The sequence below is a fragment of the Oncorhynchus keta genome, chromosome 21 (genome assembly GCF_023373465.1).
Source record: "Oncorhynchus keta strain PuntledgeMale-10-30-2019 chromosome 21, Oket_V2, whole genome shotgun sequence".
In the NCBI taxonomy this organism is placed as follows: Eukaryota; Metazoa; Chordata; class Actinopteri; order Salmoniformes; family Salmonidae; genus Oncorhynchus; species Oncorhynchus keta.
Genome location: NC_068441.1, coordinates 25,748,563 through 26,028,205, shown reverse-complemented (window position 1 = coordinate 26,028,205; position 279,643 = coordinate 25,748,563). Strand labels below are relative to the sequence as shown.

Genomic DNA, 279,643 nt, shown 5'->3' with positions numbered 1-279,643 from the left:
GAGAGAGGGGAGAGACTGGGAGTGGGGAGAGAGACTGGGAGAGAGAGAGAGAGAGAGAGAGAGAGAGAGAGAGAGAGAGAGAGAGACTGGGAGTGAGGAGAGAGAGAGACTGGGAGTGGGGAGAGAAGAGAGAGGGGAGTGGGAGAGAGAGAGAGAGAGACAGAGAGAGAGACTGGGAGTGGGGGGAGAGAGAGACTGGGGAGTGGGAAAGAGAGAGACTGGGAGTGGAGAGAGAGAGACTGGGAGGGATTGGGGAGAGAGAAAGACTGGGACTGGGGAGAGAGAGAGACTGGGAGTGGGGAGAGAGAGAGACTGGGAGTGGAGAGAGAGAGAGACTGGGAGTGGGAGAGAGAGACTGGGAGTGGGAGAGAGAGAGAGACTGGGAGTGGGGAGAGAGAGAGACTGGGAGTGGGGAGAGAAGAGACTGGGAGTGGGGAGAGAGAGACTGGGAGTGGGAGAGAGAGAGAGAGACTGGAGGAGAGAGAGACTGGGAGTGGGAGAGAGAGACTGGGAGTGGGGAGAGAGAGAGACTGGGAGTGGGAGAGAGAGAGAGACTGGGGAGGGGGAGAGAGAGAGACTGGGAGAGAGAGAGAGAGAGGGGAGTGGGAGAGAGAGACTGGGACTGGGAGTGGGGAGAGAGAAAGACTGGGACTGGGGAGAGAAGAGACTGGAGTGGGAGAGAGAGAGAGACTGGGAGTGGGGAGGAGAGAGACTGGGAGTGGGGAGAGAGAGAGACTGGGAGAGAGGGAGAGAGAGAGACTGGGAGAGGAAGAGAGAGAGAGACTGGGAGTGGGGAGAGAGAGACTGGGAGTGGGAGGGGAGAGAGAGAGACTGGGGGGTGGGGAGAGAGAGAGACTGGGAGTGGGGAGAGAGAGAGACTGGGAGTGGGGAGAGAGAGAGAGACTGGGAGTGGGGAGAGAGAGAGACTGGGGGGGGAGGAGAGAGAGACTGGGAGTGGGGAGAGAGAGAAGACTGAGTGGGGAGAGAGAGAGACTGGGAGAGAGAGAGACTGGGAGGAGAGAGAGACTGGGAGAGACTGGGGAGACTGGGGAGAGAGAGAGACTGGGAGTGGGGAGAGAGAGAGGGACTGGGAGAGACGGAGTGGGGAGAGAGAGAGACTGGGAGTGGGGAGAGAGAGAGACTGGGAGTGGGGAGAGACTGGGATTGGGATTGGGGGAGAGAAAGAGACTGGGAGTGGGGAGAGAGAGAGACTGGGAGAGGAGAGACTGGGAGTGGGGAGAGAAAGAGACTGGGAGTGGGGAGAGAGAGAGAGACTGGGAGGAGTGGGGAGAGAGAGAGAGACTGGGAGTGGAGGAGACTGGGGAGGGAAAGAGAGAGACTGGGAGTGGGAGAGAGAGAGAGACTGGGAGTGGGGAGATTGGAGAGACTGGGAGAGAGGGGAGAGAGAGAGAGACTGGGAGTGGGGAGAGAGAGAGACTGGGAGTGGGAGAGAGAGAGAGACTGGGAGTGGGGAGAGAGAGACTGGGAGTGGGGAGAGAGAGAGACTGGGATTGGGGAGAGAGAAAGAGACTGGGAGTGGGGAGAGAGAGAGACTGGGAGTGGGGAGAGAAGGAGACTGGGGAGTGGGGAGAGGGAGAGACTGGGAGTGGGGAGAGAGAGAGACTGGGAGTGGGGAGAGAGAGACTGGGAGTGGGGGAGAGAGAGAGACTGGGGAGTGGGGAGAGATAGAGACTGGGAGTGGGAGAGAGAGAGAGACTGGGATTGGGGGAGAAAGAGACTGGGAGAGGGGAGGAGAGAGACTGGGAGTGGGGAGAGAGAGACTGGGAGTGGGGAGAGAGAGAGACTGGGAGGAGGAGAGAGAGACTGGACTGGGAGAGAGAAAGAGACTGGGAGTGGGGAGAGAGAGAGACTGGGAGTGGGGAGAGAGAGAGAGAGAGAGAGAGAGAGAGAGAGAGAGAGAGAGAGAGAGAGAGAGAGAGAGAGAGAGACTGGGAGTGGAGAGAGAGAGAGAGAGAGAGAGAGAGAGACTGGGAGAGAGAGAGACTGGGAGTGGGGAGAGAAAGAGACTGGGAGTGGGGGAGGGAGAGACTGGGGAGTGGGAGAGAGAGAGAGAGGATATATATATAGATAGAGACTGGGGAGTGGGGAGAGAGAGACTATATAGTATATATAGATATATAGAGATATATATATAGATAGAGAGATATATATATGGGGAGATATATATAGAGACTATATATATATATAGATATATATATAGAGAGATATAGACTGTGATGGGAGAGAGAGAGACTGGGAGTGGGGAGAGAGAGAGACTGGGGAGTGGGGAGAGAGACTGGGAGACTGGGAAGAGAGAGAGACTGGGAGTGGGAGAGAGAGAGAGGGGGAGAGAAAGAGACTGGGAGTGGGGAGAGAAAGAGACTGGGAGTGGGGAGAGAGAAGAGACACTGGGAGTGGGGAGAGAGAGAGACTGGGAGTGGGGAGAGAGAGAGAGGAGACTGGGAGAGGAGAGACTGGGGAGTGAGGGAGAGGGAGAGACTGGGAGTGGGGAGAGAGAGAGACTGGGATTGGGGAGAGAAAGAGACTGGGAGAGAGAGAGACTGGGAGTGGGGAGAGAGAGAGAGACTGGGAGTGGGGGAGAGAGAGACTGGGGAGAGAGAGAGACTGGGAGTGGGGAGAGAGAGAGACTGGGAGTGGGGAGAGAGAGAGACTGGGAGGAGGAGAGAGAGAGACTGGGAGTGGGGAGAGAGAGAGACTGGGAGTGGGGAGAGAGAGAGAGACTGGGAGTGGGGAGAGAGAGAGAGGGAGAGGAGAGAGAGAGAGAGACTGGAGATTGAGAGAGAGAGAGAGAGAGAGACTGGGAGTGGGGAGAGAGAGACTGGAGTGGGGAGAGAGAGAGAGAGAGAGGAGAGAGAGAGAGAGAGAGAGAGAGAGAGAGAGGGAGAGGGGAGAGAAAGAGACTGGGAGTGGGAGAGAGAGAGAGAGAGAGGGAGAGTGGGGAGAGAGAGAGAGACTGGGAGTGGGGAGAGAGAGAGACTGGGAGTGGGGAGAGAGAGACTGGGAGTGGGGAGGAGAGAGAGAGACTGGGAGTGGGGAGAGAGAGAGACTGGGAGTGGGATAGAGAGAGACTGGGAGTGGGAGAGAGAGAGACTGGGAGTGGGGGAGAGAGACTGGGAGTGGGGAGAGAGAGACTGGGAGTGGGGAGAGAGAGAGAGACTGGGAGTGTGGAGAGAGAGAGACTGGGAGTGGGGAGAAAGAGACTGGGAGTGGGGAGAGAGAGACTGGGAGTGGGGAGGAGAGAGACTGGGAGTGGGAGAGAGAGAGAGAGACTGGGGGAGTGGGAGAGAGAGAGACTGGGAGTGGGGAGAGAGAGAGACTGGGAGTGGGGAGAGAGAGAGAGACTGGGGAGTGGAGTGGGGAGAGAGAGAGAGAGACTTGGAGTGGGGAGAGAGAGAGACTGGGAGTGGGGGAGAGAGAGAGAGACTGGGGAGTGGGGAGAGAGAGAGAGACTGGGAGTGGGGAAGAGAGAGAGAGACTGGGAGAGAGACTGGGAGAGGGAAAGAGAGAGACTGGGAGTGGGGAGAGAGAGAGAGACTGGGAGTGGAGAGAGAGACTGGGAGGGGGAGAGAGAGACTGGGAGACTGGGGGGGAGAGAGAGAGACTGGGAGTGGAGGAGAGAGAGACTGGGAGTGGGGAGAGAGAGAGACTGGGAGTGGGGAGAGAGAGAGAGAGACTGGGAGTGGGGAGAGAGAGAGACTGGGAGTGGGGAGAGAGAGAGAGGGACTGGGGAGAGAGAGAGACTGGGAGTGGGGAGAGAGAGAGACTGGGAGTGGGGAGAGAGAGAGAGACTGGGAGTGGGAGTGGGGAGAGAGAGAGAGAGACTGGGGGAGTGGGGAGAGAGACAGAGAGACTGGGAGTGGGGAGAGAGAGAGAGACTGGGAGTGGGGAGAGAGAGAGACTGGGAGTGGGAGAGAGAAAGAGAGAGACTGGGAGTGGGGAAAGAGAGAGACTGGGGAGTGGGAGAGAGAGAGAGACTGGTAGTGGGAGAGAGAGACTGGGAGTGGGGAGAGAGAGAGACTGGGGAGTGGGAAGAGAGAGAGAGACTGGGAGTGGGGAGAGACAGAGACAGGGAGTGGGGAGAGAAAGAGACTGGAGGTGGGGAGAGAGAGACTGGGAGGGGAGAGAGAAGGAGAGAGAGAGAGAGAGGAGAGGGAGAGAGAGAGAGAGAGAGAGAGAGAGAGAGAGACTGGGAGTGGGGAGAGAGAGACTGGGAGTGGGGAGAAAATAGACTGGAAGTGGAGAGAGGGAGAGACTGGGAGAGAGAGAGAGAAGAGAGAGAGAGAGAGAGAGAGAGAGAGAGAGAGAGAGAGAGAAAGAAAGAGACTGGGAGTGGGAGAGAAGGAGAGAGACTGGGAGAGAGGGAGGAGAGAAGGAGAGAGAGACTGGGAGTAGGGAAAGAGAGAGGCTGGGAGATAGAGAGAGGGACTGGGAGTGGGGAGAGAGAGAGAGAGAGAGACTGGGAGTGGGGAGAGAGAGACTGGGAGACTGAGAGACTGGGAGTGGGAGAGAGAGAGAGGGGGAGAGAGAGACTGGGAGTGGGGAGAGAAAGAGACTGGGAGTGGGGAGAGAAAGAGACTGGGAGTGGGGAGAGAGAGACTGGGAGTGGGGGAGAGATAGAGAGAGACTGGGAGTGGAAAGAGTGGACTGGGAGAGAGAGAGACTGGGGAGTGGGAGGAGAGAGACGAGAGAGAGAGAGAGAGAGGGAGAGGGGAGAGAGAGAGAGACTGGGAGTGGGAGAGAGAGAGAGAGAGAGACTGGGGAGAGAGATAGGGGGAGAGAGAGAGACAGAGTGGGAGAGAGAGCAAGACTGGGAGTGGGGAGAGAAAGAGACTGGGAGTGGGGAGAGAAAAGAGACGGAGTGGGAGAGAGAGAGAGACTGGGAGTGGGGAGAGATAGAGAGAGACTGGGAGTGGGGAAAGAGAGAGACTGGGAGTGGGGAGAGAGAGACTGGGAGTGGGGAGAGAGAGAGACGGAGTGGGGAGAGAGAGAGACGGAGTGGGGAGAGAGAGCAAGACTGGGAGTGGGGATAGAAAGAGACTGGGAGTGGGGAGAGAGAGAGACGGAGTGGGGAGAGAGAGAGACTGGGAGTGGGGAGAGAGAGACTGGGATTGGGATTGGGGAGAGAAAGAGACTGGGAGTGGGGAGTGAGAGAGACTGGGAGTGGGGAGAGAGAGACTGGGATTGGGATTGGGGAGAGAAAGAGACTGGGAGTGGGGAGTGAGAGAGACTGGGAGTGGGGAGAGAGAGAGACTGGGAGTGGGGAGAGAGAGAGACGGGAGTGGGGAGGAGAGAGACTGGGAGTGGATTGATAGAGAGAAAGACTGGGACTGAGAGAGAGAGACTGGGAGTGGAGAGAGAGGATAGACTGGGAGAAAGAGACTGGGAGTGGGAGTGGGGGAGAGACTGGGGAGGAGAGAGGGAGAGACTGGGGAGTGGGAAGAGAGAGAGAGACTTGGAGAGGAGAGAGAGAGACTGGGAGTGGGAGAGAGAGAGAGACTGGGAGTGGGAGTGGGGAGAGAGAGAGACTGGGAGTGGGGAGAGAGAGAGACTGGGAGTGGGGAGAGAGAGAGAGACTGGGAGTGGGGAGAGAGAGAGACTGGGAGTGGGGAGAGAGAGAGAGACTGGGATGTGGGGAGAGAGAGAGACTGGGAGTGGGAGGGGAGAGAGAGACTGGGAGTGGGAGAGAGAGAGACTGGGAGTGGGATTGGGGAGAGAGAAAGACTGGGACTGGGGAGAGAGAGAGACTGGGAGTGGGGAGAGAGAGAGAGAGACTGGGAGTGGGGAGAGAGAGAGACTGGGAGTGGGAGTGGGGAGAGAGACTGGGAGTGGGAGAGAGGGAGAGACTGGGAGTGGGAAGAGAGAGAGAGACTGGGAGTGGGGAGAGAGAGACTGGGAGGGGGGGAGAGAGAGAGACTGGGAGTGGGAGTGGGGAGAGAGAGAGACTGGGGGTGGGGAGAGAGAGAGACTGGGAGTGGGGAGAGAGAGAGACTGGGAGTGGGGGAGAGAGAGAGACTGGGAGTGGGGAGAGAGAGAGACTGGGAGTGGGAGGGGGAGAGAGAGACTGGGGAGTGGGGAGAGAGAGAGAGACTGGGAGTGGGAGAGAGAGAGACTGGGAGTGGGGAGAGAGAGAGATGGGAGAGGGGAGAGAGAGAGAGACTGGGAGTGGAGAGAGAGACTGGGAGTGGGGAAGAGAGAGACTGGGAGTGGGGAAAGAGAGAGACTGGGAGTGGGGAGAGAGAGAGACTGGGAGTGGGGAGAGAGAGACTGGGAGTGGGGAGAGAGAGAGACTGGGAGTGGGAGAGAGAGAGATGGAGTGGGGAGAGAGAGCAAGACTGGGAGTGGGGAGGGAGAGACTGGGATTGGGATTGGGGAGAGAAAGAGACTGGGAGTGGGGAGGAGAGAGAGACTGGGGAGAGAGAGACTGGGATTGGGGAGAGAAAGAGACTGGGAGTGGGGAGTGAGAGAGACTGGGAGTAGGGAGAGAGAGAGACTGGGAGTGGGGAGAGAGAGACTGGGAGTGGGGAGAGAGAGACTGGGAGTAGGGAAAGAGAGAGACTGGGATGAGAGAGAGAGACCAACAAAATAGGAGAGAGAGAGAGATATATATATATAGAGTATATATATATAGAGAGAGAGAGACTCCCAGTAGGAGAGAGAGATAGATAGATATATATAGAAAGATATAGAGAGAGAGAGAGATAGAGACTGGGAGAATCTCAAGAGACTGGCAGTGGGGAGAGAGAGAGACTGGGAGTGGAGAGAGACCACTGGGAGCAGAGAGAGACTGGGGAGTGGGGAGAGAGAGACTGGGATTGGGGGAGAGAAAGAGACTGGGAGGGGGAGAGAGAGAGACTGGGAGTGGGGAGAGAAGGAGACTGGGAGTGGGGAGAGGGAGAGACTGGGAGTGGGGAAGAGAGAGAGACTGGGAGTGGGGAGAGAGAGAGACTGGGAGTGGGGAGAAGAGAGACTGGGAGTGGGGAGAGATAGAGACTGGGAGTGGAGAGAGAGAGAGACTGGGATTGGGGAGAGAAAGAGACTGGGGAGTGGGGAGGAGAGAGACTGGGAGTGGGAGAGAGAGAGAGACTGGGAGTGGGGAGAGAGAGAGACTGGGAGGAGGAGAGAGAGAGAGACTGGGATTGGGGAGAGAAAGAGACTGGGAGTGGGGAGTGAGAGAGACTGGGAGTGGGGAGAGAAGGAGAGAGAAGAGAGAGAGATATATATATAGAGAGAGATATAGATAGATATATAGAGATGGGGAGTGGATAGAGAATATATATATATATATAGAGAAGAGATAGAGAGAGAGACTGGGATGTCGAGAAAGAGACTGGGGGTGGGGAGAGAAAGAGACTGGGAGTGGGGGAGGGAGAGACTGGGAATATATATAGAGAGACAGAAACAGAGAGGATAGAGAGAACAGAGACTGGGATGGGGAGAGAGAGAGAGAGAGATGAGAGAGATAGAGAGAGAGAGAGACTGGGGAGGAGAGAGGGAGAGAAATATACTATATATAATATATATAGAGATAGAGATAGAGAGACTGGAGAGTGGGGAGAGAGATAGACTGGGAGTGGGGAGAGAGAGATACTGAGTGGGGAGAATCAGACTGGGAGTGGGAAGAGAGAGAGAGACTGGGGAGTGGGAGAGAGAGAGACTGGGAGTGGGGAGAGAAAGAGACTGGGGGTGGGGAGAGAAAGAGACTGGGAGTGGGGAGAGAGAGAGAGACTGGGAGTGGGAGTGGGGAGAGAGAGACACTGGGAGTGGGGAGAGAGAGAGAGACTGGGAGTGGGGAGAGAGACTGGGAGTGGGGAGAGAGAGAGACTGGGAGTGGGGAGAGAAGGAGACTGGGGAGTGGGGAGAGGGAGAGACTGGGAGTGGGGAGAGAGAGAGAGACTGGGAGTGGGGAGAGAGACTGGGAGTGGGGAGAGAGAGAGACTGGGAGTGGGGAGAGATAGAGACTGGGAGTGGAGAGAGAGAGAGACTGGGATTGGGGGAGAGAAAGAGACTGGGAGTGGGGAGGAGAGAGACTGGGAGTGGAGAGAGAGAGAGACTGGGGAGTGGGGAGAGAGAGAGACTGGGAGTGAGGAGAGAGAGAGACTGGGATTGGGGAGAGAAAGAGACTGGGAGTGGGGAGAGAGAGAGACTGGGAGTGGGGAGAGAGAGAGATTTCCTCAGAGAGAGAGAGAGAGAGAGAGAGAGAGCAGAAGGTCAAAGAGGGAGAGAGAGAGAGAGAGAGAGAAAGAGACTATAGAGAGGGGGAGATGAGACCATGATATCAGAGATATGGGAGACCTTAATATAGACAAGAGAGGGAAAGAGAAGAAAGAGAAGTGAAGGGAGAAGACTGGGAGTCTGGGAGAGAGAGAGAGAGAGAGAGAGAGGGAGAGAGAGAGAGAGAGAGGCAGACTGTGTGGGGAGAGAGACAGACTGGGAGTGGGGAGAGAATTATGGGGAGAGGAGAGAGAGACTGGGAGTGGGAAGAGAGAGAGACTGGGAGTGTGGAGAGAGAGAGACTGGGAGTGGGGGAGAGAAAGAGAGACTGGGAGTGGGGAGAGAGACTGGGAGTGGGGAGAGAGAGAGAGACTGGGAGTGGGGAGAGAGAGAGAGACTGGGAGTGGGGAGAGAGAGAGACTGGGAGTGGGGAGAGAGAGAGAGACTGGGAGTGGGAGTGGGGAGAGAGAGAGACTGGGAGTGGGGAGAGAGAGAGAGAGAGTGGGAGTGGGGAGAGAGAGAGACTGGGAGTGGGGAGAGAGAGAGAGAGAGACTGGGAGTGGGGAGAGAGAGAGAGAGACTGGGAGTGGGAGTGGGGAGAGAGAGAGAGAGACTTGGAGTGGGGAGAGAGAGAGACTGGGAGTGGGGAGAGACAGAGAGACTGGGAGTGGGGAGAGAGAGAGAGACTGGGAGTGGGGAGAGATAGAGAGAGACTGGGAGTGGAGAGAGAGACTGGGAGTGGGGAAAGAGAGAGACTGGGAGTGGGGAAATAGAGAGACTGGGAGTGGGGAGAGAGAGAGACTGGTAGTGGGGAGAGAGAGACTGGGAGTGGAGAGAGAGAGAGACTGGGAGTAGGGAAAGAGAAGGAGAGAGAGAGAGAGAGAGAGAGACTGAGAGTGGGGAGACAGAGACAGGGAGTGGGGAGAGAAAGAGACTGGAGGTGGGGAGTGAGAGAGACTGGGAGTGGGGAGAGAGAGAGAGAGAGAGAGAGAGAGAGAGAGAGAGAGAGAGAGAGAGAGAGAGAGAGAGAGAGAGAGAGAGAGAGAGAGACTGGGAGTGGGGAGAGAGAGACTGGGAGTGGAGAGAAAAAGAGACTGGAAGTGGAGAGAGGGAGAGACTGGGAGTGGGGAGAGAGAGAGAGAGAGAGAGAGAGAGAGAGAGAGAGAGAGAGAGAGAGAGAGAGAGAGAGAGAGAGAGAGAAGAGAGAGAAAAGAGACTGGGAGTGGGGAGAGAAGGAGAGAGAAAGAGAGAGAGAGAGAGATATATAGAGAGAGAGAGAGAGAGATAATACAGACTGGGAGTGGGGGGAGAGAGAGACTGGGAGTAGGGAAAGAGAGAGGCTGGGAGTGGAGAGAGAGAGAGGGACTGGGAGTGGGGAGAGAGAGAGAGACTGGGAGTGGAGAGAGAGAGAGAGACTGGGAGTGAGGAGAGAGAGAGACTGGGAGTGGGGAGAGAGAGAGACGGAGTGGGGAGAGAGAGCAAGACTGGGAGTGGGGAGAGAAAGAGACTGGGAGTGGGGAGAGAAAGAGACGGAGTGGGGAGAGAGAGAGACTGGGAGTGGGGAGAGATAGAGAGAGACTGGGAGTGGGGAAAGAGAGAGACTGGGAGTGGGGAGAGAGAGAGACTGGGAGTGGGGAGAGAGAGAGACGGAGAGAGAGAGAGAGAGAGAGAGAGAGAGAGAGAGAGAGAGAGAGAGGAGAGACTGGGAGTGGGGAGAGAGAGAGAGAGAGAGACTGGGAGTGGGGAGAGAGATAGACGGAGTGGGGAGAGAGAGAGACAGAGTGGGGAGAGAGAGCGAGACTGGGAGTGGGGAGAGAAAGAGACTGGGAGTGGGGAGAGAAAGAGACGGAGTGGGGAGAGAGAGAGACTGGGAGTGGGGAGAGATAGAGAGAGACTGGGAGTGGGGAAAGAGAGAGACTGGGAGTGGGGAGAGAGAGAGACTGGGAGTGGGGGAGAGAGAGAGACGGAGTGGGGAGAGAGAGAGACGGGAGTGGGGAGAGAGAGCAAGACTGGGAGTGGGGATAGAAAGAGACTGGAAGTGGGGAGAGAGAGACTGATTGGGATTGGGGAGGGGAGAGAGAGAGAGACTGGGAGTGGGGAGAGAGAGACTGGGATTGGGATTGGGGAGAGAAAGAGACTGGGAGTGGGGAGGAGAGAGACTGGGAGTGGGGAGAGAGACTGGGATTGGAGAGACTGGGAGAGAGAGAAAGAGTCTGGGAGTGGGGAGAGAGAGAGACTGGGAGTGGGAGAGAGAGAGACTGGGAGTGGGGAGAGAGAGAGAGACTGGGAGAGAGTTGTGGAAAGAGAGAGAGACTGGGAGTGAAAGAGAGAGAGAGACTGGGGAGTGGGGAGAGAGATTTGGGGGAGAGATTTGGGGAGTGAGAGAGAAAGAGAGAGACTGGGAGTGGGGAGAGAGAGAGAGAGAGACTGGGGGAGGAGACAGAGAGACTATATATAGAGAGAGAGACTGGGATTGGGGAGAGAGAGAGACTGGGTATAGAGAGATATAGAGACTGGATATGTATAGGGAGAGACTGGGATATAGAGAGAGACTATAGGGAGAGAGAGAGGAGATAATAGAGACATTTGAGAGAGAGAGAGAGAGAGAGAGAGAGAGAGAGAGAGAGAGAGAGAGAGAGAGACAGAGAGACTGGATGTGTAATGTTTAGAGAGAATTTTTGTGGGAGTTTTTCACTAGGATATAGGGACTGGGAGTGGGAGAGAAAGATGGGAGAGTTGAGAGACCTGGAGAGAGAGAGAATGAGAGAGAGAGAGAGAGAGATAGAATAAAGCCCTTGAGAGAGAGAGAGCGAGAGAGACTGGGAGAGGGAGTGGGGAGAGAGAGAGAGAGAGAGAGAGAGCGAGAGACTGGGAGTGGGGAGAGAGAGAGACTGGGAGTGGGGAGAGAGAGAGACTGGGAGTGGGGAGGGAGAGAGACTGGGAGTGTGGAGAGAGAGAGACTGGGAGTGTGGAGAGAAAGAGACTGGGAGTGGGGAGAGAAAGAGACTGGGAGTGGGGAGAGAGAGAGAGTCTGGGAGTGGGAGTGGGGAGCGAGAGAGAGTGTGTGTTTGTGAGCCTGGTTGTGATTAAGCATCTCAGGCCTCATCCACAAACACCAATTATACAGCGAGGAGCTGCAGCTCTCGTAGCCAGATAGGTGACTCAACCAGAACTGGTTGAAAATAAGGTGACGACATAATAAGGTGCCGAGACAGAAAATAGGCCATCCCAGAAGACAAGGAGAACATGTTTCACCCCATTGAGTTTGTATTGTGGTTAGAGAGTCACCTACAGCTCTAATGTTTCCTCTGTCTAGTCTATCTGAGACTGTTAATCCCTTTGCCATAGCAACGTAAAGTTCAATTTAATCGTCCCATTATTACTAGTGACCACTTAATTATTGGACTGGCCCATATTGTAATTTGGGTTTATTGGACTATTACTTCTCCGATTCCTCTCGATTCCAAATCAACGTGTTTGGCTTGCTTCCCTGACAAAGTCCCCCTGTAAAAGTCATTTTTAAACCGTGATCCGATGGACAATGCTCAATCAGACCTTTTCAAATGCAGAAGTCTGAATTCTTGCTTTCAAAGTATAATATGATTCTCTGCCCAACTTCTCCTTCACAGCAAGCATCCTTGTTCCTCTTCCTCAAATGGTGAGATTCATCTTGGCTCTGCTGAGTTGACCTGCATTAGCATCTCACCAGTCATAGACTGTCAGTATGTATGGCTGTGGTAGAACCATATGACTGTATAGCATGTCAACTGTGTACATTGCGGTGTCTTGCTGTGGGGGTAAGTGGGAGAATAATGGTAGCAGCACTCTGGAACAGACAGATATCAGCTTCATTAGAAGTGATTAACATTGTAGAAGGGAGCCTTTGATGTTAGCGCTCATCCCTTTTCTTTGCAGTAATTACATGTGCAGTTTTCACCCCGGCTCAGTGAAACCCTATCCTGCTATCTCTCTCACTCTGCCTCAGACCCCTCTCTCCTCTTTGTCCTTTTCCCCAGAGTTTGTTGATTGATTAATGTTGAGATAGGGTTTAGACGGAGGGACAGGGGTGTGTTTGTGTGTGTGCGTGAGAGAGAGAGAGAGAGAGAGAGAGAGAGAGAGAGAGAGAGAGAGAGAGAGAGAGAGAGAGAGAGAGAGAGAGAGAGAGAGAGAGAGAGAGAGAGAGAGAGAGTGAGAGTGAACCTACACTGGAGGGGGATGCAGTGAAAGTGGATTAGTCTTCAGTCAGAGCCCATGCCTCTCAGGGTCATTATGGTTACCAGCGTTAAGGAATTAAACAATCGATGCCTTGTCAGACTGGAGCGCTGCAAGGGAAACTAATGGCGTCTGTTCTGGCCTAGTGCCATCACTGTAGAGGGATCGAGATAGAGAGGGGGAGTGAGGGAGGGAAGGATGGAGAGAGGAAGAGAGATAGGGTTGGTGGGAGAGAGGTAGAGAGAGATGGAGAGAAAGTCGGGAGAGACAGGCAGAGAGAGAGGGCTGTGATGTCTAATGTCACTGTGGTTGTCTCTGCAGTCAGCCAGCAATGGGATCACACAGCAGCTGTATTGTTTAGTGTGAACAGCAATCAGCCTTAGTAGCCCTCATTTAGTAGCTATGCTTAACTTAATGGCAAGTCATCAACCTTCTGCGGGAGTTCAGATATTTGCTCTGACCATCACTTTTGGTCTGTTGTCTGTTGAATAGACACCCTAATCAGATAGTAGGCCTTATAAATATTGAAATGATAAAAGCAGAGACAAATGGCAGGTATGTCCTGTATGTTACAGTAACACTTGCATTACTAATCCCTCTAACGTCACCTCCTCTCTGTGTTGTGTTCAGGAAGGACCAGCACCTGCTGTCCAGTGTGAACTGCTGGTACCTGGTACTGAACCAGACCAGGAGAGAGAGCAGGGACCACGCCACCCTCAATGACATCTATACCAACAACGTTATCGTCCGCCTCGCCCAGATCAGCGAGGACGTAATCCGCCTCTTCAAGAAGGTCAGTTAATACGTCAGTCATCCCTCTGTCCGTCCGTCTGTCTGTCCCTCTGTTTACACCTTTCCTTATCACCAGTGCCAATGTGGTCAGAGGCAAAGATACAAAAGAGTTCTGGCTTTTTGTGTGAGTTTGCTGAGCAGTACTGGGCAGCGTGATCATACACAATTAATACCAGGCCTCATTGGTTTCTTTTGGTTAGAACCGCATTCAAACCAGCTTTCAAACCAGGGCTTTTGAAATGAGTCTGAAAAAGCAATTTGCCTTCATCCTTTCCGTACTCCAACTTCGGTGTACAGATTGATGGTAGGTTACCGTGAGACTGTGAGCAGCTACATTACCAGCTGACCTGTGTGTCAGCACATTGTATACCTCCGTTGGTTCCATGTGACCTGTGTGTCAGCACATTGTATACTTCCGCTGGTTCCATGTGACCTGTGTGTCAGCACATTGTATACCTCCGTCAGTTCCATGTGACCTGTGTGTCAGCACATTGTATACTTCCGCTGGTTCCATGTGACCTGTGTGTCAGCACATTGTATACCTCCGTCAGTTCCATGTGACCTGTGTGTCAGCACATTGTATACCTCCGTTGGTTCCATGTGACCTGTGTGTCAGCACATTGTATACCTCCGTCAGTTCCATGTGACCTGTGTGTCAGCACATTGTACACCTCCGTCAGTTCCATGTGACCTGTGTGTCAGCACATTGTACACCTCCGTCAGTTCCATGTGACCTGTGTGTCAGCACATTGTATACCTCCACTGGTTCCATGTGACCTGTGTGTCAGCACATTGTATACCTCCGTTGGTTCCATGTGACCTGTGTGTCAGCACATTGTATACCTCCGTCAGTTCCATGTGACCTGTGTGTCAGCACATTGTATACCTCCGTCAGTTCCATGTGACCTGTGTGTCAGCACATTGTATACCTCCGTCAGTTCCATGTGACCTGTGTGTCAGCACATTGTATACCTCCGTCAGTTCCATGTGACCTGTGTGTCAGCACATTGTATACCTCCGTCAGTTCCATGTGACCTGTGTGTCAGCACATTGTATACCTCCTGTGTGTCAGTCAGTTCCATGTGACCTGTGTGTCAGCACATTGTATACCTCCGTCAGTTCCATGTGACCTGTGTGTCAGCACATTGTATACCTCCGTCAGTTCCATGTGACCTGTGTGTCAGCACATTGTATACCTCCGTCAGTTCCATGTGACCTGTGTGTCAGCACATTGTATACCTCCGTCAGTTCCATGTGACCTGTGTGTCAGCACATTGTATACCTCCGTCAGTTCCATGTGACCTGTGTGTCAGCACATTGTATACCTCCGTCAGTTCCATGTGACCTGTGTGTCAGCACATTGTATACCTCCGTCAGTTCCATGTGACCTGTGTGTCAGCACATTGTATACCTCCGTCAGTTCCATGTGACCTGTGTGTCAGCACATTGTATACCTCCGTCGGTTCCATGTGACCTGTGTGTCAGCACATTGTATACCTCCGTCAGTTCCATGTGACCTGTGTGTCAGCACATTGTATACCTCCGTTGGTTCCATGTGACCTGTGTGTCAGCACATTGTATACCTCCGTCGGTTCCATGTGACCTGTGTGTCAGCACATTGTATACCTCCGTCAGTTCCATGTGACCTGTGTGTCAGCACATTGTATACCTCCGTTGGTTCCATGTGACCTGTGTGTCAGCACATTGTATACCTCCGTCGGTTCCATGTGACCTGTGTGTCAGCACATTGTATACCTCCGTCAGTTCCATGTGACCTGTGTGTCAGCACATTGTATACCTCCGTTGGTTCCATGTGACCTGTGTGTCAGCACATTGTATACCTCCGTCAGTTCCATGTGACCTGTGTGTCAGCACATTGTATACCTCCGTCGGTTCCATGTGACCTGTGTGTCAGCACATTGTATACCTCCGTTGGTTCCATGTGACCTGTGTGTCAGCACATTGTATACCTCCGTCAGTTCCATGTGACCTGTGTGTCAGCACATTGTATACCTCCGTCGGTTCCATGTGACCTGTGTGTCAGCACATTGTATACCTCCGTTGGTTCCATGTGACCTGTGTGTCAGCACATTGTATACCTCCGTCAGTTCCATGTGGCCTGTGTGTCAGCACATTGTATACCTCCGTCAGTTCCATGTGACCTGTGTGTCAGCACATTGTATACCTCCGTCAGTTCCATGTGACCTGTGTGTCAGCACATTGTATACCTCCGTCAGTTCCATGTGACCTGTGTGTCAGCACATTGTATACCTCCGTCAGTTCCATGTGACCTGTGTGTCAGCACATTGTATACCTCCGTCAGTTCCATGTGACCTGTGTGTCAGCACATTGTATACCTCCGTCAGTTCCATGTGACCTGTGTGTCAGCACATTGTATACCTCCGTCAGTTCCATGTGACCTGTGTGTCAGCACATTGTATACCTCCGTCAGTTCCATGTGACCTGTGTGTCAGCACATTGTATACCTCCGTCAGTTCCATGTGACCTGTGTGTCAGCACATTGTATACCTCCGTCAGTTCCATGTGACCTGTGTGTCAGCACATTGTATACCTCCGTCGTTCCATGTGACCTGTGTGTCAGCACATTGTATACCTCCGTCAGTTCCATGTGACCTGTGTGTCAGCACATTGTATACCTCCGTCGGTTCCATGTGACCTGTGTGTCAGCACATTGTATACCTCCGTCAGTTCCATGTGACCTGTGTGTCAGCACATTGTATACCTCCGTCAGTTCCATGTGACCTGTGTGTCAGCACATTGTATACCTCCGTCGGTTCCATGTGACCTGTGTGTCAGCACATTGTATACCTCCGTCAGTTCCATGTGACCTGTGTGTCAGCACATTGTATACCTCCGTCAGTTCCATGTGACCTGTGTGTCAGCACATTGTATACCTCCGTCAGTTCCATGTGACCTGTGTGTCAGCACATTGTATACCTCCGTCAGTTCCATGTGACCTGTGTGTCAGCACATTGTATACCTCCGTCAGGTTCCATGTGACCTGTGTGTCAGCACATTGTATACCTCCGTCAGTTCCATGTGACCTGTGTGTCAGCACATTGTATACCTCCGTCAGTTCCATGTGACCTGTGTGTCAGCACATTGTATACCTCCGTCAGTTCCATGTGACCTGTGTGTCAGCACATTGTATACCTCCGTCAGTTCCATGTGACCTGTGTGTCAGCACATTGTATACCTCCGTCAGTTCCATGTGACCTGTGTGTCAGCACATTGTATGTGACCTCCGTCAGTTCCATGTGACCTGTGTGTCAGCACATTGTATACCTCCGTCAGTTCCATGTGACCTGTGTGTCAGCACATTGTATACCTCCGTCAGTTCCATGTGACCTGTGTGTCAGCACATTGTATACCTCCGTCAGTTCCATGTGACCTGTGTGTCAGCACATTGTATACCTCCGTCAGTTCCATGTGACCTGTGTGTCAGCACATTGTATACCTCCGTCAGTTCCATGTGACCTGTGTGTCAGCACATTGTATACCTCCGTCAGTTCCATGTGGCCTGTGTGTCAGCACATTGTATACCTCCGTCAGTTCCATGTGACCTGTGTGTCAGCACATTGTATACCTCCGTCAGTTCCATGTGACCTGTGTGTCAGCACATTGTATACCTCCGTCAGTTCCATGTGACCTGTGTGTCAGCACATTGTATACCTCCGTCAGTTCCATGTGGCCTGTGTGTCAGCACATTGTATACCTCCGTCAGTTCCATGTGGCCTGTGTGTCAGCACATTGTATACCTCCGTCAGTTCCATGTGACCTGTGTGTCAGCACATTGTATACCTCCGTCAGTTCCATGTGACCTGTGTGTCAGCACATTGTATACCTCCGTCAGTTCCATGTGACCTGTGTGTCAGCACATTGTATACCTCCGTCAGTTCCATGTGACCTGTGTGTCAGCACATTGTATACCTCCGTCAGTTCCATGTGACCTGTGTGTCAGCACATTGTATACCTCCGTCAGTTCCATGTGACCTGTGTGTCAGCACATTGTATACCTCCGTCAGTTCCATGTGACCTGTGTGTCAGCACATTGTATACCTCCGTCAGTTCCATGTGACCTGTGTGTCAGCACATTGTATACCTCCGTCAGTTCCATGTGACCTGTGTGTCAGCACATTGTATACCTCCGTTGGTTCCATGTGACCTGTGTGTCAGCACATTGTATACCTCCGTCAGTTCCATGTGACCTGTGTGTCAGCACATTGTATACCTCCGTCAGTTCCATGTGACCTGTGTGTCAGCACATTGTATACCTCCGTCAGTTCCATGTGACCTGTGTGTCAGCACATTGTATACCTCCGTCAGTTCCATGTGACCTGTGTGTCAGCACATTGTATACCTCCGTTGGTTCCATGTGGCCTGTGTGTCAGCACATTGTATACCTCCGTCAGTTCCATGTGACCTGTGTGTCAGCACATTGTATACCTCCGTCTGTTCCATGTGACCTGTGTGTCAGCACATTGTATCCTCCCGTCAGTTCCATGTGACCTGTGTGTCAGCACATTGTATACCTCCGTCTGTTCCATGTGACCTGTGTGTCAGCACATTGTATACCTCCGTCAGTTCCATGTGACCTGTGTGTCAGCACATTGTATACCTCCGTCAGTTCCATGTGACCTGTGTGTCAGCACATTGTATACCTCCGTCGGTTCCATGTGACCTGTGTGTCAGCACATTGTATACCTCCGTCAGTTCCATGTGACCTGTGTGTCAGCACATTGTATACCTCCGTTGGTTCCATGTGACCTGTGTGTCAGCACATTGTATACCTCTGTCAGTTCCATGTGGCCTGTGTGTCAGCACATTGTACACCTCCGTCAGTTCCATGTGACCTGTGTGTCAGCACATTGTATACCTCCGTCAGTTCCATGTGACCTGTGTGTCAGCACATTGTATACCTCCGTCAGTTCCATGTGGCCTGTGTGTCAGCACATTGTATACCTCCGTCAGTTCCATGTGGCCTGTGTGTCAGCACATTGTATACCTCCGTCAGTTCCATGTGACCTGTGTGTCAGCACATTGTATACTTCCGTCAGTTCCATGTGACCTGTGTGTCAGCACATTGTATACCTCCGTCAGTTCCATGTGACCTGTGTGTCAGCACATTGTATACCTCCGTCAGTTCCATGTGGCCTGTGTGTCAGCACATTGTATACCTCCGTCTGTTCCATGTGGCCTGTGTGTCAGCACATTGTATACCTCCGTCAGTTCCATGTGACCTGTGTGTCAGCACATTGTATACCTCCGTCAGTTCCATGTGACCTGTGTGTCAGCACATTGTATACCTCCGTTGGTTCCATGTGACCTGTGTGTCAGCACATTGTATACCTCCGTCAGTTCCATGTGGCCTGTGGAGTAGTAGTAGAGTAGCAGGGTTGAGGTAGAGCAGGCTAGGGTACCCTCCTGACCCCCTAACCTCCATGGTCCCCTAATCCCCCTGGGCCTCTACCTCTGTTGTGAGCAGCGTCTTGCCCTGTGTCAGCAGAGATGACTGAGGTCTAACCCACACACCAGACCTCTGTTTACACCTGGCAGAACTTCCTGGAGGTGAGACCCAGCCCGCACTGGCATCCTCCATTCACACACTACTGTGCATGTGTGTGTGTGTGTGTGTGTCGGCAGGAATGTGAATGGGGGGGAAAAGCAACACTGTAGAGAGCACCTGCCAGGGCTGAAAACAGAACAACACAGCCTCCTGCCAGTTAGTGAAGTGTCCTCAAGTAGCTTTTCCTCTGGCTGGTAATATGAATGGAGCTATGTGCGCTCGCTGGCAGGCCTAGAGGTGACAATGAATAACATGTTAAAGAAATATGCTGCGTAGTTTTGTAGCTGTCAAGCAAATGAATGGAGGAGAGAGCTGAGTAGGCTACAAGTGAATCAAGCAGCCCATGAAAGAAAGACCCAGGGATGCCCAAGATTTCTGATATCCAGACAGTCATGAATCAATACTCCATAGATAGTGCCATTTTCATGCGATCTGACCTTTGTCTTGACCAGGCCTTTTCTAGACCTGATCTGTCCAGGGGAAAAGACACAGGTCTTTGTTGTAGTATCTTTCCTCAGTGAGTTGTTCTCTGTTGGAGGTTTAGTAGCCTCTGAGTCTGTGGAAGGTCAATTGAATTACTCTTGCGTGTCGTAGCACACGCCTTCTTTGCCATTCATTATTTTCCATAGAACACACAGCCTCTCGTTGATTATCCCTTACGTATATCACCGGTATGACAAAAAAATAAAAATGTTCACCTAGTCGGCTCAGGGATACAAACCAGCAACCTTTTGGTTACTGGTCCATCATTGTTAACCGCTAGGCTAACCGGGTGTGGTATAGGCTACGGTATAGGCTGCTATACGACACCCCCTTGTGCATTATTGCTTAATTAAAGCACCCATGTCGAGCTATGGCTCAGTGGAGAACTGCAAAGTCTCAGTGGGTTGCAGAGTTCAGAATCCGGTCAAGACAAATGGAACAAACAATAGAATCAGGCTGCACTGTGTTCTTCCTCCTTTTTGTTTTAGAGAGAAGAGAGTATTTCATGAATGTATTATTTGTAGTTCAGCACAATCTGACTTGTCACATCTATATTCTTACTGTGTGTTGCATCAGGATTGTCCACTCCCTGCTCTGCTCCACATTGTCTCCCTCTGCAGTGTCTGACATCAGAGCCACCATGCATACAAATGCCATTCAACTGCTGCCAGGAGGCTTTCACATATTTCTCACTAAAAGAGCTTATCACTTATCACGTTCAAGCCAAGCCTCTTTCATATCTGATTTAACAGGGCATGTTCCCTATACAGTTGTGGCCAAAAGTTTTGAGAATGACACAAATATTAATTTTCACAAAGTCTGCTGCCTCAGTTTGTACGATGGCAATTTGCATATACTCCAGAATGTTACAGAATGAACATTCTGGAGAGTGATCAGATGAATTGCAATTAATTGCAAAGTCCCTTTTTGCCATGCAAATGAACTGAATCCCCCCCCCAAAAAATTCCACTGCATTTCAGCCCTGCCACAAAAGGACCAGCTGACATTATGTCAGGGATTCTCTCGTTAATACAGGTGTGAGTGTTGACGAGGACAAGGCTGGAGATCACTCTGTCATGCTGATTGAGTTTGACAGACTGGTAGCTTCAAAATGAGGGTTGTGCTTGGAATCATTGTTATTCCTAGGTCTATCATGGTTACCTGCAAGGAAACACGTGCCGTCATCATTGCTTTGCACAAAAAGGGCTTCACAGGCAAGGATATTGCTGCCAGTAAGATTGCACCTAAATCAACCATTTATCGGATCATCAAGAACTTCAAGGAGACGGCCCAAGAAAGTCCAGCAAGCGACAGGACCGTCTCCTAAAGTTGATTCAGCTGTGGGATCGGGGCACCACCAGTACAGAGCCTGCTCAGGAATGGCAGCAGGCAGGTGTGAGTGTATCTGCACGCACAGTGAGGTGAAGACTTTTGGAGGATTGGACTGCTGAGGACTGGGGTAAAGTCATTTTCTCTGATGAATCCCCTTTCCAATTGTTTGGGGCATCCGGAAGAAGCTTGTCTGGAGAAGACAAGGTGAGCTCTACCATCAGTCCTGTGTCATGCCAACAGTAAAGCATCCTGAGACCATTCATGTGTGGGGTTGCTTCTCAGCCAAGGGAGTGGGCTCACTCACAATTTTGCCTAAGAACACAGCCATGAATAAAGAATGGTACCAACACATCCTCCGAGAGCAACTTCTCCCAACCATCCAGGAACAGTTTGGTGACGAACAATGCCTTTTCCAGCATGATGGAGCACCTTACCATATGGCAAAAGTGATAACTAAGTGGTTTGGGGAACAAAACAGATATTTTGGGTCCATGGCCAGGAAACTACCCAGACCTTAATCCCATTGAGAACTTGTGGTCAATCCTCAAGAGGCGGGTGGACAAACAAAAACCCACATATTCTGACAAACTCCAAGCATTGATTATGCAAGAATGGGCTGCCATCAGTCAGGGTGGGGCCCAGAAGTTAATTGACAGCATGCCAGGGTGGATTGCAGAGGTCTTGAAAAAGAAGGGTCAACACTGCAAATATTGACTCTTTGCATCAACTTCATGTAATTGTCAATAAAAGCCTTTGACACATATGAAATGCTTGTAATTATACTTCAGTATTCCGTAGTAACATCTGACAAAATATCTAAAGACACTGAAGCAGCAAACTTTGTGGAAATTCATATTTGTGTCATTCTCAAAACTTTTGGCCACGACTATACTCCCTGGGAGGTCTGATGATGAAGGTAAAATAACAATTTGGCTACTTCTTTCTCTCCATCTTTTCTCAGTATATTTTAAAGGGTGGAGAGAGACACCAATATTGTCCAAAGCTCAGAAAATTCCATCTCAGCTGGCCCCTCCTCCTGTTGCTATGAGCCCCTCCCTTCGTGATTGATTTCACGTTCCAATTTCTACCCGTCTTCAGCCTGCGAATGTTAGGTCTTGGTTGTTATGGTTAAACCTGTTTGGTGAATCCCATACAAAAATAGATGATGTGCGTTCAAGTATGAAAAGGGTGTGTGTGTGTGTGTGTGTGTGTGTGTGTGTGTGTGTGTGTGTGTGTGTGTGTGTGTGTGTGTGTGTGTGTGTGTGTGTGTGTGTGTGTGTGTGTGTGTGTGTGCCTGCGTGCAAGCTTACGTGCATGTGTGTGTGTGTGTGTGTGTGTGTGTGCCTGCGTGCAAGCTTACGTGCATGTGTGTGTGTGTGTGTGTGTGTGTGTGTGTGTGTGTGTGTGTGTGTGTGTGTGTGTGTGTGTGTGTGTGTGTGTGTGTGCCTGCGTGCAAGCTTACGTGCATGTGTGTGTGTGTGTGTGTGTGTGTGCCTGCGTGCAAGCTTACGTGCATGTGTGTGTGTGTGTGTGTGTGTGTGTGTGTGTGTGTGTGTGTGTGTGTGTGTGTGTGTGTGTGTGTGTGTGTGTGTGAGTGGCCTGTGTGTGTTTAGAGATTAGTCCTGGTGCTTGGCTCTGTGCTGTAGAGTCAGAGAGTAGCAGTGCTGCTGACTATTGATCCCACAGTATTACCCTCCACTATGATTTATGTCCACAGAGGGCCACCTTAGCAGGCAGAACCATAAATCCTAGCAGACATGGACGTATAGGGACCATATATCAGTTTCAATATACACAAAGCTAGGGTCTGGAACAGTAGGGACTCTTAGACAGTGGAGGCTTTGGGGACAATATGGGAGTGTGAAACGTCCTATATATGTGTGAGGGTAGTAATGAAAGATACTGTTAGCCATGAGATAGAGTTTTAGAGAGTAATTACTCATGGTCTCTGCTCTAGAAAAACTTTTCTGAGAAAAGGTTAGTCAGTCATACTTCTGTGAAGTTAGTAAAGGTGTTATTTCCTTTGTGTGCCTACTTCGTTTTCTGTGAATACAGTGATGTGTGGTGTGGGTGGATTCACACACCCCTGTAGTCTCAATCTAGGAACAGATTGCTTTCTGTCGCACGTACAGCCATACTAGCAATGCCTTTCTCTCACTGAGCTCCCACAATACCAGGTGTGTTCCCAGTCTCATCATCACTAGCTAGGTTGTGTGGGATGGCTGTAAATGCTGCAGTGTGCCAGGAAAACATTCCCCACACCGTTACACCACCAACCAGTAGCGTTGACTCCAGACAGGATGGCATCATGGACTCACGCTGCTTACACCAAATCCTGACTCTGCCATCAGCATGACGCAACAGGAACCGGATTTGTCGGACCAGGCGATGTTTTTCCACTCCTCAGTTGTCCAGTGTTGGCGACCATGTGTCCACTGGAGCCACTTCTTCTTGTTTTTAGCTGATAGGAGTGGAACCCGGTGTGGTCGTCTGTGGCAGTAGCCCGTCCGGGACAAGGACCGACGAGTTGGCGTTCCGAGATGCCGTTCTGCACACCACTGTTGTACTGCTTCGTTATTTGTCTGTTTGTGGCCCGCCTGTTAGCTTGTATGATTCTTGCCATTCTCCTTCGACCTCTCATCAACGAGCTGTTTTCACCCACAGGACTGCCGCTGACTGGATGTTTTTGTTAGTCGCACCATTCTCTGTAAACCCTAGACACTGTCGTACGTGAAAAGGAAGCAGGCCCTTTCTGAGATACTGGAACAGTATCTGGCACAGACGAACGATCAAGTCGCTTAAGGTCACTCGTTTTGCCCATTCTAACATTCAATCCAACAGTAACTGGATGCTTCGGTGCCAGTCTGCCACGGCCACGTCACTCACTGTCTGTAGGAGTGAACCATTTTCGTGAATGGGGTGTACCTAATAAACTGGCCACTAAGTGTTTGTCCTTTGTAAAAACACATGACTCAGAGTCCTGGTCCATCTTGAAAGCTGTTAGAAGAACTCAATGTCATTGACACGTCAAGTTTCCATCAGTTACAGCATATTTCTCAAGGCTCCTTTTGAAAAACAACACTGTTCATGACATGACAAAATGACAGTCTGGACATTGGTTGACACCAGGGAAAGATGAAACAGCTGATTGTGCCTTTTCTCAGCTCGAGTCATTACTGATGTAATCTACTTGCATGAGAAATGGAAAGACCTCAATGAACTGCATGATTGTGTGTGACCACATCATATAGGCAAGTAATTAGTAACACTATAACTGCTGATAGGGGTGTTTCCCCATCCACTCAGTACAGGCCCGAAGTGTCCATTTATGAGGTGAGGGATGGGACATTTACTCATCAAGCACCACAACTAAACAGCAGTTTTAACAATCAGCACATAAACATCAGTAGCTAAACATAGCCAACGGAGAGGGGTGGAACTCCAGCACTCTTCAGACAGAGAGAGCGAGGCCAGAGGGGAAGTAGTTCATTCACTACTAGTGGTTGATTGTGTTCCACTGGCTGGTCTGGCTGGAAGTCTCTCTTTTGGAATGATGTATGTTTCTGTCCATCCATCACATCTTTATACTCTATGCTCATTCTCAGGCTGTACTGTACACCTTCTTAAAGTGCTGTCAAGATTCAAATCGGTCCAGACAGTGTCTCATCACCACCCACACACTGAAAAACTTTGCCTATCAGTTTGTTGGTACAGGATATTCATCGCAATTTTAGCTATTTGTTAATATATGACAGTACATTGATTGATGTGCATTGGCCCTAACTGTTTTCCAACCCCTTGTTTTTCAGAGTAAGGACATTGGGATTCAGATGCATGAGGAGCTGGTGAAAGTGACAAACGAACTCTACACTGTGAGTATAACAAAACCAATCTCCTCCCTCCGTCAGAATCAAACTAACTCTACACTGTGAGTACAACAAAACCAATCTCCTCCCCCCGTCAGAATCAAACTAACTCTACACTGTGAGTACAACAAAACCAATCTCCTCCCCCCGTCAGAATCAAACTAACTCTACACTGTGAGTACAACAAAACCAATCTCCTCCCCCCGTCAGAATCAAACTAACTCTACACTGTGAGTACAACAAAACCAATCTCCTCCCCCCGTCAGAATCAAACTAACTCTACACTGTGAGTACAACAAAACCAATCTCCTCCCCCCGTCAGAATCAAACTAACTCTACACTGTGAGTACAACAAAACCAATCTTCTCCCCCCGTCAGAATCAAACTAACTCTACACTGTGAGTACAACAAAACCAATCTCCTCCCCCCGTCAGAATCAAACTAACTCTACACTGTGAGTACAACAAAACCAATCTCCTCCCCCCGTCAGAATCAAACTAACTCTACACTGTGAGTACAACAAAACCAATCTTCATCCCCCTGTCAGAATCAAACTAACTCTACACTGTGAGTACAACAAAACCAATCTCATCCCCTCTGTCAGAATCAAACTAACTCTACACTGTGAGTACAACAAAACCAATCTCCTCCCCCTCAGAATCAAACTAACTCTACACTGTGAGTACAACAAAACCAATCTCCTCCCCCGTCAGAATCAAACTAACTCTACACTGTGAGTACAACAAAACCAATCTTCTCCCCCCTCTCTGTCTCTCAAACTAACTCTACACTGTGAGTACAACAAAACCAATCTTCTCCCCCGTCAGAATCAAACTAACTCTACACTGTGAGTACAACAAAACCAATCTCCTCCTCTGTCAGAATCAAACTAACTCTACACTGTGAGTACAACAAAACCAATCTTCTCCCCTCAGAATCAAACTAACTCTACACTGTGAGTACAACAAAACCAATCTCCTCCCCCGTCAGAATCAAACTAACTTTACACTGTGAGTACAACAAAACCAATCTTCTCCCCCGTCAGAATCAAACTAACTCTACACTGTGAGTATAACAAAACCAATATCCTCCCCCGTCAGAATCAAACTAACTCTACACTGTGAGTACAACAAAACCAATCTTCTCCCCCGTCAGAATCAAACTAACTCTACACTGTGAGTACAACAAAACCAATCTTCTCCCCCGTCAGAATCAAACTAACTCTACACTGTGAGTATAACAAAACCAATATCCTCCCCCGTCAGAATCAAACTAACTCTACACTGTGAGTACAACAAAAAATCTTCTCCCCCGTCAGAATCAAACTAACTCTACACTGTGAGTACAACAAAACCAATCTTCTCCCCCCCGTCAGAATCAAACTAACTCTACACTGTGAGTACAACAAAACCAATCTCCTCCCCGCAGAATCAAACTAACTCTACACTGTGAGTACAACAAAACCAATCTTCTCCCCAGTCAGAATCAAACTAACTCTACACTGTGAGTACAACAAAACCAATCTTCCCCCCCGTTTTCAAACTAACTTTACACTGTGAGTACAACAAAACCAATCTTCTCCCCCCGTCAGAATCAAACTAACTCTACACTGTGAGTATAACAAAACCAATATCCTCCCCCCGTCAGAATCAAACTAACTCTACACTGTGAGTACAACAAAACCAATCTTCTCCCCCCGTCAGAATCAAACTAACTCTACACTGTGAGTACAACAAAACCAATCTTCTCCCCCGTCAGAATCAAACTAACTCTACACTGTGAGTACAACAAAACCAATCTCTCCCCCTCAGAATCAAACTAACTCTACACTGTGAGTACAACAAAACCAATCTTCTCCCCCGTCAGAATCAAACTAACTCTACACTGTGAGTACAACAAAACCAATCTCCTCCCCCGTCAGAATCAAACTAACTCTACACTGTGAGTACAACAAAACCAATCTTCTCCCCCTGTCAGAATCAAACTAACTCTACACTGTGAGTACAACAAAACCAATCTTCTCCCCCCGTCAGAATCAAACTAACTCTACACTGTGAGTACAATAAAACCAATCTCCTCCCCCCGTCAGAATCAAACTAACTCTACACTGTGAGTACAACAAAACCAATCTTCTCCCCCCTGTCAGAATCCATCCCTCTTGATGCATCCCTTCATCCAGACACACTCATCTCACTCCCCACTCCTAGTCTCTCTCTATCTCTCTCTCTCGCTCTCTCTCTCTCTCTCCCCACTCCCAGTCTCTCCCTCTCCCCACTCCCAGTCTCTTTCTCTCCCCACTCCCAGTCTCTCCCCACTCCCAGTCTCTCTCTCTCTCTCTGTCTCTCTCTCTGTCTCGGTGTCATTCTCTCTCTCTGTCTCTCTCTCTGTCTCTCTCTCTCTCTCTTCTCTCTCTGTCTCGCTCTCTTTCTCTCTCTCTCTCTCTCTCTCTCTCTCTCTCTCTCTCTCTCTCTCTCTCTCTCTGTCTCTCTGTCTCTCTCTGTCTCTCTCTCTGTCTTCCTCTCTCTCTCTTTCTCTTTCTCTCTCTGTCTCTCTCTCTCTCTCTCTGTCTCTCTCTCTGTCTCTCTCTCTGTCTTCCTCTCTCTCTCTTTCTCTTTCTCTCTCTGTCTCTCTCTCTCTCTCTCCTTCTCTCTGTCTCGCTCTCTTTCTCTCTCCCTGTCTCTCTCTCTCTCCAACTGCAGTGTTTAGCTCAGATGGAGGGGATGATAAGGAGGAGGAGGAGGGTGACTGTTATGATGATGGAATGGAACATTGCATTTCTCTCCAAGTCGGCCAGCTGCAGGCTGCAGCTCAAATCACATCCACATTGCAGGCTGTTCTGATGCCAGTGGCTGGGCCCACAGTAACAACAATGTAAACTCTTTAACCACCATTTGTTCTACCATCTACTGCATCTTTGTGTCCATCAGGGCTCTGTGCTTTATTAACTCTTCTATAAACGTTCCATTGTTACCAGGGAGAAATAAAGGGCTGTGTGACACTGTGCTTGTGCCCACCTATAGCTCTTCCATGTCTGGAGAGGCTCCAGGCAACTAGCTACCCCCTAAGTACAGCAGACTGGATGAGTTATTCATCTGATGTCATGAGTGACAGCCTATCAAAGGACATGTCCTCCACAACAGCGTGAAAAGAAAGGGGGTTATAGTGAGCTACAAATAGGTGACTAATTTTAACGTGAAACAGAAACATCATCAACCAAGATCAAGGCCAAAGGACCAAAGACAGACTTTCACCTGTAATGCACTATAGCCCTTACCCAGTTAAGTCAAATATACACTGAGTGGACAAAACATTAAGAACAACTTCCTAGTTTTGAGTTACACCCTGCCCTTTTGCCCTCAGAACAGCCTCAATTCGTCGGGGCATGAACTCTACAAGGTGTCGAAAGCATTCCACAGGGATGCTGGCCCATGTTGACAGTTGTCCAGTTGGCTGGATGTTCATTGGGTGGTGGACCATTCTTGATACACACGGGGAAACTGTTGAGTCAAACCGGTGTGACTGGAACCTACTGTACTACCATACCCCGTTCATAGACACTTAAATAGTTTGTCTTGCCCATTCACCCTCTGAATAGCACACATACACAGTTCATCTCTCAAATCTCTCAATTGTCTCAAGGCTTAAAACTCAAGGCGTACACCGATTGAAGTGGTTTTATGACATCAATCATATATTTCACCTGGATTCATCTGGTCAGTTTATGTCATGGGAAGAGCAGGTGTATATATCTCTGCCCGAGATGGCATAGCAGTTCAGATGTCTTTTGTCCTCGTCTTGTTGTGTCCTGTATATATATATATTTACAACTTTTTTTCACATACATTTTATTTTTATTTTCCATCAACTCATCTTCAAAACACTCTCCTGCAACCCACCTCACCAATTTATATTTATAAATAAGTATTATTTACCTCAAATCTGCAATCCTCCAAGAAGCTAGCCAGAAGCTAGCCAGAAACTCCAAGAAGCTAGCCAGAAACTAACCAGAAGCTAGCCAGGAGCTAGCTAGAAGCTAATCAGAAGCTAGTTAGCTTCTTTACTGGCAAATCGTTAGTATTCAGCTAACCACGGTTTGTGGTCATCAGCTATCCTTTAGCTCGAAAATCTATCGCCAGTTTTGTACGGCGCAGCGCGGCTCGGAACGGAACATACCGGACCACTTTTTCTCTCCATGTCCTTGGATTTCAACTGCTCTCTGGACATTCATTCACGGATCTCACAGCTAGCTAGCTGCTATCCGTGTGTCTATCTGCTCTCGTCGATTCCGGAGCAAACATCAATTACTCCGGAGCTAGCCAGCTCCGTCAATCACTCCTGAGCTCCGTCAATCACTCCTGGGCTGCAGTCACCTATCCGGACCCGTTTTACTGCCTACGCGGAGCCCCACCGGGCCTTCACAACTGGACTGCCGACGTTATCTACCCGAAGGAGATCCGGCTGGCTCCTCCGTTGCGACGTTACTTGAACGCCCATCTGCGGCCTGCTAACCGTTAGCTGTCTTACCGGCTGCTCTCAGAATAGACAATCGGACAGTTTATTTATTTTTTATTATTATTATGTTTCTTCTTGGTCCTCTATAACTATATATATTGTTTTTATTTTATTTTTGTTGTTGTGTGATTTGGACTAATCCCCTCTACCACACGGAACCCCACTAATCTACTGCCGGAACACAAGAGGTGGCTGACAACAGACCTCCATCCTATGCTAGCTTGCTACCGATGTCCTGGCTAGCTGTCTAAATCGCTGTGACCCCCAAACCAACCACTCCACTCACTGAACTCTTTTGATCACTCGACTAAGGATGCCTCTCCTTAATGTCAATATGTCTTGTCCATTGCTGTTCTGGTTAGTGTTTATTGGCTTATTTCACTGTAGAGCCTCTAGTCCTGCTCACTATACCTTATCCAATTTATGAGTTCCACCACCCACACATGCAATGACATCTCCGGGTTTCAATGATGTTTCTAGAGACAATATTTCTCTCTTCATCACTCAATACCTAGGTTTACCTCCACTGTATTCACATCCTACCATACCTTTGTCTGTACATTATACCTTGATGCTATTTTATCGCCCCCAGAAACCTCCTTTTACTCTCTGTTCCAGACGTTCTAGACGACCAATTCTTATTGCTTTTAGCTGTACCCTTATTCTTCTCCTCCTATGTTCCTCTGGCGATGTAGAGGTGAATCCAGGCCCTGCAGTGCCTAGCTCCACTCTTATTCCCCAGGCTCTCTCTTTGATGACTTCTGTAACCGTAATAGCCTTGGTTTCATGCATGTTAACATTAGAAGCCTCCTCCCTAAGTTTGTTCTATTCACTGCTTTAGCACACTCTGCCAACCCGGATGTTCTAGCTGTGTCTGAATCCTGGCTTAGGAAGACCACCAAAAATTCTGAAATTTTAATTCCAAATTACAACATTTTCAGACAAGATAGAACTGCCAAAGGGGGCGGTGTTGCAATCTACTGCAAAGATAGCCTGCAGAGTTCTGTCCTACTATCCAGGTCTGTACCCAAACAATTTGAACTTCTACTCTTAAAAATCCACCTCTCTAAAAACAAGTCTCTCACCGTTGCCGCCTGCTATAGACCACCCTCTGCCCCCAGCTGTGCTCTGGACACCATATGTGAACTGATTGCCCCCCATCTATCTTTAGAGCTCGTGCTGCTAGGCGACCTAAACTGGAACATGCTTAACACCCCAGCCATCCTACAATCTAAACTTGATGCCCTCAATCTCACTCAAATGATCAATGAACCTACCAGGGACCCCCTCTAAGCCTTAAACACGGGCACCCTCATAGATATCATCCTAACCAACTTCCCCTCTAAATACACCTCTGCTGTCTTCAACCAAGATCTCAGCGATCACTGCCTCATTGCCTGCATCCGTAATGGGTCAGCGGTCAAACGACCTCCACTCGTCACTGTAAAACGCTCCCTGAAACACTTCAGCGAGCAGGCCTTTCTAATCGACCTGGCCGGGGTATCCTGGAAGGATATTGATCTCATCCCGTCAGTAGAGGATGCCTGGATATATTTTAAAAATGCCTTCCTAACCATCTTAAATAAACATGCCCCTTTCAAGAAATTTAGAACCAGGAACAGATATAGCCCTTGGTTCTCCCCAGACTTGACTGCCCTTAACCAACACAAAAACATCCTATGGCGTTCTGCATTAGCATCGAACAGCCCCCGTGATATGCAGCTGTTCAGGGAAGCTAGAAACCGTTATACACAGGCAGTTAGAAAAGCCAAGGCTAGCTTTTTCAAGCAGAAATTTGCTTCCTGCAACACTAACTCAAAAAAGTTCTGGGACACTGTAAAGTCCATGGAGAATAAGAACACCTCCTCCCAGCTGCCCACTGCACTGAAGATAGGAAACACTGTCACCACTGATGAATCCATCATAATTGAGAATTTCAATAAGCATTTTTCTACGGTTGGCCATGCTTTCCACCTGGCTACTCCTATCCCGATCAACAGCACTGCACCCCCAACAGCAACTCGCCCAAGCCTTCCCCATTTCTCCTTCTCCCAAATCCATTAAGCTGATGTTCTGAAAGAGCAGAAAAATCTGGACCCCTACAAATCAGCCGGGCTAGACAATCTGGACCCTTTCTAAAATTATCTGCCGAAATTGTTGCCACCCCTATTACTAGCCTGTTCAACCTCTCTTTCGTGTCGTCTGAGATTCCCAAAGATTGGAAAGCAGCTGCGGTCATCCCCCTCTTCAAAGGGGGGGACACTCTTGACCCAAACTGCTACAGACCTATATCTATCCTACCATGCCTTTCTAAGGTCTTCGAAAGCCAAGTCAACAAACAGATTACCGACCATTTCGAACCTCACCATACCTTCTCTGCTATGCAATCTGGTTTCAGAGCTGGTCATGGGTGCACCTCAGCCACGCTCAAGGTCCTAAACGATATCTTAACCACCATCGATAAGAAACATTACTGTGCAGCCGTATTCATTGATCTGGCCAAGGCTTTCGACTCTGTCAACCACCACATCCTCATCGGCAGACTCGACAGCCTTGGTTTCTCAAATGATTGCCTCGCCTGGTTCACCAACTACTTCTCTGATAGAGTTCAGTGTGTCAAATCGGAGGGTCTGCTGTCCGGACCTCTGGCAGTCTCTATGGGGGTGCCACAGGGTTCAATTCTTGGACCGACTCTCTTCTCTGTATACATCAATGAGCTCGCTCTTGCTGCTGGTGAGTCCCTGATCCACCTCTACGCAGACGACACCATTCTGTATACTTCCGGCCCTTCTTTGGACACTGTGTTAACAACCCTCCAGGCAAGCTTCAATGCCATACAACTCTCCTTCCGTGGCCTCCAATTGCTCTTAAATACAAGTAAAACTAAATGCATGCTCTTCAACCGATCGCTACCTGCACCTACCCGCCTGTCCAACATCACTACTCTGGACGGCTTTGACTTAGAATACGTGGACAACTACAAATACTTAGGTGTCTGGTTAGACTGTAAACTCTCCTTCCAGACCCATATCAAACATCTCCAATCCAAAGTTAAATCTAGAATTGGCTTCCTATTTCGCAACAAAGCATCCTTCACTCATGCTGCCAAACATACCCTTGTAAAACTGACCATCCTACCAATCCTCGACTTTGGCGATGTCATTTACAAAATAGCCTCCAATACCCTACTCAACAAATTGGATGCAGTCTATTACAGTGCAATCCGTTTTGTCACCAAAGCCCCATATACTACCCACCATTGCGACCTGTACGCTCTCGTTGGCTGGCCCTCGCTTCATACTCGTCGCCAAACCCACTGGCTCCATGTCATCTACAAGACCCTGCTAGGTAAAGTCCCCCCTTATCTCAGCTCGCTGGTCACCATAGCATCTCCCACCTGTAGCACACGCTCCAGCAGGTATATCTCTCTAGTCACCCCCAAAACCAATTCTTTCTTTGGCCGCCTCTCCTTCCAGTTCTCTGCTGCCAATGACTGGAACGAACTACAAAAATCTCTGAAACTGGAAACACTTATCTCCCTCACTAGCTTTAAGCACCAACTGTCAGAGCATCTTACAGATTACTGCACCTGTACATAGCCCACCTATAATTTAGCCCAAACAACTACCTCTTTCCCAACTGTATTTAATTAATTAATTTATTTTGCTCCTTTGCACCCCATTATTTTTATTTCTACTTTGCACATTCTTCCATTGCAAAACTACCATTCCAGTGTTTTACTTGCTATATTGTATTTACTTTGCCACCATGGCCTTTTTTGCCTTTACCTCCCTTCTCACCTAATTTGCTCACATTGTATATAGACATGTTTATACTGTATTATTGACTGTATGTTTGTTTTACTCCATGTGTAACTCTGTGTCGTTGTATCTGTCGAACTGCTTTGCTTTATCTTGGCCAGGTCGCAATTGTAAATGAGAACTTGTTCTCAACTTGCCTACCTGGTTAAATAAAGGTGAAATAAAAAAATTAAAAAATATATATATCCTCGTTATTGTTATTTTGTGTTACTTTTTATAATGTTTTACTTTACTTGGTGAATATTTTCTTAACTCTTCTTGAACTGCACTGTTGGTTAAGGGCTTGTAAGTAAGCATTTCGCGGTAAGGTCAATACTTTTATGTGACAAATCAAGTTTGATTTGATTCTTAATGTTTTGTATACTCAGTGTATGACTGCATAATAATGACATTGGTCTTTTTTATACCAAGTCAATTAGTATCTGTCTAAATGTGGTATACGTTTCAGTAAATAAACTCATGCATTCTCTCCACTGCAGACTATATCTTATTGACTGATCATTTCTAAAGCTCCATGTCCAATCCCACTCTCTAGTCTACACTAACGCATCTACTCTCACCCTGCACATGTACTCAGCACCCCCTGCATACTAAAGGAAAGAATATGAGAGCTCACAGCTCCATCAGCAGCACCTCTGTCTGCCCTTGAGTCTGCCAGGCTTTCCCCATGAGCACAGAGAGATGATATGTTTATGAATGAGACAAGATTGTTTTTCCTCTTAAGCGGCTGGTGTCCAAGCCACTACCCTGTGTGGGTTAAGGCTCAGGGGGGTCGCTCCAGCAGTGGTGTGCTTTTCAAGGTCACAGCCAGAAGAGTCCAAATTCATCAGGGAGCAGACAGTTGAATAGATCACTATTACCCTGCTCCCCCTGCTCTTCAACAGCTAGGCCCAGCCCAGCCTTGGCTTGGATAAATATGTCGGTAGAATAGAATAGCTATGATAATGTTTTATGATAACGGGGAGAGGCTCTCAAATGATCCCTCTCGTCTTCAAGCCCCATCTGCATCATGTGGTGGCCAATCAAAAATCAAACTAATCAAAAACCTACAGCAGTGACTTTTTCCCGAAAGACTCTGATGGCGATGATAATGATGATTATGGTTTCCACTATCGTTATAGTTTTTCTCTGTATAAAATTGCAGTTGAAAAACATTGGGCGGCAAAAAACAAATGGAGCAATTTAGCTCCTAGAACATTTGACGCTATTGGCTAATTGGTAATCAGATGACAGATCTTATGGACTGCGAACAACAATGTATTTAGTCAGAAGTAGAATAGCAGAAATCCCTTTCACATGCACTAACACAGAGGGGAGTGATTTAAGAGTGTTGGGCTTCAGCTATTGTTCAAACATTGTTAAAAGTATCTGCTGCCGCTGAGACAGATATTGATTTGAGGGCGCGAGGCTTGATGCCCGTGGCTTCAATTATATCTAGTGAATCTGAAATGAGAAATGAAAGCAAAGACCTGCAATCTCTTTAGTGGATCACAGAGTCAATTACTCACCTGGCTGTGCTGATCCAGATAGCACAGGAACAAAAAGTCATGCTGCAGTTCACTTGGTTCATTTGTTATTTAACTCTGTCCCACTAGAGGCTGTTTGTCTAATGAATGCAGCAGCACAACACCCTGGTAGTAAGTTTGTTTAAACAAATGATGGAGATGATGGAGATGATATGCTCTCTCAGTCTCCAACCTGGGTCTGAGATGAGCAGAACAGTCTGATACAGACCGTGTCAGTGTTGCAACAGGCCCAGTTTCTCCATCTCTCTCCCGTTTCATTCCGGGTGCTCCTGTAACTGGTAATTGTTATCCATAATGGACATGTTTATTGTGACAGGTTTCCTCACACAACCCATTCATATTTTCCAGTTGACAAACTACAGGAAAACAATTTGGCTTTCATTCACAGGCTCATAGAACACAGAATAAAATAGTGGCACATTTGTGGCAACATGTTAGGTTGAGTGAGGTCTCTTTAATGCTGCAGCCACAGTTTACTTTCAGTGGAAATTGCAATTCTAGGCAATTCAGAAAGTAAACAAAATTCAAATTCTAAAAGTTAGACCCACTGTTCTGTGTTGTCGGTCTGTCTCTGTCTGTCTGAGGGTTAGACCCACTGTTCTGTGTTGTCGGTCTGTCTCTGTCTGTCTGAGGGTTAGACCCACTGTTCTGTGTTGTCGGTCTGTCTCTGTCTGTCTGAGGGTTAGACCCACTGTTCTGTGTTGTCGGTCTGTCTCTGTCTGTCTGAGGGTTAGACCCACTGTTCTGTGTTGTCGGTCTGTCTCTGTCTGTCTGAGGGTTAGACCCACTGTTCTGTGTTGTCGGTCTGTCTCTGTCTGTCTGAGGGTTAGACCCACTGTTCTGTGTTGTCGGTCTGTCTCTGTCTGTCTGAGGGTTAGACCCACTGTTCTGTGTTGTCGGTCTGTCTCTGTCTGTCTGAGGGTTAGACCCACTGTTCTGTGTTGTCGGTCTGTCTCTGTCTGTCTGAGGGTTAGACCCACTGTTCTGTGTTGTCGGTCTGTCTCTGTCTGTCTGAGGGATAGACCCAATGTTCTGTGTTGTCGGTCTGTCTCTGTCTGTCTGAGGGTTAGACCCACTGTTCTGTGTTGTCGGTCTGTCTCTGTCTGTCTGAGGGTTAGACCCACTGTTCTGTGTTGTCGGTCTGTCTCTGTCTGTCTGAGGGTTAGACCCACTGTTCTGTGTTGTCGGTCTGTCTCTGTCTGTCTGAGGGTTAGACCCACTGTTCTGTGTTGTCGGTCTGTCTCTGTCTGTCTGAGGGTTAGCCCCACTGTTCTGTGTTGTCGGTCTGTCTCTGTCTGTCTGAGGGTTAGACCCACTGTTCTGTGTTGTCGGTCTGTCTGTCTGAGGGTTAGACCCACTGTTCTGTGTTGTCGGTCTGTCTCTGTCTGTCTGAGTGTTAGACCCACTGTTCTGTGTTGTCGGTCTGTCTCTGTCTGTCTGAGGGTTAGACCCACTGTTCTGTGTTGTCGGTCTGTCTGTCTGAGGGTTAGACCCACTGTTCTGTGTTGTCGGTCTGTCTCTGTCTGTCTGAGTGTTAGACCCACTGTTCTGTGCTGTCTGTCCTGTGCTATCTGTCTGTCTGAGGGTTAGACCCACTGTTCTGTGTTGTCTCTGTCTCTGTCTGTTCCCACTGTTCTGTGCTGTCTGTCCTATCTGTCTGTCTGAGGGTTAGACCCACTGTTCTGTGCTGTCTGTGCTGTGCTATCTGTCTGTCTGATGGTTAGACCCACTGTTCTGTGCTGTCTGTGCTGTGCTATCTGTCTGTCTGAGGGTTAGACCCACTGTTCTGTGCTGTCTGTGCTGTGCTATCTGTCTGTCTGAGGGTTAGACCCACTGTTCTGTGCTGTCTGTGCTGTGCTAGCTGTCTGTCTGAGGGTTAGACCCACTGTTCTGTGCTGTCTGTGCTGTGCTAGCTGTCTGTCATGCTAGGTTGGGTGAGGTCTCTGCATTAACATGTCAGTGATGCAGCCACGGTTCACTTTAAGTGGAAATCACGTATGTCTGTATTTCCACAATGGAATATGTTCCTGGTAGCTTTCATCAGTGCAAAAACAGAGAGCGTGTTCCTAAGTCAAATAGCCTCAGGGTATTGTCTGAGTGGAGACTCACCGTAACCACACACACCTCCTGGAAGGGAGACCCTGCCTCACCTCAATGTTCCTGCAAATGTCTTTGTCTTTAGCTGCAGGTCTTTTAGTTGTGCTGCTCAAAGTTGACTGGAAACTGGGTTGCCAACTTAGGGAGATGCACACTGCTGACCTAGTTTCTCGAAACACTGGAGTGACTTCTTTCTACTGTGAGCTCTGTCATATACCAGAGTAGATCATAGTTTTTATTTTCTTTGTTTTTTTCTCTTTTGCCTTTCAAATCTTTGTCTTTTTTTTTCTTTTTCTCCTAAGACTTGTAGCACCTTGTGCAGTGGAGCTCTGTTGATGGAAACATAGACTAGATGACATGCTGTTCTTCTGACTAAGAAACCTCACTATCACACAGTAGCAGTCAGATGGAAATAGTAGAGATTCTGTCTGTGTGTTTGAGTTGACATAACTCGAACTAACCCATTAACCCTGTGGTGGTCACATAAGGGTCTAGTACTCTTTCCAGATGAAAGGCAGCCACACCATCCAGTCACATGATGCTACACACAGTGAGCATTAACTACTGGAAGAGAACAAACTAGCGTTAATGTCAGGCTCTCAGTCAGTCTAACATCCTGGGGTGTATCTAGTTATAGTACTGGGTCTCACTCACTGTCGAGTAAAACGCACAGGAGGCGTTTTAAGATGCTTCACACATCAGGGCTCTAATTTACAACGGTGTCTGTCTGTCTGTCTGTCTGTCTGTCTGTCTGTCTGTCTGTCTGTCTGTCTGTCTGTCTGTCTGTCTGTCTGTCTGTCTGTCTGTCTGAGGTTTAGACCCACTGCGATATGCTGTGCTGTCTGTCTGTCTGTCTGCCAGTCATGCTCCATTGAAAACATTATCTGACTGGCATCTGCTGGCTAAATGGAAACACACAACCTACAGTGTGTGTGTGTGCATGTGTGTCTGTCTGTGTGTGCACACGCACGTATTCTTGCTTGTGTGTACACTCACTGAGCTTAGGCCAACAAAGGGGCAAATAACAGCTTCCACATGCCAACGTTGAAGGGAATATATCATGCAGCTTGATGTTAGTATAGCAGAGATTCAAACTATGTGTCATCTCAGGTCACCCATTTGTTCGCTCTACTTCCAGTTTTTGTTCCACCCTCCTCATCCTGTCCTGCTCCTCCAGGTGATGAAGACCTACCACATGTACCACACAGAGAGCATCAGCGCTGAGAGCAAGCTGAAGGACGCTGAGAAGCAGGAGGAGAAGCAGTTCAGTAAGTCTGCTGACCTCAACGTCCACCTGCTGCGCCACGAGGACCGGCCCCAGAGACGCAGCTCCGTCAGGAAGATCGAGAAGATGAAGGAGAAGGTGAGGCTGACACCAAGGCTTGATGACCGTAATAATATCTATAACAGCTGTTGGCTGGGACTGCTGCTGGTACTGTACGTTTTCAGCCTAGTCACTTCCATAAGTGGTATTTTGTGCGCCCATTTTGGGCCAGAGGGATCCTCTCAGTAGTATGTGCATGAAAAGATAGTAAGGCTTTGTGAAAGTGGGTGCAGGTCCATTGTTTAAGCTCACCGTTCTGAGAGAGCCGACCGCCCGGAGCATGGGTCCACAGCTAGACACACATGCGCTCTGAAAGCTGCGTTTTTGGCAAGGGCATGTCATGGTAAAGCCTACACCTGTTGTATTCGGCGCATGTGACAAATACAATTTGATTAGATTTTCAGGGGGAATTTCTGCAATGCATCTCCCTTATCAGTGCAGCTCAGGGAATCAAAAGGCTGTCAGGCCAACAGCTTTCCTCCCTCCTCAGGCTGCCATCTCTACAGAGATGCTGCCAGGAGAACCATACCAACCCCACTCACTAATTATAACTTGCTGTAGCTATGAACGTTATTTCTCTCCGCACTGCCTAGTGACTTCATTTTGCAGGCTACAGTGGCAGTCTCATTCAGAATCCTTCTAGTTACCTCCGAACAAAGAAGGAGAGGAGACAAGAAGGAGAGGAGACAAGGATATGAGACAATCAAGCCATAATCCCCTTTTCTCCAATGTACTGTCTTCATTTGCATGATAATGGACATGTGCAATTTGAGTTAGTGAATCATGTATATTTGAAGTACATGTGTATGTATTTGAAGTACAGGTTATCCAGTATTATCCATCTGGAAGAGGATAATGAGTGGTTTCAAACACACTCACACACAGACACAAGTGGAGGTTTGGCTGTTAAATTGTCTCTCTCTTTAGTCCTGCTTGTGAGCCAAGTCTCAATGATTCTGTGCCGCTGCTTTCCATTTCAGTCAATTGTTTTTGTCAATACCATTATGTATTGGTCTACTAGCATCCATTAGTGATGCTATGTGAACAGCAGACGACTACTTCTTCTGTTTTATGAATCATAATATATCGTAATATTTCCCAGCCGGATGCGTTAAGCAGATGCAGCATGTCCAGTTACCCATAGCAACAAAGCCAGTGCACCATCTAGAGCTATGTGTTATTTCTGCAATGAGAAATGTAAACTGTTTAAATACAGCATATTTCTATAGATTTCATTCTCGTAGATGACCTGTCATTGACACATTGTAAACATGACTTGTTTTATGTGTGGGCACAATTGGAGAACACTCGTGTGACTGTTTGTGTTAGTCTGTTTTTGTTTGCAAGCACACTGGACCGAAACAATATTTTATGGCTATTTCAATTGTTCACATCTGGGCTGTGCAGATTGTTGTGCCAAGTGTTAGCAGACAGACAGAATGGCTGTGAGGGAGTGACTGAAGGACCAGCCTGGGTAGACCACTTATGATATTGTCGACATGGGGCTTCTTAAAAAACATCTCTTACAGTGGACCCCTCTAACCTCTTTCCTTACAACACTAAGCCAGGCCATCAGGCTGCACAGCAATCCTCCTATGTTATTGTGCAAATACCATTTAGCCCACTCAACGTTGCTTCATTTCATGGACTGTTCTCCCCCTCTTTGTCTGCTCTCTATTTCTCTGTCTTTCTCCCCTCTCCTTCCCCCAGAGGCAAGCCAAGTACTCTGAAAACAAGCTGAAGTGCACTAAAGCCCGCAACGACTATTTGTTGAACCTGGCAGCAACGAATGCCGTTGTGGCGAAATACTACATCCACGATGTCTCTGATATGATTGATGTAAGTATGCGATAGACACACAGGCTGGTTTGTGTCTCACAGCTGGGTTTGTCCAATGTTGGTCTCACGTTGGTCTAATGTTGGTCTAACATTGGTCTAACGTTGGTCTAATGTTGGTCTAACGTTGGTCTAAGGTTGGTGTAATGTTGGTCTAATGTTGGTCTGACGTTGGTCTAAGGTTGGTGTAATGTTGGTCTAATGTTGGTCTAACGTTGGTCTAAGGTTGGTGTAATGTTGGTCTAATGTTGGTCTAACGTTGGTCTAAGGTTGGTGTAATGTTGGTCTAACATTGGTCTAATGTTGGTCTAACGTTGGTCTAAGGTTGGTGTAATGTTGGTCTAATGTTGGTCTAACGTTGGTCTAAGGTTGGTGTAATGTTGCTCTAACATTGGTCTAACATTGGTCTAATGTTGGTCTAACGTTGGTGTAATGTTGGTCTAACATTGGTGTAACGTTGGTCTAATGTTGGTCTAACGTTGCTACACTATATATTCTCACCATCTGTTTCACGGTTCTTAGCCCGTTTGCTGTATTACTTCAAGCTGCTCTGTTGGTTTGAAACACTGAAAGTGTTTACCTCCATTTTGTGTCTCTTAATCTCAAACACAATAGTTTGTTCTAAGCCCTCCAGTAAGTACTGTTGTATGTCTAACTGAATGGCTGAATGACTATATCTAACTGAATGACTATATGTTACCACCCAAAAGGCATTGTTATGATTCTTCTGGAATATGAATGATGACTTCCTGTCAAGGGAATGGTTCAGTGTTGACAGTCAGAATACCTTCCTCCTGGTCTTCTCTTCCCTCTCTTACCCCTGTTCTCCTTTCCTCCCTCTGTCATGCCCTCATATATCTGGGAGGGCTTGGAGTGCTGTCAGGGCTAAGGCCCCTTTGGAAGCTGTGCTGAGAGACTTGGAGCGGAGCGTGGCCCTGTTACTGTCACACACCACACTCTCCCAGGGAGCCAACCAAAACACACTGATGGTGAAACATGACCCTGGGTGGCACAGACACACACACACACACACATACACACACACACACACACACACACACACACACACACACACACACACACACACACACACACACACACACACACACACACACACACACACACACACACACACACACACACACACACACATATACACACACACATACACACACACACACACGCACACAGAAACAAATCTGGTCCTATGTGCTTCCTACTTCAAAACAAAACACTTCCCTTTTATTTTACTTCATTCCTCAAATCTACAGTACAGCCAGGGTTTTCACCCTCTTCTTTTGGTCCACTTCTAATAAATAATGTGTTACGTTGAACTGTGTGCAACTTCCCCTCCAGAGTATCCATTGGATTATAGAAATAGAGAGTAATACACAGTTACATGACAGAAAAGACCATACCTAGGTGAACCACCATCATAATTCAAAATGCAAAGCCAATGCAGCCCAGCAGCAAGTATGCTTGAGAAGTCTGTGATTACGGTTGGTGAACAGGGTGAGTTTGCTTTGTGGACCACTAATGGCTGGAGGAATGAAACCCTAGCCAGGGTCTGGGTGCAGGCTCTGTGTATACAGCCAGCTATGTGGCCAGTATGGTTGGCAGAGTTCATTCAGCCCCGGGTTACCTGGTGGTTGTGGCAGGGATCATTCAGCCCCGGGTTACCTGGTGGTTGTGGCAGGGTTCATTCAGCCCCGGGTTACCTGGTGGTTGTGGCAGGGATCATTCAGCCCCGGGTTACCTGGTGGTTGTGGCAGGGATCATTCAGCCCCGGGTTACCTGGTGGTTGTGGCAGGGATCATTCAGCCCCGGGTTACCTGGTGGTTGTGGCAGGGATCATTCAGCCCCTGGTGGTTGTGGCACATTCTGCCCCGGTTACCTGGTGGTTGTGGCAGGGATCATTCAGCCCCGGGTTACCTGGTGGTTGTGGCAGGGATCATTCAGCCCCGGGTTACCTGGTGGTTGTGGCAGGGATCATTCAGCCCCGGGTTACCTGGTGGTTGTGGCAGGGTTCATTCAGCCCCGGGTTACCTGGTGGTTACCTGGTGGTTGTGGCAGGGATCATTCAGCCCCGGGTTACCTGGTGGTTGTGGCAGGGGATCATTCAGCCCCGGGTTACCTGGTGGTTGTGGCAGGGATCATTCAGCCCCGGGTTACCTGGTGGTTGTGGCAGGGTTCATTCAGCCCCGGGTTACCTGGTGGTTGTGGCGGGGATCATTCAGCCCCGGGTTACCTGGTGGTTGTGGCAGGGATCATTCAGCCCCGGGTTACCTGGTGGTTGTGGCAGGGTTCATTCAGCCCCGGGTTACCTGGTGGTTGTGGTGGGGTACATTCAGCCCCGGGTTACCTGGTGGTTGTGGCAGGGTTCATTCAGCCCCGGGTTACCTGGTGGTTGTGGCAGGGTTCATTCAGCCCGGGTTACCTGGTGGTTCTACCACCAGATGTTCCCCCTCTCTCCCACCTCCCTGCTGGTCTACTGCTGGGTGGTTACTGTGGTATTGCCCCTGGCCTGCCTGGCCTCTTCTGATACTCTGAACAGGTCAGGGAGTTGGATACAGAGATCCTGCATATGTAAAGTACTGTATGCCTAGAAACACATGATGCAATTGAATTGAGGCTTGAGGCTAGACAGACTTTTGACAATGAGAGAGATTATATCCAGGATGTTTCTCTTTAAAATGTTCTAAACATCGACTGTGTGAAGTGTGAAGGAGCTGTAGGCTACACAGGGGTCTGCCAGACGGAGACCTCTGATTGACGGCTGTGTGAAGTGTGAAGGAGCTGTAGGCTACACAGTGGTCTGCCAGACGGAGACCTCTGAGTGACGGCTGTGTGAAGTGTGAAGGAGCTGTAGGCTACACAGGGGTCTGCCAGACGGAGACCTCTGATTGACGGCTGTGTGAAGTGTGAAGGAGCTGTAGGCTACACAGGGGTCTGCCAGACGGAGACCTCTGATTGACGGCTGTGTGAAGTGTGAAGGAGCTGTAGGCTACACAGGGGTCTGCCAGAAGGAGACCTCTGATTGACGGCTGTGTGAAGTGTGAAGGAGCTGTAGGCTACACAGGGGTCTGCCAGACGGAGACCTCTGATTGACGGCTGTGTGAAGTGTGAAGGAGCTGTAGGCTACACAGGGGTCTGCCAGACGGAGACCTCTGATTGACGGCTGTGTGAAGTGTGAAGGAGCTGTAGGCTACACAGGGGTCTGCCAGACGGAGACCTCTGATTGACGGCTGTGTGAAGTGTGAAGGAGCTGTAGGCTACACAGGGGTCTGCCAGACGGAGACCTCTGATTGACGGCTGTGTCTCTGTACTGGGTCACTTTGTTGGAGCTGCTTCTTGTGTCTGGCAAGCAAAAGGGGCCATGTCAACCCAAATCCAGCCCCACTGCAGGGAAAGGGATTGTGAGCACGACTCGCTGTGCTTTGCCGCCACAAGCTTTGCAGAGGATAAGGGCCTGTTTGTCATGCCACACAGAAACAGTCACTAGCAGCCAGACATCAAAACAGACATCCACACTGCAAGTCAGCCCTGTCCACCCGAATCAATGGAAATAAAGTACAGACGTCTTTTGCATGCAAATGAACAATGTCATCAGTTCTGCAGTACCAGTATTCTGCCTGTCAGCACTGCTGCTACAGTCTACTCATGATAGGACCATGATTCAATCAAAGCATGGAACTCATTAGAGCCAGGCAGTGTGTTTCCTATGGGATGTGGCCTGTTGAAATACAACTCTGTACCATAAAGAGCTCTGTGCTCCCATATCCTTACTCATTGTACACCAACCCTGTTATAAAACAACCGCGGGTATGGGGGTTTATCATTGGAGTCGAGCGCAACTTCCTGTGTGTTTATGAAAGAGCGTTTAGTGAATCACTAAGCAGTCAGACTCAGGCCCCTCGAAGCCTCTTAGAAACCCACTTGGCTATAGTAATGAGGTTAGTTTATGCAGCTCCATGGTTGAGCTAATTATCTTAGGTGTCCTACTGTACTTGCTTCTCTAATTTGGTGTATTCTATTATTCTATTTCTGCCCGTTAACCCCAAACAGTGTTTAATTTGGAATTTAGTTCATGTTGGAGGTCAGGTTAGTAACATGCTTGTAGGAAATGATCGGAATTGTGTAACTAAATCGTGTGCATGCTAAAGACTGAGTTCATCACATTGCCTTGTGTATAATGAGAGCATGGATTCAGACTGGTTTGTTAGGTTGTTCATAATTAGGGCCAGTATGTTCTTAGACACATGACCTGTGCTGGAAAACTCTGGACCCTAGGCGTATGCTTCCAGTCAGGTCATGATCAACTCCTTTATTATATTCTACTCTTATGTTAGTTATTGTATTATACTATACTATAATGACTGTATCTATAGTGCTGCGACCTGGGCTACCATGCCAGCCTGGCACGTACCTTCAGGACCTACCTGTCAGCTGAGTACAACCTGGAGACTAGTCGCCACGAGGGCCTGGACATCATGGAGAACGCCGTGGACAACCTGGACTCCCGCAGTGACAAGCACAAGATCATGGACATGCACAACCAGGTGTTCTGCCCTCCCATGCGCTTCGAGTACCTGCCCCACATGGGGGACGAGGTGAGAGGTGTTAAATGACTGATACATTTGGTACATTTATAGATTCATACTATATCTTTATCAAAATGTATCCAAGTTACAAGTACAACCAATACATTAAACCATGGAAACCACATTCATGCCAGCAGCAAGCATGTTTTTTCCCAATCCTGTGAGACAGTTTGTCCAGCCCGTACTTCTCTGTCTATGTGTCCTCTCAGGTGTGTCAGGTGAGTGCCCAGCAGCCTGTGCAGACTGAGCTTCTGATGCGCTACCACCAGCTGCAGTCCCGCCTGGCCACGCTCAAGATCGAGAACGAGGAGGTGAAGGATTTTTTAAAATGTACCTTTATTTAACTAGGCAAGTCAGTTAAGAACAAATTCTTATTTACAATGACGGCCTACCCGGCCAAACCCTAACCCGGACGACACTGGGCGAATTGTGCACCACCCTACAGGACTCCCAATCACAGCCGGTTGTGAAACAGCCTGGAATCGAACCAGGGTCTGTAGTGATGCCTCTAGTACTGAGATGTAATGCCTAAGACAGCTGCACCACTCTGGAGTCCATGATAGCGCCCCCCCACCAGTGTGTCTGTTGCTTCCCCCCACTGAGACTGCTCTGTAGCCTCTGTCACCTCTCTCTTTGACATGCCCAAACTCAGCCGGTCTTTAGAGACCATCAGTTCTCATCGCAAGTCCATTTCAGTGGCCCACACACACTCCTTGGGAGCAGAGAGTATATTCAGCTTGTGATATTAACTTGTGTGAAAACACTAATGGGTGCATGTTCCATGTAGATACAGTACATCACTGTTGATGGTCTATTGTGTGTTGTGATGACTGGTCCTTCTCAGTGGGAGCAGCAGGCAGTGCACACACACACACACACACCACACACACACACACACACACACACACACACACACACACACACACACACACACACACACACACACACACACACACACACACACACACACACACACACACACACACACACACACACACATATAAACAAACAAACCTCTCACCCTCTGAGTAGATGCAAGTGCTAACGGAGGTGCTAACGGAGGTGCTAACGGAGGTGCCTGCCCTGATGACTATGCCTCCATCTCATAACATCTCATATAACTGGCGGGTAATCTCAGCGCTGTAGAGAAAGAGCCCGCAGCCCTTTTACATCCAGACAAACCAGATGCTCTTCATATTCTGCTGTTATTCTGATGGATGGCTGACCAGTGGGTCATCTGGTACACTGCCTATGAATGAGCCCCGTACCAGTTGTTATTCAGGGTCAATTTGTCTTTGAAATGGGATAAACCAGATGCTCTTCATATTCTGCTGTTATTCTGATGGATGGCTGACCAGTGGGTCATCTGGTACACTGCCTATGAATGAGCCCCGTACCAGTTGTTATTCAGGGTCAATTTGTCTTTGAAATGGGATAAACCAGATGCTCTTCATATTCTGCTGTTATTCTGATGGATGGCTGACCAGTGGGTCATCTGGTACACTGCCTATGAATGAGCCCCGTACCAGTTGTTATTCAGGGTCAATTTGTCTTTGAAATGGGATAAACCAGATGCTCTTCATATTCTGCTGTTATTCTGATGGATGGCTGACCAGTGGGTCATCTGGTACACTGCCTATGAATGAGCCCCGTACCAGTTGTTATTCAGGGTCAATTTGTCTTTGAAATGGGATATGCCAGTGATCGCTCACACTTGACCTTGCACATGTCGTAGGGAACCCTGAAGTTTAAAAAATCTTACTGGCCTATTATGTTACAAAGGACCTGGATCAGATGACTGAGGAGGAAATGCTGTTTCGTTTGTCACCATTTCATTTTTTGTTGTTGAAATTCTTCCCTTTCTTCTTGTCCTGAAGGACATGGATCAATTTTTTATTTTACCTTTATTTTACTAGGCAAGTCAGTTAAGAACAAATTCTTATTTTCAATGACGGCCTAGGAACAGTGGGTTAACTCCCACATAGGGGCAGAACGACAGATTTGTATCTTGTCAGCTCAGGGATTCAAACTTGCAACCTTCCAGTTACTAGTCCAACGCTCTAACCACTAGGCTACCCTGCCACCCCGACTGAGTAGGAAATCCTAGTTCATCTGTCATCGTGTCAGTTGTTGAATCATTCCCTTTGCTGTAGGTGAGGAAGACACTGGACGCCACCATGCAGACCATGCAGGACATGCTGACTGTGGAGGACTTTGATGTGTCCGATGCTTTCCAACATAGCCGCTCCAATGAGTCCATGAAGTCTGTTGCCTCTGAGACCTACATGAGCAAACTGAACGTGGCCAAGAGACGGGCCAACCAGCAGGAGACAGAGGTCTTCTACTTCACTGTGAGTACCTGCCTGTTATACATAGCCGTCATACCTGCCTGCTATACATAGCCTTCATACCTGCCTGTTATACATAGCCTTCATACCTGCCTGGTATACATAGCCTTCATACCTGCCTGTTATACATAGCCTTCATACCTGCCTGTTATACATAGCCTTCATACCTGCCTGGTATACATAGCCTTCATACCTGCCTGTTATACATAGCCTTCATACCTGCCTGGTATACATAGCCTTCATACCTGCCTGGTATACATAGCCGTCATACCTGCCTGTTATACATAGCCTTCATACCTGCCTGTTATACATAGCCTTCATACCTGCCTGGTATACATAGCCGTCATACCTGCCTGTTATACATAGCCTTCATACCTGCCTGGTATACATAGCCTTCATACCTGCCTGTTATACATAGCCTTCATACCTGCCTGTTATACATAGCCTTCATACCTGCCTGTTATACATAGCCGTCATACCTGCCTGCTATACATAGCCGTCATACCTGCCTGGTATACATAGCCGTCATACCTGCCTGCTATACATAGCCGTCATACCTGCCTGGTATACATAGCCGTCATACCTGCCTGCTATACATAGCCGTCATACCTGCCTGGTATACATAGCCGTCATACCTGCCTGCTATACATAGCCGTCATACCTGCCTGTTATACATAGCCTTCATACCTGCCTGCTATACATAGCCTTCATACCTGCCTGTTATACATAGCCTTCATACCTGCCTGTTATACATAGCCTTCATACCTGCCTGCTATACATAGCCGTCATACCTGCCTGCTATACATAGCCGTCATACCTGCCTGTTATACATAGCCGTCATACCTGCCTGCTATACATAGCCGTCATACCTGCCTGCTATACATAGCCGTCATACCTGCCTGTTATACATAGCCTTCATACCTGCCTGTTATACATAGCCGTCATACCTGCCTGCTATACATAGCCGTCATACCTGCCTGCTATACATAGCCTTCATACCTGCCTGTTATACATAGCCGTCATACCTGCCTGCTATACATAGCCGTCATACCTGCCTGCTATACATAGCCTTCATACCTGCCTGTTATACATAGCCGTCATACCTGCCTGCTATACATAGCCTTCATACCTGCCTGCTATACATAGCCTTCATACCTGCCTGTTATACATAGCCGTCATACCTGCCTGCTATACATAGCCGTCATACCTGCCTGGTATACATAGCCTTCATACCTGCCTGCTATACATAGCCTTCATACCTGCCTGCTATACATAGCCGTCATACCTGCCTGTTATACATAGCCGTCATACCTGCCTGCTATACATAGCCTTCATACCTGCCTGCTATACATAGCCTTCATACCTGCCTGCTATACATAGCCTTCATACCTGCCTGCTATACATAGCCTTCATACCTGCCTGCTATACATAGCCTTCATACCTGCCTGCTATACATAGCCTTCATACCTGCCTGCTATACATAGCCTTCATACCTGCCTGCTATACATAGCCTTCATACCTGCCTGCTATACATAGCCTTCATACCTGCCTGTTATACATAGCCGTCATACCTGCCTGCTATACATAGCCGTCATACCTGCCTGGTATACATAGCCTTCATACCTGCCTGCTATACATAGCCTTCATACCTGCCTGCTATACATAGCCGTCATACCTGCCTGTTATACATAGCCGTCATACCTGCCTGCTATACATAGCCTTCATACCTGCCTGCTATACATAGCCTTCATACCTGCCTGTTATACATAGCCGTCATACCTGCCTGCTATACATAGCCGTCATACCTGCCTGGTATACATAGCCGTCATACCTGCCTGGTATACATAGCCGTCATACCTGCCTGCTATACATAGCCGTCATACCTGCCTGCTATACATAGCCGTCATACCTGCCTGCTATACATAGCCGTCATACCTGCCTGCTATACATAGCCGTCATACCTGCCTGTTATACATAGCCGTCATACCTGCCTGGTATACATAGCCGTCATACCTGCCTGCTATACATAGCCGTCATACCTGCCTGTTATACATAGCCTTCATACCTGCCTGTTATACATAGCCTTCATACCTGCCTGCTATACATAGCCTTCATACCTGCCTGGTATACATAGCCGTCATACCTGCCTGCTATACATAGCCGTCATACCTGCCTGTTATACATAGCCTTCATACCTGCCTGCTATACATAGCCTTCATACCTGCCTGGTATACATAGCCGTCATACCTGCCTGTTATACATAGCCGTCATACCTGCCTGTTATACATAGCCGTCATACCTGCCTGTTATACATAGCCTTCATACCTGCCTGCTATACATAGCCTTCATACCTGCCTGCTATACATAGCCGTCATACCTGCCTGCTATACATAGCCGTCATACCTGCCTGTTATACATAGCCTTCATACCTGCCTGCTATACATAGCCTTCATACCTGCCTGCTATACATAGCCGTCATACCTGCCTGTTATACATAGCCGTCATACCTGCCTGTTATACATAGCCTTCATACCTGCCTGCTATACATAGCCTTCATACCTGCCTGCTATACATAGCCTTCATACCTGCCTGCTATACATAGCCGTCATACCTGCCTGCTATACATAGCCGTCATACCTGCCTGTTATACATAGCCGTCATACCTGCCTGCTATACATAGCCTTCATACCTGCCTGCTATACATAGCCGTCATACCTGCCTGCTATACATAGCCGTCATACCTGCCTGCTATACATAGCCTTCATACCTGCCTGTTATACATAGCCTTCATACCTGCCTGTTATACATAGCCTTCATACCTGCCTGCTATACATAGCCTTCATACCTGCCTGCTATACATAGCCTTCATACCTGCCTGTTATACATAGCCGTCATACCTGCCTGTTATACATAGCCGTCATACCTGCCTGTTATACATAGCCTTCATACCTGCCTGCTATACATAGCCGTCATACCTGCCTGCTATACATAGCCTTCATACCTAGCCTGGTATACATAGCCTTCATACCTGCCTGTTATACATAGCCTTCATACCTGCCTGCTATACATAGCCGTCATACCTGCCTGTTATACATAGCCTTCATACCTGCCTGTTATACATAGCCTTCATACCTGCCTGTTATACATAGCCTTCATACCTGCCTGCTATACATAGCCTTCATACCTGCCTGCTATACATAGCCTTCATACCTGCCTGTTATACATAGCCTTCATACCTGCCTGCTATACATAGCCGTCATACCTGCCTGTTATACATAGCCTTCATACCTGCCTGCTATACATAGCCTTCATACCTGCCTGTTATACATAGCCTTCATACCTGCCTGTTATACATAGCCTTCATACCTGCCTGTTATACATAGCCTTCATACCTGTCTGTTATACATAGCCTTCATACCTGCCTGTTATACATAGCCTTCATACCTGCCTGCTGTACATAGCCTTCATACCTGCCTGTTATACATAGCCCTCATACCTGCCTGTTTTGCCCTGAGATATGCAGCCATGCCTCAGGACAACTGCCTGTTAAATCTGTTTCATAGTTAAGTAACATACCTGGCTGTACTGCCATAGCCACTGCAGTGTACAGTACTGCACATCAACATCAAGCCATCAGCCATCACACTATTCCATAAAACACATATGACAAGCCCCATGCTTTGGAAATCACATGGAAATCCAATTATCCCTGAAACAGATTGAGTTTGTTCCGTACAGAATGAAACTGACTGAATGTGTTCTCTGGCCTCTGTGGTGGATGGCAGGCGTCTCCGCCTGTTCCAGTCACATCCCATTAGCCCTGTTCACTCACTGACACCTTCATCTGGTCTGTTTGGGTTCACAGAAATTTAAGGAGTTCCTGAACGGCAGCAACCTCATCATTAAACTGCAGGCCAAGCATGACCTCCTGAAGCAGACACTAGGAGAAGGTAAGGCCCCTCGGTCTCTCCACCAATGACATCATATCTATTTAAATCAATGTTAGTTTGACACCCCTTCTCTTAATGCTCCTACTTCCTTCTGGTCACAATGATGTTAATGGCAGGCGCCAGGCCTTGCGTGTCAACGCCTAGCTCGGTATGAGCCAGAAATCCCTATGTGATAGGTGATGGGTCTGTAAAATGGCCGCCATCAGGCCCAGTAGTGTTGTGGAGCTCTTATCTAATGAGCAAATCTGTACCAGGCAGAGGAACCTGGATGAGACCACATGAACTTGTTTCTTCTCAAGGGGCAGAAGGGAACCAGGGAAGAGGAATTGCGTTCAAATTCAAAGGCGAGTTGCATCAAAGGAATCACAAGAAAACACTAAAGCACCATCGATCCCCACTCCTCTCTTCTCATTTGCACGTGTGAGACATTGCACTGGTTGGTTCCTGTATGTTGTAGCCTCTAGGAGGATCCTGGAGGAGTATGGGTAATAGAAACCCCCGCCCCTCCCAGGAGGTCCTTTGTCACCTCAGCCGTGAGTAGTTTACGCCCAATCAGTCAGGATGTCCCAGCTCCCAGCAGCACCATCTCAGCAGCTGCTACTGCACCAGGGGTTCACCTAGTAGAGAGGGACAGCAGGCACAACCAGCTGAGGCCATGCACGCACACACACACACATAATTTCACACCATACTCACATACAGTGCACAAACTTGGTCGACATGGATTTGTCTTGGCATCCCTAATGTTCCTCTGTCATCTTCAGATCTCTATGAACTGATACCTTATAAACTTGATAAACTTATTCCTCAGACTGCTTGAATGTGTTTTCATGTGAACATAGCCCACAGCTTGTTTGTTTGTGTGATCGTGGGCCAGTGCTGCTGTCTGTGTAGGGACATACCAACAATGTTTAATTATTCAGGTGATCAATCTAGCCTGCTCATTAAGAGTGTGTGTGTGTGTGTGTGTGTGTACAGGCGTGAATGTGTTATTGGAGACCATGGAGAATACCACATGGTGCACACATCAGACCCCACTATATAGGTTACTACAGCACTATGTCAACATGAAAACTAGTCAATGTGACTGGGATAGCTACTGTTCCTTCCTGGATTCTGAGTGGAAATCACAGATCTTCTTCTGGTTTAATATAATAATATATGCCATTTAGCAGACGCTTTTATCCAAAGTGACTTACAGTCATGTGTGCATACATTCTACGTATGGGTGGTCCCAGGAATCGAACCCACTACCCTTGCATTACAAGCGCCATGCTCTACCAACTGAGCTACAGAAGGACCAATTTAGAGAGGTTCACCATGAATATCTCCAGTTAACGCAGGTAGAACTCACAGCTAGTCATACAAATACACCATCATAATGATTCATTGCCTATTGTTAGATTATGGCACTGTATTTGAAATGTAGGTTTAGAATATCGAGACCTCAACTTTACATCTTTTACATAAAGCATTTGGCTCATTGAACAAAAGTGCTTCAGTCACCAATTACTGCTGTATTCTTGTAGTTACGATGAAACACTTAACCCACTTAACCCTTTACGCTCATACCCATATACGGGTTGAAAATGGCAGATTTGGGCACTAATAAGCGCCTAAATTGGAATGCTATACATGATGTCAGAGCTCTGACTGCGCTTCACAGCATTGTATGGGTTTTGACTGACAGCTGTTCTGAACACCACGCACGACAAGAAGCTGCCCCAACCTCTCCTGGTAATTGGGCTACTTTTGACATGTTTTTGTTGTTAGAGTGAGGGAAATGCTATAAATTAAGATGACTTGGTATATTTTAAAAGATGAGATGTTGAGGATTATAATAAATACCACTTTGATGTAGTAAAGCAAGCCAAACACAAATGTGCACCTCACATTTGATTTAACATTTATTCAACTAGGCAAGTCAGCCGTTAAGAACAAATTCTTATTTACAACGACGGCCTACTTGTAAAGCCCCCCCGGCCAAACCCTCCCCTAACCCGGACGACGCTGGGCCAAACCCTCCCCTAACCCGGACAACGCTGGGACAAACCCTCCCCTAACCCGGACGACGCTGGTCCAAACCCTCCCCTAACCCGGACGACGCTGGGCCAAACCCTCCCCTAACCCGGACGACGCTGGGCCAAACCCTCCCCTAACCCGGACGACGCTGGGCCAAACCCTCCCCTAACCCGGACGACGCTGGGCCAATCATAAAACTCATGTCCTATACAGGGTCAACGTTTCTGATCACTAAGTTGATGTACAATTACAAGATGACATGGCGTCATACCCTGGGTTGTTCTGAACAGAATGAGCTCATTTTTATTTATTCTTGAAGAGAATCTGCTGCAGCACACGAACCTGAATGCACTCATGACTCCTTTCTATACCCACCAACATTACCATCTGTTTCTCTGAACTGCCTTGTGAAGCCTAACACTGTAAGATCATGTTTTATAACTTCGCTAGTCCTGTTGGAAATAGAACAAGCTTTCGAATCATGCTCACCTGACCCAGATTGCCATTTATAATGAACGGTTTTTGGATTGCGTAAAGAACATATTATATATACATATGTACAACATGACCAACTGGAGACCTGGATGGCAGGACAAATCAACATAACATTAAGATTAAGATAGGGCATCTGTACTGCCAACATTATTTTAGAGAAATGGGTCAGTCATCACCATTGTCTCTCATTCAATGCTCAATGGATTCTATATAAAATAGAAAGGGCTTTTCTCTACCCTAGCTAATAAACCTTTTGACTAACTATTGGCTTTGAAATGAGTTCATAGATGCAGCAGTTAGAGCTGTGGTTAGTGGGAAAACTCTTCTGATGGATACGGATTACAGTCATAACAACTAACGGACTTCTTCACTGCCAAACCTACACTCAACGTCTACCTGAGATTAGAAAATGTTTGTGTGTGTGTGTGTGTGTGTGTGTGTGTGTGTGTGTGTGTGTGTGTGTGTGTGTGTGTGTGTGTGTGTGTGTGTGTGTGTGTGTGTGTGTGTGTGTGTGTGTGTGTGTGTGTCACGATTGTTGGTTGAATTAATGGACCAAGGCACAGCATGCATAGAGTTCCACATGCTTATTGGATGAAACTCACAGAAAACAATAACGCGCAAAACAAACCGTGAAACTAATGTAGTGCTCGCAGGCAACTAGACATAGACAAGATCCCACAAAAACCCAGTGGGAAAAGGCTGCCTAAATATGATCCCCAATCAGAGACAACGATAGACAGCTGCCTCTGATTGGGAACCATTCCAGGCCAACATAGAAATGAAAAAACTAGACGACCCACCCTAGTCACACCCCGTACCCTCCAAGCTCGTCATCAAGCTCGAGACCCTGGGTCTCGACCCCGCCCTGTGCAACTGGATACTGGACTTCCTGACGGGCCGCCCCCAGGTGGTGAGGGTAGGCAACAACATCTCCTCCCCGCTGATCCTCAACACGGGGGCCCCACAAGGGTGCGTTCTGAGCCCTCTCCTGTACTCCCTGTTCACCCACGACTGCGTGGCCACGCACGCCAACTCAATCATCAAGTTTGCGGACGACACAACAGTGGTAGGCTTGATTACCAACAACGACGAGACGGCCTACAGGGAGGAGGTGAGGGCCCTCGGAGTGTGGTGTCAGGAAAATAACCTCACACTCAACGTCAACAAAACTAAGGAGATGATTGTGGACTTCAGGAAACAGCAGAGGGAACACCCCCTATCCACATCGATGGAACAGTAGTGGAGAGGGTAGCAAGTTTTAAGTTCCTCGGCATACACATCACAGACAAACTGAATTGGTCCACTCACACTGACAGCGTCGTGAAGAAGGCGCAGCAGCGCCTCTTCAACCTCAGGAGGCTGAAGAAATTTGGCTTGTCACCAAAAGCACTCACAAACTTCTACAGATGCACAATCGAGAGCATCCTGGCGGGCTGTATCACCGCCTGGTACGGCAACTGCTCCGCCCTCAACCGTAAGGCTCTCCAGAGGGTAGTGAGGTCTGCACAACGCATCACCGGGGGCAAACTACCTGCCCTCCAGGACACCTACACCACCCGATGTTACAGGAAGGCCATAAAGATCATCAAGGACATCAACCACCCGAACCACTGCCTGTTCACCCCGCTATCATCCAGAAGGCGAGGTCAGTACAGGTGCATCAAAGCTGGGACCGAGAGACTGAAAAACAGCTTCTATCTCAAGGCCATCAGACTGTTAAACAGCCACCACTAACATTGAGTGGCTGCTGCCAACACACTGTCATTGACACTGACCCAACTCCAGCCACTTTAATAATGGGAATTGATGGGAAATGATGTAAATATATCACTAGCCACTTTAAACAATGCTACCTTATATAATGTTACTTACCCTACATTATTCATCTCATATGCATACGTATATACTGTACTCTACATCATCGACTGCATCCTTATGTAATACATGTATCACTAGCCACTTTAACTATGCCACTTTGTTTACTTTGTCTACATACTCATCTCATATGTATATACTGTACTCGATACCATCTACTGTATGCTGCTCTGTACCATCACTCATTCATATATCCTTATGTACATATTCTTTATCCCCTTACACTGTGTATAAGACAGTAGTTTTGGAATTGTTAGTTAGATTACTTGTTGGTTATCACTGCATTGTCGGAACTAGAAGCACAAGCATTTCGCTACACTCGCATTAACATCTGCTAACCATGTGTATGTGACAAATAAAATTTGATTTGATTTGATTTGACCTAACCAAAATAGAGAATAAAAAGGATCTCTATGGTCAGGGCGTGACAGTGTTTGTGTGTGTGTGTGTGTGTGTGAGAGAGAGAGAGAGAGAGAGAGTGAGAGAGAGAGAGAGAGAGAGAGAGAGAGAGGTGCTGTCTGTGTGTGTGTTTTTGGTGAAAGTTTGAAAGAAAGTGAAACTATTTGAATATTTGGGTTTGGTGCTTGTGCGTGCAGATGTGTCTCTTTGTGTGCTGAGACATGCACAGGGCTTTGGTGACAAAGGGCTCAGTGAGCTGGCACTGACATTAAACAGTGTCACCAGTGTGAGATGACCCCCCCCCCCTGTACCCCCAGTCTTCCACCTCCCACCCAGAGCCTTTTTCTTCCCTCGGGCAGCGGGCCTGCACCCCACAGGGTCCTCTCTGAGGTTTCTACGGCGATAGCTCAATGCCTTTGTCTCAGGGATGCTGCTGTTGCTAGACCATTCAGTTCTCCCTCAATAGCTTTGACTATTCCCATGAAATCCTTCACTGAGCCCTGGTAGAGGAGCAGGAGTTAGCCTGCGCACTGTGCATACCATGCCCTCATATTCTTAATGACATTTCTCTCTTCTGTGTTTGCAGGAGAAAGGGCTGAATGTGGGACTACGAGGTAAGATGTCTTAAGATAACTAAACCATTTCAAGTCCCCTTCCTTTGTTCCAAGACGCCTTTTCAACTGAACTTATAGAAATTGGATTTAACATGCACAGTCATTGGGTAGAGTAATGATGATTATTGTATGATTATTATACATTTTTTACTGTAAAATATACACAGTCCTACACTATCATGTCTTCAGCCAAATAAACAAAGTCCCTAATGAATGATAACCTACATCTATGTATGTTTCCAAAGATCGTGGTGCATATTTAAGGTTATTTGATGTCAGTGGGTGTCTGATACTTCTCAGATAGAGTTCAGTGTGTCAAATTGGAGGGCCTGTTGTCCGGACCTCTCGCAGTCTCTATGGGGGTGCCACAGGGTTCAATTCTCGGGCCGACTCTTTTCTCTGTATACATCAATGATGTCGCTCTTGCTGCTGGTTATTCTCTGATCCACCTCTACGACACCATTCTGTATACTTCTGGCCCTTCTTTGGACACTGTGTTAACAAACCTCCAGACAAGCTTCAATGCCATACAACACTCATTCCGTGGACCCCAAATGATCTTAAATGCAAGTAAAACTATATGCATGCTCGTCAACCAATCGCTGCTCGCACGCGCCAGCCCGTCTAGCATCACTACTCTGGACGGTTCTGGCTTAGAATATGTAGACATCTATAAGTGGACATTTACAGTCTGGTTAGACTGTAAACTCTCCTTCCAGACTCACATTAAACATCTCCAATCCAAAATTAAATCTAGAATTGGCTTCCTATTTCGCAACAAAGCATCCTTCACTCATGCTGCCAAACATACCCTCGTAAAACTGACCATCCTACCGATCCTCGACTTCGGCGATGTCATTTACAAAATAGCCTCCAACACTCTACTCAGCAAATTGTATGTAGTCTATCACAGTGTCATCCGTTTTGTCACCAAAGTCCCATATACCACCCACCACTGCGACCTGTATGCTCTCGTTGGCTGGCCTTCGCTTCATATTCGTCGCCAAGCCAACTGGCTCCAGGTCATCTATAAGTCTTCGCTAGGTAAAGCCCCGCCTTATCTCAGCTCACTGGTCACCATAGCAGCACCAACCCGCAGCACAAAGCCAACTCCTACTTTGGTTGCCTTTCCTTCCAGTTCTCTGCTGCCAATGACTGGAACGGAAATCTCTAAAGCTGGAGTCTTACATCTCCCTCACTAACTTTAAGCATCAGCTGTCAGAGCAGCTTACCGATCATTGCACCTGGACATAACCCATCTGTAAATAGCCCACCCAACTACCTCATCCCCATATTGTTATTTATTTATTTCGCTCCTTTGCACCCCAGTATCTCTACTTGCACATTCATCTTCTGCACATCTATCACTCCAGTGTAAATGCTAAATTGTAATTATTTCGCCACAATGGCCTATTTATTGCCTTACCTCCCTAATCTTACTACATTTGCACACCCTGTATATAGATTATTCTGTTGTGTTATTGACTGTACTTTTGTTTATCCCATGTGTAACTGTGTTGTTGTTTGTGTCGCACTGCTTTGCTTTATCTTGGCCAGGTCGCAGTTGTAAAGGAGAACTTGTTCTCAACTGTCCTCCCTGGTTAAATAAAGGTGAAATTAATCCAAACAAAGGAACAAGCTACTGCAGGTCATACAGGATGGAGTTCTCAGAGCATCTTGTTCACATACAACCATTATTTTCGGCTCCATTTACCTTATTGCCAGGAGTTAATACAAACCTAAGCATCATGTGATGCAAAGCCACAATGAGCAGATTGGTTGAGGCTGTGTTTAGAGTTCCGGCTGGATGGCAGAGCGGACAGGGCTGTGTGTCACTGCTCTCTGTCTCTGGGAAGGGCTCCAGGACCGCAGTGCAGTTGGAGCAGGCATGCTGTTAGTGTGTGTGTGTGTGTGTGTGTGTGTGTGTGTGTGTGTGTGTGTGTGTGTGTGTGTGTGTGTGTGTGTGTGTGTGTGTGTGTGTGTGTGTGTGTGTGTGTGTGTGTGTGTGTGTGTGTGATATTATTGAAGTAAATTCGTAGGTGTATTTTGATATGTTTTGTCATATTTTTATAAGTTTGGATAAGACTAAAATATATTTTAGGAATGCTACTTTGGTTGAGCCTTATGACTCCTCCACTGCTCTGTCGTTTGCTACAATCTTTAGTCTGAGATCGTTCAAAACAAATTCATCAGCGATTGGATCGTCTCTAGCCAATCAGAGCATCAATGCCAGTCACCGCCGTTTCACCCACGTGTTTTCTGGCCTTGACCCAACCCATCTGTTCTGGACCAATCAGACGGTCCCAAATGTGTTCGCATTCGGTGAAGGGTCAGGGAGGTACTCAGATCCAGACTCATTGTGGAGAATAAACTAATGTCCGTGGGCGTAGCGTAGCGTTTGGCCAGAGCAAGGAGTCTGGATAGCCAGGCGAACTTTAGTTTGCCCTGTCCATGACCGGCCTTGCCGAAGTACCACCGGTCTGCTAACCACACTGTACTGAGTGTACAAACCACTAAGAACACCTGCTCTTTCCATGACATAGACTGACCTGGTTAATCCAGGTGAAAGCTATGATCCCTTATTGATATGACCTGATAAATTCACTTCAATAAGTGTAGATCAAATCAAATCAAATCAAATCAAATCAAATCAAATTTATTTATATAGCCCTTCGTACATCAGCTGATATCTCAAAGTGCTGTACAGAAACCCAGCCTAAAACCCCAAACAGCAAACAATGCAGGTGTAAAAGCACGGTGGCTAGGAAAAACTCCCTAGAAAGGCCAAAACCTAGGAAGAAACCTAGAGAGGAACCGGGCTATGTGGGGTGGCCAGTCCTCTTCTGGCTGTGCCGGGTAGAGATTATAACAGAACATGACCAAGATGTTCAAATGTTCATAAATGACCAGCATGGTCGAATAATAATAAGGCAGAACAGTTGAAACTGGAGCAGCAGCACAGTCAGATGAAGGGGAGGAGACAGGTTAAAGTGTCACGCCCTGACCTTAGTTATCTTTGTTTTCTTTATTATTTTGGTTAGGTCAGGGTGTGATGAGGGTGGTTGGTTTAGTTTTTGTATTGTCTAGGTGTTTTTGTATTGTCTAGGTGTTTTTTCCTGTCTAGGTGTTTTTTCCTGTCTAGGGTTTTTGTATATCTATGGGGTTTTAGTATGTCTAGGTATGTAGGTCTATGGTGGCCTGAATTGGTTCCCAATCAGAGACAGCTGTTTATCGTTGTCTCCGATTGGGGATCCTATTTAGGTTGCCATTTTCCATTTTGGTTTTGTGGGTTATTGTCTATGTGTAGTTGCATGTCAGCACTTGTGTTTATAGCGTCACGGTTGGGTTGTAATAGTTTGTTCTGTGTTCTTTCTTCATTAAAATAATGTATTCATCTCACGCTGTACCTTGGTCTCCTCGTTATGACGAACGTGACAAAGAAGGATTTTTAAGCCTTGAGACATGGATTGTGTATGTGTGCCATTCAGAGGGTGAATGGGCAAGACAAATTATTTAAGTGCTTTTGAACAGGGTATGGTAGTAGGTGCCAGGCCCACCGGTTTGTGTCAAGAACTGCAACGCTGCAGGGTTTCTCACGCTTCAGTTTCCTGTGTGTATCAAGAATGGTCCACCACCCAAAGGACATCCAGCAAACTTCGCACAACTGTGGGAAGCATTGTAGTCAACATGGGCCAGCATCCCTGTGGAACGCTTTTGACACCTTGTAGAGTCCATTCCCCAACGAATTGAGGCTGTTCTGAGGTCAAAAGAGGGGGTGCAATAAATATTAGGAAGGTGTTCCTAATGTTTTGTACACTCAGTGTATATGTCAGGGATAACCTGAATTATCAGCAGGTGTGCTTGATTTTATAAGCTCTGATTAATTTTGACATTTAGCTATATATTAGGAATCATTAACCTCTCATGTTTTCAATAAGTCAGTCAGAGTGGGTTTTATGAAGGGGCCCCCAGCCTCCGAGACACTCAGGGACCCCCAGCCTCCGAGACACTCAGGGACCCAACACTCCCAGCAGCCCAGCCTAGCGCTGCCTAAGGGTTAATTACAGGGCAGAGCCATCAGGTTTAAATAACACACACCAGTAAGTGAAAAAGCGTCTAATTTTGGTGGACTTTTCAACATCTGGATATGGATCACTTCCTCCTGCTTACACACATAAAAATAAAATAGAGCAGATGGGGATATTTGGAAAGATGGAAGTCAGGACTATTGAGAGATGTTTGTATATCTGCATTTTAGCCTTGCGTGTTCGTTCAACTGTTTCACAGCATATGGTGTTTTTGTTCCCTTCCTTACCCATCATCTCCCCAGGCCCCCCACTCTACCCCCTAAACCACAGAAAATGCGGAAGCCTAGGCCGCGCTCCATCTATAACCATAAACTGTTTAACGGCAATATGGAGACATTCATCAAGGTACCCGCCCATGGCTAGGGTGTGTGAATTAGTGCCCTCTGTGGGGCTGGAAAGAGAGGGCAGCTAGGGTCCTCCTCTCTCTCCCTTGCTCTCTCTTCCTGCTCACTGCTCAACCTCATCCCGTAACCTCTGTCTTTAACCTCACCTCCTCTTCCTCTCTTCCATGGCTCTGACGATGCACACAGACAGGGTGAAAGAGGATTAGTGTCTCCCTATCCTTTTAGATGTAGTAGTAGTAGCACAGGCCTCTAACCTCGGCTAATCCTCAGACGTGAGGATACCGTGTCTCATAGTCCCCATAGTGGCTCTGTAGAGAGCCCTGTGCTAGTTGGTTCTGTCCCTCACTGCACCCCGTCTCACTGCATCTCAAGCCATCCCAGCGGCCTCTGACCTGTGCTTATCCTCCAGGCCTCCAGGGGGGGCTCCGTCTCTCATCTGTGCTTCTCTAACTGTGTTGCCTCTCTGCCTCCTTCCCTCTGCACCTCCTTGCTGCACTACTTTCTGCCCCAGGGGAAGACGGAATGCCCGTACCCGCAACCAGGTACTATCAGTGGGGGGTGGTAGGATGGGAGGTAGGGCGCGTGGCACGGTGCTGTAGAGTGGGTCCACCTGAAAACTATTACACTAATAGTTCTACATGCTGATTTCTGCCTTCTCCTCCACACGCAGTCGTACTAATGTGCTCCAATAGCATGTCACTGCTACTCCACTTGTTTCATGACTGTTTGCTTGCTATAATGAGGGGCTGTGAATAGCAATGGTTTATATCTGTCACTTTAATGGTGCTCATATGAATGTTGGTGGACACTGCTGTTTATGAAGCCATCAAGAAGAGCCATTTATTTCCTTATGCCAGGGTGCAGGGCAGGCCTAGAACACTCTGTGCTCTGATTAATAGAATACACAGTATGCTGAAATGTATGTTGTTTTACATAAACAACAGAATCTAACAATATGGACAGTCTAGTATTTGTGGTTAATAATTTTCTTGTCACTGTATTAGTGTCAGTCATCCATGCTTTGCTCTCACTGTTGCCATGATTTGCTCTCAGGATTCAGGTCAACCTATTCCTCTTGTGGTTGAGAGCTGTATTCGACACATCAATTTGTATGGTAAGTCTACTAAAATGACACCTTTACTATATTGACTGTATAGAAGGGTATTCAGAAAGCTATTAACTCCACTGTGAACATAACAGATGATATATCCTCTGGGTAGAGGTAATACAGTCACTAAAACATCTCCAGGTCTTGAGACATACAGTGCCAGTCAAAAGTTTGGACACTCCTACTCATTCCAGAGTTTTTCTGTATTTGTACTACTTTCTACATTGTATACTAATAGTGAAGACATCACAACTAGGAAATAGCACATATGGAATCATGTAGTAACCAAAAAAGTGTTAAACAAATCAAAATATTTTTTAGATTTGAGATTTTCCAAGTAGCCACCTTTTGCCTTGATGACAGCTTTGCACACTTTTGGCATTCTCTCAACCAGCTTCATGAGGTAGTCACCTGGAATGCATTTCAATGAACAAGTGTGCCTTGTTAAAAGTTAATTTGTGGAATTCTTTCCTCCTTAATATGTTTGAGACAATCAGTTGTGTTGTGACACAGGTAACGGTATACAGAAGATAGCCCTTTTTGGTAAAATACCATATTATGTCAAGAACCGCTCAAGTAAGCAAAGCGAAATGACAGTCTATAATTACTTCAAGACATGAAGGTCAGTCAATCTGGAAATTTTCAAGAACTTTGAAAGTTTCTTCAAGTGCAGTTGAAAAACCATCAAGCGCTATGATGAAACTGGCTCTCATGAGGACCGCCACCGGAAAGGAAGACCCAGAGTTACCTCTACTGCAGAGGATAAGTTCATTAGAGTTACCAGCCTCAGATGGCAGCCCAAATAAATGTTCAAGTAACAAACACCTCTTAACATCAACTGTTCAGAGGAGACAGCATGAATCAGGCCTTCATGGTCGAATTGCTGCAAAGAAACCACTACTAAAGGACACCAATAAGAAGAAGAGACGTGCGTGGGCCAAGAAACATGAGCAATGGACATTAGACAGGTGGAAATCTGTCCTTTGGTCTGATGAGTCCAAATTTGAGATTTTTGGTTCCAACCTCTGTTTCTTTGTGAGCCGCAAAGTAGGTGAACGGATGATCTCCATATGTGTGGTTCCCACCATGGAGCATGGGGGAGGAGGTGGGATGGTGTGGGGGTGCTTTGCTAGTGACACTGTGATTTATTTAGAATTCAAGGCACACTTAACCAGCATGGCTACCACAGTATTCTGCAGTGATATGCCATCCCATGTGGTTTGCGCATAGTGGGGCTATCATTTGTTTTTCAACAGGACAATGACCCAAAACACACCTCCAGGATGTGTAAGGGCTATTTTACAATCACCCGACCTCAACCCAATTGAGATGGTTTGGGATGAGTTGGACAGCAGAGTGAAGGAAAAGCAGCCAACAAGTGCTCAGCATATATGGGATCTTCTTCAAGACTGTTGGAAAAGCATTCCAGGTGAAGCTGGTTGAGAGAATGCCAAGAGTGGGCAAATCTGTCATCAAGGCAAAGGGTGGCTATTTGAAGAATCTAAAATATATTTCGATTTCTTTAACACATTTTTGGTTACTACATGATTCCATATGTGTTTTATAGTTTTGATATCTTCACTATTATTTTTACAATGTAGAAAATAGTAAAAATAAAGAAAAGCCCTTAAATGAGTACTGTAGGTCTATCCAAACTTTTGACTGGTACTGTACCTGCTTTGATTTAACACCTCAGCCCCCAGTGAATAACGTGACAGGAGCGTGGTAACACATCACGTGGCAGCGCATCACGCATAGGGACTGACAGGTCCCTTGGTCTTTGTTTACAAATCAATTCAACCTTCCCTCCTCATATCTTCATCCTTCTGTTCGCCTCCACATCTGACTCCAGCCATAGTGGTGTAGCCCCAAGGCCTGTATCCCCTCCTGACCCCTCCCCCCTAGACCTAATCAAACACCCACAAACTGATTAGGGGTTCTCTAACAGAAACCATAGGCAGCAGACCATCTGAGGGGCCCTCACCTGGAAGAAGAAAAAACATGTCCCTTTATGACTAGATTACATTTAATGTAGTCGGCCGTCTGGGTGTGGGGATAATGGTGGGCTCAGACTCAGCCTTGGACTCAGTATGACGTTTCTATGTGTTGTTGCAGGGCTCCAGCAGCAGGGCATATTCCGTGTGCCTGGATCCCAGGTGGAGGTTAATGATATTAAAAACTCATTTGAGAGAGGTAGGTCCCTGGTGAGACTGGGGGTAATTGGTGATAGATTAGCTTTTAGTTTTTCCTCTACAGCTCAGGATCAATAAACACTAAAAACCCATTGAACTTCAGACATACAGTAGATATCTTCATAATATTTTCTACGTGTAACAAGCAAGAATTTGTAAGCCCACTTTAAAAAATATATATATATGTACAGTTATGAATTATTTATTGGCTAATCTTTTCAGTGATTCAGTTCTGTTGCAGTGGTCAGATACTCCAAAATAATAACTCTACTCTATTGTTTTACTAGGCGAAGACCCATTGATTGAAGACCAGAATGAACATGACATCAACTCAGTGGCAGGGGTCCTCAAGCTGTACTTCAGGGGCCTGGAGAACCCTCTGTTCCCCAAGGAACGCTTCCTGGATCTCATGTCTACTATAAGTGAGTAGACTCTACACTGTTGGTCAATGTAGTAAATGTGTTCAGGGTAACTGAAATGATACCATATTCCTATCCATCTGGGTGGTGAAATAACACAACTGGGGCTACAGTACAGTACATGCCTTTGGATTATTCACACTATCTCGGTGGGTACCTCACTAGTAGAGATAGAATCAAAATAGAAGAGAGAGAAGCCAACCTCCAGGTCCACAGATACATCATCACGCCCCAACGTCTACACCCTACACACACTGCTTTATGGTATAGCAGGGTAGGGTCTAGAGGCACGCAGTGGAACACATGGAAACAATCTCAACACCATGGCTGTCTGCCTGCCTGTGATTCAGTAGAAACCCAATAGGAAGGGAGGAGAGAGGGGACCACATCAGTCTACTAACTCAGCACAGCTTTGCAGTGTTTCACCCTGCTCCAGATAGCCCAGTCACTCAAATCACCATATCCTCTGATTTAAATGAGAAGGGGTTATCTATTAATAATAGGAGTGTTTGTGTTGTCATTACACACCCTTAGTATGACTGCCAGCCCCCTGCTAAAGTCTGATCATTCTGTATATTCAATAGATCATGGTGTTGTTATGGAGCATCATGTCTTTATTTTCCTCCCATTAATCTCAGTGCCAGGTGGTGTTATGACTCTCTGGCCTTCTTCTGTTTCAGAGCTGGAGTCTGGAGCTGAGAGAGCGCATCACGTCCAGCAGATTGTTGTGACTCTTCCTCGCACCGTCATCATCGTCATGAGATACCTGTTCGCTTTCCTCAATCAGTAAGTTGGCCACATTGACATAACAACTCACATATCACAGTCCTCTGTTGTTGAATAGAGTTGTCCCTATACCAGAGAACCTATACACTAAGGGCATACAGTAAAACAGGATGGAGTGAAGGTCTAAAATGATAACTTTTATAAAAACTTCGGAGCCGAGGGGGGGGGGGGATCCCTGTACTGCACTAAATCAACAAAACGAGTGAATCTCTGCTGCAGTATTCAGAGAGTTATTGAACAACCCTACTGTTCACCTCCTATTTATTACCGCGTCTGCCAGCAGCTCTTTAGAACTTATTTACTGGCTCAGAAACAGATCCATCAACCCAGTAATATACCTGTCCTGTTTTATTGGGCTGTTATTGATGCTCCCTTTGCTTGGTTCCACTGCAGAACAAAGCAATTGATTCCACATTCGGACTTTTACCTCTGTGTTTTATACCCCCCTCATACAGTTAGGCTCTGGGCCAGTTGTAGTTCTTTACTGCTCCACACCACTCTGTTCTGATTATGAGCCCCTCTTAAAACAGATGAGTGTGAGGATAGGCCGTTTGCCTGACTAGGATGTTGCTGGAAGGGAGGATGGGCTTACTGCCCCCTAAACCAGGATGGCTTATTAATAGGCCTGTTAAACTGTGAAGTTTTAAGGGCAGGCCTGTTAAGGTTGGAAGGGTGTGGAAATCTAAGCTTAACAGGGAAACTGAGGAATGTGCTAGCTAAGTTGAGATGTTGGGGGTTATTGAAACTAAAGGTAGGGGGTTTAAGGATTTCCTTATACTGAGATGTGGTGGAGGGGCAAAATGGATCTCAACTCATGTAGTAAAGTACATGTTGCTACTTCAGTGAAGTTGTAGATCTCAACTCACTGTAGAGTGTAGAGTCTACAGTCACAGCCATACTCAACCCTCTTTATATTACAGTTAATCAAATGGCTGCCCGGACTATTTGCATTGTGTGCCCCCTCTCTTTTTACACTGCTGCTACTCTCTGTTTATCATATATGCCTAGTCACTTTAACCATATCTACATGTACATACTACCTCAATCAGCCTGACTAACTGGTGTCTGTATGTAGCTTCGCTACTTTTATAGGCTCGCTGCTGTATATAGCCTGTCTTTTTACTGTTGTTTTATTTCTTTACTTACCTATTGTTCACCTAATACCTTTTTTGCACTATTGGTTAGAGCCTGTAAGTAAGCATTTCACTGTAAGGTCTACTACAACTGTTGTATTCGAAGCACATGACAAATAAACTTTGCTTTGATTTGGGAAACAGATAGGCCTCACTTCTATTGGGAAACGTAGGTCTTTGAGTATGTTTGATGGATCCACCCATCAATTCACCTCATAATGTAAATATGAAGTTCACTGGTTCATCTCTCTCTCTCTTCCCCTCCAGTCTGTCCCAGTACAGTGATGAGAACATGATGGATCCCTATAACCTGGCCATCTGCTTCGGCCCCACCCTGATGCCCATCCCCGACGGACAGGACCCTGTAGCCATCCAGGCGCATGTCAATGAGGTCATCAAGACCATCATCATCCACAACGAGGTCATCTTTCCCAGCCACCGTGAGCTGGACGGGCCAGTCTATGAGAAGTGCATGACTGGAGGAGAGGAGTACTGGTGAGAAGTAGCTAGACCTGGGAGGGCACCATCTTTAAGACATCTTTAAGACATACTGTATGGCTAAGGCTAAAGCAGTAATACTGTTACCCTGGGTTTAGCACCAGTACAGTTAGATTGTTCTTCTTCTGGCCGCTCCAGCATATGGCATGGTCACTCACAGACTACATTACCATCCTGCTTGATAATGTGGTTAAAAGAGCAGAATTTGGAGTGTGTAGTAGAGATGAGGATGCTAGGCTATGGGGGTGTTTTTTTCTTAAGCACATGCTTTGACAGACAGTGCTTGGATATAATACTTAAGATTTTTTTATTTGACCCCTTTTTCCTCCCCAATTTTGTGGTATCCAATTGTTGTAGTAGCTACTATCTTGTCTCATCGCTGAAAGTCATGCGTCCTCCGATACACAACCCAACCAAACCACACTGCTTCTTAACACAGCATCCAACCCGGAAGCCAGCCGCACCAATGCGCTGGAGGAAACACCGTGCACCTGGCCTTGGCTAGCGCACACTGCGCCCAGCCCGCCACAGGAGTCGCTGGTGCGAGATGAGACAAGGACACCCCAAGCCCTCCCTATCCCGGGCGACGCTAGGCCGATTATGCGCCGCCCCACGGACCTCCCGGTCGCGGCCGGTTACGACAGAGCCTGGGCGCGAACGCAGGGACTCTGATGGCACAGCTGGCGCTGCAGTACAGCGCCCTTAACCACTGCGCCACCCGGGAGGCCCTGAGATAATTAATTTTGTCTAGTGGCTAGAAATGTGGAATGGTATTTAGTTAAAGAGCAGGTCTGCATGTAACATATGCAAGTGTTGTGGGTGTGTCTGAGTTGACCATTGACTGACTGTCCATCTCTCTCTCTGTGTCCACAGTGACAGCCCCCACAGTGAGCCAGGCACAATCGATGAGGCTGACAACGGGACTGAGCCACACACCAGTGATGACGGTCAGTAACATGGGGTTCCTTTACTCCTTCAGACACGCTGTAAAAGAACGGTGTGGGTGATTGATTAAGATCAAATGTGCTGTAGCTAGCGGGCTACACAGCTAATCGGAATTAGCCAATTGGTTGTTGAAAAACTCCTGAAGCTTGTGCTGTTTCCCTTGCTTTCCTGCTGTTGTCTTAAGTTTTATTACTCTGGGGGTTGTGTTAGTTTTTGTAACTGAACTGCTGTTTATCCTGCTGTGGTTCTTACATGCTGACTAGACCGGGCGTGAGTGTACTTCCGGCATTGTGCAAATGTTGAATTTGTCAACCTACACAAGACGCGACCTGGACACAAAGGTTGAAATATCAAAACGAACTCTGAACCAACTATATTAATTTGGGGACAGGTTGAAAAACATTAAACATTTATGGCAATTTAGCTAGCTAGCTTGCTGTTGCTAGCTAATTTGTCCTGGTATATAAACATTGGGTTATTATTTTACCTGAAATGCACAAGGTCCTCTACTCCGACAATTTATCCACAGATAAAAGGGTAAACCAAGTTCGTATCTAGTAATCTCTCCTCCTTCAGGCTTCTTCTTCTTCTTTGGATTTTATATGGCAGTTGGCAACCAACTTTAAAGTGCATTACCACCACCAACTGTACTGGAGTGTGTACCTCAGTTCATCTTTTAATCACCCACGTGGGTAAATGCTCCTAAAAACCAATGAGGAGATGTGAGAGGCCGGACTTTCAGCGCGTCAAGCTTCACAAGTTCTATTTTAGCGCCTGGCTACGCAGACGCTCGTTGATGCGCGCGAGCAGTGTGGATGCAATGATTGATTTACATGTATGTGTACATTTATTTTGCAACTCTCTCGCACGTAATGCTCGTGTGGTCATCATGTTAGTCATGGTGCTAGACATGATTATAATCTACTAAAGTATGACATAACAGCATAGCCTGTGCTGTCTATGTTAATGATGGAAGGTTGGTTGTGTCTGGTAGCCCTGCTGTCTGTCTGTCTCCCCCCCAGGCAGCAGTGGCTCTGCTGTGCATTGCAGCTCAGTGTGTCTGGACTGGACCTCCCATTATAATTGAGATCAGATGCAGAAACCGCCAATGTACTGTAGCCGTGGTATATAGAGGATGTAATTCATGTAATGAGATGTTCAGTATTAAAGTGGTTAGACAGACCAGGGGCAGTGATTTATCTATGGACCACAATGTCCCCCATAGAGATGGACAGATTGATCTGTAATATCAATAACAACAGCAGATGTATCGTAGATTTTATAGAGCTGATGAGCAGTTGATATAAGGTTATAAAAGGTTGTTTTAACCCTTTACACTCACATACTGGATTCAATAGTAACACTCATCCCGTATACGGGTTGAAAATGGCAGATTTAGTCATTGATAAGTGCCTCAATTGGAACTCAGTGGCTGTACATTAACATACTATATATGGTATCCGAACTCAGGCTGACCACTTTACAGTGCTGTATGGGATTGAACTGACAGCTGTTCTAAATGTGTGTACTATCAAGCGCAACAAACTCGGACATGACTGCACTCACGACTCCATTCAATGCTCACCAAAATTACAATCTGTTTGTCTGCAGTGCCTTGTGAAGCCTAACAATGTAAGATTGTATTTTATAGCTTAGGTAGTCATGTTGGGAATAGAACAAGCTTTCTAATAATGCCCTCCTGACCCAGATTGAGACTTATAATGGGAAGTTTTTGCGTTGCGTAAACAACAACAGTAATTGTGTGATGGTGGGGATGCAAGGCTGTGTTCCAAACAAAAACACTGCTTCAATTCCTTGACGGCAAAGCTAGGAGTGCTCAAAAAAGCACTTTATATTTTAAGGCTATTTCCTTGAATCACAAAAGTGCATTGAAATTGCTTACGGTGGGGGCGCTAGAGAGCGTGCTATGGAGTAGACGTGCTTTGCTACTCCTACTCAAAGTGACAGACAGTGGGGCAAAAAAGTATTTAGTCAGCCACCAATTGTGCAAGTTCTCCAACTTAAAAAGATGAGAGAGGCCTGTAATTTTCATCATAGGTACACTTCAACTATGACAGACGAAATGAGGGAAAAAAATCCAGAAAATCACATTGTAGGATTTTTAATGAATTTATTTGCAAATTATGGTGGAAAATAAGTATTTGGTCACCTACAAACAAGCAAGATTTCTGGCTCTCACAGACCTTCTTTAATAGGCTCCTCTGTCCTCCACTCGTTACCTGTATTAATGGCACCTGTTTGAACTTGTTATCAGTATAAAAGACACCTGTCCACAACCTCAAACAAGAGCTGTCAAAGGACACCAGAAACAAAATTGTAGACCTGCACCAGGCTGGGAAGACTGAATCTGCAATAGGTAATAGGTTTACCCTGCTAAAAATATATTTCCGACATCATACACCCTGACCAGACAGGTTTTATCCCGGGCCGACATATATACTACAATTTGAGACGCCTTTTGAACATAATGTATCATGATCATAAGGTTGAGACAGTGGTAATAGCTCTTGATGCAGAGAAGGCGTTTGATCAGATTGAGTGGAAGTATATGATGTCGGTTCTGGAGCATTTTGGGTTTGGAAAGGAATTTATTAATTGGATAAGAATTATTTATGCACACCCAATGGCGTCCGTGGTAACCAATCAGGAAATGTTGCAGTCTGTTCAAGGGGTGCCGACAGGGGTGCCCTATTTCGCCTGTTCTCTTCGCTATAGCCATGGAACCCCTTGCTACTCGCATTCGGGCATGTGCCGATATCGCTTCTGTTAAAATAAAAGACACACAGCACAAAATGTCCCTATATGCAGATGATGTTCTTTTGTTTTTGTCCAAGCCTAAAACGTCTATTCCACTCTTACTTAACTTGATAAACACATTTGGCTCCTTCTCTGGCTACAAGATAAACTGGCAATAAACACGGCCTGTGGCTATGCAATTTCTGCAATCTACCCTGTTTAGAACAGTGAAGGACAAGTTCACAAGCCTTGGCATTGTAGTGACAAGAGACCTTGATCAGCTATAGAAAGTGAATTGGGACATGAAAATATATCAGCTTAAACAAAATATAGATTTTTGGAAAACTGCCTATCTCCTTGGTTGGTCGTATAAACGCTATTAAAATGGTTGTCCGACCCAGGTTTCTTTAACTCTTCCAATGTCTACCCAATTTCATACCACAAAGTTATTTTAAGAAACTGGATTCAATAGTAACTCCATTTTTATGGGATAACAAGGCAGCCAGAATTTCAAAGAAGCATTTATGCAAGTACAAGATAGAGGGGGCTTTTGCCTTCCTCACTTTAAACTGTATTATTGGGCTGCTAATCTGAACATTGTGTCTTTCTGGAGGGAAAGTTTACCTGCGATGTGACAGAAGGATATACCTTCATGGCTTTTGATTGATCAGGCCTCCTGTCAACGTTCCTCACTCCCTGCACTTGTTAATAGTCCATCATATGTGAAAAAACACTCTTATGACTCCAACAACACATTTTTTCAGATACCTCCAAATCAGGAATTTCTGAAGGACACATATCCCACAGTATGGCATGAAGCCAAATAGTCCTACATTAGATAGCTTGATCCTTGTCAAACCCCATTCAAAAGGGTGGGTCTCTAGACTGTATGATGTGCTACAGGCCCACATAGAGGTATCCACAGACACCATTGAAAGGGCTTGGGAACAAGAACTTGGGTCAGAAATCTCAGATGAGAACTGGGTAGAAGCTCTCAGGAATATAAACCACAGTTCAGTGAATGCCAGACACAACCTTGTACAGTTTAAGGTGATACACAGGTTACATTACTCAATAGTAAAACTGCATAAAATATTCCCGGACACCTCACCACTGTGTGAGAGGTGCAAGCAGGATGAGGGGACGTTGACCCACTGATTCTAAGTCCTAAGTTACATGCTTACTGGGCTCTCATTTTTGATTACTTATCTAAAGCCTTTGATAGAGTTCTAGCCCCAGACCCATTGACCGCTCTGTTTGGTACAGTTGATGGGAATAACCGGGAAGGGAAAGCGGTCTCTCTTTGTACTCTATTGGCCAAAAGGCTCATATTGCAATTTTGGAAATTGGAGACTGTACCTACCTTTAAAATGTGGTTACGGGATTTAGGGAATGTAATACATATGGAAAAGATTTGATACAATACCTCCAATAGAAGCCCAGTGTTTCACAAAATATGGCAGCCGATACTGGATAAATGGTCTAGTCCCGCTTCATAACTGGGTTGACGATCTGCTGCTACTCTGTGCTGTACTCCACTCAATATTTATTCTTGGCTTAATTACACTGCTTGTAATGACTATATGCTGTCTTCTTATACATGTACCACCTAATAGGATTTAGTTTTATTTTGTGTGAGTTAAGTTTTGTTTTGGCCATCCCATTCAACAGTACAATGAATGTCATTGTTAGTATTGCTGTCTTTTTTATTTCATTTTTTATTGGAAAATAATAAACATATTATTTTAAAAAGGACATTTCTTAAGGTACTGTGCACACTTTGGAGAGATGTGTGTGGCCACTTCGAGACACCGGTTAAGCCTCTCACGCAAACCCGTTTTTTCTTATGTTGCACCTACCCCAAAATGTCCATGAATATTATTATCATGTTACTGAATGTCTCCAGAGTATTTTCACATTTCGTAATTGACAAATGCTGCAAAAAGTACAGTAAATGTAAAATGCACATAAAATGAACGGTGTAATGTTTGGATTCAGTTTTGTGTCAGTTGAACTGTTGTGTCCTCACCTTTGGTCGGATAATTTCCCCATAATCTCCAAATGGTTCTCTTTGAATTGCTACCATGGTCAAGCGTATGTATGCCTTTTATAGTTCTTTGTTAGAAACATTTCAATTTCCATGAGGGTAAAGGGTTAAGGTTGTATGTGGTTGTTTCGAAGCTGTGATAGATATCCACTACCAGTCAAAAGTTCTCGAACACCTACTCATTCAAGGGTTTTTCTTTATTTTTACTATTTTCTACATTGTATAATAATAGTGAATTCATTAAAACTATGAAATAACAAATATGTAATCATGTACTAACCAAAAAAGTGTTAAACAAATCAAAATATATTTTATTTTTGAGATTCTTCAAATATCCCCCTTTTGGCTTGATGCCAGCTTTGCGTACTCTTGGCATTCTCTCAACCAGCTTCATGAGGTAGTCACCTGGAATGCATTTCAATTATGGACATTAGACCGGTGGAAATGTATTCCTTGGTCTGGAGTCCAAATTGTAGATTTTTGGTTCCAACCATTGTGTCTTTGTGAGACGAGGTGTGGGTGAACTCAGGATCTCCGCATGTGTATTTCCCACTGTAGAGCATGGAGGAGGAGGTATGGGTGTGTGTGGTTTGCTGGTGACACTGATTTATTTAGAATTCAAGGCACACTTAACCAGCATGGCTACCACATCATTCTGCAGCGATATGCCATCCCATGTGGTTTGCGCTTAGTGGGATTATCATTTATTTTTCAACAGGACAATGACCCAACATATCCACAGGCTGTGTAAGGGCCCTTTTACAAAGAAGGAGAGTGATGGAGTGCTGCATCAGATGACCTGGCCTCCATAATCCCTTGACCTCAACCAAATTTAAATGGTTTTGGATGAGTCGAACCTCAGAATGAAGGAAAAGCAGCCAACAAATGCTCAGCATATGTGGGAACTCCTTCAAGACTGTTGGAAAAGCATTCCAGGTGAAGAGGGTTGAGAGAATGCAAAAGAGTGTGCAAAGCTGTCATCAAGTCAACGGGTGGCTATTTGAAGAAAATGTTTGATTTGTTTAACACTTTTTTGGATACTTCCATATCCCAATGTGTTATTTCAGTTTTGATGTAGAAAATAGTAAAAAATTAAGAAAAAACCCTTGAATGAGTAGGTGTTCTAAAATGTTTGACCGGTAGTGTAGACTCTGTTGATATTTGTGTTTGTGTTTTCTTTAGACTGAAGGAGAGAACTAGGCACAGCTCAGATAGACTGTGACAAGATGTAATAATAAATAGACATGAAACAAAGCAAAAACAGCGTCTGGACAAGAGAAACAAAACAACATCACTGCAGACATGGGGATGAATCTGAGGAAGTGACAGGTATAGCGGAGGCAATCAATGACTTGATTGAGTCCAATGAAGCGCTGGTGCGCGTAACGATGGTGACAGGTGTGCATAATGATGAGCAGCCTGGCGACCTCGAGCGCCAGAGAGGGGGCGTGGGAGCAGACGTGACATAGGGATGCACAGGAACACATCATGCTTCAAACCTGAGACAAGGCTGTGTGTTGGCAACCTCCATCTCTCTTATTCTCTCTCTCTCGATCTCTCTCTCTATCCCTCTCTCTCCCGTGTAGCTCTCTCTCTATATATCCCTCTCTCGCCTGTCCTTTGCTCTCTCTTTGTTCAGCGATAATAAACGGGTCCCATGGGACTTCCTCCCTTGTGTCTTTTGTATTTTCCTTTTTCTGCTCAGAGCCCTGACAGAATAATTGGGCTAAATGCACTCAGAAAACCAAAACACGAGTAACAACACCAGAGATGCTATCTGCTAGCTCTCAATGGGCAGGCCCATACAGTACTATTCTTGGCTAAGCTAGGCTAGGCTAGGGAAAACCTATCAGGAAAGGGGGATACCTAGTCAGTTATACAACTGAATTACATTCAACTGAAATTTGTCTTCCGTATTTAAACCAAACCCTCTGAATCAGAGAGGTGCGGGGGGCTGCCTTAATCGACATCCATGTCATCAGCGCCCGGGGAACAGCCCCATCTGTAGTGATGGGTGTGTTGATAATGAGTGCCAACACCCTCCTCAGCCTTCTGAACCAAACTGCAGGACAAAGGCTGACTGCTCCCCACAGCTCCGCCTGCAGAGAGGTGGGAGGAGAGTACAGAGGCACAGCCAGGCAGGGCATGGCTCTTGGCGCTGCATCGTGATCTCCCGCTGTTTAATTAGTGTGCTTGGAGGGAATGAGAGTCACATGGTCCTGTCTTGGCTCTTCTCAGACCTGAGGCGATGCCGCCCTCCTCAGTCTGGCCCTCACACTGGGTGTAGAGACATGGTCCTACAGCCAGACACAGCAACACTTTCTGGCTGAATCTAGAACATGAGGTCATTAGAAATACTATAAAACCACATTGTGGGCCTAGTTTGACTGTTGTGGCCATCAGCTTGTGTTTTCTGAGTATTTGCTCTTGTTTAGAGAGAAACTGTGAGTTATATTGTGATGATCACAGGGATCTTACCCTCACTGCAGACAGGCAGACATGTTATTTTGATTTTGAGGAAGTGAAAGAGCTCTATTTAACGAGGGGGACAAAGATAGACAATGTTACCCTGCCATGTTCTTCTGTCTCCCCCCTTTTCTCTTCCTCTCTCCTCCTCCTTATCCTCAACCTCCTCCTACTCTATCTCATCTTCCTCCTATTTTCTCCTTATCCTCCTCCTCCTCCTCCTCCTTTTATCTCCATGTCACTGTTGGTCATTTCACCCCTGGATGGATCTCCTAATGGAACTGATTGGGCTTTCTGGTTGACTTGGAAATCTCCTACTGGGAGACAATTGATTTTATACATGTGTTTAACCCCGGCTGACCCCTGGTCTCTGTCTGTTTGGTCTGGCCCATAGACACACAGTGAGCTGTGGCTGTAGTACAAGTGGTCAAGGGCAGTCCTGCCATGTACACACACACCCTCCTCCCTAACAGGGATATCTGACAGCCTGGAGACTAGCTTAGATTCCTTTTTCATTTTGAACACTCACTACATGTGCATATCTGTATTTTTATTTATTCTGGATCCCCATTAGTTCCTGCCAAGGCAGTAGCTACTCTTCCTGGGGTTTATTCTGGATCCCCATTAGTTCCTGCCAAGGCAGTAGCTACTCATCCTGGGGTTTATTCTGGATCCCCATTAGTTCCTGCCAAGGCAGTAGCTACTCTTCCTGGGGTTTATTCTGAATCCCCATTAGTTCCTGCCAAGGCAGTAGCTCCCCATTAGTTCCTGCCAAGGCATTAGCTACTCTTCCTGGGGTTTATTCTGGATCCCCATTAGTTCCTGCCAAGGCAGTAGCTACACTTCCTGGGGTTTATTCTGGATCCCCATTAGTTCCTGCCAAGGCAGTAGCTACTCTTCCTGGGGTTTATTCTGGATCCCCATTAGTTCCTGCCAAGACAGTAGCTACTCTTTCTGGGGTTTATTCTGGATCCCCATTAGTTCCTGCCAAGGCAGTAGCTACTCTTCCTGGGGTTTATTCTGGATCCCCATTAGTTCCTGCCAAGGCAGTAGCTACTCTTCCTGGGGTTTATTCTGGATCCCCATTAGTTCCTGCCAAGGCAGTAGCTACACATCCTGGGGTTTATTCTGGATCCCCATGAGTTTCTGCCAAGGCAGTAGCTACTCTTCCTGGGGTTTATTCTGGATCCCCATTAGTTCCTGCCAAGGCAGTAGCTACTCTTCCTGGGGTTTATTCTGGATCCCCATTAGTTCCTGCCAAGGCAGTAGCTACTCTTCCTGGGGTTTATTCTGGATCCCCATTAGTTCCTGCCAAGGCAGTAGCTACTCTTCCTGGGATCCAAACACATTAAAGGAACTTACTGTACATCACACATAAATCAAAAGATAAACCAGTACATCATTACCCCACTACATATCTACAATACAAAATGTACAATACCACCATACAACAATATTACGATGTACGTGTGTGTAGAGTGCTAGCGTTTGTGTGTGTACGCATGTTTTTTTATTTATTTTATGTCACCTTTATTTAACCAGGTAGGCTAGTTGAGAACAAGTTCTCATTTACAATTGCGTCCTGGCCAAGATAAAGCATAGCAGTGTGAACAGACAGCAACACAGAGTTACACATTGAGTAAACAATTAACAAGTCAATAACACAGTAGAAAAAAAGGGGAGTCTATATACAATGTGTGCAAAAGGCATGAGGAGGTAGGCGAATAATTACAATATTTCAGATTAACACTGGAGTGATAAATGATCAGATGATCATGTACAGGTAGAGATATTAGTGTGCAAAAGAGCAGAAAAGTAAATAAATAAAAACTGTGGGGATGAGGTAGGTGAAAATGGGTGGGCTATTTACCAATAGATTATGTACAGCTGCAGCGATCGGTTAGCTGCTCAGATAGCTGATGTTTGAAGTTGGTGAGGGAGATAAAAGTCTCCAACTTCAGCGATTTTTGCAATTCGTTCCAGTCACAGGCAGCAGAGTACTGGAACGAAAGGCGGCCGAATGAGGTGTTGGCTTTAGGGATGATCAGTGAGATACACCTGCTGGAGCGCGTGCTACGGATGGGTGTTGCCATCGTGACCAGTGAACTGAGATAAGGCGGAGCTTTACCTAGCATGGCCTTGTCGATGACCTGGAGCCAGTGGGTCTGGCGACGAATATGTAGCGAGGGCCAGCCGACTAGAGCATACAAGTCGCAGTGGTGGGTAGTATAAGGTGCTTTAGTGACAAAACGGATGGCACTGTGATAAACTGCATCCAGTTTGCTGAGTAGAGTGTTGGAAGCAATTTTGTAGATGACATCGCCGAAGTCGAGGATCGGTAGGATAGTCAGTTTTACTAGGGTAAGCTTGGCAGCGTGAGTGAAGGAGGCTTTGTTGCGGAATAGGAAGCCAATTCTAGATTTAATTTTGGATTGGAGATGTTTAATGTGAGTCTGGAAGGAGAGTTTACAGTCTAACCAGACACCTAGGTACTTATAGGTGTCCACATATTCTAAGCCAGAACCGTCCAGAGTAGTGATGCTAGACGGGCTGGCGCGTGCGAGCAGCGATCGGTTGACGAGCATGCATATAGTTTTACTTGCATTTAAGATCATTTGGGGTCCACGGAATGAGTGTTGTATGGCATTGAAGCTTGTCTGGAGGTTTGTTAACACAGTGTCCAATGACGGGCCGAAAGTATATAGAATGGTGTCGTCTGCGTAGAGGTGGATCAGGGAATCGCCCGCAGCAAGAGCAACATCATTGATATATACAGAGAAAAGAGTCGGCCCGATAATTGAACCCTGTGGCACCCCCATAGAGACTGACAGAGGACCGGACAGCATGCCCTCCGATTTGACACACTGAATTGTGTCTGCAAAGTAATTGGTGAACCAGGCAAGGCAGTCATCCGAAAAACCGAGGCTACTGAGTCTGCCGATAAGAATATGTGTGTGTGTCTGTACCTGTGTGTGTGTCTCTTCACAGTCCCCGCTTTTCCATAAGGTGTATTTTTATCTGCTTTTTAAATCTGATTCTACTACATCAGTTACATGATGTCGCATAGAGTTCCATGTAGTCATGGCTCTATGTAGTAATGTGCACCTCCCATAGTATGTTCTGGACTTGAGTAATGTGAAGAGACCTCTGGTGGCATGTCTTGTGAGGTATGCATTGGTATCTGAGCTGTGTGCTAGTAGTTCAAACAGACAGTTCGGTCCATTCAGGTTGCCAACACTTCTTACAAATACAAGTATTGATGAAGTCTCTCCTCTATGGGATGTCACCAAGGTTACGCGTGTCCCAAGTCATCAGGCTCTTTGTGTGATTGATATCAGCCTGGCCCCAGGGTGTGTGTGTCTGTGTGATTGATATCAGCCTGGCCCCAGGGTGTGTGTGTTTGTGTGATTGATATCAGCCTGGCCCCAGGGTGTGTGTGTTTGTGTGATTGATATCAGCCTGGCCCCAGTGTGTGTGTGTTTGTGTGATTGATATCAGCCTGGCCCCAGTGTGTGTGTGTTTGTGTGATTGATATCAGCCTGTCCCCAGGGTGTGTGTGTTTGTGTGATTGATATCAGTCTGGCCCCAAGGTGTGTGTTTGTGTGATTGATATCAGTCTGGCCCCAGGGTGTGTGTGTTTGTGTGATTGATATCAGCCTGGCCCCAGGGTGTGTGTTTGTGTGATTGATATCAGCCTGGCCCCAGGATGTGTGTTTGTGTGATTGATATCAGTCTGGCCCCAGGGTGTGTGTGTTTGTGTGATTGATATCAGCCTGGCCCCAGTGTGTGTGTGTTTGTGTGATTGATATCAGCCTGGCCCCAGGGTGTGTGTGTGTGTTTGTGTGATTGATATCAGTCTGGCCCCAGGGTGTGTGTGTTTGTGTGATTGATATCAGCCTGGCCCCAGTGTGTGTGTGTTTGTGTGATTGATATCAGTCTGGCCCCAGGGTGTGTGTGTGTGTTTGTGTGATTGATATCAGTCTGGCCCCAGGGTGTGTGTTTGTGTGATTGATATCAGCCTGGCCCCAGGGTGTGTGTTTGTGTGATTGATATCAGTCTGGCCCCAGGGTGTGTGTGTGTTTGTGTGATTGATATCAGCCTGGCCCCAGGGTGTGTGTGTTTGTGTGATTGATATCAGCCTGGCCCCAGGGTGTGTGTGTGTGTTTGTGTGATTGATATCAGCCTGGCCCCAGGGTGTGTGTTTGTGTGATTGATATCAGTCTGGCCCCAGGGTGTGTGTGTGTTTGTGTGATTGATATCAGCCTGGCCCCAGGGTGTGTGTGTTTGTGTGATTGATATCAGCCTGTCCCCAGGGTGTGTGTGTTTGTGTGATTGATATCAGTCTGGCCCCAGGGTGTGTGTGTGTGTTTGTGTGATTGATATCAGCCTGGCCCCAGGGTGTGTGTTTGTGTGATTGATATCAGTCTGGCCCCAGGGTGTGTGTGTGTTTGTGTGATTGATATCAGCCTGGCCCCAGGGTGTGTGTGTTTGTGTGATTGATATCAGCCTGGCCCCAGGGTGTGTGTGTTTGTGTGATTGATATCAGCCTGGCCCCAGGGTGTGTGTGTTTGTGTGATTGATATCAGCCTGGCCCCAGTGTGTGTGTGTTTGTGTGATTGATATCAGTCTGGCCCCAGGGTGTGTGTTTGTGTGATTGATATCAGTCTGGCCCCAGGGTGTGTGTGTTTGTGTGATTGATATCAGCCTGGCCCCAGGGTGTGTGTTTGTGTGATTGATATCAGCCTGGCCCCAGGATGTGTGTTTGTGTGATTGATATCAGTCTGGCCCCAGGGTGTGTGTGTTTGTGTGATTGATATCAGCCTGGCCCCAGTGTGTGTGTGTTTGTGTGATTGATATCAGCCTGGCCCCAGGGTGTGTGTGTGTGTTTGTGTGATTGATATCAGTCTGGCCCCAGGGTGTGTGTGTTTGTGTGATTGATATCAGCCTGGCCCCAGGGTGTGTGTTTGTGTGATTGATATCAGTCTGGCCCCAGGGTGTGTGTGTGTTTGTGTGATTGATATCAGCCTGGCCCCAGGGTGTGTGTGTTTGTGTGATTGATATCAGCCTGTCCCCAGGGTGTGTGTGTTTGTGTGATTGATATCAGTCTGGCCCCAGGGTGTGTGTGTGTGTTTGTGTGATTGATATCAGCCTGGCCCCAGGGTGTGTGTTTGTGTGATTGATATCAGTCTGGCCCCAGGGTGTGTGTGTGTTTGTGTGATTGATATCAGCCTGGCCCCAGGGTGTGTGTGTTTGTGTGATTGATATCAGCCTGGCCCCAGATTGATATCAGCCTGGCCCCAGGGTGTGTGTGTTTGTGTGATTGATATCAGCCTGGCCCCAGGGTGTGTGTGTTTGTGTGATTGATATCAGTCTGGCCCCAGGGTGTGTGTTTGTGTGATTGATATCAGTCTGGCCCCAGGGTGTGTGTTTGTGTGATTGATATCAGCCTGGCCCCAGGGTGTGTGTGTTTGTGTGATTGATATCAGCCTGGCCCCAGGATGTGTGTTTGTGTGATTGATATCAGTCTGGCCCCAGGATGTGTGTGTGTGTGTTTGTGTGATTGATATCAGCCTGGCCCCAGTGTGTGTGTGTTTGTGTGATTGATATCAGCCTGGCCCCAGGGTGTGTGTGTGTGTTTGTGTGATTGATATCAGTCTGGCCCCAGGGTGTGTGTGTTTGTGTGATTGATATCAGCCTGGCCCCAGTGTGTGTGTGTTTGTGTGATTGATATCAGTCTGGCCCCAGGGTGTGTGTGTGTGTTTGTGTGATTGATATCAGCCTGGCCCCAGGGTGTGTGTGTTTGTGTGATTGATATCAGATATCAGTCTGGCCCCAGGGTGTGTGTTTGTGTGATTGATATCAGCCTGGCCCCAGGGTGTGTGTTTGTGTGATTGATATCAGTCTGGCCCCAGGGTGTGTGTGTGTTTGTGTGATTGATATCAGCCTGGCCCCAGGGTGTGTGTGTTTGTGTGATTGATATCAGCCTGGCCCCAGTGTGTGTGTGTGTGTTTGTGTGATTGATATCAGCCTGGCCCCAGGGTGTGTGTTTGTGTGATTGATATCAGTCTGGCCCCAGGGTGTGTGTGTGTTTGTGTGATTGATATCAGCCTGGCCCCAGGGTGTGTGTGTTTGTGTGATTGATATCAGCCTGTCCCCAGGGTGTGTGTGTTTGTGTGATTGATATCAGTCTGGCCCCAGGGTGTGTGTGTTTGTGTGATTGATATCAGCCTGGCCCCAGGGTGTGTGTTTGTGTGATTGATATCAGTCTGGCCCCAGGGTGTGTGTGTGTTTGTGTGATTGATATCAGCCTGGCCCCAGGGTGTGTGTTTGTGTGATTGATATCAGTCTGGCCCCAGGGTGTGTGTGTTTGTGTGATTGATATCAGCCTGGCCCCAGGGTGTGTGTTTGTGTGATTGATATCAGTCTGGCCCCAGGGTGTGTGTGTTTGTGTGATTGATATCAGCCTGGCCCCAGGGTGTGTGTGTTTGTGTGATTGATATCAGCCTGGCCCCAGGGTGTGTGTTTGTGTGATTGATATCAGCCTGGCCCCAGGGTGTGTGTGTTTGTGTGATTGATATCAGCCTGGCCCCAGGGTGTGTGTTTGTGTGATTGATATCAGCCTGGCCCCAGGGTGTGTGTGTTTGTGTGATTGATATCAGCCTGGCCCCAGGGTGTGTGTTTGTGTGATTGATATCAGTCTGGCCCCAGGGTGTGTGTGTGTGTTTGTGTGATTGATATCAGCCTGGCCCCAGGGTGTGTGTGTTTGTGTGATTGATATCAGCCTGGCCCCAGGGTGTGTGTGTGTTTGTGTGATTGATATCAGCCTGGCCCCAGGGTGTGTGTGTTTGTGTGATTGATATCAGCCTGGCCCCAGGGTGTGTGTGTTTGTGTGATTGATATCAGCCTGGCCCCAGGGTGTGTGTGTTTGTGTGATTGATATCAGCCTGGCCCCAGGGTGTGTGTGTTTGTGTGATTGATATCAGCCTGGCCCCAGGGTGTGTGTGTTTGTGTGATTGATATCAGCCTGGCCCCAGGGTGTGTGTGTGTTTGTGTGATTGATATCAGCCTGGCCCCAGGGTGTGTGTGTTTGTGTGATTGATATCAGCCTGGCCCCAGGGTGTGTGTGTTTGTGTGATTGATATCAGCCTGGCCCCAGGGTGTGTGTGTTTGTGTGAGAGACAGGTCCTCTAATGTTCTCTGGTCCAGGGTTAAATTGTGACTGGTGTTTGCTTACAGACAAATAGAGCCTGTGCCTTTTTGCATCTGTTCTCGCAGGAGGCTGTCTACAGCATGAACATTTCTTCTTCTGGATATTGGTGTGTGAGTAGTTTGTTGTGTTGGGACCCATAATGTCATTAAAGGACCAAGTCATTGGATTGAATGTGTTGTCAACCAGTTTACTAGCTGTTGGGATAGTAGTGTTCCCGGATCAGACGACAGTGTTAGTTAATTGGTACTCAATGACCGCTGCTCTTCAACTCACAACAATGCTTGGAATCGAAGTGTATCACTCAAACAGTAACCATCCTCTCTATTAGAGAATAGAGTTTATATCGTAATGCTGCCTCTCGTTTACTTTTTCTTCAACCCAGACATTTCCTATTTTCCCTCTTGCTCTTTGTCTCTTGGAGACTCTTGTATCTGATTTGAGGGTCTGAAGTACAAACCCACCATTAAATAGAGTCCCACTGTCCTCTTGGCTATTATCGGCCCTCACAGGCTCTTAGGCTCTTTGCAATCACAACTCTGTCTGGAGAAGTAGTGTAGTGTACTCTACAGTTCTCTGGACTTAAGCCCAGACCAGAGGCCCAAGGCCATTGTCTGAGAACATGAAGACATGCTCTCATTGTTTAGGTCTTAGTAGTTAGAGCAAGGGGCTCCTTATTTATATTAATGAACTCAGTGAAGCAGTTGGATTGGGCCACACACACACACACACACACACACAGGCCAGGGTAGGGTAGGCTACTCAGTCCACACATCTCAATGGGGTGTGAGTTATGTCATTACATCAGGAAAATAAGGTGGTGCAGGTTGTGACTATGTTTCTCTCCTGCTGTTCTTTATGTCCACAGAGGTGGAGCAGATTGAGGCCATCGCTAAGTTTGACTATGTGGGGCGCACCCCCCGGGAGCTATCCTTTAAGAAGGGAGCGTCACTACTCCTGTATCACCGCGCCTCCGAGGACTGGTGGGAGGGGCGACACAACGGTGTGGACGGACTGATCCCACACCAGTACATTGTGGTGCAGGACCTGTGAGTAACACCAATTCATAAACATTAAGCTTCAGCGATGGACGAAGAGCAGTCTGACAATAACTCAGGCAGGCAGGCAGGAAACAGTCAGTCTTACAGTGTTTTCCTCAACAAATCTCCCTCTTTAAAGTGATAGAAACCTGAGAGTAATTACACATGGCAGGTGTAGGCACAGATAAATAATTAAAATCATGCATGATGTGTTCGCTCAAAGACACCTCACTGACAAGTGCACCTTAAGTGGTAACACAATTAAATGTGGATTTGATGTCAGTCATTCAGGCTCAGATGCAGGAGTAAAGATGCCAAAGAGAAGGTCAAAGCAAGGTTTAAGATTTTTTTAAAAGTTTTTCAACTCTTGAATTAATTGAATTAATTAAATACACCCTCAGATATGAATTCCCATTATAAATGTACACAATTATTTGAAAGATGAGCTGCGTAGTCTCGAATTATAGTGTGGCTAATCACTGCTGCTGTCTGTTTCATGAATCCATTTGGATGTTGAGTCAACAGTAAGGTAAGAATTTGATATCGTATTGCTACTTTCTGTGTCAGGAATACTTTGGAATGATCAAAAGGAGTCAGTGAAGTGGCTCCCCCATCTGTCTGGATCAGATAAACTGACTGCAGATTGAAAACCAGAGCCCCCTGTAAATATGGACCAATTAGTTTGAGTAAACGGCACACAGGCGGCAGCGTAGCCTAGTGGTTAGAGTGTAGGGGCGGCAGCGTAGCCTAGTGGTTAGAGTGTAGGGGCGGCAGCGTAGCCTAGTGGTTAGAGTGTAGGGGCGGCAGCGTAGCCTAGTGGTTAGAGTGTAGGGGCGGCAGCGTAGCCTAGTGGTTAGAGTGTAGGGGCGGCAGCGTAGCCTAGTGGTTAGAGTGTAGGGGCGGCAGCGTAGCCTAGTGGTTAGAGCATTGGACTAGTAACCGAAAGGTTGCAAGTTCAAATGCCCAAGCTGACAAGGTACAAATATGTTGTTCTGCCCCTGAACAGTCAGTTAACCCACTGTTCCTAGGCCGTCATTGAAAATAAGAATTTGTTCTTAACTGACTTGTCTAGTTAAAAAAATAAAACAACAATCTAAATAAGATCTCAACCACACTCTATCATCTCTCCTCTCTTTCTCTCTCCCTTCAGGGATGATGCGTTCTCAGATAATCTCAGTCAGAAGGCGGACAGCGAGGCGAGCAGCGGACCACTGCTGGATGACAAGGCCTCATCCAAAAACGATGTCCCATCACCGTGTGAACACTCCCCCGACTGCAACTTTGGAGGAGTCATGGGGAGGTGGGTAACGACTGGGAAGGAATACCCATTGAAATGCTGTTTTATTTTTGATCAGTGTCCAGGGCCAACCTAATACTCCTCTTTGTGACTGTGATGTTGTCTCTCTCCTCAGGGTGAGGCTACGTTCTGACGGGGCCGCCATCCCTCAGCGCCGCAGCGGAGAGACCCACAGCCCTCCCCGGGGCACAGACACACCCCCGCGGGCCGCAGCCTGTCCCAGTAGCCCCCACAAGATGGCAGTGAGCAGGAGTCGCATGGAGAGCCCGGAGAAGAGGCGCCTGGGCACATTTGGCAGTGCGGGCAGCATCAACTATGCTGACAGGAAGGTCTACCCCGAGGGCCACCCCCTGAGACACGTACCAGGGGCCACACGCCACAGCAGCCTGGGGGACCACAAGTCACTGGAGGCTGATGCCCTGGCAGAGGTATGGCCCTCACTGTCCTATCAGACCCAGGTTCTAAAGTATTACCTCTGCCCAATGTATAACTGCATAACCTCTTTTCCCCATGCAGTGTAACCTTATCAGTCATAGAACTTCACACAATATGGAATGGAATCACCTATCCGTTAAAAATAAAGTTGTATTTTTTCCACAAGCTCAATTTTGTCTCAACGCTGCAACTCCCCAACAGCCTCAGGAAGCAGAATGAATTTCATGTCTATGCTGAAATGAGTACTAATGATCATTGATAATGGCAGCACAGGCCCTGCTGCGTCGGCTAACTGGAAAAGGAATAGAGGCAGATTTTGAAATGGAAAAGTTCTGATCAGCTAATGAGAGTGGTCCTATCAGAGCCCTGTTTCAGCCTGAGCCCATGTTGATGACCTTGATTGTGATTGTGCTAATGAGTTTGTGTGTGTGCATGCGCGTGCGTGCGTGCGACTGTGAGATTGTGAGAGAGGGTGTGTGTGTGTGTGTGTGGGTGGGTGGGTGGGTGGGTGGGTGGGTGGGTGGGTGGGTTGGTTGGTTTTTCTATAATAGTAAAACAAGTAAAATGCTCCCTCGTGGGGACCTTTCTCATGTCCCCATGGGGACAAAGGCTATTTTAAGCTTAGGGGTTAGGGTTAGAATTGGGGTAAGAGTTAAGGTTAGGGGTTAGGGTTAGAATTGGGGTAAGAGTTAAGGTTAGGGGTTAGGGAAAATAGAATTTCGAATGGAAATACATTTTAGGTCTCCACGAGAATAGAAGAACAAAACGTGTGATTGTGTGAGAGAGTGTGTGTGTGTGATTGTGTGAGAGAGTGTGTGTGTGTGATTGTGTGAGAGAGTGTGTGTGTGTGATTGTGTGAGAGCGTGTGTGTGTGTGATTGTGTGAGAGAGTGTGTGTGTGTGTGTGTGTGATTGTGTGAGAGTGTGTGTGTGTGTGATTATGTGAGAGAGTGTGTGTGTGTGATTGTGTGAGAGAGTGTGTGTGTGTGATTGTGTGAGAGAATGTGTGCGATTGTGACTGTTGTAATGAGTGTCAGCCATTAAAAGGGGATGTTAATCTCTTCATTTGGTGCCGTTGTGTTGGGCTGTACTGTGTGAGGAGAGGGAGCAGAGAGAGGAGGTGTCTGGGAGAGCAGAGGCAGATGTGATGTCCTGCTGTACTGTCTGTCTATGTGTCTGGGTGAAGCAGCCCTGTCTCAGTGTAAACGTTAGAGACAGTCTGGCGCTGAAAGATTGACACACCTATGTCACGGGGGAATGGAGCTGAATAAAAAGCACAGAAAGTTCTGCATTAGACTCTCAGCATCAGTGGCTACTACCATTGCTAAACTTAACTTAGCCTAGCTTGGCTTAGCAATTATATCAAATTAATTATCTCCTTTCACATTTTCTGTGTACTTTGTGTATGTCAGGACATAGAGAAGACCATGACCACGGCCCTACATGAGCTGCGTGAGCTGGAGCGCCAAAACATGGGCAAGCAAGCACCAGACGTGGTGCTGGATACCCTGGACACCACCATGAAGAAGCCTGTGAACTCGGAGCCCGGCAGCCCCCTCCACACCATCATGATCCGCGACCCGGACGCCGCCATGCGCCGCAGCAGCAGCTCCACCTCTGAAATGATGTCCACCTTTAAGCCTGCCTTGTCGGCACGTCTGGCCGGAGCCCAACTGCGCCCCCCGCCTATGAGGCCCGTCCGCCCGCCCCACACCGGGCACCGCTCCTCCAGCTCCAGTTCCTCCGGGGTAGGAAGCCCTGCTGTCACCCCCACTGAGAAGATCTTCCCCAACAGCACTGCCGCGGCTAGCTCCGCAGCTAACGCAGCCGGGGACAAGTCAGGCACCATGTAACTCTGAGGGAGACTCAGGGTTTTCATGTTGCAACAGCTTGAAGGAGAGGAAAGCCCATAGAAATGCGATGATGTGTTGTCAATATGTTCTCAGAGAACATGTGTGGATTTTCCCTCTCCTTGTTTTGAGTTTCACTTTATTTCTTGAATTCAGAAAGCTCCTGGAGTGAGCCTGAGTTGCCATAGTGATGGCAGGTGGAGAGGCTGTAGGGGTTTTATAGCATATTAACTCAACACTCTGAAGCTTGATGTGAAAACGGACTTGAAAATAATGAATAAAATCACCTCAAAGTAAAAGCAATTTTTTCGTTTTTACCTCAAAATTATGTCTGTGGCCAGGCCCCGCTTTTTAGAGATTCATTGACTGCAAGACGTGAAGAAGTACTTGTGTAATTATGGCATTGGTTTTCATCCTGCACTGGTCCAGATGATGTCTGATCCCTCCTTACTGGTGTGTATGAGACTCTCTGGACTGGACACTCAGTCTACCAGACTGCTTCTAAGAGACTGAAACCAAGATGGCCATCTGCCTTTTGGCTGTAAATAGAGACTTACTTGAAGTTGTTATGCCTTTTGTTTGTACTGTAGTATAAGGGATGTTCAGAAAAGTAACAACATGTTAACATTGTATACGTATATGAGATGCAGAAAACTGAACCAATATACCAACTAATTGTAAGAAACTCAAAATGTAGTTTAACTTGTATATAGTTATTGATTAGTATGTATTTTTTGTGTGTGTTAATCTTGTACAGGCCAAGACGGAACAGGCAAGTAGATGTGAATGGCATTGTCAAAAAACAAACACAAATAGTCAACCAGCAAACAACGAAAAAAGATCAAAAGGTTTCTGCTTCCTTTGTTATTTTTTTCCCTTTCTCACACACATCACAGCACTGACAGCTGTGTTTAGAGTATGTGGACATGTGGATGTCATCATACCACACATTGTATTTATGAGTTAAAACTACATTTGCGCTTCTCTACTCAAATGGATCCCGATTCTGTCTTCTGCCCACAGCAGTTCTGCATGCACTGTAAATAAGGCCAAGTCAGTCTCCAGTTGAGTTGAGTCTGCTTTTATTCCATTTGTATTGTGGAAATGCTTTATCATTCCTCATATACATACTTCCAAGATATTATTCAGATTTAAGACAGTAAAATGAGTGTATTATACCATAGTTTGCCATGGTAAGGTTTGAGCCCCCTTTTATGAGTTTGTAATACTGTGAGAATACTGTTGACCATGGCCCTTTACCTTTTATGAGTTTGTAATACTGTGAGAATACTGTTGACCATGGCCCTTTACCTTTTATGAGTTTGTAATACTGTGAGAATACTGTTGACCATGGCCCTTTACCCCACAGCCCCTCACTGTTCCAACAGCTCAACACAAGAGCCTGTCTTCTGCTGACACAGTAACCTGTGTGAAGTCAGTCCACAACTAGACAATTTGTGTTCCCGATTTCATACTATACACACTTTGCCATCTTTAAAGCAACCTCTTGCCTGTTCGAGTCTGATTTATGTAATACTTTCTACGCACAAAATATGTTACAAAGTACTGTTACAAAATTCCTTTTGATCTGAAATGTGATACCTTACCTAGACAACTCCAGTGTTGCCTGAGAAGTTAACCGTAAATGATATAATAACAGCAGAACAGTGGTCTTACCTCTCCTCCCCTTGGTTCTAACATCCTCACTGTCATGTTCCAGTGTCTCATCCCACTTCTTGTTTTCAGTCCTTTGTAGCGAAATATAAGTGCGTACTGAAAGAGGTTGACACTGTAGGCCTATACTGTAGCTGCCATGTTAAATTGTAGCTGGCCCAAGCCCGCACCTGCCTCTGCTCAGTCCTGTAGTTGTGTGTTTGGACTGCCTGAAATAGCGCATGCCCTGCCCTGTCCTGCATGTTTTATGCTGTACCATTTGACACAAACAATGTGACAATTGAACAATGACTGTTTGCGGTGCCTTTCCTCTGTAAAACGCACAAGTGACTTAATGTTTCGGCCTTTTGCTTTCGAGGGTTGGGCTATACCCTAGTAGTTAACCATTTTGGAATATGTGAATACATGTTGTCACTAACATGTAGTAAGTAGTAACATGTGGGCAATGGAAGTGAATTGGCAGCCAAGGTGGGACAAAAAGTCAAGGACAGATTTATCAACCTGAATCTCATGCTGTGATTCCAATATCAATCATATGTACATTATTCAGCCACTGTTATGTGTGCAAATCTTGATTTCATACACATAGTTTCCTATGAGATACATACATACTTTCACTGGAAAAAGTTGTCATGATCTCATCCCAGTGATTTGTTTGCCATGTGCGTTTTGTTTACCACAAACATTGCAGTCAATTCTGTCCACCTCCATCTGTTGACCCCTGCTGGGTAGATTCTAGCCTACATGCAGGGCACACAGAGACATACAACATAAGTTATACACTTACACCCTCTGCTGGTCATATATGGTATTGCTTTAACTAGAAGTACTGTGGTTCTGGTCAGGTATGAGTAAACAGATGGCACTCTCCATCAATAGGAACTGTCACTGATGACAACCAAATCATGCTTTTTTTTCATCCCGTTGAACTACAAGAATTACATATCATTTTTGTATTAACCACAGTTCTCATCTGTATAACTGAAGAGTCCATTCAAGTTCATTTTTCTCAAACATACATAAGCTGTATTTTCAAAGATAAAGTAAAACACATACTAAATGTTGATTTGCAAAAGTAAAATGTATATATTTGTTTATTAGTATTTTGTTTATTTATGAGTAACTGCCTTTTGTGCACATCATCAGTTTTGAATGAACTTGTATAATTACCTTTTTTAACGATATAGTAATTCAGTCATGTTTGATATTCACTTTTATCATATTTTCCCCTTTCCACACATCATTTCATCTGAGGAATATCAAGAAAACAAGTGATGTAAATATGTACTGTACACATTGCTATAGAGGAATTACTATGACCCCTTCAGATGTCATACTACCAGAACGACTGAAATGTAGTATTTACTTGTATGATTTATTGTCTAATATGCTCTAGTTGATTCCTGGAGGGGTAAGAGATTTATAAAGAAGACTTGGACTGCTGTACATTTACTCATTGATGGCATCGTTCAGTGAAATCATCTCTGATTGATCATTTCATCCTTTCTTTCTGTTTTCTGTCTGTGCTGTGGTTGAACCTTTGCTTCTTCTACTCATATACTCATCCTCCTCCTGCAAAGTGAACACACCATTGCAGTGTTACTCCTCTACTTGCATGGTTTATAAGGCACATGGTGAACTCTCTTCTTCTTTGAGCTGTATATGATGTTCTGTTCAAGGAAGTGTTTTGATTTCTGGAAGGTATGCTAAACCTGGGTAATGGATGTTGTATGTTGGCTAATAACAATGCTTATGAAGTAACATTCAGAGACCAAACTGGCTGAGTGGCTGTGGTGGGGAGTGTGCTCTCTCTCTCTCTCTCTCTCTCTCTCTCTCTCTCTCTCTCTCTCTCTCTCTCTCTCTCTCTCTCTCTCTCTCTCTCTCTCTCTCTCTCTTGTCTCTCTCTCTCTCTTGTCTCTCTCTCTCTCTTGTCTCTCTCTCTCTCTCTCTCTCTCTTGTCTCTCTCTCTCTCTTGTCTCTCTCTCTCTCTCTCTCTCTCTCTCTCTCTCTCTCTCTCTCTCTCTCTCTCTCTCTCTCTCTCTCTCTCTCTCTCTCTCTCTCTCTCTCTCTCTCTCTCTCTCTCTCTCTCTCTCTCTCTCTCTCTCTCTCTCTCTCTCTCTCTCTCTCGTCTCTCTCTCTCATGTCTCCCTGTTCATGAGTGCTGACTGGTTAAATCCCTTGTAATGTAATGTACACCATGCCACTGTTTGGATGTTGAGAACCGTTATGTCCAAATAAAAAAACGAATGTTGCCCTCTGATATTGGGATTTTCAGACCTTTTATCCAGCAGATAAAACAAATTAATTGACTATACTATACTAGCAAATACACATGCCTTGCCTTAGCCTAGTTCACTAATTGTCTTGGTACCAGCAGTCGTTCATGAATACATATGAATTGACAGGCTAATAGACAGGCAATACCTAACCAATTCTGCCATTTTGGAATACTGAACTATATAATGCTCAGCTATCTTAGACACCATGTTATCTTACAGGGTCTGTATAAATACTCCAGCTATCTAGCTCAACTATCTCTATACAGGGTGATCAAGCCCCAAACTTCTTGTGACTGAGACTGCTTGTCCATCTAAGGCTACATGCAGCACAATAATTCTGCTGTATTACTTATAGGCACACAATGTCCATTGGGAGAGAGGAGATCTTAGTGGTAGAGTGTGCAGATATTTGAGAACAATCTCTATTGCATGAAGGGTATGCTATGCAAATAGTACAAAGTATGTGACCTTTGAGGTTGATTATTATGTGGGGGGAAATATGAAATTGTGCCACCTAAGATATCTGTATCATTTCCTGTTGACTTTCTCTGGAAATAACCTGAGATTCTATTAGTGGCAAGCTCCGGTTTATCAGCAAACAACCAACCATGTACACACAAAAACAGGAGACACACAGAATTCAATTTGTTCCAAGCCAGAGCCTTTTAATCATCAGACACAATACAAACATACACAATGATGCACACAGAGCACTGAGGAAGTGACACTATTTTTGTCCACCAATTGGAAGTGTTGTTGACTTAAACTTTTTATGCTTCTTTTTACAATTAAGTTCATTACAACCTGAAATTCATCAACCCCAAAAAAGTTATATTGTCACATACACTGGATAGGTGCAGTGAAATGTGTTGTTTTACAGGGTCAGCCTATAGTATTACGGTGCCCCTGGAGCAAATGATCGTTAAGTGCCTTGCTCAAGGGCACATTGACAGATGATTCACCTTGTTGGCTCGGGTATTCATGGTCCAACGCTCTAACTGCTAGGCTACCTGCCACCATATCACCAAGTTCTGAATTGTTTTAACTTCTTATGGCTGCAGGGGCGGTATTGAGTAGCTTGGATGAAAGGTGCCCAGAGTCAACAGCCTGCTCCTCAGTCCCAGTTGTTAATATATGCATGTTATTAGTAGTAGTATTGGATAGAAAACACTCTGAAGTTTCTAAAACTGTTTGAATGGTGTCTGTGCGTATAACAGAACTCATATGGTAGGCAAAAACCTGAGAAGAAATCCAAACAGGAAGTGGAAAATCTGAGGTTGGTCGATTTTCAACTCAGCCCCTATTGAGTTCACAGTGGGATATGGATGATGTTGCACTTCCTAGGGCTTCCACTAGATGTCAACCGTCTTTAGAAACTTGAATGAAGCTTCTACTGCGATGTGGAGCCGGATGGGAGCTCTTTGAGTCAGTGGTCTGGCAGAGAGCCAGGTCCTGGTCATGCGCATTACACATGATAGCGACCTGCGTTCCATGGCTTCTCTACAGACATAGGAATTCTCCTGTTGGAACTTTATTGAAGATTTATGATAACAACATCCTAAAGATTGATTCTATACTTAGTTTGACAAGTTTCTTCGACCTGTAATATAACATTTTGAAGTTTTCGTCTAACGTTCAGATGGACCTGCACGAGGGTTTGGATTTGTGTACTAAACGCGCAAAAGTAACAAAAACTAACAAAAACTAACAAAAGTAGCCACATGGACATAAATAATGGACATTATCGAACAAATCAAGCATTTATGGAACTAGGATTTGTGGAACTAGGATTTCTGGGAGTGCATTCTGATGAAGGGAATATTTATAATGTGATTTCTGTTGACTCCAACATGGCGGATCATTTTATTTATTTTCTGAGCGCCGTCTTAGATTATTGCATGGTTTGCTTTTTCCGTAAAGTTTTTTAAAAATCTGACACAGCGGTTGCATTAAGGAAAGGTATATCTATATTTCCATGTCTAACAATTGTATTTATCAACATTTATAATGAGTATTTCTGTAAAATTATGTGGCTCTCTGCAATATCACAGGATGTTTTTGGAACTAGTGAACGTAACGCGCCAATGTATACTGATATTCTTTTATATAAATATGAACTTTATCAAACAAAACATACATGTATTGTGTAACATGAAGTCCTATGATGTCATCTGATGAAGATCATCAAAGGTTAGTGAATACATTTTATCTCTATTTGTGCTTTATGTGACTCCTCTCTTTGGCTGGAAAAAATGGCTGGGTTTTTCTGTGAGTTGGTGGTCACCTAACATAATCGTTTGTGGTGCTTTCGCTGTAAAGCCTATTTGAAATAGGATACTGTGGTGGGATTAACAACAAGATTGCCTTTAAAACGGTATGTTTGAGGAATTTTAAATATGAGATTTCTGTTGTTTTGAATTTGGAGCCCTGCACTTTCACTGGCTGTTGTCATATCATCCCGTTAACTGGATTGCAGCCCTAAGAAGATTTAAGTGACTTTGGTATTTATTAGTTGTTGCAGCTGTATATATATATATTTTTTACAGTTATGCATTCTGATCATGTCTGTAGGTTGGATGGACATTGTTAGTCCTTATTGTTATGTTCATGATGTTCTGCCAGACTGCATTCTTGATTCATCTCACTACGTAGCACTGACTGTTTTTTTTCACAAATTATGTTTTATAATTATACAAATTACCGGCTACACACTATTATTATATTTTGAAGTCTCAGAGAAAGACCTTGGATCTTAGGCTTTGGACTGTGATTGCTCTGTAAAAGCACCAGTGCTTGTTGAGATGAGGGAGTTGAAACCCAGGGGAAATGGGTGATAAGACACAAAGTGCAGGAGTGGATTACTGCAGTAGAAGTGTTCAAAGCCTGGAGTAATGTAACCATCTCTCTCCAGAATTATTGGTGTTCACGGGGCTCAGTGTGACAAGTGGGGCACCAGGATGTTACCGAGGCCCTGCTTACTTTGAAGTCAGAGAAAAAGGTAATCAAAATTCAACCTTACAACTTAAATTCCCTTTCTGCCAGGCAAATTGACATCCATTCACAAAACAACCCAATTAAGTCAGCTCAAAAGTGATATATTGTGTGCTAATTATCTTCTTAATTTGGCAATTAGGGTTGAGAGAGAGACCGACAAAGAGATCAAGGAGGAAATAGCTTGTTATCAGACAAAGCCCCATGGATGCAGCAGTCACACCTGCTTACCAGATGAGACAACTTCAGTGTGACCCTCTACTGTGCATGGAAAGAGAATGGCTCCACGGTAGCAGATGTTCAAAATCCCAGATCGGTGAAAAGGGGACAAATAAACTCAGGTCACAAATCATACGGAGTTGTTCCCTTATACCTGTAACGGCGGGTGAGTGATGAGTGAGGAGTCAAATGCAGAGAGCGAAGTGAACGGGAAAAACACTTTAATGTCATTTAAAACGTAACAGGTCCAAACATGGGTGAATGCCCTAAAACACTGGTGCTAAACTAACCCAAAACCTAGTTACAAACACTGGACAGCGAAAACCCAAAACAAACACGATACATCACCAAACGTAACAAACCAACAAGCCCGCACAAACACCAGTGGGCAAAACAAACTGAAATAACACCCATCCCAAAACCCCAACAAGGAACAGGAGAAAACAATTAGACAAAAACAAACAAAAAGGAAAAAGGGATCGGTGGCAGCTAGTAGACCGGCGGCGACGACCGCCGAGCGCCACCCGAGCAGGAAGGGGAGCGTGACAATACCCTCTCTCACTGCAGGGGGTAGAGACAAGAGAAAGAGGATTCAGGAGAGATTAGAGAGAGAGATAATGAAAACAAACATCAACCCCACCTACATGAATATAATGTGTATAGGAAAGGCAGGGAGTACAGGTAAATAAATCAAAATAATTAGGAAGATACGAGGGAATACAGTACATTGACATAGTTTACAGAGGGCAGTGTCGATAGATCCTGCAAAGCCCATTCTCCCGTCACAGTGTATTTACAGTGCCTTGCGAAAGTATTCGGCCCCCTTGAACTTTGCGACCTTTTGCCACATTTCAGGCTTCAAACATAAAGATATAAAACTGTATTTTTTCATGAAGAATCAACAACAAGTGGGACACAATCATGAAGTGGAACGACATTTATTGGATATTTCAAACTTTTTTAACAAATCAAAAACTGAAAAATTGGGAGTGCAAAACTATTCAGCCCCTTTACTTTCAGTGCAGCAAACTCTCTCCAGAAGTTCAGTGAGGATCTCTGAATGATCCAATGTTGACCTAAATGACTAATGATGATAAATACAATCCACCTGTGTGTAATCAAGTCTCCCTATAAATGCACCTGCACTGTGATAGTCTCAGAGGTCCGTTAAAAGTGCAGAGAGCATCATGAAGAACAAGGAACACACCAGGCAGGTCCGAGATACTGTTGTGAAGGAGTTTAAAGCCGGATTTGGATACAAAAAGATTTCCCAAGCTTTAAACATCCCAAGGAGCACTGTGCAAGCGTTAATATTGAAATGGAATGAGTATCAGACCACTGCAAATCTACCAAGACCTGGCCGTCCCTCTAAATTTTCAGCCCATACAAGGAGAAGACTGATCAGAGATGCATGATGATCCCATGATCCCATGATCACTCTGGATGAACTGCAGAGATCTACAGCTGAGGTGGGAGACTCTGTCCATAGGACAACAATCAGTCGTATATTGCACAAATCTGGCCTTTATGGAAGAGTGGCAAGAAGAAAGCCATTTCTTAAAGATATCCATAAAAAGTGTTGTTTAAAGTTTGCCACAAGCCACCTGGGAGACACACCAAACATGTGGAAGAAGATGCTCTGGTCAGATGAAACCAAAATTGAACTTTTTGGCAACAATGCAAAACGTTACGTTTGGCGTAAAAGCAACACAGCTCATCACCCTGAACACACCATCCCCACTGTCAAACATGGTGGTGGCAGCATCATGGTTTGGGCCTACTTTTCTTCAGCAGGGACAGGGAAGATGGTTAAAATTGATGGGAAAATGGATGGAGCCAAATACAGGACCATTCTGGAAGAAAACCTGATGGAGTCTGCAAAAGACCTGAGACTGGGATGGAGATTTGTCTTCCAACAAGACAATGATCCAAAACATAAAGCAAAATCTACAATGAAATGGTTCAAAAATAAACATATCCAGGTGTTAGAATGGCCAAGTCAAAGTCCAGACCTGAATCCAATCGAGAATCTGTGGTAAGAACTGAAAACTGCTGTTCACAAATTCTCTCCATCCAACCTCACTGAGCTCGAGCTGTTTTGCAAGGAGGAATGGGAAAAAATTTCAGTCTCTCGATGTGCAAAACTGATAGAGACATACCCCAAGCGACTTGCAGCTGTAATCGCAGCAGAAGGTGGCACTACAAAGTAGTAACTTAAGGGGGCTGAATAATTTTGCACGCCCAATTTTTCAGTTTTTGATTTGTTAAAAAAGTTTGAAATATCCAATAAATGTCGTTCCACTTCATGATTGTGTCCCACTTGCTGTTGATTCTTCACAAAAAAATACAGTTTTATATCTTTATGTTTGAAGCCTGAAATGTGGCAAAAGGTCGCAAAGTTCAAGGGGGCCGAATACTTTCGCAAGGCACTGTATATGAAACTGTTTGTGGTCCAACACAAGCATACAAATAAAGGCAAATTCTCAGACGTTCACCTTTAGGTTTACCTCTGTTTTCCAGAGCCTTGTGTTTGAAGCCCTAAAATCAACTCAAGAAAGAGACTGAACTTCAGAGCTATTTCTTTGAGTTCTTTAAACAAGTTTGCTTTGTATTAACTTCTACTTTCCTCAAAGTTTGTTTAAAGACAAAGTTTCTGTAATTTGAATGAAGGTGATAAGGTTTTGGAATATCTGTGGGATTCTGCTGATAAAGAACCATCATGGATTAGTTTGAGATACAATGTGATTTGTTCAGCATTTTCCCGCACCCCTGTTTGAAATAAACGAGCTCAAACTTGAAAAGTTTTGAATCGTTAATGCTTTTGACAAGACTGACCAAATCTGGAAAAGCTAGAAAAACAGGTTATGTAAGTGAGAACTCTCCAAATGCTTAATTTGGCAAATATTCCATAACAATTAGTGAGCAAACGAAAGCACGATATTCAATTATGTATAATTTTCTTTGTGTATGTCAGAACAGGACAACATTATTGTAATTTCCCCCCTCCAACCTGAACCATCCTCTGTCTTTAGCGTTACCACGTTGGAGAGATGAACTGACAAGTGATTACTCTGTTAGCTAAATCCTCTTGAGGACTGAAGTGATGTGCAATACATAATTCATCTGCAACTTGATTCTATTCTAATCTGGATATATAGGTGAACTTGACATCTGGATGTCCTATTTTCTTATATTCTTAATAAATGTCTGTGTAAATGTTTAACAATTGAATCGGCCGGCCCGTCAGTACTTTTGATATGTTCCTGCTGTGTCAATAGTATTCATTTCACTAGTGTATCCTTCATGACAGCCGTATTTGAGGAGGCATGGGGATGTAGGGTGATTCGGTTCTACTTATATTCTGTCAATTTTTTCTCTATCTGTTTGGTGAAGTATTTGATGATTACACATATTGGATAGCCAACAACTAAAATAAATATATATAAATACTTCCTCAGACAATTAAACTCATAAAAAAATATACGTGTAAATATTTGTATGAACATAACAAGATTCAACAACTGAGACAAACTGAACAAGTTCCACAGACATGTGACTAACAGAAATGGAATAATGTGACCCTGAAGAAAGGGGGGGTAAAAATCAAAAGTAACAGTCCACCAGCTGCATTAAGTACTGCAGTGCATCGCCTCCTCATGGACTGCACCATATTTGACAATTCTTGCTGTGAGATGTTACCCCACTTTTCCACCAAGGCACCTGCAAGTTCCCAGACATTTCTGGGGGGAATGGCCCTAGCCCTCAACCTCCGATCCAACAGGTCCCAGACGTGCTCAATGGGATTGAGATCCTGGCACTTCGCTGGCCATGGCAGAACACTGACATTCCTGTCTTGAAGGAAATTACGCACAGAACGAGCAATGGTGACATTGTCATGCTGGAGGGTCATGTCAGGATGAGCCTGCAGGAAGAGTACCACATGAGGGAGGAGTCTTCCCTGTAACGTACAGCGTTGAGATTGCCTGCAATGACAACAAGCTCGGTCCGATGATGCTGTGACACACCTCCCCAGACCATGACCCTCCACCTCCAAATCGATCCCGCTCAAGAGTACAGGCCTCGGTGTAACGCTCATTCCTTCAACGATAAACGCGAATCCGGCCATCAACCCTGGTGAGACAAAACCGAGCACTTTTTTGCCAGTCCTGTGTGGTCCAGCGACGGTGGTTTTATGCCCATATGTGACGTTGTTGCCGGTGATGTCTGGTGAGGACCTGCCTTACCACAGGCCTACAAGCCCTCGGTCCAGCCTCTCTCATTCTATTGAGGACAGTCTGAGCACTGATGGATGGATTGTGTGTTCCTGGTCTAACTCGGGCAGTTGTTGTTGCCATCCTGTACCTGTCCCGCAGGTGTGCTGTTCGGATGTACTGATCCTGTGCAGGTGTTGAACACGTGGTGTGCCACTACGAGGACGATCTGCTGTCTGTCCCATCTCCCTGTATCGCTGTCTTAGGCGTCTCACAGTACGGACATAGCAATTTATTGCCCTGACCACATCTGCAGTCCTCATGCCTCCTTGCAGCATGCCTAAGGCACATTCACGCAGATGAGCAGGTACCCTGGGCATCTTTGTTTTGGTGTTTTTCAGAGTCAGTAGAAAGGCCTCTTTAGTGTCATAAGTTGTCATAACTGTGTCCTTAATTGCCTACCGTCTGTAAACTGTTAGTGTCTTAACGACCGTTCCACAGGTGCATGTTCATTAATTGTTTATGGTTCATTGAACAAGCATTGAAAACAGTGTATAAACCCTTTAAAATGAAGATCTGTGAAGTTATTTGGATTTTTACGAATTATCTTTGAAAGACAGGGTCCCGAAAAAGGGACATTTCTTTTTTTTGCTGAGTTTACAATCAGTACAATCTAAACACATTGTTGTATGAGGGAATTTGTTCAAATTTGGCATGTTTCCTCCCCAAAACTCATTCCCAGTGGCCACCTTGCTCAGCATCAAGAATTCAATTCAATTTTACTTCATTTGAATGTGTCTGATGTTTTTCACAGGAAGTTCCAACTGGCAAGTGCTCATCATCTCCTGCTAGGGCTCTGTCATCCTCGGTGGTGAGTATGGGACAAGATGAAGGTGTGGTGTGTTGCTCTTTTTCCGTTTCAACATCTTTAAGTGGATCAGAGCTCAGCAGAGGCCCCTTCAGAGGCCCCTCTACATATTCTTTATGGATGTCTACAGTCAATATTACAGTTTTTCCCAATTGTTGACACACATTTGCTGAAACTCATCTCAGGTACTCAAAACCCTAAACATATAACACAAAACAGCTAGCCAATTTCCACAAACTGTAGGCAGACATCTTGCAAAGTGAAACACCATGTACTCCCTGCTTATAATAAAACTCTGCCTACAAATGAGACACACACACACATCAAATGAATCTAACTTAGTGACAACAGATCACACGAATGTGACATTCAAAACACTACTATCAGAACTTATTTCAGCGTGAAGACTAAGATGTATCTATTGTACTGTATACTGCTGTGTGTACTCAAACAACAAAGGAACACAAAAGCAAAAATGTTTGTTTTATATTTCAACATGACTTAATACATGTCAAACAGCATACTGTAAGCACACACACATACAGTTACAGTTTTTCCCAATTGTTACACACTAAAACTGAGGCACAATGACTCATTTAGCAGAACCATACACCACATTTGCAATACTACTGGCACGTTTTGCTTTACACTCAGATTGCAATTCTACAACAAACATTTGGCAAAACACAACACAAAATTCACTACCTTCGGCACAACCTTCACAACTACAATCTATTGTGCTAAAGAAAAACAACACTCTTCAACAAGCTAAGCTCAAACTTAGTAGGTGGAGGTGGAGGAAGACCAAGAACAAGGAGAAACCAATAATCCACTGCGAAAACAAAATGTCATGTCTGTTGTTTTGGTCCAGCCACAGATTTTCATCAACATCGATATTCTCCTTGGCCAGACAGTGGGGAAAATATCTTCTGGCATGACGCATGCAGCCCTGACAGGACTCTGCTAGAATGCCACCACAGGCTTTCTTGATTGCTGGGAGAAGGGCCATATATTCATGGGGTTTGCAATCATACACCTTCCACTGCCGTGCTAAAAAACAGCTCCTCAATGGGGTTGAAAAATGGGGAATATGATGGGAGATAGAGAATTGTAAACCTGGGATGGTCATCGAACCAGTTGCGGACCTGAACAACCCGATGGAAACTCACGCTATCCCAAATTAGAATGGACATTTGCTTCTCAGGATTACCTGTCCCTCTCTGCTTTGGCTGAAGAAGATTGTCATGTAAGGTGTTTCAGGAAATTAAGGAGATGGGCAGTGTTCTATGGTCCAAGGGTGGCATGATGGTGGAGGACCCCATTGTTGCTCATACAGTGGGGAGAACAAGTATTTGATACACTGACGATTTTGCAGGTTTTCCTACTTACAAAGCATGTAGAGGTCTGTAATTTGTATCATAGGTACACTTCAACTGTGAGAGACGGAATCTAAAACAAAATCCATAAAATCACATTGTATGATTTTTAAGTAATTCATTTGCATTTTATTGCATGACATAAGTATTTGATACATCAGAAAAGCAGAACTTAATATTTGGTACAGAAAACTTTGTTTGCAATTACAGAGATCATACGTTTCCTGTACTTCTTGACCAGGTTTGGACACACTGCAGCAGCGATTTTGGCCCACTCCTCCATACAGACCTTCTCCAGATCCTTCAGGTTTCGGGGTTGTCGATGGGCAATACGGACTTTCAGCTCCCTCCAAAGATTATCTATTGGGTTCAGTTCTGGAGACTGGCTAGGCCACTCCAGGACATTGAGATGCTTCTTACGGAGCCACGCCTTAGTTGCCCTAGCTGTGTGTTTCGGGTCGTTGTCATGCTGGGAGACCCAGCCACGACCCATCTTCAATACTCTTACTGAGGGAAGAAGGTTGTTGGCCAAGATTTTGCAATACTTGGCCCCATCTATCCTCCCCTCAATACGGTGCACTCGTCCTGTCCCCTTTGCAGAAAAGCATCCTCAAAGAATGATGTTTCCACCTCCATGCTTCACGGTTGGGATGATGTACTTGGGGTTGTACTCATCTTCTTCTTCCTCCAAACACGGCGAGTTTAGACGAAAAAGTTATATTTTAGTCTCATTAGACCACATGACCTGTTCCCATTCCTCCTCTGGATCATCGAGATGGTCATTGGCAAACTTTAGACAGCAGGGGGACCTTGCGTGCGCTGCAGGATTCTAATCCATGATGGCATAGTGTGTTACTAATGGCTTTCTTTGAGACCACTCTTCAGATCATTGACCAGGTCCTGTGTGTAGTTCTGGGCTGATCCCAGAATGAGGACCTTCCTCATGATCATTGATGCCCCGCGAGATGAGATCTTGCATGGAGCCCCAGACCGAGGGTGATTGACCGTTATCTTGAACTTCTTCCATTTTCTAATAATTGCGCCAACAGTTGTTGCCTTCTCACCAAGCTGCTTGCCTATTGTCCTGTAACCCATCCCAGCCTTGTGCAGGTCTACAATTCTATCCCTGATGTCCTTACACAGCTCTCTGGTCTTGGCCATTGTGGAGAGGTTGGAGTCTGTTTGATTGAGTGTGTGGACAGGTGTCTTTTATACAGGTAACGAGTTCAAACAGGTGCAGTTAATACAGGTAATGAGTGGAGAACAGGAGGGCTTCTTAAAGAAAAACTAACAGGTCTGTGAGAGTCAGAATTCTTACTGGTTGGTATGTGATCAAATATTTATGTCATGCAATAAAATGCTAATTAATTACTTAAAATTCATACAATGTGATTTTCTGGATTTTTGTTGTAGATTCCGTCTCTCACAGTTGAAGTGTACCTATGATACAAATTACAGACCTCTACATGCTTTGTAAGTAGGAAAACCTGCAAAATCGGCAGTGTATCAAATACTTGTTCTCCCCACTGTAGCTGCGCATATGGTGACATTTCCCTGCGCTGGCCAGGTACCTCAATGATGACACATTGACCAATGATTTTCCTTCCTCTCCTCCTCATATTTGCTATATTTAATCCAGCCTCATCTATGAATATAAATTCCTGGGGGATAGGATTTGCATTACTCTGAAATGACTGTAAATACTGTAATTGCTGTATAGTAAAGTTCACTAGTGCATCAATGAGTCTCTAATGTTTCAAGAGTGTAATACCAGAACATGACTTACTTGCACATATTCGTACCGTTTATCCTTCACTCTGGGAATTCCTTACAAATGGGACTCTAGATTTCCTTCATCAAGAGACGGTGTTTCAGATGCAGTCTATGATTGATAAGCACACTCTGATGTTATGGAAGATGGCAGGGTTTTCAATGATCTGTTGTTGGATTTCCCGCAGTCTTATGGCATTATTTTCAACTACCATTTGCATAATGGCAGCCTCCTGTTAGTCTGTAAAAAGACGTGTTCTACCACCACGTGGTGGTCGTCTTTCAGTTCTACAAACACAAAATAGCAAACAGTACAGTACACACTACAATAATACACTATACAAGATAAACATGTTCCCAATTACATACATACAATAATACATTTTAAAAATGATTTGACTATGTATTGGAATCTACAGTCTTTACTGTGCTTTATGTTGTACTAAATCAAATCAAATTTTATTGATCACATACACATGGTTAGCAGATGTTAATGCGAGTGTAGCAAAATGCTTGTGCTTCTAGTGCTGACCGTGCAGTAATATCTAGCAAGTAATCTAACAATTTCACAACAACTACGTTTTACACACAAATGTAAAGGAATTAATAAGAATATGTACATATAAATACATGGATGAGCAATGGCTGTGCGGCATAGGCAAGATGCAGTAGATGGTATAGAGTACAGTATATACATATGAGATGAGTAATGTAGGGTATGTAAACATTATATAAAGTGGCATTGTTGAAAGTGACTAGAGACATTTATCACATCCAATTTTGTATCATTAAAGTGGCTGGAGATTTGAGTCATTATGTTGGCAGCAGTTAGTGATGGCTGTTTAACAGTCTGATGGCCTTGAGATAGAAGCTGTCTCTCGGTCCCAGCGTTGATGCACCTGTACTGACCTCGCCTTCTAGATGATAGGCAGTGGCTCGGGTGGTTGTTGTCCTTGATGATCTTTTTGACCTTCCTGTGACATCGGGTGGTGTAGGTGTCCTGGAGGACAGGTAGTTTGCCCCTGGTGATGCGTTGTGCAGACCTCACTACTGTCGTGGAAATTTCCTCTATTTACCAAATCATGGGAGCAAACCACACACACACGTCAGAGTTAGTTATAAAAGTCCATCTTTAATTATTTGAGCTTTTATCACAATCCTGTGACTCTCAGATAAATTCAGTGTCTCCTAGTGAATCTTCTGAGAGCCCCCTTACAATGCAACTGAGTTCCTTTTAATAGCAAAGACACACATAGTCAGACAGCATAGACATAACTCATCGTTCAGCTTTGTCTCCTTTCCCAAACCCCAGAACCATTAACCAATTCCTCCATATCAACAGGCATATATCAAATTGTCATTTATATACAACCCACTCTAAATACAAACTCCTGGACAAGCTCACGGAGAGGAGGGTGAGGCTATAGGTTAAGATAGAAACAACATAAGAGGGAGCATAGAATGATTCCAGACACTGCAAACCCTTCTTTCCCCACTGGGAAAGGTAGGGAGTAAAAGATATGTTTACACATGATGACACTTTGACCTCTCTCCTCTCAGTGGCCCATGCAACTTAGTCCTGACATAGAACAGATAACTGCCAATGGCCACCACTATAGTACAACAAAATAAATTCTTATGAGAAGTAACTTACACACATTTGATGACTATTAAACATCTTACAAATGTTACCAACAAATTCTGATAATTCCACGACACTACCTTCTGGAGAGCCTTACGGTTGTGGGCGGAGCAGTTGCCGTACCAGGCGGTGATACAGCTCGACAGGATGCTCTTGATTGTGTATCTCTAAAAGTTTGTGAGTGTTTTTTGTAACAAGCCAAATTTCTTCAGCCTCCTGAGGTTGAAGAGGCGCTGTTGTGCCTTCTTCACCATGCTGTCTGTGTGGGTGGACATTTCAGTTTGTCCGTGATGTGTACTCCGAGGAACTTATAACTTTCCACCTTCTCCACTACTGTCCCGTCGATGTGGATAGGTGGGTGCTCCCTCTGCTGTTCACGTTCATCTCCTTTGTGTTGTTGACGTTGAGTGTGAGGTTACTTTCCTAACACCACACTCCGAGGGCCCTCACCTCCTCCCTGTAGGCCGTCTCATCATTGTTGGTAATCAAGTCTACCACTGTAATGTCGTCTGCAAACTTGATGATTGAGTTGGAGGCGTGCATGGCCACGCAGTCATGGTACAGGAGAGAGTACAGGAGAAGGTTGAGAACGCACCCTTGTGGTGCCCCAGTGTTGAGGATCAGCGAGGTGGAGATGTTGTTTCCTACCCTCACCACCTCGAGGTGGCCTGTCAGAAAGTCCAGGACCCAGTTGCACAGGACGGGGTCGAGACCCAGGTTTTTTTAGCTTAATGACAAGTTTGGAGGGTACTATGGTATTAAATGTTGAGCTGTAATCAATGAACAGCATTCTTACATAGATATTCCTCTTGTCCAGATGGGTTAGGGTAGTGTGCAGTGTGATTGCGATTGCGTCGTCTGTGGACCTATTGGGGCGGTAAGCAAATTGGAGTGGGTCGAGAATGTCAGCTAGGGTGGAGGTGATATTACCCTTGACTAGTCTCTCAAAGCACTTCATGATGATGGAAGTGAGTGCTACAGGGCAATAACCGTTTAGCTCAGTTACCTTAGCTTTCTTGGGAACAGGAACAATGATGGCCCTCTTGAAGCATGTGGTGACAGCAGACTGGGACAGGGATTGATTGAATATGTCTGTAAACACACCAGCCAGCTGGTCTGTGCATGCTCTGAGGACGCGGCTAGGGATGCCGTCTGGGCCAACAGCCTTGCGAGGGTTAACACGTTTAAATATTTTACTCACATTGTCCGCGGTGAAGGGCATTGTATTGTCTTCAAAGAGGTTGTTTAATTTGTCTGGGAGCAAGACGTCGATGTCCGCGACGGGGCTGGTTTTCTTTTTGTAATCCGTGATTGACTGTACTACCTGCCACATATGTCTCGTGTGTGAGCCGTTGATTAGCAAAGTTGTCAAGTTGTAAAAGTAGTAGATAGGTCCAATGTCTGCAGTACATACCTTTTCTCATTTTGGAACATCCCGAATGATGGATGCTAGCGGCTCAGATTGACCAAAATACAGGAGTACTCACCTGTGGCCTTTTTATCCATACCAAAGGTCTGATCGCAAAGTGAACATTTACACAATTAGTGTATGCACATGTGAAAGTGATCAATTGATAATTGAGCTAAGCTTGAACAGTGTTGCTTTTCATTTGCACATAGATTGTAGTTGTGAAGGTTGTGCGAAAGGTAGTGAATTTTCTGTTGTGTTTTCCCAAATGTTTGTTATAGAATTGCAATCTGAGTGTAAAGCAAAACATGTTCCAGTACTGTTGTAGATTTGGTGTATGGTTCTGCTAAATGAGGGTCAGGTTTGGGTCATTGTGCCTCATGGGCCAGTTTTAGTGAGTAAACAATTGGGAAAAACTGTAACTCTGGCTGTCTTTTATGTTGTTCTTGACAGAACACTAAAATAGAGTTTCTGACTGTACTCAATTGCATTATAAATTCTGCAACAAACTTGCACATGACACCATCAAAAAGGTTTTTACATTGGGATTGATTAACCTGTACCCAGTGAGACAGAGAGAAATACCAAAATGTCAACACATGCATACTGATAAAGAACAGCAAAACATTCTATAGGGGGCTTTCACTTGCTATATGAGACCTGCTCCCATTGATGATGAAAGGCAAGGCAATGTAGTGGCAGAAATGATTATATGATTTATGTTTTCCTATCAGGCTTCAGCAAAGCCCATGTCTTCCTTATGCCTTATGTTTTCCTTATGTTTTCCAGGTGCAGTCACACATCTGTTGTGCTGTGTTGTGCTGTGTTGTGTGGTGCTGTGTTCGTGTGGTGCTGTGTCTTTCGTGTTGTGCTGCTCTGTGCCGTGTTGTGACAGGCAGACACGGCCTGCATAATCAGCCCATATTAAACCAGCCTCGCAGATGGTTGTCTTGGCAGTGCCCTCCACACTCTCACTCCCCAGATCAATACAGACAGGCAGCTGGTAATATCCCCTGTTTATTATCTCCTGCCTAGTTACTATAATGATATTATTAACACTTAGCCAAATGTGGTCGAGTCGTTAACAAGATGGACCTTTGATGTAGAGTGGTTGAGTAGCAGTGATGGCAAGCTGTTTTGAGGGGGCTGAGGGCACCCAGAGGGACCAGGAGACAGGTGCTCTCTCATCAACACTGTTAGTCTAGTTACATTAACATTTCTCCTTTGCCTAAATATTGTCTTTAGGCTTGATTTATGATTGAATGGCTATGATGTCAGTACTGGAAACAAACTGATGTTTAATGCTTTCAAAACACACTAACTCTAATAACTTCAGCTAAGTCTGGGGTTTATTTGTTGATATGGTAAGTGCTGCATGTTTATTGCTACTTCTGTAGTTCATAGAAAGCAGATAATATCAAACCATATTTTATTTGTAACATGCTTTCTAAACAACAGGTGTAGACATAGCAGTGAAATGCTTCCCAACAATGCAGAGAGAAAAAATAGAAAAATAATAATACTTGGAATAAATACACAATGAGTAACAATAACTTGGATACTGTATATACACAGGGTACCAGTACCGAGTCAATGTGCAGGGGTACTAGGTAATTGAGGTAGATATATGCATATAGTGTAGGTAGGGATAAAGTGACTAGGCAACAGGATATAAACTCAGCAAAAAAAGAAACGTCCCTTTTTCAGGACCCTGTCTTTCAAAGATATTTCGTAAAAATAGCGTCCCACCTCGACAACAGCCAGTGAAATTGCAGGGCGCCAAATTCAAAACAACAGAAATCCCGTAATTCAAATTACTCAAACATACAAGTATTATTGACCATTTTAAAGATAGACCTCTTGTAAATCCAACCACAGTGTCCGATTTCAAAAAGGCTTCACAGAGAAAGCACACGACGTGATTATGTTAGGTCCGCGCCTAGCCACAAAAACCATACAGCCATTTTCCAACCAAGGAGAGGTGTCACATGAGTCAGAAATAGCATTAAAATGAATCACTTACCTTTGATGACCTTCACCTGGTGGCACTCCCAGGTCTCCATGTTAGACAATAAATGTTTGTTTTGTTCGATAATGTCCCTCTTTATGTCCAAAAACCTCAGTTTTGTTGGTGCGTTTAGTTCAGAAATCCAAAGGCACAATGTGCACTCTCAACATCAAGACGAAAAGTCAAAAAAGTACAATAAAGGTTAGTAGAAACATGTCAAATGACGTTTAAAATCAATCCTCAGGTTGTTTTTGTCATAAATAATCAATAATATTTCAACCTGACAAAAGCTTCGTCAATAGAAAAGGAGAAACAAGAAATGCGCGCTCCCGATCACGCGCAGGACTCATGGCTGGAAATTTCCACTGGCCTCTCATTGAAAGTGCTGTGTCTCCCTAATTTTTCAGAGTAAAAGCCTGAAACAATACCTAAAGACTGGACACATGTGGGGGAAGCCATTGATATCGTGAACTGGGTCCTAAGTCTTTGTATGGTGGATAGCATTTCAATTGAAAAACAGCCTTTCAAAATAATAGTACTTCCTGCTTGGATTTTCCTCAGGTTTTCACCTGCCATATCAGTTCTGTTATATTCACAGACATTATTTTACCAGTTTTGGAAACTTTAGAGTGTTTTCTATCCAAATCTACTAATATGCATATCCTAGCTTCTGGGCCTAAGTAGCAGGCAGTTTAATTTGGGCATACTTTTTATCCAAAAAATCTGAATGCTGCCCCCTACCCTAGTGAAGTTAACACTATTTTCCATGCTTGTTCAATGAACCATAAACAATTAACCTCTTGCTCCTACCTGACACGCAGGCGTCCCATCTAGACATCTGGAAATGCAAATGCGCTACGCTAAATGCTAATAGCACTCGTTAAAACTCAAACGTTCATTAAAATACACATGCAGGGTATTGAATTAAAGCTACACTCGTTGTGAATCCAGGCAACAAGTCAGATTTTTAAAATTATTTTCGGCGAAAGCATGAGAAGCTATTATCTGACAGCATGTAACACCCCAAAAGACCCGCAGGGGACGTAAACAAAATAATTAGCATAGTCGGCGCTACACAAAACGCACAAATAAAATATAAAACATGCATTACCTTTAACCATCTTCTTTGTTGGCACTCCTAGATGTCCCATAAACATCACTATTGGGTCTTTTTTTCGATTAAATCGGTCCATATATAGCCTAGATATCGATCTATGAAGACTGTGTGACCAACGAAAAAAATAGCGTTTTATAACGTAACGTCATTTTTTTAAATTAAAAAAGTTGACGATAAACTTTCACAAAACACTTCGAAATACTTTTGTAATGCAACTTTAGGTATTAGTAAACGTTAATAAGCGATCAAATTGATCACGAGGCGATGTATATTCTATAGCTGTACGTCTGGAAATAATGTCCGGGTAAATCTCAACCAAAATATCCGGTCGGTGACCGGAAGAACTGCGCTGCCTTGTGTCTGTTTGACCAAGTAACAAATCGTAGGCAAATGACAAGACTGTTGACATCGTGTGGAAGCTGTAGGTATTGCAACCTCGGCCCCATTTAATGTGGTTCACGTTTAACAATTGGTTGAAGTGGCGCATGGATATATTTTCCCATTTTCAGTGATCAGATTTTCCTGCACTTTTCGATGAATCGCACGTTCTGTTATAGTCACAGCCGTGATTTAACCAGTTTTATAAACGTCTGAGTGTTTTCTATCCACACATACTAATCATATGCATATACTATATTCCTGGCATGAGTAGCAGGGCGCTGAAATGTTGCGTGATTTTTAACAGAATGTTCGAAAAAGTAGGGGGTAGGAGTAACAGGTTAATGAACATGCACCTGTGGAATGGTCGTTAAGACACTAACAGCTTACAGGCGGTAGGCAATTAAGGTCACAGTTATGAAAACTTACGACACTAAAGAGGCCTTTCTACTGACTCTGAAAAACACCAAAGGAAAGATGCCCAGGGTAACAACTCATCTGCGGCCTCCCGAGTGGCGCAGTGGTTAAGGGTGCTGTACTGCAGCGCCAGATGTGCCATCAGAGTACCTGGGTTCGCGCCCAGGCTCTGTCATAACCGGCCGCGACCGGGAGGTCCGTGGGGCGACGCACAATTGGCCTAGTGTCATCCGGGTTAGGGAGGGCTTGGTCGGTAGGGATGTCCTTGTCTCATCGCACACAAGCGACTCCTGTGGCCGACCGGGCGCAGTGTGCGCTAACCAAGGTTGCCAGGTGCACGGTGTACCCTCTGACACATTGGTGCGGCTGGCTTCTGGGTTGGATGCGGCGCTGTGTTAAGAAGCAGTACGGCTGGTTGGGTTGTGTATCGAACGCATGACCTTCAACCTTCGTCTCTCCCGAGCCCGTACGGGAGTTGTAGCGATGAGACAAGATAGTAGCTACTACAACAATTGGATACCATGAAATTGGGGAGAAAAAAAAGGGGTAAAGTAAAATAATAAATAAATACATTTAAAAAACTCATCTACAAGGAGGCATGAGGACTGCAAATGTGGCCAGGGCAATAAATTGCTATGTCTGTACTGTGAGGCACCTAAGACATCACTACAGGGAGACAGGACAGACAGCTGATCGTCCTCGCAGTGGCACACCATGTGTCCAACACCTGCGCAGGAAGGTACATCTGAACATCACACCTGCGGGACAAGTACAGGATGTAAGTAAGTACAACTGCCTCTACATCGCATATGGGCACGGTTTTGTCGGATTTACGTTTATCGTCGAAGGATTGAGCGTTACAGCGAGGCCTGTACTCTGGAGCGGGATCGATTTGGAGGTGGAGGTGGAGGGTCCGTCATGGTCTGGGGCAGTGTGTCACAGCATTATCAGACTTAGCTTGTTGTCGTTGCAGGCAATCTCAACGATGTGTGTTACAGGGAAGACATCCTCCTCCCTCATGTGGTACCCTTCCTGCAGGCTCATCCTGACATGACCCTCCAACATGACAATGCCACCAGCCATACTGCTTATTCTGTGCATGATTTCCTGCAAGACAGGAATTGCAGTGTTCTGCCATGGCCAGCGAAGAGCCCAGATCTCAATCCCATTCAGCACGTATGGGACCTGTTGGATCGGAGGGTGAGGGCTGGGACCAATCCCCCCCCAGAAATGTTCAGGAACTTGCAGGTGTCTTGGTGGAAGAGTTTGGGTAAGATCTCACAGCAAGAACTGTCAAATCTGGTGCAGTCCATGAGGAGGAGATGCACTGCAGTACTTAATGCAGCTAGTGACCACACCAGATACTGACTGTTACTTTTGATTTTGACCACCCCCCTCCCCCCTTTGTTCAGGGACACATTATTCCACATCTGTTAGTCACATGTCTGTGGAACTTGTTCAGTTTATGTCTCAGTTGTTGAATCTTATGTTCATACACATATTAACACATGTTAAGTTTGCTGAAAATAAATAAAAGTAACAGTAAGGACGTTTCTTTTTTTGCTGAGTTTATTACAAAAAGTAGCAGAAAAGTATGTGATGAGTCTAAACAGTTAGTGCAAAAAGTGTCAATGCAGATTGTCCAGGTATCTATTGGTTAACTATTTAACTACATTAAGCTTAAGGCTTGGGTTAGAAAGTGTTCAGGGTCATATTGATTCCAGACTTGGTCTATCAGTACCGCTTGCCACAAGGAAGCAAAGAAAACAGTCTATGACTTTCATGACGGGCGTCTTCGAGACGTTTTAGGCCTACCTCTGACACTGCCTGGTATAAACATCCTGCATGACAGGGAGCTCGACCCCAGTGATGTACTAGGCCGTACGCACTACCCACTGTAGCGACTTGTGGTCAGATGCCAAGCAGCTAGTAAAGATGCTCTCAATAGTGCAGCTGTAGAACTTTGAGGATCCAACGGCCCATAACAACTCTATTTAGCCTCCTGAGGGTGAAGAGGCATTGTTGTGAATTCTTCATGACTGTGTTGCTGTGTGCGGACCATGACAATTCCGTAGTGATGTGGACACTAAGGAATTTGAAGCTCTGGACCCTCTGCCCTACAGCTCCACCAAAGTGTTGTGTAATGACCCAGTACAGGTAAATAAGGTCCCATCTCCTTTCGTAGACTTTCTCCCTAATATTGCAGAAACGTTCTCTATGTTTGTAGTCAAGTAATGGATTTGGTTTGTGATGTAAAAAACTAAAAGATATGAACAAATCCATATCAGATGTTTTGTCCAGGGTTAATTTAGTGTAAAGATAAGGCTGCTTGCAAACGAAAGCACTCTGAGCAATCATTTACCCTTACACCATTCCCCCCACTGGAGTAATTGCAGTTTAATTCCACAGTAAATTACCTTCCCTACTAAGTAGAAGAGCGTGGCCTGGCTTGCATAAAATCAAGTTAATCTGGCTGGTAGAGACCTGCGAGCTGTCAGGAGGTATACGTTTAGATGACAGATGACCCTAAATATCTTTGTTGTGTGGTTATGAACAGCCTTTGGCTCCATATTCTGATTATTCTTAGAAACACAAAAGGACAACTCCCCGGAACATTAAGTTGTTTACTTGTCAAGGGCAAGTACTGGAATATTTTTGCAGGCTAGGAAACAACATGCCTTTTAAGCTGCAAATTTGATCTCAGCAAGTGGACAGCTGCTGCTACAGGCTGGGGAAATGCCCAGCCTATGGCCACCTCCTAAAAAACTCCTCAACCAGTCTCTCAATCTGGGCCAGTGGGCAATGGACAGAACACCCACTGAGTGAGCGTGAAATGCACTCAGACACAGGGAGAACATGACTGTCTCAAGGTTAATGGGATGACATGATGGGCTGTGACTTATTCCTCTCTACTGGGTAATATAATGGACAGAACCATCTCTAAACTCAATGGCTGACTACCTTTAAAAGTTGAGAGTCTTAGAGGGGGCATGATGATTCAGTGAGGGAAGTCTTGCTCCAACAGAACTAACAGAAAATGTAACCTAAACCAGCTTTGATTTTTGAATGTCTAGCACGCAAAGGTTTCCTCTAATTTTATTCACTTATTAAGCACAACACCACATTTTTCACACACGATGAACAGAAAAATAGGGTAACTTCACCCAGGAGACCCAGGCTGGAACAGTACAGTGCATTGGACTCTGGATAATTGTCTTCATATGGTGGGAATCAAATTGGATGAAAGGAGCGGGTGTATAGTGAAGGTGGTGTGGAGGGGCGGGGATATATGTCTGGCCCTAGTCTGCCAGCTGTGTGTGTGTGTGCTTGCATACGTGTGGTGGAACAACTCCCACCAGAGGCGTCACAGGGACGCATGCCCCCTCAGATTTGAGCTGTTAAAAAAATATATATATACAGTACCAGTCAAATGTTTGGACACCTACAATATTCATTCCAGGATTTTTCTTTATTTTTTACTATTTTCTACATTGTAGAATAATAATGAAGACATCAAAACTATGAAGTAACACACATGGAATCACGTAGTAACCAAAATATATTGGATTCAAAGGAGCCACCCTTTGTCTTGAAGACAACTTTGAACATATGTTTTCACCTTTATTCTACAATGTAGAAAATAGTCCAAATAAAGAGAAATCCTGGAATGAGTAGATGTCCAAACTTTTGACTGGTAAAGTATATACACTGCTCAAAAAAATAAAAGGATCACTTAAACAACACAATGTAACTCCAAGTCAATCACACTTCTGTGAAATCAAACTGTCCACTTAGGAAGCAACACTGATTGACAATAAATTTCACATGTTGTTGTGCAAATGGAATAGACAACAGCTGGAAATTATAGGCAATTAGCAAGACACCCCCAATAAAGGAGTGGTTCTGCAGGTGGTGACCACAGACCACTTCTCAGTTCCTATGCTTCCTGGCTGATGTTTTGGTCACTTTTGAATACTGGCAGTGCTTTCACTCTAGTGGTAGCATAAGACGGAGTCAACAACCCACACAAGTGGCTCAGGTAGTGCAGCTCATCCAGGATGGCACATCAATGCGAGCTGTGGCAAGAAGGTTTGCTGTGTCTGTCAGCGTAGTGTCCAGAGCATGGAGGCGCTACCAGGAGACAGTCCAGTACATCAGGAGACGTGGAGGAGGCCGTAGGAGGGCAACAACCCAGCAGCAGGACAGCTACCTCCGCCTTTGTGCAAGGAGGAGCAGGAGGAGCACTGCCAGAGCCCTGCAAAATGACCTCCAGCAGGCCACAAATGTGCATGTGTCTGCTCAAACGGTCAGAAACAGACTCCATGAAGGTGGTATGATGGCCCGACGTCCACAGGCGGGGATTGTGCTTACAGCCCAACACCATGCAGGACGTTTGGCATTTGCCAGAGAACACCAAGATCGGCAAATTCGCCACTGTCGCACTGTGCTCTTCACAGATCAAAGCAGGTTCACCCTGAGCACATGTGACAGACGTGACAGAGTCTGGTGACGCCGTGGAGAACGTTCTGCTGCCTGCAACATCCTCCAGCATGACCGGTTTGGCGGTGGGTCAGTCATGGTGTGGGGTGGCATTTCTTTGGGGAGCCGCACAGCCCTCCATGTGCGCGCCAGAGGTAGCCTGACTGCATTAGGTACCGAGATGAGATCCTCAGACCCCTTGTGAGACCATATGCTGGTGCGGTTGGCCCTGGGTTCCTCCTAATGCAAGACAATGATAGACCTCATGTGGCTGGAGTGTGTCAGCAGTTCCTGCAAGAGGAAGGCATTGATGCTAGGGACTGGCCCGCCCGTTCCCCAGACCTGAATCCAATTGAGCACATCTGGGACGTCATGTCTCGCTCCATCCACCAACGCCACGTTACACCACAGACTGTCCAGGAGTTGACGGATGCTTTAGTCCAGGTCTGGGAGGAGATCCCTCAGGAGACCATCCACCACCTCATCAGGAGCATGCCCAGGCGTTGTAAGGAGATCATACAGGCACGTGGAGGCCACACACACTATTGAGCCTCATTTTGACTTGTTTTAAGGACATTATATCAAAGTTGGATCAGCCTGTAGTGTGGTTTTCCAATTTAATTTTGTGTGACTCCAAATCCAGACCTCCATGGGTTGATAAATTTGATTTCCATTGATAATATTTGTGTGATTTTGTTGTCAGCACATTCAACTATGTAAAGAAAAAAGTATTTAATAAGAATATTTAATTCATTCAGATCTAGGATGTGTTATTTTAGTGTTCCCTTTATTTTTTTGAGCAGTGTATATACACATGTACTTTTATAACAAAAATATCTGTAATACTACTAGCTACCTAGCAATTTTATGAAGTGGGCTATACCTAGCCCAGATAGGTTCCCAATCTCCCAACCTCATAACTAGATACCAAGAAGCCATTTCAGGCAATTGGTCATGTTAGGATACATAGGTTGCCAAACATTCTTAGCTGGCATGCCTGCTGGCAAGGTTGGTAGAAAATCAAGCCATTACTAAATGTACTGAATAAGACTCATATTCCTTTCAATCTTTAACCCATAATTTAGCAGAGATGCAGAGAAGCATATTTAGTTGTATTTAAAAACAGGAGGTTGGCCGCTCCTTAATTGGGGAGGAAGTGCTTGTGGAGCGGAATGAGTGGCACAGCGGTCTAAGGCACTGCATCTCAATGCTAGAGGCATCACTACAGACCCTGGTTCAATCCCGGGCTGTATCACAACCTGGCTGTGATCGGGAGTTCCATAGGTCTGCGCACATTTGGCCCAGCGTCGTCCGGGTCAGGAGAGGGTTTGGCCGTGGTAGGCTGTCATTTTAAAATAAGAATTTGTTCTTAACTGACTTGCTTAGTTAAATACAGGTTCAATATATTTTTTTTAAATGAGTGGAATGGTATCAAATACCTCAAGCACATGGTTTGATGCCATTCCATTTGTTCCGTTACAGCCATTGGTACATATATTCCACTACAGCTGCTGCATTGGGGACTATCCTGTCCTATTACCACTTGGGTTTAGCCCTTTAAGCATATGTAGGATTATTTCCTGAGTAATTATTTCATTTATATGGCAGTAAGACATATTGCTGATATACGGTGATTCTGTGTTACAGGAAATAACAGTTTTCACCTATTTCTTTACCTGGTAACTAATTATCTGTTTTCTTATTAGCCAATGGTTTAATTGTGTATGTCACGTTCTGACCATTATTTCCTTTGTTTTGTCTTTATTTAGTTTGGTCAGGGTGTGAGTTGGGTTGGGCAGTCTAAGTTTGTTTTTCTATGTTTGGTTTCTGTTTCGGCCTAGTATGGTTCTCAATCAGAGGCAGGTGTCGTTAGTTGTCTCTGATTGAGAATCATACTTAGGTAGCCTGGGTTTCACTGTTGGTTTGTGGGTGTTTGTTTTCTGTGTGTGTGTTTGTCGCCACAAGGTACTGTTTCGTTTTTTGTAGATTTCACGTTTTTGTTCGAGTGTTCATTTTGTCCTTATTAAAATATCGTCATGAACACTTACCACGCTGCATCTTGGTCCGATCCTTACTCCTCTTCAGACGAAATCTGCCGTTACAGTGTAGGGTTAAGCTTTATTGATAGAGGAAGAGACAGACAGTTCTTGTCTGGTGGCTGATGGTGTAAATGTGGTTTGACCATTAAACCTGCTAAATCCAGTCCTTGCTCCTACAGAGACTAATACATCCACCTGTACTCAGACCCTCAACTTACACAATTATAATACAGTGCACCGGTGCAATACTGCATAGACAAGGTGCAGAGAGTCTCTCCACTACATCATTGGGAGTGCAGTGTTGTTGTCCTTTAATCATCTTTCTGTACAGAACAAATATCTTGTCTATGCATGATTAAAACGGCATTCTATTGGGCATTGACCACTGGCAAGTCCATCTTCCCTGATAAAGGATTTTGTTTCACAACACTGACTAATGATTTGACTGTGTTTGCACTTTGCCTCGGCGATGAGTGGTGATCAATGAAAAACCCCTGGGAGTGAGTGCAGACAGACAGACAGACAGACCGACCTGGATGACTATGGGATGATTCACCTACTGAGGGCCTCATTATGATCAGACACAGACAGGAGGCAGGGATGAGACAAATCAGAGTTCACTCCTCTGATAGATGGACTATAATAGAAACACTAGCTGCTCCCTCTGATATAATAGAAACACTAGCTGTTCTCTCTCCGCCTGTACTGTGACTGGCTGCTGATAAGCCCCATCACAGATCACAGTGTGACGCATACACAGCCACTTCATCATACACACAGGCAGACTGTCAAACGACTGAGCGTCCTTTAATAAACGTCCCTCCCTGCAGAGGATCAAAGTGCTGACCTACTGTATGGTGTAAAGTAATGGTCAACAAGAAGACGATTGAAGACGATGGAGTGTGTGAGTGTGCTTGAGTGTGTACAGTAGAAGTACTGAGTAGGAAGTAGCAGAATGCATACCCACTTCTTGAACCAAACGACAGACAGTGCTGGAGTAGGCAACCTATTAAAAATGTAACTTGCTCAAAGAGAAATGCTGAATCTGACAGGCCTCTCCTCCTCTGGCACTCCCTCAACACACTCCCACTTGAAAGACAGCATAACAAGATCACAACAACAACTGTCAACCCTTGAGATTTCTCACACTTGGGCGTGAATACGCTTGAATATAATTAGCATGGAGTAATGTCATTGCTCCACACAGTTCACATCAATTTCAATACAGTTCAATCCAGGCTGTAATTTTTTTCTCATCGATATCCACACAATACCATAATGACAAAGCAAACACAGGTTTTTTGACATTTTTTCAAATGTATTAAAAATAAAACAACTAAATATCACTTTTACATAAGTATTTTACTTTACTCAGTACTTTGTTGAAGGACCTTTGGCAGTGAATACAGCCTTGAGTCTTCTTGGATAGGACGCTACAACTTGGCAAACCTGTATTCGGGGAGTTTCTGCAGATCCTCTCAAGCTCTGTCAGGTTGGATTGGGAGCGTCGCTGCACAGCTATTTTCACATCTCTCCAGAGAAGTTAGATGGGGTTCAAGTCCGGGCTCTGGCTGAGCCACTCAAGGACATTCAGTGACTTGTCCCTAAGCCACTCCTGTGTTGTCTTGGCAGTGTGCTTAGGGTCATTGTCCTGTTGGAAGGTCCTGAAACAGGTTTTCATCAAGAATCTCTCTGTACTTTGCTCCGTTTATCTTTCCCTCAACCCTAACTACTTTCCCAGTCCATGCTGCTGAAAAACATCCCCACAGCATGATGCTGCCACCACCATGCTTCACCGTAGGGCTGGTGCCAGGTTTCCTGTAGATGTTACACTTGAAATTCAGGCCAGAGAGTTCTATCTTGGTTTCATCAGACCAGAGAATCTTGTTTTTCATGGACCTAGAGTCCTTTTGGCAAACTCCAAGCGGGCTGTCATGTGCCTTTTACTGAAGAGTGGCTTCCGTCTGGCCACTCCACCACAAAGACCTGATTGGTGGAGTGCTGCAGAGATGGTTGTCCTTGTGGAAGGTTATCCTATCTCCACAGAGGACCTCTGTAGCTCTGTCAAAGTGACCATCGGGTTCTTGGTCACCTCCCTGACCAATGCCCTTCTTCCCCAAATTAATACAACCACGAGCATAAAAACATTTTTTCAACAATTATAAGTGCATTATAAGTGCAGCACTGCACACACGGCAGTAGGCTATAAGTGTGAATGTTCCATAGGTGGGAAAACACCGTTCTCAAAAGTGACCGCAAATGTGATTATGCATGTAATGCTTTTATTTTTATAATGAAAATGATCTTCCCCAAACTTGAAACTCAAGCGCTGCGTATGTATGCCAGTTAAGCTCTACACCCGTTGTAAAGTGGATTAATGTGATTCATTTTAAGAAGTTATTTGGCCACTTTAGTTGATACAAACCTTATCAAAATATATAGGCCTATATACTAGCCTACATGAGGTGTGCAACTATGATTTGAAAAAGTCACAAGTGATAATATATCATTCACAAGTGATAGGCTAATATTGTCACCCATCAGAATATTATTGATTTAATCTTGTCTTTACATATACTAAATAATATAAGTGTGAATTTTGTTTGGATTTAGAATGAACCATTATCATACACCTGTTTTGAAACAGGGGCATGGGAAAAAATTCCATGTAATCTATGTACTTAAATAGCAAATGGAGGAGACTTTTCCAGTGGTTCATTTTCATGCCAGCCAGGAAGGTTATACCCCTGTTTTAAAGATAAGCAATGTGTTTAATATTAGGAAAGTTAAGAAATAAATATAGTAGGCCTAGCCTATTCAAAGCTGATGGGATCCTCCTCTTTTTAATAGAGGCCATCACTCAGGCAATTGCATAGCCTATAGAAATGTCACGCAACATGAGCTCATGGGCTCTCATTAAGTGTTTGATTCAATTTTTGATGACATTTGCATTGATGTCAGAGTGATTACAGGAACAGTAGAGTGCTGAGTACCAGGCAGTTAGCAAGGCTACTAATGACCATCGACAGCATCAGAGCTTGGAGAAGCCTAATTACCATGACTAAACAGTCACGTGGAACTTGACTGCCATTTTGACTCGTGACCGCCTGTGTGGCGGTAATACGTTCACGTAACAGCCCTAGACACAATGCATCTTAAAAACATAGTGTCTCACTCAGAATATGAACTCATAATGAGACAAACAATACATTGAACTTGATTCTCCATAAATATTAAAACTTCATCAAATGCTGTATGCAGAAGAGAAACAGACACAAACCAAACTCACTGACATCATCTCTCCATCCATACACAACTTTATATGAACCATTTCATGTGCAAAACAAAGCACTATATCAGTGTCTTCTCAGAAATCCTCTGATCAGGGCCTCCCGAGTGGTGCAGTGGTCTAAGGCACTGAATTGCAGTGCTAGCTGTGCAACTAGAGATTCTGGGTTTGAGTCCAGGCTCTGTCGCAGCCGGCCGCGACCGGGAGACCCATGTGGCAGCACACAATTGGCCCAGTGTTGTCCAGGTTAGGGGATGGTTTGGCCGGCAGGGATGTCCTTATCCCATCGCGCACTAGTGACTCCTGTGGCGGGCTGGGCACATGCACACTGACAGTCGCCAGGTGTACGGTGTTTCCTCTGATACGTTGGTGCGCCTGGCATCTGTGTTAAGTGGGCATATAATATTAGCATAACAAAGAAAGAAATCAACAAAGTCAATAGTGAACGAGCCAAAGTTAGAAATCATAACCGTTTTTCTTTCTGTGCTGTCCCAGTGGCCCAGAGCAGATCTCTCTCGGGGTGAAAGGCGTGTGTTGGTTGACATTAGCAGCACACCCCTGTTAAAGGCCTAGTGAAGTAAAACACGTGATTGTCTTATGTTTTATATATATTTTCCACATTATGAGGTTGGAATAATTATTTGAAATTGTGAAAATTATGATAATGCCCTTTTAGTGTAAGAGCTGTTTGAAAGGATCACCTTCAATTTCAGCCTGTTTTGTTGGAATGGAGTTTTAGTCTGCCTGGTGATGTCAAGTCTGCTCATGCTCCTCCCCTCCTGCATAAGACATTGCCAGAGTAATAACCACCGGTCCTGGGATTCATCATTACGCACACCTGTCACTCATTACGCGCACCTGTGAATCATTATGATGATCATTGTGATGATTCACACCTGGACTCCATTACCTTCATAATTTCCTCCCCTTTATATGTCACTCTTGGTATTGTTCTTGTGTATCGGCGTTCTGCCTTATGTTAGTGCCATGTTATTGGTTTTGTTGTTTTATTAAAACATTTCACCTGCTTCCGACTCACCGCCCCATCATTACAGGTGACACCACCAGGCGGTACATTAGTTAATAGACTATTAAGAAAGTGTTCTAAACCTTTCTGCCTATAACAGCTAGTTCCCCTAACCACTCTGACCACTCCGAGAGAGTCCTAGCAAAGTTCTTGCTAAGAAGCTATTATTAATTTGACCATTTTAATTGAAAACAATCACAGTAAGGTACTTGACTGTTAACCAGAAATGATTTGATATTGACATCAAAATGACTGTATTAGATCTTTAAATAACTTCTTAGGGTTAGATTTTCACAGATTAAAATGACTGTATTAGATCTTTAAATAACTTCTCAGGGTTAGATTTTCACAGATTCCTGTCTTTGTAAATTGAACGAGTGGAAATACAAAATCGATTGTGCATGCTATATGGACCTTTATAGGATATTAAAAAGGATTTTATCAAACAAAACGACACTTCATGTTATCTCTGAGACCCTTTGGATGATAAATCAGAGCAAGATTTCAGAATGTAAGTCCACATTTCACCTACAGAGGTGAATTTATCAAACCTATCGCGGTGAGAAAAGTGTTTTTCTCCTCAAACAATAGCATGGCAATAGCTACTGTAAATTGGACAGTGCAGTTATATAAACAAGAATTTAAGCTTTCAGCCGATATATAAGACTCTTATATGTATTGACATTTGTTGTTTCTCTAAAATTTGCGATGTTGACATAAGGCGCTGCAGGATTTACAACAGTCCCGTTAACGGAACGCCTATCCCTAAACATTGTTTCAACCGGTCAATTCACGTTCGTATGTATTCCACAGAGATCCTAGAATGTAACCAGACTTCACTATATCATTAGGGGTGTCGTATATCCTATAGGACACCAAATTTGGTCAGAGAGTGATGCCTTAATGACACGGCAATGACGCGGTGTTTAATTGACTGTATCTTTGTCAAATAAGCACCAATCGGGGTCTAACAGCTAGCTAGCTTTAGATAGCCAATGAGCTGGGCTTTACAAGAGTATCCAGAAACCCTGTCTCGGTCGCAAAATGTAGGCGCAAAACCTTTTGCGACAGCATGCCTTTTCCATTTGGACAAAAAGTAGAAGATTATTCAGTTATGAAAACTGGTTGTTTTGCAAATGTTGAACTTATAATATGGCTACTAATACTGGAGTATACAGATTTCACGATATTCTTGCAGAAAAATGTCATATGAATGCAAATGGCTCCTTCACAATTTGGCCAAATGTACCTGGTGACTTCACACTAAATGTCATGTCGCTCACTTAAACTTCAAGTTATCCATCTGAAACTTTGCACATACACTGCTGCCATCTTGTGGACACCATCCAAATGACAACCAGTGATGGCTGGAAGTGGGACCTTTCTGTTGCATTTCAAAGATGGTGGTAGAAAAACACTGGTTGTTATTTTCTTTGTATTTTCTTCTACCAGATCTATTGTGTTAGCTTATCCTACATTCAATTCACGTTTCCACAAACTTCAAAGTGTTTCCTTTCAAATGGCACCAAGAATATGCATATCCTATATGCATGTCATTTAGGTGAAAATTGGAAAAAAGGGGGCTATCCCTAAAATGAAATCTTTAATGGGTTCCTCAGGATGGGGGAAAATCCAGATCCCAGTTCCTAAATGCTCATCAGTTTGTACATACAGTAGAATGGGTCGTGACAATTCTGTCTTCCTACGAGGTAAGTGGTGAACCTGGGATAGTGTGATGGTAATGGAAAATGCACAGATGGAATGTCGACACTTCTTCTAGGCCATTCTATTTCCCACATCAACACTGTGAGGATTCGACACTGTGTACTTAGTATTAGGTTGCTTATGTCCTTAAATAATTTTACCATCTTGTCCCCAAAGCTGAAAACTGTGACACATCACCTCATCCTACAGCACTGTAGGTGTATGTTGTATCTACACTGTAGGTGTATGTTTTCCTCATAAGCAACGTTAACTGTGGATTCCTCCTGATCACTTCCAATGCTGCATTTCAAGTCTGGCTAATCCACAGAACTGAATTGATCAAGAATATCTGTCCTCAAAAACGCATCTAAGCATCTCTGAGCCATAAGGAAGCTAACCCTTGCTCAAGATAAAATCTTCAATCTCTAGGTGCGGATTTGACTCTATAATCAGAGTCTCAGGAAATTTGGCAGTGGAGCGTCTCATCAGCAATGCTCTGCAGCCTGTCAGTCTGGTAAAGTGAAAAGGTCATTGCTGCTTGACTGAGAATCCAGTAATTGAACATTTCTTCGGTTTCCTAACTCATCAGAACGTCTGGAGGGAACATGGATGGGTGATTTACTGTTGGCGCCTCGGCCCGTGTGTGACTGGTCATGCTTGAGACAAACCTTCAAAAGATCTGACACGAAACAGTCTGCAGGAAATCGCGTGTGTGTGTGTCCATCCATATATCTGTCAGCCTTTGTTTTGTGTTAATGGGCACCGCATAGACCATCAATAGATATAATAAAAAGTATTTTCAGTTTCATTATCACATTTGAATTCTCATGGGACATGCACTAAATTAGTGGAAACGGAAAACTATTGTCTTTTGAAAACGAACAAAGCAAAGCAATAAAAAAATAACAGGCTAATGTAATGGGAATTTTGATGTTTGTGTTTTTCTTATAACTGATTTATGTGTTCTATTAATGGGCTGTTCTAATAACCCATTTCTGTGTTCATGCAAGTGACTGATTTAACGAATCCTATATCAGTATCTGTCATGCCTGCTCCTCTCTGGCGCTCGAGGGCACCAGGCTGCCCTTCATTACGCACACCTGTCACTATCATTATACGTATCAGCGCTCATTGGAATCACCTGGACTCCTTCACTTTATTGATTGCTTCTTTATCTGTCTATTCCTCAGTTTGATCCCCGTGTCAGCATTATCGTCATTTTTGTTTTCTCCTGCCCAGATGCTGTCTGTATTCTGTTCCTGTCCGTGTTTCATTAAATGTTCACTCCCTGTACTTGTTTCTCATCTCCAGCATAGGTCCTTACAGTATCTGCAATTTGGCAGTATGCTCAGACCTTGTTTTGAGAACAAACAAAAGATATCTCAGTTTCAAGGTATCAGCTTAGAAAGAAGCCTTGTGAGGTATTGGTCTGTCACATGTTATGAACCAGCATTGGTTGATCACATAAATGAAACAAAATGGTAATGATTCATTAAATATGCTGAATCATGTAAATATAACTTGGCTGTGTATAGCCGTATATAAGACAACTGCTGAGACTGCCCAGGGAGAGCTCCTGATAGACATGTGTACTATGGTGCATTGAGTTGGTTGGAACCTCTCCTGCATGCTGACAAATAAACAATGATTAATTTAAGATTGACTTTGAGTGTCCCTGTGCATGAATTTCCATGAAAAATTGGTGTCAACGAACAGCATAATTGATTCTGTCTGCGGAGCTATCCAGTGGGGGTGTGCGAGGAAAACTGGTGGCACATTTTATGAAGCATGGAGGAAATTCCTGTCTGACCAAAAGCGGACGAGACCCGCCCAGACCACACCCTTACTGTGAGCTGCCCAGGAGGAGACACGGCAACTGATTTCAGTAAGTCAATTTCAATGAATCTGTATAAAAACAAAAACATTTGTAAAAAATCAAATCAAGGCAGGTAACGCATAAAAAGGTACACATAGGTTTATAGAGAGAAGGCTATTGACTAGTTTTATGAGAAGACTAGAGTGAGGGCGTAATGATACCATGGAAAGCCCCGCTGACAACTGTTTGTAGGCATTTAGAATACATGTCTATGTGGTCTGCAACCACTAAAAAATAACACAAGGTATTTTTGAGTACGGGGTGAACCATTACATATTACCATTACATACATATTGTGCATAGCAAGTAACAACAAGAGATAATCGTTGACGATGCACGTGTTAATGAGGAGATTACCGAGTGTTTTTGTGAAAGTTGTGTGATTGTGAGATATGGAATAATAAGCTGAAAGATTGATATTTGGATAACAAGAGCTGATTGTAATGTGGATAATAAATGATTGAACTTATTACTATTAAGATTGAAATTTGACATTAGGATAATAAACTGCTTGAAATTTGGATCTAGGAAGAGTGGCTGCTGCCTTGGGGATCCGAAATAAATACACATTTAAATCTAGGGGTCTGTCCAACACCACCATTGGATCTACAGTCAGAGGATAATATGTCTCGTTAGTAAAGAGGAGAACATGTCTCGTTAGTAAAGAGGATAACATGTCTCGTTAGTAAAGAGGATAACATGTCTCGTTAGTAAAGAGGATAACATGTCTCGTTAGTAAAGAGGATAACATGTCTCATTAGTAAAGAGGAGAACATGTCTCGTTAGTAAAGAGGATAACATGTCTCGTTAGTAATGAGGATAACATGTCTCGTTAGTAATGAGGATAACATGTCTCGTTAGTAAAGAGGATAACATGTCTCGTTAGTAAAGAGGATAACATGTCTCGTTAGTAAAGAGGATAACATGTCTCGTTAATAATGAGGATAACATGTCTCGTTAATAATGAGGATAACATGTCTCGTTAATAATGAGGATAACATGTCTCGTTAATAATGAGGATAACATGTCTCGTTAATAAGGAGGATAACATGTCTCGTTAATAATGAGGATAACATGTCTCGTTAATAATGAGGATAACATGTCTCGTTAATAATGAGGATAACATGTCTCGTTAATAAGGAGGATAACATGTCTCGTTAATAATGAGGATAACATGTCTCGTTAATAATGAGGATAACATGTCTCGTTAATAATGAGGATAACATGTCTCGTTAATAATGAGGATACCATGTCTCGTTAATAAGGAGGATAACATGTCTCGTTAATAATGAGGATAACATGTCTCGTTAATAAGGAGGATAACATGTCTCGTTAATAATGAGGATAACATGTCTCGTTAATAATGAGGATAACATGTCTCGTTAATAATGAGGATAACATGTCTCGTTAATAATGAGGATAATATGTCTCGTTAGTAAAGAGGATAACATGTCTCGTTAATAATGAGGATAACATGTCTCGTTAATATTGAGGATAACATGTCTCGTTAATAATGAGGATAACATGTCTCGTTAATAATGAGGATAACATGTCTCGTTAATAATGAGGATAACATGTCTCGTTAATAATGAGGATAACATGTCTCGTTAATAAGGAGGATAACATGTCTCGTTAATAAGGAGGATAACATGTCTCGTTAATAAGGAGGATAACATGTCTCATCAGTGGAGTTTGATGTATAATGTTATTATGTATGGGGATATGAAAGAAGAGAGAACTATTTCCGCATATGCTGTTAAATAGAGCTAGTGTAAATATCTAAACCCCTGTATGAATAGAACACGAGTCTAGATGAGGAATTTGTGATGTAACACAAATGTATAATGGGTTACTAGAGTTATAGTAACATAATATTGAGTATAATGGGTTATTGTAATGATCTGATGAAGTAGGAATAGAAAAATAATAATAATATACAACCTGCACACCCACACGTAGATGTACGTAAGTGGTGTAAAAAGTATTCTGTTCAGAGTGGTCCCTTTATGAATAATTTGATAAAGATGAGGTTAATCCTTTGACGCGTACTATCACGTATTTGTGATCATTGTTGAGTCGTCCCTGCAGCGAATGATCTCAAATATGTGATTGGAACAGTAGCTACAGAACGTATGACACAACAAACGCGTCCATTGTTGTCTGAAAAGCATCTAAATATTATTTTGTACTGATGGAAAGTAAGTCTTGAACTTTATTCCTCAATTTGACCTTTTATTGTAAAAGATAAATGCTAACTTCATCATCCAAGCATCACATGGAACACATCCACAGCCAAACTCATTCAATAAATCAGTCTAAATAGTAGGTTTGCGCTGACAAAAAAACAAAACATAAGTTAGCGACCTAACAGCTAGACTTGTTAAGAAAAGACTAATGTAATGTTGTTTAGAAAATAAATGTGTGTCAACTAAGCTAACAGCAACTACATTGTTTATGATGGCAGCCATGTTTGTTTATGTTTGCGAAAACACCCTAATCCCAGAATGCGAATTCACTATAATGCCGCATTCAAAACAACTGGGAAGTCAGAAATCTCTGACTAGAAATCGGGGAGGAAATATTAGTATGATGGGGGATTTATCAATAAACACAGGAGAAGTTTATAAACTAAATAAAAATAAACTATAAATGTATTGTATAGTTAGTAATACTTGAAGTTTATATAAATGTAACCACCTTTTGGAAGGAGAGCAATAACTGGTCCACCCACGTAACATTCAGATGGCGCCAAAGCATAAACCTAGATAATTCTGTCTCCATAGTTTACGATAACCCATTATATCTACAACCTCGCTTCACTCACGCCACGTTCTCTGCATACAATATAGCTGAACGTCTGCACAAACTACCTCACTTTGTTGGTACCATGGCTTTGTCCACCACCCTGTTCTCATTGTCCTCCGCCTCGACCAGGCTAAAACCTATCCAAGCCATAATACTCACCGCATTCGATGAGAAATATCTTCCTCGCTTGGCGACGAGGCAGGCATCTGTAGGCTACATGTCCAGTGGTGATAATATGTTGACATGGTGATGAAATGTAGCCACCCCTATAGTCTCGTTTTTCCAGGGGAGAATAAATTAAATTCATTTTTTTTAAATGAAGAAAAAGTATTTAGGATGCCAGCCTTTTCCGGCCTTAGCAATGGTCAGCATATGTAATATATGCTCATACCACGCTCTCACTTTTTGTATGCCACTATTGTATCAAATACACCGGATTTGGCGCCTCAGGTTTCCGCCCTATCTCACACGTGCAGCCCCGCAGGCAAGCTAATAGAAAAGCCTCTTTCAGATAATAACAAATGTAATATAGATGATAATAATAATTATACAATTATCAATAATACTACAGATTCTCACTGCTACTACTATAGGAAGAAAGTTTTATAAAGCCTCATATGAAGCAGACATGGGGATATTGATACAATGTGTTTTGTAGATTACTGCACTGACAAAATGCAACAATCAAATTCTAGAACCGCAGCATAGAATTCTGGTACCGCGTGTTAAAAGAACTCACGCTGTAAGGGCCGTTATTAATATTTATTCTGGTACCGCGTGTTAAAAGGTTAAGCTCGGGTCCCTGGGTCTGAACCCCGCCCTGTGCAACTGGATCCTGCACTTCTTGACGGGCCGCCACCAGGTTGTGAAGGTAGGAAATAACGCTTCAACTTCGATGATCCTCAACTCTCATCCTCATGCTCAGCTCCCTCCTGTATTCCCTGTTCACCCATGACTGCATGGCCACACACACCTCCAACTCAGTCATCAAGTTTGCAGACAACACAACAGTAGTAGGCCTGATTACCAACAATAACGAGACAGCCTACAGAGAGGAGCTGAGGGACCTGGGAGTGTGGTACCAGGAAAATAACCTCTCACTCAATGTCAACAAAACAAAGAAGCTGGTTGTGGACTTCTGGAGATAGATAGATAGATAGATAGATAGATAGATAGATAGATAGATAGATAGATAGATAGATAGATAGATAGATAGATAGATAGATAGAGCACGCCCCTATCCACATCGACGGGACCGCAGTGGAGCAGGTGGAAAGCTTCAAGTTCCTCAGCGTACACATCACTGACGATCTGAAATGGTCCACCCACACAGTGTGGTGAAGAAGTCGCAACAGAGCCTCTTCAACCTCAGGAGGCTGAATAAATTTGGCCTGTCCTCTAAAACCCTCACAAACTTTTACAGATGAACACTTGAGAGCATCCTGTCTGGCTGTATCACCGTCTGGTAAGGCAAATGCACCGCCATCAACTGCAGTGCTCTCCAGTCTGCCAAATGCATAATCGAGGGCAAACTACCTGCCCTCCAGGACACCTGCAGCACCCGACGTCACAAGAAGGCCAAAAATATCAAAGACAACAACCACCCGAGCCACTACCTGTTCACCCCGTTATCATCCAGAAGGCGAGGTCTGTACAGGTGCATCAAAGCTGGGACCGAGAAACTGAAAAATTGTTTCTATCTCAAGGCTATCAGACTGTTAAAAAGCCATCACCAGGCGGCTTCCACCCGGTTCAGTAACCCTGCACCTTAGAGGCTGCTGCCACATATACATAGACTTGAAATCACTGGCCACTTTAATAATGGAACACTAGTCACTTTAATAAATGTTTACATATTTTTGCTTTACTCATCTCATATGTATATACTGTATTTAGTATATGTCACTCAGACATTGCTCGTCCTAATATTTATATATTCCTTAATTCCATTATTTTACTTTTAGATTGTGTGTATTGTTGTGAATGGTTAGATATTACTGCACTGTTGGAGCTTGAAACACAAGCATTTCGCTACACCCGCAATAACATCTGCTAAACATGTGGATGTGACAAATAAAATTTTATTTGATCTACAAAGCCCTTCACCACCTTATCTCTCAGACCTTCTTCTCCCCCACCAACCCACAATGCAATCAGTTCTGCCACAGTGGGCCATCTTGTCATCCCCAGGTTGAAGCTCCAGTGCTTCGGCGACAAGGCCTTCTCCAGGGTATCTGGAATTTCCAACTGGGTTATACTAAACTGGGTTCATATCGAGATCCCAACCATCCCCCTCCCCATAGACTGATACCCCACACTCGTTCCCTTCTTTCAGCCCACATCTCTTTTATTCATGTCTTGTTTAGTCTGTTTTGTTTTTTCCGTTTTTTATTTCTATAATTGTAAAGCAACTTTGGGTCCTTGAAAAGCTCCATAAAATAGCAAATACCTTGAATATCTGGCCTTATTTACTCACCCCCTTCTGAGTCACTTGGCACTGCAAAAGGCTGCTGGTCAGGAGCACTGGAGGTTGCATCTTCCCTGTCCAAGCCAGTGGTTATCTGTCAAGCGACAGACATATGGGTACACTCACAATCGCCCCAAGTCCACCTATTATGGCATCATTAACTTGAATGGGGACCCCAGTTCTATTCATTCTTATTTATATGATGGTAACTAGTGACAACCCTGAAGGGCTTGAGCCTTCTGGGCCAAGATTCACAAAGCCTAACAACAAACATCTTAAAACTTCTTCGGGATCGGTGTCCCTTCCACGGGACAGTTGAGCTAACGTAGGATAATGCGATGAGCATGAGGTTGTATGTAAAAATAACATTTCCCAGGACAGACATATCTGTTATTGGCAGAAAGCTTAAATTCTTGTTAATCTAACTGCACTGTCCAATTTACAGTAGCTATTACAGTGAAATAATACCATGCTATTGTTGCACAATTTTGAACATGAAAAGTTATTAATAAACAAATTAGGTACATTTGGGCAGTCTTGATACAACATTTTGAACAGAAATGCAATGGTTCATTGGATCAGTCTAAAATGTTGCTCATACACTGATGCCATCTAGTGGCCAAAATCTAAATTGCTCCTGGGCTGGAATAATACATTATGGTCGTTCTCTTGCATTTCAAAGATGATGGTACAAAATGTCTTTGTATTATTTTTTACCAGATCTATTGTGTTATATCCTCCTACATTCCTTTCACATTTCCATAAACTTCAAAGTGTTTCCTTTCAAATGGTACCAAGAATTTGCATATCCTTGCTTCAGGGCCTAACTGCCTGAGCTACAGGCAGTTAGATTTGGGTATGTCATGTTAGGCTAAAATTGAAAAAAAGTGTCTAATCTTTAAGAAGATTTGTAAGTTGTTTGAGAAGTTTGTGAGATAATGATTAAATCTTAAGATGTTGTTGAGGAATTGCACTTAAGAACTATATTATGAACTTATTTTTTTCTCTTAAGAATCTTCTTACGTTTTAGTACATCGCCATATTTTAGTACATCGCCATACAACCCTGAGGGATTAGTTTTTTTTTCTTGGAATAGAAACACCATAATGTTAATCAAATTAATTAAGCTACATTTCTTAAAATCAATCCCATATACTATGTTCTTACAAAAAAAGGTTTTAAATGATTTAGTACATAATTGAGTAAAAACTGTCAAATGCTTCTCAAAGATGCCCTCTGGTGGTCAAACGAGCACTAACTAGCATTAACCCTTTCATGCGTGAGTTCCAAATATCTAACGGTTGCCCCAGCGTGAGTTATTTATGCACGTGATGTTAGAACGTTCTTTCCATTCCAGAATGTGATTGTTACGCAACAGTACATTTAATCCGCGCTGCCCTCAAACCAAGGCTCTTAGCCTGTTTTTATTTATAAGCTGTTTCAATTTCAATTTCAAATGATTTTCGCACAAGTTTTTATTTTCTAAGAACAGTTTGAATTGAGGTGTGTTCCGCCTCCTCATTCATTCACATAAAAATGGTAATTTTTACTTTTCCGGACCATTCATTTTTCAGACATTTCGGACCCAGAATAAATTCCCCAAGCACTTCCCAATTGTTTGTGCAGTTCAAGTCTGCAGACATTTGTGCATTTCCCATCAGAACAGGATCTGCACACACACGTGTTCATATTTTCCATCTGTTGCCCGCATCGCAGTAATTTTTGTTTTAATTACTAATAATAACTTGGGAAATGTGTGCGTTTCTATCAAAGTACGTGCCTTATTACGTTATAGTTTCTGTATGTTGTTTCTACTGTAGCTCACTGTGTGTATGGAGCATGATATATTTGTGTATATTCCTTATAACCGCGGACATGTGAGGTAACGTTACTCATTTCATAACCTTTATGGTGTTATATTCAATTGTGCTTATGTAGCTATCTACATTATTCTATTAGCTCTGTAAAACAATGCTAATTGCATCTGAGAAGTATTAGCTTGTGTTGTATTTTGAAGCTACCCTGACCTTATGACTCCCAAGTGGCGCAGCGGTCTACGGCACTGCATCTTAGTGCTAGACGCGTCACTACAGACACCCTGGTTCGAATCTAGGCTGTATCACAACCAGCTGTTGGCAGTCCCATGGGGCTGGTGTAGGCAGTCATTGTAAATAATAATTTGTTGTTAGTTAAATGAATAAAAAAACATGACCATGGTTTGTTTTTATGTGGCCTATTTAGCATAGCACTGTTCTGCCCTGCCTTTCCCCCTTGTGGAGCTCAACAGTTAGTTTCTTACTGTTATAACTCAAATTTGTGATTTTTGTCAATTCGAAATACTATTTTTATAGCAGTGTTTTATGTTACTTCTTTGTAATATTGTTTTATTGCTATATCGTTATATTGTATTCTAATGAATAATTCCTCTTTATTCTGTACTTTCAGAAACCACAGACAGTACTGGCCAATATCAGAACTGGAGCTGGAGCTGGACATGTTTGGAGCTGAAGATGGATTAGTATGGTAGTGTACACTCCTTAACAGTTTTACTGGATGAAAACACAGCAAGAAAACACATAGGCCAATATGTAATAGTCATCTATTTTATTCCAGTATTGGTGGTGGTTGGTTGAATAACAACAACTTGTTTTACTAGAGGGGGAAAAAATGAATATGCGTAACCCATATTTAATATTCATACAGTGACTGAACAACTGCATTTCCACCCCCACCTCTAAAGGCATGGTATCATGGCATAGTATAGTGTCATGGCATAGTATCATGGCATAGTATCATGGCATAGTATAGTATCATGGCATGGTATCATGGAATAGTATAGTATCATGGCATAGTATAGTATCATGGCATAGTATTATGGCATAGTATAGTGTCATGGCATAGTATAGTATCATGGCATAGTATAGTATCATGGCATAGTATCATGGCATAGTATAGTATCATGGCATAGTATAGTATCATGGCATAGTATAGTATCATGGCATAGTATCATGGCATAGTATAGTATCATGGCATAGTATTGTATCATGGCATAGTATCATGGCATAGTATCATGGCATAGTATCATGGCATAGTATCATGGCATAGTATCATGGCATAGTATCATGGCATAGTATCATGGCATAGTGTCATGGCATAGTATAGTATCATGGCATAGTATCATGGCATAGAATCATGGCATAGTATCATGGCATAGTATCATGGCATAGTATCATGGCATAGTATCATGGCATAGTATAGTATCATGGCATAGTATCATGGCATAGTATAGTATCATGGCATAGTGTCATGGCATAGTATAGTATCATGGCATAGTATCATGGCATAGAATCATGGCATAGTATCATGGCATAGTATAGTATCATGGCACAGTATCATGGCATAGAATCATGGCATAGTATAGTATCATGGCATAGTATTGTATCATGGCATAGTATCATGGCATAGTATAATGGCATAGTATCATGGCATAGTATAGTATCATGGCATAGTATCATGGCATAGAATCATGGCATAGTATAGTATCATGGCATAGTATAGTGTCATGGCATAGTATCATGGCATAGTATAGTATCATGGCATAGTATCATGGCATAGTATAGTATCATGGCATAGTATATTATCACGGCATAGTATCATGGCATAGTATAGTATCATGGCATAGGATTATGGCATAGTATAGTATAATGGCATAGTATCATGGCATAGTGTCATGGCATAGTATAGTGTCATGGCATAGTATCATGGCATAGTATAGTATCGTGGCATAGTATCATGGCATAGTATAGTATCATGGCATAGTATCGTGGCATAGTATCATGGCATAGTATAGTATCATGGCATAGTATCATGGCATAGTATAGTATCATGGCATAGTATAGTATCATGGCATAGTATCATGGCATAGTATAGTGTCATGGCATAGTATAGTATCATGGCATAGTATCATGGCATAGTATCATGGCATAGTATCATGGCATAGTATTGTATCATGGCATAGTATCATGGCATAGTATAATGGCATAGTATCATGGCATAGTATAGTATCATGGCATAGTATCATGGCATAGTATCATGGCATAGTATCATGGCATAGTATCATGGCATAGTATCATGGCATAGTATAGTATCATGGCATAGTATCATGGCATAGTATAGTATCATGGCATAGTATTGTATCATGACATAGTATAGTATCATGGCATAGTATCATGGCATAGTATAGTGTCATGGCATAGTATAGTATCATGGCATAGTATAGTATCATGGCATAGTATAGTATCATGGCATAGTATCATGGCATAGTATCATGGCATAGTATAGTATCATGGCATAGTATCATGGCATAGTATAGTGTCATGGCATAGTATCATGGCATAGTATCATGGCATAGTATCATGGCATAGTATAGTATCATGGCATAGTATAGTATCATGGCATAGTATAGTATCATGGCATAGTATAGTATCATGGCATAGTATAGTGTCATGGCATAGTATCATGGCATAGTATCATGGCATAGTATCATGGCATAGTATAGTATCATGGCATATTATCATGGCATAGTATAGTATCATGGCATAGTATTGTATCATGACATAGTATAGTATCATGGCATAGTATCATGGCATAGTATAGTGTCATGGCATAGTATAGTATCATGGCATAGTATAGTATCATGGCATAGTATAGTATCATGGCATAGTATTGTATCATGGCATAGTATCATGGCATAGTGTCATGGCATAGTATAGTGTCATGGCATAGTATCATGGCATAGTATAGTATCATGGCATAGTATCATGGCATAGTATAGTATCATGGCATAGTATATTATCATGGCATAGTATCATGGCATAGTATAGTATCATGGCATAGGATTATGGCATAGTATAGTATCATGGCATAGTATCATGGCATAGTATAGTATCGTGGCATAGTATCATGGCATAGTATAGTATCATGGCATAGTATCATGGTATAGTATCATGGCATAGTATCATGGCATAGTGTCATGGCATAGTATAGTATCATGGCATAGTATCATGGCATAGAATCATGGCATAGTATAGTATCATGGCATAGTATCATGGCATAGTATAGTGTCATGGCATAGTATAGTATCATGGCATAGTATCATGGCATAGTATAGTATCATGGCATAGAATCATGGCACAGTATCATGGCATAGTATAGTATCATGGCATAGTATCATGGCATAGTATAATGGCATAGTATCATGGCATAGTATAGTATCATGGCATAGTATCATGGCATAGTATCGTGGCATAGTATCGTGGCATAGTATCATGGCATAGTATAGTATCATGGCATAGTATCATGGCATAGTATCATGGCATAGTATCATGGCATAGTATAGTATCGTGGCATAGTATCATGGCATAGTATAGTATCATGGCATAGTATCATGGCATAGTATCATGGCATAGTATCATGGCATAGTATTGTATCATGGCATAGTATAATGGCATAGTATCATGGCATAGTATAGTATCATGGCATAGTATCATGGCATAGTATCATGGCATAGTATCATGGCATAGTATCATGGCATAGTATCATGGCATAGTATCATGGCATAGTATAGTATCATGGCATAGTATCATGGCATAGAATCATGGCATAGTATCATGGCATAGTATAGTATCATGGCACAGTATCATGGCATAGAATCATGGCATAGTATAGTATCATGGCATAGTTGTATCATGGCATAGTATCATGGCATAGTATCATGGCATAGTGTAATGGCATAGTATCATGGCATAGTATAGTATCATGGCACAGTATCATGGCATAGAATCATGGCATAGTATAGTATCATGGCATAGTATTGTATCATGGCATAGTATCATGGCATAGAATCATGGCATAGTATCATGGCATAGTATAGTGTCATGGCATAGTATAGTATCATGGCATAGTATCATGGCATAGTATAGTATCATGGCATAGTATCATGGCATAGTATAGTATCATGGCATAGAATCATGGCATAGTATAGTGTCATGGCATAGTATCATGGCATAGTATAGTGTCATGGCATAGTATAGTATCATGGCATAGTATCATGGCATAGTATCATGGCATAGTATAGTATCATGGCATAGAATCATGGCACAGTATCATGGCATAGTATAGTATCATGGCATAGTATTGTATCATGGCATAGTATCATGGCATAGTATAGTATCATGGCATAGGATTATGGCATAGTATAGTATCATGGCATAGTATCATGGCATAGTATAGTATCGTGGCATAGTCTCGTGGCATAGTATCATGGCATAGTATAGTATCATGGCATAGTATCATGGCATAGTATCATGGCATAGTATAGTATCATGGCATAGTATCATGGCATAGTATAGTATCATGGCATAGTATAGTATCGTGGCATAGTATCATGGCATAGTATAGTATCATGGCATAGTATCATGGCATAATATCATGGCATAGTATAGTATCATGGCATAGTATCATGGCATAGTATCATGGCATAGTGTCATGGCATAGTATAGTATCATGGCATAGTATCATGGCATAGAATCATGGCATAGTATCATGGCATAGTATAGTATCATGGCACAGTATCATGGCATAGAATCATGGCATAGTATTGTATCATGGCATAGTATCATGGCATAGTATAATGGCATAGTATCATGGCATAGTATAGTATCATGGCACAGTATCATGGCATAGAATCATGGCATAGTATAGTATCATGGCATAGTATCATGGCATAGTATAGTGTCATGGCATAGTATAGTATCATGGCATAGTATCATGGCATAGTATCATGGCATAGTATAGTATCATGGCATAGAATCATGGCATAGTATCATGGCATAGTATAGTGGCATAGTATCATGGCATAGTATAGTATCATGGCATAGTATAATGGCATAGTATCATGGCATAGTATAGTATCATGGCATAGTATCATGGCATAGTATCGTGGCATAGTATCGTGGCATAGTATCATGGCATAGTATAGTATCATGGCATAGTATCATGGCATAGTATCATGGCATAGTATCATGGCATAGTATAGTATCGTGGCATAGTATCATGGCATAGTATAGTATCATGGCATAGTATCATGGCATAGTATCATGGCATAGTATCATGGCATAGTATAGTATCATGGCATAGTATCATGGCATAGAATCATGGCATAGTATCATGGCATAGTATAGTATCATGGCACAGTATCATGGCATAGAATCATGGCATAGTATAGTATCATGGCATAGTATTGTATCATGGCATAGTATCATGGCATAGTATCATGGCATAGTATAATGGCATAGTATCATGGCATAGTATAGTATCATGGCATAGTATCATGGCATAGTATCATGGCATAGTATAGTATCATGGCATAGTATCATGGCATAGTATAGTGTCATGGCATAGTATCATGGCATAGTATCATGGCATAGTATCATGGCATAATATAGTATCATGGCATAGTATAGTATCATGGCATAGTATAGTATCATGGCATAGTATAGTATCATGGCATAGTATAGTGTCATGGCATAGTATCATGGCATAGTATCATGGCATAGTATCATGGCATAGTATAGTATCATGGCATATTATCATGGCATAGTATAGTATCATGGCATAGTATTGTATCATGACATAGTATAGTATCATGGCATAGTATCATGGCATAGTATAGTGTCATGGCATAGTATAGTATCATGGCATAGTATAGTATCATGGCATAGTATAGTATCATGGCATAGTATTGTATCATGGCATAGTATCATGGCATAGTGTCATGGCATAGTATAGTGTCATGGCATAGTATCATGGCATAGTATAGTATCATGGCATAGTATCATGGCATAGTATAGTATCATGGCATAGTATATTATCATGGCATAGTATCATGGCATAGTATAGTATCATGGCATAGGATTATGGCATAGTATAGTATCATGGCATAGTATCATGGCATAGTATAGTATCGTGGCATAGTATCATGGCATAGTATAGTATCATGGCATAGTATCATGGCATAGTATCATGGCATAGTATCATGGCATAGTGTCATGGCATAGTATAGTATCATGGCATAGTATCATGGCATAGAATCATGGCATAGTATAGTATCATGGCATAGTATCATGGCATAGTATAGTGTCATGGCATAGTATAGTATCATGGCATAGTATCATGGCATAGTATCATGGCATAGTATAGTATCATGGCATAGAATCATGGCACAGTATCATGGCATAGTATAGTATCATGGCATAGTATCATGGCATAGTATAATGGCATAGTATCATGGCATAGTATAGTATCATGGCATAGTATCATGGCATAGTATCGTTGCATAGTATCGTGGCATAGTATCATGGCATAGTATAGTATCATGGCATAGTATCATGGCATAGTATCATGGCATAGTATCATGGCATAGTATAGTATCGTGGCATAGTATCATGGCATAGTATAGTATCATGGCATAGTATCATGGCATAGTATCATGGCATAGTATAGTAAATCAAATCAAATCAAATCAAATTTTATTTGTCACATACACATGGTTAGCAGATGTTAAATGCGAGTGTAGCGAAATGCTTGTGCTTCTAGTTCCGACAATGCAGTGATAACCAACAAGTAATCTAACTAACAATTCCAAAACTACTGTCTTATACACAGTGTAAGGGGATAAGGAATATGTACATAAGGATATATGAATGAGTGATGGTACAGAGCAGCATACAGTAGATGGTATCGAGTACAGTATATACATATGAGATGAGTGTGTAGACAAAGTAAACAAAGTGGCATAGTTAAAGTGGCTAGTGATACATGTGTTACATAAGGATGCAGTCGATGATGTAGAGTACAGTATATACATATGCATATGAGATGAATAATGTAGGGTAAGTAACATTATATAAGGTAGCATTGTTTAAAGTGGCTAGTGATATATTTACATAATTCCCATCAATTCCCATTATTAAAATGGCTGGAGTTGGGTCAGTGTCAATGACAGTGTGTTGGCAGCAGCCACTCACACTGTTAGTGGTGGCTGTTTAACAGTCTGATGGCCTTGAGATAGAAGCTGTTTTTCAGTCTCTCGGTCCCAGCTTTGATGCACCTGTACTGACCTCGCCTTCTGGATGATAGCGGGGTGAACAGGCAGTGGTTCGGGTGGTTGATGTCCTTGATGATCTTTATGGCCTTCCTGTAACAACGGGTGGTGTAGGTGTCCTGGAGGGCAGGTAGTTTGCCCCCGGTGATGCGTTGTGCAGTCCTCACTACCCTCTGGAGAGCCTTACGGTTGAGGGGCGGAGCAGTTGCCGTACCAGGCGGTGATACAGCCCGCCAGGATGCTCTCGATTGTGCATCTGTAGAAGTTTGTGAGTGCTTTTGGTGACAAGCCGAATTTCTTCAGCCTCCTGAGGTTGAATAGGCGCTGCTGCGCCTTCTTCACGACGCTGTCAGTGTGAGTGGACCAATTCAGTTTGTCTGTGATGTGTACGCCGAGGAACTTAAAACTAGCTACCCTCTCCACTACTGTTCCATCGATGTGGATAGGGGGTGTTCCCTCTGCTGTTTCCTGAAGTCCACAATCATCTCCTTAGTTTTGTTGACGTTGAGTGTGAGGTTATTTTCCTGACACCACACTCCGAGGGCCCTCACCTCCTCCCTGTAGGCCGTCTCGTCGTTGTTGGTAATCAAGCCTACCACTGTTGTGTCGTCCGCAAACTTGATGATTGAGTTGGAGCGTGCGTGGCCACGCAGTCGTGGGTGAACAGGGAGTACAGGAGAGGGCTCAGAACGCACCCTTGTGGGGCCCCGTGTTGAGGATCAGCGGGGAGGAGATGTTGTTGCCTACCCTCACCACCTGGGGCGGCCCGTCAGGAAGTCCAGTACCCAGTTGCACAGGGCGGGGTCGAGACCCAGGGTCTCGAGCTTGATGACGAGCTTGGAGGGTACTATGGTGTTGAATGCCGAGCTGTAGTCGATGAACAGCATTCTCACATAGGTATTCCTCTTGTCCAGGTGGGTTAGGGCAGTGTGCAGTGTGGTTGAGATTGCATCGTCTGTGGACCTATTTGGGCGGTAAGCAAATTGGAGTGGGTCTAGGGTGTCAGGTAGGGTGGAGGTGATATGGTCCTTGACTAGTCTCTCAAAGCACTTCATGATGACGGAAGTGAGTGCTACGGGGCGGTAGTCGTTTAGCTCAGTTACCTTAGCTTTCTTGGGAACAGGAACAATGGTGGCCCTCTTGAAGCATGTGGGAACAGCAGACTGGTATAGGGATTGATTGAATATGTCCGTAAACACACCGGCCAGCTGGTCTGCGCATGCTCTGAGGGCGCGGCTGGGGATGCCGTCTGGGCCTGCAGCCTTGCGAGGGTTAACACGTTTAAATGTCTTACTCACCTCGGCTGCAGTGAAGGAGTATCATGGCATAGTATCATGGCATAGAATCATGGCATAGTATAGTATCATGGCACAGTATCATGGCATAGAATCATGGCATAGTATAGTATCATGGCATAGTTGTATCATGGCATAGTATCATGGCATAGTATCATGGCATAGTATAATGGCATAGTATCATGGCATAGTATAGTATCATGGCACAGTATCATGGCATAGAATCATGGCATAGTATAGTATCATGGCATAGTATTGTATCATGGCATAGTATCATGGCATAGAATCATGGCATAGTATCATGGCATAGTATAGTGTCATGGCATAGTATAGTATCATGGCATAGTATCATGGCATAGTATAGTATCATGGCATAGTATCATGGCATAGTATAGTATCATGGCATAGAATCATGGCATAGTATAGTGTCATGGCATAGTATCATGGCATAGTATAGTGTCATGGCATAGTATAGTATCATGGCATAGTATCATGGCATAGTATAGTATCATGGCATAGAATCATGGCACAGTATCATGGCATAGTATAGTATCATGGCATAGTATTGTATCATGGCATAGTATCATGGCATAGTATAGTATCATGGCATAGGATTATGGCATAGTATAGTATCATGGCATAGTATCGTGGCATAGTATAGTATCGTGGCATAGTCTCGTGGCATAGTATCATGGCATAGTATAGTATCATGGCATAGTATCATGGCATAGTATCATGGCATAGTATCATGGCATAGTATCATGGCATAGTATAGTATCATGGCATAGTATAGTATCGTGGCATAGTATCATGGCATAGTATAGTATCATGGCATAGTATCATGGCATAATATCATGGCATAGTATAGTATCATGGCATAGTATCATGGCATAGTATCATGGCATAGTGTCATGGCATAGTATAGTATCATGGCATAGTATCATGGCATAGAATCATGGCATAGTATCATGGCATAGTATAGTATCATGGCACAGTATCATGGCATAGAATCATGGCATAGTATTGTATCATGGCATAGTATCATGGCATAGTATAATGGCATAGTATCATGGCATAGTATAGTATCATGGCACAGTATCATGGCATAGAATCATGGCATAGTATAGTATCATGGCATAGTATCATGGCATAGTATAGTGTCATGGCATAGTATAGTATCATGGCATAGTATCATGGCATAGTATCATGGCATAGTATAGTATCATGGCATAGAATCATGGCATAGTATCATGGCATAGTATAGTGGCATAGTATCATGGCATAGTATAGTATCATGGCATAGTATAATGGCATAGTATCATGGCATAGTATAGTATCATGGCATAGTATCATGGCATAGTATCGTGGCATAGTATCGTGGCATAGTATCATGGCATAGTATAGTATCATGGCATAGTATCATGGCATAGTATCATGGCATAGTATAGTATCGTGGCATAGTATCATGGCATAGTATAGTATCATGGCATAGTATCATGGCATAGTATCATGGCATAGTATCATGGCATAGTATAGTATCATGGCATAGTATCATGGCATAGAATCATGGCATAGTATCATGGCATAGTATAGTATCATGGCACAGTATCATGGCATAGAATCATGGCATAGTATAGTATCATGGCATAGTATTGTATCATGGCATAGTATCATGGCATAGTATCATGGCATAGTATAATGGCATAGTATCATGGCATAGTATAGTATCATGGCACAGTATCATGGCATAGAATCATGGCATAGTATAGTATCATGGCATAGTATTGTATCATGGCATAGTATCATGGCATAGAATCATGGCATAGTATAGTATCATGGCATAGTATCATGGCATAGTATAGTGTCATGGCATAGTATAGTATCATGGCATAGTATCATGGCATAGTATCATGGCATAGTATAGTATCATGGCATAGAATCATGGCACAGTATCATGGCATAGTATAGTATCATGGCATAGTATTGTATCATGGCATAGTATCATGGCATAGTATAGTATCATGGCATAGGATTATGGCATAGTATAGTATCATGGCATAGTATCATGGCATAGTATAGTATCGTGGCATAGTATCGTGGCATAGTATCATGGCATAGTATCATGGCATAGTATAGTATCGTGGCATAGTATCATGGCATAGTATAGTATCATGGCATAGTATCATGGCATAGTATAGTATCATGGCATAGTATAGTATCGTGGCATAGTATCATGGCATAGTATAGTATCATGGCATAGTATCATGGCATAATATCATGGCATAGTATAGTATCATGGCATAGTATCATGGCATAGTATCATGGCATAGTGTCATGGCATAGTATAGTATCATGGCATAGTATCATGGCATAGAATCATGGCATAGTATCATGGCATAGTATAGTATCATGGCACAGTATCATGGCATAGAATCATGGCATAGTATAGTATCATGGCATAGTATTGTATCATGGCATAGTATCATGGCATAGTATAATGGCATAGTATCATGGCATAGTATAGTATCATGGCACAGTATCATGGCATAGAATCATGGCATAGTATAGTATCATGGCATAGTATTGTATCATGGCATAGTATCATGGCATAGTATAGTGGCATAGTATCATGGCATAGTATAGTATCATGGCATAGTATCATGGCATAGAATCATGGCATAGTATAGTATCATGGCATAGTATCATGGCATAGTATAGTGTCATGGCATAGTATAGTATCATGGCATAGTATCATGGCATAGTATCATGGCATAGTATAGTATCATGGCATAGAATCATGGCACAGTATCATGGCATAGTATAGTATCATGGCATAGTATTGTATCATGGCATAGTATCATGGCATAGTATAATGGCATAGTATCATGGCATAGTATAGTATCATGGCATAGTATCATGGCATAGTATCGTGGCATAGTATCGTGGCATAGTATCATGGCATAGTATAGTATCATGGCATAGTATAATGGCATAGTATCATGGCATAGTATAGTATCATGGCATAGTATCATGGCATAGTATCATGGCATAGTTTCATGGCATAGTATCATGGCATAGTATAGTATCGTGGCATAGTATCATGGCATAGTATAGTATCATGGCATAGTATCATGGCATAGTATCATGGCATAGTATCATGGCATAGTATAGTATCATGGCATAGTATCATGGCATAGAATCATGGCATAGTATCATGGCATAGTATAGTATCATGGCACAGTATCATGGCATAGAATCATGGCATAGTATAGTATCATGGCATAATTTGTATCATGGCATAGTATCATGGCATAGTATAATGGCATAGTATCATGGCATAGTATAGTATCATGGCACAGTATCATGGCATAGAATCATGGCATAGTATTGTATCATGGCATAGTATCATGGCATAGAATCATGGCATAGTATAGTATCATGGCATAGTATCATGGCATAGTATAGTGTCATGGCATAGTATAGTATCATGGCATAGTATCATGGCATAGTATCATGGCATAGTATAGTATCATGGCATAGAATCATGGCATAGTATAGTGTCATGGCATAGTATAGTATCATGGCATAGTATCATGGCATAGTATCATGGCATAGTATAGTATCGTGGCATAGAATCATGGCACAGTATCATGGCATAGTATAGTATCATGGCATAGTATTGTATCATGGCATAGTATCATGGCATAGTATAATGGCATAGTATCATTGCATAGTATAGTATCATGGCATAGTATCATGGCATAGTATAGTATCATGGCATAGTATCATGGCATAGTATAGTATCATGGCATAACATCATGGCATAGTATAGTGTCATGGCATAGTATCATGGCATAGTATAGTATCATGGCATAGTATCATGGCATAGTATCATGGCATAGTATAGTGTCATGGCATAGTATAGTATCATGGCATAGTATCATGGCATAGTATCATGGCATAGAATCATGGCACAGTATCATGGCATAGTATAGTATCATGGCATAGTATTGTATCATGGCATAGTATCATGGCATAGTATCATGGCATAGTATCATGGCATAGTATAGTATCATGGCACAGTATCATGGCATAGAATCATGGCATAGTATAGTATCATGGCATAGTATTGTATCATGGCATAGAATCATGGCATAGTAAAGTATCATGGCATAGTATCATGGCATAGTATAGTGTCATGGCATAGTATAGTATCATGGCATAGTATCATGGCATAGTATCATGGCATAGAATCATGGCACAGTATCATGGCATAGTATTGTATCATGGCATAGTATCATGGCATAGTATAATGGCATAGTATCATGGCATAGTATAGTATCATGGCATAGTATCATGGCATAGTATAGTGTCATGGCATAGTATCATGGCATAGTATAGTATCAAGGCATAGTATCATGGCATAGTATAGTATCATGGCATAGTATCATGGCATAGTATAGTGTCATGGTATAGTATAGTGTCATGGCATAGTATAGTATCATGGCATAGTATCATGGCATAGTATAGTATCATGGCATAGTATAGTGTCATGGCATAGTATAGTGTCATGGCATAGTATAGTGTCATGGCATAGTATAGTATCATGGCATAGTGTCATGGCATAGTATCATGGCATAGTATAGTATCATGGCATAGTATCATGGCATAGAATCATGGCATAGTACCATGGCATAGTATAGTATCATGGCATAGTAGTGTATCATAGTATAGTATCATGGCATAGTATTGTATCATGGCATAGTATCATGGCATAGTATAATGGCATAGTATCATGGCATAGTATAGTGTCATGGCATAGTATCATGGCATAGTATAGTATCATGGCATAGTATAGTATCATGGCATAGTATCATGGCATAGTATAGTATCATGGCATAGTATAGTGTCATGGCATAGTATAGTGTCATGGCATAGTATCATGGCATAGTATAGTATCATGGCATAGTATAGTGTCATGGCATAGTATAGTGTCATGGCATAGTATAGTGTCATGGCATAGTATAGTATCATGGCATAGTATCATGATATAGTATTGTATCATGGCATAGTATCATGGCATAGTATAGTGTCATGGCATAGTATAGTGTCATGGCATAGTATAGTATCATGGCATAGTATCATGACATAGTATTGTATCATGGCATAGTATCATGGCATAGTATAGTGTCATGGCATAGTATAGTATCATGGCATAGTATCATGGCATAGTATCATGGCATAGTATAGTATCATGGCATAGTATATTATCATGGCATAGTATCATGACATAGTATTGTATCATGGCATAGTATCATGGCATAGTATATTATCATGGCATAGTATAGTATCATGGCATAGTATAGTGTCATGGCATAGTATCATGGCATAGTATAGTATCATGGCATAGTATAGTGTCATGGCATAGTATAGTGTCATGGCATAGTATCATGGCATAGTATAGTATCATGGCATAGTATAGTATCATGGCATAGTATCATGGCATAGTATAGTATCATGGCATAGTATAGTGTCATGGCATAGTATAGTGTCATGGCATAGTATAGTGTCATGGCATAGTATAGTATCATGGCATAGTATCATGACATAGTATTGTATCATGGCATAGTATCATGGCATAGTATAGTGTCATGGCATAGTATAGTGTCATGGCATAGTATAGTGTCATGGCATAGTATAGTATCATGGCATAGTATCATGGCATAGTATAGTATCATGGCATAGTATAGTGTCATGGCATAGTATAGTATCATGGCATAGTATCATGGCATAGTATAGTATCATGGCATAGTATAGTATCATGGCATAGTATCATGGCATAGTATAGTGTCATGGCATAGTATAGTGTCATGGCATAGTATAGTGTCATGGCATAGTATAGTATCATGGCATAGTATCATGACATAGTATTGTATCATGGCATAGTATCATGGCATAGTATAGTGTCATGGCATAGTATAGTGTCATGGCATAGTATAGTATCATGGCATAGTATCATGGCATAGTATCATGGCATAGTATAGTATCATGGCATAGTATATTATCATGGCATAGTATCATGGCATAGTATAGTATCATGGCATAGTATCATGGCATAGTATAGTATCATGGCATAGTATAGTATCATGGCATAGGATTATGGCATAGTATAGTATCATGGCATAGTATAGTATCGTGGCATAGTATCGTGGCATAGTATCATGGCATAGTATAGTATCATGGCATAGTATCATGGCATAGTATAGTATCATGGCATAGTATCATGGCATAGTATAGTATCGTGGCATAGTATCATGGCATAGTATAGTATCATGGCATAGTATCATGGCATAGTATCATGGCATAGTATAGTATCGTGGCATAGTATCATGGCATAGTATCATGGCATAGTATAGTATCATGGCATAGTATAGTGTCATGGCATAGTATAGTGTCATGGCATAGTATCATGGCATAGTATAGTATCATGGCATAGTATAGTGTCATGGCATAGTATAGTGTCATGGCATAGTATAGTGTCATGGCATAGTATAGTATCATGGCATAGTATCATGACATAGTATTGTATCATGGCATAGTATCATGTCATAGTATAGTGTCATGGCATAGTATAGTGTCATGGCATAGTATAGTATCATGGCATAGTATCATGACATAGTATTGTATCATGGCATAGTATCATGGCATAGTATAGTGTCATGGCATAGTATAGTGTCATGGCATAGTATAGTATCATGGCATAGTATCATGGCATAGTATCATGGCATAGTATAGTATCATGGCATAGTATATTATCATGGCATAGTATCATGACATAGTATTGTATCATGGCATAGTATCATGGCATAGTATATTATCATGGCATAGTATAGTATCATGGCATAGTATAGTGTCATGGCATAGTATCATGGCATAGTATAGTATCATGGCATAGTATAGTGTCATGGCATAGTATAGTGTCATGGCATAGTATAGTATCATGGCATAGTATCATGGCATAGTATCATGGCATAGTATAGTATCATGGCATAGTATATTATCATGGCATAGTATCATGACATAGTATTGTATCATGGCATAGTATCATGGCATAGTATATTATCATGGCATAGTATAGTATCATGGCATAGTATAGTGTCATGGCATAGTATCATGGCATAGTATAGTATCATGGCATAGTATAGTGTCATGGCATAGTATAGTGTCATGGCATAGTATCATGGCATCGTATAGTATCATGGCATAGTATAGTATCATGGCATAGTATCATGGCATAGTATAGTATCATGGCATATTATAGTGTCATGGCATAGTATAGTGTCATGGCATAGTATAGTGTCATGGCATAGTATAGTATCATGGCATAGTATCATGACATAGTATTGTATCATGGCATAGTATCATGGCATAGTATAGTGTCATGGCATAGTATAGTGTCATGGCATAGTATAGTATCATGGCATAGTATCATGGCATAGTATAGTATCATGGCATAGTATAGTGTCATGGCATAGTATAGTATCATGGCATAGTATCATGGCATAGTATAGTATCATGGCATAGTATAGTATCATGGCATAGTATCATGGCATAGTATAGTGTCATGGCATAGTATAGTGTCATGGCATAGTATAGTGTCATGGCATAGTATAGTATCATGGCATAGTATCATGACATAGTATTGTATCATGGCATAGTATCATGGCATAGTATAGTGTCATGGCATAGTATAGTGTCATGGCATAGTATAGTATCATGGCATAGTATCATGGCATAGTATCATGGCATAGTATATTATCATGGCATAGTATCATGGCATAGTATAGTATCATGGCATAGTATCATGGCATAGTATAGTATCATGGCATAGTATAGTATCATGGCATAGGATTATGGCATAGTATAGTATCATGGCATAGTATAGTATCGTGGCATAGTATCGTGGCATAGTATCATGGCATAGTATAGTATCATGGCATAGTATCATGGCATAGTATAGTATCATGGCATAGTATCATGGCATAGTATAGTATCGTGGCATAGTATCATGGCATAGTATAGTATCATGGCATAGTATCATGGCATAGTATCATGGCATAGTATAGTATCGTGGCATAGTATCATGGCATAGTATCATGGCATAGTATTGTATCATGGCATAGTATCATGGCATAGTATAGTATCGTGGCATAGGATCATGGCATAGTATAGTATCATGGCATAGTATCATGGCATAGTATAGTGTCATGGCATAGTATAGTATCATGGCATAGTATCATGGCATAGTATAGTATCATGGCATAGTATAGTGTCATGGCATAGTATAGTGTCATGGCATAGTATAGTGTCATGGCATAGTATAGTATCATGGCATAGTATAGTGTCATGGCATAGTATAGTGTCATGGCATAGTATAGTGTCATGGCATAGTATAGTGTCATGGCATAGTATAGTGTCATGGCATAGTATAGTGTCATGGCATAGTATAGTGTCATGGCATAGTATTGTATCATGGCATAGTATCATGGCATAGTATAGTATCATGGCATAGTATAGTGTCATGGCATAGTATAGTATTATGGCATAGTATAGTATCATGGCATAGTATTGTATCATGGCATAGTATCATGGCATAGTATAGTATCATGGCATAGTATGATGGCATAGAATCATGGCATAGTACCATGGCATAGTATAGTATCATGGCATAGTATCATGGCATAGTATTGTATCATAGTATAGTATCATGGCATAGTATTGTATCATGGCATAGTATCATGGCATAGTATAATGGCATAGTATCATGGCATAGTATAGTATCATGGCATAGTATCATGGCATAGTATAGTATCATGGCATAGTATAGTGTCATGGCATAGTATAGTGTCATGGCATAGTATAGTGTCATGGCATAGCATAGTATCATGGCATAGTATAGTGTCATGGCATAGTATAGTGTCATGGCATAGTATAGTGTCATGGCATAGTATAGTATCATGGCATAGTATCATGACATAGTATCATGGCATAGTATCATGGCATAGTATATTATCATGGCATAGTATCATGGCATAGTATAGTATCATGGCATAGTATCATGGCATAGTATAGTATCGTGGCATAGTATCATGGCATAGTATAGTATCATGGCATAGTATCATGGCATAGTATCATGGCATAGTATAGTATCGTGGCATAGTATCATGGCATAGTATCATGGCATAGTATTGTATCATGGCATAGTATCATGGCATAGTATAGTGTCATGGCATAGTATCATGGCATAGTATAGTATCATGGCATAGTATAGTGTCATGGCATAGTATAGTGTCATGGCATAGTATCATGGCATAGTATAGTATCATGGCATAGTATAGTATCATGGCATAGTATCATGGCATAGTATAGTATCATGGCATAGTATAGTGTCATGGCATAGTATAGTGTCATGGCATAGTATAGTGTCATGGCATAGTATAGTATCATGGCATAGTATCATGACATAGTATTGTATCATGGCATAGTATCATGGCATAGTATAGTGTCATGGCATAGTATAGTGTCATGGCATAGTATAGTATCATGGCATAGTATCATGGCATATTATAGTATCATGGCATAGTATAGTGTCATGGCATAGTATAGTATCATGGCATAGTATCATGGCATAGTATAGTATCATGGCATAGTATAGTATCATGGCATAGTATCATGGCATAGTATAGTGTCATGGCATAGTATAGTGTCATGGCATAGTATAGTGTCATGGCATAGTATAGTATCATGGCATAGTATCATGACATAGTATTGTATCATGGCATAGTATCATGGCATAGTATAGTGTCATGGCATAGTATAGTGTCATGGCATAGTATAGTATCATGGCATAGTATCATGGCATAGTATCATGGCATAGTATAGTATCATGGCATAGTATATTATCATGGCATAGTATCATGGCATAGTATAGTATCATGGCATAGTATCATGGCATAGTATAGTATCATGGCATAGTATAGTATCATGGCATAGGATTATGGCATAGTATAGTATCATGGCATAGTATAGTATCGTGGCATAGTATCGTGGCATAGTATCATGGCATAGTATAGTATCATGGCATAGTATCATGGCATAGTATAGTATCATGGCATAGTATAGTATCGTGGCATAGTATCATGGCATAGTATAGTATCATGGCATAGTATCATGGCATAGTATAGTATCGTGGCATAGTATCATGGCATAGTATCATGGCATAGTATAGTATCATGGCATAGTATAGTGTCATGGCATAGTATAGTGTCATGGCATAGTATCATGGCATAGTATAGTATCATGGCATAGTATAGTGTCATGGCATAGTATAGTGTCATGGCATAGTATAGTGTCATGGCATAGTATAGTATCATGGCATAGTATCATGACATAGTATTGTATCATGGCATAGTTACATGGCATAGTATAGTGTCATGGCATAGTATAGTGTCATGGCATAGTATAGTATCATGGCATAGTATCATGACATAGTATTGTATCATGGCATAGTATCATGGCATAGTATAGTGTCATGGCATAGTATAGTGTCATGGCATAGTATAGTATCATGGCATAGTATCATGGCATAGTATCATGGCATAGTATAGTGTCATGGCATAGTATAGTATCATGGCATAGTATCATGGCATAGTATTGTATCATGGCATAGTATAGTATCATGGCATAGTATATTATCATGGCATAGTATCATGACATAGTATTGTATCATGGCATAGTATCATGGCATAGTATATTATCATGGCATAGTATAGTATCATGGCATAGTATAGTGTCATGGCATAGTATCATGGCATAGTATAGTATCATGGCATAGTATAGTGTCATGGCATAGTATAGTATCATGGCATAGTATCATGACATAGTATTGTATCATGGCATAGTATCATCATGGCATAGTATCATGGCATAGTATAGTATATAGTATCATGGCATAGTATAGTGTCATGGCATGTATCATGGCATAGTATCATGGCATAGTATAGTGGCATCATGGCATAGTATAGTGTCATGGCATAGTATCATGGCATATAGTATAGTATCATGGCATAGTATAGTGTCATGGCATAGTATAGTGTCATGGCATAGTATAGTATCATGGCATAGTATAGTATCATGGCATAGTATAGTATCATGGCATAGTATCATGGCATAGTATAGTATCATGGCATAGTATAGTATCATGGCATAGTATAGTGTCATGGCATAGTATAGTATCATGGCATAGTATCATGGCATAGTATAGTGTCATGGCATAGTATAGTGTCATAGTATCATGGCATAGTATAGTATCATGGCATAGTATCATGACATAGTATTGTATCATGGCATAGTATCATGGCATAGTATAGTATCATGGCATAGTATAGTGTCATGGCATAGTATAGTATCATGGCATAGCAGTATCATGGCATAGTATCATGGCATAGTATAGTATCATGGCATAGTATCATGGCATAGTATCATGGCATAGTATCATGGCATAGTATAGTATCATGGCATAGTATAGTGTCATGGCATAGTATAGTATCATGGCATAGGTATAGTATCATGGCATAGTATAGTATCATGGCATAGTATCATGGCATAGTATAGTATCATGGCATAGTATCATGGCATAGTATAGTGTCATGGCATAGTATAGTGTCATGGCATAGTATAGTATCATGGCATAGTATCATGGCATAGTATAGTATCATGGCATAGTATAGTGGCATGGCATAGTATCATGGCATAGTATCATGGCATAGTATAGTATCATGGCATAGTATAGTATCATGGCATAGTATCATGGCATAGTATAGTATCATGGCATAGTATCAGTAGTCATGGCATAGTATCATGGCATAGTATAGTATCATGGCATAGTATCATGGCATAGTATAGTATCATGGCATAGTATCATGGCATAGTATAGTGTCATAGTATCATGGCATAGTATAGTCATGGCATCATGGCATATAGTATCGTGGCATAGTCATGGCATAGTATAGTATCATGGCATAGTATCATGGCATAGTATATAGTATAGTATCATGGCATAGTATTGTATCATGGTGTCATGGCATAGTATAGTATCGTGGCATGGCATGGCATAGTATAGTATCATGGCATAGTATCATGGCATAGTATAGTGTCATGGCATAGTATAGTATCATGGCATAGTATCATGGCATAGTATAGTGTCATGGCATAGTATAGTGTCATGGCATAGTATAGTGTCATGGCATAGTATAGTGTCATATAGTATAGTGTCATGGCATAGTATAGTGTCATGGCATAGTATAGTGTCATGGCATAGTATAGTGTCATGGCATAGTATAGTGTCATGGCATCATGGCATAGTATCATGGCATAGTATATCATGGCATAGTATCATGGCATAGTATAGTATCATGGCATAGTATAGTGTCATGGCATAGTATAGTATCATGGCATAGTATAGTATCATGGCATAGTATTGTATCATGGGCATAGTATCATGGCATAGTATAGTATCATGGCATAGTATGATGGCATAGAATCATGGCATAGTACCATGGCATAGTATAGTATCATGGCATAGTATCATGGCATAGTATTGTATCATAGTATAGTATCATGGCATAGTATTGTATCATGGCATAGTATCATGGCATAGTATAATGGCATAGTATCATGGCATAGTATAGTATCATGGCATAGTATCATGGCATAGTATAGTATCATGGCATAGTATAGTGTCATGGCATAGTATAGTGTCATGGCATAGTATAGTGTCATGGCATAGCATAGTATCATGGCATAGTATAGTGTCATGGCATAGTATAGTGTCATGGCATAGTATCATGGCATAGTATAGTATCATGGCATAGTATCATGGCATAGTCATATAGTATCATGGCATAGTATCATGGCATAGTATCATGGCATAGTATAGTATCATGGCATAGTATCATGGCATAGTATAGTATCGTGGCATAGTATCATGGCATAGTATAGTATCATGGCATAGTATCATGGCATAGTATCATGGCATAGTATAGTATCGTGGCATAGTATCATGGCATAGTATCATGGCATAGTATTGTATCATGGCATAGTATCATGGCATAGTATAGTATCGTGGCATAGGATCATGGCATAGTATAGTATCATGGCATCGTGTCAATTAGTGACAGACTGGCCTGACAGGTGTCCCCTGTCAAGTCACCAAGTCAGTCCGTCACTAATTGCTGCAGATGTGCTCAATAGTGCTTGAGCAAATGATACTCCCCAAAGCATGGTGAAATACATAGAGGTGTATCACAAGCTAAACACATGTATTTTGTCAACTTCCCCTGCTTACGTCTCCTGGTGCCAGACAGGCAGAGTTTGACTACCTTGAGCATCACTTTGAGGGACTTCGCAGGGAAATTGCGTTGGGGATTGTCTGCAGCAGGACGGCCCCCAGTGGATGGGCGCCGAGGGGTGTGGTGCTCCTCCAGCAGCTCTCTCATGCGGATCTCTCTGTACTTTTGGTCGGTCATTACTTTACCTATGAGGGAGTGGGGAGGATGAGGGAAGGGAGAGGATGATGAGGCAGTGGGTAGGTGGTGAGATATTGTCACTATAATTGCATAATGGAACTGTATATGATTTGCATGTGAACTGTACATCCAATTACAAAAATACCGTGTTCAGTAATCATCTCACCTGTTAGTTGACGGTGAGGGCAGCAGTGTCGATGAGATGGAAAAATATCTTGTCACTTTACTGCCAGCTGTTGTCAGATCTCCTTGAACTCCACCTCCCCTCTCTGCATCTTCCTGCATCCGAATGCTGGCATTCCCTTCCTGTTCAACCTGACTGTGCCACAGGCCCCTGTGCTGTTGAAGAGCAGATGCTGGAAGAGTGTGGGACTGCTGTAACAATTGTCCACATACAAAGTGTGTCCCTTGCTGAGATGAGGAGCCAGCATGGTCATCACCACGGAACAGGACACCCCAAGCCCCTCAATGTTGGACCCTGGGTAAACTATAATGTTCTGGACAAATACTGTCTTCACGTCGCACATAACAAAGAACTTGACCCCAAACCTGTGCCTTTTGGAGGAAATATATTGACTCCCCCCCCCCACACACTGCTGGCTCTCTCTTCTCCTGTAGTTCCAAGGCATAGTATTTGGTCTCCTCTACTGTGTCTCCCACCAGCTCCTCTGTCAGAAACAACTTGAAGCACTCTGCCTCAGATGGAAATGGCAAGGGGTGTTGCACCCCAGACTGGGACTCATCAAAGCAAACAGCAGGGCCAGGAGGGGTGAAATGGCTGGCGGCCTTCTAGCTACCACAAAACTACTGTACTTCATCCACTGTTTGTCTGCCTCCATCACCACCAGCATCTTCAAAAGGGACCTGGGACTTTGTCAATGGACAAGTTGTCCTCAGATTCAGGATTCTCAATGGCTACAAGGTTGGGGGCCAGCTCCTCCCTGTCACTATCAGAATCTGATCCTGACTTTCATACTCAGACTCATTGTCAGAATTTTAAAAAGTCTCCAGAATTTCCGCATTTGTGAGTTGTCTCCTTTTGAAACACATTGCTGATGCTACAGCTTAGCTCACTAGCTACATATATAAACAATCACACTGAATGGCTCAGATTGAGAGTGAGAGGTTACATGGTTGACTGCCAGCCATCGCCACTTGTATCAATAAATCACTATCAGAAAATGTTTTGTGTGGTAATTATTCATATATTTACAGTTTTATTTTCAATTCCCGGTGACAAGTCATGCATTACATACACTAAGTTGACTGTGCCTTTAAACAGCTTGGAAAATTACAGAAAATTACATCATGGCTTTAGAAGTTTCTGATAGGCTAATTGACATAATTTGAGTCAATTGGAGGTGTACCTGTGGATGTATTTCAAGGCCTACCTTCAAACTCAGTGCCTCATGGGGACATCTAAAGAAATCATCCAAGACCTCAGAAAAAAAATGGTAGACCTCCACAAGTCTGGTTCAACCTTGGGAGCAATTTCCAAAAGCTTGAAGGTACCACGTTCATCTGTACAAACAATAGTACGCAAGTATAAACACCATGGGACCACGCAGCCATCATACCACTCAGGAAAGAAACACACTCTGTCTCCTAGAGGTGAACGTACTCTGGTGTGAAATGTTAAAATCAATCTCAGAACAACAGCAAAGGACCTTCTGAAGATTCTGGAGGAAACAGGTTCCAAAGTATCTATAGCCACAGTAAAACGAGTCCTACATCGACCTAACCTGAAAGGCCACTCAGCAAGGAAGAAGCCACTGCTCCAAATCCGTCATAAAAAAGCCAGACGATGGTTTGCAACTGCACATGGAGACAAAGATCATACTTTTTGGAGAAATGTCCTCTGATCTGATTAAACAAAAATGGAACTGTTTTGCCATAATGACCATCGTTATGTTTGGAGGAAAAAGTGGGAGGCTTGCAAGCCGAAGAACACCATCCCAACCGTGAAGCATGGGGGTGTTAGCCTCATGTTGTGGGGGTGCAAAATAGATGGCATCATCAGGTAGGAAAATTGTGGATATATTGAAGCAAGACATCAATCAGGAAGTTAAAGCTTGGTGGCAAATGGGTCCTTCCAAATGGACAATGACCCCAAAAGTTGTTGCAAAATGGCTTAAGGGCAACAAAGTCAAGGTATTGGAGTGGACATCACAAAGCCCTGACCTAAACCCCATAGATACTTTGTGGGCGGAACTTAAAAAGTGTGTGCGAGCAAGGAGGCCTACAAACCTGACTCAGTTACATCAGCTCTGTCAGGAAGAATGGCCCAACATTCACCCAACTTATTGTGGGACGCTTGTGGAAGGCTTCCTGAAACGTTTGACCCAAGTTAAACAATTTAATGGCAATGCTACCAAATACTAATTGAGTGTATGTAAACTTCTGACAGACTGGGAATGTGATGAAAGAAATAAAAGCTGAAATAAATAATTCTCTTTACTATTATTCTGACATTTCACATTCTTAAAATAAAGTGGTGATCTTAACTGACCTAAGACAAGGGATTTTTACTAGGATTAAATGTCTTTGGCTAAGGTGTATGTAAACTTTCGACTTCAACTGTAACTACTACAGTGGGGAAATTGTGAAGGATATGTTCACGTGTCAAATGTTTGCAGACGGGAGAAGTATGATGCTGAATAATATGTGAATGGAAAATGTTGCAACAGTGGTGGGGAACATACTCCGGACTTCCTCGAGTGCCCTGTTAGGGTGACGGAGGTCGAAGGTGTCAAGGATCAGGGCTGCGCAGCGAATCTCCTATGTGGAGGCGATGGAGAAAGTCAAAGAGGCAACCGTGTTTAAAGATATGGCAATGGATGCAATGCAACCTGTTTCTAGTGTTTTAAGTAAATTGGGTGACCTGGGTACACTTATTGTGGAGAAGGTTGATTTTGTGGCATTGATAGCGACAGTGATTAATGGTACAACACAAGTGTCTCAGAAGTCCAAGAAGCTGGGTGTCATATCTGCAGCCGGTACATTTTTAGGGCTCCAAGACTTAATGGCAGGAGCACTACAAGAACTTTTGTAGTTAGGAAATGTCCCGCCCTCACAGGATGCTTCTGAGCCTGTGTTGGGAACTGATTAGAATGTTTTTACAGAAATGCAGGTTGATTTTGTTTAGTTAATTTATTTTTTGGTAGTTTGTATGATTATTTTATTTATTTTTACCTAAATGTTTTCCTTTCTTGTGATCCTTATTATACACCCGCACATTAAGTGGCGGAATGCACATTTAATTGTTGCGAACGCCATTATACCATAGAAGAAGGACACGTCATCTTCCCGGAAGTGTGCATTTGGTACGAAAATAAATCTACGCGCGATTATACATAGCTAACGTCAGAGTTTCTGAATTATTTTCTCACTTTTGGTTTAGCGAATCAAAACTGTAAGAAACGAACTACTGCTTATCAAGAACTGTCATCATGGCCAATTTGAATGAAGCTGATTTACCACCAAATCTGACTTGCCTCAAAGTAAGTGGTTGTTCAAAACAACTCCCACCTTGACAAGCTAACACTAGTTAGTTAGCTAGCTAACGTTAACTATTTTCTCAAAATAGCTTAACAAAATAATATAAACCCATGTTAGCAAGCGAATATAGCATATGCGTCAGCCAGTTACTATAGCTAGCTAACGTACTTTTATTGTTTTGGCTTTTTAAACATGCATACAGCTAACGTTAGTTAGCAAACAAAAAAGCTAGCTATTTAGCCCAGCAGTGTATATAACAATAATGTCAGTGTAGATGCCTTTAGCAACGCGTTACTAAAAGAGGTTTGTTAATGTGATGCTCACCAAGTAACTATCATACTGACGATATTATTTCTGCAATGCAGAATGTTGATACCATTCTCCGATGTCCCATTTGTTTCGAATTCCTGAGTATCGCAATGATGACCAAATGCTCTCACAACTGTAAGTTATCCAGATTTTGTCGTCACTAGACATAACCTATCCATTCATTTTCAAAACAATGATATAGCTGTACCGTCAGGTGTAGGCTATAGAAGATAACAATTGTCTCATAACAATATTGTATCCACACCTGATTATGTGAATTTCTCATTACAGTCTGCTCTTTGTGCATAAGAAAGTTTCTGTCCTACAAATTACAATGTCCAGTATGCAATTCAGTAAGTATGATGCATGGTGGCACTGCATCATGACAATAAAACTATCTTTCAAATGTAATCTGTTTAGGTAGCTTGAACATGTCAAAATCAGACAAGCATGTATTTTTCTCTATTTTAGCCTACAACAGAACAAGACCTAAGAAACAACCGGATACTGGATGACCTGGTCACAAACTTTAAATCTGCAAGGTACCTATTGTGTATTAAATACTCACATGATATGCTGGTAGAAAAACAGAGAAATTGAGAAGAAATCCATCATGTATCTAGCCTATATCTTGAAGCATCTATTCAGGCAACATAATATAATAATATAATAATATATGTAGCTCAACTGAGCCTTGATAAGTGTGCTTACCGATACCATAGACAAACTGCCAATTCATAATAGAGAAACCACAACACTTTGTATTTTGAAAAGGCCACCATGCTCAGTGTCTCAAGGTGAAATCTATGCCTGATACCATAACCCAACTGGCAGGTTTCATTAGTTTATTTCTCAGTTGAAAAAGACCACCTAAGATTTAAAACATTCTTTGAAAAGTGTGTATTAGTTTCAAATGCATGTGTATTATGCACCGAGTATGCAAAACATTAAGACACCTGCTCTCTCCAAGACCTAGACTGACCAGGTGAATCTACAGTGCATTCGGAAAGTATTCCGTCCCATTTACTTTTTGGCTTAGTCATCACTGTGTGTAGATTGAAGAGGGGAAAAAATAATGTTATCCATTTTAGAATAAGGCTGTAACGTAACAAAATGTGGGGAAGGGGTCTGAATACTTTCTGAATGCACTGTAGGTAAAAGCTATGATCCCTTAATGATGTCACTTGTTAAATCGACTTAGTGTAGATGAAGGGGAGGAGACAGGTTAAAGAAGGATTTTTAAGCATTGAGACATGGATTGTGTATGTGTGACATTGAGGGTGAATGGGCAAGGCACAAGATTTATGGTAATGGGTGCCAGGCGCACTGGTTTGTGTCAAAAACTGCTGGGGGTTTTCACGCTTAACAGTTTCCCATGTGTATCAAGAATGGTCCACCACCCAAAAGACATTCAGCCAACTTGACACGACAGTGGGAAGCTTTGGAGTCAACATGAGCCCAGAATGGCCGTGGAACACTTTCAACACCTTGTAGAGTCCATGCCCCTACTAATTGAGGCTGTTCTGAGGGAATGTCGACTCAATATTAGGAAGGTGTTCCTACTGTTTGGTATACTCAGTGTATACATTCAAAGAGTGCTGTTTTGTGTACTGGCTTTATAAGTTTTGTTCTGATGTTTGGGAATGCAATTAAATTGTGTAATTTTAGAATGATTATACTAGAGGATAAAGTGGAAGGAATGATAAACTACCTCTGGAGGCTTCGCCTGGCCATGCTATTTGTCAGCTCATGAATCTAACACCCACTGTTAATAGCATTTTTCTACCACTTTATGTGACAGTTGCATAGTGTTACAGTATGTAAATTAATTGACAACAAAAAAGCAAGCAGCATGAAATACTTTACTTTGGCCTTTATGGTAATGTATTTCCCTCCCTATATAGATGTTGTGTTTAGGGAGCAGGTTTCCTAGTAACTATCAGGATGCCCTTTCCTCTGGGAACTGGGTGATTCATGCCTTCTCTAAATCCATGGCTCTGCATTCCTCCCTGTTATTCACAATGGAACTGGCCTGCATCTGAATAGTAAATCAGGCATGCAATCAGATCAAACTGTCATGTGGGCTTAGATCATCTCCAACTCATCCTCTTCTGCCTGGGCTCAACCCATGCCAAAGCGCACCTCGTGGGGGAAAATTACAACTCTACAGTGTCCTCCGTCTCCTTGCTCTTCCCCAGAGGCCATAGGGGTACATTGTGTGTGTTAGGGGTTGGGCAATATTAGGACAGCATCATCTATCGACAGCTGTCATTGATGGTGATGACATCGTGATGTGACAGACGATGGTTTGGCCTATTTGAACTTGACTGGCGCCACGCAGTAAAGAACATCTTGCAGGGCAGCACATGTGACATTCTGATACTTTACCTATTCCTATTTTTATAGCCTCATTCAGTAAGTATGTTGTATACAGAATAGAGGTCGACCTATTAATTAGGGCTGATTTCAAGTTTTCATAAACTAGGCAAGTCAGTTAAGAACACATTCTTATTTTCAATGACTGCCTAGGAACTGTGGGTTAACTGCCTTGTTCAGGGGCAGAACGAGAGATTTTCACCTTGTCAGCTCAGGGGACACAGTCTTGCAACCGCACAGTTAACTAGTCCAACGCTCTAACCATTGCACTCCACGAGTAGCCTGCCTGTTACGCAAATGCAGTAGAAGTCAAGGTAAATTGCTAGCTAGCATTAAACTTATCTTTAAAAAAACAAGCAATCATAATCACTAGTTATAACTACTGATCCAGTTTAGCAGGCAATATTAACCAGGTGAAATTGTAATTTCTCTTTCGTTCATTGCACGCAGAATCAGGGTATATGCAACAGTTTGGGCTGCCTGGCTCATTGTGAACTAATTTTCCAGAATTTTACGTAATTATGACATACATTGAAGGTTGTGCAATGTAACAAGAATATTTAGACTTAGGGATGCCACCCTTTAGATAAAATACCGTACGGTTCCGTATTTCACTGAAATAATAAACTTTTTTTTTTTTTTTTAATTATAGTTTCCGGATTCAATCATATTAATTACCAAAGGCTCGTATGTCTGTGTGTTATTATGTTATAATTAAGTCTGATTTGGTAGAGCAGTCTGACTGCAGCAGCAGGACCGTAATCATTCATTCAAACAGCACTTTCGTGCGTTTTGCCAGCAGCTCTTCGCAAGCACAGCGATGTTTATGACTTCAAGCCTATCAGCCTAATGGCTGGTGTAACCAATGTGAAATGGCTAGCTAGTTAGCTGGGTGTGCGCTAATACTGTTTCAAACGTCCTATAAATACTGTTTTATAGTCCTATAAATACTATATTAACTACAACCTAAAACCTTTTATCTTGGAATATTGAAGTCTCATGTTAAAAGGAACCATCAACTTTCATATGTTCTCATGTTCTGAGCAAGGAACTTAACCTGTTACTCCTACCCCCTACTTTTTTGAACATTCTGTTAAAAATCGCGCAACATTTCAGCGCCCTGCTACTCATGCCAGGAATATAGTATATGCATATGATTAGTATGTGTGGATAGAAAACACTCAGACATTTATAAAACTGGTTAAATCACGGCTGTGACTATAACAGAACGTGCGTTTCATCGAAAAGTGCAGGAAAATCTGATCACTGAAAATGGGAAAATATATCCATGCGCCACTTCAACCAATTGTTAAACGTGAACCACATTAAATGGGGCCGAGGTTGCAATATACCTACAGCTTCCACACGATGTCAACAGTCTTGTCATTTGCCTACGATTTGTTACTTGGTCAAACAGAAACAAGGCAGCGCAGTTCTTCCGGTCTCCGACCGGATATTTTGGTTGAGATTTACCCGGACATTATTTCCAGACGTACAGCTATAGAATATACATCGCCTCGTGATCAATTTGATCGCTTATTAACGTTTACTAATACCTAAAGTTGCATTACAAAAGTGTTTCGAAGTGTTTTGTGAAAGTTTATCGTCAACTTTTTTAATTTTAAAAAATGACGTTACGTTATAAAACGCTATTTTTTTCGTTGATCACACAGTCTTCATAGATCGATATCTAGGCTATATATGGACCGATTTAATCGGAAAAAAAAAGACCCAATAGTGATGTTTATGGGACATCTAGGAGTGCCAACAAAGAAGATGGTCAAATGAATGAATGTTTTATATTTTATTTGTGCGTTTTGTGTAGTGCCGACTATGCTAATTATTTTGTTTACGTCCCCTGCGGGTCTTTTGGGGTGTTACATGCTATCAGATAATAGCTTCTCATGCTTTCACCGAAAAGCATTTTAAAAATCTGACTTGTTGCCTGGATTCACAACGAGTGTAGCTTTAATTCAATACCCTGCATGTGTATTTTAATGAACGTTTGAGTTTTAACGAGTGCTATTAGCATTTAGCGTAGCACATTTGCATTTCCAGATGTCTAGATGGGACGCCTGCGTGTCAGGTAGGAGCAAGAGGTTAAACGTTAGCTTTTTACATGGCACATATTTTATATGACACACATTTTTACATGGCACATATTACTTTCTTCTCCACTTTGTTTTTGCATTATTTAAACCAAATTGAACATGTTTCATTATTTATTTGAGGCTAAATTGATTTTGATGATTTATGTTAAGTTAAAATAAGTGTTAATTCAGTATGGTTGTAATTGTCATTATTACAAATAATAAAAGTTTTTAAAAAATCGACAGATTAATCGGTATCAGCTTTTTTGGGCATCCAATAATCGGTATCGGTATCGTTGTTGAAAAATCATAATCGGTAGACCTCCAATACAGAATGCAATAGTGGGATGTAGGCCAGACAGAATGGAGAATTCAACCAAAGCAGCGCAAAAAGTCCAGTCAGAAAATATCGTTTTTTGCTCTCTGTCAGATGCATGGACTTTTCTTTTTGTAACGGACACTAGCTGTTTTTAAAAAACTTAGCCTCTATTACCGTCTCTCCATTTGATAGGCTATGAATCTGACTATGGGCTCATAGGCTACGCTTTCATTGTTTTATGCATGGCTTTCTTCTAATCAAACAATGAATGTAATGAAGTTCTATCTCAGTTGTTTGAAAGGCCTAAAAAAAAGGTAAGGTAGCCAGGGGACTAATAATAAGAGAGAACCAACATTATCAATTGCCTTTAAAAAAATCAAATGCCAAGTTTAATGAAGTTAAGCTTATTAGGAAATAAATTATTCACGCGATCCGGGTAAATCCCTCCATGTGAGGTTTAAAACCAAATGGCCAATAACCTAGCGTCACTCAGTAAAACATCATGACTCTCAAGTCAGTAAAAAGAGTTGTGCAGTTTGCAAATGATTAGTTATTTTTGAACAACACTACCTACTAGGCCTATCATAAGCTTTAAGACAAGTTCAAATTATAAACAGTAGCTTATTTATCAAATATTCTAGCCTAAGAAGATGTTGTCCTAAAGTTGCCGTTTTCAAAAATAAGAATGAACGTCTATAGCTTAGGCTATTCTCAATCACAGCTTTATGATGTTCCTGTGAAATCAGAGTGGAGTTAGGGGGTAAGGTGTTAACTACTAAAACCTCTTAGCTACCTGGGATGCATCCTTGATGGAAACCTGGGAGGTGTGAGCATGGCCACTAAAGTGCTAGGGAAGGTTAATGCAAGGACTACATTTTTGCTTAGAAAGTCCAATCTGCTTGATAAGGTCTCCAGTAGAGTGCTAGCCACTGCCCTCATTCAATGCCATTTTGACTACGCTAGTTCCTGGTTTGGGGGCTTATCTAAGTTGCTGAAGGGTAAGCTGAATTTAGCCCAGAATAAGCTGATCACTGTGGTATTGAAGGTGAGTCCACATACTCACATAGAAATGAGCTTCGTTCAGGAACTCTACTGGCTGCTTGTTGAGGGTTTCGCAGAGTAGTCTGGGTTTGGTTTACAGGAGTATTTATGGTCCTGCACCCAGATATCTAACTGATTACTTTCCTCAGGTTAGGGATGCACACAATCACAGCACCAGATCAGGTGTTGCTAATTTGTGTTTATACAGTTTCAGGAGTAATGCTGGAAAGGTACTTTCTTGTATGCTTGAGCTTCAGAGTGGAATGTGTTGCCTCTGCCCATAAAAAAAGTCTTCAATATTATTTATTATTATTTTAGGCAAATAAAGCAATTATTATCCAGTTCTGAAGATGGTAGACCGGTTATACATCATGGGCTGATAGAAACAAACTCACTACGGTAAGACAGTCTGATGAGGAACGGGCTGTCACTGCTCCGTCATCAAATCAAAGTTTATTGGTCATGTACACAGATTTGCAGTGAAATGCTTGTTTCTAGCTCCAACAGTGCAGTTATACATAGCAAAAGAAACTAAACAATACACACACACACACACACACACTCAAGTTGTATGGGATGAGCCATGACTAGAATACAGTATATACTGTACATATAAAGTGGGAGAAACAGTATGTAAACATTATTAATGTGACCAGTGTTGAATGACTATGTACATAGGGGAGAAGTCTCTAAGGTTCAGGGCATGGTACTGGACGGAGGCAGGCTAGTGGTGACTGTTTAACAGTTCGATGGCCTGGAGATCGAAGCTGTTTATTTGTTTTATTTCACCTTTATTTAACCAGGTAGGCCAGTTGAGAACAAGTTCTCCTTTACAACTGCGACCTGGCCAAGATAAAGCAAAGCAGTGCGACACAACCAACAACACAGTTACACATGGGATAAACAAACAGTCATTAACACAACAGAAAAATGTATATACAGGGTGTGCAAATGTTGTAAGATTAGAAAGGTAAGCCAATAAATAGGCCACAGTGGCGAAATAATTACAATTTAGCATTAACACGAGTGATAGATGTGTGGAAGTTTAATGTGCAAGTAGAGATACTGGGGTGCAATGGAGCAAAAAACAGGTGCAATTAATGTTTAAATTTAGTGAGGGAGTTATAAGGCTTCAGTGATTTTATTTTTTAATTTTTTTTCTCCCAATTTGTTCCAATCACTGGCAGTAGAGAACTGGAAGGAAAGAATGAATGTGGTGATTGACAGAGTCGAAAGCCTTGGCCAAGTCGATGAATACGGCTGCACAGTTTGGTCTCTTATCGATGGCAGTTATGATATCGTTTAGGACCTTGAGCGTGGCTGAGGTGCATCCATGACCAGTTCGGAAACCACGTTGCATAGTGGAGAAGGTACGGTGGGATTCGAAATGGTCGGTGATCTGTTTAACTTGACTTTTGAAGACCTTAGAACAACAGGGACATCTACAGCATATGGTTCACAGGAAGGCAAAGATAGATATTGGTATGTAACAGTTTGGGTCTAGAGTGTTCCAATCTTTAGGGATCTCAGACGATACGAAAGGTTGAACAGGCTAGTAATAGGGGTTGTAACAATTGCGGTGGATAATTTTAGAAAGAGAGGCTCAAGATTGTCTATCCCGGCTCATTTTTCGGGGTCCAGATGTTGCAGCTCTTTCATAACATCAGCTATCTGGATTTAGGTGAAGGAGAAGTGGGGGAGGCTTGGGCAAGTTGCTGCGGGGGGTGCAGAGCTGTTGACCGGGGTAGGGGTAGCCAGGTGGAAAGCATGGCAAGCTGTAGAAAAATGCTTATTGAAATTCTCCATTATCGTGGGTTTATCTGTGGTGACGGTGTTACCTAGCCTCAGTGCAGTGGGCAGCTAGGAGGAGGTGCTCTTATTCTGCATGGACTTTAGTGTCACAGAATTTTTTGGAGTTTGTGCTACAGGATGCAAATTTCTCTTTCAAAAATCTAGCCTTTGCCTTCCTCACTGCCTGTGTATATTGGTTCCCAACTTCCTTGAAAAGTTGCATATCGCGGGGGCTATTTGATGCGAATGCAGTACGTCACAGGATGTTTTTGTGCTGGTCAAGGGCAGTCGAGTCTGGAGTGAAGCAAGGGCTATCTATATTTGTTCTTAGTCCTACCTTTTTTTTAATGGGGCATGCTTATTTAAGATGGTTAGGAAAGCACTTTTAAAGAATAACCAGGTTAACTCTACTGATGGAATGAGGTCAATATCTTTCCAGGATACCCGTGCCAGGTCGATTATAAAGGCCTGCTCTCTTAAGTGTTTTAGGGGTGGTCTTTTGACAGCGGACCCATTACGCATGCAGGCAATGTGGCAGTGATTGCTGAGATCCTGGTTGATGACAGCAGAGGTGTATTTACAGGGCATGTTGGTCAGGATGATATCTATGAGGGTGCCCGCATTTACGGATTTAGTGTTGTACCTGGTAGGTTCCTTGATAATTTGTGTGATAAGGAGGACATCTAGCTTGGATTGTGGGATGGCGGTGTGTTAAGGATATCCCAGTTTAGGTCACCTAACAGTATGAACTCTGAAGGTAGATGGGGGGCAATTAATTCACATATGGTGTCCAGGGCACAGCTGGGGGCTGAGGGGTGTCTATAACAAGCGGCAACAGTTAGACTTATTTCTAGAATGGTGGATTTTTAAATGTAGGAGCTCAAACTCTTTGGGCAGAGACCTGTATAGCATGACAGAACTCTGCAGACTATCTCTGCAGTAGATTGCATCTCCACTCCATGTTGTTGTTGGGGATGTTTTTTAGTACCGAACTTACAGTCATCAGGTCCAAATGACCTGGGCCCAGATTCACAAAACACTTCATGCGCAAATACTTTAGAAGCTGCTTAAGAAGAAAAAAAGAGTTCATAAGATAGTTCGTAAGTGCAATTCCTCAAAAATACCTTAATGAGTTTCTTACGAATATCTACTTAAGATGTTTGTTTCTAGGCAACCGATTTAGCTAGCTAACAATGGCAATCATGTTAGAACAGTAATCTCAGTTGGAAATGTGCTAAAACATGTTCTTGGGTTTAAAATAATCAATACAAACATTTTCAATTGCTTTTAACTTTTCTCTCTCTCTGCCCTGAGTTTAAGACCAGGGTTTTAGCTATCTTGGATTTTAAGAACATTTCCAATAACTTTATTTTTCAAGAATCTAATTTCTTAACTTTTTGCATAATGAGAAACATAAGAAATGGCACGAGAATGTTCAATAACTTTTTTGAGGAATAGCAACTTTGCTTAACTTTCTTAAGTCTATAGTTAAAGAAACAATGGCAGTTAAGAAGACATTTCTTAAGAAGGTTTTGTGAATCTTGCCCCTTGTTCTCAGGGCTCTCTTGTCCCTCAAACCACTCTGACATCAATGCAAATGTAATCGAAATGACATCAAACATACTTTTAAAACTTACTTCACTGTGATGGTCAATTTGAAGAAATAAGTTTGACAGCAGGTTGAAACAGTGTATAACATGGTTATTGTGGATGTTTCAAAGCCTAATACAATGAAATGGACAGCGCTTTCTAAGGTTATGATTAATTCAAAACTTGCATATGGAAATCAGATCATATGCATAGGCTTATGAGCCCGCCCCCCAAAAAACAAATGTAAATTATGATTGTGCTGTTATGCGGTAGGCTGTGTATTGTATATTACGCATGGCAGAAAAACATCAAACACAACTGATTTAACTCTCCTGCTGTGTTCTGGTCTAATTGGACTGATTTACAAGTCTTCGCTCTGAAAAATGTAGTTAATTTAATCTGATTGTCATAAGGTTTCATGACTTTGTCCACATAGGGCATTTGAACACACAAAATACATTTTGATATTTTAGTTAACCTTTGTACACCTGTGGTGTTCCCGGTCAAAAATGACCGGTCAATAGAAAGAATGGGTGAGACTACAATTAGTGTATAAAATTGAGTTCAGGCACATGCTCATTCATCAGATGTACACACTTCCTCTCCCAGACCCCCACATGCATGTGTGTTTGACCACACACACACCTCACTCCCCTTCTTGGCTTCCATGGCAACCCCCATGGGAAACTTTCCCCCATAGGAACCACACCTGTTGGGATTCTCACAAGCAATCATAACATTAATAATATATAGAACTTTTCTCGCAGCTCTGGTATATAAAGCTTTTTTGAGGCCTTGCTCACAATTTATTCTGTGGCAGCACAATGACCATACGATATACTGTATGTGATGCTCTTGATCATATCTTTGATCATGACACTGGTGAGGAGGAGAGAGTCCTTGTTAAACTTTGACACAAAGTAGTCTGTGATAAATAGCACAATATGTTTCATCTTGAGTATTTGTTATAGTCAAATAATCCATACATTATGCTTTTTTAAAACTCAAATGAGTTGTATGAGCTCAGGTCAATGAGGCCTACAGGTCATAAATAGCAAATAGAAGTTCAAAACTTGTAATGTTCACAAACTTAGGTTGATAAAAAGATCAAACACATTAGGTGATAATATGTATTATTATGGATTTATAATCCGCTATAATGGGGCGGTCATTTTGGACCGGGAACACAGAATTAATTAACATGAAACGAACACAACAGGAGGGTTAAGATGTCTGGTACATAATTGGTGTAGCCTATGCTCCACAATTAAACAAATTCAAGTAATGGCATTTGAATGTGGACTGTTATAATGCTTACTGAATGGACTTGTTACCTTATGCTACACTCCAGCATTTCTAGCCATGATCTGGGAGAGAACGTATATCCCTAGATGATGCTGTTGGTTCATTGATTGTACAGGGCGGCTTACAGTTAGCCTAAAATTTGTCAACATTTCCATTTCATATGTGCAGTCACTGTAATGGGAAAAATATCCTTTCTATTTTATTCAGGTAAGTTCAATTTTATTGTTCTTACTATAAAATCATCTAAACTAAAATAATGGCACAGGACTTAAAATAATTGGATCGCTGTAGAATGCTGTGGTAGCCATGCTGGTTAAGTGTTCTTTGAATTCTAAATAAATCACAGACAGTGTCACCAGCAAAGCACCATCACACCACCACCTTCATACTTCACGGTGGGAACCACACATGCGGAGATCATCCATTCACCTACTCTGCAGCGTAGCCTAGTGGTTAGAGCGTTGGACTAGTAACCGGAAGGTTGCGAGTTCAAACCCCCGAGCTGACAAGGTACAAATCTGTTGTTCTGCCCCTGAACAGGCAGTTAACCCACTGTTCCCAGGCCGTCATTGAAAATAAGAATATGTTCTTAACTGACTTGCCTGGTTAAATAAAGGTAAAATAAAAAAATAAAAATCTCACAAAGACACAGCGGTTAGAACCAAAAATCTCAAATTTGGACTCATCAGAACAAAGAACAGATTTCCATCAGTTCATTACTTGTGTTTTTTGGCCCTTGCAAGTGTCGTCTTCTTATTGGTGTCCTTTAGTAGTGGTTTCTTTGCAGCAATTCGACCATGAAGGCCTGATTCACGCAGTCTTCTCTGAATAGTTGATGTTGAGATGTGTGTTACTTGAACTCTGTGAAGAATTTACTTGGGCTTCAATCTGAGTTGCAGTTAAGTTCATTCGAGTTATCTTCTGCAGCAAAGGTAACTCTGGGTCTTCCTTTCTGGCCGCATTCCACAAACTTTTAACAAGACACGCCTGTTAATTGAAATGCATTCCAGGTGACTACCTCATGACACTGGTTGAGAGAATAGCGAGTGTGCAACGCTGTCTTCAAGGCAAAGGGTGGCTACCTTGAAGAATCTCAAATATATAAAATATATTTTGATTGAACACTTTGGTTACTACATGATTCCATATGTTTTATTTCATAGTTCATATGTCTTCACTATTATTCTACAATGTAGAAAATAGTAAAATAAAGAAAAACCCTTGAATGAGTAGGTGTGTCAACGTTTGACTGGTACTGTATATTTTCGGATGGAAAAATGCTTTCACTGTAAACTTGAATGACTAAAATCAGATATAAAGTATGTAGAATAGATAGTAGATAATGTTATAATCTTGGAACTAACAATCACCAAAATAAAAGCTAGATGGACATTAGCCATAGCAAAATGCATAGAATTGCAGGAAATTGGCTTTAAAACTGCAACATTTTCTCTCGCCTCCATGGCTAAATGTCTAGAGTTGCGCAACATTTGCTAAAAGAATTCAAAATGTATGCATCACCAAGATGAGGGGGTCCTCCACAAATTCTCTCTCAAATTCAGATGGGCCGACCTGGCCCATTGCCATGCCCCCTGCCACGCTTACCACCTAAATCCATTTTTTAAATCCAGATATTTGGATGAGCACCTAATCCAGTGATTGTCATGCATTGTTTTTTCAATAGGGATGAATTTGCCTGCATCTTTACTGTATGTGCATTAAAATCAGATTCAATTTTTTTTGGTACTAATTCATCACCTGAGTAAATGGAAACTCAACATATCTGGATCGCTAACTCTAAATATAATATCCACTGCTAGTAACATGTATTAATCTAACAGTAAATGTAATGTCCAAAAAAACATTGCAGTTGTAGCCTACCGCTCAATGAGGCCTATGCTATCACAATGGGCAATGCACATAATCGTTTTGTGCGCATCTTATCTCAAATCCACCTCTAATATCCTTTGAGGACTAGTCAAGGACCATATCACCTCCACCTTACCTGATACCCTAGACCCACTCCAATTTGCTTACCGCCCAGATAAGTCAACAGACGACGCAATCTCAACCACACTGCACACTGCCCTAACCCACCTGGACAAGAGGAATACCTATGTGAGAATGCTGTTCATCGACTACAGCTCAGCATTTAACACCATAGTAACCTCAACTCTTCATCAAGCTCGAGACCCTGGGTCTCGACCCCGCCCTGTGCAACTGGGTACTGGACTTCCTGACGGGCCGACCCCAGGTAGTGAGGGTAGGTAACATCTCCACCCCGCTGATCCTCAACACTGGGGCCCCACAAGGGTACGTTCTGAGCCCTCTCCTGTACTCCCTGTTCACCCACGACTGCGTGGCCACGCACGCCTCCAACTCAATCATCAAGTTTGCAGACGACACTACAGTGGTAGGCTTGATTACCAACAACGACGAGATGGCCTACGGGGAGGAGGTGAGGGCCCTCGGAGTGTGGTGTCAGGAAAATAACCTCACACTCAACACCAACAAAACAAAGGAGATGATTGTGGACTTCAGGAAACAGCAGAGGGAGCACCCCCCTATCCACATTGATGGGACAGTAGACATCACGGACAAACTAGTAACGTTGGACTAGTAACCGAAAGGTTGCAAGTTCGAATCCCAGAGCTGACAAGGTACAAATCTGTCGTTCTGCCCCTGTACAGGCAGTTAACCCACTGTTCCTAGGCCGTCATTGAAAATAAGAATTTGTTCTTAACTGACTTGCCTAGTAAAATAAATCAAATAAAACCTCAGGAGGCTGAAGAAATTTTGCTTGTCACCAAAAGCACTCACAAACTTCTACAGATGCACAATCGAGAGCATCCTGTCGGGCTGTATCACCGCCTGGTACGGCAACTGCTCCGCCCACAACCGTAAGGCTCTCCAGAGGGTAGTGAGGTCTGCACAATGCATCACTGGGGGCAAACTACCTGCCCTCCAGAACGCCTACACCACCCGACATCACAGGAAGGCCATAAAGATCATCAAGGACAACAACCACCCAAGCCACTGCCTGTTCACCCCGCTATCATCCAGAAGGCGAGGTCAGTACAGGTGCATCAAAGCAGGGACAGAGAGACTGATAGAAGCTGTTTATCTCAAGGCCATCAGACTGTTAAACAGCCACCACTAACATTGAGTGGCTGCTGCCAACACACTGACTCAACTCCAGCCACTTTAATAATGGGAATTGATGGAAAATATATCACTAGCCACTTTAAACAATGCTAATTAATATAATGTTTATACCCTACATTACTCATCTCAGAGTACAGTATATACATTTATCATCTACTGCATATTTATGTAATACATGTATCACAAGACACTTTATGCCACTTTGTTTACATACCCTACATTACTAATCTCATATGTATATACTGTACTCGATACCATCTACTGCATCTTGCCTATGCCGTTCTGTAACATCACTCATTCGTATCTTTATGTACATATTCTTTATCCCTTTACACTTGTGTGTATAAGGCAGTAGTTTTGGAATTGTTAGGTTAGATTACTCGTTGGTTATTGCATTGTCGGAACTAGAAGCACAAGCATTTCGCTACTCGCATTAACATCTGCTAACCTTGTGTATGTGACAAATACATTTGATTTGGTTGTAAAATCGTTGCTATTGAGCACATGTATACAGTGCATTTAAGTTATTTAGACCCCTTTGACTTTTTCCACATTTTGTTACATTATAGCCTTATTTTAAAATTGACTGAATAGATTTTTTTCCCTCATCAATCTACACACACTACCCCATAATGACAAAGCAAAATTTTGAAATTTTTGCAAATGTATAAAAAATGCGAAACTATCACATTTACATACAGTTGAAGTCGGAAGTTTACAAACAGTTAGGTTGAGTCTGACAGGCTAATTGACATCATTTGAGTGAATTGGAGGTGTACCTGTGGATGTTTTTCAAGGCCTACCTTTAAACTCATTCCCTCTTTGCTTGACATGGGAATATCAAAAGAAATCAGCAAAGACCTCAGAAAAAAATTGTGGACCACCACAAGTCTGGTTCATCCTTGGGAGCAATTTCCAAATGCCTGAAGGTACCACGTTCATCTGTACAACAATATTACGCAAGTATAAACACCATTTGGACCACGCAGCCGTCATACTACTCATGAAGGGGATGCGTTCTATCTCCTAGAGGTGAATGTACTTTGGTGCAAAAAGTGCAAATCAATCCCAGAACAACAGCAAAGGACCTTGTGAAGATGCTGGAGGAAACAGGTGCAAAAGTATCTCTATCCACAGTTAAACGAGTCCTATATCGACATAACCTGAATGGCCGCTCATTAAGGAAGAATCCACGGCTCCAAAACCGCCATAAAAAAAGCCAGACTACGGTTTGCAACTTCACATGGGGACAAATATGGTACCTTTTGGAGAAATGTCCTCTGGTCTGATGAAACAAAAATGAAACCGTTTGGCCATAATGACCATCGTTATGTTTGGAGGAAAAAGGGGGAGGCTTGCAAGCCGAAGAACACCATCCCAACCGTGAAGCACAGGTGTGGCAGCATCATGTTGTGGGGGTGCTTTGCTGCAGGAGGGACTCGTGCACTTCACAAAATAGATGGCATCACGAGGTAGGAAAATAATGTGGATATATTGAAGCAACATCTCAAGACATCAGTCAGGAAGTTAAATGCTTGGTCGCAAATGGGTCTTCCAAAGGAACAATGACCCCATGCATAATTCCAAAGTTGTGACGAAATGGCTTAAGGACAACAAAGTCAAGGTATTGGAGTGGCTATCACAAAGTCCTGAACTCAATCCCATAGAAAATTTGTAAGCAGAACTGAAAAGCGTGTGCAAGCAAGGAGGTCTACAAACCTGACTCAGTTACACCAGCTCTGTCAGGAGGAATGGGCCAACATTCACCCAACTTATTGTGGGACGCTTGTGGAAGGCTACCTGAAACGTTTGACCCACAATTTAAAGGCAATGCTACCAAATACTGAGTGCATGTAAACTTCTGACCCACGGGGAATGTGATGAAAGAAATAAAAGCTGAAATGAATAATTATTTCTATTATTCTGACATTTTACATTCTTAAAATAAAGTGGTGATCCTAACTGACCTAAGACAGGGTATCTTTACAAGGATTAAATGTCAGGAATTGTGAAACTGAGTTTAAATGTATTTGGCTAAGGTGTATGTAAACTTCTGACTTCAACTTTTTGAACGCCAGACCCTTTACTCAGTACTTTGTTGAAGCAGCTTTGATAGCAATTACAGCTTAGAGTCTTGGGTAGGGCAAGCTTGGCACACCTGTATTTGGGTAGTTTGTCTCATTCTTTTCTGCAGATCCTCTCGAGCTCTGTCAGGTTGGATGGGAGCGTTGCTACTTTCCGACTGCACTGTACATACAGAAAGCTGTGTTTTACCAGCAAATGGATTTTAAAATGCTATACAATCAGAACACCTTTATTCTCCCGGATAATGTTTTTCACCGGGAAAGAGGGGAGTGGCTCGCTAGACACAGCAACAGGCCCCAGCGAAACCGCTATCCTCAAGGGGCAGGCACAGACTTTCATGAGGCCTCTTTTTTAAAAAAACAAGACGTTTTGAGTGAAGTGACCATGTAGAATATGCCGCTCACATTGATGCAACCAATTAGAAACAGCCCGTGCTGCTGCTCCAGTTTCAACTGTTCTGCCCTATTATTATTTTGACCATGCTGGTCATTTATGAACATTTGAACATCTTGGTCATGTTCTGTTATAATCTCCACCCGGCACAGCCACAAGAGGACTGGCCACCCCACAGCCTGGTTCCTCTCTAGGTTTCTTCCTAGGTTTTGGCCTTTCTAGGGAGTTTTTCCTAGCCACCGTGCTTCTACACCTGCATTGCTTACTGTTTGGGGTTTTAGGCTGGGTTTCTGTACAGCACTTTGAGATATCAGCTGATGTACGAAGGGCTATATAAATACATTTGATTTGATTTGATTTGAAGTAAAAGGGTCACAAAATGCAACAAAATGGTTGCAGCCTGGAGCCCTGCTATGCTTTCATTAACATTGTAACATCATGATTCGTCAAGTTGTAGCATTTGATTTTGTGCTGTAGGCGGTCGTTTTAGTACTTGGTTTTTAAAAATGTATTTCAATACAAATATTTTTGCTGGGGTTGGCCGGTAGGGGTCAATAACATCCTATATCACAAAGTTTTATGGGTACATAATCACAATAGGACAAAGGTTGACATCGCCCAACTCGAGAGTGTGTGTGTTCGTCACTGCCTCCTCCCTGTACCAGTAACACAGAACTCATTGGCGCTCTCTTCTAATTACAGGCACATTCATTTCGTCTATGAACAGTTTTCAGGCACAAAGGGAAGATATTTGTTTAATTAACTTCAATGTTCTATACTTTGGCAGATGAATCTTTCAAGTGCTGCCTCTTTCAACCTTTTGAAAAGTGTAGCTAACGGTTTTCCGAAGAATTACAATGTTCGTATTGGATGGTGTTTTAAATGTAGTGGACAAAAGGTCTGGGATTTAAATCAAACCAACATTGCAGTTCAAGAAAAAGTTAAGAAAATGAAATAAAGTACATTTTGGATTTGTATTTTACTACAAGAAAATAACACAACAATAACAAGGTTATATACAGGGGGTACCGGTACCGAGTCAATGTGCGGGGGTGAAGGTTAGTCAAGGTAATTTGTAAAGTGACTATGCATAGATAATAAACAGTGAGTAGCAGCTGTGTAAAAACTAAGGGGTGGGTGTCAATGTAAATTGTCCGGGTGGCCATTTGATTAATTGTTCAGCAGTCCTATGGCTTGGGGGTAGAAGCTGTTAAGGAGCCTTTTGATCCTATACTTGGCGCTCCAGTACAAAGTGCTATGCGGTAGCAGAGAGAACAGTCTGACGCCGCCTAGTATATAGGTCCTGGATTTCAGGAAGCTTGGCCCCAGTGATGTACTGGGCCGCATGCACTACCCTCTGGAGCGACTTAAGGTCAGATGGCGAGCAGTTGCCATACCAGGCACTGTTGCAACCGGTCAGGATGCTCTCTGGTGCAGCTGTAGACTTTTTGACGATCTGGGGACCCGTGCCAAATCTTTTCTGTCTCCTAAGGTGCCCTCTTCACGACTGTCTTGGTGTGTTTGGACCATGATAGTTAGTTGGTGATGTGGAACTCTCGACCCCGTCCACTTCAGCCCTTTCGATGTTAATGGGGGACTGTTGGGCCCTCCTTTTCCTATAATCCACGATCAGCTCCTTTGTCTTGATCACTTTGAGGGAGAGGTTGTTGTCCTGAAACCACACAGTCAGGTCTCTGACCTCCCTATAGGCTGTCTCATCGTTGTCGGTGATCAGGCCTACCACTTCTGTCGTCAGCAAACTTAATGATGGTGTTGGAGTCGTGCTTGGCCACTCAGTCGTGGGTGGACAAGGACTACAGGAGGGGACTAATCACCCACCACTGAAGGGCCCCAGTGTTGAGGATCAGCGTGGCAGATGTGTTTTTGTCTACCCTTACCACTTGGGGGCTGCCTGTCAGAAATCAAGGATCCAGTTGCAGAGGGAGATGTTTAGTCCCAGGATCATTAGTTTAGTGATGAGCTTTGTACTATGGTGTTGAATGCTGAGCTGTACTCAATGAACAGCATTCTCACATAGGTGTCCTTTTGTCCAGGTGGGAACGGACAGTGTGGAGTGCAATTTGAGATGGCGTAATCTGTGGATCTGTTGGGGTGGTGTGCGAATTTAACTGGGTCTAGGGTTTCCGGCGTACTGGTGTTGATGTGAACCATGACCAGCTTTTCAAAGCACTTCATGGCTACCGACGTGAGTGCTACGGGCGGTAATCATTTAGGCAGGTTCTTCGCCATCTTTTGCACAGGGACTGTGGTGGTCTGTTTGAAACATGTAGGTATTACAGACTTGGTCAGGGAGAGTCAAGTAAGACTCTTTCCAGTTGGTCTGCGCATGCTTTGAGTACACATCCTGGTAACCCGTCTGGCTCTGTGGCTCTGTGAATGTTGATCTGTTTAAAGGCCTTGCTCACATCGGCTACGGAGAGAGTGATCACAGTCGTCCAGAACAGTTGGTGCTCTCATGCATGCTTCAGTGTTGCTTGCCTCGAAGTGAGCATATATGGCATTTAGCTCATCTGGTAGGCTTGCGACTCAGCTTGCGGCTTAGTGTCCCTTTGTCGTGCTCAATAGTTTTCTGTCTCTGCCACATCTGATGAGCATCGGAGCCAGTACAGTAGGATTCAATCTTAGTCCTGTATTGATGCTTTGTCTGTTTGATGGTTCGTCTGAGGGCATAGCAGCATTTTTGACAAGCATCCGGGTTAGTGTCCCGCTCCTTGAAAGCGGTAGCTCTAGCCTTTAGCTCGGCGCTGATGTTGCCTGTAATCCTTGGGTTCCATTTGGGATATGTGTACGTACAGTCAATATGGGGACAACATCGTCGATGTACTTATTGATGGAGCTGGCGACTGAGGTGGTATACTACTCAGTGCCGTTGGATGAAGCCCGGAACATATTCCAGTCTGTGCTAGCAAAAACAGTCCTGTAGCATCCACATCATCTGGCCACTTCCGTATTGAGTGAGTCACTGGTACTTCCTGCTTTAGTTTTTGCTTGTAAGCAGGAATCAGGAGGATAGAATAATGGTCAGATTTGCCAAATGGAGGTTGAGCTTTGTATGTGTCTGTGTGTGGAGTGAAGGTGGTCTAGAGTTATAAAAAAATACAAATAAATTATTTTTTATTTTTATTCCCCCCCCTCTGGTTGCACATGTGACATGCTGGTAGAAATATTAGGTAACACGGATTTAAGTTTCCCTCCAGTAAAGTCTCCGGCCACGAGAAGCGCCACTTCTGGATGTTGGTTTGGAGCCCGTAAAACGGCAGCCATCCCTTCCGCCACCATTATGTAACTCTGATTAGAAGACAGTAGGCAGTCATTACCTGTTATGTGGCCTGCTGTTTAATCTACTCTCATAATCCAGTATTGGCATTTTGATTGTCTATCAATGAGGTTAGGTGGAGCAGGCAATGTTGTGTTCTTTGTATGGAGAGGGATTTCTACTTTTGAATAGGGATGGGACTTTGCTAAATCTGACTTTGATCTGATAGCTACCAAGTAATGTTGGGCTCAGTATCACTAAAATTGATATTGTAACCCTTACTTTTTACACAACAATACTGCTTCTGCTTTTGCTTTAATGGGGTACATGATAAAACTGACATAATTAGAAAAAAGCTTTACATGTGTGTGTCAATACTTAGCCTTACTGTCAGCCTCTATTAATCTTTTGCATTAGCCTAGGCCTAAATGTAGGAATTCTTCAAAGAAATGTAAGATACCACCCATTAAAATAACACGTTAGCAAGCAGTTATTTAACCACCATGACACAGTCCTGTCTAAAGGATGTAAACAACTTGACCTACTTTGGTACTATAAAGGCTATGTTTCAACACTTCCCTACTTCAATTGATTCAGTCTTTGATTTGGTCTGTGCATTGTCTGTACGGCCAGTCTACTGCTGCTTATTGTTAATGTATGCTTTCCCCTGCTTCTGAATGGTGTCTAAATGTGTCCTTGACCCTGCTGGTTATCTCACACACTGTAGTCTCTGGATTGAAGCCAAATAGGGGTGCTTATAACCTGGACAGTGTGTGGTGAAATGGACATTCATTCTTTTGCATATCCCACTCCCCCTGATCCCATGCCGGAGAGTGGGGTCAGCCATTATTGACTGCGACCTGGGAGCAATTAGGGTTAAGTGCCTTGCTCAAGGCAAGATTGACAAATTTATTTTATCTCGTTGGCTTGGCGATTTGAACTAGTTACTGGCCCAAGGCTCTAACCCTATTATATTTAACTAAGGGGTAAGGTACTGTGAGCAGTCCTGGTGGGGGATTTATGGCTTTTTCTGCTCCGCATGGTGTGTGCTGTGAGGGTGCTGGCTGGGCTGTGAGGGTGCTGGCTGCCCTGTGTGCAGGAGTGTGTTGTGACCTGCTCTAATGCTCAGAGCGAAGACATAAAATGGTTTCAATATGGAAAGCAGAGCATTGCACACCTCATTGATTCCACTTTATGGCCCAATAATGGCTCTGCAGCTACCAGGCACCAGCTGTATTTGTTTGCTCTCCACATTTCCAAGATTGTGGCCAACTGGCCCAGTCTTTTTCGCTCGCAGGGAAGTGCAAGATAATTGAACATGTGCAGTTTCTGTCAAGGGGCTCACATTACTCTTTCCAATGGGCCACAAGACCTCCAAGAAATCCTGCACCTCAATAGATGCAACTGTTTTTGTTTAGCCATTTTAGTGAGTGTTTTTGTTTCACTGTGTGTGTGAGATTTTTGGTTGTTGTACATATTTGTGTGAAATTGTGAATGAATTTTATCAGACTACTTCGAGTTGGAGGATTTGTCAGCTTTGTCCTCTTGTTCCTCTGCTGTGACTGATTGACTATTTACACTAAAGCTCTGATGTTCTTATCCCAGACAGCAGTTGTCAAATGCTAATTTTGACTCGCCTCCAATATCCCGGAAGGCCCCGGCCTCATCTGTCAAGTGTAAAAAACCTAGACAGACAACGGCCCCCAAGAAGGAGGCCTCCATCTTCAATCACTTTTTCCGAAAGGGGCCCACCACCTCCACAACTTCTCTCACTACAGAGGCCACACCAGCACAGCAACCTATTCCATGCAGAAAGAGACTGTCTGACACTCCTCTACGTAGCCAAACTGTGAAGGAGGGCCCCCGTCCTACACAGACTGTGAAAGTAGACCCTGATCATCAGGTCTCTGTGAAGGAGGAGCCCATTGAGGACATACTGCCCCAGGTGCTGGTGTCTGTAAAGATGGAGAAGATTGACTTCTCCATGACAGGGCTGGCGTCCCTGGCTGATTCACAGTCCTCATCACAGGACCTGGAGCCTCTAGTTAAAGGTAAGGCCTGCCTGCTGACTGACTGTCTCCAGGAATTCTTCTTCTCTGTCTGTGTGTGTGTGTGAAGACACTACTTCTATTTTCCATTGGAACATTTTGAATATGAGAGACTTGGCTGCCAAAACATAGTGTTTCTAATGGATACAGTATGGGCCTATGCTTAAAATGGAAATGCCCTCCATAGAGAAAGCAATGTTGGTTGTACTGTTTTTCATATTACTAGTTGCATAGAATATTCTTGTCCATTAAAGACGTGCTCAGGACCTTTTGGCGACTACTAAGTATTTCTTAAACCTTCCAGTTTGAGCTGGATGTGTAGTTCATACATGCATAATCTATGAACTGTTTTACCTCAATTAACCACAAAATCCCTAGATTGAAAGCGACTTTCTGGAAGCTGTGCTGCTCTGTTTTTCTTACATTTTCCCCCATGTGGGACAGACCCCTAGCAATTTGAGTTCTAGTCAATGAGCTTCAGCCACTCACATTCTGAGTGACAGCTAGCAAGATGCACACACACAGCAGAGTGAGAGAGCAATGACATGATGCACATACAGTCCCAGTCAAAAGTTTGGACACACCTACTCATTCAAGGGTTTTTCTTTATATTTACTATTTTATACATTGTAGAATAATAGTGAAGACATTTGGGTGATAGTGAAGGCCATGTCATCTGATGGAGCACTCATGACTCTCCTTCTTGGTCAAATAGCCCTTATACAGCCTGGAGGTGTTTTTGGTCATTGTCCTGTTGAAAAACAATTGATAGTCCCACTAAGCGCAAACCAGATGGGATGGCGTTTCACTGCAGAATGCTGTGGTAGCCGTGCTGGTTAAGTGTGCCTTGAATTCTAAATAAATGACCGACAGTGTCACCAGCAAAGCACCCCCACACCATCACACCTCCTCCTCCATGCTTCACTGTGGGAACCACACATGCGGAAATCATCCGTTCACCTACTCAGCGGCTCAGAAAAACAATGTGTGTTGGAACCAAAAATCTCAAATTTGAACTCATTAGACCAAAGGACAGATGTCCACCAGTCTAATGTCCATTTCTTGTGTTTATTGGCCCAAGCAAGTCTTTTCTTCTTATTGGTGTCCTTTAGTCGTGGTTTCTTTGCAGAAATTCTATCATGAAGTCCTGACTCATGCAGTCTCCTCTGAACAGTTGATGTTGAGATGTGTCTGTTACTTGAACTCTGTGAAGCATTTTATTTGGGCTGCAATCTGAGGCTGATAACTCTAATGAACTTATCCTCTGCAGCAGAGGTAACTCCGGGTCTTCCTTTCCTGTGGCGGTTCTCATGAGAGCCAGTTTCATCATATCGCTTGATGGTTTTTGTGACTGCACTTGAAGATACTTTGGAAGTTTTTGAAATGTTCTGTATTGACTGAACTTCATGTTTAAAGTAATAATGGACTGTCATTTCTCTTATTTGAGCTGTTCTTGTCATATATGGACTTGGTCTTTTACCAAATAGGCCCATCTTCTGTATACCACCCCTACCTTGTCACAACACAACTGATCTACGCATTAAGAAGGAAATAAATTCCACAAATTAACTTACAACAACAACACACCTGTTAATTTAAATGCATTCCAGGTGACTACCTCATGAAGCTGGTTGAGAGAATGCCAATAGTGTGTACAGCTGTCATCAAGGCAAAGGGTGGCTACTTTAAAGTATCTCAAATATAAAATATGTTTTGGTTTAACACTTTTTTTGGTTACTTCATGATTCCATATGTGTTATTTCACAATGTAGAAAACAGTAAAAATCAAGAGAAACCCAGGAATGAGTAGGTGTCCAAACTTTTGGCTGGTACTGTATCTGCACATATGTGATGTAGTAACCAGGGACCACTTTTGGGTGTTGAGCACTACCTTCAGAACTACTGGCTAAAAAGCATACACAAGTACTGGATAATCCCTTAAAAATGATGGATTTCAATGCTGCATGGAAATGTGGCCTTCTCACAATGTGTCTCTCCTTTTCTACATTTACATTTAAGTCATTTAGCAGACGCTCTTATCCAGAGCGACTTACAAATTGGTGCATTCACCTTATGACATCCAGTGGAACAGCCACTTTACAATAGTGCATCTAAATCTTTTAAGGGGGGTGAGAAGGATTACTTTATCCTATCCTAGGTATTCCTTAAAGAGGTGGGGTTTCAGGTGTCTCCGGAAGGTGGTGATTGACTTTTCTATATGTGTGTTTGTCTATAAATCCTGCTGTGTGTGTTTTGCAGTGGAGTGTCCTGTGTGTTTTGTGGGCATCCTTGAACAGTTCATCAACAAGCACCTGGACAGCTGTCTGACCCAAGGGGAAAAGAAGGAGAGCCTTAGGAGGTACTATTGAACACACATCTCAAAGGGGTTCAAGAGTTCACTTTTTTGACGTTTCTACTTATTTTAGGCTTCCTTGACACTGATGACGTCCAAACTAAGCTGAAACTTCAAAAGAGTGTCCCTTAGAATTCCCCTAGAATGTTCTATTAACCTTGATGTAAAGCTAGCACTAGGTCAGGTATGTGACTTATGTTTTGATTTATTTTGACATGTCTCTGAGTTGTATATTTTGTTTAGATTTATGTTTGGGGAGATGTAATATCCCTTCCTCTGCTGAAAGTACTGTCTACTCTACCTTCAAATTTGAAGTCAACCTGGAAATGTTTATTTCTGTAGAAATCTAATGGAAGGTTCCACAGTAGGATAAATATAGGCCTGAGCCATTTGATTCTCCATCAAACTGGTGAAGTGTACATAACAGCACGGAACCCTTGATTCGTGACCTTGATGTCAGAGTGATGGATTACACAAATCCCTATACTCTTCAACACATTTGACCTGCCACACAGCTCTGAATAGGAGCTGGTGAGGAGTTTTCAATGCTACTGTACTCGTATAAATACAGGCATTGCGTCTTGGTGATGAAGAGATGCCATGTGGTCAGAACCTTGTCCTGTCCTGAATCCTCCTTATGAACTTTCTATCTGAAAAGCAGAGAAGGGAACAACAACAGAACTGAAACAGAATTACTTGGAAAGCCCAGATAAAACCCAAATATATTTATTAGCCTTACGTGGGTCGTCAGCGCAGTAGTGGAAAAACCCAATTGTCAAACTTGAGTAAAAGTGAAAGTCACCCAGTAAAATCTTACTTAAGTACATTTCAAACCAAATACTTTTACTAAGTTTCAAAAGTAAATGTAATTGCAAAAATACTTAAATATCAAAGTAAAACTATAATTAATTTCTCATTCCTTATATTACGCAAACCAGACGGCACAATTTTTTAAAATTTTATTTACGGATAGCCAGGGTCACACTCCGACACTCAGACATCATTTACAAAATCAGCATTTGTGTTTAGGGTTTCAGAGGTAGTAAGGATTACCAGGGATGTTCTCTTGATAAGTGTGAGCTGGACCATTTTCCTGTCCTGCTAACCATTTGAAATGTAACCTGTACATTTGGATGTCAGGGAAAATGTATGGAGGGAAAATGTATGGAGTAAAAAGTACATTATTTTCTTTAGGAATGTAATGAACTAAAAGTTGGCAAAATATAAATAATGTACAGATACCCCAAAAAAACAACTTAAGTAGTACTTTGAAGTATTTTTACTTAAGTACTTTACACCACTGGGTAAGCTATAGTGAAGAGCTTTATACTGTACACTGCTGCCAAGATGTCTGGCTCCAAATATGTGTCTGTTCTTACAAGTGGTAGCGGAGAGACTCCCGGCCTCCAATATCATTTAATTACAGAGCCTCGCTCCGCCCTGCATATCAGGCCTTAGGTTGACCATAAAAAAGAAAAGGAGAGCCTCACACTCTTGGAGCTCAGATGCTATAATTGAATAACTGTTCCTTTGACAGACAATCTGTCATCATCAGTGTAAAATGACAAACACTGTGAGTCACTAGTTTATATGGATTGGAAGGTTAACTATGGACATTAAATTCATGTTGTCTTCTTCTGTGGTGCCCTCCCTATGATGGACTGATTTTGGGCCAGCCAGAGGTCTGAGTGCTGCAATAACTAACTTCCTCACTGTAGTTCATCATGGAATGAATAATAGTCTAATGACCATGTTATAACAAGTTGTAAACGGATCTTCTCTATGGCTTCATATGGCACAGCTCCCTAGGTGCCAAGAGGAAGCCGATGAGGAAGCTGGTATACACACTGCTGTCCATGCAGGAGCTGAAGAAGAGGCTGAAGGAGTGCCACCTCTCTGCCCAGGGCACCAGAGACCAGCTGGTCAGGAGGCACCAGGACTTTGTACACTTCTACAATGCCCAGTGCGACGCCCTCGAACCGAAATCAGGTAAGAGCGCCATTTCCACTGTGTGAAAAATTGCGATGACAGGGAGTCAACCTTGGCTGATGGTACAAATCTGCTTTTAAATGTCAAAGCAGTCTTCTAACCACCATAAACATACTTTCCTCAATTCAAAGCCATTGTTGTATAACTGTTTTGGCCATTATTGACTCCAAGCTATCATTCACGATTGACAAACCTTTACAAGAAAACATGTGAAATCACACCTGCTAGTTCCAATTTGTCTGCGTCTAGCGGAGGTAATTTACAGCAGCCCAGTGTGGTGTGTACAGAGCCAGGCCCACTGACGGCTGTGTTTGCGGAGAGCACTGTAGACCATGTCACAGCCCTGCCAAGTCCTCTGAGTTAGTATTTCTCCATGATGACACAGAACCTGCCTCTGCATGGAACGGTCAGAGGTTCAGCACAACAGAATAGACCTCTCTGATGGGAAGCAGTGTTTGAATGAAACATCAAGGCCTGCTTTGAGCCTAGCACATGATTTGAGTCTACTCTTATCAAGACTTAAATAATTTCAGCTCTAGCAAGTATTTTTTCTTGCCTTGCCTTTTGCCATGCTTCTGTGATATCTTGAGGGTGTTGATTACAGTGCTTGTACATGCTCTAAGAATGTCAGTGAGTGACCTTGATACATGATCATGCTAGGTGTATAATGGCATGTCCTCCTAGACCTAGCGCTTGGCTTGTACTATCCAGTCAGTAGTTGGGCATGTCAGAGGATAAAGGCTGTTAACAACACAATACTTTATATATTTGACCTCGGCGGACAGGTTCTCTAATCCAACAGCACCTGCTCAGACTAATCGACATGAAATGGCCAGGAGATGTGTGTGTACAAATCACCCATAAAAATGTAACCACTTGATAGTTCATGTGCATCTCTGAGGATGCTTCATTTCCTCAGTAGTGGTCTCTGGGTCATATACCTTAATGTGGTAAAAACAACAGTTCACATATACAAGCCATGTCTGTGATCCAGAGGGTCATAAAGGTCTCTGTTCATCCTCTTTCAATAGCCAAAGACATCGCCAAAGAAGTGGAGGCCAACGAGAAGGCCAGGAACCAACTGCAGGGGAAAACCAAATGTGTACGTACCAAAACAGGATCAAGGCATCATTGACTAGCGCCACAGGACCACCGGATAGTTTCTGTTGTTCCCAACATGGCACTATGTCCAATAAAAGGTGTTGTCTCTCGTAAACAACCTGGTCTAGTGTGTTCTTGAAGTTAAAATTATCACTTTACATGGTCTTTTTGTTGTCCAATTGTGTTGCAGGCTATGGTCTTCTCTAAGAACCAAAGTCTGGGGCAAATCGATGAGATGCATTCAACTTACAGTAAGTCATGTCTGACTGGTATGCTTCCTCCATTGATCTGTTGTCAGTAGCTAGGTTGTTATCCAATTTGTGACAGATTTTAATGCTAATATTCTAAAATCTGCATAAAGAAAATATGCGCATTTGCCCACCAGTGGTGTTTTCACCAAATGGATTTGTTACGGATAGAAATCACAAACTGTTATTATTCGCATAAGTTTTCATGTACCGAATAAAAAAGATAAAGTTCAGTGTGTTTCCATCGCATTTTCAACTCTACCAATAGTTTTGTCACAAACTGTTGCGTTTAAATAGCAAATGTGCCTTATCTAGCCAACAGCATACAGTGCAGGTAGGCTGTGTGGGTAGGCTAGTCTACATGAGATTATTATGGATAAGAGCTAGAATATTTTATTTGTCAAACTGCAGTCAAGCATTGATCAACATGTCACCAGAATCAGACCCTCGATATTTATTGGAATGGATCATCAAGATCAATGTACTCTTTCACCACCCTGTGAAGTTCATTAGTTATTTCATCTGTAGCCTAAGAAATTGCATGGTTTCCCAAGTCATAGTGGAAGGATCACACACCATATCATTGCATAAATCCAAGTTTAATTCGATATGATGGTTATTATATGAATATTTGCGCATTAAAGCGTTTCCACTGCCATTTCTCGCAGAATACATTTTACCGACACAAAAAATCCCCCACATGTCAAACAAACAATGCTACACACTGTAGTAGCTCTTGATTATGTAGTGCTTACTTTAGAATGTTGCAGTGTACTGTGTAGAATACTATACTAAACCCTGTAGTATCCCTCTACCACGTAGTGCTTACTTTAGATTTTTTTTTTTATCGATTGGACTGTTAGCTGCAAGATTTGTCGATGCTTTTTTTTCATTTGAACGTGATGTCCCTGGGGAGCTCATGCCAGGAATTTTCATCTGATGTTCCCCCCTCGATCATGTAGTGCTTACTATATAATTTTGTAGTATACTGTAGTATACCATACTCCCCACTGTAGTATCCCTTGCAGTGCATAAAATTAACTGTTTGGTCCACCGGCCACTGGGGCAGGGGCGCAAAGCTGTCAAGGCAAAGGGTGACTACTTTGAAGAATCTCAAATATAAATATATTTTGATGTAACACTTTTTTTGGTTACTACATGTGGTGTTTCAGTTTTTGTTATCTTCACTATTATTCCACAATGTAGAAAATAGTAAAAATAAAGAAAAACCCTGGAAGGAGTAGGTGTGTCCAAACTTCCGATGGATCAAGCAAGCAACGTTTATTAAAGCTTAGGCTTGCTTGTTTGACAGACAAATAACACATTAACATGCGCATAACAAAATTATTTAGATCAGTTACTTCCACGAGACAAAACGATGACAAACAATACTGTACTTCTGATGGTAGAAAATAACTGCATTTACATGAACAGATATTTTAGAAATACAAGTGGCTTTACTTAAAGACAGTCACCTTATTGGTGGGCGCAGCCAATAAACTGCCTGGACCTGAAACGGGCAATGCCTCCAAATTAACCTTTACATAATGAACATCTTGAATTTTGTAACACATGATTAAACTCACTGATGGTCAAACTTAACACATACCATTCAGAACAATTGACCACCCCAAACAGTTCTTAAAGACAGCATGGTCACAAAATGGTTGCTCACAGAACTAAACCAACAGCAACAATGCCCTACAGCCTATACACACACAAAGGACCTTCCAGGTAGAAAGGCTCTTCTAGGTACAACGCTCTCCCCTGGACATGACCAAAGGGTGCCTTTTTACATTTCCTGCATGTCCTTCCCTAATAAGGGTGGCTCGGGAAACAGTGACCAAAATGTGGTTCTTGCAGTTACAAGATTGTAACGGATTGAGGATTAGGGGAAGGTTATGGTGATGCCCATCTACGGTGAGACTTAAGTTAAAGATCAGCCGGAAGCAGAGGTGCTGTTCAGTTTAAGTCTTTATAGATTCAGGTAATGGAGATGATACATGGCAGGGAATGATTAACAGTTGTTGACATGTGATTTGTCTTGAATCAAGACTTGGTTGGCTTTGTATGGAGTATGGTTTACCTAAAAAGAGGCACAGAAATAAAGAAATATAATGGACAGCAATAAACATGCCATTAACAGCCAATTTCATTATGTAATAATCAATGACAATCTCCACAGAGGAGCTCTGTCAGAGTGACCATCGGGTTCTTGGTCTCTCCCGATTGCTCAGTTTGGCCGGGCGGCCAGCTCTAGGTAGAGTCTTTCTGATTCCAAACGTATTCCATTTAAGAATAATGGAGGCCACTGTGTTTTGGGGACCTTCAATGCTGCAGAATTTTTTTCGGTACCCTTCCCCAGCAGCATCTACGGATAATTAACTTTTTGTTTTTGCTCTGACATGCACTGTCAACTGTGGGACCTTATATAGACAGGTCTGTGCCTTTCCAAATACAATCAATACAATTTACAACAGGTGGACTCCAAGTTGTAGAAACATCTCAAGGTTGAGCAATGGAAACAGGATGCACCTGAGCTCAATTTTGAGTCTGAATACTTATGTAAATACGTTTTTTTTTATTTGCAAAAATGTCAACATTTTTTAGTTTTGTTATTATTGGGTATTGTGTGTAGATTTGATTTAGAAAACAATTATTCAATCAATTTGGCTGTAATGTTACAAAATGTGGAAAAAGTGAAGGGTTCTGAATAGTTTCTGAATGCACTGTAAATATAGTAAAGCTACAGTTTTTTTTAGACTGTAGTATTTCTTTCATGCGGGCTGGCCCTTAGATACAGTATCGGCGCGGCAGGTAGCCTCGTGGTTAGAGCATTGGGCCAGTAACCGAAAGGTTGCTGGATCGAATCCCCGAGCTGACAAGGTAAAAATCTGTCGTTCTGCCTCTGAACAAGGCACTGTTCCCCGGTAGGCCATCATTGTAAGGAATAATTTGTTCTTAACTGACTTGCCTAGTTAAATAAAGGTTACATTTAAAAAAAGATACTTAAACACTGCGGTGCGTTTTATTTCAGAACGCTTAGTCATTCCAGTCCACTTGAGTGGTGCACTCACTTTAGTCCTTGTACCAGTTTAGGAGAAGTCATCTTCCTCAGAGCTCTGAAGTGAATCAGGCCAGAACCCGAGATAAGAGGAGTGGCTCTGTCACATACACAGAACATATCAATACAGTGGGAGTGCAACAGGGGTGCACCATCGAGCCTGCTCAATGGCTAAGGACCCACTTCAGCGGAGAGAATTGCCAGGAAGACCATAAGCTCCCCTGGTGGCTGTATATTCTGAGATAACTGTGATGAAGTGATTAAGCATCAGGGACTCTCACAGCAGCAGACATTACACCATGAAGAGGAGGGAAACGCTTAGGTTTACTGGGGTGTTTCAGTGTCTCTGGTGAATAATTCTGACCTGTAATAGCCTTTACCCAGTGGGACTTAATTTATGCAGAAGAATCTGAGACAGATTGTGTTTGCCTTGCCTCTTGGGCAGACAGAGCGAGAGTTTGTAAGGGGACTGTATGTAACTTTGCAAGGTTAAGTGGCTGTGATAGCCAGAGGAAGATAAAAGGTGGGTGGAACTAGAAATAGCTTGGTGGTGCTAACTTTGATAAATATGGAGATTGAAATATTGATCTGACTCATGAAGGGGTGTATTATAAATAGCTGGCTTAAATGAAAACGGTTTGATTAATCAGACCAGAGCAGGCTCGCCCGAACCCGCGATGACTCACTCCTCTGGCTGTTAGATCAGTGAATGGGCAGACACCAGGGATATGGCAACACACACGCACAAACACAGAGGGCTGGCCACATGCGGTATGTGGTAGCAGTCTCGCTCTCTCTTCCAAATGTGTGAACAAGATGGGCACACTCAATGAATGCCTCAATCAGTGTGCTATTGTTGTGCTACTGTTGTGTCATTGAACAGCAAGGTTGCGAGCAGGACCCTAAACAATGCCAAGCAGAACTCTATCAATGGAGACCAGTTTTTTTTCTCTCAGTGAACTTAAGCTTTTATTACTTTGTATGTATGTATGTATGTATGTATGTATGTATGTATGTATGTATGTATGTATGTATGTATGTATGTATGTATGTATGTATGTATGTATGTATGTATGTATGTATGTATGTATGTATGTATGTATGTATGTATGTATGTATGTATGTATGTATGTATGTATGTATGTATGTATGTATGTATGTATGTATGTATGTATGTAGTCTGAGATTCCCAAAGATTGGAAACAAACTGCTACAGACCTATATCTATCCTACCCTGTCTTTCTAAGGTCTTCGAAAGCCAAGTCAACAAACAGATTACCGACCATTTCGAATCACACCGCACATTCTCCACTATGCAATCTGGTTTCAGAGCTGGTCATGAGTGCATCTCAGCCACGCTCAAGGTCCTAAACGACATCTTAACCGCCATCGATAAGAAACATTACTGTGCAGCTGTATTTATCGACCTGGCCAAGGCATTCGACTCTGTCAATCACCACATCCTCATCGGCAGACTCGAGAGCCTTGGTTTCTCAAATGATTGCCTCGGCTGGTTCACCAACTACTTCTCTGATAGAGTTCAATGTGTCAAATCGGAGGGCCTGTTGTCCGGGCCTCTGGCAGTCTCTATGGGCGTGCCACAGGGTTCAATTCTCGGGACGACTCTCTGTATACATCAATGATGTCGCTCTTGCTGCTGGTGAGGTTCTGATCCACCTCACTGCAGACGACACCATACTGTACACTTCTGTCCCTTTGGACACTGTGTTAACAACCCTCCAGACAAGCTTCAATGCCATACAAATCTCCTTCAGTGTTCTCCAACTGCTCTTAAATACAAGTAAAACTAACTGCCCGCCCGCCCGTCCAGCATCACTACTCTGGATGGTTCTGACTTTGAATATGAGGACAACTACAAATACCTAGGTGTCTGGTTAGACTGTGAACTCTCCTTCCAGACTCACATCAAACATCTCCAATCCAAAATTTAATCTAGAATTGGCTTCCTATTTCGCAGCAAAGCATCTTTCACTCATGCTGCCAAACTGACCATCCCACCGATCCTCGACTTCGGCGATGTCATTTACAAAATAGCCTCCAATACCCTGCTCAATAAATTGGATGCAGTCTATCACAGTGCCATCTGTTTTGTGACTAAAGCCCCATATACTACCCACCACTGCGACCTGTACGCTCTCGTTGGCTGGTCCTCGCTTCATACTCGTCGCCAAACCCACTGGCTCCAGGTCATCGAAAAAGACCCTGCTAGGTAAAGTCCCCCTTATCTCAGCTCGCTGGTCACCATAAGAGCACCCACCTGTAGCACGCACTCCAGCAGGTATATCTCTCTGGTCACCCCCGAAACCAATTCTTCCTTTGGCCGCCTCTCCTTCCAGTTCTCTGCTGTCAATGACTGGAACGAACTACAAAAATCTCAAACTGGAAACACTTATCTCCCTCAGTAGCTTTAAGCACCAGCTGTCAGAGCAGCTCACAGATTACTGCACCTGTATATAGCCCATCTTTAAATTAGCCCAAACTACCTCATCCCCTACTGTATTTATTTTGCTCCTTTGCACCCCATTATTTCTACCTCTACTTTTCACATTCTTCCACTGCAAATCTACCATTCCAGTGTTTTACTTGCTATATTGTATTTACTTTGCCACCATGGCCTTTTTTTGTCTTTACCGCCCTTATCTCACCTCATTTGCTCACATTGTATATGGACTCATTTTTCTACTGTATTATTGACTGTAGGTTTGTTTTACTCCATGTGTAACTGTGTTGTTGTATGTGTCGAACTGCTTTGCTTTATCTTGGCCAGGTCGCAATTGTAAATGAGAACTTATTCGCAACTTGCCTACCTGGTTAACTTCTCTAGGGTAGGGGGGCAGCATTCAGAATTTTGAATGAAAAGCATGCCCAAATTAAACGGCCTGCTGCTCGGGTTATTGTCCGGTTGAAATATTATAGATCATTTAGGCTAAAAACAACCTGAGGATTGAATATAAACATCGTTTGGCATGTTTCTATGAACTTTATGGTTACAATTTGGATTTTTTTGTCTGCCTGTTTTACTGCCTTTTAAGCCTGTGGATTACTGAAGAAAACGCGCGATCGAATGGAGGTTTTTGGATATAAAGAGACATTATCGAACAAAAGGAACATTAATTGAGTAAATGAATGTCTTCTGAGTGCAACCATATGAAGATCATCAAAGGTAAGGGATTAATTGTATCTCTATTTCTGAGTTTTGTAACGCTTCTGCTTGGTTGGTTACTGTTTGTAATAATTTGTCAACTGGGCTATGTTCTCAAATAATTGTAAGGTATGCTTTCGCCGTAAAGCATTTTTGAAATCTGACACCGTGGTTGGATTCACAAGAAGTTAATCTTTAAACCTATGTAAAATATATTTTGTTTTCTTAATTTTTGTCATTAATATTTCTGTATTTGAATTTGGTGTTCTGTAATCTCACTGGATGTTGGCCGGATGGGACGCTTGTGTCCCACATACCCTAGAGGTTAAATAAAGGTGAAATAAAAAATAAATAAATACATTTAACCTCAGTTTTCACAATTCCTGACATTTAATCCTAGTAAACATTTCCTGTCTTAGGTCAGTTAGGATCACCACTTTATTTTAAGAATGTGAAATGTCAGAATAATAGTAGAGAGAATGATTTATTTAAGCTTTTATTTCATCACATTCCCGGTGGGTCAGAAGTTTACATACTCAGTATTTGGTAGTATTGCCTTTAAATTGTTTAACTGGGGTCAAACGTTTCGGGTAGCCTTCCACAAGCTTCCCACAATAAGTTGGGTGAATTTTGGCCCATTCCTTCTGACAGAGCCAGGTTTGTAGGCCTCCTTGCTCGCGCACACTTTTTCAGTTCTGCCCACAAATGATCTATAGGATTGAGGTCAGGGTTTTGTGATGGCCACTCCAATACCTTGACTTTGTTGTCCTTAAGCCATTTTGCCACAACTTTGGAAGTATGCTGAAGACTGATGTCTTGAGGTGTTGCTTCAATATATCCACATAATTTTCCACCCTCATGATGCCATTTATTTTGTGAAGTGCATCAGTCCCTCCTGCAGCAAAGCAACCCCACGACATGATGCTGCCACCGCCGTGCTTCACAGTTGGGATGGTATTCTTCGGCTTGCAAGCCTCCCCCTTTTTCCTCCAAACAGTTCCATTTTTGTTTTCATCAGACCAGAGGACGTTTCTCCAAAAAGTACCATATTTGTCCCCATGTGCAATTGCAAACCGTAGTCTGCCTTTTTTATGGCGGTTTTAGAGCAGTGGCTTTTTCCTTGCTGAGCGGCATTTCAGATTATGTTGATATAGGACTTGTTTTACTGTGGATATAGATACTTTTGTACCTGTTTCCTTCAGCATCTTCACAAGGTCCTTTGCTGTTGTTCTGGGATTGATTTGCACTTTTCGCACCAAAGTACGTTCATCTCAAGGAGAAAGAACACGTCTCCTTCCTGAGCGGTATGACGGCTGCGTGGTCCCATGGTGTTTATACTTGCATAATATTGTTTGTACAGATGTGCGTGGTACCTTCAGGCATTTGGAAATTGCTCCCAAGGATGAAGCAGACTTGTGGAGGTCTACATTTGTTTTCTGAGGTAAATATTAGATAAAATTGAAGACGGGATGATCTGTGTTCAATACAGGAGGAAAGCAAACTGTAGCTTGCTTTCTGGTCACGCGCCTCTATCGATCAGTACACTTGAAGTTACCCTCGTTCAAGATGGCCGTACTTCTTCATTACACAAAGGAAACACCTCAACAAATTTCTAAAGACCGTTGACATCCAGTGGAAGCGGTAGGAACTGCAAGAAGGTCCCTTAGAAATCTGGATTCCCAATGAAAACCCATTTTGAATTGAGTGACCCCACCCAATTTTTTTTAGAAACTTCAGAGTGTTTTCTATCCAAATCTACTACTAATATGCATATCTTATCTTCTGGGGATGAGTTGCAGGCAGTAGAATTTGGACATGCATTTCATCTGGATGTGAAAATACTGCCCCCTGTCACCAAGAAGTTAAAGAACAACTCCTACACTTATAACATTTTGGCAATTATTATGAAGTATTTAGTGAAGTCCTACACAATTTATAATTTTATGATTGAATATCTATTCACTTTAGTGATTGCCAAAACCTGAAATTGCTACTCAGTGATGTTTCAAGTAGGATCCCTGAGATGACTAATGCAATACATTTGTGTAAACTATCTACACAAAATACTCTGTCAAAATGGAAGAAATATTCTAACATTTGTAAGAGAAATCATGAAAAATTAAAGCTAATATGCTGTATCTTCATCAGATAAGCATTCAAATCCCTGAGTTAATACATGTTAGAATCACTATTGGCAGTGATTACAGCTGGGAGTCTTTCCAGGTAGTAGCTTTCCACACCTGTATTGTGCAACATTTGCCCATTATTCTGTTCAAAATTCTTCAACATCTTTCAAATTTGTTGTTGGTCATTGTAATACAACCATTTTCAGGTCTTTCCATAGATTTTCAAGTGAATTATTAAGTCAACACTGTAACTAGGCCACTCAGGAACATTCAACGGTGTCTTGGTGAGCAACTTCAGTGTAGATTTGGCCTTGTTTGAGGTTATTGTCCCGCTGAAAGGTGAATTCATCTGTGTATAGTGGAAAGCAGACTGAATCAGGTTTTCCTCTAGGATTTTGCCTGTGCTTAGCTCCATTCAGTTTCTTTTTTATCCTGAAAAACTCTTCAATCCTTAACGATTACAGTCATACCCATAACATGATGCAGCCATTGCTGTGCTTGAAAGTAATAGGAGTGGTACTCTGTAATTTATTGTATTGGGTTTGCGCCAAACATAACACTTTGTGTTCAGAACAAAATATTTAATGCTTTGCCACATTTTTTGCAGTATTACTTTAGTGCCTTGTTGCAACAGGAGGCATATTTTGGAATATAGTGAAACACAGTTTAGCCTTTTGTTAATCACCCTGTCATCATGCTTTACAGCCAAAGCAAGACAAGCGTTTGAATGAGTAGGTGTGTCCAGACTTTTGACTGGTACTGTATTTTTGTCCTATTTCACACTTAGGGTTGGGCGACATACAGAATTTAATACAGTTTCTATGTGATTACTATTAAGTCCATGCAGCTGAGTTCTTATTGACTCATGACATTTCAGCTTTTAAAATTTCATTTGTAAAATATTCTAAAAACAGAATTCCACTTCGACCATTATGGGGTATTGTGTGCAGGCCAGTGACAAAAAAATCTAAATTAAAACCATTTTAAATTCAGGTTTAAACAACAAAATGTGCGTGAATACTTTCTGAAGGCACTTTATGCTCCTCTGGTTGTCTTTGTCTAATAACATCTGTAAATATTTTAAATAGATGCTCATCGATCTATATAATGCTATTATTGTCCTCTTCAATATTTTTCTGTTCAAGGTTCAAACGCCCATGATTCTGTTCAGCAAAACCACTCCCATGATTCTGTTCAGCAAAACCACTCCCACCATCACCGAGGGAAGTTGCAGCTCCGGCAGCCATTGTGCCCTTTCCAAATAGCCTAATATTATCGTATTGAATCACTTGTAATTTCTGGATTTTCTGATCTAAATTTGTGACCCACGTGAATCATGCAGATCCGTCATAAAGTATCTTGAGCTTTTTTGGGGGTTGTCTGGGATTCTTGAGGTTTTTATTTTTCTGTTCTGTTTTATTTTTCTGTGATTTTTTTCAATGCCAGCCCCCCTGTAAGAAGTGTTGTTAGACCTTAGCATGTGCACGAGCTGGCCGGGCGCCAGGCTCTTGCTTGAGTGATTAACAAGAAGAAAATAATCATTGGCGCCAGATTTGTCTTATCACCTGCTGCTGGGGCTAGCTTACCACATTTTGACCAGTGAGGTGAATGTTGACAAATACAGTTCATTCAGAAAGTCAGGTGAGTCAAATACAATTCATCCGGAAAGTATTTGCACCCCTTGACTTTATCCACATTTTGTTACGTTACAACCTTATTCTAAGATTGAGGACTTACATTCATTTAATCCATCTACACACAATACCCCGCAATGACAAAGCAAATACAGGTTTAGATATTTCTGCTAATTTATAACAAATTTAAAAAAGGATACCTTATTTACGTAAATATTCAGACCCTTTGCTACGAGACTCGAATTTGTATTTATTTAATTTTTTATTTCTGTTGACTGAGAACACATTCTCGTTTACAGCAACGACAGGAGGAATATTAGGTGACCATGATGGTTTGAGGGCCAGATTGGGAATTTAGCCAGGACACCAGGGTTAACACCCCTACTCTTATGATAAGTGCCATGGGATTTTTAATGACAGAGTCAGGACACCCATTTAACGTCCCATCCGAAAGACGGCACCCTACACAGGGCAGTGTCCCCAGTCACGGCATTGGGATATTTTTTAGACCAGAGGAAAGAGTGCCTCCTACTGGCCTTTCAACACCACTTCCAGCAGCTTCTGGTCTCCCATCCAGGGACTGACCAGGACCAACCCTGCTTAGCTTCAGAAGCAAGCCAGCAGTGGTATGCAGGGTGGTATGCTGAATTTGAGCTCCGGTGCATCCTGTTTCCATTGATCATCCTTGAGATGTTTCTACAACTTTATTGGAGTCTACCTGTGGTAAATTTGAATTGATTTGGAAATGCACACACCTGTCTATAAAAGGTCCCACAGTTGACAGTGCATGTCAGAACAAAAGCCAAGTCATGTCAAATAAATTGCCCGTAGAGCTCCGAGACAGGATTGTGTCGAGGTACAGATCTGGGGAAGGGTACCAAAAGATTTCTGCAGCGTTGAAGGTACCCGGGCACTGCGTTCATCCACCTCTGGCCTGCTCGCCTCCCTACCACTGAGGAAGTACAGTTCCCGCTCAGCCCAGTCAAAACTGTTCGCTGCTCTGGCCCCCCAATGGTGGAACAAACTCCCTCACGACGCCAGGACAGCGGAGTCAATCACCACCTTCCGGAGACACCTGAAACCCCACCTCTTCAAGGAATACCTAGGATAGGGTAAGTAATCCTTCTCACCCCCCCCCCCCTAAAAAGATTTAGATGCACTATTGTAAAGTGGCTGTTATAAGGTGTATGCACCAATTTGTAAGTCGCTCTGGATAAGAGCGTCTGCTAAATGACTTAAATGTAAATGTAAATGTACCCCAGAACACAGTGGTCTCCATCATTCTTAAATTGAAGAAGTTTGGAGCCACCAAGACTTCCTAGAGTTGGCTGCCCGGCCAAACTGAGGAATTGGGGGAGAAGGGCCTTGGTCACCTCCTTGACCAAGAACCCGATGGTCACTAACAGAGCTTTGGAGTTCCTCTGTGGAGATGGGAGAACCTTCTAGTAGGACAACCATCTGCAGCACTCCACCAATCAGTGTCGCCAGACGGAAGCCACTCCTCAGTAAAAGGCACATGACAGCCCACTTGGAGTTTGCCAAAAGTCACCTAAAGAACTCTGACCATGAGAAACAACATTCTCTGGGCTGATGAAACCAATATTGTACTCTTTGGCCTGAATGCCAAGTGTCACATCTGGAGGAAACCAGGTACCGCTCATCATCTGGCCAATACAATCCTTACACTGAAGCATGGTGGTGTCAGCATCATGCTGTGTGGATGTTTTTCAGTGGGTAGGGACTGGGAGATGAGTCAGGATCGAGGGAAAGATAAACGGAGAAAAGTACAGAGATCCTTGATGAAAATCTGCTCCAGCGCTTAGCCCCAGTCTGTGGTCCTAAGGTTCACCTTCCAACAGGACAACGACCCTAAGCTCACAGCCAAGACGGCGCAGGAGTGGCTTTGGGACAAGCCTCTGAATGTCCTTGAGTGGCCCAGCGAGAGCCCGGACTTGAAACGGATCAAACATCTCTAGAGAGACCTGAAAATAGCTGTTCAGCAACTCTCCCCATTCGACCTGACGGAGCTTGAAGATCTGCAGAGAAGAATGGGAGAAACTCAAATAAAGGTGTGCCAAGTTTGTAGTGTCATACCTAAGTAGACTTGAAACTAATCGTTGCCAAAGGTGCTTCAACAAAGTCTTGAATAGACCGTCTGAATACTTAGTAAATGGGATATTTCAATATTTTGTGTTTTATTAATTTGCCAAAATATCTCAAACCAGTTTTTGCTTTGTCATTATGGGGTATTGTGTGTAGATTAAGGCTTTAACGTAAAAATGTTTTTACCAATTCACAAATGGTTTCTTTCTCGTGTACCGTAGTCTGTGTTAGTAAATATTCAATCTTATTTGGAATGACAGTTCATCTATCGCCTGTGTTACGCACGCCTCTATGAAGAGGGAACGCAACACCCTGCTACAACTAAACTCTCCGTGAAGAGAAAAAGGTATGGACTGTAGATGCAAGTAAGAATGACAACAGGCAGAATGTGGTACCGTTTACAAGGACTTTATTCCTTTACACGGTAATATGGGGAAAAGGGGCTGGACGGAACCAAAGCAAAGAAAGTAAATCTCAAAGCCCCCCCTCTCCTATCTTATCTGCCTACCCACTACTTACCTAATTTAGCACCACCTGGTGCCCTAACCAAAATACAGGGGGTGGTCCACCCAGGTCTTACCTAGTGTGCCAGACAGCGAATATGCTACGGGTATATGTATGCCCGCGGGCCTCTTGCCTAAGCACTCCCTAGGTGCCTTCCTCTTCCCCCCCCTGGGAACAAATGAAACAGAATATTAAACAATTTCACAAACAAACTAAGAAACAAAGGACATCAATTAAGCTCTATCTGAGCAACAAACTCACAAAACATACCAACTCTCAGCAATGAACTCCCAGCAAAATAAACCTCTAGCAATGACCTCCCAGCAAATCTCTCCTCCGGAACAGAACACTGGCTTTTATATAGCTTCTGAAGGAATGGGTAATTGGAGACAGCTGTGTCTTGACGAGGGGGCGGGGTCGGCTCTCCAATTAGCCATTGAGTCGACCAATCAGCTGCTTGAGGGATTTCAGGAAGCCATTTCCTGAAATAAACACATTCAAACATACAAACTACAACACATATAAACTGGGGAATGTAACACGCCCACCACAAAAATTGCAAACCTAGTTTTGCAATAACAAAAGCCAACGCATCCCCAGTTAGTAAACCTGTGATAGAGCGTCAGCAACCACATTCGCCGAGCCCTTCACATAAGCTATCTGTACATTATATCTTTGTACAATCAGAGCCCACCGCATAAGGCGGCGGTTCTGGTTGTACATTTGTTTCAAGAACACCAATGGATTATGGTCCGTGAAGACCACTACAGGCAAGGCACTGGAGCCCACATATACCTCAAAGAACTCTAAGGCAAGCAATAAAGCCAGCGTCTCTTGTTCGATTGTAGAGTACCTTGACTTGAACTGAGGTGACGTTTGCTTAGCTGGCTCTGTGTACTTGACGTTATCAAGCCCAGCAGACAAATGTTTTGTTCATAACCAAATGTATTATATTCAGCTTGGATTCATAAACCTGTTGAACAGCAAGTAGTAAATACTTTTTAAAACTATTGGAAGTTAGTTGCTAAACTAACAGACACAAAATATGAAATGGGTGATATTATGCCAGCATGCTGCGATGAGCTGATCTGGGTATGTTATTTAGCAATGACGATGAGTGGAATGTTGGCTAAAGAGACTGGTACTCAGACTAGCGATGAGCAGGTGAACTGACTTTTGATGTTCTGTGTATGAAAGTGTGTTCAAGCTTCACAGTTCCGTTCTGGTTATGGTAGCTTTAGAAGGCATTTATTTAGCTTTTCCTTATCAGACTGTCAACCCCTAGTGACTAAAAACGATGGGAGTAATTTAGTAAATTACTTTTTGTGCTATTGATTCAGAGGCCTAATAAAAAAAAATCTGAATTCAAAAATATTTCCCCCTTGTAGACAATAGCGCACAAAGATTAGGGAGTGTTACAGCATCAGTCAATGTTGTTGCCACCAGTATGAGTAAAGTATTCATGACACAAATGTTCACATCACACCTGAAGGACATATGGCCGAAGTTAAGAATTGCTTCAAATTGAGCTGGTTGCAGGAGACTGTCCATGTTTAAGGGAACACCACATGTTTTTTTCTGGGTCAAAAGGGGGCTTAGGTGGTGGGTGTGGCAATGTGATCGGCCGACAGAGCGGCTATATTTTAGAGGCCCCCCCATCTTGACTCTGTAGAGAACATTTTAAGCCAATTTCCTGCAATTCAGCAACTTTCTCCATGGAGCTGATCCATTTTTTTCAGTTTTAAAGCTAATTTTCTGTTAATTTTGCCATGTAGATGTGAGAATGTTGCAGTTTTTAAGGTAGTTTCCTGGAATTCTATGCAGTTTGCATGGATAATGCTGTGTTCTTTTGCTCAAACATAATAACAAAATGAATACTGCTGAATTTATTGTTTTGGTAATTTTCAGTTCTCCCAGAGTGTCTCACTTTTATTTTGGTGATTGTAAGTTCTCAAAGATTATATTATTCAAAAAAATATACAAGTCCATTATCTTTTCTACAAACTTAGTGTTTTTCCATTCCGTAAATCTGTGTGTGTATATAACGTAGGGGTTTGAAATGCTTAGGGGGCCCGCCCATGGGTTAAAATTGCAGAGAAATCCCTACACCATATTACTTATTTGCTCCTGCAAAATTGCCGTTGTTGCTGCAGTCCTTAACAGCTCATGTGAATTCCAGAGGGAGCGCTTACAGGTGCCGAAGAACCTGGTTGCAATGGTTATTGCGAGATGAGGCCAGTTGGACTCGCCCCTCATAGAGAGCTGGCCTCCTGTTGGACTCTCCTCTCTCTCCTCTCCCAAATATTTAGGAAGTGGCCCTGTCTTGTTTCTCTATTCCTATTAATAAAAGAAGATTTATTTTAAATGTCTTGTCATGGTTCCTGTGTCACATTTCATGCTACATTGCAGGAAATTGCTGTTTCAGTTGTTTAGAAAGCAAACAGTGCTTCAGCTTCATTAGCGGGACAAAGCCCATGCCGTGCCTTACACCAGGGTTTTCCAAACTCTGTCCTGGGGCCCCATGTTTTTTTTCTTCCCCCTAGCACTACACAGCTGATTCAAATAATAATAATTCAATCACATCCCTGAAACCAACCGCCTTGATTCGGTCTTGTTATCAAACCTGGAAATTGTGCGGGTTTTTTGTTGAAAAAATTAGACTCAGTGCTAGAAAATAGTATATTATACACTGCAGTTGAGGAACAATGGGAAAGTAATTCTCCTTTGAAAGTTGATATACTTTTAACCCCACTTTTGAGAAAATGGCCCTTGAATGTTTTGGTACACCAACTGGAGAGCTCTTCTTTGTCTATACCCATTGAGCATCTTTCACAGCCTCTTAAGCCTTAAAACCACCCATCTCTTTAAGGATTCACATGTGAGACCATGTGGTAAGCACACACTATATCAAATAAATCTAGGTTTATTTGTTACATGCACAGGATACAGAAGGTGTAAATGGTACAGTGAAGTGGTTACTTGCATAGTAGCAATATCAAAAATAGTCTGTTAACGTTATAATTTGATGACGTTTACCTGACACAATTGTCTAAATTGATTGAACATGTGAAAGAAATGCTATAACCACCTCCCAGCCACATTTAGCTAAGTGGATGGGTCACTATATTGTCTAGACATGCACACATGTTCATGAAATACAATAGAAGTCCATAGTCTCCTGTCATAATCCCAACTCCTACTACTACCAATACAAACATTTTCAGTATGAATCTGCAGGTAGCTAAAGCTAACAAACTAGGTTGAATGTTAGCTAGCTAACATAAGGCTATAACTATCAATGCAAATGGATTTCTGATTTTAATAATATTTGTAATAATTGAAAACACTATTTCAGATGCAGCAGGTTTAGATACTTAGCTAACTAGTATTGCTAACATTAGCACCAAAGATACAGACTAGGATTCTGTAATGATTTGCCTGTACATTTCATAAATGTTGTTCTTCTGTTTGGACTGTTTAAAACAGTCGCTAAGATGAAAATTGTCTGTTATTGTTGCAAACACTATTTTGGATGTAGCAGTCCGGCTAGGAAGCATAGATACAGTAACTCTGTCTCATAGAAGGTACTCCTGTGATAAAGGCAACAATGGAATTTCAGTCATAGGCCCTATCAGGAAACAACCCCTGGTTCCTACTGCCTAGACACTTTTTTCGATTCAGAAGGATTGAATATACAGTGGGACAAAACAGTATTGTCAGTCACCAATTGTGCAAGTTCTCCCACTTAAAAAGATGAGAGAGGCCTGTCATTTTCATCATAGGTACACTTCAACTATGACAGACTAAATGAGAAAAAAAATCACATTGTAGGATTTTCTATTATGGTGGAAAATAAGTGTTTGGTCAATAACAAAAGTTTTTCTCAATACTTTGTTATATACCCTTTGTTGGCAATGACAGAGGTCAAACGTTTTCTGTAAGTCTTCACAAGGTTTTCACACACTGTTGCTCGTATTTTGGCCCATTCCTCCATGCAGATCTCCAGAGCAGTGATGTTTTGGGGCTGTTGCTGGGCAACACGGACTTTCAACTCCCTCCAAAGATTTTCTATGGGGTTGAGATCTGGAAACTGGCTAGGCTACTCCAGGACCTTGAAATGCTTCTTACGAAGCCACTCCTTCGTTGCCTGGGTGGTGTGTTTGGGATCATAATGATGGGGACAATTTCAGTGAAAAACATAAGAGGGCAACAGTACTTGTGCAAAGGTTCAGAAGGATAACTTCCAAAATGAGTGTGCTACATGACATTTATCATGAAGTCACCCAGGTGTCCCACACAAGTAGCCCAAATGTACCCAAGTGGCCAAATTGGTGAAGTTATACATTTTGAATGGAATAACTAAATACAAAATACCTAAATGGTATTCTAACACCCCCAAAAAAAAAAAATGGAGAAAAAAACATGAAAAAATATATATACATTTACAAAATAACACTTTCAATTTTTGGAAGACCCTCAGTCCTTTACACAATATTGTGCTGCTAATGCCAGGTACCATAGCAGTCTCTTTCTGCTGTAAAGCAGAGGGTCACCAAGCATGTGGTGCAGGTGATGGGGGACTTCATTTTGCAAAGAACACAGTGACGCCTCCATGCTGTGCCCTTTTGGCCCTGAGGCACATCCATGCCTGCAGAAATAAATTTGGCAGATGAACACCACTTGTGGCAGGAGCTGGATGAACCAGCTTCAGTGGGGGATGGACACCTTGGCACTGGGAGCTCCCATTTGGAGTCAGTGTCACTGTGAAAGAAAATGTTCAGTTAGAATAGTTTCACATATGAGCCCTGTATCAACAGGTATAATAGACAGATATACAGTGGGGCAAAAAAGTATTTGGTCAGCCACCAATTGTGCAAGTTCTTAAAAAGATGAGAGAGGCCTGTAATTTTCATCATAGGTACACTTCAACTATGACAGACAAAATTAGAAGAAAAAAATCCAGAAATTCACATTGTAGGATTAAGTTATTTGCAAATTATGGTGGAAAATAAGTATTTGGTCAATAACAAACGTTTATCTCAATACTTTGTTATATACCCTTTGTTGGCAATGACAGAGGTCAAATGTTTTCTGTAAGTCTTCACAAGGTTTTCACACACTGTTCCTGGTATTTTGGCCCATTCCTCCATGCAGATCTCCTCTAGAGCAGTGATGGGTTGGGGCTGTTGCTGGGCAACAAAGATATTGTGTGCATCTGTATATCTAGACTTAGATGTAGATCTCCCTGACTTAGTCGCCATACTGATTGATATATAAACAGCTGAAGATGAGCTTGACCAAAACAATGCTCTGTATAACATGCGTGGCTCCTTCCGGTATGAATCTTCAATGACGAATGACCCTCTTTACGCTGGAGTTTACTACATGAGTTGGTCTTCCAACACATAAACATTAAATATTGCCGTTTACCTCAGCTCATTGGCTATCTACCCAGCTAGATTTCAAGACGATCAGTGGTCATTGGGTTAAAATACAGTCAATCAACGAAACAGCGGTCATATCGTTGGTGCACAATGATGGCATTACTTGTTGTCTTCAAATCGGTTTCTTTCAGTCAATACGTCCCGCGAAATGACCCATCAGGTGTGGTTGTGTTACAAACAAACCAGTTGATTGCAATGAAACCAAACATGACTGGAAAAGTCACATTTAGTCTGTGTATTTACATCGAATGTATCGTCGAAAATGGAATGAGACGGAATTCACTACACAAGCGGTTCTCAAAATGTTTCGTGTTAGGCTATAAAAATGTATTTTATCAAACAAAAGACCATTCATTGTGTAACAATGAGCATTGGGATTGCAAACAGAGGAAGATCGTCAAAGGTAAATAATTTATTTTATTGCAATTTGTGATGTTGTTACGCCTGTGCTGGTTGAAATGAAAAAAAATTATGTTGCTTTGTTCTCAGATAATCGCATCGTATTCTTTCGCAGTAACTCCTTGGGCGTGCATAAACGGAATACTGGAACTTCAAAATGACAAAAACAAGGAATTGTGCAGTATGACTAACAAAAAACGATAAAATATCAATGTGTATCAAATCGTACTGTTGTTCATATACACCTAGTATACAAAACATTCAGGACACCTGCTCTTTCCATGACAGACTGACCAGGTGAATCCAGATGAAAACTATCATTCCTTATTGATTGTTAATTGTTAAATCCACTTCTATCAGTGTAAATGAAGGGGAAGGAGACAGGTTAAAGAATAATTTTTAAGCCTTGAGTCAACTGAGACATGGATTTTGTATGTGTGCCATTGACGGTGAATGGGCAAGACACATGTTTTAAGTGCTTTTGAATGGGTTTTGGGTTTTTCACGCTCAACAGTTTCCTATGTGTATCAAGAATGGTCCACCACCCAAAAGACATCCAGCCAACTTTACACAACTTTGGGAAGCATTTGCGTCAACATGGGCCAGCATCCCAGTGGGGTCCCAAATGATTGACACCCTTAATAAAGATGAGTGTATATAACATGAATTATTCAAATACTGACCTGTATTGTATGCTCAAAGAAATGTTCACAAATTACTCTCCATGTTGGTGGATTGTTGATGTTATGGGGCTATTTAGCTTCCACTGGTCCTGAGGCCTTTCTTAAGGTCAAATGTATATTGTATGCTTCAATGCGCTTTGACATAAAGTCTACAAGTGTCTGGAGGGATGCGACACCATTCTTCCACGAGAAATTCCATATTTTGGGGTTTTGTTGATGGTGGTGGAAAAAGCTGTCTCGGGCGCCTCTTCAGTATCTCCCATAAGTGTTTCATTGAGTTGAGATCTGGTGACTGGCTGGCGCGCACACACACTTTGAACCCCCTATGCTCCTTTGAGATCCATCTTTCAAAGTCAATGAGATTTGTTCTTCTAGACATGGCAATCAAAATAATGGGCAACTGGGCATTTTTATACATTGCTTAATTAACTCAGGAACCACACCTGTGTGGAAGCATTTTCTTTCAATATACTTTGTATCCCTCATTAACTCAAGTGTTTTCTTTATTTTGGCAGTTACCTGTAGCTCAGTACTTGAATAATCTATTTTATTCAGTCCTTTTTGCTCATCTTTATCAATGGTTTCAATCATTGTGGACCCCACTGTATACAGTGTATAGCATCATATCTACCTAATTATTACCCTGACCCTCTGCCAAGACAGCTGTCTTCAGGATCCAGCCTATGCCCAACAGAAGAATAGCTAGATAAGAAACCAGGTTACCACCACTTTCCTCTGCACATGTTCCTCATTCCATCAAACATCTGTGATTCATAATAAGCCATTTATTTGTGCCCAGGCAATTGCTGACAGTTGACGACATTTTATAACGGAACAATGTTTCTATTTTTCACTCGAATGTCTCTCTACATTCAATGTTCTTTTTGGAATTACTCCTTTACTACATGTATTGCTCTATGCTGGTGCGTTATAATCATATGCTCTTATGGCTAATGGTGGCCTTTAACCTACCCCAAAAGAAAATATAAAAACTTTAAGGCAATTTTACCTCTTATTGAACTTCATCTTGAAATGTTAAGATTAGAGATCAACACGTTTAATACAGTAAATCTGTTGCCTTTTTCTGTCAGTTCTTACATACACCTTCTCTTTCTGTCCTTCTGATTTCCAGATGCTGCGATTTCCCCTCAAAAAGATTAAACCCCTCATTTATTTTGGGCTTATTGCAATTAACCTTTAGCCCTCTCGTCTGCCTCCATGCATGCACAGTATTAAACACCCATTGTTTCATGTTAACAACTATTTGCCATCTAGCCATCAAGTAGTAAAAAGGAAGTTTCACCCTTAAGGACATCTGTTTTGATATTGTTCGTGAAAGCTGCTCACCTGAGCTGGATCAAAGCCTGAGACGATAAGGCCAGAGAAAGGAGATGATGATTTTCTCTTCTTTCTACTCTGCTCCCTTTTTCTCTCTTTCTCTGTGTGCAGCTGAACCCATGTTTGGAGGCAGGTCGTTGTGACATTTTATCAGTTGCGGATGGTGACATTTGCGCACGTCATGCACAGAGTGGTGGTCCCTGTGTGATATACTTAACGGGTTGCCAATAAGAACGAGGTGACTGTGTGATTGGATCCACATCAAACATGGTATTTCATGGAGAAAGTCATCCTGCTACTGAGAAGGATGTACTCCTCTTTGAGTCAGTTAAGCTACAGGAGCAAGCAAGGCAGCAGTATGGGACTTCAACAGATGCTGACAGGATGTCACACAGATAGAAGTTGGAACAGATACCAGGTCTTCAGCTCGTTTAGATGTGAATTACTGGTTTGATAATGATCAGTATTTGTCCATGCAACTGTAATTTCTTTATTACAGCTTAGACTTGAAAATCCAAAAAAGTGCTTTGTTGTTCTGGGGCTGCATATGAAACACGTTTTTTAACCACAAAACTTTGAAAGCAGGCATTGCATGCATTAGAATTCACTCTGTACATGGAATGTCCCTGTCTACGAAACAAACAAGTGATGGAAGTTAATTCAGTTAAACTATAATTTGACTAAGACTAATATGAATTTCAGAATTAAATATAGCATGTCTTGATTTCAAACCCAACAAATAGCTATGAGCAGGTATTGTATTGACATGTAAATAGAAGAAAAGCTCTGGCCAAAACGAGATTAGTCACAGGCAAGAATGAATCTGAGGACTGTTATTTATCTAATCAACTAACTATGTTTAACCTCTCTAGGGTATGTGGGACGTTAGCATGTGTGGTACGCTGGCCAACATCCGGTGAGATTTGTAGAGCGCCAAATTCAAATACAGAAATACTCATAAAAATTCAGAAAAGATACAACTATTTTACATAGGTTTAAAGATGAACTTCTTGTGAATCCAACCACAGTGTCAGATTTTAAAAAATGCTTTACGGCGAAAGCATACCTTACAATTATTTGAGAACATACCCCAGCAGACAAATCATTACAAACAGTAACCAGCCAAGTAGAAGAGTTACGCAAGTCAGAAATAGAGATCAAATTAATCACTTACCTTTGATGATCTTCATATGTTTGCACTCAGAAGACATTCATTTATTTTACAAATGTTCCTTTTGTTCGATAAAGTCTCTCTTTATATCCGAAAACCTCAATTTTGTTTGCGTGTTTTCTTCAGTAATCCACAGGCTCAAACGCAGTCACAACAGGCAGACAAAAAAAATCTAAATTGTATCCGTAAAGTTCATAGAAACATGTCAAACGATGTTTATATTCCATCCTCAGGTTGTTTTTAGCCTAAATAATTGATAATATTTCAACCGGACAATAAAGTTGCCAATATAAAAGGTAGACAAGAAAGGCACTCTCTCGGTCGCACGCATGAAAGAGCTCTGTGACACGGCAGGGTCCACTCATTCAGACTGCTGTTACTCCCTCATTTTTTCAGAATACAAGCCTGAAACAGTTTCTAAAGACTGTTGACATCTAGTGGAAGGCATTGGAACTGAAATTGGAGTCTTAAGTCAATGGATACTGTAATGGCATTGAATAGAAAACTACAACAAACAAAAAAATCCAACTTCCTGACTGGATATTTCTTAGGTTTTCACCTGCCAAATTGGTTCTATTATAGTCAGACATTATTTTAACAGTTTTGGAAACTTGAGTGTTTTCTATCCAAATCTACTAACCACTTACTCCTACCCGACACGCAGGCGTCCCATCTAGACATCTGGAAATGCAAATGCGCTACGCTAAATGCTAATAGCACTCGTTAAAACTCAAACGTTCATTAAAATACACATGCAGGGTACTGAATTAAAGCTACACTCGTTGTGAATCCAGGCAACAAGTCAGATTTTTAAAATGCTTTTCGGCGAAAGCATGAGAAGCTATTATCTGATAGCATGTAACACCCCAAAAGACCCGCAGGGGACGTAAACAAAATAATTAGCATAGTCGGCACTACACAAAACGCACAAATAAAATATAAAACATTCATTACCTTTGACCATCTTCTTTGTTGGCACTCCTAGATGTCCCATAAACATCACTATTGGGTCTTTTTTTTTTATTAAATCGGTCCATATATAGCCTAGATATCGATCTATGAAGACTGTGTGATCAAGGAAAAAAATAGCGTTTTATAACGTAACGTAATTTTTTTTAATTAAAAAAGTTGACGATAAACTTTCACAAAACACTTTGAAATACTTTTGTAATGCAACTTTAGGTATTAGTAAACGTTAATAATCGATCAAATTGATCACGAGGCGATGTATATTCTATAGCTGTACGTCTGGAAATAATGTCCGGGTAAATCTCAACCAAAATATCCGGTCGGTATCCGGTCGGAGACCAGAAGAAATGCGCTGCCTCGTGTCCGTTTGACCAAGAAACAAATCGTAGGCAAATGACAAGACTGTTGACATCGTGTGGAAGCTGTAGGTATTGCAACCTCGGCCCCATTTAATGTGGTTCACATTCAACAATGGGTTCTAGTGGCGCATGGATATATTTTCGCATTTTCAGTGATCAGATTTTCCTGTACTTTTCGATGAAACGCACGTTCTGTTATAGTCACAGCCGTGATTTAACCAGTTTTATAAATGTCTGAGTGTTTTCTATCCACACATACTAATCATATGCATATACTATATTCCTGGCATGAGTAGCAGGGCGCTGAAATGTTGCTCGATTTTTAACAGACTGTTCGAAAAAGTAGGGGGTAGGAGTATCAGGCTAAGTAGAAGGCAGTTTAATTTGGGCAATTTTCATCCAAAATTCCAAATGCTGCCGCCTACCCCAGAGAAGTTCATTGTTACCAGATTAAATTAATCATGTATCATTTAACTCATTAGGATCTGGGGCACCATGAGAGCGGTTCTTTAAAGAGTTACCATATCCCGAATTAAACTCTAAAAGGTCATATCTATCATATCTATAAACAGTCAACTTATTAATCATAACCTTGTATCATATTATCATTCTAAACAGTTGTAACCTTGCATCTGCTAAACCCTGAGCCTTACTTATGATTCAACACACATTGGTTTAATATTTATTTACTAGCTAATTAATGGTAACACAGGATAAAAATACACACTTACTACGTTTAAAACAGGTCCCTAGCAGACTGACAACATTATGGCTGCTTGTTACAAAAGTGATGGAGAGAGAGAGAGGTACAGAGACACTTAACGTTGGTACATTTAGAAACTACTCTCTCTTACAGTAGTCACATACTTTGCCCATGAACTGCCGCCTGCTTGGAGTAAGAAATCATGAATCTATTTACGTGAAATGCCTTTGTTCGCCGGATCTCTCTCGGTGGACAGGTCCACCTTGGAAAGGAATTTGTGCCTTTTCCCCGGCACGCTTGTAAAGGCTCTAATTGTCCAACCAAAAGGGTTCCAACAAGTCTTCTACTTTTGTTCTTCTCTGTAGTTGTCAGGTGACTTGTGTAGTCCTGAACAGAACTACAGAGTTTATTTTCCTTCCATTAGCTCTTTCAGATTCTTTGAAGATAGGCTAGCCAGCCGTGTCGATGGTTCCCAGTGGGGTGATGAGAGTAGTGTAATATGATGGTTTGAGCAGAGTAGTAGAATGGTCCCACTTAAATTAGCTTTTGAAGATACTTTACTTAGGATAGCTAATCAGCCATACCAGTGATTGTCCGGGAGGTGAGTTTATCGTCTCTACCTCGTGTTGAGATTCAAAGTTCAGACCACTTTAAACATGCAGATCAACGCTTTTGTGGTATATTATGTTAATTTCTTCTTGATTTACAACAGGACGTGAGTGGTTAATCCCCACCAGTTCCCTTCTCCCCCCTCTGCAGGTGAGAGGGTGTCTGAGTGAAGTTATTTATTGCAAACCTGATCTGACCTATTTGGATTCTCGTGGACAGTCATGACATAATGAACCCATGAATTGTGTGTATTCACCTTTCTGAATGCTGCTCTAACTGGGTGGTGTAATATACTGAAGTCTGTTTTCATTCCTCCAAAGATATTCAAATATTACATGCCATCAGATCACAGTGACCTTCCAATAAAGCTTAAGATCTTTGACCTTCATTCAGTGGTCTCACTCAAGACTCTTCAAGGTGGAAACCTGTCATAGCCACGTCAGAAACAGTCCTCAGAATAATAGTCTGATTCAGCCACTGGTCTTGTAGGCCTAATCTGAGTAATAAAAAAAAGTATTTTGTAAAAAATACTTATACCTCGGAATTCAAAACACAATGTTAGCCCTCTTCGTTCTTGCTTTGTAAAGTGCTTCCTTATAAGCAGGAAACGGGTAGAATTTATGTCTACTGCCACTGAAAATCCCAGCTTGGTGAATCTGGTGAATCTAATTTACTGTACAGTACATGTGCAAACAGAACAGTACTGCTGAGTCAGGGTTCGGGGAAAGAACAAGGTGTGAAATGGAGGCCTAATGCGGACTATGCAGCAGGATCATGCAGGGGCACACACACATGCATGCACACGTACACACTTCATCTCAATTTACTCTGAACATTGGACTTGCTGGAATGTTTGGTGCTGCAAGAATGGCCTAAGCAGGTGCAGCCAGGGTCCAGTGCTTTCAGAAGCTGAATATCTGTCCACAATGTTTTACGATGGGAGAACTCTAATGTCTGGTCTTGTCTCAAGTGGATTTATGAGTGGTTTTGGATACTGGTTTACAGTACAAGATGTCAAAGTGATCAGAATGAGAATATCTTGAGCAGATTCCAGAGGATCTATCCCTTAGGGCTAGGAATTGCCAAGGACCTCACGATACGATATTATCACAGTCCTCACAATCTATATTTATTGCGATTCCATGATCCAAACATATTGCTCACCTTATATCTGCTGCAGAGGGACGAGAGCCATGAGAAAACTTATCAGTCATGGAAATAAAAGTGCTGAAAACAAATTGGGTACCTATTTAAAAATAATATCCCGACATGTAACTGTATCAATTTTGTCCCCCGTCACTACTACCCATATGCTTTAGTCATATAGTCAAACTCCAGAGTGGAGGTTAGCTGTGCTCTAGCTGAGAGAACACAATGTCCTGCAGAACATGGCTATAACAGGCACAGCAGAGGAAAGCAATCTCATGTTGAAATCACTTAACTACACAGGCAGTTGTAATGCAATTCTGTCCTGGTGCGTGTGTTCTCTGTATGATCTGGACTACTTTGGTCCTATGTTGTATTGACAGGACACGTATGCTATGAGGAGTTAAAATGCACAGGAATGAAACACTGTCCTTTCAGTTCAATCTGGAACCAGGTATGAGGTCTGAGCATAAATATTTTGTGCTTTTTGTTTCTCTCAGATCCATTGTTTCGCTATAACAACCCTGAAATTGCGATTCCATACTCTTGGTTTTACATTCTCTGGAGTTTGTTATGTTACTGTATTTTTTACCCCCCCCATATTTTATGTTTTTGTTCTGCTGAACTGAACCCATCTGTTTTGGCCCTCTACTTGAATCCCTTCTGCAAACGTCATCCATTAGCTTTGTCTGCCTAAATCGCCCAGTGTTTTGATGAGTTTATTTCACCAGCACAAACTTGTGATTTGATTTGAGTTATCATTTGACCGACTCTGCGTAGGCTGATAAGCTCTCGGAGAGGCCTTTTTATGGAGTTCTCCCTCGTCAGTTGAAATATCATATTAGTAAAACCCTGAGTGTCTTTGTCTTTTGCTATTCAAAACATAAATCTCCTCCCATTAAACACTGTCCTTCCCCTTCACTGCAACTGGATATTGGGCTGTTCTGAACAATGTACACAGAGAGGGCCCCTATATTCTAACTCCCACCAGGACCTTACATTAACATTGTCTCTCTTCCAGAGCGCATGTCTCTAGTTATGATATACAGTGTATTCGGAAAGTATTCAGACCCGTTTACTTTTTCCACATTTTGTAACATTAAGGCCTTATTCTAAAATGTATTAAATCGTTCTCCCCCCTCATCAATCTACACACAATACCTCATAATGGCAAAGCAAAAACAGGTTTTTAGAAATGTTTGCAAATGTATTAAAAATGTAAAACTGATATCACATTTACATAAGTATTCAGACCCTTCACTCAGTGCTTTAGTACCTCTGGCAGCGGATACAGCCTTGGGTCTTCTTGGGTATGACACTACAAGCTTGGCACACCTGTATTTGGGAAGTTTCTACCATTCATCTCTGCAGATCCTTGTCAAGCTCTGTCAGGTTGGATGGGAGCGTCGCTTCAGAGCTATTTTCTGATCTCTCCAGAGATGTTCAATCGGGCTCAAGTCCGGGCTCTGGAATGGCTTCCGTTTGGCTACTCTACCATAAAGGCCTGATTGTCAGAGGGACCATTGGGTTCTTGGTCCCCTCCCTGACCAAGGCTCTTCTGTCCTGATTGCTCAGTTTGGCCGGGTGTCCAGCTCTAGGCCAGCTCTTCTTTCATCTAAGTGCTGCAGACATTTTTTGGTACCTTCCCCAGGTCTGTGCCTCGACACAATCCTGTCTCGGAGCTCTACAGACAATTCCTTTGACCTCAAGGCTTGGTTTTGTTCTGACATGCACTGTGAACTGTGGGACTTTATGTAGATAGGTGTGTGCTTTTCCAAATGATTTCCAATCGATTGAATTTACTATAGGTAGACTCAATTTGTGGAAACATCTCAAGGTTGATCAATGGAAACAGGATGCACCTGAGCTTAATTTTGAGTCTCATATCAAAGGGTCTGAATACTTATGTAAATGAGCTATTTTTGTTTTTATTTTTAATAAATTTGCAAAAATGTCCTGAACTTGTTTTCGCTTTGTCATTATGGGTTATTGTGTGTATATTGATGAAGAAAAAAATGTAATTTAATTCATTTTAGAATAAGGCTACTTTCCAAATTCACTGTAACAAGAAAATACGTAGGGGGGAGTTTGTATGATAGGTACGTTGATTTATCTGACTTAAACCACACTAGTTTCTCTATGTGTTTGGATATGGGGTTTTCTTTGAGTGTTAAATGGAATCGAAATGCAGGTCTCCGGCTATGCAATGTTCAGAAACAGGATATGTCTGCCTGGGTGTGAGACTGTGTATGTGCATGTCTGTACTCTTTGTGCCTGTCCTGGTTTCTCACCCCACCTTCTCTTCTGTCTTGCAGGGAAGCAGCATAACAGTGAGTTCTCCCGCCTTATCGCACAGGTCCGGGGTCGCCTGGAGACTGCGAGGACGAGGGAGATAAAGCAGGAAGTGAGGGATGAGGGAGGAGAGGAGGACCAGGGAGTGGGCTCCAGCTCTGCAGGTACCACCGTAACCCTTATTAGCATGCCGAGAGAATGAAAGAGGAGGGTTAACACTGTCACCACAGGTGATCTTACAGCCCCCAGCCTTCTCAGCAGAGCTCAGTCAATAAGCTTTAATCTATCTTCTTTATTAGGAGGTAGCTTATTCGAACCTCTATGACCCCAGCCAGCCCTCTTATATTGGCTCTGATCCGTGTTCTGAAATAGTGATGTCTCAATGTGGGCATTAGTCATACCCCTTTAAAGATGCATGATAAAATGGCGCCGAAGAGGATGGCAGAAATTTTTCATTCCCATAATCAATTATGCTATTTGTTTCTTTACGTTGTTTGTAACTTCTGTTTTAACTTATTTCGTACATAATGTTGCTGCTACCGTCTCTTATGACCCGAAAAGGATATCAGAACTGGGATTACTCACCATGGACTGGAAGAAGCTTTTTCCTTTAACGAGTCCGACGAGAAAGATATACTGCTCTCACAGATCCATGTAATTTGTGTGAAGAAAAGACGGAGGAAAAGAGGACGCAGATAAGGCTGCCTTTTGAGAATCCGTAGGCTAGCAAGTAAACTCCCATTGCCATCAATTGTACTTGCTAACATGCAATCATTGGAAGATAAAATGGATGACCTTTAGGTTTCGGGTAGCCTACCAACGGGACAATTAGAACTGTAATATCCTATGTTTCACCGAGCCGTGGTGATCGACGACACGGACAATATAGCATTGGAGGGATATTCAATGCAATGCATGTCTGGTAAGACGAGGGGTCGGGGTGTGTGTCTTTGTCAATAACAGCTGGTGCGTGATGTCTAATATTGTAGAGTACCTTATGATAAGCCGTGGACCACACTAGCTACCAAGAGATTTCTCATCTATATTATTCGTAGCCGTCTATTTACCACCACAGACCGATGCTGGTGCTAAGAGCATACTCAACCAACTCTATAAGGCCATAAGCAAACAAGAAAATGCTCACCCAGAAGCGGAGCTCCTAGTGGCCAGGGACTTTAATGCAGGCAAACATAAATCAGTTTTACCATTTTTTTTACCAGCATGTCACATGTGCAACCAGTGGAGAAAAAAACTCTAGACCACCTTTACTCCACACACAGAGATGCATACAAAGTTCTTCACCGCCCTCCATTTGGCAAATCTGACCATAATTCTGTACTCCTGATGCCAGCTTACAAGCTAAAACTAAAGCAGAAGTACCAGTGACTCGCTCAATACGGTAATGGTCAGATGGCGCGGATGCTACGCACAAGACTGTTTTGCTAGCACAGACTGGAATATGTTCCGGGAGTCATCCAATGGCATTGAGGAATATACCACCTCAGTCATCGGCTTCATCAATAAGTGCATCGAAGACATCATCCCCACAGTACGTACATATCCCAACCAGAAGCCATGGATTACATCAAGCTAAAGGCTAGAGCTCTGCATCGAGCTAAAAGCTAGAGCTGCCGCTGTCAAGGAGTGGGACACAAAAATGATGCATGCACGAGAGCACCAGCTGTTCTGGATGACTTTGTGATAACTCTCGGTAGCCGATGTGAGAAAGACCTTTAAACAGGTAAACATTCACAAGGCCGTGGGGCCAGATGGATTACCAGGACGTGTTCTGAAAGCATGCGTGGACCAACTGGCAAGTGTCTTCACTGAAATTTTCAACCTCTCCCTGACCGAGTCTGTAATACCTACAAGTTTCAAGCAGACCACCATAGTCCCTGTGCCCAAGGAAGCGAAGGTAACCTGCCTAAATGATGAACGGCCCATAGCACTCACGTCGGTAGCCATGAATTGATTTGTAAGGTTGGTCATGGGTCACATCAACAGCATCCTCCTGGGTACCCTAGATCCACTCCAATTCGCATACCGCTCCAACAGATCCACAGATGACACAATCTCAATCGCACTCCACACTGCCCTTTCCCACCCGTACAAAAGGAACACCTATGTGAGAATGCTATTCATTGACTACAGCTCAGCGTTCAACACCATAGTGCCCACAAAGCTCATCACTAAGCTAAAGACCCTGGGACTAAACACCTCCCTCTGCAACTGGATCCTGGACTCCCTGATGGGCCACCCCTCAGGGGTGTGTACTTAGTCCCCTCCTGTACTCCTTGTTCACCCACGACTGCGTGGCCAAACATGACTCCAACACCATCATTAAGTTTGCTGACGACACAACAGTGGTAAGTCTATAGGGAGGAGGTCAGTGAATTGGCAGTGTGGTGCCAGGACAAACACCTCTCCCTCAATGTGAGCAAGACAAGGGAGCTGATCGTGGGCAACAGGAAAAGGTGGACTGAACAGGCCCCCATTAACATAAACGGGGCTGTAGTGGAGCGGGTCGAGAGTTTCAAGTTCCTTTGGTGTCCACATCACCAACGATCTATCATGGTCCAAACACACCAAGACAGTTGTGAAGAGGGCACGACAAAACCTTTTTCCCCTCAGAAGACTGAAAAGATTTGGCATGGACCCCAGATCCTCAAAAAGCATCCTGACCGGTTGGGTCACCGCCTGGTATGGCAACTGCTTGGCATTTGACTAGTAAAAATTCCCTGTCTTAGGTCAGTTAGGATCACCACTTTGTTGTAAAAATGTGGAATGTCAGAATAATAGTAATTTCTTTAATAATAGTAATCACATTCCCAGTGGGTCAGAAGTTTACATACACTCAATTAGTATTTGGTAGCATTGCCTTTAAATTGTTTAACTAAGATCAAACATTTACATTACATTTAAGTCATTTAGCAGACGCTCTTATCCAGAGCGACTTACAAATTGGTGCATTCACCTTATGTCATCCAGTGGAACAGCCACTTTACAATAGTGCATCTAAATCTTTTAAGGGGGGGGGGTGAGAAGGATTACTTTATCCTATCCTAGGTATTCCTTAAAGAGGTGGGGTTTCAGGTGTCTCCGGAAGGTGGTGATTGACTCCGCTGTCCTGGCGTCGTGAGGGAGTGTGTTCCACCATTGGGGAGCCAGAGCAGCGAACAGTTTTGACTGGGCTGAGCGGGAACTGTACTTCCTCAGTGGTAGGGAGGCGAGCAGGCCAGAGGTGGATGAACGCAGTGCCCTTGTTTGGGTGTAGGGCCTGATCAGAGCCTGGAGGTACTGAGGTGCCGTTCCCCTCACAGCTCCGTAGGCAAGCACCATGGTCTTGTAGCGGATGCGAGCTTCAACTGGAAGCCAGTGGAGAGAGCGGAGGAGCGGGGTGACGTTTCGGGTATCCTTCCACAAGCTTCCCACAATAAGTTGGGTGAATTTTGGCCCATTCTTCCTGACAGAGCTGGTGTATCTGAGTCAGGTTTGTAGGCCTCCTTGCTCGCCTACACTTTTTCAGTTCTGCCTACACATTTTCTATAGGATTGAGGTCAGGGCTTTGTGATGTCCACTCCAATACCTTGACTTTGTTGCCCTTAAGCCATTTTACCAAAACTTTTGAAGTATGCTTGGGGTCATTGTCCATTTGTAAGACCATTTGCAACCAAGCTTTAACTTCCTGACTGATGTCTTGAGATATTGCTTCAATATATCCACATAATTTTCCATCCTCATGATGCCATTTATTATGTGAAGTGCACCAGTCCCTCCTGCAGCAAAGCACCCCCACAACATGATTCACGGTTGGGATGGTGTTCTTCGGCTTGCAAGCTTCCCCCCTTTTCCTCCAAACATAACAATGGTCATTTTGGCCAAACAGTTCTATTTTTGTTTCATCAGAACAGAGGACATTTCTCCAAAAGTACGATATTTTTCCCCATGTGCAGTTGCAAACCATAGTCAGACTTTTTTATGGTGGTTTTGGAGCAGTGGCTTCTTCCTTGCTGAGTGGCGTTTCAGGTTATGTCGATATAGGAATTGTTTTACTGTGGATATAGATACTTTTGTACCTGTTTCCTTCTGCATCTTCACATGGTCCTTTGCTGTCGTTCTGGGATTGATTTGCACTTTTCGCACCAAAGTACGTTCATCTCTAGGAGAAAGAACACTTCTCCTTCCTGAGCAGTATGACGACTACGTGGTCCCATGGTGTTTATACTTGCGCACTATTGTTTGTACAGATGAACGTGGCACCTTCATGCGTTTGGACGTTGCTCAAGGATGAACCAGAATTGTGGAGGTCTACAGTTTTTTTCTGAGGTCTTGGCTGATTTCTTTTTATTTACCCATGATGTCAAGCAAAGAGGCACTGAGTTTGAAGGTAGGCCTTTAAATACATCCACATTTACATCTCCAATTGACTCAAATGATGTCAATTAGCCTATCAGAAGCTTTAAAGCCATAATGCAATTTTCTTGAATTTTCCAAGCTGGATAAATACACAGTCAACCTGTAAACTTCTGACTCACTGGAATTGTGATACAGTGAATTATAAGTGAAATAATCTGTCTGTAAACAAATGTTGGAAAAAATGTCTTGTGTCATGCACAAAGTCGATGTCCTAACCGACTTGCCAAAACTGTAGTTTGTTAACAAGATATTTGTGGAGTGGTTGAAAAATGAGTTTTAATCACTCCAACCTAAGTGTATGTAAACTTCGGACTTCAACTGTATAATAGACGGTGTCAGAGGAAAGCTCATAAATTGTCAGACACTCCAGTCACCCAAGTCTCTGCTACCGCACGGCAAGCGGTAACGGAGTTCCAAGTCTAGGACCAAAAGGCTCCCTAACAGCTTCTACCCTCAAGACATAAGACTGCTGATCAATTCATCAAATGGCTACCGGACTATTACATTGACACCCCCCCCATTTGTTTTGTACACTGCTGCTACTAGCTGTTTATCATCTATGCAAAGTGACTTCACCCTTACCTACATGTACAAATTACCTCTAACCTGTACCCCCGCACACTGACTCGGTACCGGTATCCCCTGTATATATCCTTATTATTGTTTTGTTATTGTGTTAGTTTTTAATTATTTTTTACTGTATTTCATTTGGTAAATACTTTCTTAACTCTTCTTGAACTGTACTGTTGGTTAAGGGCTTGTAGTAAGTAAGTATTTCGCTCTAAGGTCTACACCCACGAGCTCTATTGGGATTCATGCCCTGTATGTCTTAAAAAAGGTCACACTTGGTGACAAAGTGATGGTGCCTATTAATTTTCAGTGGAAGGCAAGACCAAACAGCAAGCTTGCGCCGAAGTGTTTGAAGCTAGTGGAGCTAGTCAAACAGAGCATGAACAGGGCAGGCTTCAAGTTGCAAATTATTGGCGATATGGCAGCAACATTGACTAATCGCAGCTCGCTATAGCTTACAGCCTGTGTTGGATTTGCTGTTGATACCTAGCACTACCTAGCATGCTGTTGGCTTGCTCCTTTATAAAAAAACACCCACATGGCGATCAACTGTTGCCAAATAAAGTATTTAATATTTTTCCATGGAAATCCCCCATCATAGATTGAAACATCAGTACATGCAGAGATAATCATATTCAAAATGCATTAGTCACACTTCAAAATGTCAGCCACATATAGAATATCATTAACTGCTGGTCATGAACCTTCTGCCCTCTGCCTAGAAGACACAGTGGTGTGTTTGTGGTTAAAAGTATTCCCCATTACTTTGGGGAAATATCTATGAGATAAGATATAATTTAACATGAATGACTTTAGCATCTATCACACAGTCTGTTCAAATCATGTTTACATGGTTAAAATAGGACTGATCCAGATTATAAACCATGACATGGATTTCAAGCAAAGTGTCCTAGCACAGATTTCTCATAGCTCATTTTCACCACTAAATGATTTTATACCAGTTTTATGATCATGTGTACAGTCCATGTTATTTTCCCTCCTTCCTGTAGATAAGGCAGCACAACAGGAACAGAGTGATCCCAGCCCCAGTGACTCAGAGGCCTGCTGCGTATTGATGACATCACCTGTGGAAGAGCCCTCTGAGAAGCAGCAGCAGCCTTCTGTTGTAGCAGTCATCTCCAGGTCACCCAGCCCATGTCTCAGTGAGGTGTCCATCAGCAGGTGAGGGAGCCCAGGAGACGGCAGAATTGAGTAAGGTGAAGTTGCCCGGAGACGCTTATCTTGGGTCAGTTTTGCGTTTTCCCCACTAATGGTTAAGGTTAGGCTTGGGGAAGGGTATAGGGCTGTTGCGAGGACCATATTAGCCACTATTGTCCCTGTAATCACTCTGACATCATTGCAAATGTAATCAAAAATCTAATCAAACACTTCATGAGAGCCCATGAGCAACATTTCTATAGACTATGAAATTGCTTGAGAAAACAGTGATGGCATCTATTAAAAAGAGGAGGATTTCATCAGCTTTCTATAGGCTAGGCCAACTGTATTGATTTCTGATCATTCCTAATATTAAGCAAATATTAAGCACATTGCTTATCTTTACGACAGGTGTATAACCTACCTGGCTGGCATGAAAATTAACCACAGGAAAAGTGTCTTCCATTTGCTATTGTAAGTCCAGATGACAGGCATTTTTTCCCTGCCCCTGTTTCGAGACAGGTGCATGATAATCAAAACGAATTTCACACATTAAATAAAACTTTATTTGTCACATGCGCCAAATACAACAGGTGTCTACACCTTACTGTGAAATGCTTACTTACAAGCCCTTAACCAACAGTGCAGTTCAAGAAAGAGTAAAAATAATACAAAAGTAACACAATAATATAGCAATAACGAGGCTATATACAGGGGGGTACCGGTACCGAGTCAATTAGTACATGTAGGTAGGGGTGAAGTGACTATATATACATTATTTAGTATATGTAAAGTCAAGATTAAATCAAGAATAGTCTGATGGGTGACTATTAGCTTATCACTTGAAGCCCAGTTTAAGGCAAGAAACAATGCCTATTTAAAAAAATAAAAAAATTGAATCATAGTCACGCACTTCATGTAGCCTAGCCCATAGGCCTATATGTTTTGATACGGTTTGTATCACAACTAAAGGGGCCAAATAACTTAAAATTAAGCACATTAATCCCCTTTACAAGGGGTGTAGAGCTTAACTGGCATACATAAGCAGCACATGAGTTTCAAGTTTGGAGAAGATAATTTTTTACCATAAAAATGCACCTTTATAATAAAAGCGTTACATGCATATTCACATTTGTGGTCAATTTTGATAATGGTGTTTTCCCACTAATGGAACATTTGCCCTTATAGTCAGTCTAATGTCGTGTGCGCATTGCTGTGCTTATAATGTGAAGAAATAGCCTAATAGTTTATCAACATTTTTAAGCTAAATGTTCTGATCTGTTGCGTCAGCCTCATTGCGTAAAAAAGTTTTTTTGATGGTAGTGGTTGTATTAATTTGATATCTATCACATCCCACAACTGTCCCAGACTATGGAATATTTATTTATCACACAGAATATAATAGGAACAACTTTTATACTATGAGGGATAGTAGACGTAGACTAGTGCTTTTGCTGTTAGTTAGGCCTACTCATCTTGTTGGCTGACGAAAAGTAAATGTGGACAGTTCTTCCAATATCTTCATTATGCACCTAGGAATTGGATAAAGACACGCGCAATTGCGTCCCCGATGTCTGTCTTCACTTGTAGCCTGTGAGTGAGAAGTGCTTTGGAGCAGGTAGCACTCTGGGAGAAGGGCTGCAAAAGGCATGGATTTCTTTTTTCCAGTGCATTATGGCCACACAAAGAGGATGCCCCTGGGAAATGTGAGGCATTATCAAGTGCTTCCCTAGTTGTGAATGAGAGACTGAGGAAGTGTGTACAGCAGGTGCAAAAAACAAAGCAGAGCTCATGCCTTACAATGTATTAAAAATCAAAACATATAGCCCAACGTTTGTAGAACATTGCATTAATAACGCTTAATTAAGCATATAGGAGTACCTAATTCTTTCTTACCGCTCAACACAGAAAAGCCGCATGTGTGCACTCCCTCAAATCGTTTGGAGAAAATATCCTTTCTATTTTATTCAGCTTTGTTCAATTGTATTCTTCATACTATAAAATAATATAAAATAATGCCACTAAGCAAATTTTGTCTGCTAAATAATCTAGTGTAGCCCACAGCCATATGGCATAGCCAGGTCAGGACCTAACATAAGGTCAACTCAGAGTATGCTATTCTGTTCTTCTGAAATAGACTACATTTTCTTCATATCATTTTTCGTTAGACCTGTCTAAAGTAAATAATGGATTTATTGTGAAGGTGTAGACTATATTACATGGATTTATTTGACTTTTCAAAATGTACTCTTAACGGTCAAAAGTTTTAGAACACCTACTCATTCAAGGGTTTTCTTTATTTTTACTATATATATATATTCAAATAGCCACCATTTGCCTTGACAGCTTTGCACACTCTTGGCATTCTCTCAACCAGCTTCATGAGGTAGTCACCTGTGTAGAAGCCAAGAGATGCTAAATGTGTTTATGTTAATTAACGGCCAATTACCGTGAGACCGACAGTTATTTGCTTGGCAATCACCAGCTGTCGAAATTTCGTGACCGCCACAGTCCTAGGAGGGTATCCCGAATTTGATCCTTGGGAAAACGTTATCCTGTGCAAGCTGAATAGCTGATGCTCCACTCCTCAACAAGCAGACATTTGACTTGTCTTTTCAGGGTTTCTCTGTGTCAATGCTTAACACTTCTCAAAACAGGAGATCTGTCCTGTGCGTAATATTACTGAGACATTTTGTATGTAGCCAAAGTTGGACTCTCAGCAGGAGTATTTTGTTGGCGCTCACACAGAGCTAAACATGCACCTTTGGAAAGAGTTCCATCAGGATTATACACTTTTGAAAGACGATCCAACGTTGGTTAGTTGAAGACTAAAGTTACTGTACTTGTTGAACATACCACCCTGTTCAACATGTTTCATTTTTTCGTTAAATAATAAGGTTGGGGGGCCTCCCAGGTGGCACAGTGGTCTAGGGCACTGCATCGCAGTGCTAGTTGTCCCAGAGACTTTGGGTTCGAGCCCAGGCTCTGTTGCAGCCGGCCGCGACCGGGAGGTCCATGGGGCGACGCACAATTGGCCTAGCGTCTTCCGGGTTAGGGAGGGTTTGGCCGGTAGGGATATCCTTGTCTCATCGTGCACTAGCGACTCCTGTGGCGGGCCGGGTGCAGTGCGCGCTAACCAGGTCGCCAGGTGCATGGTGTTTCCTCCGACACATTGGTGCGGCTGGCTTCCGGGTTGGTTGCGCGCTGTGTTAATAAGCAGTGCGGCTTGGTTGGGTTGTGTTTCGGAGCACACATGGCTTTCGACCTTCGTCTCTCCCGAGCCCGTACGGGAGTTGTAGCGATGAGACAAGATAGTAACTACTAACATTTGGATACTACGAAATTGGGGAGAAAAAGGGGGTAAAATACAAAATAAAAAATAAAAAATAATAATAAGGCTGGTAATCGGAAATCGGTTGCAGCTCAAGTCTATCTATAAAACCCACAATGCAATGCACTCTCTGAGCATGGAGTTTGTAGTGATAGGCATTCCGGCTCTTTTGGCTCCGAAACGGCTCTTTGTATTTTTTCAAGTCAAACAGTTTGCGATAGTTTGACTATGATTGGTGTTAAAACAATTCTAATTCAATTATTGAATGAAATCATACTCTACCTTAACCACAATGTATTTAAAATGCATTGGTTTGTTATGAAAAAGAATGCTATTAAACATTTGCATTTAAAGTATAACTTTTTAATGTATATAAACAAAGTGCATATAAATCTAACCATTCAAAATAAATACAATCTGAACAGCATAATAGAATATTGCACCGTTTCAAAGAAAAATAAATTACAATTTGTAAAACTGCAGTATCCCACAAATTGAAATATATGTAAAAAAGAAGGCTGCTATTACACATGTGCATGTCACGTCTTGTATGTAGGTGGCAGGCAAGTCAAGCGCAGGAGAATTAAACTTGGTATAATTGGAGTATTTTAATAACTTAAAATATAAACTCCAAAACCAAAGTCCATAATAAAATAAATGCAGGTACAAGAACCCGTCGCACACCAATCCATAAAACATGAACATAACCATAAACAATCTCTGAGGACATGAGGGGAAACAGAGGTTTAAATACAGAACACTTAATGAATGGGATTGGAATCAGGTGTGTAAGAAGACCATACAAAACCAAACATAGATCAATGATGGCTAGAAGACCGGTGACGTCGACCGCCGAACACCAACAAGGAGAGGCATCGACTTCGGCAGAAGTCGTGACAGTAACCACCCCCCCGACGCAGGCCTCGGGGACGACCCGGAGGACGAGGCACAGGGCGATCTGGATGGAGACTGTGGAACTCTCGTAGCAGGGAAGGATCTAACACGTCCTCCACCGGAACCCAGAATCTCTCCTCCGGACCGTACCACTCCCATTACTATTTAATGAAGCTGCCAGTTGAGGACTTGTGAGGTGTCTGTATCTCAAACTAAACTCTCTAATGTACTTATCCTCTTGCTCAATTGTGCACTGGAGCCTCCTACTATTTTGGTTAGAGCTAGTTTGGAGTAGTACACAGCGTTGTACGAGATCTTCAATTTCTTGCATTTCTTAGAACAAGAACTGTAGTCGAACCCACAAATTATGATGCTCCAGATACTCAACTAGTCTAAAGAAGAGCATTTTTATTTCTTCTTTAATCAGAACTACAGTTTTCAGCTGTGCTAACATCATTGCAAAATGGTTTTCTAATGATCAATTAGCCTTTTAAAATAATACACTTGGATTAGTTAACACAACGTGCCTCTGGAACACAGGAACGATGGTTGCTGATAATGCAACTCTGTACACCTTTGTAGATATTCCATAACAAATCAGCCGTGTCCATCTAAAATAATAATTTACAACATTAACAATGTCTGCACTGTATTTCTGATCAATTTTATGTTATTTTAATGGACAAAAAATTAGCTTTTCTTTCAAAAACAAGGACATTTCTAAGTGACCCCATACTTTTGAACGGTAGTGTATACTTTGTTATGACGATATAGACGGATGGATGTGTTCTAGACAAGTATGGCCATACCATCTATTGGTTGATTTAGTGATCTGGAGTGCAAGTAAATGTTTTAAAACCGTTATGAAATGTCATAGTTATTCCCTTTCTCCATTGACAAGAACGTTATTGTGATGACGCATTACAACACGATTTCCTTATTTCACAGACAAAACACTTAGTAGTTCAATCATGTTTGAAATAGTTATTTGACCTAATCATAGAACATAGACTATCACCAAATATAGTTTTTTTTCCTGAAGTGGGTTATCTCTTTAATTTACTCAACGTGGTGGGTTTTGTTGAAGTTTCCTTAGAAGTATTGCTGAGCTCTCCGCAGGTGTTGGGTGTTTTGAGTGTCTCTGAAGAGAACATTTAATGCAGTCTTCTAATCATAGAAAGGCCAGCTTAGGGAGGTGAATACTAAGTGTTCTAAAAGCAGGGCCTTGTTTGGTTTTGATTTAATGTTTAGGAGAGACTCATTACTTCCAGCTTTTTGCTCATTATGGGATAAATCAGGGCTGCTCACAGCAGCTGTTAGCGATAGATTGACCCAATGTGTTTGCTTTTTTGTGGTTCTCCGGTTTTTCTTTCTGGTGAATCTCATTCCCTCTAGGCACAACTGTAGATTCTTCGGCTTACATTTGCTTTATTGATTTTTACTTTTAAGTTGCGCTCCCCTGACATGCATTGATTTACTTCCATGAGCAAAGAGGGGAGTAATATATCAAAGGGCATGCAAAAATAACCCCAAAACAGTCAGTAGGCATAGGCTTCAACAATTATAGCCAGATGAATTTGTATCATAATAAGGCCATCTTAGAGCTGGAATCATTTGAACTTAGATAAGCTTCTGCAAAGTACTAGTTCCACAGTCAGTATTAAGCCCTCTGTCATTGTGTTGCAGCAGCCCTCAGTATATCTGCAGTGCATCCAGGCAGGGTCTGAGCAGTCACATCAGGACACAAGCCGCAGGGAACCCACAGGAGGGCAGAACGCCATCATGCTTGGAGGTGTATGTCCTGCAGTCACAGCAGATAAACACACCCTGATGTTCTTCACCACTACCACTCTCACTCTCTGTCTGATACCTGGTCCACAGAACATGGTACCAGCTACTGTAGGATCCTGTCAGGTCTCCCATCAGGGTAGTGGTCATGCTACACATTGCTTGAGAGGGAAGTTTAGAGTGTCCCTGCCACAACGTTTGGAGACTGGAAGTTAAAATAGAAGAGGATGTGTAGATGTTGACATTTTGGCCTTAGGTAAGAGGTTATAATGAGGGCCTAACACTGTGGCGAAATCTGCTCGGAGCCTTCACCGTGCGCTGCCACTTTAAGAGTGCATGAGCAGTAAGGAAGGAGGAAATAAAGAGAGCTCGTTCAGCTCTTTGGGGAGGAACTCTTGGGTGGCGCGACAGTTTGATTGTGTGTGCTGTGCTGCAGAAGTTTTGTTTGTTTTCAGCGTTTATAAAGTATTTAACTCAATCATCGGTGTGATCGCTTTTAGATCGTGGTTGTTTTTGTTTGGGACCACGCCCGTTATGGATCGCATGGATTAGTAGCAACATTGTTGCGAAGCTTTAACAAACAAACCAACAAACCATCGGACAGTCAGACACCGTCAGGCCTGAAGACCACAGCTAAGCTTGATCTTTTTCTCTCTCTTTCTCTTCCCTCTCATTCCAGTGCTTTACCCTGCAACAGACTCTCTATTTGTTAAATGCACTTCCCATTGAAGTTCATTAGAGCTGGACTATTATTTCCCTGCCAGAAGTATTTGGATGGACATTTTAGTAGGTTACTTGCAAGTTGTATATTATGTGAACTGTATTGAGGTGCGGTGTACTAATGACATGTGGCCGAGAAGATTGTGGACATTTTTAAGGCCTTTGTTGTGTCGATGAACACCCCCCACATTCATACCCTCTGCACTCACCCACTAGAAAATAATACAGATTATTGCAAATCCTATGTTGATGACTGGGTTCGTTCTTGTATGAAGTTGCTGTTGAATTGCTCTGCCATTATTAGTATTAGTATTATTGTATGAGGTATTCTTGTTTGGGTTACCCCTGTGCTGTGATGTGGGTTTTATATGGTGTGTATTCTCTTTTCTCTCCACTGGCTATCTGGTAAACAGGCTACACTCTAGGCAGTCTCTTCTGGTGTTGTGGTCTGGTAGTGGTACTCTCTCTATTCTACTCTTTTCCTTTCGGCATGGTTAATACCTGCCTGGCGCCCAAACAAAATCTTTCTTTACCCCTCTCTAATAAATACCGCTACAGAATTGCGGTCAGAGTGTAGCCGATAGTAGGGTTCGGACATAGAGATGGTCAGTCCACTGAAGAACAGGAAGACTAGGCCAAGGACTACAACAAATGCAAGGCTTGAATCTGCAAGTATTGCCACAGGAAGGTTAATAGTCTCACCATGCAGTTTTATTATTATACTAATCCAGCCCATAGGGGTGGTAGGTTCTCCATTGGCCAAGTACAATGGTCCCCCCTCCCATGTTCGTAGCTCCTCATGAGGTAATGCCATGTTCTGCCACAGGGCCTCCTGCATCAGGGTGTAAGATGCCCCTGTGTCGATTATGGCCTTCCCCCTCCAGTTCCTAACAGTCAGAGGAACCAATAGTTGTTGCGGAATAGGAATAAGACCGCTAGCTGTGCTGTCTAAAGGCTTCATGGTGGGCATTAAGGCTGACCCAATTGTATGCAAGCCACCACTGTGTAGACTTTCAGTCTTCGGTCCTTTCTGACCTTTTCCTGAATCCTGATGCTGGATATAGAGCGGGCAAGAATCTGGAGGATGTTGGACTTTAGACCTCCAACACATAACTGGACTTTTGTCCTGGATCTTGGGTACAAATATCTGAGACGGTTTAGCCCCAGGAGAGTTATGGGTATACTGGGATGAGGGAACAGGGTTTTTAGTTTGGAGGTGGTGCTTCCAGTCCTTCTCAAACTGAGTCCCAAGACGCACCAGATCATCCACATTCTGCACACGTTCTCGAAGTTGACTAGCAAGGCGGGGAACCATGTTCTTAAGGAGTTTGACCATCTCCTGCTCAGTAATGTCAGCCTTCCATCTCCTACATAGAACTCGATAGGAGAAGGCAAAGTCCCGTATTGGCTCTGCTTCACCCTGGACTCTGTTACGAACACGTTCCGCCAGTTCATCCTCATAGTCCTCTGAGAGGAAGGCTAAGAGGAATATTTTTTGAAACTCCTCCCAGGTTGACACATGTTCACGGGCTATCTCCCACCAGTCTCTTGCTGTACCATGGAGAACACTGCGGAGGGTGGCAAGAACCTCCAAGTCAGTAAGGGGCCAGATGGAAAGAAAATCATTACACTTAGATAAGAAAAACAGTGGATCAACATCATCTTCTGGGCTGCCAAAAGTGGGGAAAAGTAGTTTGATAGGGAGGGAGCGCTCTAGAGGAGGCATGACAGTGGCAGTGGGAGTTCTGCTGTTTAACAGTATCTTCAGAGGGGTTTTTGTAGTGCTACCTGTTCCTATTCCATTACTGGCCAAGCCAGTGGCAGAGGTAAAACCTGAGGGAGGTGCAGAAGATTTGTCCAGAAGGGAAAGCACTGCATTACCTCCTGGTGCAGCCCTTCCAGTTGAAGGTCTGTGGCCTTCTGTGCTTTTTCCATCTCATTAACGGTGTCCTTTTGAGTCTGTTCAATCAAAAATCGTAGTTCCCCTGTGAGAGAGTTCTTCATGTCCTCCATAACTTCCTTCAGATAAGAACACACTCCCTTCACAACAGAGGCTGACTCCTCTGCTCTCTGTTTTTGTTCCTCCTCAAGAAAGATTATGACTTGATGATGGTTAGTTTCCATTTGTGTTTTGAACCGGTGCAGTTTTCCTTGAATATCCTGCTTCAGAGAATCTTGTAAATATTTCTGTCTCTGAACAATTTGTTGTTGGTTTTCCTCCATTTGACAGGGAAGGTAATCCAACCTCCTCTGCACATCTGTCTGATGAGCCTCCACACATTCACTGAGTTTGCGAATGGCATTCTCCTGCATTGTCAAACTATGATTGGTGTGTGTCCATTGATGTTCCAGTTGTCCAGTGATCACAGAGACACCTCTCCCAGTCTCTCTGGACAGGGTAACCGGAAGGGTTTGAGGGGAGGGTAATGGTGGAGATGTTATAGGAGATGTTAGGGTTAGTGCTATCCAACTCCATTAGTTCATTGAGTCCTTCCACAATGAAAGAATCCCGAACATGATTACCGTCAGGTGTGTCCACATTGACACAGTATGGGGTTCCAACAAAAGGCATGATTCAACCTGGTGTGGATGGTGTCATGGGTGTTTCCCTTCAAGTCCCTGTTCGGGTGCCAATTCTGTAGCGGTATTTATTAGAGAGGGGTAAAGAACCAGACCCACACACATCAGCAGAAGAGACTGCCTAGAGTGTAGCCTGTTTACCAGATAGCCAGTGAAGAGAATAAGGTGAATGCACCAATTTGTAAGTCGCTCTGGATAAGAGCGTCTGCTAAATGACTTAAATGTAAATGTAAATATAAAACCCACATTCATACCCTCTGCACTCACCCACTAGAAAATAATACAGATTATTGCAAATCCTATGTTGATGACTGGGTTCGTTCTTGTATGAAGTTGCTGTTGAATTGCTCTGCCATTATTAATATTAGTATTATTGTATGAGGTATTCTTGTTTGGGTTACCCCTGTGCTGTGATGTGGGTTTTATATGGTGTGTATTCTCTTTTCTCTCCACTGGCTATCTGGTAAACAGGCTACACTCTAGGCAGTCTCTTCTGCTGATGTGTGTGGGTCTGGTAGTGGTACTCTCTCTATTCTACTCTTTTCCTTTCGGCATGGTTAATACCTGCCTGGCGCCCGAACAAAATCTTTCTTTACCCCTCTCTAATAAATACCGCTACAACACATTCATCAAACATGGAGACAAAACCGCTTCAGTGTTGAGAGAGTAATGACTGAGTTCAAGAGCCAGCTTAAGCCAAGGACAGCCTCTTCAATCTAATTATGAGCAGCATGGGCAACACAATGTAAGATAAGGATTTACTTTACCGATACATTTCTCTCAGGGATGTACCACTGTATGAAGATAAAACCAAACAACAATTTAGTGAAATACACTCAGTGGGCAGTTTATTAGGTACTCCACCCAGTTCACGAAAATGGTTCACTCCTACAGACAGTGAGTCAGATGGCTGTGGCTTGCTATATAAAGCAGGCAGATAGCCATCGATGCATTCAATTACTGTTTGCTTGAACATTCGACTGGGCAAAACGAGTGACCTAAGCGACTTTGATAGTTCGTGCCAGGCTCGCCGGTTTCAGTATCTCAGAAACAGCCGACATCCTGAGCTTTTCACGCACGCCATTCTAGGGTTTACCGAGAATGGTGCAACAAACAAAAAACATCAAAGCAACAACAAAACAGCTCGTGCAAGCTACCAGGCGGGCTATAAACAGATGCAGAACGGCATCTCGTAATGTACAACTCGTCAGTCCTTGTCACGGATGGACTATTGCAGTAGATGACCACACTTGTCACTCCTATCAGCTAAAAACAAGTCAGAGCAGCTCCAGTGGGCACACGATCACCAATACTGGACCTTTGAGGAGTGGAAAAACATCACCTGGTCCAACGAATCCCGGTTCCTGTTGTGTCATGCTGATGGCATAAGCAGCATGAGTCAATGGCCCCATCCTGCCTAGCGTCAACAGTACAGGTTGGTGGCGGTAGTGTAATGGTGTTGGGAATGTTTTACTGGCACACAGTAGGTCCCTTGATACCAATTGAGCAATATTACCATGCCCGAAGAATTCCGGCTGTTCTGCAGGCAAAAAATAAATGCACGTAATATACAGTATATGTCAAATTAGCTAGGTTTCTTTGAATTAGGCAATCAAAATGTGGTAACACCTCCCACCCCAGTATAACCACTCATTCATTTAATGGACTCGGGGACTTTGTAGTTTTTACAAAGCCAGAGTTAATCCCCTGAAAAAGTGTGCTTTATTAGCAGTAGTTCACTAGAGGTTCCTCTCTGTTAGTTCATTATTTTTTGTTCATTTTCCCCTAGTCTCAAAGCATTTATGCTGTTCTTTTCATTATTTATATATTTCCAATGACACTGGAACCAGCTTCAAAAAGACCTGCTTAAATCCCCAGACATGTGCTCCTTGTGCTGGGTTGTCCTTACCTGCCTCCCAGGCCCTCCGTGGCTCCAAGACACTGATCTCAGTGGATTTAAGCTTGATAAGGGGTCATATTTGATTATGCCTCGCGCCACACACTCTCCGTTCCTCTGTTCCAAGGCCAAGTTTGACTCATCCTTTCAGTTGCTGTTTTTGGATAAAGTACTCAGTGGACCTCACATTATCCCGGCTTTTGTATTTCATTCAGACCTAAACTATCTGCTTGATATGATGACCATGGGATATGGTTGTCTGTCCGCAGTTGGCGTGTCCTTGGAAGATCTCAAACCCTTTTGGATGCGTACCATGAACAAAATCATATCACATCCTCTATTGCTCACCCCTTCCACACACAGACTGTCATAGCGCTGGAGGTTATTTTATTCCAAAAGTTTTAAAAATTATTTGTCATTTTTATATGTTTGTTGCTGAATGCCACTTTCCTCCCGGCACGTTTCCCACACATTTGTTTCCATGTGGGTCACAGGGGTGTTTTCAATCTGGTTGAAGTTCTGAGTGGTGAGAAATGGGCAAGTTTCAATTTTCGTTCTCAAAATCACACTTTTACAACCGAATTGGATGTTCTAAGTCTACAGCGGGTGCACTATGCAGAAATCGCTTCGCCATTTCCTGGTTGCAAAAATATGAATAGTTTGCCTAATTTAAGTTTATGTGAGAAAAACATGCAAGTATAGTGTAAGGAATGATTGTACCATCTAAACCGCTGTGAAATATATTTTCCACAACCAAAAATATTTTATGTTCAGCTGTTTGACGCTTGTGTACAAAACCGAAAGTAAAAGACGCAAAAACAAAACTTAAGACCTGGAAGCATAGAAATAGCCCACATAGAACAGATCTACCACTTGTTAGACTTGCTTTCAATTGTATTTATTTATTTTATTTCACCTTTATTTAACCAGGTAGGCAAGTTGAGAACAAGTTCTCATTTGCAACTGCGACCTGGCCAAGATGAAGCGTAGCAATTCGACACATACAACAACACAGAGTTTCACATGGAATAAACAAAACATACAGTCAATAATACAGTAGAACAAAAGAAAACAAAAAGTCTATATACAGTGAGTGCAATGAGGTAAGTTAAGGAAGTAGTTAGGTCATGGTTGCGAAGTAATTACAATATAGCAATTTAACACTGGAATGGCAGATCGGCAGAAGATGAATGTGCAGGTAGAGATACTTGGGTGCAAAGGAGCAAAATAAATAAATACCAGAATTGGGATGAGGTAGGTAGATAGATGGGCTGTTTACAGATAGGCTAAGTACAGGTGCAGTGATCTGTAAAATGCTCTGACAGCTGGTGCCTAAAGCTAGTGAGGGAGATGTGAGTCTCCAGCTTCAGAGATTTTTGCAATTCGTTCCAGTCATGGGCAGCAGAGAACTGGAAGGAAAGACGACCAAAGGAGGAATTGGCTTTGGGGGTGACCAGTGAGATATACCTGCTGGAGCACGTGCTACGAGTGGGTGCTGCTATGGTGACCAGTGAGCTGAGATAAGGCGGGGCTTTACCTAGCAGAGACTTGTAGATAACCTGTAGCCAGTGGGTTTGGCGACGAGTATGAAGCGAGGGCCAACCAACGAGAGCTTACAGGTCGCAATGGTGGGTAGTGTATGGGGCTTTGGTGACAAAACGGATGGCACTGTGATAGACTGCATCCAGTTTGTTGAGTGTTGGAGGCTATTTTATAGATGACATGGTCAGTTTTACGGGGGTATGTTTGTCAGTATGAGTGAAGGATGCTTTGTTGCGATATAGGAAGCCGATTCTAGATTTCATTTTGGATTGGAGATGCTTAATGTGAGTCTGGAAGGAGAGTTTAGTCTAACCAGACACCCAGGTATTTGTAGTTGTCCACGTATTCTAAGTCAGAGCCGTCCAGAGTAGTGATGCTGGACGGGCGAACAGGTGCGGGCAGCGATCGATTGAAAAGCATGCATTTAGTTTTACTTGCATTTAAGAGTAGTTGGAAGCCACGGAAGGAGAGTTGTATGGCATTGAAGCTCGCCTGGAGGTTAGTTAACAGTGTCCAAGGAGGGGCCAGAAGTATTATGAATGGTGTCGTCTGCGTAGAGGTGGATCAGAGAATCACCAGCAGCAAGAGCAACATCATTGATGTATACAGAAAAGAGAGTCGGCCCGAGAATTTACCCCTGTGGCACACCCATAGGGACTGTCAGAGGTCCAGACAACATGCACTCCGATTTGACACACTGAACTCTATCAGAGAAGTAGTTGGTTAACCAGGCGAGGCAATCATTTGAGAAACCAAGGCTGTCGAGGCTGCCAATAAGAATGTTGTGATTGACAGCGTCGAAAGCTTTGGCCAGGTCGATGAATACGGCTGCACAGTAATGTCTCTTATCAATGGCGGTTATGATGTCATTTAGAACCTTGAGCGTGGCTGAGATGCACCCATGACCAGCTCTGAAACCAGATTGCATAGCGGAGAAGGTACGGTGGGATTCGAAATGGTCAGTAATCTGTTTGTTAACATGGCTTTCGAAGACCTTAGAAAGACAGGGTAGGATAGATATAGGTCTGTAGCAGTTTGGGTCTAGACTGTCACCCCCTTTGAAGAGCTGGTTAACAGCTTTCCAATCTTTGTGAATGTCAGACGATATGAAAAAGAGAGGTTGAACAGGCTAGTAATAGGGGTTGCAACAATTTCGGCAGGTCATTTTAGAAAGAGAGGGTCCAGATTGTCTAGCCCGGCTGATTTGTAGGGGTCCAGATTTTGCAGCTCTTTCAGAACATCGGCTATCTGGATTTTGGTAAAGGAGAAATGGTGGGGGCTTTGGCGGGTTGCTGTGGAGGGTGCCGGGCAGTTGACCGGGGTAGGGGTTATGATATGGAAAGCATGGCCAGCCGTAGAGAAATGCTTATTGAAATTCTCAATTATAGCGAATTTATCGGTGGTGACAATGTTTCCTATCCTCAGTGAGGCTTGATGATGACAAATCAAAAACTCATATTTCTATATGGATTTGGTCGGTTCACCCAAAAAGTAACATTTTGCAGCTTTAAAACACATCAGGAGACCACTTTTGAGGTCTGGGAAAATCTGAGAAATGTAGAGATTTGGGTGTAGTTACTCTTCAATTCAAGTGTGCAGCTAGCAAGAGGCTATTGTTTAGCTGTGTTTTTGTAGCACACATGTAATGTCAGAGTTTGTTAAACAAATACCCACTGGTATTACAGAAAGAATCATGATATTCTGCCAAGTAAGCGTAGGCTACTTTCTTGTTAATTGAGAAGGTTTTTGGGGAAGCCTTCCCGTCTCCCCGATGTTTTCATTAGCATCATCGCTAATGGCTACACAAAGTGACGCACACACAGATAGGGGCATTCTTGTTGCCTCTTCAGAAGTTGCAGGAAATACAAATCACTGATGCATTATGTTCATCATGTCTTATGATTAACTTGGGCAAATTAATACATTGTTACCTTTTCTTATGTTGTTGAATTCCATTTTAATGCCTGGATTCTGTGAGGGCTCTGATTATCATATTTAGACCAGAATGAGGCTTTCCATTGCCTTCTGTTCCTGCAGTGATGATTCACCATCTAAATTAAATGTTTTCATAATTTATCTGCAGATAATTGACAAAAAGCCTTGGCCTACAAGTAGCCATAGCAAATGAGGGAACCAACTGAACGACTCTGCGATTCGGTTGGCTACACTGACAAATAAGTCACTCACTTTAGTGGCAAGCCCCGACATCCTAGGAAAAGAAACTTATGAAATCCTTTGGTTTATTTGTCCCGATGCGATACTATGGACATATAACCACGTTGCATGATTTATGAATGGACAGGGATATTGGAGATCGACTTTATTCAGACCGTTTGACCCCTTTTATAAACTAGTCAACACTTGCTGTTCAGTTGCCAATCAAAGCATAGTAAATAGCCTACTTATGCGCCACGACTCTGTGTGGCTGGCTATGTGAAACACGCAAAAGAAAATAAGTGAATGTGCCAGAAAACAATAATTAAATCATGTATTTCAACTCATCGTTACCACTTACATTACATGGGACGTGCAAATTCACGAGCATCTCTCTTTAAAGAAATTTGACTGCAAACAACCACGGTGCGCACACATTGTACCAGGAGGCGAGCCAGACAGCAGACTGTGTTTCCCTGTTATCGCTCGCTTTGTGACTGACAGGCACCTATCCTATCAATTGCTAGAATATGCATATAATTCATTCTAGTGTGAGAAGGCTTTTAAATGAGAAGTAACCTAGTTATTATGAAGTGGAAAAGGTATCCGTCTGAAAATTAGTCTGTAACCGGCTGATTAGTCGTTAGCCGGTGCTAATGGAAAACTCTGGGTTCTAGTGAGATTTCCCAACACTGAATACGCCTAAACAGTAGGCTAAGACCTGCTCCTTCCAGTTTAGCCATCTCATCTATCATTTGTCTCCCTCTGTCTGAGCTGGAGAGTGTATGGTATATAGGAGTATAAAGAAATATTTAGTATAAAGAAATCTCATCTACATCCACTTAGGTACACCCTGGAACAGATTGCATTTGCATTACTTTCTTGTATTGTCCTAGCCTTGACAACTAGCTTTACTTAGTTAGTATCGTTTAATTAGATTTTTCCACACACAATTGCAAGAGACGCATGTGCGCCCACACACCTTCCCCTTTGCCATAAGTGGCAAACGTTGAGTTGTCTGTGGAGAGTAATGAGTAAAGCAGACCAACAAAATGGACATCTTATTGGATTGTGGCAGAAATGTTCTACAGTGATTATTCTCCCTTTTAATACTGCTGCTTTAATTGTTCTATGCAGCTGTGGTGTTTCACTTTGACTAACAGCTACCTTATTTAACTGTTTAGGCTGCATATTGCCCAAGCCTCTTGCTATTTACTACCGTTGACTGTAGCTGGTCTTTTAAGCAGAGAAAAGAAACATTCCCTGTCTGAGCTGGGGGCCGCTGCAGCTAGTCAGCACTGCACCCTGTAACGTCTGATCAGCGGATGTAAGACCATCCAATAAAGCTAAAAGGCCACTGGCCTTCTCCAGAGAGGGACTGATGCTCAATTGGCGATAATTGCCATCGGAAATAGTCATGAGCTACACAAACCAACACCAGCAGCCGGTCAAATAGTCTGCCCTAAGGCACTCTGCATAGGCCTGATGAATTGCTGCTTGATCCTACAGGGGTGTTCAGATAATGCCAAGTAAACTTAAATAAATGTATTCGACCCTAATCTATGGATTTCACATGACTGGGAATACAGATATGCACATGTTGGTCACATATACCTTAAAAAAAGGTAGGGGCATGGATCAGAGAACCAGTCAGTATCAGGTGTGACCACCATTTGCCACAGGCAGCTTGACACATCTCCTTTGCATAGAGTTGATCAGGCTGTTGATTGTGTCCAGTGGAATGTTGTCCCACTTCTCTAAAATGGTTGTGCAAAGTAGCTGGATATTGGTGGAAACTGGAACACGCTGTCGTACATGTCAATCCAGAGCATCCCAAACATGCTCAATAGGTGAGATGTCTGGTGAGGATGCAGGCCGTGGAAGTACTGGGACATTTTCAGCTTCCAGGAATAGTGTACACATCTTTGCGACATAGGGCAGTGCATTATCATGCTGACACATTAGTTGATGATGGAAGAAGAATGGCACGACAATGGGCCTCAGGATCACGTCACGTTCAAATTGCCATCGATGAAATGCAAGTGTGTTCATTGTTCGTAGGTTATGCCTGCCCATACCATAACCCCATCGTCACCATGGGGAACTCTGTTCACAACATTGACATCAGCAAACCGCTCACCCACGCAACGCCATGTACGCTGTCTGCCATTTCCCCAGTACAGTTGGAACTGGTATTCATCTGTGAAGAGCACACTTCTCCAGCGTGCCAGGACCATCGAAGGAGAGCATTTGCCCACTGGAGTCGGTTACAAAGTTGTGCTGCAGTCAGGTCAGGTCAGTTCTTCGATTATGCAAACCCACAGTTTCATCAGCTATACGGGTGGCTGGTCTCAGACGATCCCACAGATGAAGTAGCTGGAAGTGGAGGACCTGGGCTGGTATGATTACATGTGGTCTGCGGTTATGAGGCCGATTGAACGTACTGCCAAATTCTCTAAAATGACATTGGATGTGGCTTATGGTATGAAAATGAACATTCAAATATCTGGCAACAGCTCTGGTGGACATTCCTGCGGTTAGCATTCCAAGTGCACTTTCCCTCAACTTGAGACATCTGTGGCATTGTGTTGTGTGACGATACTGCACATTTTCTTTTAGGTTGGATGGGGAGCGACACTGCACAGCTTCACTGCACAGCGTCACTGCACTGCTATTTTCAGGTCTCTCCAGAGATGTCCTTGTCCCATCACGCTCTAGCGACTCCTTAAAATGAAAAGCTTAAATGTCTTCAGTCAATAAGTATTCAACCCCTTTGTTATGGAAAGCCTAAATAAGTTCAGGAGTAGAAATGTGCTTAACAAGTCACATAATAAGTTGCATGGACTCACTCTGTGTGCAATAATAGTGTTTAACATGATTTTTGAGTGACTACCTCATCTCTGTACCTCTTACATACTGCAAGGTACCTCAGTCAAGCACTGAATTTCAACCACAGATTCAACCACAAAGACCAAGGAGGTTTTCCAATACCTTGGAAAGTAGGGCACCAGCTGGTAGATGGGTAAAAAAAAGTAGACATTAAATATCCGTTTGAGCATAATTAATTACACTTTGGATGGTATATCAATACACCCAGTCACTACAAAGATGTAGGAGTGCTTCCTAACTCAGTTGCCAAAGAGGAAGGAAACTGCTCAGGGATTTCTCTGAGGCCAATGGTGACCTTAAAACAGTTAGAGTTTAGTGGATGGATCAACAACATTGTAGTTACTCCCCAATAGTAACTGAATTGACAGAGTGAAAAGAAGGAAGCCTATACAGAATAACATGCATCCTGTTTGCAACAAGGCACTAAAGTAATACTGCAAAAAAGTGTTATGTTTGGTGAAAACCCAATACAGCACGTTACTGAGTACCACTCTCCATATTGTCAAGCATGGTGGTGGCTGCATCATGTTAAAGGTATGCTTATAATGGTTAAGGACTTGTGAGTTTTTCAGGATAAAAAATAAATGGAATGGAGCTAAGCACAGGCAAAATCCTAGAGGAAAAACTGTTTCAGTCTGCTTTCCACCAGACACTGGGAAATGCATTTATTTTTCAGCAGGACAAGGCGGCAGGGTAGCCTAGTGGTTAGAGCATTGGACTAGTAACCGAAAGGTTGCAAGTTCAAATCCCCGAGCTGACAAGGTACAAAATCTGTCGTTCTGCCCCTGAACAGGCAGTTAACCCACTGTTCCTAGGCCGTCATTGAAAATAAGAATTTGTTCCTAACTGACTTGCCTAGTAAAATAAAGGTAAAATAAAAAAATAAAAAAATAACCTAAAACACAATGCCAAATATACACTGGGGTTGCTTACCAAGAAGACAACGAATGTTCCTGAGTGGCCAAGTTAGTTTTAACTTAAATCTATGTCAAGACCTGAAAATGGTTGCCAAGCAATGATCAGAAAAATATATTTTGTATCTAAAATTTCCTCTTGTTTGCTTACGATCCAACATTTCCTGAAAGCTGGGTTGACCTTTTATCTTGTTTGTGTGACCCATGCTGATCTCTGAATCCCATATCAACCCCCAGGTTGAGTCAGCCAAGAACCCTGACTGGTATAAATCCTACAGCTTAGGCCCTTTCTTTCCCAGACCCAGAGCTCCGAGTCACCATGTCCTTCAGCGGCATGACTTGTTTAGCAACGTTTTACAGAGGTTTTCCCTGTGGAAGGCTGTATGTGTGATAAATGCTGAGCTAAGAGAAGTGAAAGCCCATGGACATCAGTGACAGATTTAAGAGTGTTATAGTCCTATTCATAGCCTGTTGGTATTGGTGCCAATGACTCTCTCGCTCTCTCTTCTCTCTATCTCTGTCTGTGTGTTACTTTTGTACTGCATTGCTATCGGATGCTGCTGCACTGCTGTTCCAATGAGGTGATGCCTTGCTGGGATGATTGACTGATGCTCTGAGAAGTTTATAAATGGTATGTTCTCCTCTCTGTTTTTTCAGCTCCGTCTCCGACATCTTCGCTGGCAAATGCTATGAGTAAGTGACTCTGCTCTTCAGACAAAGTTAAAAACAAAACCTTGACACCAACACACTCCTGATGTTCATCATAATTATCACCCATGTCAGCTCCTGCCATGTTGCCACTGTTGGAGAAATGCATTCTTCTGCTCAGTTCACTGCTGGGTTTTTGTCATTTGGAGTTAGCTGATGCAGGGAAATTACCAATAGCAGGTAATTGTAGGCCTCCTTGTGAAATTATTGAGGCATCTGCCAAGACAGCTGTCTTGCTTGACTTGACACAGATTAATGCTTTTTCCACCACCAAACTGCTACACTTGAGAACAAGTTCTCATTTACAATTAAACACTGAAGTGAAAGATGATTGTGCAAGTAGAGATACTGGGGTGCAAAGTAGCAAAAAACAAAATAACAATATGGGGATGAGGTAGTTGGTGGGCTATGTACACATAGCAGTCAGGTTGCCCTAGCCTTTTGGGGAACCAAAGTGGATTTTAGGGCAAAACATTTTTGGGGTCCCACACTTAACAGCACAGAGAAAATGTGCGAGTTAATTTCCTGCAATTCTACACATTTTGCCATGGGGCATAGAGACAATTGTGCATTTTAAGGCAAATTTGCTGCAATTCTACACATTTTGCCATTGGACGCAGAGAAAATTTAGGAGAACAACAACAACAAAACTGTTTTGCAGCTAATTTCCTGCAATTGTACACATTTTGCCATAGGACCAAGATTTTATTTGCGTTTTTTAAGATGATCTCTGAGTGAGAGTGACTAACAAAATCAATGGGGTCCAATGGTCGGGAATTCAACCATGTTTACTACAAGTTTAGATAGCTGGCTAGACTTGTAGATTTACCAATGTAAAACATTTCAGCTGACATGGGCTAATTGATTGACTGACATAACAAGATAAAAACTACTGGTGCGCTACCAAATTTGTAAATTGTACCTTGTGTATTCTACTATTCTGGCTCTCAACAGTAAGTTAACACCCCGATTGAGTTCCTAAAGAAATGTATACACAGTACCAGTCAAGTTTGTACACACCTACTCATTCAAGGGTTTTTCTTTATTTTTACTATTTTCCATTCAAATCCAACTTTATTTGTGTGCCGAATACAACTAGACCTTACCATGAAATGCTTACTTACAAGCCCTTAACCAACAGTGCAGTTCAAGAAAAAGCTAAGAAAATATTTACCAAAAAAACTCAAGCAAAAAATAATTAAAAGTACCACAATAAAATAACTATACGAGGCTATATACAGGGGGTACCAGTACCAAGTCAATGTGCGGGGGTACAGGTTAGCCAAGGTAATTTGTACATAGGGGTGAAGTGACTATGCATAGATAATAAACAGTGAGTAGCAGCAGTGTACAAAACAAATGGAGGGGGGGGTCAATGTAAATAGTCCAGTGGCCATTTGATTAATTGTTCAGCAGTCTTATGGCTTGGGGGTAGAAGCAGAGAAAACAGTCTGACTTGGGCAACTGGCGTCTCTGACAATTATTTGGTCTTTCCTCTGACACCGCCTAGTATATTGATCCTGGATGGCAGGAAGCTTGGCCCCAGTGACGTACTGGGCCGCACGCACTACCCTCTGTAGCGCCTTATGGTCAGATGCCGAGCAGTTGCCATACCAGGCGGTGATGCAACCGGTCAAGATGTTCTCTGGTGCAGCTGTATAACTTTTTGAGGATCTGAGGACCATGCCAAATCTTTTCAGTCTCCTGAGGGGGAAAAGGTGTTGTCGTGCCCTCTTCACGACTGTCTTGGTGTGTTTGGACCATGATAGTTTGTTGGTGATGTGCACACATTGACACCGGAGGCTCCTTGACTTTGACATGAAGCGGAAAAATTATTGCTCCATTATCATTTTGAACCTTTAATCCCAGAAAAATGGCCATAACTCAAAAACCGTTGAGGCCTAGACGCCATCTTGTTCGGGGCCAACTGCCCATTATGCCAAACCTACGATCACCAAGTTTCGTCTTCGAAGTCTTTTCCGTTTTGGAGATAAGGCCACGTCGTGATTCGTGATGTTTTGTACATTTGCAATATGATTCCATTCGCCCTCTTGTGGGATTTATCGGGACAGCGGAAAAATGACCAAAATTTGATTATTTTATCAAACGGAAACCGAATGTCCTAGAGTTCGTTTGAACGGCCCGACACCGTCCGCGAATTTTACAACTGTTTTCGGACGTCTGGTAAGGGACCGTACATTTGCAATATGGACTTTCTCACTAACCATATGGCAAATGTCAAAATGTTCCCTTAAGGTATGTTAATGTGGGTGTAGCTAAATGCTTGTGCTTCTAGTTCTGACAATGCAGTAATATCTAACAAGTAATCTAACAATAACCCCAACAACTACTTAATAGACACAAATCTAAAGGGAGGAACAAGCATGGTGCAATAGATGGTATAAGGTACAGTATATACATAGTTAGTGATGGAGAAATGGAGTCGTGGTCAGATTTGCCGAAAGGAGGACCTTGTGGGCATACCGGAAGTTGGCGTAGCAGTGGTCGAGAGTTTTAGCAGCGCGAGTACTACAGTCAATGTGTTGATAGATCTTCGGCAGCCTTTTTCTCAAATTTGGTTTGTTAAAATCCCCAGCTACAATAAATGTTGCCTCAGGATATGTGGTTTCCTGTTTGCATAAAGCCCAGTGAACTTCTTTGAGAGCCGTCGTGGTATCGGCTTGATGGGGCGGGACACAATGCAGATAGCCCTGTTAGCCAATGTGCGGGAGCACTGTTTGGTCGGCCCAATTGAGGTAGTATGTACATGAATGTATAGTTAACGTGACTGTGCATATGATAAACAGAGAGTAGCAGCAGCGTAAAAGATAGGTTGGGGGGGAACACAATGCAAATAGTCCGGGTAGCCATTTGATTATCTGTTCAGGAGTCTTATGGCTTGGGGGTAAAAACTGTTGAGAAGCCTTTTTGTCCTAGACTTGGCACTCCGGTACCGCTTGCCATGCGATAGTAGAGAGAACAGTCTATGGCTGGGGTCTTTGATAATTTTTAGGCCCTTCCTCTGACACCACCACCGATGTGAAGGGTCGCAGATGAAGTCGCGTGCCATACGCAGACACCGCTTGCGCTGTAGGTCTACGATGGCAGGGAGCTGGGCACCAGTGGTGTGCTGGGCAGTTTTCACCATCTGTTGCAGGGCCTTTCGGTTGGACACGGAGCATCTGCCAAACCACACTGTGGCGCAGTTAGTCAGAATGCTCTCGACCGTGCAGCGGTAAAAGTTCACCAGGATCTTGGTAGACCGGCGAGCCTTCTTCAGCCTCCTCAAAAGTACTGCTGCACCTTTTTGACCAACTTTGAGGTATTGTGGGTCCAGGAGAGGTCCTCAGAGATGTAGACACCCTGGAATTTGAAGCTGGGCATACGCTCCACCTCAGTGTCATCAATGAGATCTGGGGTGTGGCTGCAGCTTTTAGACTTCCTGTAATCCACAATGAGCTCCTTGGTTTTCTTTGCATTGAGGGCCAGGTTGTTGTCAGCGCACCATGCAGCCAGGTGCTTGACCTCCTCCCTGTAGGCTGACTCATCATTGTCGCTGATCAGGCCTACCACCGTGGTGTTGTCTGCGAACTTGACAATGATGTTGGAACCGTGTACAGGAACGCAGTCTTAAGTGAAGAGGGAGTACAGGAAGGGGCTCAGAACGCAGTCCTGTGGCACACCGGTGTTCAGGTTCAGGGTTGAGGAGGTGAAGTTGTCAAACCTGACAGACGGGGGTCTGTTGGTTAGGAAGTCCAAAGTCCAGTCACAGAGAGAGGGGCTGATCCGTAGGTCATGGAGTTTGGTGACCAGCCTAGAGGGAATGCCCGTATTGAATGCTGAGCTAAAGTCTATCAACAGCATTCTCACATACAGTGAAGGAAAAAAGTATTTGATCCCCTGCTGATTTTGTACGTTTTCCCACTGACAAAGAAATGATCAGTCTATAATTTTAATGGTAGGTTTATTTGAATAGTGAGAGACAGAATAACAACAAAAAAATCCAGAAAAACGCATGTCAAAAATGTTACAAATTGATTTGCATTTTATTGAGGGAAATACGTATTTGACCCCTCTGCAAAACATGACTTAGTACTTGGTGGCAAAACCCTTGTTTGTTTTTTGACGGCTGGATCTTTGTGTTGCAGGAATTAAATGCCTCTGTTTTAATACCCAATTAAAATCAAACACTCTGTCAATTCATAAGGATTTGTATGACCCTTATTTTTATAAAATGGACAGAGCCCAGTCTTAAAGTCAACCAGCAGCTTTTATTCACGAGTGTACTGCTCCTTACACATTTTACCACAGGTTATAAACTTAAAATGACATCATTAGTTTCAGTACCAACCCGTGTCATCTCCGCTCTAGTACAATGGCTGTATGGTTCTCACATCGTCTCTCCCTATTAAGATGATATATGACTGAGCCTAGGACAGCTGGTATAGATAAGCCTTCTAGCCAGTCTGGCTATAAGTTCAATCATTTCTACCATGGTACAGACAGTCATTGTTCTAATTCTTGATTATATTTACACACATTATATACAGTACTAGGATTAAAAAGAAAATTCATACATATACAGTAGCATAAAAGTATTCTGATTAGTCAGTCCTGATTGAAATGTATACATAATTAGTCATCATTGATAAAAATTCCCTTAACACTTTGTTGTCCCTGTCGAAGTGAGCATAGAACCTGTTTAACTCGACTGCGATGGAGACGTCGCTGGCTGTGGGGGTAGTGTTTTTTGACCGGTAGTCTGTGATGACTTGGATGCCCTACCACATGCATCGAGGGTCGGAGTTGTTGTTTAAGTGCTCTTCAATCCGCACTTTGTGGTCATGTTTAGCGATCTTGATACCCTTTTTCAGGTTGGCCCTGGATGAGCTGTAGGCTTCCGCATCGCCGGATCTGAAAGCAGCGTTTCGTGCCTTTAGCAGTAGTCCGACCTCTCTGTTCATCCAAGGCTTCTGGTTGGGGAAGGTTGTTATTAGTTTATGGGTGGTGACATTGTTGATGCCGATGTTGTAATTCAGAACGGAAGAAGCATATGTTTCAATGTCCGTATGGGAGTCAAGGGTGGCCTGAGTGGCAAACAATCTCCAGTCTGATGTTGAAACTGGTGCTGTAGTAATGAGTCTGATCCCTCTGGACACACTTTGACTGTCCTCACTGATGGTTTCACGTGTTTAATGAGGTATAAATACTTGGGGAGTAGGAACAGGGAAAGGTGATCAGATTGTCCCAGGGGGGAGTGGAATGGCTTTATAAGCCTCCGGAATGTTGGTATACACGTGTTCTAGTGTATTGTCTCCTCTGGTGGGGCAGGAGACATGGAATTTGAGAGAAAAAAATCAGATTTGAGTAAAATCCCCTACAACAATAAAAACACCACCAGGATGTGCTGTTTGCTAATAGAAACCTGTAGTTCTTTCATTGCTAGTTTAGCATTAGCATCCGGAGGTATATAGGCTGCAGTAACAACAATGGACATAAGCTCCCGAGGCAAGTAGAAAGGCCTGCACCTAATCATCAAGTACTCCAAATTGGTTGAGCAGTAACTCCCGGTTATGTTCCTGTCTGTACATAATGCTTTGTTTACATAAATGCACAGACCACCTCCTCTGGTCTTATCAGAAGACGTTACGCCCCTCTTGCCCAATAGCGTTGTCGGGTATGCTGTTGTTTAGCCACATTTCCGTGAAAATCATGACGCTGCAATCCATAATCCTTTTTTGTGAGATGATTCTTAGTCGTATTTCATCCATTTTATTCACAAGTGACCGGACGTTAGCGAGGAAAAGGCTAGGTAGTGAAAGCCGATGTGAGGTTAGCATTTGCTTAGCCTGTAGGCCACTTTGCTTTCCTCGCCTTTGTTTACGATCTCAATGCCGCCTCCGGACACTTCCTCTCTGCGATGTTTTAGTCTCCCGGGGCGTCTTCGCGATCTCCAGTGGAAGTCGTAAGATTTCAAAAACTCTTTGTGCATGTTGTTCCAATATCCAGGAGTTCTTGTCGGCAATATAGAGTGTACGTCAGGCTGTACTGAGTGAATAAACAAAGAATTACTGCTAATTCACAAAATCTGGGTAGCCGCTGGGCCTCACATTGTACACGTGCCGCCATTATTATTATTTAATAAAACAAAAAAATGATGTACAGTTGAAGTTGGAAGTTTATGTACAAATACATTTAACAACACTGTCATCTAAGATTTCAACATATGCTTTTGAACCATAGCTAAACAAGCATTTGTGTAAGAGTATTGATAGCTAGCATAGCATTAAGCTTAGCATTCAGCATGCAACATTTTCACAAAAACAAGAAAAGCATTCAAATAAAATAATTTACCTTTGAAGAACTTCAGATGTTTTCAATGAGGAGACTCTCAGTAAGATGGAAAATGTTCAGTTTCTCAAAAAATATTATTTGTGTAGGACAAATCGCTCCGTTTTGTTCATCACGTTTGGCTACGAAAAAAAACCTGTATCCAGGAGTGTAATTATCGCTGCAAGCTCATTAGCATAACGCAACATTAACTATTCATGAAAATCGCAAATGAAATGAAATAAATATATTAGCTCTCAAGCTTAGCCTTTTGTTAACAACACTGTCATCTCAGATTTTCTAAATATGCTTTTGAACCATAGCCAAACAAGCATTTGTGTAAGAGTATTGATAGCTAGCATACCATTAAGCCTAGCATTCAGCATGCAACATTTTCACAAAAACAAGAAAAGCATTCAAATAAAATAATTTACCTTTGAAGAACTTCAGATGTTTTCAATGAGGAGACTCTCAGTTAGATAGCAAATGTTCAGTTTTTCCAAAAAGATTATTTGTGTAGGACAAATCGCTCCGTTTTGTTCATCACGTTTGGGTAAGAAAAAACCCCGAAAATTAAGTCATTACAACGCAAACTTTTTTCCAAATTAACTCCATAATATCGACAGAAACATGGCAAACGTTGTTTAGAATCAATCCTCAAGGTGTTTTTCACATATCTATCGATGATAAATCATTCGTGGCGGTTGACTTTCTCCTCTGAAGAAAATGGAACGCGCATGGACCTGGAGATTACGCAATAATTTCGACGGAGGACACCGGGCGGACACCTGGTAAATGTAGTCTCTTATGGTCAATCTTCCAATGAGATGCCTACAAATACGTCACAATGCTGCAGACACCTTGGGGAAACGACAGAAAGTGCAGGCTCATTCCTGGCGCATTCACAGCCATATAAGGAGACATTGGAACACAGGGCATTCAAAATTTGGACCATTTCCTGTATGAAATTTCATCTTGGTTTCGCCTGTTGCATTAGTTCTGGGGCACTCACAGATAATATCTTTGCAGTTTTGGAAACGTCAAGAGTTTTTTCTTTCCAAAGCTGTAGATGCATAGTCGAGCATCTTTTCGTGACAAAATATCTTGTTTAAAACGGGAACGTTTTTTATCAAAAAATTAAGAGTGCCCCTATCTCAAAGAAGTTAAACTCTGTTTTTCACAATTCCTGACTTTTAAACAGAGTAAAAATTCACTGTTTTAGGTCAGAAGGACCACCTCTTTATTTTAAGAATGTGAAATGTCAGAATGGTAGTAGAGAGAATTATTTATTTCAGCTTTTATTTTATTTCTTGTCCATTTGGAAGACCCATTTGCGACCAAGCTTTAACTTCCTGACTGATGGCTTGAGATGTTGCCTCAATATATACACAGAATTTTCCATCCTCATGAAGCCATCTATTTAGTGACGTGCACCAGTCCGTCCTGCAGCAAAGCACCACCACAACATGATGCTGCCACCCCTGTGCTTCACGGTTGGGATGGTGTTCTTTGGCTTGCAAGCCTCCCCTTTTCCTCCAAACATAACGATGGCCATTATGGCCAAACAGTTCTATTTTAGTTTCATCAGACCAAAGAACATTTCTCCAAAAACTACGATCTTTTTCCCCATGTGCAGTTGCAAACTGTAGTCTGGCTTTTTTTATGGCGGTTTTGGAGCAGTGTCTTCCCATAGGACTCGTTTTACTGTGGATATAGATACTTTTGTTCCTCCAGAATCTTCACAAGGTTCTTTGCCGTTGTTCTGGGATTGATTTGCACTTTTCGCACAAAAGTACATTCATCTCTAGGAGACAGAGCACGTCTCCTTCCTGAGCGGTATGATGGCTGCATGGTCCCGTGGTGTTTATACATGCGTACTATTGTTTGTACATGTCACGTAGATTAGGCCAGAAGGCTATACTGGAAAACCTAACCTCTATCAAAATAAAAAGATGGTGGAGCCGCAAAAGTTCTTCTGTGTAAGGGTGTTTATATACATAGTGATTCCGGAACAAAAACAACTTTACTGCCATCAAACATATACCTTATGGGCCAGCTAAAAAGAATGCAACCCCATCCACAGCTCAATCCAAAATGCCTCTCCATGAACTGAAAGAGAGACTCATTTTGTAGGGCTCGCCCCTCCCCTCAGAACAATGAACACTAATTAATTAAGCAATTACCTATACAAACCTACATTTTCCATTTAACTAAACATACTAAAGTATATACATTGCAACACGTTTGTGAAACAAAATCACAACTTAACATTTACAGAATTACATCACTACTGACAGTGTCTTTCAATATTCTCATTTACATTAATGAGCCATTTGGGACAGGCACTACAAAGTCAGCCCAATTCCCTTAGCCCGGGTCCTTATCCAGCATACCCGGAAGCTACAGAGATGGACAGAGAGAGGAACAGAACAAACAAACACTCTCATCCACAACATTGATAAGTATAATAAATATTGCTTATATTAAATATGAATACTGACATACAGTGCCTTGCGAAAGTATTCGGCCCCCTTGAACTTTGCGACCTTTTGCCACATTTCAGGCTTCAAATATAAAAATATAAACTATTTTTTTGTGAAGAATCAACAACAAGTGGGACACAATCATGAAGTGGAACGACATTTATTGGATATTTCAAACTTTTTTAACATTTCAAAAACTGAAAAATTGGGCGTGCAAAATTATTCAGCCCCCTTAAGTTACTACTTTGTAGTGCCACCTTCTGCTGCGATTACAGCTGCAAGACGCTTGGGGTATGTCTCTCAGTTTTGCACATCGAGAGACTGACATTTTTTCCCATTCCTCCTTGCAAAACAGCTCGAGCTCAGTGAGGTTGGATGGAGAGCATTTGTGAACAGCAGTTTTCAGTTCTTTCCACAGATTCTCGATTGGATTCAGGTCTGGATTTTGACTTGGCCATTCTAACACCTGGATATGTTTATTTTTTAACCATTCCACTGTAGATTTTGCTTCATGTTTTGGATCATTGTCTTGTTGGAAGACCAATCTCCATCCCAGTCTCAGGTCTTTTGAAGATTCCATCAGGTTTTCTTCCAGAATGGTCCTGTATTTGGCTCCATCCATCTTCCCATCAATTTTAACCATCTTCCCTGTCCCTGCTGAAGAAAAGCAGGCCCAAACCATGATGCTGCCACCACCATGTTTGACAGTGGGGATGGTGTGTTCAGGGTGATGCGCTGTGTTGCTTTTACGCCAAACATAACGTTTTGCATTGTTGCCAAAAAAATCCATTTTGGTTTCATCTGACCAGAGCACCTTCTTCCACATGTTTGGTGTGTCTCCCAGGTGGCTTGTGGCAAACTTTAAACAACACTTTTTATGGATATCTTTAAGAAATGGCTTTCTTCTTGCCACTCTTCCATAAAGGCCAGATTTGTGCAATATACGACTGATTGTTGTCCTATGGACAGAGTCTCCCACCTCAGCTGTAGATCTCTGCAGTTCATCCAGAGTGATCATGGGCCTCTTGGCTGCATCTCTGATCAGTCTTCTCCTTGTATGAGCTGAAAGTTTAGAGGGACGACCAGGTCTTGGTAGATTTGCAGTGGTCTGATACTCCTTCCATTTCAATATTATCGCTTGCACAGTGCTCCTTGGGATGTTTAAAGCTTGGGAAATCTTTTTGTATCCAAATCCGGCTTTAAACTTCTTCACAACAGTATCTCGGACCTGCCTGGTGTGTTCCTTGTTCTTCATGATGCTCTCTGCGCTTTTCACGGACCTCTGAGACTATCACAGTGCAGGTGCATTTATACGGAGACTTGATTACACACAGGTGGATTGTATTTATCATCATTAGTCATTTAGGTCAACATTGGATCATTCAGAGATCCTCACTGAACTTCTGGAGAGAGTTTGCTGCACTGAAAGTAAAGGGGCTGAATAATTTTGCACGCCCAATTTTTCTGTTTTTGTTTTGTTAAAGTTTGAAATATCCAATAAATGTCGTTCCACTTCATGATTGTGTCCCACTTGTTGTTGATTCTTCACAAAAAAATAGTTTTATATCTTTATGTTTGAAGCCTGAAATGTGGCAAAAGGTCGCAAAGTTCAAGGGGGCCGAATACTTTCGCAAGGCACTGTAAGTGTGAAATGTATGTACTAAGACAGAGAACTTGACTTGTGTGTCGACCCACATTCTTAACTTATCTGATAATGGAGGAGTGATGAATGTGTGCGTGCGTTAAAGTAACAAATGCTGCCCGCGGCCAGTGATGGACTTCTACGTCAGAGTACAGATGAACGTGGTACCTTCAGGCGTTTGTAAATTGCTCCCAATGATGACTTGTGGAGGTCTAGAATTTTTTTCTGATGTCTTGACTGATTTCTTTTGATTTTCCCATGATGTCAAGCAAAGAGGCACTGAGATTGAAGGTAGGCCTTGAAATAATACATCCACAGGGACGCCTCCAATTGACTCAAATGAGGTCAATTAGCCTATCAGAAGCGTCTAAAGCCATGACATCATTTTCTGGAATTATCCAAGCTGTTTAAAGGCACAGTCAACTAAGTGTATGAACCTCTGACCCACTGGAATTGTGATCGAGTGAATTGTAAGTGAAATAATCTTTCTGTAAACAATTGTTAGAAAAATGTTGTGTCATACACAAAGTAGATGTCCTAACCAACCTGCCAAAACTATAATTTGTTAACAAGAAATTTCTGAGGTGGTTGAAAAATGACTCCAACCTAAGTGTATTGTGAGCGGACCAAGTAATTGGGCGTCACTCTAAAGCGGGAAGGTGGAATAAACGAGTCAGGAGTAGGTTTTCTTGATTGAACACAGTTCTCTATTGAGGGCATTTGGTCAACACAAACACTTCAACATAATCAATGAAAATCTTCCAAGGAACAACATACATCTTCTTCTCCAGATGAAACAGGGACACAATAGGCTTATCTTTAAACTACAACAAAAAGTCACAGGATTGTCACCGTCTTAGTGGTTCTTCCTGGATAGCTCCTCTCTCTCGGTGGCCATCTTCCAGAGATAGTTTCCACCTCTCTCTGCTGGTTCCATTCTCTCTCTTATAGGGGAAGGAGAGTATGTCATTAGTACCGTCAGCTGTGCTTAATTGCCTCTGGTTACCTTGTCTCCCATGCCTTGTTGGGCTACTATCCATGAGCCCAGCCTGCCCTCTGGTGGTCCTTCCACATACCTTCCCCCCCAGGACCGAACCGGAGGGTCGGGCGCCAGACGCACCGTCTTGGTCGCGTCGGGACAGCGCGTCTGCATTCCCGTTCCTCGATCCGGCTTTGTGGATGACATGGAAAGAGAACGGTTGTAAAGACAAAAACCATCTGGCTATTCTGTTGTTATTGTTTCTCTTACCAGCCATGAGGGGCGCATGGTCAGTAACTAATGCAAACCTCCGACCCAGTAGGTAGTACCGGAGATAATCGAGGGCCCACTTGATGGCTAAGGCCTCTTTCTCTACGGTCGCATACCTCTGTTCCCGACTTATCATAGGCTCGGCCTTGGGTCCTTTGGGCCTTCTCCATATGCTCCTTGACTATGGGCCACACTGCTGACAGGCGGTCTCTCATCAGGGTAACATGTTCTATTGTGGATCGGAAGGGGCATGGTTGGGTCTCCCAGGTTTCCTTGGCTAAGTCGAGGATTCCTCGACAGGGTCTGCCATAGAGCAATTCAAACGGAGAGAATCCAGTGGATGCCTGGGGTACTTCTCGCAGGGCAAACATTAGGTGTGGGAGAAGCATGTCCCAGTTTTTCCCGTCTCGGGACACCACTCTTATCAACATGCTATTAATCGTTTTGTTCAAGCGTTGACACAACCCGTCTGTTTGAGGGTGGAATATGCTTGTACGTATCTGTTGAACCTGATATAACCGACACAAGTCCTTCATCAACCGGGACATGAACGGGGTTCCCTGATTGGTTAAGATCGTCTTGGGGAGGCCCACACGAGAACATCAGGAATAACTCCTTGGCAATTCCCTTTGACGACATGTTACGCAGGGGTATGGCCTCCGGGAACTTGGTAGCGTAATCTATAACCACTAGGATGTACTCGTGTCCTCTGGCGGATTTTGGGAGGGGTCCTACGAGTTCCATAGCTATGCGTTCAAAGGGAGTCTCTATGATGGGGAGAGGAATCAAAGGGTTACGTAGGTGTGGCCATGGGGCTGTACGTTGACATTGATCACACGTCCTACAATACCTGGCCACATCCCGGGTGAGCCGGGGCCAATAGAATCTCTGCATGATTCTGTCAATAGTCTTGTCTCGTGCCAGGTGTCCTCCTAGGATGTGGGAATGGGCTAACTGTAGAACTGTATCCCTGTATGGCTTAGGCACCATTAGTAATTCCTGGTTTTCCCCCCTTCGTCGTACGACCCAGTATAAGAGACCCCGCCTGATTGCATAGTAAGGAAGAGGGGGCTCACCTGATCCGTCGACGTTCCTCCCGTCGATCACCTTCACCTTCCTCATGGCCTCCCTTAGGTCTGGGTCTCTATGCTGCGAGGTGCCGAACTGTCACTTTAATTCCTGGGGCAGGTCGACCTCGGTAGAGGGATGTGGAGGTTGTTCCACATCCCCATCAGGGGTGACTGAGGAGAATCCCTTCCAGGTTCCCTCCTCGGATGGAGCTTCAAATATATCCCTTAGCGCCTGGTTGCTCCTTCCTTCCTGCGTTGTGTATAGCCCTTCACATGTGTCTTCATCGGTGGTTTCCTGGAATATCTGTCGTAAACGTTGGGTCGCTATTTCTTCCTCTGCTGCAGAGGACGAGGACACGGCTACGTCTCCTTGTAGGACTACTACCTCGGGCTTGGATTTTCTCTTTCCTGTCCCCCTTCTTCCCGTGCATAACGTCATCTGCCGAAGCTCCTTATATAGGGGACAGTCTCTCCCGATCAATAATGGCACCTTCAGCTGCGGCACTTTCCCTGCCCTGACTGTACACCTTCCTTTTGGAGTGAGAATAAGCAGATTCACAGTGGGGTAATAGTGGGTGTCTCCATGGATACAGGATACGGCTGCTTTGTCTGGTAGCAGTGTTGCGGAGGTCACCATCCGCTCCTCTACGAACGTAACCATACTTCCCGAGTCGAGAATAGCTACCACATCTTGTCCTTCGACTCGCACCGGAATCTCTGAGGCTATCTCTGCTAACCAACAGTGTTGATCCTGCCCCCTCAAAACGGGATGTGTGGGGGTAGGCAGTGATGACTCCGTGACCATGGGCTCATCCTTGCTAGGACATTGTGGGGCATAATGGTTGGGAGACTGACATTTATAACACCGACCCTGCTGTGTGGTGGCTGACTTCTCCCACCTCTGGGGGGGGATTGGACGTTTCGGTGACGGGAGCGCCGGGGTGAGTCGTGGTACGGGATTGGAAGACTCCTTCCGTTCCTCCTTGTCACTTTTTAACAACTCCCCTGTAGACCGATATGTTTCCACCGCCTGGGCTATGTCGTCGGGTGACAACGGGTTGGCTTGCCCCACAACCCTTTTTAAGTCACTGGGTAATTCTCTCAATATCTTGTCCACTACGAGAGTCTCTATCACATGTCCTACTCCCTTTCCAGGTTCTAGCCACTGTTTCGTCAGTCGTATTAATGCGAAGATCTGGGCACGGACGGGTTGATCAGCTGTATAGGTCCATTGATGGAACTTTACAGACCTATCTCTGGCAGTCAGCTGGTACCGGGACAGGATCTCGGTTTTTAGTCGCCCATAGTCCGCAGCTTCGCGGGAATCCAGGTCAAAATAGGCTTCCTGAGCCACCCCGGTCAAAAGAGGGGCTAATGCGCTCGCCCATTCTGTGGGCGGCCACTCTTCCAAGGTGGCCGTCCTTTTGAAGGTATTGAGGAAGTTCTCAATATCATCCTCCTTGGAGAGACGAGGTAAGATGGCGTGAGCAGCCGCTCTTGGCTTAACTCTAGGTTCTTCTCGTCGGCTCAGCTGTTCTTGCAGGAGTTCTATGGTTGTCTGCTGTGCCGTGATCAATTGTTGTAGTAGGGCGTTATCCATCATTCTTGAATGGTTCCTCCGGGTCTACTGGAAGAATCTTGATTTACTCACTTCTCATTGTGTCACTCGTCCACCTAATGCCTTGTTGGGCTGCTATCCATGAGCCCAGCCTGCCCTCTGGTGGTCCTTCCACAGTATGTAAACTTCCGACTTTAACTGTAATACATTAAAAAAACTAAATACTGCAAAGTATCCTAAGAGCTAGAAGCACGTCAACCCTCTGTCACGTTCGTTGAATGGAGGAGACCAAGGCGCAGCGTGAGATGAATACATCTTCTTTAATAAGACGAAGAACACTTAAACAAACTTACAAACCAACAAAACAAACGTGAAGCTATATATATGATAAGTGCAGACACAGGCAACTAACACACAGACAATAACCCACAAATTTCCCAAAGAATATGGCTGCCTAAATATGGTTCCCAATCAGAGACAACTATAAACAGCTGCCTCTGATTGATAACCATAGACATACAAAACACCTAGATAGTAAACAACCCCATAAACATACAAAACCCAAAGACAGTACAAAAACACATAAATCACCCATGTCACCTATCCAAAATAATAAAGAAAACCAAGAATACTAAGGTCAGGGCGTGACCCTCTCTGCCGACTCTAGTGTGTTGGTGTATAAGAGTAAAAATGTGTTTAATTGGAGATGGCTTATAAAAATTGAATAACGAGGCAACAATCAAAATGAACTTAATTAGATTTTTTTCCTGGCAAGTGTCCTCTTTCATTCTAACACATTTGCTGTGAGAGGGAGGGAAGCACATAATAACTTCTCTTCTGTGGTGCCATTGATTAGCAGGGCACATCCATTCTGCTGCCTAGCGAGGATGCCAAGCAGACAAAGCTCGATGTGATAATTGGCTGTGTGACTTGTTGGCCATGCGCTGGCCAAAGAGTGAACCTCAAGCCATAGAAAATTCTTCTATACTGCTTCCTTAATTTTCCCATGTCTCGGGGCTACTTAGCCAGTCTGTTCCAGTTATTCCACATGAAATGGAGATGGTGGAAAATGATTTGGGCAGATTGTCAACCCGAAAACCAGCTTACCCTTGGTGTTAATTAATTTTGATGCACTTTTTCTCTGAGAGAACATCGTGTGACTGTTTCTCAGGTTTCTTTGTGTCACCCTGGCAATTGGTGGCCAAGCAGACATAGAGAGAGTGAGAAGAAAAGAGAGAGTTTAGAAATTTCAGGAGAAAGCAATAGGAAATGCGCGTCGTCTATGAATCAAAATCAAATCAAATTTTATTTGTCACATACACATGGTTAGCAGATGTTAATGCGAGTGTAGCAAAATGCTTGTTCTTCTAGTTCCGACAATGCAGTAATAACCAACGAGTAATCTAACCTAACAATTTCACAACAACTACCTTATACACACAAGTGTAGAGGAATGAAGAATATGTACAAAAAAATATATGAATGAGTGATGGTACAGACCGGCATAGGCAAGATGCAGTAGATGGTATCGAGTACAGTATATACATATGAGATGAGTAATGTATGGTATGTAAACATTATATGAAGTTGCATTGTTTAGTGGCTAGTGATACATGTATTACATCAAGATGGCAAAATGCAGTAGATGGTTTAGAGTACAGTATATACATATGAGATGAGTAACGTAGGGTAGGTAAACATTATATGAAGTGGCTGGTGATACATTTTTCATAAATTTTTACATTATTAAAGTGGCTGGAGTTGAGTCAGTATGTTGGCAGCAGCCACTCAATGTTAGTGGTGGCTGTTTTTAACAGTCTGATGGCCTTGAGATAGAAGCTGTTTTTCAGTCTCGGTCCCTGCTTTGATGCACCTGTACTGACCTCACCTTCTGGATGATAGCGGGGTGAACAGGCAGTGGCTCGGGTGGTTGAGGTCCTTGATGATCTTTATGGCCTTCCTGTGGCACCGGGTGGTGTAGGTGTCCTGGAGGGCAGGTAGTTTGCCCCCGGTGATGCGTTGTGCAGACCTCACTACCCTCTGGAGAGCCTTACGGTTGTGGGCGGAGCAGTTGTTGTACCAGGCGGTGATACAGCCCAACAGGATGCTCTAGATTGTGCATCTAAAAGTTTACAAGCCAAATTTCTTCAGCGGTTAACGAGGCGCTGCTGCTCCTTCTTCACCACGCTGTCTGTGTGGGTGGACCAATTCAGTTTTTCCGTGATGTGTACGCCGAGGAACTTAAAACTTACTACCCTCTCCACTACGGTCCCGTCGATGTGGATAGGGGGGTGCTCCCTCTGCTGTTTCTGAAGTCCACAATCATCTCCTTTGTTTTGTTGACGTTGAGTGTGAGGTTATTTTCCTAACACCACACTCCGAGGGCCCTCACCTCCTCCCTGTAGGCCGTCTCGTCATTGTTGGTAATCAAGCCTACCACTGTAGGGTTGTCTGCAAACTTGATGATTGAGTTGGAGGTGTGCATGGCCATGCAGTCGTGGGCGAACAGGGAGTGCAGGAGAGGGCTCAGAACGCACCCTTGTGGGGCCCCAGTGTTGAGGATCAGCAGGGTGGAGATGTTGTTACCTACCCTCACCACCTCGGGCGGCCCGTCAGGAAGTACAGTACCCAGTTGCACAGGGTGGGGTCAAGACCCAGGGTCTCGAGCTTGATGACAAGTTTGGAGGGTACTATGGTGTTAAATGCTGAGTTGTAGTCGATGAACAGCATTCTCACATAGGTATTCCTCTTGTCCAGATGGGTTAGGGCAGTGTGGTTGCGATTGCGTCGTCTGTGGACCTATTGGGGCTATAAGCAAATTGGAGTTGGTCTAGGGTGTTATGTAGGGTGGAGGTGATATGGTCCTTGACTAGTCTCTCAAAGCACTTCATGATGACGGAAGTGAGTGCTACGGGGCGGGAGTCGTTTAGCTCAGTTACTTGGGAACATTAACAATGGTGGCCCTCTTGAAGCATGTGGGAACAGCAGACTGGGATAAGGATTGATTGAATGTCTGTAAAGACACCAGCCAGCTGTTCTGCGCATGCTCTGAGGACGTGGCTGGGGATGCCGTCTAGGCCTGCAGCCATGGTCATGGTCATATTTGGTCATGTTTCCAGTCACCTTGCCCTGATTAAAAGCAGTGGTTCGCACTTTCAGTTTCGTGCGAATGCTGCCATCAATCCACGATTTCTGGTTTGGGAATGTTTTAATAGTTCCTGTGGGTATGACATTGCCGATGCACTTGCTAATAAACTCGCTCACTGAATCAGCGTATTCGTCAATGTTGTTTGACACAATGCGGAACATATCCCAGTAAACTTGATCAAAGCTATCTTGAAGCGTGGAATCAGATTGGTGGAACCAGCGTTGAACAGACCTGAGCGCGGGAGCTTCCCCTTTTAGTTTCTGTCTTTAGGCTGGGAGCAACAAAATGGAGTCGTGGTCAACTTTTCCGAAAGTAGGGCGGGGGAGGGCCTTATATGCGTCGCGGAAGTTAGAATAACAATGATCCAGGGTTTTACCAGCCCTGGTTGCACAATCGATATGCTGATATCAGGTCCATAAATACTGGCGCCATTTAAAAATATATATTTCCCTGAGCAATTTTATTATTATAAAATAATATTATTTCCTCATTTCTTTGAGCATACAATATAGATCAGTATTTGTGTTTATTTCTGGTCATCTTTTTAAATGGCGCCAGTATTTATGGACCTGACTGTATCTCGGGTGTGATCCCTAGGGCCTGGAAGGCTCTTCATGTGCTCCCTCTCCTCAAGGTGGTGCCCCTCTGACATTAATCATTTTCACCCAATCTCTAAACTGCCTTGCTTAGCGAAAAATGTTGAATCTTTAATAAACACTCAGCTTAGTGTCCATCGGTCTGGTTTCAGCACTATTAGTTAGATAGTTTCCCCCGGTGATGCGTTGTGCAGACCTCACTACCCTCTGGAGAGCCTTACGGTTGAGGGCGGAGCAGTTGCCGTACCAGGCGGTGATACAGCCCGCCAGGATGCTCTCGATTGTGCATCTGTAGAAGTTTGTGAGTGCTTTTGGTGACAAGCCAAATTTCTTCAGCCTCCTGAGGTTGAAGAGGCGCTGCTGCGCCTTCTTCACGATGCTGTCTGTGTGAGTGGACCAATTCAGTTTGTCTGTGATGTGTATGCCGAGGAACTTAAAACTTGCTACCCTCTCCACTACTGTTCCATCGATGTGGATAGGGGGGTGTTCCCTCTGCTGTTTCCTGAAGTCCACAATCATCTCCTTAGTTTTGTTGACGTTGAGTGTGAGGTTATTTTCCTGACACCACACTCCGAGGGCCCTCACCTCCTCCCTGTAGGCCGTCTCGTCATTGTTGGTAATCAAGCCTACCACTGTAGGGTTGTCTGCAAACTTGATGATTGAGTTGGAGGTGTGCATGGCCATGCAGTCGTGGGCGAACAGGGAGTGCAGGAGAGGGCTCAGAACGCACCCTTGTGGGGCCCCAGTGTTGAGGATCAGCAGGGTGGAGATGTTGTTACCTACCCTCACCACCTCGGGCGGCCCGTCAGGAAGTACAGTACCCAGTTGCACAGGGTGGGGTCAAGACCCAGGGTCTCGAGCTTGATGACAAGTTTGGAGGGTACTATGGTGTTAAATGCTGAGTTGTAGTCGATGAACAGCATTCTCACATAGGTATTCCTCTTGTCCAGATGGGTTAGGGCAGTGTGGTTGCGATTGCGTCGTCTGTGGACCTATTGGGGCTATAAGCAAATTGGAGTTGGTCTAGGGTGTTATGTAGGGTGGAGGTGATATGGTCCTTGACTAGTCTCTCAAAGCACTTGATGACGGAAGTGAGTGCTACGGGGCGGTAGTCGTTTAGCTCAGTTACCTTAGCTTTTTCTTTGGAACAGGAACAATGGTGGCCCTCTTGAAGCATGTGGGAACAGCAGACTGGTATAGGGATTGATTGAATATGTCCGTAAACACACCGGCCAGCTGGTCTGCGCATGCTCTGAGGGCGCGGCTGGGGATGCCATCTGGGCCTGCAGCCTTGCGAGGGTTGACACGTTTAAATGTTTTCCTCACGTCGGCTGCAGTGAAGGAGAGTCCGCATGTTTTTCTTGCAGGCAGTGTCAGTGGCACTGTATTGTCCTCAAAGCGGGCAAAAAAGTTATTTAGTCTGCCTGGGAGCAAGACATCCTGGTCCGTGACTGGGCTGGATTTCTTCCTGTAGTCCGTGATTGACTGTAGACCCTGCCACATGCCTCTTGTGTCTGAGCCGTTGAATTGAGATTCTACTTTGTCTCTGTACTGACGCTTAGCTTGTTTGATAGCCTTGCGGAGGGAATAGCTGCACTGTTTGTATTCGGTCATGTTACCAGACACCTTGCCCTGATTAAAAGCAGTGGTTCGCGCTTTCAGTTTCACGCGAATGCTGCCATCAATCCACGGTTTCTGGTTAGGGAATGTTTTAATCGTTGCTATGGGAACGACATATTCAACGCACGTTCTAATGAACTCGCACACCGAATCAGCGTATTCGTCAATGTTGTTATCTGACGCAATACGAAACATATCCCAGTCCACGTGATGGAAGCAGTCTTGGAGTGTGGAGTCAGCTTGGTCGGACCAGCGTTGGACAGACCTCAGCGTGGGAGCCTCTAGTTTTAGTTTCTGTCTGTAGGCAGGGATCAGCAAAATGGAGTAGTGGTCAGCTTTTCCGAAAGGGGGGTGGGGCAGGGTCGCGGAAGTTAGAGTAGCAATGATCCAAGGTTTTTCCACCCCTGGTTGCGCAATCGATACGCTGATAAAATTTAGGAAGTCTTGTTTTCAGATTAGCCTTGTTAAAATCCCCAGCTACAATGAATGCAGCCTCCGGATAAATGGTTTCCAGTTTGCAAAGAGTTAAATAAAGTTCGTTCAGAGCCATCGATGTGTCTGCTTGGGGGGGATATATACGGCTGTGATTATAATCGAAGAGAATTCTCTTGGTAGATAATGCGGTCTACATTTGATTGTGAGGAATTCTAAATCAGGTGAACAGAAGGATTTGAGTTCCTGTATGTTTCTTTCATCACACCATGTCTCGTTAGCCATAAGGCATATGCCCCCGCCCCTCTTCTTACCAGAAAGGTGTTTGTTTCTGTCGGCGCGATGCGTGGAGAAACCCTTTGGCTGCACCGCTTCGGATAGCATCTCTCCAGTGAGCCATGTTTCCGTGAAGCACAGAACGTTAGTCTCTGATGTCCCTTTGGAATGCTACCCTTGCTCGGATTTCATCAACCTTGTTGTCTAGAGACTGGACATTGGCAAGAAGAATGCTAGGGAGTGGTGCACGGTGTGCCCGTCTCCGGAGTCTGACCAGAAGACCACCTCGTTTCCCTCTTTTTCGGTCGTTTTTTTGGGTCGCTGCATGTGATCCATTCCGTTGTCCTGTTTGTAAGGCAGAACACAGGATCCACGTCGCGAAAAACATATTCTTGGTCGTACTGATGGTGAGTTGACGCTGATCTTATATTCAGTAGTTCTTCTCGACTGTATGTAATGAAACCTAAGATGACCTGGGGTACTAATGTAAGAAATAACACGTAAAAAAACAAAAAACTGCATAGTTTCCTAGGAACGCGAAGCGAGGCGGCCATCTCTGTCGGCGCCGGAAGTCACTGTGGCTTCTTCCTTGCAGCCTTTCAGGTTGTCGATATAGGACTCGTTTTTCTGTGGATATAGATACTTTTGTACCTGTTTCCTCCAGCATCTTCACAAGGTCCGTTGCTGTTGTTCTGGGATTGATTTGCACTTTTCGCACCAAAATACGTTCATCTCTAGGAGAAAGAACGCTTCTCCTTCCTGAGCGGTATGATGGCTGTGTGGTCCCATGGTGTTTATACTTGCGTACTATTGTTTTTCCAGATAATTGTGGTACCTTCAGGCGTTTGGAAATTGCTCACAAGGATGAACCAGGCGTGTGGAGGTCTACCATTTTTTGGGCTGATTTCTTTTGATTTTCCCATGATGTCAAGCAAAGAGGCACTGAGTTTAAAGGTAGGCATTGAAATACATCCACAGGTACACCTCCAATTGATTCAACTGGTGCCAATTAGCCTATCAGAAGTTTTCTGGAATTTTCCAAGCTGTTTAAAGGCACAGTCAACTTAGTGTATGTAAACTTCTGACCCACTGGAATTGTGATACAGTGACCACTGGAATTGTGATACAGTGAACTATAAGTGAAATCATCTGACTGTAAACAATTGTTTGAAAATTTACTTCTGTTATGCACAAAGTAGATGTCCTAAGCGACTTGCCAAAACTATAGTTTGTTACAAGAAACTTGTGGAGTGGTTGAAAAACAAGTTTTAATGACTAACCTCTGACTTCAACTGTGTATTATTTTCCAACATGCTTTAAAATGTATCTGATGGTTTCTGCATATGTGCTTTGGATGGTGCCCACATTGTTTGTGTCCCGGCTTATAAATATCTGGGTATCTGGATTGAAGAAAAGCTATCTTTCAAGAAGCATATTGATGAGTTAGTTAAGAATTAAAAAAAGTCTTCCTTTATAGCAGTGGTCACCAACCTTTTCTGAGTCAAAATGCAAGCAGAGATCTATCACTCTTTTAAACAAAAAAAAAACAAGCCTATGCAACATTAACCAAATAAAACTTTTCTGTAGCGATAAGGTTTGTGCAGTAGACTATAGGCCCAATACATTTTCACTGCATATTGGCTACGCTTGAGTTTCTCTGCCAGTGTGGTTCTTCTCATACCATTTAGAACTTATATTTCAACATTTTAGGTATTTGATCCCACTGGTACTAGATCATTTGTTGTAATACTTGTGAGGCACAGCTGAGTGAGCATAATCTTTTGTTTACTTTTTTTACTGGACTACATCTGATGGCCTGCATCTGATGGTCAATCAGAGGAGAGAGCAGTGGTGAGGCTGCCTCCCACCTGACTCACCATCCCTCCTCTCTCCCTCCGCTGAGAAAATGGGACACAGTCTTCCAGCTCATGGCGAGCCTAAGTCGCACTGCATTACTTCTGCCTCATGCACCAATATCAATACCAATATCAAGGAAATATTCCTTGATATTAAAAAAGACACAAGCCGCTAATAATAACAATGCAAACTTATCGAAATGCACATTTATGGCTTAGAAAACTGTTGAACAAAGTGTTGACAGTGCTGAATAACAACACAACCATGAACTTACTCATAAAAACAGCAGCTCTTTGTTGTATTTGTTGAGTCTCTAGTCATATTGTTAAAAGTTGAAATTTCACATTATCAACTTTGCTGTGCATTCAAGGCTTCTTTTTACTCGCCTGGTGCAAATAGCAACGAAAAAAACAGACATTCAGTTGACATTCATCCCGGTTATAGATTATGGTGATATTGTCTATATGAATGCTGCCTGCTCTGTATTGAAACCATTGGATGTTTGTCAGTGCACTCACTGCACTTTCTTATGGGCTACAGTTTCAGGACACCACTCCATTCTGTATCAGAAAGTAGGCTGGCCCTCTTAAGTCTTGTAGATCAATGCACTGTTCTCTTTCTTTATAAAAACCCTCTTTTGCAAACTTTCGCCATACCTTACTTCAATGTTAAATTACAGACATACGTGTCAGCAGACCCGATCACAGGGATGGGTAACTGTAGATGTCCGGTTGATCTCTACGGAATTAGGTATATCTGCATGCGCCCTGTATATGGAATGATCTGCGGAGCTCTCTGCACCTTGATGTTCTGGTGCCTTTAGGGCAGTTCAAGTTGATAATGGAGGACCTCATTGTTGAGGAATGTGTTTTGCTTCTTAAATTAATTGTAATATTGTATGCTATTATTATGTTGTCTGTTAGAATGTTGTACATTTTATATTTTGTGTTCATGCAGGGCTCCCTTGAACAAGAGGCCTTGGTCTCAATTGGACTCCCTGCTAAAATAAAGGTGAAATAGAATAAAGAATCCTAGGAGGGTGACCTGAAGGGCCACCATAGTTCTTATTGAGACCGTGCTGTTTGAGCTGCAGCACCCTGCCAGGCTGACACTTTACGTCAGGGATGGGCAACTGCGGACCAATAACTTACTGTTAAGAGTTAGAATAATTGAATACACAAGGTGCAATTTCAAAATGTGGTTGTGCATCAGCTGTCAGTCAATTAGTCCATGTCAGCAAAACAATTTTAGATTGGTAAGTTAGTCCAGCGTCTGGCTATCTATACTTGTTTTAAGAATGGTTGAATTACCAACTGGGATAGGGCCCATTGATCAAAAGTTATCATATTAAAAACTGCGAACATTTTCCTCCACCCTATGGCAAAATGTGTAGAATTGCAGGAAATCCGTTATAAAATTGCTAAATCTTCTCTCTGCCCCATGGCAAAATGTGTTGAATTGCAGGAGGGGTGTATGGATGTGGGTACTGCAGACCCATGAGCCACTGCGGCCCCTCAGGATGAGTTCCGTTTTTCTGTGGCCCCCACTCCCATCAAAGTTGCCCATCCCTGCTTTACATGTAGTGATGTTTTATATTCACTCCACAGGGCCCTACTGAGCCTGACAGTGTAGAGGGGTCTGTGACCTTCTGCAGAGACATGACCTCCACATGTTGACCTTCTGTCTGTATTCATGGGTATGTGGCCACAAGGGAATGTGAGAAGAGAACAGAGCAGATCCTTTATGTTATTAGCCATCTGCAGTGACCGTAGACAGTCAATTTGGATCTGCACTGTACTGCATTGACCACCATGACCAACACATCACATCACCACAACACATCACCACACATCCCTGGAAACACTGTTGTCAAGGAGAGCTTTAATCTAGCTATATCATTAGTGGGGATACCACATAGGGATGGGAGATATAACCATAATGTTCTTCTGTTCTTTCCCCCGGAACAACCACATGAACCAGGACTCATAGACAGCTGTTGCTGTTCAGTTTGTCTGTGAGAGAATATCTCCATAGATGTCCTGCATTGTTCTACTTTATTATTTTCTAATAATGTGATTTGGCCTTTCTGCTCCATTAACCTGGGGCTTGATATATGATGAAAGGCCCTAGCCTCACTTCTGAGAATTTCTCTCCCCAGAGTTTTGGAGAACACCTCGAGTGGGAAACGGGCTTCCTACTCCAAGGAGGAAGACTCTTCTCTGCCACTTGTCCTGGGAAAACGAGCCCGGAAAACCTGGGAAGAGGACAGGAAGGAGTCGAGCTGAACTCTGTTAAACACCTTCACCTTTATCTAATTTCTTTAAGCAAATTTTCAGGGTATAGCATGTTAAGCAATACATTTTATTTGTCATTTTATAACTTGGTTTTTCCACCAATTAGATACATTTTGAGTGGTGAAACTTGGTGGCGAATAACCCAGTTTATTTCACCTAATTGTAACATTCTGCCATAAAGAGCACATATGTGAAATTATGTTTTTTAACACTGGATAAAAGTAGAGACTCAGAGCTACAAAATGGTATATCATATACTGCATTTTTGAGGAACAAAGGGAAAGTAATTCTGCTTTGAAACCTGATACATTTTTAACCTCGCTTTCGAGAAATGGACCTTTGAATGTTTTGGTACCTACTGGAGACCTCTCCTTTGTCCATACCCATTCAGCATTGTTCAGACCCTGTTAAGCCAGCCCCACCCATCTCTTTAAGGATTCACATGTGAGGTCATGTGCTAAACAGTAAGTAGTGTAGTAAAGCTTAAGACTTAAAGTAGTAGCCACGATAAGGAAAAATTCCAGGTAAACAGAAAGTCTTTTTTTTTTTTTATATTAGATTACGCTTACCCAGACACACTTGTCTAAATTGATGGGCCATGTGAAAGAAATTCTATAAACCCCATCCACATCCAGTGGTGGAAAAAGTACTAAATGGTCATACTTAAGTAAAAGTAAAGATACCTTAATAGAAAATAACTCAAGTAAAAGTCACCCAGTAAAATACAACTTGAGTAAAAGTCTAAAAGTATTTGGTTTTAAAAAATACTTAAGTATCAAAAGTAAATGGAATTCCTAAAATGTACTTAAGTATAAATAAATAAAGGCGGCACAATTTTTTGTTTAAAAAAAACAACAAAAAATATTGACGGATAGCCAGGGGCACACTCCAACACTCAGACATAATACAAACAAAGCATTTGTGTTTAAAGTGTCTGCCATATCAGATGCAGTTGGGATGACCAGGTATGTTCTCTTGATAAGTGTATGAATTGGACAATTTTCCTGTCAAAATGTAACGAGTACTTTTGGGTGTCAGGGAAAATTTATGGAGTAAAAAGTACATTATTTTATTTTGGAATGTCGTGAAGTAAAAGGGAAAGTTGCCCTAAAATATAATTCGTAAAGTACAGATACCCCAAAAAAACACTTAAGCAGTACTTTAAAGTATTTTTACTTAAGTACTTTACACCACTGGCCTCATCTTTCAAAATGGATGGGTCTCCACAGAAGGTGTAAACGGTACAGCCAAATGGTTACTTGCATTGCAGAAATATATATATATGTATATATATATGTGTTTTTATTTATTTAACCAGGTAGGCCAGTTTACAACTGCGACCTGGCCAAGATAGAGCAAAGCAGTGTGACACAAAAAAACACATGGAATAAACAAAGGTACAGTCAATAACACAATAGAAAAGTATATATACAGCGTGTGCAAATTAAGTAAGATTAGGGAGGTAAGGCAATAAATGGGCCATAGTGGTGAAATAATTACAATTTAGCAATTAAACACTGGAGTGATAGATGTGCATAAGATGAATGTGCAAGTAGAGATACTGGGGTACAAAAGAGCAAAAAAATAAATAACAATATGGGGATGGGCTATTTACAGATGGGCTATGTACAGGTGCAATGATCTGTAAGCTGCTCTGACAGCTGATGCTTAAAGTTTAGTGAGGGAGATATGAGTTTCCAGCTTCAGTGATTTTTGCCATTTGTTCCAGTCATTGGCATCAGAGAACTGTAAGGAAAGGCGGCCAAAGGAGGAGTTTGCTTTGGGGGTGACCAGTGAAATGGATGTGGAGGTCCAGCTTGCGTGGTTACTCGTTGGCTGCGGTTGTGAGGCCAAATACTCTAAAACAACATTGGAGGCTTATGGTTGAGAAATTAACATTCAATTCCCTGGCAACAGCTCTGGTGGACATTCCTGCGGTCAGCATGCCAATTGCACGCTCCCTCAATTTGAGACATCTGTGGTGTTGTGACAAAACTGCACATTTTAGATTGTCCTTTTATTGTCCCCCAGCACAAGGTGCAACTGTGTAATAATGATCATTCTTTTTTATTTGTTTCTTGATATTTCACACCTGTCAGGTGGATGGATTATCTTGGCAAATGAGAAATGCTCACTAACAGAGATGTAAACAAATTTGTGCACCACATTTGAGAGAAATACACTTTTTTCTGCATATGAAACATTTCTGTGATGTTTATTTCAGCTCATGAAACATGGGACCAACACTTTACATGTTGCGTTTATATTTTTGTTAAGTGTAATTGCTGATTGCCTAGGAGAGGAGATACCATTCCTCCAATACTGCCACTGATTACGGAAACAACAACAGTCACAAATTGCCCTGCCCCTTAATCCTGGTTGATGTGTCAACAAACATCTGCAAATTATGAGCAGTCAGCAGATCACACACCAAGTAGGCTGCTGGGAAGATAGACAGAACTTCAAGTAGATGGCCCTACATACAGTTGAAGTCGGAAGTTTACATACACTTACGTTGGAGTCATTAAAACTCGTTTTTCAACCACTCCACAAATTTCTTGTTAACAAACTATAATTTTGGCAAGTCGGTTAAGATATCTACTTCGTGCATGACACAAGTAATTGTTTACAAACAGATTATTTCACTTAGAATTCCCTGTATCACAATTCCTATGGGTCAGAAGTTTACATACACTAAGTTAACTGTGCCTTAAAACAGCTTGGAAAATTCCCGAAAAGTATGTCATGGCTATAGAAGCTTCTGATAGGCTAATTGACATCATTTGAGTCAATCGGAGGTGTACCTGTGAATGTATTTCAAGGTCTACCTTCAAACTCAGTGCCTCTTTGCCTGACATCATGGGAAAATCCAAATAAATCAGCCAAGACCTGCTAGAGGAAACAGGTACAAAAGTATCTATATCCACAGTAAAATGTGTCCTATATTGGCATAACCTGAAAGGCCGTTCAGCAAGGAAGAAGCCACTGCTCCAAAACCGCCATAAAAAAGACAGACTACGGTTTGTAACAGCACATGGGGAAAAAGATTGTACTTTTTGGAGAAATGTCCTCTGAAATAGAATTGTTTGGCCATAATGACCATTGTTATGTTTGGAGGACAAAGGGGGAGGCTTGCAAGCCGAAGAACACCATCCCAACCGTGAAGCACGGGGGTGGCAGCATCATGTTGTGGGGGTGCTTTGCTGCGGTAGGGAATGGTGCACTTCACAAAATAGATGGCATCATGAGTAAAGAGAATTATGTGGATATATTGAAGCAACATCAAGCCATTAGTCAGAAAGTTCAAGCTTGGGTCTTCGAAATGGACAATGACCCCAAGCATACTTCCAAAGTTGTGGAAAAATGGCTTACGGTCACGGTATTGGAGTGGCCATCACAAAGCCCTGACCTCAATCCCATAGAACATTTGTGGGGAGAACTGAAAAGGTGTGTGCGAGCAAGGAGGCCAACAAACCTGACTCAGATACACCAGCTCTGTTAAGAGAAATGGGCCAAAATTCACTGAACGTATTGTGGGAAGCTTGTGGAAGGCTACCTGAAACGTTTGGCCCAAGTAAAAAAATGTAAAGGCAATGCTACCAAATACTAATTAAGTTGAAAGAAAAAAAAGCTGAAATAAATCATTCTCTCCTATTATTCTGACAATTAAAATTCTTAAAATAAAGTGGTGATCCTAACTGACCTAAGACAGGGAAGTTTTATGAGGATTAAGTGTCAGGAATTGGGGAAAAAATGAGTTTAAATGTTTTTGGCCAAGGGGTATGTAAACTTCCAACTTCAACTGTAGCAAAGGGACAATACTAGACAACGTATACTTGGAGATATCAGGAGTCCTCTAGCTATAGAATAAAGACCCCCCCCCCCCTTCCTCACATACTTTGTGCATGACACCCCTGATAGCAGTGCACCGGGGACTCAATATACAGGTCGTCTTGTGCACAAAGAACCCTGGTACACATATGCAGGGGTTAGGTGGGATGTTCTCTGGAGGAGCTCTGCTATTGTGCTTAAAATTGCAGCTGTGCAAATGACCCCAGGGACTACAAATTTAAGAGGAAAGTTATGTGAAAGACCAGGATGATTCTTCTGGTAATTCACCTTGCCCTTCCCCAGCTCTGTGCCTGTTCAGTTGTTGGATGTTTGTCCGACCCTCAATCCCTGCATCAGGTGTTTGCTCCCATGCCTGGCCTGCTGTTTGTCTGCCACAGATTAGCTGGAGCTGAGACGGGTTGGATTTGCCTGTCATTTGCAATTCACGCTGAGCGCCTATGTATAAACAGCACTCAAAATGATTTTGGGTTTGTTTGAAAGCATAGAGCGGGCCAATATAACTCAATATGTAGTCAAGGTCAGAATGAAAACAAAAGAGAGAGAGAACTGTAAGGAGGAGGCCTGCCGGTTTTGTATGTAGGGGTGAAAAAGCAGGAGCACTTTGGAGACCTGACCTCAAATGAAAACAACATAGCTGGAGCAAGGCAGGACTGTGACATGGTGTTGCTCCAGTCACTGGACCAGAGCAGGGAGGCGTCTTAGCCTCTCACTGCAGGGGCTGACTGGACACTGAGCAAAGACGGGCAGGGGCACCTCACTGCGGCACAGAGATACAGACACTGGCCCAATATTAAAGTGACGTACTCATCCCGGCACACTGCTTCCTCACTCTTTCCCAGTTTTCCTACCTCCGTCCCACACGCTGGAGTGCAAACAGATCCACTATGCAAAAATCACACAGCCATTTCCTGGTTGCCATATAAGTTTGCCTAATTTCAGTTTGTGACAAAAAAAAGCAAGTATAGTGTAGATAATAATTGTAAAATCTAAACTGCTGTTAAGTATCTTTTACATAACCAAAAATATTGTATTCAACTGTTTGAAGCTGGTGTGCAAAACCGAAAGTAAAAGACGCAAAAACAAATCTTACGAATGGGAAGCATAGTAATAGCACACATAGAACAAATACCGCTTCTTATCTTGCTTTCAATGAGAATGCCACATCTATAACACATTTCTATATTAATATGGTCATGCTGCCCAAAAAGTTACATAGTGCAGCTTTAAAGAGGGAGAGGTCATCTCCCATGCCACCTGGAGCATTGGCTCTGCAGCTATTAACTAATGACTTACTATCGAGGCGACAGGTGCAACACATCCTGGCCAACGAGGGTGACTCCAATCAGGGCACGTTCACCCCCAAATAGAACCAAACTCCAAAACCAAAACCTGTAACACAAGGTACAAGAATATCCTAGAAGACAGTAGGGTTGTCCCAGTTAAGACCCTCATGGGGACCACCAGCCTCCAGAGAGTGGTGTCAAATCTCAATGTCACAGTCAGGGATCAGAGCAATTTCTCCCTCGGGCAGGGCCAGCTTATCCCACTCTCCTTCACACACAGCCAGTCACGCACCACACCACCCTGTCTGCCCTGCTGAACTCCTCCACTGCTGGGTTGGCAGTACATTATGGGCTCAATTCAATTACTACTGCATTGCAGAATTTACACAGTACAGAGCAGGGCCTAGTTTTACATTTCCAATTTTCAGAATAAGATGTGCCAAGTCTTGTATACAAAGACACTGTATTAACATTGGTATGAGGGGTTATATTGAGTTCCTGCCTTAGTGGCCCAGTCTGCCTTAGCGCTGGGATGCTCTTCTCACATTCAGCACCCCATCCATTGCTCAGCCTGTCCATCATGGGGAAATTAAGATGGGGAAAAAGCATTTGACCCATGTTCATGCGGTTCATTTACGGGTTATTACATTTTCTTCCTTTCTAATTGCATTTATTTTCAGAGGTATATTGTAAATGCTGCAGTATGCCTAATGATACATGAAGCAGGCAGTCAAATACTAAACTAAAAATCAGTTCTAACTTAATTCTGAGACGAGGGGCAGAGTTTGACAGCCTGTTTAAACTTTAGACATCCTGTGAGTGACTGGCGAACATGTGTGCGGTGTGCTGTGGTACGGACTACAGAGTGATGAATAGTTCCCATTTAATTGCCACAGAATTTCAATGCATTCCCCAGAGGCATATTAGCAGCCTGAGCTATGTGCTATCAGAGCCCAGATCTTTAGTCTAGCACTGGTCAAATATGGTTAATCAACACTGCAGGATTCCACTTTAATATTAAGCATGCAGCCATGAACACGGAGCCTTTCTATTTATCTAAATATTGCAGCCTTGTGCATCGCCAAATAAAGATTAGAAGGCCAGGTGTGTTATTTGTTACATTATTAGCCCAGACATTTTTTTGTGTTATTACATACAGCCGTAAAAAAAACTTTTGGATATCAGAGTGGCGGTATAACTCACCAACATTACAACCATGAACACGACTTTTCCGAATTGTATACTTTGTTCGTACCTCCCAGGGCAATTGAACATATTCCAGAGGCTGCTCCAAAACACCGCCAGCGGAGAAGAGGTATTTGGAGTGGACTTCTAGTCCGACTCAGGAGGCATGCACACCATCCATCACTTCCGAGTATATTACTCGCTAATGTTCAGTCTCTGGATAATAAAGTAGACAAGCTCAGGGCAAGGATCACCAACAATGATGAGACAGCCTATTGGGAGGAGTTCAAAGACCACGCAGTGTGGTGCCAGGATAAAAACCTCTCCCTCAACGTGATCAAGACAAGGAGATGATTGTGGACTACAGAAAAAGGAGGACCGAGCACACCTCCATTCTCATCGACGAGGCTGTAGTGGAGCAGGTTACGAGCTTCAAGTTCAAGCTTCAAGTTGGTGTCCACATCACCAACAAACTATCATGGTCCAAACACACCAAGACAGTCGAGAAGAGGGCACGACAACACCTATTCCCCCTCAAGAGACTGAAAGATTTGGCATGGGTCCTCCTCAGCCCCGGAAAAATGGCATCGAGGGCTCAGCACTTTTTGAGTTAAGGCCCTTTTTTCTGGGATTAAAGGTCAAAAACGAAAATAGAGCGCTAATTTGACCGCTTCACGTCAAAGTACATGAACCTACGGTTACAGATCCAGTTGCGGTTTGTTCAGACGAATCCGTTAAGGTGGGTTTCGGAGCTCCGCGAGATTTCTGTGATTTTCTGAAATCACACACTCATTCAACCCTCTGTAAATCAGTCAGTTCTTAACATAAAGACTTAAAACTCAACATTCTGTAAGAGCCTACCCCAAAGAGGATATGTGTTCACTTTCAGCTTCCTGTGTCAACCGGAAGTGCCTTAAATTGTGGTCATAGGGGCTGTTTCTGACATGATGACTCCTTGCTGTCCCCAGTCCACCTGACCGTGCTGCTACTCCAGTTTCAACTGTTCTGCCTTATTATTATTCGACCATGCTGGTCATTTATGAACAATTGAACATCTTGGCCATGTTCTGTTATAATCTCCACCCGGCACAGCCAGAAGATGACTGGCCACCCCACATAGCCTGGTTCCTCTCTAGGTTTCTTCCTAGGTTTTGGCCTTTCTAGGGAGTTTTTCCTAGCCACCATGCTTCTACACCTGCATTGCTTGCTGTTTGGTGTTTTAGGCTGGGTTTCTGTACAGCACTTTGAGATATCAGCTGATGTACGAAGGGCTATATAAATCAAATTGATTTGATTTGTTTCGAATGGTTAAAAAGGTCACATCTTTCCAAAACTTCATATGGTGATTAGGCAACCCTTGTGAACTGTAAATCAGTCATTTCTCCCAACAGATGTCAAAGAAAACACACACACACACACACACACACACACACAGCAAGGATGGAGTGACACAGTGCAGGGCTTAACACTTTCATGCGTGAGTTCCAAATATTTCTAATTCCAGCATGAGTTTTTTTATGCACGTGTTGTTAGAACGTCCTCTCCATTCCAGAATGTGATTGTTATGTAACAGTACATTTCATCCGGCCTGCCCTCAAACCAAAGCACGCAGCCTGTTTTTATTTGTCAATTTTAAATTTATATTTTCTAATAACAGTTTGAAATTAGGTGTGTTCCGCCTCATTCATTCACATAAAAGTAGTCATTTTTACTTTTGCGGACCAATACATTTTTTTGCCAAATACATTTAAACTCAGTTTTTCACAATTCCTGAAACTTAACCCTAGTAAAAATTCCATGTCTTAGGTCAGTTAGGATCACCATTTTATTTTAAGAATGTGAAATGTCAGAATAACAGTAGAGAGAATGATTTATTTCAGCTTTTATTTATTTCATCACATTCCCAGTGGGTCAGAAGTTTACACACACTCAATTAGTATTTGGTAGCATTGCCTTTAAATTGTTTAACTTGGGTCAAATGTTTCAGGTAGCCTTCCACAAGCTTCCCACAATAAGTTGGGTGAGTTTTGGCCCATTCTTCCTGACAGAGCTGGTGTAACTGAGGCAGGTTTTTAGGCCTCCTTGCTCGCACACACTTTTTCTATGGGATTGAGGTCAGGGCTTTGTGATGGCCACTCCAATACCTTGACTTTGCTGTCCTTAAGCCATTTTGTAACAACTTTGGAAGTATGCTTGGGGTCATTGTCCATTTGGAAGACCCATTTGCGACCAAGCTTTAACTTCCTGACTGATGTCTTGAGATGTTGCTTCAATATATCCACATCATTTTCCATCCTCACGATGACATTTATTATGTGAAGTGCACCAGTCCCTCCTGCAGCAAACCACCCCCACAACATGATGCTGCCATCCCCGTGCTTCACGGTTGGGATGGTGTTCTTTGGCTTGCAAAGCCTCCCCCTTTTTCCTCCAAACATAACAATGGTCATTGTGGCCAAACAGTTCCATTTTTGTTTCATCTGACAAGAGAACATTTGTCCAAAAAGTATGATCTTTGTCCCCATGTGCAATTGCAAACTGTAGTCTGGCTTCTTTATGGCGGTTTTGGAGCAGTGGCTGTTTCCTTGCTGAGCTACCTTTCAGGTTATGTCGATATAGGACTCGTTTTACTGTGGATATAGATACTTTTGTACCCGTTTCCTCCAGCATCTTCACAAGGTCCTTTGCTGTTGTTCTGGGATTGATTTGCACTTTTCGCACCAAAGTACGTTCATCTCTAGGAGACAGAACGCGTCTCCTTCCTGAGTGGTATGATGGCTGCGTGGTCCCATGGTGTTTATACTTGCGTACTATTGTTTGTACAGATGAACGTGGTACTTTCAGGGTTTGTAAATTGCTCCCAAGGATGAAGCAGACTTGGGGAGGTCTACATTTTTTTCTGAGGTCTTGGCTGATTTTTTTTTATTTTCCCATGATTTCAAGCAAAGAGACACAGAGTTTGAAGGTAGGCCTTGAAATACATCCACAGGTACAGCTCCATTTGACTCAAATTAAGTCAATTAGCCTATCAGAAGCTTCTAAAGCCATGACATAATTTTCGGGAATTTTCCAGCTGTTTAAAGGCACAGTCAACTTAGTGTATATAAACTTCTGACCCACAGGAATTATGATATAAGTGAAATAATCTGTGTCATGCACAAAGTAGATGTCCTTACCGACTTGCCTAAAACTGTAGTTTGTTAACAAGAAATTTGTGGAGTGGTAGAAAAACAAGTTTTAATGACCAACCTGAAATGGACAATACTTTATGGGAACTTATCGGCACCGTACGAAACATATACATGATGTACATTATCACTCAAATGGATGTCGTTTCATTCAAAACTTATTGCAAATGCCATATGGCAAATTCCAAGTGTACACAGCAAAATTCCAATATATGGCGAGTGCGCTCCACGGTAAATTTTCATATTGCAAATGCACATCAGGTGCAGGTCCTTTTCCAAAGGTCAAATTTGGAAAATTCAAAAACTTATCACAGCCTTAAAAAAGTGCTTTCTGGACCATTTGTTGAAAATGTTTCGATTTTTTTTGTCAATTATACATGTAAAAAAAACTGTATGAACATACTTTTGTCATATTTTATTGTCATGTTTTTTTTTATTGTCCATAAGACAATGCCAAATCAGGATGTTTTGTCATTTTGCAATATGATTTCATAGGAAGTCAAAAGTCAGTGAACCATTGCCAAATGCCATAAGAAATGTCCAAATGCAATATGAAAGTATTGAAAGTGCCAAATCAGGATGTTATGTCTATTTGCCATGTACAATCATAGGAAGTCGGTTTCCAAACCCAAAAGTCAGCGAACCATGTCCAAATGGCATTTATACTGCCAAAATTATATATAGCACCATGTTAAGCCATGAATCAACCTAGATGGTATATTTGTCATGTATGATGAGGGAGAAGTGGGACTCCAAAATGAACAGGGGCGCTCCCTATTGGATGGGCACGTGTGGGGGGTGCTCCTTACCCAATCGTAGACCCCTTGCACCCCCCTAAAGGCATTAAAAACCCATTTAAAAATGTGCTCCTGGTAACCCGTTCCAATCACCAGGCGCCCGGCTGTCCATTTGCAATATGTTTCAATGGGCATTTACCATCAAGAATTTGACATGCTCAAAACAACTGCAGGAATGCGAAATTGACTGGTTTGATGAACTCGGGATGGCCGGGCAGTGATTCTGGTTCCTCTCCATTGCTCGTTGGTGTTGATTTCAGAATGTCAATTTGGTGATCTATCACTTTTTAAACATATTGCAAATGGACAAAAGTCAGACAGCAAGTCACTGTCCATTAGTCAATTAAATCAAATCAAATCAAATGCATTTGTCACATACACATGGTTAGCAGATGTTAATGCGAGTGTAGCGAAATGCTTGTGCTTCTAGTTCCGACAATGCAGTAATAACCAACAAGTAATCTAACTAACAATTCCTAAACTACTGTCTTATACACAGTGTAAGGGGATAAAGAATATGTACATAAGGATATATGAATGAGTGATGGTACAGAGCAGCATAGGCAAGATACAGTAGATGGTATCAAGTACAGTATATACATATGAGTATGTAAACAAAGTGGCATAGTTAAAGTGGCTAGTGATACATGTATTACATAAGGATGCAGTCGATGATATAGAGTACAGTATATACGTATGCATATGAGATGAATAATGTAGGGTAAGTAACATTATATAAGGTAGCATTGTTTAAAGTGGCTAGTGATATATTTACATCATTCCCATCAATTGCCATTATTAAAGTGGCTGGAGTTGAGTCAGTGTCAGTGTGTTGGCAGCGGCCACTCAATGTTAGTGGTGGCTGTTTAACAGTCTGATGGCCTTGAGATAGAAGCTGTTTTTCAATCTCTCGGTCCCAGCTTTGATGCACCTGTACTGACCTCGCCTTCTGGATGATAGCGGGGTGAACAGGCAGTGGCTCGGGTGGTTGATGTCCTTGATGATCTTTATGGCCTTCCTGTAACATCGGGTGGTGTAGGTGTCCTGGAGGGCAGGTAGTTTGCCCCCGGTGATGCATTGTGCAGACCTCACTACCCTCTGGAGAGCCTTACGGTTGAGGGCGGAGCAGTTGCCGTACCAGGCGGTGATACAGCCCGCCAGGATGCTCTCGATTGTGCATCTGTAGAAGTTTGTGAGTGCTTTTGGTGACAAGCCAAATTTCTTCAGCCTCCTGAGGTTGAAGAGGCGCTGCTGCGCCTTCTTCACGATGCTGTCTGTGTGAGTGGACCAATTCAGTTTGTCTGTGATGTGTATGCCGAGGAACTTAAAACTTGCTACCCTCTCCACTACTGTTCCATCGATGTGGATAGGGGTGTTCCCTCTGCTGTTTCCTGAAGTCCACAATCATCTCCTTAGTTTTGTTGACGTTGAGTGTGAGGTTATTTTCCTGACACCACACTCCGAGGGCCCTCACCTCCTCCCTGTAGGCCGTCTCGTCGTTGTTGGTAATCAAGCCTACCACTGTTGTGTCGTCCGCAAACTTGATGATTGAGTTGGAGGCGTGCGTGGCCACGCAGTCGTGGGTGAACAGGGAGTAGAGGAGAGGGCTCAGAACGCACCCTTGTGAGGCCCCAGTGTTGAGGATCAGAGGGGAGGAGATGTTGTTACCTACCCTCACCACCTGGGGGCGGCCCGTCAGGAAGTCCAGTACCCAGTTGCACAGGGCGGGGTCGAGACCCAGGGTCTCGAGCTTGATGACGAGCTTGGAGGGTACTATGGTGTTGAATGCCGAGCTGTAGTCGATGAACAGCATTCTCACATAGGTATTCCTCTTGTCCAGATGGGTTAGGGCAGTGTGCAGTGTGGTTGAGATTGCATCGTCTGTGGACCTATTTGGGCGGTAAGCAAATTGGAGTGGGTCTAGGGTGTCAGGTAGGGTGGAGGTGATATGGTCCTTGACTAGTCTCTCAAAGCACTTCATGATGACGGAAGTGAGTGCTACGGGGCAGTAGTCGTTTAGCTCAGTTACCTTAGCTTTCTTGGGAACAGGAACAATGGTGGCCCTCTTGAAGCATGTGGGAACAGCAGACTGGTATAGGGATTGATTGAATATGTCCGTAAACACACCGGCCAGCTGGTCTGCGCATGCTCTGAGGGCGCGGCTGGGGATGCCGTCTGGGCCTGCAGCCTGACACCAAACTGATACAAACTGACACCACACCCACTTTTTCCAACTCGTTTAGAAGCCAACTATCACATATTTCAGAGCATGCCTGAAATTCACAGCATCTTCTGTTTAACCTGTTAGACCTATAGGGGCAGTATTTCATTTTTGGATAAAAAGACGTGCCCGTTTTTAGCGCGATATTTTGTCACGAAAAGATGCTCGACTATGCTTGGAATTGATAGTTTTGGAAAGAAGACACTCTGACGTTTCCAGAACTGCAAAGATTTTCACTGTGAGTGCCATATAACAATATCTACAGGCAAAACCAAGATGTTTGAGTGACCAGGAAATCAACAGGATTTCTGAAGGCACGTTTTCCATGATCTCCTTATATGGCTGTGAATGCGACAGGAATGAACGGACACTTCCTATCGTTTCCCCCAGGTGTCTGCAGCATTGTGACGTATTTGTAGGCATATCATTGGAAGATTGGCCATAAGAGCCTACAATTACCAAGTGTCCCGCATGGTGTCTGCGTGGAAATTGGTGCGCAAAAGTCAGGTCCCAGTATTTTTCCATCCGAATCAGAGAAGAATGCACGCTTCTAGGACTGGCATTTCAGTGAAGAGATATATGACAAAACACCTTGAGGATTGATTCAAACAACGTTTTCCATGTTTCAGTCGATATTATGGAGTTAATTCGGAAAAAAGTTCGACGTTTAGGTGACTGAATTTTCGGTTAGTTTCGGTAGCCAAATGCATAGTAACAAAACGGAACGTTGTGTCCTACACAAGCATCTTTCAGGAAAAACTGGACATCTGCTATGTAACTGAGAGTCTCCTCATTGAAACATCTGAAGTTCTTCAAAGGTAAATTATTTTATTTGATCCCTTTGCTGGTTTTTGTGAATGTTGCGTGCTAAATGCTAACGCTAAATGCTAAGCTAGCTATCACCACTCTTACACAAATTATTGATTTTCTCTGGTTCTAAAGCATATTTTGAAAATCTGAGACGACAGGATTGTTAAGAAAATGATAAGCTTGAGGACAGGCATATTTATTTCATTTATTTTGCAATTTTCAGAAATCGCTAATGTTGCGTTATGGTAATGAGCTTGAGGCTGTAGTCACGATCCCGGATCCGGGATGGGGCGGCCTAACAGGTTAAACCATAATAAAAACATAAAACACGTAGTTACGTTCTGACATTATGTGTAGGCCTAGCTGAGTCGACCCCGAATCCCAAGTTTCGGCTCGATAGGTCATTTGGAGAATGAGCAGCGACCTTAATTGGTGATGAAAATCCACATTTTCCAGGCGTTGCTATGAGGTCCTTGAATGAGCTATCAGACAGAAACGTTAGGGTCCGTCTCTATGGGCCGAGGTGGTTTCAATCTTGCGACTCTGGGACTTTTCTAAATGTCGTCATTTTCGTGATGGTCAAAATGACTTGAAGTTATTGCAAATGTACGAGGCTGTTTCTCGGTCTGAAAACCTTCTAGAGCCACATAACTCACCGTGCACTATCGACTTCAGCTCTAGAACAGATTTCCAAAGTTTCAGAGCTCTCTGTCTGACGGTTCTTTGATAGTTCGAACGAAGGCAACTATTGCAGGCTCTGTGTGGCTGTGTGGCTGTAAGCCCCCACCCTGTGTCACTCCATCCTTGCTGTGTGTGTGTGTGTGAGTTTTTCTTGGAAATCTGATGGGATAAATTACTGATTTACAGTTCATGACGGTTGCCTAATCACACATGTGAAGTTTTGGAAAGATCTGACTCTTTTAACCCCAATGACCCCAATTTAAGAGACTTCCGGTTGGCACAGGAAGGTGAAAATAAACACATATAAGGGTTAATGCCACATGGTCAAGGTTAGGCTTGCACAGATCGGGAGGACCTCAGGAATGTTACTGAGGTCGAATTGTGCTTCTAACCCTAACGGTTCTCCCGCTGTCACCCAAAAGGACTTGAAATTTAGGTCTAGGCTTCATAATGGGCCTACTTTTTTTCATGTTCCCTGCGCTCAGACCGAGCGAGCTACGTTCAAGCGGGGCATCTCGTTGAACTCGGCACTGCCTAGAGATTATGGTAATGCCATTGCTGTCTCTGTGAGTCTTTAACCCTTTCACATGTACCATCACACCCCTTGTGATTAGAACACTCATTTAGAAAACTGGTTTAGAACGGCCAGTTTCAAATGACGCAACAATCAGCATTTGAGCTGCCACACTTTTTTCAGAAACTATTTACACAAACACAGTCCTTACAAAGTTATGTCCAGAATGTGAGCAGTTTATTTTTGGATGCAATGTTCAGATATTCACAGAAGTATATATATTATAACACTATCATCCTAACCGGAAAAATGTAGGCTACATTTGTCCTAGCGCAACACAAGCGAGTTTAAAGTCTATTTTCGAACTCTCGGCTCACATAGACTACAATATGAACTAGCTAATAGCAATTACTATGTATAATTAATCACATCATGGGTTGATCAAAATAATTGAGTAAAACACTTTCTAGAAATCGAAAGTAATCCGACGATTAGTTTCAGCACTCATCCAGGCTTTTTTCCTCACAGAAACCAAAGATAAGAAAATACAAGATGAGTTCGGTCTGTTTATAGTATGCATGTTGATGGGGTGTGTCGTCTACCATCGTTCACATCCCACATTCACTTCCTGAAGTTCTCAAAAAATGAGTGAACCCTTACTCACCCCATTTTGGTATTGCATCTTTGGTCTGACAGACGATCAAGTGAAACCCAGAATGCATTGTATGTCAACAAACATGGCTCCACACACATAGCTGGAATTAGCTTACCTCATCATAATCAGTAAAACCTTCAAAACATTATTTTACACACATCCAAATGCCCATTACAATCGGAATGCATGATTTATCACCGGTAATTGAAAATATGAATAAAATAAAATATCAATAATACCACACAAAACCTTTTCTGATAGTGATTTATTGATACAAATGGTGCATGCAGGCAGTCAATCACGTAACCTCTCACTCCCACTCTGAGCCATTCAGTGTTGTTATGTACGTAGCTAATGAGCTACGCTGTAGCATTAGCAATGTCTTTCAAAAGGAGACAACTGTCACGTTCGTCGTAAGGATCGGACCAAGGCGCAGCGTGAGTAGAGTTCCACATAATTTTAATAAATCGAAACTCACTGAACAAAACAACCAAACGAACCGTGCAGCTGCTGATGTGCACTAAGGCAACATAGACAAGATCCCACAACACAAATGAGAAGAATGGCTACCAAAATATGATCCCCAATAAGAGACAACAATAAACAGCTGTTTCTGATTGGGAACCATATCAGGCCAACATAGACATACAAAAAACCCTAGACATACAAAAACCCTAGACATACAAAAACTCGAGTACCCACCCTAGTCACACCCTGACCTATCCAAAATATATAGAAAACAGAGATATCTAAGGTCAGGGCATGACAACAACTCAGAAATGCAGAATTTCTGGAGATTTAAAAAAAAAAATCTGACAATGAGTCTGAAAGTGACCGAGGACCCCTTGTCCACTGACAAAGTCCCAGTTCCCTTTGAAGATGCTGGTGGTGATGGAGGTAGACTGACAGTGGATGAAGTACAGGAGTTCTGTGGTAGATGGAAGGCTGCCAACCATTTCACCCCTCTTGGCCCTGCTGTTTGTGTTGATGAATCCCAGTCTGGAGTGCAACGCCCCTTGCCATTTCCATCTGAGGGAGAGTGCTTCAAATTGTTTCTGATAGAGGAGCTGGTGGGAGACACAGTGGGGACCAATTGCTTTGCCTTGGAGCTACAGGAAAAGAGAGAGCCAGGAGTGGGGGGACAACCACAATTAGTGAAATGTATACATTCCTGGTGACAGTAAACAAGAACTCCCTAAGAGAATACTGGAGCAGAGATCCTATGTTTGCAACTCCCTTCTTTGCCACCCTCTTTTCCCAAGACTGCTTTCTAGTTCTGCTGCTATGACTGCATTTCATCAACAACGCTACTGCCATTCTAAATGACCCGTTATACAAAATAAGAAATGTTAACAGCTGGCAGTAAAGTGCCATGACAAACGAGACGTCCATGTCCTCTCCAATGTCCATACAGCAACCGTGTCGGCCACAGGAAAGGTGGACCACCTGACGGGAGAGAGAAACAAACCAGACTGGGTGCTTGACTAAAACCTCAAAATGGGGGCAGTGGATAAGGTTGACATGATAAACAGCTTTGTGGAATGCACTCAGAAAACGACCAAGAAGAATAAGATATTTTTCGAGGGTAGTGTCAAAATACAACATGCCAATACTTCTGACGCATTTAGCATTGTTTTACAGAGCTCATAGAAGATTGTAACTAGCTACTTAAGCACGATTGAATATAACACCATAAAAGGTGAGTAACATGAGTAATGTTACCTCGCGTGTCTGCGGTTATAAGGAATATACACAAATATATTATGCTCCATACACACAGTGAGCTACAGTAGAAACGGTATAACACGACACACAGAAACTATTATAATGTAATTAGGCACTTTGATAGAAACGCAGTCTGGATTTGAAGATGGGTGTCTGTAGTGACGCCTCTAGCACTGAGACGCTGTGCCACTTGGGAGTCTTAAGGCCAGGGTAGCTTCAAAATACAACACATGCTAATACTTTTTCAACTTCCGACTTCAACTGTAGATGTAAATATTACCTCAATTACCTCGACTAACCTGTGCCCCAGGGATATACTGTCCCCATCCGTACAGCCATCTGGGTTCTTAGTACATCGCGCAGACAAGAATAAAGAACTCTCTTTATTCAAGATGGCGGACGGAAGACAGGATGGTGCGGCAGGTGCCGCTTCTCATTCGAATGCTGTAATTTTATCTAAACCATCAGGTGTACGCCGACCCCAGCTAAGTAACTCATGCAAAGAGTTAAAGCGCAATTATGTGTTTTATCTCCAGTACATTGCCATGATTGTCAGTTATGTAGCTGCTCTACTGATAATCTCAGTGCTTCCTTGCTGGGATGACATAAATCTACTGCCTGAGAATATCAACACCAAACACATTGGTTCACCGTTCCACGGGAGCGGACAGTACACAGCGTACCATAATGTTCTGAATAATGGCCAAGTCTATCTCGCTCCCTATTCCACTGAACCACTTAGGCGTAACAAACACAAGTCCAACATTTATCAGAAACCTGTTCACTACCCTCCTGCTCTCCAGGGATGTGCAACTCAATCCTGGGCCCAACATCACCGAGCCAGCGATACGCACTGGAGTGGAAAGAGGTGGATGGCCTGTCCACTGATCGTCGCTGCTGTGGAAGTGGGTGAGTGCTATGGCCCCATGGGTTCTCTCAACACACCCGGCTCCAGGATAGATTTTGACTCTTCAAACACACCCAAGTCGCAATATGTGATCCCTGACTCAGCTTCTGGTACCCAAGCTGTTTTAATTAGTTCCCTGCATCCAGTGCAGACGGGAGGGATTGTTAATTTCGCTACCGAACTGCCCCTAATCAAAACGAAACAAAACGGCCTAAACCCAGCCGTCAGAAAACACCGAAAATGTAACTTTTTTCAATGTGTCAATCACTCTCGAGTCATCTGGGACCCACAGGCTAAGCCCAAGGGACTACTAGGGGGGCACTTGAACATTCATAGTGTCATTCCAGATAGTGATCAAATTCAACATCTACTCACAGGCTCCAACCTTGACTTCCTCTGCC

General features: G+C 43.3%; 2 protein-coding genes across 7 annotated transcripts in view; both read left to right on the top strand.

Moving 5' to 3' along the window:
- LOC118400339 (SLIT-ROBO Rho GTPase-activating protein 3) overlaps nt 1–90,469 on the top strand; it is a 152,238-nt gene extending 61,769 nt beyond the window's left edge. The window contains exons 3-22 of one of the 2 annotated variants that reach the window (XM_052473573.1): nt 13,075–13,237; nt 24,448–24,510; nt 37,638–37,823; nt 39,495–39,623; nt 44,009–44,230; nt 44,431–44,532; nt 46,375–46,572; nt 50,435–50,519; nt 55,897–55,924; nt 60,868–60,898; nt 61,410–61,470; nt 63,580–63,657; nt 63,944–64,078; nt 64,756–64,861; nt 66,262–66,489; nt 67,366–67,439; nt 82,783–82,963; nt 84,105–84,254; nt 84,367–84,679; nt 86,098–90,469. In XM_052473573.1, the coding sequence (XP_052329533.1) occupies nt 13,075–13,237; nt 24,448–24,510; nt 37,638–37,823; nt 39,495–39,623; nt 44,009–44,230; nt 44,431–44,532; nt 46,375–46,572; nt 50,435–50,519; nt 55,897–55,924; nt 60,868–60,898; nt 61,410–61,470; nt 63,580–63,657; nt 63,944–64,078; nt 64,756–64,861; nt 66,262–66,489; nt 67,366–67,439; nt 82,783–82,963; nt 84,105–84,254; nt 84,367–84,679; nt 86,098–86,538 (2,974 nt within the window). In that variant the 3' untranslated portion in view covers nt 86,539–90,469. Of the gene's footprint in view, nt 1–13,074; nt 13,238–24,447; nt 24,511–37,637; nt 37,824–39,494; nt 39,624–44,008; nt 44,231–44,430; nt 44,533–46,374; nt 46,573–50,434; nt 50,520–55,896; nt 55,925–60,254; nt 60,358–60,867; nt 60,899–61,409; nt 61,471–63,579; nt 63,658–63,943; nt 64,079–64,755; nt 64,862–66,261; nt 66,490–67,365; nt 67,440–82,782; nt 82,964–84,104; nt 84,255–84,366; nt 84,680–86,097 lie in introns of both variants that reach the window. The other variant, XM_052473572.1, reaches the window with a different exon arrangement.
- Nucleotides 90,470–155,902: 65,433 nt separating this feature from the next.
- Nucleotides 155,903–263,625, top strand: LOC118400338 (E3 ubiquitin-protein ligase RAD18-like). 5 transcript variants are annotated; one of them, XR_004828999.2, is made up of 14 exons: nt 155,904–156,123; nt 156,487–156,565; nt 156,722–156,783; nt 156,902–156,972; nt 177,468–177,913; nt 180,170–180,269; nt 182,065–182,252; nt 183,284–183,354; nt 183,544–183,604; nt 211,332–211,472; nt 217,305–217,476; nt 236,819–236,854; nt 260,738–260,826; nt 261,289–261,429. XR_004828999.2 is itself a non-coding variant. In XM_052473576.1 (14 exons), exons 1-13 carry the CDS (start codon nt 156,073–156,075, stop codon nt 260,137–260,139), a joined length of 1,530 nt encoding a protein of 509 aa, XP_052329536.1. In that variant the 5' UTR covers nt 155,904–156,072; the 3' UTR covers nt 260,140–260,141; nt 261,289–261,416. The 5 variants fall into 5 exon arrangements, 4 of the variants coding, with proteins under 4 accessions (XP_035652950.1, XP_052329536.1, XP_035652949.1 ...); XM_052473576.1 differs by lacking the exon at nt 260,738–260,826 and adding an exon at nt 260,088–260,141 and having other exon boundaries at nt 261,289–261,416; XM_035797056.2 differs by lacking the exon at nt 260,738–260,826 and having other exon boundaries at nt 261,289–263,625.
- The last annotated feature ends 16,018 nt before the right edge of the window (nt 263,626–279,643 follow it).

Excerpts from the sequence above, each read along its gene's own strand:
- LOC118400338 (XM_035797056.2), top strand. The coding sequence starts at position 156,073 with ATGGCCAATTTGAATGAAGCTGATTTACCACCAAATCTGACTTGCCTC. Across the intron at positions 177,914-180,169 it reads CCTGGAGCCTCTAGTTAAAG|TGGAGTGTCCTGTGTGTTTT; the intron begins GTAAGGCCTGCC and ends TGTGTTTTGCAG. Across the intron at positions 211,473-217,304 it reads AGTGGGCTCCAGCTCTGCAG|ATAAGGCAGCACAACAGGAA; the intron begins GTACCACCGTAA and ends TCCTTCCTGTAG.